The sequence below is a fragment of the Diadema antillarum genome, unplaced genomic scaffold (assembly GCF_040938485.1).
Source record: "Diadema antillarum isolate AM-2024a unplaced genomic scaffold, OU_Dant_1.0 seq00000619_RagTag, whole genome shotgun sequence".
Lineage (NCBI taxonomy): Eukaryota > Metazoa > Echinodermata > Echinoidea > Diadematoida > Diadematidae > Diadema > Diadema antillarum.
The window spans coordinates 752,499-1,040,856 of NW_027271542.1; the positions used below are offsets into that span (position 1 = coordinate 752,499).

Sequence of the window (288,358 nt, forward strand, 5' to 3'; positions counted from 1 at the left end):
TCATGAAATTTTGCCGATATGACGAAAGTGAGAAGTAGGACTTGGAAGTTAGGACTGGTTAGTATTTTATAAGGCGACAGCAAGAACTCACACTTGTTACGTACTCCTGTATTCCACAAACAACGTATATGGAGAGCAGTACGGGCACTCCCACAATCTGAATATACGCATTTTCTGGGAGAACATCATGGGGTAATAATACGTGGTTGGAGAACTTCAGGTTTGCTACTAGTAGTAGTTTTCACATACTAGTTTCATCAGGGAGAGGGAGGTGAGAGACCACGAGCCGATCGAGGATCGGCCGTTTAGTTTTTAGACCTGTACACAGCTGTCTATACCGTGTGTACTAGTACTCTGGCCAGTGACCGACGTACTCTCTACACGTTCCAAAGAGGGATCAGGGTCGAGCCCGCGTAAACTCCCGGTGCAATCCGATACCGAAAGTCACGTGATGAAAAATCGCGATATTTCTGCAGCTTGGGTTTACACTCGCTAACTTCGCCTCAAACTTCGCGATGTTTCAAAAAATCGCACTCCGGCTGGCGATTTTTCTGGCGATGTTTCGAGGGCGTTTGGGTGTAGTTGCTTAGCAACTTACACCCAAATGTCGCGATTTTAGAAAAATCGCGATTTTTCCAAGCAAGTGTAAATGGGCCTATTGGCTTGGAGACTAAGTGGAGACCTGGCGGCAACTTGAGTCTTCGCTGACTGAAGACGTCTCCGCGACGTCTCGTGGGTCTCCAGGGAGTCGCGCAAAATCGAACATGTTTCATTTTTTCCCCGGAGATTTTCAAGTCTCCAAATGGTCTCGTAGACTGATATTGGAGTCCGCGTTACGCCGCGTCTCCGAGATGCCTCCGCAACCTTGCGGAGACCAATGATGGCGACCTAACGGGGACATTGTGGAGACGTTGCGGAGACGTTTCCGCAACTGAGAAGACGTATCGGAAAAGTCGCTGCGACTCCCGGAGACGTCGTGGCGACGTTCCCGCGACTTCAGTGCGAATAAGTTTTAATCTTGTTTGGAGACGTTTGGAGTCGCCTTTTTGGTGAGAGCACAAGCCACTCTTTTTTTTCTTTTCTTTTTTTTTTCAAAAATCCGTCGTAAAATCCATACAACATCCTGGATCACTACCCCAATTTAAACACCTGTTCCCTGTGTCATTCTCACCCTTTACTGTCAGTTTCAGCCAAATTCGCCCACTACTTTTTGAGTATTTTGCACAGGGACAAACCAACAAACAAACAAACGCCGATAAAAACAAAACCTTCTCCCTTGGCGATGGGAATTTTGACAATCTTATTACATCCGAGTCTCTAGATATGGGGAAGGGGGATTTCGGGTGAACAAAATAATGTATAATTCTCTATGCCTGATCATTGACAGTAATAATGACAGAGAATTAAATTCTCGGCGCAATGACTGAAATCACAAAAACGAAACGCACTAGCCTATCCGCTTTCATTACGGTTGTGACTCTGTATATTAGGCGCCTGCATGGAAAGGATAGACCCGCACTGACATCAAAGGACATACAGTAGACTCCCGTTATAACCAAGTCCTTGAGATTGGCAGTTTTCTTTCGTTATATCGAAATTTTATTATAACCGAACAAATAAACAATCAAAATACATGGTGAGGATACTTATGCGGCCCTTATTTTTACTTCGCTGTAACCGGAATTTGTTATAATTGTGTTCGTTATAACGGGAGTGCACTGCAGTACACCGATTCTGCGAAGCTTGAACTGCTGAGCAATTCTTTTACTCACTGAGCACGTGAATTGGAGATGGCTTCCTCGACGAGGCGACATCAGTTAAAAATTTCTTGTACTCCATCGGTGATCAGTAGTTATCGTTCAGATGTATATCGATAATGTATAGGTTTTTATCGGCGTTTGCGATGTATACGAAACGCTGTCCTCTCTATAGCACAAATTGAGAGAGAATATCTTTTTACTTATCATTGCTAAGCACAAACGGCCGATGCAACGAGTAAACGCCTTACGTGTCAGGGCCGGCGCAGTGTTTTCAAAAGTGTGGGGGCCCACTTCCGGGTTTCATGAGTAACAAGTAAAAAAAAAAAAAAAAAAAAAAAAAAAGGTCCTCAGCTTCAGGGTTTCTTCAGCTGACAAGCAAAGGTGCGCCGCCCCTGCATGTACCAACTTTACGAACCAATGCAGCCTTTTCCGCGGACTTTGCAACTCTCTCCTGAAACTGCGTCACGCAGCTGACGGGACCAAACTACACACCAGTGTTTGTTCTCTTTGAATTCTGCCCGAGAATGAATTAGCAGACAACAGACCAATTTTTTAATGGTAGTAATTGAATAATCGAAGAATGGTTCAAAGAGACAAAGGTGTTGGTGAATAGAGTTGATGGTGGGAAAAGATCACCACACGTTAATAGGTTCTTCGTGTATGATTTATTGACATGCATCAGTGTGGATGTTTGTATTGCAAGACAAATTGCAAGGTAATTACAGAACTGTGTGTAATGAAAGCAGTTCGTATGTAGCGCCCAAAGTGGAATCTCAAGTGTAAGAATCTACTCAATGGTGTGCTGTAAGGTTTAATTTGCCTTTTGGAGTAGAATCCATGGTATGGAGGTAACAATGTTGAGTGTACAATATAGTGCTTAGCGAATACAGAAATGCAGGTTGTAGATTTGTTGTAAGGTGTTACATTAAGTATATTCTGCATAATTTACCTAGCTCAAAGTGAGATTATGAGTGTCTACAGTACAATCAGAGCGTAGATGCACGGGATGTTTGACAGAAGAATAAGTACAGGTGGTTTGACTTGTACATACAGCTGTATGTAAGTTCTGTTTCCATATCCGTATATGATTTGTGACTGCAAGTGTATGAAGCCAAGTCACTGAGAGTTAAAGGGTGTTAACACAATACATGTTCTCTTTGTACAAAATTACATGTTTGTGCAGAAGTACAAATTAGACAGGATATGCACAATACAGCTAAGTACAGTTCAAGAGTGCCAAATAAAGTGATCAGATTAAGCTGCATGTGTACACAGTAAATGAGCACAATGAGTCAGTGTATTATATATTATACAAAGCTGTTCTTTCAGTAAGACAGAAAGAATCTGTATTTTTGGCATACAAGTGTAGTAGCAAACTCCTACATACATCTAGCATACATCTAGCATACAAGTGTAGTAGCAAACTCCAAGCATTCAATGTGCATGTTCAATTGATACTCCCGGTGTAATGGAAACATGATTTATTGGTCGCTTTCAGTATGTGACAGTGATATAAATCCAGGTGTTGTGTATAATACAATATACTATGAAGGTAACAAGAGACAGTGACAACAAGAGAAGTGTTTGAGTCTATATGCATGTCAGGCAATGCAAAGATTTAATCATATACAAACGTATAGTGTACAAGACATGCATGAAATGTGATTCACATGTCCAAGTTATTGCATGTGTATTAGCAACAAGGCGCTAATATTTGTTGTTTACGGTTTTGATCTATTCACAGATCGAATAAACACGCTTCACGGCTTAACTATCTCAATCCACGGCTGGACTAAACCCGGGTTCCATTCTTCGACAATTCAGTAATGATACCTGCTGAACCAACCATACCTGCTGAACCAACCGAGTGAGATTTTCCCGGACAAAAGCGCAGCAGTATAGGTTCCCTTCTTTCCACCTACAAGACAGTCTTTTATAAAAGGTTTGCCATTTTCCCGTTGCACTCAGACTTCAAACATGAGGAACAATGACCCAACATTGCTTGGATGAAGTCATGCACAAAACATGTCTGCGTCTAAAGCTAAAAAGGCACTAAGCCCAGAGCAGCTCCTGATTTTTCCATTATGATTTACAAAATATTGTAACGGGAACACTTTTATTATGGCTTCAAGCAGACATTTTTATTCGTTACATCATATTCAACTTCACCTTCTTCTGCACATGTACTTCTCCATCTGACAAGCAGAAAGCCATTCCGAGACTTGCCCGACATAGCAATACCTAATCCCTACAAAGCAAGATTTGAAAGAAATTCAGCGTTAGTGGGACCTAAAGGGGAAAACGTTTCATCTATCAGTTTAAAAGCATCGGTTAATCGACCCACTGTCTGACAATACGCATGTGAAAGCATATCGTACAATCCAAGCTCTGTAGGTAGGGATCAGTCCTTCATAACATATACGTTCTTGCGATCTTCACTAATTGGTCACGCAATCCTTAACGCATCCTCAGCTTCTTATAGGAGATCTCCGGATGATTTTCAGACTTTTACATTGAACAACTATAATCACTTATATTGAGTACAGAGTTTCAGAATTTATAATTGGGATGAAGAAAACGAATTTATGTTTCAAAAATTTATAAACAAATCGCAGTGAACAAGGATGATGGTATGGCAGCCTCACCACAAGAATACATGAGTTGGGGCTCAAGGAAGCAGAACAAAAGCAGGCATGCATAGATTATACACAGGTGAACTCGCAAGCAAGCGGTATTGTAATGGGATTACTCTGCTACATTTTATCCTTTGGATAGGTGTTTATCTTCCGTTGATTTCTTTCAGACTGGCAGAAAAGTTTGTGCTACATTTCTGAAATATGTGAGCCTCCTCTTTGTCATCAACATTGTTCAGTGTAATTTGTTGAAGGTTTTTCAAAGTATTGGATCTCTGCTCACGGATCACAATAAATTGTAAAATTTCACATGGCGCTGTCAATTATACTGCATGATGCAAAATTATCAAAATTGCCTGGAATTCCCCTTTAAAAAGGCTCGAACTTGTAGATTATATATAATTTAGAAGGGTGTTGAAAAGGAAATACTGTTCAATAAAATATAGTATTAAGTATCACAAGGTATAGACCATCTTGTTTCTTTTCAATCGTGGAGTTTGAAGGATAATTTGTTTCAACAAATTTTTACAACTCACCGCCGTATGTATTTTCAAGGAGGAGAACAGACCGATTCTTTGCAAGTATGCAAATCCTATGCATGATTTGTTCACAAGCACGCCCTATCTGGCAAGAACTGATGAATGACCAGAGAATTCCTGTGCAAGAAACTAAAGTGGTCCCATTGGCTTGGAGACTAATGTGGGGACCTGGCGGCAACTTAAGTCTTCGCTGACTGAAGACGTCTCCGCGACGTCTCGTGGGTCTCTGGGGAGTCGCGCAAAATCGAACATGTTTCATTTTTTTCCCCGGAGATTTTCAAGTCTCCAAATGGTCTCGTAGACTGATATTGGAGTCCGCGTTACGCCGCGTCTCCGAGATGCCTCCGCAACCTTGCGGAGACCAATGATGGCGACCTAACGGGGACATTGTTGTAGAGACGTTGCGGAGACGTTTCCGCAACTGAGAAGATGTATCGGAGAAGTCGCTGCGACTCCCGGAGACGTCGTGGCGACGTTCCTGCGACTTCAGCGCGAATAAGTTTTAATCTTGTTTGGAGACGTTTGGAGTCGCCTTTGTGCATGGTGAGAGCACAAGCCATTCTTCTTCTTTTTTTTTTTTTTTTTTTGGTCTTTCAAATCGCACAAGATCGCAGCGGCTCCTCCAGTGAGTTAGGCTCATTAATGGAGGGGAAGGATTAATAAAGTGGTTTCATCACGCACCTTGGTGCAAACCTAAACAAGGAAAAGTAGAAATTACGCGGTGCGTAATATATGTCCCCGCCGGAAGTAGCATTTTGTAACAAAATGTGCAATATAGGTAAAAAATCAAGGTCAAAGGTCAAAGAAGTCAAAGGTCAAAATTCTGTGTAGAAGTTTTGAAGCCCTCACCTAGTGCCATCACATAAAGCAAATGGAATCGAAATTGGGTTAGAAATGGCGAAGGAGTAGCATTTTGTAGCCAATGTACAATATAGGTCAAAAATCAAGGTCAAAGGTCAAAGAAGACAAAGGTCAAAATTCTGTGTAGAAGTTTTGAAGCCCTCACCTAGTGCTATCACATAAAGCAAACGGAATCGAAATTGGGTTAGAAATGGCGAAGGAGTAGCATTTTGTAGCAAAATGCAGAATATAGGTCAAAAATCAAGGTCAAAGGTCAAAGAAGTCAAAGGTCAAAATTCTGTGTAGAAGTTTTGAAGCCCTCAACTAGTGCCATCATATAAAGCAAACGGAATCGAAATCGGGTTAGAAATGGCGAAGGAGTAGCATTTTGTAGCAAAATGTACAATATAGGTCAAAAATCAAGGTCAAAGGTCAAAGAAGTCAAAGGTCAAAATTCTGTGTAGAAGTTTTGAAGCCCTCACCTAGTGCCATCACTTAAAGCAAACGGAATCGAAATCGGGTTAGAAATGGCGAAGGAGTAGCATTTTGTAGCAAATGTACAATATAGGTCAAAGGTCAAGGTCAAAGGTCACAACTGAAATTCTGTGTAGAAGTTTCAAAGCTCCCATGTAGTGCTATCATATAAAGCAAACAGAATCAAAATTGGCTCATAAATGACAGAGAAGTAGCAAATTGAACATTTTGATCACACACGGACGCACACACGGACGGACGCACGGACGCACGGACGCACAGACACACACACGTACGGAGCCCGTTTCATAGTCCCCTGCTCGAACTCGTTCGGCGGGGACAAAAATGCGCAGCTTGAATTCCTAAATTCAAAAATATCGAAAATCCGTCGTAAAATCCATGCAACATCCTGGATCACTACCACGATTTAAACACCTGTTCCCTGTGTCATTCTCACCCTTTACTGTCAGTTTCAGCCAAATTCGCCCACTACTTTTTGAGTATTTTGCACAGGGACAAACCAACCAACAAACAAACGCCGATAAAAGCATAACCTTCTCCCTTGGCGATGGGAATTTTGACAATCTTATTACATCCGAGTCTCTAGATATGGGGGAGGGGGATTTCGGGTGAACAAAATAATGTATAATTCTCTATGCCTGATCATTGACAGTCAATGTCTGAAATCACAAAAACGCAACGCACTAGCCTACCCGTTTTCATTACTGTTGGAACTCTGTATGCGCCTGCATGGAAAGGATAGACCCGCGCACTGACATCAAAGGACATACAGTAGACTCCCGTTATAACCAAGTCCTTGAGATTGGCAGTTTTCTTTCGTTATATCGAAATTTTATTACGACGGAACAAACAAACAATCAAGATACATGGTGAGGATACTTATGCGGCCCTTCGGCCTTTTACTTCGCTGTAACCGGAATTTGTTATTATTGTGTTCGTTTTAACGGGAGTGCACTGCAGTACACCGATTCTGCGAAGCTTGAACTGCTGAGCAATTCTTTTACTCACTGAGCACGTGAATTGGAGATGGCTTCCTCGACGAGGCGACATCAGTTAAAAACTTCCTGTACTCCATCGGTGATCAGTAGTTATCGTTCAGATGTATCGATAATGTATTGGTCTATACCAATGTATACCGATGTATACGAAACGTTGTCCTCTCTATAGCACAAATTGAGAGAGAATATTTTTTTACTTATCATTGCTAAGCTCAAACGGGTGATGCAACGAGTACACGCGGTACCAACTTTAGGAACCAATGCAGCCTTTACCGCGGACTTTGCAACTCTCTCCTGAAACTGAATCACACAGCTGACGAGACCAAAGTACACACCAGTGTTTGCTCTCTTTGAATTTTGCCCGAGGATAAATTAGCAGACAACCAATTTTCTATGGTATAAACTGCAAAAAGTCCGGTGTTAAATAGTGAACATCCAGCTGGTGTTAAATTTTCGGAGCTCATTTATGGTCTTAAATTAACACCTCCGGGTGTCATTTCCAAATATAAAACTGTTTTTTGAAGAGTTTCTTAGTAACTGCACTTCTTGTTGATTTTTAATTTGAACAAGACGATCAAGAATTTTACATTAAAATACTAGATTTTTGAAAAAATGTAAAAATAAATTTACACCACAGTAACACCAGCTGATGTGGTCCCTTATTGAAGCTGGACGGGTGTTAAACCATTGATATTAACACCAACAAATATCAAATCAACACCATGTGGTGTCATTTTTAAATTAACACCAGTACAGTGTCAAAATATCACCAGGTACAGTGTCAAATTAACACCACGAAGTGTCAGGTGAACACTTTTCAACAACATCACAGTGCATTTTCTACAAATGTGGGTGTGGTCCTCTATTAACACTTGATCGGTGTTAAATTTAACACCCATGGTGTTAAATTTAACACCGATGTTTTTACAGTGTACCTGCTGAACAAACCGAGCGAGATTTTCCAGGACAAAAGGCTGCAGTCTAGGTTCCCTATATACTTTCCGCCGACAAAGCAGTCTTTTATAAAAGGTTTGCCATTTTCCTATACGTGCACTCAGACTTTAAACATTCGGAACAAAGACCTAACATTGCTTGGATGAAGTCATGCACAAAATACGTCTGCGTTTAAAGCTAAATGGGCACTTAAGATCAGAGTAGCTCATGATTTTTCCATTGTGATTTACAAGATATTACAACGGGACCACTTTTATCGTGGCTTCAGGACATTTGTGGACACCAATTCATTACGTCATATTCAACTTCACCTCTATCTATACATGTGCTTGTCCATCTGTCGACCAGAAAGTAATTCCGAGACTTGCCCGGCATAGCAAAACCTAAATCCCTACAAAGCGGGATTTGGAATAGATTCAACGTTGTTTAGTGGGACCTCATGGGGGAAAACGTTTCATCTATTAGTTTGAAAACATCGGATAACCGACCCATTGTCTGACAATACCCATGTGAAAGCAAATCTCGCAATCCAAGCTCTGTAGGGATCAGTCCTTCACAACATAACTATACGTTCTTGCGATCTTTCCAATTGTCCACGCAATCCTTGACGCATCCTCAGCTTCTTAAAGGACAAGTCCACCTTCATACACATAAGGATTGAGAGAATGCAGTAGTAGAACACATCAGTGAAAGTTTGAGGAAAATTGGACAATCCGTTAAAAAGTTAGGAATATTTTATGCGCAGTCACTGCTGGAAGAGAAGACTATGTACAGTGTATGATGTCACGTATGCGTACAACTATATAAGGAAAATAAAAAGATAATTTCACAAAACTTTACTTTTTGAATAAAGTGAACATTCTTTGACTTGCTATCCTGACGTATGTAAAGGGTAATATTATTCCCCCTGCCTTCTGAAAGGAAGAAGTCGAGTGTTCTTTTGTTATGCGAGAAAAATGGAAATATGTTGAATTTTCCTTATTCTTTCTTTATATCGTTGTACTCATGTGACATCACAAGCTATAGTAGTCTTTTCATCCAGTCGTGACTGAGCAGAAACTTCAAAAATTCATAACTTTTTAACAGATTGTCCGATTTTGCTCAAACTCTCACTGATATGTTCCACTAATATTGCTGCATTCACTCAACCCACATGTCTATGAAGGTGAACTTGTCCTTTAAAGGAGATCTCCGAATGATTTTCAGACTTTTACACGGAACAATACAATCACTTATATTGAGTGCAGAGTTTCAGAATTTATAATGATGGGATGAAGAATATACGAAATTATGTTTTCAAAATGTATGACAAATGTTTCATGAAGACATCTTTGTCATATTTCTGAATCATGAAGAAAGAAAAAACAAATGAAATGCTTTCACTTGACATGTGAACTTTGCCCCCATGCCCTAAACTTTCCCCTAAAGATTCTTTATCTGGTGACATATGTTGACATATGTTTACAGTACACAGGAACCATGGGGCTTACAATGGGAAATACAGAATTTCTAAGGTCGATGACCTATGACCTTTGACCCTGAGCAAGTGCACCCTCAAGTTCATTGGCGCAGCTTCGTTCACTCATTATACACGTGACCCAAGTTTCGTTTGGATACGTTTTAGATTATAGGTCGTCCACAAAATCAAATGGACGGATGGACGGACGGACAGTTTTGGTAAGCTTAAAAATGCATTGTCCCTCTGAAAGAGTGAAGTGGCTGTAATCAACTGAGAGAGAGAGAAAGAAAAAGGTCATTTCCCGAAATAGGAACAGGAACTAATCATAAATCGGCGATTTACCGTCTTGCTGCTTCACACAGGTTCACCTAAAATGACCTCACAGCATGACCTTTATAGACAACTTCACGCTTTGAAACGAGGGACCGCCGCATCCAAATACAACTACAATAATGAAATTTCACTCGACGCGAGTCAAAGCTCCCTGACCGTGATACACACACACACAACATACATTGCAAGTGAATCTTGCTGCACGATCCACACACAGGGACATAAGATCTCATCTCTTTGCTCCATGCTTTTCCCTGCTAATGTTTAGATGATCATTCGTGCTGTCCGATTTCACTTTATACGCAAATAAAACAGAATCACACCACATATGTCACAACACTACCGGTACATCGAAGATCCACATTCAAAGCAGTGACGTAACATCAAGACACTTACTCAGATTTTGAATCTCCGACAACCTTCTCGAAGAGCTGCGACTGTTAAGGAAACGTCCGTAATCCATCCTCGGCCTTCGTAAACTGACTGTTTCGATTATTTATTCAAAATCTAGGGGTTTGCCTTTATATCTTGCAACTCATTTGGACGGAGCAGAAGAAAGAAATGTTTAGTTGCCAAAAAGAAACAGCCACATCATGATTGAAATATATTAAAGAAATGGTCCACTGGGGTATAAACAACGTACACAATTTCGCAGACTGACAAGATAGAGCCATGGAGCTACTATGTACTTACCATGTACCGAGGCCAGTCAAAATCTTTTGTTATAATCGACAAAGGAATCGGGATTGACACGCTGAGTTGAACAACTTAAAAGCGCTGAAATCTCTCAAGTTTGGTGGTTTCTCTTGAATTACGATAAAATGTTATGCATTTATCCTCACACCATTCCCCCTTCCTTTTTTTCCATTTCTTCTCCTTCAGAATTCAGGGATTAAAGGTATGAAAGACAGACGGACAGACAAAGAAATAGTAGTCCTATACTTGAATGTACGGCTTATACACGGGAATAGTTCCATTTCCTCTGACAAGAAGAAAAAGTCCAACTATGAGCAGATGCAGACAGATGACGCTTGGCATTCAGATTCGAAATACTCGACACGTGCTCGATGAGTCTAATCACACAGCGGAATCCTCATATTAATGATGTATGCATGGACAAAACTGGTACTATTTTCATGACATTTAGGCACTATCATGTATTTTGAAAGAGGAGAACAGACCGATTCTTTGCAAGTATTCAAAACCTATGCATGATTTGTTCACAAGCACGCCCTTCCTGGCAAGAAGTGATGAATGACCAGAGAATTCCTGTGTATAAACTAAAGTGGTCTCATTGGCTTGGAGACTAGAGGAGACCTGGGCCCCGTTTTATCAAAAGATAAAATCGATTTTAGATTTCCTTACCACACAGGCTTCTATAGACTTACAGTTGAAATCAACTATATAATCAATTTTAACTCTTCATTAAACAGGGCCCAGGTGGCAACTTGAGTCTTCGCTGACTGGAGACGTCTCCGCGACGTCTCCTGGGTCTCCAGGGAGTCGCGGCAGCATCGAACATGTTCCCCACCCCCCCCCCCCCCCGGAGATTTTCATGTCTCCAAAAAACGGAGACTGATCTCGGAGACCACGGCACGCCGCGTCTTCGAGATGCCTCCGCAACCTTGCGGAGACCCATAATGGCGACCTAACGGGGACATTGTGGAGACGTTGCGGAGATGTTTCCGCCACTGAGAAGACGTATCGGAGAAGTCGCCACGACTCCCGGAGACGTCGTGGCGACGTTCCCGCGACTTCAGGGCGAATACGTTTTCATCTTATTTGTAGACGTTTGAAGTCGCCTTCTTTGTGAGAGCACAAGCCATTTTTTTTTCTTTCGAATCGCACAAGTGTATATCAAAGTCGCAGCGGCTCCTCCAGTGAGTTAAGCTCATTATTGGAGGGGAAAGATTGAATAAAGTGGTTTCATCACGCACTTGAGTGCAAACCTCAAAAATGCGCAGCTTGAATTCCTAAATTCATTGAGCCTATATACTAGCCAAAAAATCGAAATCCTTCATAAAATCCATACAACATCACGGATCACTATCACGATCTAAACACATTATTCCTTGTGTCATTCTCAGCCTTTACTGTCAGTTTCAGCCAAATTAGTTCACTACTTTTTGAGTATTTTGCACACGGACAAACCAACAAACAAACAAACGCCAATGAAAACAATAATCTCCCTTGGCAAAGGCAATTTTGACAATCTTATTACATCCAAGTCTCTATATAATGGTGGAGGGGGAATTTCGGGGGAAGAAATGTATAATTCTTTATGCCTGATCATTGACAGTAATATCAAGGAAAGAGAATCAAGTTCTTCGCTGTCTCGGCGCAATGTCTGAAATCACAAAAATGCATCGCACTACCCGTTTTCATTACTGATGTGACTCTGCATAATATATATTATGTATGCGCCTGCAGGGAAAGGATAGAGACGCACTGACATCAAGTGACATACAGTAGACTCCCGTTATAACGAAGCCCTTGAGACTGCATGGCAGTTTTCTTTGGTTATATCGAAATTTCGTTATGACCGAAGAAATAAACAATCAAAATACATGGTGAGGATAATGTTGCGGTCCTAATTTGTACCTCACTGTAACCAGAATTTTGTTATAACCGTGTTCGTTATAACGGGAGTGCACTGTACTAGTACACCGATTCTGCGAAGCTTGAACTGCTGGGCAATTCTTTTACTCACTGAGCACGTGAGTTGGGGATGGCTTCCTCAACGAGGCGACGTCAGTTAAAAACTCCCTGTACTCCATCGGTGATCAGCAGTTATCGTTCAGATGTATCGATAATGATTAATTGTGTTGGTCTATGTATACGAAACGTTGTCCTCTCTCTAGCACAAATTGAGAGAGGATAATTCACTCGTTATCATTGCTAAGCACAAACGGGTGATGCAACGAGTACACGCGGTACCAACTTTAGGAACCAATGCAGCCTTTACTGCGGACTTTGCAACTCTCTCCTGAAACTGCGTCACACAGCTGACGAGACCAAAGTACACACCAGTGTTTGCTCTCTTTGAATTTTGCCCGAGAATGAATTAGCAGACAACAGACCAATTTTGTATGGTATAAATGATACCTGCTGAACAAATCGAGCGAGATTTTCCAGGACAGAAGGCTGCAGTCTAGGTTCCCTACTTTCCGCCGACAAAACAGTCTTTTATAAAAGGTTTGCCATTTTCCTGTACGTGCACTCAGACTTTAAACATTCGGAACAAAGACCTAACATTGCTTGGATGAAGTCATGCACAAAATACGTCTGCGTTTAAAGCTAAATGGGCACTCAAGATCAGAGTAGTTCATGATTTTTCCATTATGATTTACAAGATATTATAACGGGAACACTTTTATCGTGGCTTCAAGACATTAGTGGACATTAATTCATTACGTCAATTTCAACTTCACCTCTTTATATCTATACATGTATTTGTCCATCTGACAACCTGAAAGTAATTCCGAGACTTGCCGGCATAGCAAAACCTAAATCCCTACAAAGCGGGATTTGAAATAGATTCAACGTTGTTTAGTGGGACCTCATGGGGGAAAACGTTTCATCTGTCAGTTTGAAAACATCGGATAACCGACCCATTGTCTGACAATACGCATGTGAAAGCAAATCTCGCAATCCAAGCTCTGTAGGGATCAGTCCTTCACAACATATAATAATTGTCCACGCAATCCTTGACGCATCCTCAGCTTCTTAAAGGAGATCTCCGAATGATTTTCGGACTTTTACACTGAACAATACAATCACTTATATTGAGCACAGAGTTTCAGAATTTAATGATGGGATGAAGAATATACGAATTGATGTTTTCAAATTTTATGACAAATTGCAATGAACTAAAGGATGATGGCATGGGGCTCAAGGAAGCAGAACAAAAGAAAAAGGCATGCATAGATTATATTCATGTTAACTTGCAAGCAAGCGGTATCGTAATGGAACTACACTGCTTCATTTCTGAAATATGTGAGTCTGCTATAGGCCTCAGTCATCATCCTTGTTAATAATAATAATAATGATAATAGACATTTATAGAGCGCCTTTTCCACTGGATGCAAAGCGCTAAGACATGTCATCCCTGGTCGCCATAGGAAATAAAATATATACAAAATACCAGGCAGTGACAGTATAAGTCCAGTGCACATAGAGGGACATCAAAATAAATAAGTCTTCAAGTTTTGTTTGAAATGATCGAGTGTGGGTGAAGATTTGAGAAGAGGAGGGAGCTTATTCCACAGCCTAGGAGCACAAGAAGAGAAAGCTGCATCTCCGGCTAGTTTTTTCGTGTGTGGTTGTGTAAAGATAACGGATGATGAAAGACGAGTGCGCCTAGAGTGAGAGTGTCGTACCAGACACTCCTCAATGTACTCTGGAGCTCTTTTGTTGACTACTTTGTAGACCAGCAGGAGAAGCTTGAAGGATATTCTTGCTTTGATTGGCAGCCAGTGGATTTGACGTATAAGAGGAGTGGCATGAGAACGTGAACGAACATGGTACACTAGTCTAGAGGCAGCATTCTGAGCTCTCTGTAAGCGATCCGCATCAGCCTGACTGATTCCGCCAAGAAGAGCATTACAGTAGTCAAGTCGCGATAAGACCAATGCACGGACTGCTGCGTGACAAGTAGAAGCATCAATAAATTTTCTGATCCTCCACAGATTTCTGATGTAGCAGTTAGCTAACTTACAGATCTGTGAAACATGCATGCTCATCTTTGCATCAGAGGAAAAGATAACTCCAAGATTGCGCACATGATCAGATGGAGAGATGAGAATTGTACCAAGAGCAAGTTTGATGTCGTGTACAAGCTTAAGATGGCGTTGGGAGGCGAGAACAAGAAACTCTGTTTTCTCTTCATTGAGTTTCAGCTTGTTCAGAGTCAGCCATTCCTGCACTTTACCCACACATCTGGACAGTGCATTCAGAGTGAGTTTAACACTGGAAGGGTCACTGGGGTCAAACTCAAGATAGATTTGCGCGTCATCTGCATACATATGATACTTAACATTTTCAGTACGTAGATTTCCAAGAGGACTGGTATACATGGTGAACAATAGGGGCCCAATCACAGATCCTTGTGGAATACCAACTACTGAAGTACACTCCCTAGACAAGTGACCAGACACGCAGATACGACTCCTTCGGTTTGTGAGGTAAGAAGCCATCCACTGTAGAGCTGAACCTTTGATACCAAAGGTGTTGTGTAAGCGATCGAGCAGAATTTCATGATCGATTCTATCAAACGCAGCTGACAGGTCAAGCATTACCAGCATAACCCCTTTCCTTTTGTCAATGCTGCGAAGGATATCATCTTGGACTTTGAGGAGGGCTGTCTCGCAGCTATGGTTACTCTTATAGGCCGACTGACAGGACTCGGAGAGATGAGACTCGTCCATGTACTGAACAAGCTGAGATGTGACTACACGTTCGATGATCTTGGATCTGAACTCGATATTGGAAACTGGTCTGTAGTTCTTGAGAATGTCCTTGTCACATGAGGATTTCTTTATCACTGGAATCACAATAGCTTGCTTCAGTGAGTCTGGGAAGGTTCCTGTTGATAGAGAGACATTTACCAAAGCAGTGAGCGAAGGAGCAAGAATCGGAAGATGCTTCTTCAGCAACCATGTAGGTAAAGGATCAAGACAGCAAGTCTTAGAAGGACTCTTCATGATTATCCGTGTAAGTTCAATAGCAGTTACCTCAGAAAAAATCAAATTCATGTTGAGTTTGCTGATCTGCGTACATGGGGTTCAAGACCAAGTTGCTGCACTGGTTACTCAGGTCACAGCTAATATCTTTGACCTTATCAGCAAAGAAGGATGCAAACTGGTTGCTCAAATCTACAGGTGAATCATGAGCTGGTAGAACAGTGTCCTTGCGGTTGAGGAGAGAATTAATGATTCCAAAAGCAGACTTAGGAGTGCAGTCTGAAACATTTTCCTTGAAGTATTCAGATTTAGCAGTGAGGAGAGCCTTCTTGACCTTGTCCTTTGCGTCGTGGTAAGACCTAAAGTTCTCGGGGGATTTCACTTTGTGCCCTCTCCTTTCCGCCCTGCGACGTTCCCGACGGGCAGAGGATATATCCTCATTGTACCACTGAGGATGACGTCTGCGTCTGAATGTCCGCACTGTAACTGGAGCATGATGATCAAGCACAATCGTCACAGCAGAGTTAAAGAAGTCAACAAGTTTATCAACATCTCTACAGTCATCAAGAGAAGCACCCTCATCGAGCAATGTACCCTGATCATTTGAAAAATTCTCATGGTTCATATCCTTGTACTCTCTGAAAGAGAGAGTTTGACAAGATACCTGTGGCTTTGGTATGTTTAGATGAAGACAAATAACATAGTGATCAGATTCACCGTTGTTACAGATCTCAATATCATTCACAATTGACTCATCTGATCTGGTGATCAAGGGGTCCAAAGTGTGACCGAGTCTATGAGTGGGTTGATTAATGTGCTGGACAAGATCACATGACTCCAAGCAGAGTTGATTCTACTCACGTCAGCCTGACTTGGACGATCAAAATGAACATTTAGATCCCCACCTATTACCAACTTTCCTGGAAGCAGATTCAGTTCCTGGACAATATCCTCAAACTCTGCAATGAATGTGGAAGTTTTAAATCCGTTCTTTGCTGACGTTCAGAGTAAAGCCTGGGTTACACGAAAACCGAATTCTGCTGAATAAATTTGGACCGATTCTGCCCGACTAATGGCCTGAATCGGATGGAGTCGGTGGATTCGGAACCTATTCGTCTCTGATTCGGGGAGCTCCCCGAATCAGAGTAGAATCGCCAATCTGGCTATATTCGCGAGACTATTCTGATCATTCTGCCCGCTCATTCGACCTATTCAGCCGCTGTTCGGTCGTATTCTGGCCTATTCGGCTCACTTGCCTGTATTCTCTGTATTCGGGTAACGATTTGGATGGATTCGGGAGGCATTCGGGACATTCTGGGCAGATTCGGCTGTATTCGTGATATTCGGGTCTATTTGGCTAGATGATTCGGGCCGTTACTCCCTTGATGATACGAGTAGGCCCGAATCTGCCCAGAATACCCCGAATGCCTCCCCGAATCCAACCGCATTCCATCCGAATACATCCCGATTGTGGCCCGAATGAAATTTGTCGGGGCCACATTCGGGAGTAGTTTTGAAGGTATTCGGCTCGTTTTGAACATTTCAAAACGAGCCGATTTCCTCCACGAATGTTCCAGAATACATCCCGAATTTTCGTCCATTCGGGGAAGGAGAACAGAATTCTCCCGAATCCACCCGAATACGTGTATTCGGGTGGATTCGCAGCTGATTCGCTCCGGTGTAACCGAGGCTTAATTTGTTTAAGGTTTTTCAAAGTATTGGATCTCTGCTCAAGGACCACAATAAATTCTAAAAATCTATACATGGAGCTGTCGATTTATATACTATCAGATGTGAAATTGTGAAAATTGTCTGATGGAATGCCCCTTTCAAAGGGCTCGAATTTGTAGATTACATGTATATCCAATGTAGAAGGGTGTTGAAAACAAGGCACTGTTCAAAAATATAGAAAGTATTATGAGTTGAAGTTTGCGAAGATGATTTGTTTTAATCGTGAAATTTGCTAGGATGATTTCCTCTTAATGACGCCGCTAAGAGGTCCTCAAGGAAAACTTCAGCTCGACCACAGCATTAATGTTTCACCTTCGCAATTGTACGCTGGAACAACGTGAAAGGCCCTATTACAAATCATGTTAATGAGGAAAGAACAAAGAAAAACATTTCGCCTCTGCATGGGATGGATCTTGTAGAGAAATTCATTTTCACGGATCGCACATAAGCTGGCAATCCTCACGAAAAAAAATCTACAATTCATTATAGCATTAATGTGGGATCCAAAGTAATGTGGCTTGTTATATTATGATCCATTATACTTTAATATACAGATATAAAACATTGCGGGTCATCTTCCAGTAATTTAGAGCAGGCCCAGGTAGATAGGAAATTACCGACAGACTCCACATCTTCTTTTGTCTCTCATTATAAAACTCACTTTGGCCTGTCATAATAGATCACACACTGCCATGTCGTATCCATTACCCTCTGTGATATTTAGGCTTTCTGAATGTTTCAATTAATGAGGCACGAAGATCATCGAAAGCATTTTGTAATAGAGATCTGCCAATCTCATCTACATGACTTGTATATTATTACTCATTTCGCCGTTAATCTCCTTCAGTAGACTTAAGTCACTCTGCATGTTGAAATGGTATAACAGCGTTCAATACGTTTTCATTTTTAAACGAGGACCACTTAGCTTGTCTATTGCTTGTACACTACAGGATCCATGATCTGAAACCGTTAACAAGGCATATAACTACAGTCGTAGCACATGGATGCAGACGAGTCTTTGTGGCAGACAACCAAACATTTACGTATTGATGAATAGGCGAGCAATCCGAAAAGACAATACCTCTATACCATTCAGCATGGAGGCACGTTACAATAAAGGTGCTACCCACAATTGCACTGTCGTAACTATTTATATCATATACAACTGTTCAGGCATCACATTCATCAACAATCTACGTGTATTATCAAAGAGCTAATTCATGCGTTTCCGCGGTGTTTGCTGGTGCTTGAGGACAAGACAGCATTGTTTTTTGAGCCAGTCATGCTTTGCATTCACAATCACATTTACTGCGCAGTAACTATGTGGTACAGCGCAAGTCTATTTTTATGGAAATGATAAATGATCAAACTATAGGCCTTTCTGTGTTCGTAGGGTAATAAAGTGATCTTGGCAGTACAACAGACACAGGTAACTAACATACAGATGTTTACTCATCAATAATGAAGTTAAGTCTTGATATTCATATATTTTTGTGAATAAGATGAAATAAGTAGCAGGATACAGGAAATCAGTGACATCATTATCATGTGATTTTGAGGATCCTTTAAAAGAATCTCATAAAAAAAAAGAAAATCTGTTCTTCGATTTCAGATTCAGTTTATTAATTACTCTATTGTACAATGAACCTTTCATGATAAATCAACAGTATCGTTCTCATCAAAAATTTGGACAAGAATTTCCTCAGATTTGTTGTTTCTCTTATATTCTGCCTCGCTGTCGGTGATAATCTCTCTACATCAACATAAAAAGTGCAATTCCATACTATAATACAGCGTATTCCCATTACAACGAACACGGTAATAAAGAAATTCTTGTTACAACGATGTGAACATTCAGGTCCCCCAATTATCACCTATTTTACTCTACTGTTTGGTTATACCGAATTTCGATATAACAAAAGAAAACCGCCAATCCCGAGGACTTCGTTATAACGGGAGTGCACTGTAAATTTGGCACAACAGAAGATGTTACAACGGTGTACAGTGCATCCCCGTTATAACGAACGCGGTTGTACAACGAAATTCTCTAAACAACAAAGGAAAAAGTCCGATCCCAAAATTCTTATCTGTATATTCTACACGTACTTTCCTATTCCGTTACAGCGAAAGTTCAATATAACGAAAGAAAACTGCCTGTTCCGAGGACGTCGTTATGACGGGAGGCGCCTTTAGATGTATACCATTATTGACATCAAATCGGGGAGATTCCACTGAGCTATTAGGAGGACACTTGTGTGCGTCTTGAATAATCATTTTTATCAATAGGCAATTTTAATTCACCCAACTTCTGCAACTTTTTTGAAAGAGAATAAGTGTGCAAACCAAAATACAAAAGTGATATGGAGACTTTCAAATGTGGTAAAATAAGATTTCTTGTAAGGTTCCAGGACAGTCACAACAGACGTAATGGTGATGACTTTGTCTGTTTTGTGTAATTTCCATCTGATGCGATGGCTGGATAGCCCATATTCAGCTGCAATAGCTGTTCTTCCATGGGTCCAACTGGATGAAAGGCGCGCGGGACCACTTCACAGCCGGTTAAACACCCTGCTCGTTGCGATGAAAAAATGAAGCGCTCGGAATCATTTACGTGCATGAGTTGCGACTCTCTCACACACGGGACCTCCATTTTATGTCCTATCCGAGAGACAGAGAGTTTTGCCTCTTACTAGAGGGGACGGTATGACAGCACGCAACATTGCTCAGTATAGGACCCGGGAATCGAACCTTGGTCCTTTGGATCGTGAAGCAGACGCGCTACCGACTGAGCTAACTCACTATACCCTTATAACTTGATGATGCTGCTGCTGTCGATGATGATGATGATGATTTCAGTTCTCAAATTCTAAAATCTTTTCTTTATGTTACAGAACATGCAGAAATTAATGTATTCTGAAATTTACTCTCTAAAGGAGGCTCCTGAGATAAAATCGAATACTTAGTAAACAGCAAAGTATAGGTTTACCGGGTAGCGCTGGGGGGGGGGGGGGGAGGGGATTCATGGATGGTCCGCTTCATTCGCTGCCCACAGGAGTACTGTATACATTTGGAAAACATGAGTACATGTACCACCAGTCAACGAATAATGTGCATCGAAGCTTATGCTCCTTGGTTCTGGTCGTTGAGATTCTTCGGCTACGTGTGTGCTCACGTAGAGATCAGTGATAGTGCTGTACACCGCTTTTTCACAAAACAAACAAGGAAAAGTAGAAATTACGCAGTGCGTAATATGTCCCCGTCGGAAGTAGCATTTTGTAGCAAAATGTGCAATATAGGTAAAAAATCAAGGTCAAAGGTCAAAGAAGTCAAAGGTCAAAATTCTGTGTAAAAGTTTTGAAGCCCTCACCTAGTGCCATCACATAAAGCAAACGGAATCGAGATCGGGTTAGAAATGGCGAAGGAGTAGCATTTTATAGCCAATGTACAATACAGGTCAAAAATCAAGGTCAAAGGTCAAAGAAGGCAAAGGTCAAAATTCTGTGTAAAGTTTTGAAGCCCTCACCTAGTGCCATCACATAAAGCAAACGGAATCGAAATCGGGTTAGAAATGGCGAAGGAGTAGCATTTTGTAGCCAATGTACAATACAGGTCAAAAATCAAGGTCAAAGGTCAAAGAAGGCAAAGGTCAAAATTCTGTGTAGAAGTTTTGAAGCCCTCACCTAGTGCCATCACATAAAGCAAACGGAATCGAAATCGGGTTAGAAATGGCGAAGGAGTAGCATTCTGTAGCAAAATGTACAATATAGGTCGAAAATCAAGGTCAAAGGTCAAAGAAGGCAAAGGTCAAAATTCTGTGTAGAAGTTTTGAAGCCCTCACCTAGTGCCATCACATAAAGCAAACGGAATCGAAATCGGGTTAGAAATGGCGAAGGAGTAGCATTTTGTAGCAAAATGTACAATATAGGTCAAAAATCAAGGTCAAAGGTCAAAGAAGTCAAAGGTCAAAATTCTGTGTAGAAGTTTTGAAGCCCTCACCTAGTGCCATCACATAAAGCAAACGGAATCGAAATCGGGTTAGAAATGGCGAAGGAGTAGCATTTTGTAGCAAAATGTACAATATAGGTCAAAGGTCAAGGTCAAAGGTCACGACTGAAATTCTGTGTAGAAGTTTCAAAGCTCCCATGTAGTGCTATCATATAAAGCAAACAAAATCAAAATTGGCTCATAAATGACAGAGAAGTAGCAAATTGAAGATTTTGATCACACACGGACGGACGGACGGACGGACACACACACGTACGGAGCCCGTTTCATAGTCCCCTGCTCGAACTCGTTCGGCGGGGACAACAACGTACATTGTATAGTGAACAGGGGTGCGACCTCGTAACAACGAGCACGCCCATAACGAAATCTCGTTAAAAATAAAACGATGTTAAAAACAGGTCTGAAAATTATTACTATTCATGTTTACTTATATATACTCCAAAATTCCCTTCGGGTAAGATACAGTTTGTTGTAACGAAAGAAAACTAACGGTCCAGAGGACTTCGCTATAACAAGAGTTGCCTGTAGCAGTCGCGTACTGATGTCACCTCATTTCAAAGGTCCGTACAAACCGATACTGTTGTTAAACTCATCCGCCAATTACTATATTCATACACAGTCACCCACTCTTTCTCGTTTTCTTTCTCAATATTAAAAGATGTAGACATTAAATCTATCAGAAAGATGAATTTCGTGTGTGTGTTCATTGAAAGAATAATCAAGGACAAGTTTATAAACTTAAAGTATCCAAATTTCATGATACTTCATCCTGAAGCTTGCAATTTTATTCTATACAAGAACAAAAGCTGTGTAAATGCAAATTTACCAAACAAAATACCGCCATCTCTCTTTTTCCTTGGCCAATTCACACTTGCCCTTCACTCAAATAGGGGAAATTCCCTACGTTTATAGAAGAGAAAAAGAATGGATACTTTTAATATGTAGTTACTTTAATGCAGTGATCATAAAAACTTCGATTAGATTACTCAGTTGTCCTTTCGCACTCGTCTTTTCTTCTTCTTTTGTTCCTTTTGGTGATGTGATAGGACCCCCTATCAGAAAAACACGACTGATCCCAACGATAGGTTTCGTCCCTTTCAAGTATTGTCTCGTACTGACGGTGTGCGTTTTGACTGCTGTGGCAATTTGGGTGAAGTACAGAAGAGGAAGTAATTTCACTTAAGACGATAAACAAAAATAATATAAGAGGAGGGGAAAACCCTAGCAATAAGCCCAGGCAAGCCCGGGTTACATGTGCAAAAATATGAGGCGATGAGACTGAGTATTAATATTAAAGTATGATTTGGAGACATCGTCGCTTCCAAAATTGGTAGCGAGCTATAAATACTTCTGACAAGTCATGACGGGTCTTGTCTTTAATATTTTGAATATTATTTTTTTCTGTCAGCTGTCAAACGTCTGATTCATTTACAAAATTTTATAAAATCAATATAAGAATAATCAAACTTGTATGTTTTGCCTTGTTTGCTTATTAGTTTGCTTGCTTATTTTGTTTGATTATTAGAATAAACAATGGGAACAATAAATTGTGATCCAGGAGAATTTAAGCCAAATATGTATGTGAGGGAATTCAGCAAATATTAGAAGCACATGAGCGCAGTTTGATGAAAAAATATTCCGTTCCAAAGTTATGAGTTTTGGTGAAGCCATCGCTGGGAAAAAAGACCAAATGTCTAACGTCTGAAAGTAACCGTGAAGCAGGCGTGCCAGGACGGTCCCGACCCCATTACAACGTAACGGGCCGTGAGGACAAGTATAAGACCTTTTACTGAGATCTTTGGAAGACCTTGCATCAAACCTCTGAGCCTCCTGGACTCGGCAAAACCTTTCTTATCATCCCTCCTCGGATACCGTGACGGACAGCTAGTGCATGAGAAATCTTAGCAAGATCAAAGGTGCGTTTGCACTATGTTCCCGGCGGCCACGGCAGCCCCATTTGCCTAAAACGGATTGCGCCGTGGGTATAGATGAGACATTCTCCTGTTTTCCCCCGTCGCATTCTAGTCTTGTTCGTTCCAGTCCTCGCCCCGGGGAACATATACATAATATCAGACGCTGTTCTTACCACGTCTGGCCAGGCTAGACTATCAATATCATTCCGTCGCGTTCCGTTACGGACCTCCTCCAAGTTTTTTTACGGCGGGCCTATCACGCGCCGTCGTGTTTCGTTGAGTTCACCCCGTTTTATGAAGGCATACAAGATTCCCCATTAGCAACGGGACTGTCGTGGCAAATTTTTTGACACTTTAAAAAGTTTGCCTGTCCCGTCTCACCTCGTTGTTTCACGTCTATCCCGTTTTGTCCATGGTGGCCTGAAACGTGGCTGCCGTGTTTGCGGGAAACATGGTGAAAACGCAACAGTAACAAAACTTGAATACAGATGTGAAGAGGGGGTGGGGATGCGGGAAATGCGCTAGGACCCTAAAGTGGAATATAAAGCAAATAATCAACTTTTAGTTTCAGGCAATGAGAAAAACTAGGCGATCTGAATGTGTATGCTATCTTTCCTCAGCTGCGCTTCGGAGAGATAGCTACATCCAGATCGCCTCGGAAGTGATAGCTTGTCCCATTACCTTCACCAACGTTGATTATTAATTGCTTACTATACATCTGTTAATGTATAATCATTAATCCATCTACATATAGAGTTCAATGGTAATAATCCATGCACCTCTGGCGGCAATATTGCGCACGATCATTACTGTGTTGGTGTATGGAAGGAATATTACCGCGGTTGCGTTCTAATAGAAGGGTTGTCGGGGTAATGTCGAGGCAACGTCAGGGTAAAGTTGGGGTGATTACCCAACTGGCTAGGGTACAATTTGGCAAAAGTTACACCGACAACGTCCGAGCAACATTTTGCGGGGACCGTTTTATGAGGCAGGGTTAAAAAAAATAAAAAAATAATAATAATAATACATATACCCGGACGTTGTCGGGGTAACTCTAAAACGGCGGTTTAGTGTTTCATGCTTGATGCAAAACGACCAGCGCCAGACAGTGTGTCTGTTCAGGTTTACCAAGGGCTTTCTGGAAAGATGACAGGGTGGAGGACGAGATGACCAGACTTCCATTTACAATATAAGCTTGTGGCGTGCGTCAGGTTGTTTAGGACCGTCGCAGCTTTCTGGTTACTAGAAATGGACGCAGGGTTTCTCGAAGCGTAGCCTATAGGTGGAGCATTTTTCTCGAACCGGAAATCACGAGGGAGATGAAATCGTATAACAGCTTCTCGGAACAGCTGTCAACACGATCCCGACGGACCTGGGAGGTTGGCACAGAGGGGTAACAGCGGATACATCACGGAGGGGCACGTCAAGACAGCGAGTATGAGCACTTGGCATTCATATACACGAGCTCATGAGTAGGCCTATGCTTCGTACTCAGCTGCTGAAAAGGCAAGCGCCAGAACTGAGGTTGTGTATGTGTGGACGTAAAAGGAAGCGCATCAGTTTGAACCTGCAAGGCGCCTGGATGACTAATATATCTCTAACAGAGTGGGAGGGAGCTACTTTACAGTGTACAACCTCGTTGCCCTACCTGGCAGTTTGCCTGGGTATATAGGCCTACATAGTTCTGTTCAGCTTCAGAAAACTCTGCGTCATTTATAACCAGGCAGCTGCACATTTACCCCGAACAAAGCACTCTAGCTAAACAGCTATTAAGTGTATTCAATAACGTACAGTAAAACATGATACAAACTTTCAGGAAAACACAATAAAATATATAGCACTTATATAGAATATAATAAACAAACTTTTCGGCCTCGATCATAAACATATATTCAGCATTCCATTAATTGACCATTTTTGTATTTTTCCTTTGAACATTAAAAATTTACTGTCTGTGTACTTTGTTCGTGCGTGCTTGGAGAATCGATTAGGGGATTATATTGTACTAGACATATTTTTCTTTTATATTTATTTTTCTTTCGAGACTCGGCCCGATTCTACTAACCATGTTTCCTGTCATGCTAGCGAGTTGTTTGTGATAATTAGCATCTATCACTACTTGCATTCCAAAAGAGAAAATCAAATCATTCATCATAATCTTGATCCCTTATCTTTACACCACTTTACCAGGAAAATAATTTAGCTGATTTAGTACTGACCTCAGAGATCGATTCGTAATGAACACGCAAACATCCAATTGTAACACTGAATTGGATGCAATTCCAATTAGGTATTCTTCACTGTTTCGACACTTACTTTCTCTCCCACAGACGTTCTCTCTACTTCCATTGATGTACTGATTGAAAACATTAATTTACCCATTTAACTATCAGAATTGAATCTTTAGAACTTAATTATTCCCAGACTTCTTGCTGATTACGTCAGAGAAACCACAAAAACGAAATATAAGGCTTAGAGCCGAAAGTATACCTCGAATCAATGGCGGCAAGCAAAGCCAACCACATGAAATCACAAAGTTGTTGATGAAATAACAGTAAGCTCTCCTCGAGTCACTGCCTTGTAAGCAAAAGCCAGATTAAGGTTATGGCTAATCGAATATTAGCTACAGACTAACTTTTAGAAAATCGCCATGCGTACTTCAAGATTTTGCCGTATTTCTAAATCATCCAATTCACTAGTCCATAATAGGCAATATGTATAAGGGCAATTCCACGGTAACTCGCGTTTCAAATAATGGGTACATTTTTGGGATAATGTGCCAATATCTTTGTAATTGGTAGGATCTACAAGTTACTTTTTTCATCATGGGTTAAGTAGACATACACCAACTAAATGAATCCAAAAAGAAAAATAAAGGACAAACATGTTGGGATTCTTGAATCATTTAATTTCGGTAACTCGCGTTACACAAAAAGGACATGGTCAATTCTATGAAGACCTCTTTTTGGAAAGTCTCCTCATACTAGACAATCTTGATAAAAGTTTTCCTACCTTGAATTGATAGTGGGTTAGGACTCATAAATTAACAATATCAAAGTTGAGTAACAATGACCTGGAAAAATGTAGGGAGCCTTTATGTCGGTAACTCGCGTTACGGTAACTCGCGTTATATTATGTCCACTAACACAGGGTGAAACAAATTGATGACATACAATTGTTCTGATGGCACTGAATCTTGTGCTGAATAATCTGAGAGATGCTTATTTGTGTAGATAGTAAAATGAATAAATGTTAAACAAATATTTTACTAATAAACCCAATAGAAGAGTGTGTTTAAGACTAATAAGAGCTTCACTCCTCATAGAGACCTTGAATATGATTGAATATATACTAGATGATATAGGTGTATTATTACATTGTAAGTTTCAGAGTGTAAAGATGAAAAATGTTGAAAGTCTTTTTAAAGCAAAACATAAAAGTATCAAACCCTATACAAGTTTACGAAACAGCTTACAATCTTTCAAAAATTCAAATCCTATCTTTGTGAGGACTGAAAACTAGTACATTTCTTTGCAACTGATTGACAAAAAGACCAGTTCGTAATTCCACTTTGTGCATGAACAAAAAAAGATCATTTGTACGAACAGGCATTTTGGTTTGTAAATTCACTGACATAAGCATCTGTGATGCGATGATTATTCTTGTGATCCTTATCTAAATGATGCTTGCCAGCACATCCACCTGACAGCAAGAATGGCATTTTGCAATATAAACGGAAATAAGCTGTTACTGCATTCAATACAAAACAATGAAATGGATGCCTGCTAAATTATAGACTGATGGGAGTATTCTGATCCCCTGATCTAAATGCAAGTTCATTCTTTTTTTGAACAGAAGTTCCATAAATTGTTATGTCATGCAAGCTTATGCATTATGCTGCTTTGAAAACAAGTGAAGTGCCGAACCAACTGAGAAAAAAGAAAGGTCATTTGTACCAATGTGTACATGAGCTACAGTGTATACGAACTGGCTTATTACCCTACATCGACGTAAATAAGCACTGAATTTATCAGTGTTTTAGTAGTAGCCATGATAAAAAAGTCATGGGCGTACATACTCAAGCAGTATTCAAACTTACGACCTCCTGATCACCGGACAGGTGTCATCTCCACTAGACCACCGTGCTTTCGCCCGACAGCAAGTGCTGGTTCTAATCCTTATAACATGCAGTGGGTACTGCATAATTATTCAAATTCATGAAATTCTTCTGTTGAGATGTTTTCATTGCAACTGATTGACAAATTGCCCTACCTGTACATCAACGTTAATAAGCTCACTGAATTGATCAGTGTTTTATTAGTAGCCATGATAAAAAATCATGGGCATACATACTCGAGCAGGATTCGAACCCATAACCTCCTGATCTCCGGACAGGTGTCATCTTCAGTAGACCACCAAACAAGGATTAGAACCAACACTTGCTGTGCTTTAGCATTCTGTAATAAAAATTCTGTAATACTGATGCAGGAAATTCAAAAGATAAATCTAATGGTCTCATTCACTGCTGGATACATGTACAGTTTGTACAGTATGCAGTGAAAGCCAGGCTAGACTCTTCAATGTGGCATGTGATCAGTGGCCTTGATGCTAATCACAGTTTATTAGGCTGCTCTCCTTTGTTTCAGTCCAGCATAGTGTGTATAGCACTGCATTTGATTGTTTTCACCACAATCTAGCTCAATTAAGTGCTAAAATTTGCTTATGTTGGGGGAAACTTGTGTTTATAGTTGGTAACTCGCGTTACATGCCGGTAACTCGTGTTACATGGTAACTCGCGTTACACTTTTCATTGACATTTTTTAATGTGATAACAGTGTTTATTCAAGTCAACATCCTGTGTACAGTATCAGGGTGTGATGAATTTAGAAAATTATGATTCCCAACAAATTACCTCCACTGCTTCCTTCAGAATGAAAAATATTTCTTGTTTCGGTAACTCGCGTTACATGGCTCAAGGGCTGAACTTTCATGTGGTGATTAGAATTTTTTGAAGGTGGCATAAAAATTTCCTCATGGGAGACTGAAGTAGAACCAATTTGCTTCTTTAAAATAAATTAATTGAAGTGCTAGCAGAATTTTTCTATTAAAAAAAATTATATCAAGTTAAGCATGCATTTTAGCAATTTGGATGACTGAAAAATTGTCTTCAACATTTGTAGCTGTTTCTCGGGAAATATTTGACCGATTGATATAATTCTTTGAGTTTCTTTAACTTCAATATATGGGTAATACATAATGAGTAATTCTTTTGCAATATGATAAAGTTGAAATTTTAGTGCCATGTCCACATTCCCATGGAATTGCCCATAAATACATAATGCAGTACAGCATTATATTCACAACTTTCTGTATACACTGGTATACAGTATATTGTAGATAAAGAATTTACTCTTTCCACTTATCCTTAAACAATGTTGACATTTTGGTCTCAAGTTGTCAACTTGGTATTGGTAGTCAACTTGACTTGGTATTTGGAGCAGATTCAAGGTGTTCAACCTAGAGCTTTTATAATTAGAAGTACTTGCACTCTTTCTCTTTCTCTTTCTTTCACGATATAGTTGTTAATTCCCGAGTTACTAATCCAGCTGTGTAAAAAAAAAATTAAAAAAAATGTTGAATTCTGCAGTGCTCAGAATAAAACAAAACAGAAAGTGGCCAATAAAACCCTTGTTCCCAGGCTAACGCACTAAAACTTGTTGAAAATCACTTTTCCTGATTCCAACTGTTTCCCTCACAAAACCACATGAGGCAAACTCTTGTCTCGCTTGACTTAATTTCATGTGCAAATTTACCTGAGTCTCTCAAAATTATGTTAGTTTAAGACGTGCTGTGCATGTCACCTTGATGAAATCCTTGAGAAAGTCAAATATTAGTACAATCATGTACAGTATATTATAATTTAGTCTGTGTAAAACACAGTGAACCCATTTCTATCAGTGAGGCAAATTGTCTAACTTCAGACATAGCAGCAGCCATGCTGAATGCTCCAACAAGTGCATACAGCTGTACTTCACATCATGTCAAAATAATGCACTACACAAACTGTTTCATTGGTAGTGGAATACGCATTGTCAACATTACACCTGTTGATGTACAGCTGATGCATTTCTCCTGTGCATTCTCAGCCAAGACTTTACAACACATAAAAAGACTTTCTAATCCAATGTAAAAGATATGAGACTTCTAATGTAAAAGGTAAGGCAATATGATATGTGAGCGAATTCCAGCTTTCAGGATAAATGTCATCAGTTAACAAAAGCTTAGAATCAAATGACTTTGACCCTGTTTTACTGAGACTGGTCTGTACACACGTACCTCAGCTGATTTTGGAGGTGTCGACATACAAAAAAAATCTCCATAGCAGAGAAATGAAAGGAAATTTTCTTTTCAAGCACATATCAAAGTTATAGTAAGAGCTTAGAGTATGCCTGGAAATTGACATTGCAAAGACGTATAGACACAGTTTTGGGTGTGTGTGTTTTTTTTTCCAGCTCAGAGATTTTGATGAATTAACGTATCCTCCCTCTTTCTCTTCTCTTTCTATCTCCTCTTCCTTACACTAGACTAGATCTATATAAAGTTGTAATTCCATGATCAAACAGCATATCAAGGTTTCAAGCAGTCATTCTCGGTTTTGAATTAAACTCTTACCAACTCGCTGTATGCCGCGGCACAAGTGTTCCGCTCATCTTGTGTTTACCCGAGCCCCCGCTCTGCTAGCTACCCACGGAACACAGGCGATACAACTCAACCAGTTTCTTTAAATATGCACACCTGTGATATGATAATGTGTTGGAGTGTGACACTGACATTTGCCTTGCGTTCATCATGCCGCCTGCAGTTGACATCATATCCAAACATACGATAATTGAGTAAACAGAATGGAGCTCAGGAGCTCGCTATTCGGTATCCATGGCCGGCCTGGAGTCGAGGCATGGATACCCGAGGCCGGGCCGGCTGGGTGGCAGCGCAGCACAGCTGCGGTGCAGTGTACCCGATCGTACCCATGAATTTAACTTTTCTTCTGGAAGATGAATGGTTCATATATCATGTAAAACATGTTTGCGTGGATTAAATGTTCAGTTCAATTCTTACCTAACTTTCTTATGGGTGATGGTTTACGGGATGAGGCAGTTTTCGCAATATACTTTTGATAGTCCACCGACTGGACAGGACCTTCGGAGCTTCGGTGTAGTCCCGCACTACTTACAACGGTGCTGGCTCTCACATCAGAAATTATTGCTGAACTTCGTCGTATCGATCGTAGTAGAAGAGCCAACATCTTGACCTTCGACCACGTTGACTTTGACCCAGTTTACGGCTTTCGAAGATGATGATTATGATAAGCAGCACTGCAGGGACAAGGAAGGCACCCGGCTTACTAATTTCTCAGTGGTTATTATACCAGCCAGCCAGTAGCCCGAGCGAGAAGTGTGTGCCTGTTCCGTGTATACTCGAAGTACAGTTGTACGTAAACATTGAACACACGACGGCACACACGTGTTTCGTGGTGTGCTGATCAGGCGTGAAGGACTGCCCTACACAATCACCCCATGTACACCAGCTTCCCGTGTACCACCACAGTATGTCATACTACGCGACATGATATGGTGTATAAAAAGTCCAGCAGACTACTTGTGTAGTACACCGCAGTTGTACCTCGAGTACACGTTTGTTTTGGTTACTTTTGCTTTGCTTCAGTTGTTTTGCTTTAGTCAGGTGTTTTATAAGGATAAGGCTATTACCTCCGCCAAGGGGGGAGGTGATGTTTTCGTTACCATTGGTTTGTTAGTTAGTTACAAGGTACAGTAGCCAGTAGTTAGTTAGCTTGTCCGTGTGCAAAATAACTCTAAAAGCAGTTAACGGATTGGGATGAAACTTGCAGTAAAGGTTGAGAATGTAACAACCGATTAACTTTTGGTAGTGATCCGAGAATATATATATTTTTTTTTTATTTATGAAGGAATTTTGATATTTTGGCAGGTAGGGTCAATGAATTTAGGAGTTCAGGCTGCGCGTATTTGAGGTTTGCATGCGCGCATTAAAGTGCGTGCTCTCACGGTTTCTGCAAGGCCGAGGCGCGCCGTGCAGCTGAGGGTTTATGACTTAACAAAGGTTTCTATAATTATTGAGAAATCGAGCGACTTTCAGCACACAATGCTATGGTACGTATTATGGGTGGAAATCACTGATATCTCTGATGGAAGAACAAGATCAGTGGTGGAAATGAGCTGCATGCTTGGCGGAGGTCTGCGCTCTCAGAGTGCTTCTCTAGTTTTTATCTACTATCATGATCTTGAATTCATTCATTTAAATATTTCTTAAGAAATCTGTGTTTGTTTGTTTGTTTTTTCTCCTGTCTTTCTATCTTGTTTACTTTCTTTGACTTGAGAACGGGCCCTTAAAAGTGCAGATGACAGCAGTAATCCTAGCTGTCTAGCTGTTGCTATAATGTTGAATATCACACAATCAATCAACAGCAACAACAACAAAAAATGATAAAGTTAAAGGGGATGGCTAGTAACTGATCACTGGGAATCAGTGATAATGCTGGGGGATGATTGTTCCAATCCTTGTGGGACTCATTTTAAGAGTTTATCATATATATTGTTGTTTGAAAATCATTTGCTTCAGAATGGTCTCATATTAAGAAATGTGCAATTTAACTTTTGCAGGTTAGCATGCCTGTACAGTGACGAGGCATTAAACTGCACAGCACTTAATATGAGACCATTCTGAAGCAAATAATTTTCAAACAACAATAGATATATGATAAACTCTTAAAATGAGTCCCACAAGAATTGGAACAATCATCCCCCAGCATTCCCACTGATTCCCACTGATCAGTTACTAGCCCATCCCCTTTAAATTTAAAATCAAAGGATAAGATTTCCCATTTCAGCCTACGTGTAGTTTGATATGACGGGACTTGATTTTGACAGCATTTCGTCCGACTTTGGATCTGAAATAAACAAGCGTGTTTAGTCTGAGACCATTGCGATTTATTTCGGATTCAAAGTCTGTCAGTCGTGCGATGCGACCGAAAGTCATATACATTGTATACTATAGGATTATAGTGTGCGGGGGCTGGAATACTGTTTGACAGCATTCCATCCGTCATGAGTTTGAGGCGAGGCGCCATATATTACCATCATTAAGATTACTATTGTTATCCTATATTGTACAGTAGTTGTAGCACCATCAACGACAACTTGATTATAAAGTTCTAAGTTGTTGAATTAACACCAGCGCAGTGTCAAAAATATCACCAGCTGCAGTGTCAAATAACACCACGAAGTGCCAGGTGAACATCCGTTTTCAACACCATCACAACATTCTTTCTACACCTGTGGGTGTGGTCCTCTATTGACACTTGATCGGTGTTAGATTTAACACCCATGGTGTTAAATCTTACACCGATGTTTTTGCAGTGTAACGTATTCTGAGCTAATAAGGTTCTCTGTAAGGTAAATGAAACTCATTAGATCGCCTGGTGGGTAATCATGAAAAGATTGATTTCGTGGAAACATTGAACTAAATGTACTGTTAAGAGCATTCGTATTGTAATTGAACATAAACTGACTCAATTGCAAAGAGAGACAAATCTTTAATTTTTTAAATCTTGTATTTAGTGAAGAGGGGATATGAATGGGAGCCTACCGGTAAGCCCTATTTGTGTAAATTCCCTACTTTGATACGAATTGTTGTGGTGTTGTTGTTTTTCCCTTATGCCAAAGTGTCACAATGAATGAAAGTAGGCCTATACATTGGAGTTATTATAAAGATCACAGATAAGAAGTGAATTATTCTTGATAATTATGTTCAAACATGGTTATACGGTTGGACAGTGCATGATGCTTTGAGCGATTATAACGATCATTATGTTATTTTTATTTTGTATGAATATACATTACATCATTCATGTACCTGAATATTGTTGTAATTATGTTTCAGCCTATCTGCGAGTAGGTTTGATTATCACTGATTTTGTTATAAATGAAGTGTCGTTGAGCCATGACAGTGTTTTTGCTTTTTCATTTTACAAGTGGACAAACAGAGATAGCTGAACTGAACTGTATTGAACCGATTGAATTTTGTTTTCCTGATTCGTCCGAACATACTAACACAGGGGCGGATCCAGGAATTCTGTAAAGGGGGGCGTGACTAATATTTCTGGTGCCACTTCCGGGTTTCATTTCATATTTTTTCATACTAACACAGGGGCGGATCCAGGAATTCTGTAAAGGGGGGCGTGACTATTATTTCTGGTGCCACTTCCGGGTTTCATTTCATATTTTTTCTTTTTATTTCTTTTGTTTTTAACGAAAAATAAAGGGGGGCGTGCGCCGGTTGCGCCCCCCTCTGGATCCGCCACTGCTAACAGACACGCACACGCGCATGTTTGGGGGGGGGGGTGGCTTAACGTTTATACGTGTGCATAGATAGATAATTATGTGATATACGTGCCAATTATCAGGAATCGAAAATGAAAGGGGAAATCCCAAACAAGAAAAGGGAAGTACATGATTGGAGAAAGTTTAAACAGAACACGAATGCCAACAAAGGTCAATGTGTCTGTGTCTATGAAATACGTCATTTAATATTGTTTAAAGGTTCGCTGTTCAGAGCAACAACGACATTTTTGCGGCAAATATGTACTAATTTTAGGAACACTTTGACATATTTTAGAGAGACAGAAAACTATGTTTATTGCATTGTTATGTTGCAGTTTATTTTCTGAAAACCCGAACACAATTTACGTACAGACAAGTACGTAGTGTTTGAACAAATGCGGTGTCGGTATAAATAGTCATGCAGAATACGAGTCGGCCTATAAATGTGATACATTATTTAAGTAAAAATGATCTGGTGGTGTAATAATGATTTGATTGTGATTTGGTGAAGACTATAGGCGATTCTTCCGGAAGAAAAAAAAAGGCCGAGCAACATTTTTGTAAGTAATATGTAGACAGGTAGAACTGCATGAGTTCTCTTTTGAAGTTTTGTCTAAAGTGACAAGGATTTGATCCCGCTAACTCCAAGGGCAGTGATACCGTATTTTGGTTGAACGACTTTTCAACACTGGTTATGCTTTGAATTTCATGGGGGTATAGTGAGGAGGAGGAGGAGGAGGAAGAGGAGGAGGAGGAGGAAAAGGATGGACCCGGACGAAGAAAGTCCCGTGTAGCTCTGTGTCAATATTCTTGGCATCAATTTGGACGTCAGTTATACCTGTTCTCCAAACAACGCCAAAGTAGTTACGACATTAATCTCTGGAAGGCCCACGTGTGTACATTTCATATCGGATGTCGCACGAACAAAGTTTTGGAGTGTTTATATACACGAGATGTCATTCAACAGAATCCGCAGTATCTGGTATTTAAAAAAAAAAAAGTGATATCATATATCATGTGATCATCGTTCACCGTGACAAGGGACCAATTATCCCAGCAAGTAACGATCCTCCTCTTACACCGTATCCAGGAGATGGGTAAAAATCGGCGCACAGTACTTACACGTCCTATCGTTATGTTGTGTCATGCCAACGAAAACTTTGGGTTTTCTCGTTTTTAGTCTTAACCTTTAGATCAATTAAACAAAATTGACATCACGGATTTAGAGACTGATTATAATTTGGAAATGAAGAAAGTGCGTTTGGTGGTAAAAAGCACATCATTTCTTTAATATCCAATTACATGTTTCATGTTTATTCGCCTTTCCCTGCCGCTGTCCATCATAGAATCACATTAAAAAATCTGGAGACAATATATCAATACTGTTTTAATCATAATATAGTCAAAATAAAAACCGAAACAAATCTGTCTGCAAAGTCTCTGTGTTAAAGCTTTGTGTTCTCCGTGCGCCTTATAAGACTGTCTCCTTCTCGTATTGCTCAACTCCTCCTCTCTCCCTCTCTCTAGAAGCATTTTTTTCAATGTCTGCATCTCTTCCGTCTACCGCCATTGTCATGATTGTGCTTGAGCTGCTTGTTTCTCCGAGACGACGTGATGGTTGCTCACATCGTAGAATTGTATGTAACTTGATTCGCGAAAGAAATTTCAGTCACAACGAGTTTGAGACATATAATGCATTATGTGTAAGTCAGTTGTATCACAAAACATCCTACCATATAAACATTGCACAATAAAGCCTAAAGTATCAGGAGATATTATCATTTTCTCAATAAATCATATCTGTGGACGGTTCATTCTAGAAACAATTTTATTATAACTATTGTTCACATTTTGTATATTTAACAATATTCAATATTGTTCACTGTTGATTTACACTAATTGATATGTTCACGTTGGCTGTTTCTATCCCTAATATATAACTCACATCTCAACACGATTTTGAAGCACTAAACCTGGGTGTTTGTTTCATCTGTAAATGGTAAATAATGCCTTCAAAACAGATAAATGAATCTAAAACTAAGAGAGAGAGAGAGAGAGATAAATCAAAATATTGAATATCTGTGGTAAGTAGTGATGGTTACCTTCTTAGGTTCTGCTCCATGAAAGGGCAAACGTTAAAATGTGTGGTTGAATGGGAAAAGCTATGCTTGAGCTTTATCAAACATCATTTTCTTTCTGTATAGCGGGATTGTGTCTTTATGAAAGTGACCAATCTTCTGGATCTTTAAAAAAGCACTTATCACGATCACTTGGCCATTTTATTATCAACACTCCTCGATACGTACGTTAGTTGCTTACAATTTTATAACTGCAGGGATTGATTACTCAAGGTTCAAACTTGCTGTTCAAAAATTTAACTGGTATTTTCATTCACGCAGAAATTATCATCAACGGGCCATAATTTTTCTTCATGTACCTTTGATTTAGTTGAGATGATTGCTAAGTTTAACGAAAAGCCTTATAAAGTATCTTAGGTGGAATGAAAATCAGTCTATGAAATGACAGTTAGCCATGCAGGAAGATAATTACAGCAGCAACCTGATTGACATTTCGAAAGAATATAGTCCTTATGACTAGACAGAAAAACACGTTACTGCTTGCTCTTATAACAGTTCCACTTTCAGATCTTTCACTTCAAGCAGTAGGTCACGCGACCTGACTTTTAGATGATGATTTCAATGAGTTAGTATGGAACCTGACAAAAGTGATCACTTACAATTATGATTTGATTTGATTTGATTTGATATGATATGATTTGATTTGATTTTATTCATTCTCCGTATGGCATCATTTACAATTTTTTTTAATATAACATAATGATATACAAATATGAAACTCATTATAGCTAGTTTCAACAATTTCAACAATTTTGATTACAAATACATATAAGACACAATTACAATACAGTAATATGAATTACCATACAGAACGGTCGCCAATAATAAGCCATAAGCTTGACCCTTTGGCAACCGATGATACGTTAATGCAATAAAAGAAGGGGGTCCAACATGATCATACACCACTTGACCGGGATAGGCGATGTGCAAACATGTGACGGCTGAGAAAGAACATTTTGAACTTCCCCGGCCTCAAGCACCTTAGACATCACTCTAACCTGCTGTTCTACCCTTTGTAATATCTTTCAGATGCTTGTAGGCCAAGTTTGAGAAGAGGCAGGGTAAATAGCGTGATTCAGTTAAAGGTCCTGTTTACCATTGGGAGCAGTGATTTAAAAAATATTCGAGTTATCACATTTGATGCATATGTCTAGGTCAGTTGTATCACCAAACATCCTATACCATATAAAAATTTGGCAATAAAGCCTAGAATAATAAGGAGGTATCATTATTTTTCTCACTAAGCCATAACTTGTTAGACGGTTTAGTCTAAAAAGATTACTAGTATAACTATTGTTCACCAACAATACTAAACATTGGTTATACTGATTACCTTTTTTACACTGGTTGTTTCTATCCTATGTAACTCACATTTTAGAACTATTTTGAAGCACTAAACACTAAAGCTGGGTTTTTGTTTCATCTACAAATGGTAAACGATGCCTTTAAATGGCTGCTTGACTGCTGCGATCTGAGTCAGGCGTATACAAAAGCATGGACAAGCATACGAAAACAAGTGATGATTGTCATGTGCGAGAAACATGTTTTCTTTTTCTTTTTTTTGACGATGGAAATAAACAAACTATTTGAAAAAAACAAAGAACATAATGATGAGATGGCTATAAATTTACATCAGCAACAAGAGACAATATGCCTCACTGTGCCTCTCATCCTGTTTAGACAATGTTATTGTCCTAAATTTCCTGACGGTTTCCGTGGTTTCAGATATATGATTGCCTTTCAGTAATAGCGCAAAAGGACAAATAAGATATTAAATGCAAAGGTGCCTCTACAATATCACCATGACAACGATGAGCAAGAGTACAACTGGAATCCAGGTGAAAACACCTTATTGACCATGTCCTGGTGATGCGACCCTGAGATGGTGAGAAACGTGACGGGGTGACTGAGTTCGAATTATGCCTACAGCTTCTTTGGTCAAGGTGAGCATTTATGCGTCTAATCCAGCCTTTATACCATGTTCCCGGCGGCCAAGGCAGCCCAGTGTGCCCGAAATGTAATGCGTCGTATGTAACTATGATTATGAGATATTCTTCTTGTTTCCCCCGTAGCCCAGTGCCTAAATTGCGTATAAAATACCATGTACAGACAAATACGAACCTACAGACAGTTACAAAATAAAATATTTATACGTATGATAGAAATGAGTGAGAAAATATCGTAATTACACAAATCAATAATGTTGACCAATATATAAAATACTCAATAAGGACGTAGTACACACCTTTATAAACAAACAGGACTATGAAAAATACTGTGGCGATTGTAGTCTTGTTCGTTCCAGTCCTCGCCCCGATTAACATAGCTATCAGACGCTGTTTCTCCCGGCGTCTGGTTAGGCTAGAATATCAATATTTTACTTATTTTCATTTTTTTATTCTTTATTTTTGATATTTTCATTTTATTTATTTTTTCTTCCTCTAAGTTTTGTTACAGTCTATAAGGCCTACGTGTCGTCACGTTTTCTTGCGTTCACCGAGCTTTATAAGGCATACAAGGTTTCTCATTAGCACCGGGACTGCCCTGGCATTTTTTTTTTTTTTTTTTTTTTTTTTGCGGGGGGGGGGGGGAGGGGGCTGAAATGACTTCCGTGGCTGCCGGGAACATAATGCAAACGCAGCATTACAATGCGAAGAGAATAAACAACTAGGTAGATCAGACAATATCTGCATACAAACAAAATATATGTGTTGACAAGAATTGAGAGCAATTTTAGGAGAAATTAATCTAACTGTAAGGAGTTCTCTCTCTGACTTACAAGAAGGAACCTTTTCACTTATTGGAAGATAAACAGTAGCTCAGAATTTTCAAGCTGGAAAAATTTCTAAATAGTGCCTTTAAAAGAGGAACAGTTAAACTGATGGAATACCAGGACGAAACAAAGATTATTCAGACAGTAGGCCAATAATACAGAGGAATAAATCATGCATGTAGTACACTCCGCTCAGATCGATATACGTATTGTACATCGACAATGCCAAACCGTTTGTAAGTAATATTAGCGTGGAATGCCAGCGGAAGCCAGCAATAAAATAATTATAAACGTGACACGTATAGGAATCATGTAGGAACAGTTTGAACATAGAGACCCAGAATAGTCTGTGTGTGCGTGTGGGGGGGGGGGGGGGGGTAACAAGGGTATACCAGGTATATTGGTAGTTAATAAGAATAACTCTTCCATGGAATAATGAAATCGTGAATGATCAAGTTCTGTATAGCCATATATTTGAACCATGATATCCAGGAACATGTTTCAAAACTATTATATTTTATGTATCTTTAAATCTACTGGCATATCTAAATTTGGATAAAATTCATATGAAGTCTTGATATTTTCATGCAGGACATTACCATTCATTCATTACCACGATACACGCTGTCGCAAAGTTTTACTTAACTTTGATGACACGAAAAATCAAGATTTCTATGTATATACATATACATATCCGAAAATGAAATAAGGTTCGTCGTTCCGAGTGTTCATATCCAAAACTGAAGTAAGTTCGTCATTCCGAAGGTCCGTTTGTCCGAAAATTAGATAAGGTTTGTTATTCCAGCGGTTCGTTAATCCGAAACCGAACAAAGCATGCATGAGGTGTGTACTTACGAGCCTTCCTGATTACGAACCTTATTCTATTTTCGGATCAAATAACTAACCTTTGAAGTAATGAGCCTTACATTTCAATTTCGGATTAACAAATCTTCGAAATGAAAAACTGCAACCACTGCATTGTATTATAGCAACTATCACTCTTATCATAATGGAGTTTCGATAACTCTGATATGAGTTAGTCTTTTTTTTTTATTCTGCTTCGTTAAAATTTCTGTTATGAAAACAGCGTGTGTGTGTTTTTATACTGCATCAGAACAGTGTGAAGATAAAATGTATAATGTATCTGTCTTGTAGTGTTTTATGACGTAATGTCCACTGACGAATCGGCAGAGAAACGAGTTATAAAGATACGATGATACTTTGTCATCTTATAGCTTGTAGGCCATAATGGGCCAAGTTGACATTCCTGTTTGAGAATCCACTTGTATAGGCCTATAATATCGCCAGTGTTATATAGGTCATCAATGGATTGTCAGTTAGAGTTATATTTTACGTCCAGTGGTCGGCATTTTAAGTTATTGATGTTGGGTAGAATGACAGCGAAGTTTGACTAAAGTAACTCATTCTCTGTCATATGCATCTTTTACCCTTTTGATAAAAACATGCAATACGTGACATTTTGCTCAAGGAAACCATGTGTGCGATACATTTGCATGTGTGTCATGTTAAAAGTAATTTATGTCGTGAATTACGTTATTAATGGTAGTTGCGTTTTCAAGTTTTTTTTTCATTTATGTTTGTTTAAAAGTTAAGGTTTTTTCCCATCGAGAGTCAAAACACATACTATCATTTATCTTTACCTACAATCATGCCTCTCCTTTATCTACAAAAGAAATCTGAGACTGTCAAAAAAATAATTATCCACGTACAGAAATACCCAAAAATTATATATATATATATATATATATATTTATGTACACACAACTCCTCATCACACACATACACACACACACACACACACACACACACACATTTTGGAGTATCTGTCTGTATGTTGTCATTAGATGGTAGTTTTGATTGCTTGGATTGTGGCGCCATGCTGTATATACTAACACAAATGGTTGAGAAAATTGTATCAAGAAGAAGTTAGTCATGTTAGTTCGAAACCGACTGGACAAAAGCCATCAAAATGTTGACAAAGTTTAAGTGATAACATACATACAATTTGATACCCTGGAACTCCACGGCTTCCTCAGACGGTTTCTCTTTTCAAAAGATCATTCAAGTAACGTTATGTTTTCCACGCTTTTAGTGTGGTAATCTTTTTTCAATATTACTACGATTTCCATATCAATGTTCTTTAAAATGTATAATCTCACTGGTTCTTGATAACTATGTATCCGAATTTCATAAGTACTGCATCCTCCAATCAAAAGATATATGGTTGTATATATTTTGCATTCTTGTTTTACTGCCAATCATTTTGTAATCTCATCATAGAGAAAGTGGAAATATGAAATAAATTTGAACTTGAACTTGAACTTGAATTGTGAATTAAGTAGCTTGGAGTCAGAATAACTGAATATGAAAAAAACAACAAAATTTTGCTAGGAATATGAACTGCTCGACGGTGGAAAATTAATGGCTATGATAAAATGTGTCATTCGCTTCTCAACGTACACTCTTTTGTGTGTATAGTCGTAAATTGCCTTTTTTTTATTGCCCGATTCATACTGGTCCTATATCAGCGTATATGTATCATCAACATGAAGACACACTGTGGTTCAGAACTCTCACCAAAGCATCTTCAATTAATAATGGGAAACTCTTATGATATCATTCTTTTGATATTCAGAAGAACACTCGTCAGTGTTAAATGAATGGTATAGTTTTGGTTGAGACCTGGCTTCAGGTTCCTAACATTTTTGGTGAGATAATGAAAAGTCTCTTATAAAAATTAAAAGAGCATGTAATTCCAAGAGGAATTCAATGTTAATTTAATGAAAATTCGTTATGAAATGGCTGAGATAGCCAAAACAAAGCGATACTTAACAATTGTGAGACCCGCCTTTTATAAGGATTGCTTTGTTTCACTTTCTTTTTTTTTGGGGGGGGGGATATCTCGATCATTTTAAAAACAATTTTCATCAAATAAACCTTGAATTGCTCTTTGAATGGAATGCTCTGTAACTTTTCATAACTGGTTTCTTAGTATCTCGCTAGAAGGTAAAAATTCAATTTTCATCTCCATCAGTACTACATACCAGCCTTATAACTGGTAGCATATGTAGAGTATGCGATACAGAATTTGCTTTTGTGTTTGATTGTCTCCTTCTTAACGTCATCATAATATGACTAATGTAACTTACATCGAATGTATGATCAACATTCGGAATAAATGTAAGGTTTAATTTGTGTTTTGTACTGTGTTTGTGTTTTAACAATCATTATAATAATTTTATGTCAAATCGTATTGCACATCTTTGTTTTCTTCTTTTTGCTATGACATTGCGTGTAATGTGAGGCACAAAACGAGCACAGACTTTTGTGCTCCACTGTTAACCGGTCTCCTGTCGCGGATCTACACCGATCAAAGATGCCGAGACTAAAGGTCTCTAGGTCAAAATGTAACAGCACTCGTTTTCAAAACAGGCGACTGGTGTAAAAAAACACACACACACTTTTTGCACCTTTTTTATTACATGGGAAATCAATTTTAGAGTTTTGCATAATTCATTATTTGATCATTCAATTTCAACAGTAATGATGATGTGATCATCATACAACTCTCATAATGTGCTGTAAATGCTTCAGATATCTTGCAATGAAAGCTACAAATAATTTCATTAACATTCCTCACTGATTATGAAGACATGCAAAGGGAACTCTATCCTTTAAAGCACTGTCCAGGGTTATTTCTTTGTTCATTTTTTCCTCTCCGTCGCTCACTATGTGTTTTCCCCAAACTAGATGTTGTTCATGGACATAATACAAACTAAAACGTGAATGTGACATTTTGTTTCATAGTGAAACAAAGTGCGCTATACAGAGAGACCTAAAATTTTTGGTAGGGATGCATTGTACACACATTATTTTATTTGTTTTTATAAAAGCGGGTACTTTGAAAGGATGTCAATGGAGCTTTTAGCGTCTAGTTGGGTGATTTGATGAGTAGAGGATGGCACGATAGCAAAATATCTTTACTGTCAATCATTTCAGGCCCTACATGAGCTAATTGGTTGCTATAAAGGTAGCAAACAATGGTGTACCTTTTCCACTCATTTGAGTCAAGGTAAACAGTTACAAACAGAAAGGGAAGGCTTCCAGAGTGACGGAGAAATTTCACAACACTTCACTTAAACTGGGTAAATAAGTGGCCACATTACCAAATCCTGAAGTCTCCCATCACACATGTTCATGTCATGATCGGTTCAGGTCTCCCCCCCCCCCCCCCCAAAACAGAGAAGAACACTTTCATTGTTTAATATTATTCCTCTTTCTCTCTCTCTCTCTCTCTCTCTCCCTCTCTCTTGTGCGCAGTGCTATCGAACAGGTCTAATAGGATGATGAAACCGCTATGGTCTTGATATGATACAGTTCACCTATCGTTCTTAACAACAATAACCCAATACATGATTTTTTTTTCCCCTTAAAAGCAGAGAAGACATTTCTGACGCACTGCATGCATGCAAGGCGACCAAAAGAGGAAGAAAAAGAGGGAGAGAGAGAGAGAGAGAGAGTTTAGATCAAAGAAAAGGCCTCTTCTATAAACAATGGTGGGAGGACGACGCAAATGTTATCATACCGTTACCATGACAACTATTGAATAGGCCGAAGAAATATCCTTAGCTCAGCGAGGTGACATTACATGGTATTCACTTCAGCTTGATCGGTATTGGAGATAACTTCGAGCCCGATATAATCTGAAATCCAAATCAAGTGAAACACGTGTATACCAAAGTAAAATGAACACGACAAAAAGAGACTCTTAGGATAAATATTATTCTGAAAAACTGAAGAACGGAAACTCGAAGGCGGACCAGATAGAGGCTATTGCTTGTGTTAATGTTACTATTCTCCCCATTTATTTTCTGATCTATATTGAAAAAAAAAATGTATTTGCGTCTACTGAGGATGGCTCTTAAACGAGCTTCAGAGTCAAACATTAATCTAGACAGTCGAAATGTAATCGAATCGAGATTGTTTGTTTGCTTCTATTGTTTCGTATTAAGTATTCCACGTTTTACAAGTAAATCATAACCACACAAAATACCAAGAAACTGAATGTGCAATACAGCAAAGAAGAGAATTAATGAACATGAAACATGGGGAATCTACATCGAAACGTTGCGAAGATCTACATTCCAAGCAGTTAATTTAGAATCGATTGCCACATGAAAATAAATTTACAGTTCTAAAGAATTAGAATTATGAAGTTGAAAACTCCAATCCTTCTATGAATTAATCGTGAAAAACTGACGTCCGTTAACAACCAAAATTTATGGGTGATGTTCATTCTTCCAAAGGTTCTTAATCTGAAAATGAAATAAGTTTCGTTATTCAAAAATAAACGAATTCCCTTCATCTGTTTCTTTGATCCGGAAATAAAATATGGTTCGTTAATCTAGACATTGGGGTGCTATTCCGAACGTACATTAATCCGAAAATAAGATAAGGTTGGTTATTCCGAAGGTAGGCCTACGTTATTCCGAAAGACAAGAATTCCTTCGAGTCGTTGATAAGATGATCGTTAAAGAAGACCTTCCGATGATGTCCAGATTTATACATTTTAACAACTATAAATAAGTCATACTGAGGACAGAGTTTCAGAATTAATTATAGTTGGGATGAAGAATAAGAATATTTTAGAAATTTATAACAAATTGCAATGAACAAGGATGGTGACATGGCAGGGTCACCATAAGAATGCATGAGTTGGGGCTTAAGGAAGCAGAACAAAAGAAGAAAGCATGCATAGATCATACACAGGTGAACTCGCAAGCGAACGGTATTATAATGGAATTACACTGCTACGTTTCTGAAATATGTGAGCCTCTATGTCATCATCCTTGCTCAGTGTAATTTGTATTAGGTTTTTCGAAGTATTGTTTTTCTGCTCAAGAACCACAATAAATTCCAAGAATCTATATATGGACCTGTTGATTTATGTACTACAGGATATGAAATTATGAAAATCATCTGGAATGTCCCTTTTAATCCAAAATGAAAGGCAGGTTCCATTAATCACAACATTTGTAGTGATATTCCGAAGGTTCATTAATCGGCAGGAAGGTACATGAATGGAATCATGTTTATTAAAACTCTGACATTTACAGAAAAGCACTTCGTGTTAAAGACGCGTATGTTTCCAAAATCCACAGTTGCAAAACACAACCATGATCATACACTTATGTTTGCATGCGAAAGAGCCGTTGATTTCGAATATTTCTGCAACAACACCTACTTCCATTTTCTCCTCTTTCTTTCATGCAGACAATCGCTGTAACTCGAGTAAATGTGCCCCATTCAACGTCTGCACAGGTGGTTTCTTTCAGGAGATTCTGTGATAAAATTTTTTCCCCATTATTATTATTATATATATATATATATATATATATATATATATATATATATATATATATATATATATATAATCTCTCTCTATATATATATACAAATAATGTGCTATAAAAATGAAATGGTGAATCAACATTCTAAATATTGTCACCTCCAACTTTTATGTAAATGTTAGATCTAACACTCAAGATGTTGGATTTACCATTTCATTTTAGAGTGTATATATTCATAATTATGACCATGCATCATAAAACCGACAAAAAGTCGCGAGACCTGCTTTTCCGTGAGGACTCAAAAAAAGAATGAAAATGGAACACCTGTTCCATTTTCGGTTCTTTTGATATTTTCTGAAAGAGCAATTCTATTTTGATATATCTGTAAAGTTTTGGATCATGAAACGAAAGGAAATTGTCCTTTTAGCAGTTTTTTTTTATACGCACCTTTGTTTCGGTCTGACAAAGGCTTTCTCAGATTTGAATATTCAGAGCACTAGAAACCCTTCAAACTCTTTTAATTTTCAACTCTATATAGTAACTTTTGAAAAGACATAGGTCATGATAGAATGTTTTAATGACTTAGAAACTTTCAGTTTAGTTTAATAATCCGTTTATAGTGGTTGCCATAGAGTTTTATATCCTGTTCTTTGCAGATGGCACAGATTGGTGAAATTGCGCGTTATGGTTAGACCCTAAACTTCAAAGCATCTTTTTTCAGTACACTACATCATTACTTTGATAGATTTAGAAAGGACATTAATTTTTTATTTAATCGCATGTTATATCAAAGCTTAGAGTCTGCTCTTTTAGAATCTGCCCTTAAATCAAATCCATGTCTTGCGAGTTTTTTGGTGCTTTGATGATGCAGGGCCCATGATTTATACCAAATTAAAATTGCTTCCGGTGAACGTTTCATTAACGACTGGTTTGGGAGGATACTAAAGAGAATAGGGTTTACACTTTCTCTAGCACACTTTGTACTTCTCTTTGACACATTCGTAGAGAAACGTTCAATAGTCATCATAATGTTTCCCTAAACCAGGGGGTGTAGAGAAGATTCGGAAGGAAATTCCTGTCTTATCTGTTTTGTTTTGCTTTGTTTGTTTGTTTTTTCTCTCTTCGCCGTCACACAAAATAATTCTTCTGTCATTGACCATTCAATTCCCTGTTCACCACTTGGTTGTGACTTGGTTGGCATGGCAACAACAGGAAATCGACAATCACTCGAGACATTTCCCGAATTGAGATCAACATGTTTTGTATTAATCAACTTAGGCACGACAGGTTCTAAAACAATGCCAAGTTGAAAAGCATATTATATTACAGGGTACTGAATTTTCGTCCTGGCCAAAGTGTTCAATTTCTGGCTTTGTAGAAGCTCTTCGTATTGAAGAGCAGGAGCAGCGTAGAATAATTGGATAAAAACAAAACCTCGGAGACAAGGAAGATAATCTCGCAAGTTTAGCTTGGCGTGAGAGGTCAAGTAGAAAGACACCGTAAGTGGATCATATGCGGTATCCTGGTATCAACGTATAACTGACAAGTATAGACGGCACCAGAGTCTTTTGGCGTTAATTGGTCTTCCCATTATACACAATACAACGGAGCTCTTCTTCGTCGAAAATGGATTCAATTTATGAGTTATCGATTAACTCAATAGATAGATCGCAATTCTTCCCAACCCCTTCTGTCTCATGAAATGGATTCGTCCTCTCAAACATTGTATATAGGTAACGAGACACAGCCTATTGCCGTGTATGTATTTATATTACCCAGAGAATAGATAATTATAGTCGCTCGAATTACCTTTCTCTTATGAATCCTAGTGAATGGTTTATGATGCCTGGAGCTAGACACGGCATTACTACTGTAACACCGCCCTCTAAACGTCACGTCCTTTCGACCAATCATTGTCGTTTGCTTTTTCCTGTCAGCAGTGCTGATCTGAAGTATACTACAGAAAGCTGGATATCGATACATTGTACCAAGTATCTCCCTTGCGGTGAGATAAATCGATCAGTGTCGGTGGCAGACGTTTTCCCGAGTCTTCAATGATACGGGGATATTGGATACGCAATGCTCTGTGCGTTCAAAGACAAGGATGATAACTGACAAGAAGGAACGTCCTAAGTTGTATTGGTGCATGCTGTAGCATGCTATATTATTGTACACAGAACCTCAGCTTTCCTCATTTGAAGAAGACACACTAAATCTTGCAGGATGGAGCGTTTATCGGACACACACAGTAAATGAGGTTGGACATAGCTGTGGATTCAGAGCAATTGTTTTTTTTTTATATTGCTACATCAATAGGATGAAGGTCAATCTTGACTATCTTTACTTTGGGAGAGAATGCCTGAAAATACACACTGTGTGGCCAAACTAGTTATCGCAATGGATGTCCGTGTCCTGATGACATGATAAATAATTGTTATCACAACACTATCATCGCAAATAGCTTGTTCGCTCGACGAATACACGAAAATCTACTAGTGGATTTGTGGATGACATCACAGCAAATATTTGAAGGCGAGCTTTGTGGATAGACGCAAGGATATTGTAGCAACGTTATCTTAATACGGTGAGTTTGCAAGACTTCAAAAACAGTATACTCCCTCCCAGTGAACCGTGAGCTTAAGAACTGTTGTATTAATTTTGAATACGCGTTGTGTTGATTCATTTAGACGTTTGCGAGGATGTTTGGGAACGGATTGTTCTAGGCCTTCCACCTGACTGAATATAAGAAGAACGAGGGTTTTAGCCTGTCATAGATATTGCATTTGGATAGAACAAATACTTCAGTTGCGTGAGGTGAAGGATTGTCAAATGTCATCCTTACTGGACTGGAATTCAATGTTTTTCTTACACAACATACACCTGACTCACCTTTCTCATCACGGTGCCTCCGAGAAATCATTCCGTGGCAGCTAACTCCATGATCTTTTTCTACACAGCCTTCTTCAAGCTTCAGGACTTTTAAGATAAAATAACGATGAAAATCCATGCTTTCTTTGCTGCTGAAAGACGATTCAGATGAGTTTGATACCTTGACTTCATCTGCAATATCTAGAAAATCGTGCCTTACATTATATTTTTCAAATATTCGACGCACCAATCAAAAGATTCTCTTCGTGGTAATGACATACTTCCAAAGTACGGTCAACTCGTCTTTAGATTGTGACTTTGTGCTTTCCAAAGGAAGAGTGTGATCGGCATTTTATTCATATCAACCCTGATGTTCAACATCCTTGACCTTCAGGACATCATGGCTTGGACACCGAATGAGGTATGTCCGTCCGACCTCCTTATTTTGAATTTGACTGACAGCCCGTATACAGAGTTTTACCTGTATTCCCGAGGTGAGACTATTCTTATCACTATCGTTATGCCCATCATTTGGGTCATCGGTGTCCTAGCCAACGTCGCCTTCATTTTCGTCGTCTGCCGTCTGCGTCGCATGAGCACGGTCACCAACTACTATCTCGTCAACCTAGCCATTGCTGATATTATGTTCCTGTGCTTTGCTGAAGGTGATAAAATCGGTCGTTACTTGGCCTCGCCGGTATACGACGACCAGCATGGACTGAAGGCGGTTGGCTGTGCCATGCTGAACTACTTTGTGCAGCTATCCTACTATGGGTCAATTTTCCTGGTTACGCTGGTGACCCTTGAGAAGTATTATGCTGTATGCCGACCAGTGCTTCATCGGCTCGTCACCGGGACGTCCCGCACCATCAGGCTCGTCACACTGGCCTGGATTTGTGCTGGTGTCTTTGCCCTCTGCCTGATTCCGGGTTGGGTGAATTGGCAGGAATATTGTATCATTTGGCCGGACGAAGACAAATATGTCGGGATGCCCAACTTGACCGGATACTGTCAACCTGTCTCAGAGGCTATGCGCATCGTCGGGAATGGCCTTCAAACAATTCCTTTCTTTATCGTTATGGTTCTTAATTTTGTCATGTACGCACTGATCATACGCGCAGTAAACACGCGCGTAGCCGTCCGCGAGCAGCAACAAGGTATGGCAGCCGTGCGAAGTATTCAGATGCGCAACCAAGTCGTGCGCATGCTCATCATCAATGGAGTCATCTTCTTCGTTTGCCTTTCACCTTACCAGTTCTCATCATTTGCCATGATGATATCCGGGGCCATTGGTAAATATCTACTGGACGATAACCAGGCTATACAGGTCATCTGGGCAGGTCGGATATTGTCTTATATTAACTCTGCTTGCAACCCCTTCGTCTACACGATGACGAATCCCCGGTACAGGAGCGCCTTCGCCGAAGCCTTTGCCTGCTGCCCAATGGTGAAGAAACGCCTCCGTGTGAAGGCCAAACTTGATGAAGCTACCACGCAGACCACAAGTGCTGATCATAAAGAATCCGCCATTGACGATAAGCCAAAGGTTATCAAACCCAGTGATGACTCCACAACAGTGTAGCAGACTACCAGACTCCCCAAGAATTAGCTGGTTGAGTTCCTTATGATGTTTTTTTGGTCTTTTTTGTTGTTGTTTTGTTTTGCATTTATGGTTTTGTTGCTCTTGTTGTTATAGAATTCTCTTGATTTTGGTGTTGCTGTCTTTGAGAAGTATTATAGAACTGTGGAAATTGTTGCTTCCAAAGGGAGTGTATTATGTTGGTTTTGCCCTCCACAATAATTCCTCTAAACATGGAAACTCTTCGAATTATTGCCCTTAACTTTCACTTCTGCATTCTTCCTCTTGATACCAGCCCTGCCCTGGGGTAGTTTACATCTTCCGGTTTGTTTTTGTTTCGTTTTGGCCTGGCAGTAAAAAGTGGTTTTTTTATGGTCACGAGTATGATAAACTTTACATGCATTCAATACTAATACATACGTTCAATACTAAGAGATATGGTTGCTGTCAAGGTTACATTCACATTACAACAAACAAACAATGCTATAGGCTTTAAGAGGATATCCGAGTTGATCTGTTCTTTTACAGGAAATGGGCCTGTACAAGCTCTTCCTGGACAAGCGATATTCAATTCTCATAAAACAAGGGAAACAATTCAATTGTATGTTGACAGAAAAGTTGACCTCTCAAAGCGAAAGCATTTCCAGGCGGTATTGTGAAAGATTTTTTCTTGTTTTCTCTAAAAGACCTGGACACTCCTCATTCGGACTTTCATATTGACACAGCGTTGGCATGTTATGCATGTGATATGGCTAATGCTATTCGAGATACAGTGTAATGGTGCTGAAAGGATAAAATAATCGTATAAAATGAAACAGAGAAGTGGGACTGAGTGCCATGCACAGATAAATACCTCTAAATGATTTACGTCATTTGTTCAAACTACACTGTATATTCTTCTCACCCGTTTCTTTTCTTAGACAATGATAATAGTGTCTACTGCAGCTGGAAGTATGGAGTCTGACTATGAATTCTCTTTAAAGCCTCATTTTAAAAAGCGTTTTCTAATTTTTTGTAGTGTGATTCTCGGTGGTAGATAACCTGTAAATCAAAAGTAACAAAAATAAACTCCTTGCAAAAGGAGATACACCAGCTGAATAGATGATAGTAAAGGTTTGTCTATGTATAAACAAATGACGTTGATATATCCGTATAAATAACGACAAGATTGTGAAAATGGATATTTCATTCTAAATAAGATTGTACCAGGAATGGTTGCACTGTAAATATGCATGGAGTGAAATAAGACCTACAAATAACGATTAATTTTACTTCACTCTAATAATTATGTAAGATACGATAGCCAAGGAGGTATAATATGTGTTACACTTGCTATAACATCACATTTTGCATCAAAATTCTTGAGCACATGGCACAACTTTTCTAATGTTTCTCTTTAAAGCTAAACACGCTAGTCAAAAAGTGTAATTGATTTTTGCATGTTTGCATGTAACGCTTATACTTTGAACAAACACGTGTAATAGACGGTATGAATTACATTTGCTGTACATGTATTATCATTGGCTCATAAAAGTATATGATATTATTAAATGAAAGACGGTCGTAAAGTTATGTGTTACGTGTAGGCCTGGATGATACTTTAGATGTCAGAATTGCATTTTTCATATTAAGGTTCCAAACGTCTTCTGAAACCCATAACCTTGAATCACCTTCTTTAATCGTTCAATGTAAATAGACATGATGATATAGATGTTAAACTTGTTGATTCATGATCATGATCAGTGTTTTGTAGCTGTAATTAGGCACATTTTGTTCAATGTTTTAATACATTTCACATTGACAAGATATGAGGAGAGTAATTTGAAATACATGATAATGCATTCAACCAGGCACTATGTCATCTTGAAACAAAATAAAAGAGAAAACCGCTGCAGCAAAATTGGAATACAAACATAATCAATCCTCATTTGTTTGTGTGTTGCTTAAAATAGTTATATGAGTTTGATTCGATTCGCCGTCCAAACTGTCCAAGCCGGTATCACAAAGCGTAAATAAGCATGAGTGCGCAAGTTTGTGAGTGTGTGTGTGTGTGTGTGTGTGTGTGTGTGTATGTGTGTGTGTGTATGTGTGTGTTGTGTGCTGTGATTAGAAAAAAAAAACTGATGTAGTGTTGATGGGTGAGGAAAAAGAAAAGAAACACCGTTTGAAAAATAAAATACAGGAAAGGTTGAACATGTATATTTATTATCAAAAGACTGAAAGTGGTAGAAGAAACTTTCATTTTCATCAATGACGTAAATATATGCTTTTAAAACGAATATGTTTTTTTTTTCCTATACATGTCCCCAGATGGGTAATTTTGGAAGTAAAAAACAAAATGACTTTTGATTTTTTGTTGTTTTTGTTGTTGCTTGTTTTTGGAATGGCAAGGATAGAGTAAGAAGAAACAGTGTGTAAAAACCATGGGAACGGGGGAGTAAAAATTATGAATTTGCACTATGAATCAAAATGCCTGCATTATGTAGTAGAAACGTCTTATTTGTGGAAAAAGTACATGTATATTGTTTATAGATTGCACTTTGATAACTCTATTGAATCAATTAGAGAAAGATTCATTTTCACATTCCTATACATTAGGAGTTATTCTTTCAAAATAAAACAGAAAACAATATCGTTTTATAAGGAATTTGAAAAGTTTATATAAATTACAAAGGAAAGATGATCAAACTATAACGTATAAGGGGCATTCACATCGAGCCTGCGTAGAGTTGCATAGTGTTGCGTACCGACTACGTCAACGTAGGCATATACCATACGTTGCAGCTACACCGGCCTACGTATGGTTATACGCTGAGCTACGCAAAGGGAGACGTGGGGTACTCGAAAAAAAAAATACTAGACTTCTACAATATGATAATTTTTTTTTAAATTATCATTTATACGAGTTCTTTTGGCGTCGAGCACAGGGCGCAAAGAAACGCAGTATAAACGCAAGTCTACGCAACTCAACGCTATTGTAACGCCAAGCAACGCATAAAAGTACGCAACACTACGCTACTTTACGCCAATACCTACGCAATGGTGTGCTATTCTACGCTAGTCCAACAGAAAATCCTTTTAATATCTATTAAAGGATAAGCTGCCCAATACTTCATTTCTCATTCATGCGGTCGCCTAGTTTGGTCAAAATGTTTCATAAGTTATATGCGGCCAATTTCGTCGTAGTGAATACACAACACTACGCAACTCTACATAGGTCCGATAATAATGATAATAATTATCCAGGGTAGCCTCTTCAGTGTTGACACTGCTCTACCAGAGGGCCCTGCCATTATTGTTACCCTAGCTTTGCCAGGAACCCCATACACCTATAGGTGGAGAGGGACATGGTGGGTAAAATATCTTGTCCTAGGACGTCAGCTGGGCGGGATTCGAACTCGGGTGCTGCCATCGGGAGTCGAGAGTCTTGTGATCCACTTTGCCACAGCGCCTCCACGATGTGAAGCCACGCAGAGGAAACATGATTTAGAGGAAGAAATACAACACTGCTTAATAAGTAAGCCTACACAGAATTCCAGTGTAAACTCTATCATGGTGTATTACAAAGAGAATAAAAAGCAGTTTTCTGAATTTGCATTTATAGAAAAGAATCTATTCTACCCTTTGTAATCAGGAAGAAGAGTCACATGGGCATGGTATCTTTCGGTTTCAGTTTGTTTTACTTCTCCAATTTCACATATGAAATTATTATGCAAAATCAACTAGGTTCACATCAAAATATGAATAAAAGAGAATTGGGAATACTTCAAGGAAATAGATATAATTACGTGAGTACACGAACAGACTTCCTCATAAACATGAGGCGTTTTCACATCAGACCGATTTTTCGAAATAGCGCGCTATTTTCTGACTTGGAAAATTAACCCGATCACGAAATAGCGCGCTATTTGATATTAGCCGGGTTCACACGTTCACCAATTAGCGGAATACAAATCTCGAGATTTGTATCCCGATCGTCATCCCGAGTTTTTTGCACGTGTGGACAGAAAAAACCCGAAAATTAGCGGGATAAGCATCGCGATGCTAATCGCAAGAAATCTTGCGCTGGTTCGCCAATTAGCGGGATAATTGGCCCCGCGCTGGTACGTGTGAACGGTCGGGATTAGAATCTCGAGTTTTTATATCCCATCATGCAATGCGCACATCACAACAGCGAGGCCTCAGCGAAGAGGTCCTTCACCTCTATGGAGCACAACAACAACAGCGCGCGAACCACACCACTGACGCGTAAAAGACAATGGACAGTAAGTGCGCGCAGGCAGTGATAAGCCGGGTTCACACGTACATCAGTTAGCGGGATACAAATCTCGAGATTTGCATCGCGATCGTCACCCCGAGTTTTTTGCACGTGTGGACAGAAAAAACCCGAAAATTAGCGGGATAAGCATCGCGATGCTAATCGCAAGAAATCTTGCGCTGGTTCGTCAATTAGCGGGATAATTGGCCCCGCGCTGGTACGTGTGAACGGTCGGGATTAGAATCTCGAGTTTTTATATCCCATCATGCAATGCGCACATCACAACAGCGAGGCCTCTGCGAAGATGTCCTTCACCTCTTTGGAGCACAACAACAGCGCGCGAACCACACCACTGACGCGTAAAAGATAATGGACAAAGGTAAGTGCGCGCAGGCAGTGATAGAGAAGGGCGCTGTGTGACCCAGTTTGCAGGCTTTGCTGTTATCTCTATCGGCAATTAGCGGGATAATTCGGTACGTGTGGACGCTCGCCAAATTAGCGGGATACCGATCGCGATCGCTATCCCGCTAATTTGGTACGTGTGGACGCTCGCAAAAAAACTCGGGATGTGCATCGCGATCGTCATCCCGCTATTTTGTACGTGTGAACCCGGCTATAGAGAAGGGCGCTGTGTGACCCAGTTTGCAGGCTTTGCTGTTATCTCTATCGGCAATTAGCGGGATAATTCGGTACGTGTGGACGCTCGCCAAATTAGCGGGATACCGATCGCGATCGCTATCCCGCTAATTTGGTACGTGTGGACGCTCGCAAAAAAACTCGGGATGTGCATCGCGATCGTCATCCCGCTATTTTGTACGTGTGAACCCGGCTATAGAGAAGGGCGCTGCGTGACCCAGTTTGCAGGCTTTGCTGTTATGTCTATCGGCAATTAGCGGGATAATTCGGTACGTGTGGACGCTCGCCAAATTAGCGGGATACCGATCGCGATCGCTATCCTGCTAATTTGGTACGTGTGGACGCTCGCAAAAAAACTCGAGATGTGGATCGCGATCGTCATCCCGCTAATTTGTACGTGTGAACCCGGCTAATGTGAACACAAATTAGCGCGCTAATTGTATCGCTCTGATCGAAAGAATTTCTCGAGTCCAACTCTGGAAATTTCCAAAATAGCGGGATAATTGGCGAACTAGCGGGCTATTTGATAATGTGAAATCGCCTCAAGAAATTAGCGCGATGCATCCCATCATGCCTAGCGTGTGTGACCGCGCTGTACTGGTATACCCGACATGCGCATGCTCAGCTGTCGAATTAGCTCGAAAAAAAAAAATCGGGCTATTTCTCTTCGGGCTGATGTGAATAGGAAATGAAAAAGCGCGCTAGATTGCGATCGCGAAATATATCTCGAGTTTGCATTTTTATCGGGCTGATGTGAAAACGCCTTTAGAATATAAACCCCCGACAATTTTATTTCATGTTTTTGGTAAAGAGATATCCACCCTATAAGCGGAGGGTGGTAGAAGATCCCCTGCCTTCCTTACACCACAGATCTCTATGTGGGAATCATAAGGATCAGTAGAATGCGGTCAGTTGTGCGCGTGCGCACTTATTACAGACATAAACAAGAAGTTTTCTCCTATCTCTTGCGAATTTCCTGCCAAAAAACTGAGGAATGTTTTTTCCTTCTTTCTTTTCATTCCAAACGGTTATTCGGTATAACGCGCTTTTTATTTTGCCGATTACATTTTCTTTTTCAGTGAAAATGTCCCATGTTCAAGTTCTTTGTTTGTTTGTTGTTGTTTAATTTACCTCCACGTCGCATATCGCTTTAGATATTGTTGCGTAATTTACAGCATATACTGATATGAGTTTATAATTTACTTTATTTTGGACGCAGCCACGAAGTGTCGCCGGAGGCATTACGTTTTAGGGCTGTCCGTTCGTCCTTCTTTCCGTCCATAATTTAAAACTGTTTGAGGTATCCTACTGAAACTTGGGATTATGTATTATGATATTATGTATGAATATACAAAATTGTTGCATTTTTACCAATAAACTTTTAGGTCCACGTGTTCATGGTCAAAGATCAAGGTCAAATTCTGAAAACTTCCCATTTTCTTCCCACATTTATGTTATGCATGAAGGTATTTTCATGAAACTTAGTGCACTGGTATGCATCTCTTGCCAGATACTGATGTTCTAGGGGGGAAGTTTAGGACCACTGGGTAAAAGGACAAGGCTAAAGGTCATGTCAAAATGCTAAAATCTCACTTTTTATATATCTCAGAAATGACTCAATGTATCTTCATGAAACATAGTACATATGCATGTAGGATCTAGCTGCCTGGTAATGATTCAAGATAAAGACCAAAATTCTACTATAGGGCCTATGGGTCTAATGCTAAATAATTATACACCTTACCTTTTCTCCATGCCTAAGATTACAAGCTGAAACTAAAACTGAACTTAACGATTAATGCATGAAATTAAACAAACTATAGGTACACATCCACTGCTGCACAATGATTCCGAAAGGGAAAAAAATGGCCATGGGGTCGAAGGTCAAGTTAAAATGTAAAATTGCCACAATTCCTTCACCCCCCCCCCCCCCCATATTTTGAAATAGCCCGAAGTGTCATGAACGTTTTTATTAGCAGTTATTGATTATTTGAATAATTTTGACCCAAAAGGGTCAAAGGGCAAGGGTCAGACATCAAGCGGAAATGTTCAAATTTCAGAATAGTTGCTTTCTGAAACAATTCATAAAACCGTCCATCCAAACGAACCCTAATTCAAGGAAAGTAAACACTTAACAAATTTGTGACAGAAGACATGTCCATGGCGTCTCACTACCGTCTCACATTGTCGAGACCATGGATATGGCGGAGGTATACCAATTGCCATAGCGACATTTCCAGTTGAAAATTGATTTGTATTCCTTACATTAAATTTACTGATTATGAACGTGTATTCGAGTTCTACTATTAGTCCAGGCTAGGCTCCATAGAAAGTGCACCTAACCTTGTTTTTTGATATATACAATGTTTTTTGATGGTTTCTTGTCAATTCGAGGGTGCTGATTCCAAATCCGATTGATGCCACTCGCGTAACCTTGAGCATTTTCGGCAAAACGCAAAAATCCAAAATGGCCGCCAGATATGCTAATTTGGCCATGATAATCCCAGTTATGTCAATTTTATGACAAATTATTCCATCAAAGTTTTTAAAATTTTTGTTCCTTGAGTAATTCTACTTGCACATGCAAGAAATTTTTCATTTGAAGAGGTACATTTAGTATTTTAAGCTTATTTTCAATTCAAAATGGCCACCACTCCTATACTCATGTACGTGACTATATGAATGGCAAAAAAATATGCATAGAAATAGAAGACGAATTTTCAGTCACATACCTACGCTTTTATCAAGTTTTGCATGTGCAATGCAAATCTGATGAGTGCCACTAGCAAAACAAGCAAACAAACGGAAAGTTTATTGTTTTTAGGCTTATTATTCTTCTTCTTAATACAAAACTTCAAAATGGATGCCACTCATATACCCCTGCACAATATGATCGGTAGAGCGTGTGAAATAAACAAATTTTCTTTTTCTTTTTTCCTGTCACTCAGGTACACTGTTTACCAATTTGTGTGCTGATTATAAATCAGAAGGTTGTTACTAACAAAGGCTGTTTTATTTTTTGATGCAAACATCCAAATATGCTACCTCAATCTGAATTTTTCCCTTGGTATTTGGAAAAATCCATCAAAACTTGTATTGACGCCAACATCAAGATCGTTTATCAGGAATTGTTAGATATGAACATTTGATACTTACTTGCCTTGAGATGTTAAACATCAAAATATTCATTCTGATTTACTGAATTAAAGACTGAATCCTAGATGATGACACAAGTGAAATTTCCAATTAACTGTCCTGTTCTACATTATCTAAAAGCGATATTATACAAACTTTTCAGTCCCCTCATCCGAGAAAGAACATGAGGCAGGGGAAAGTGGAAAAAGGGACCATCTCACTTCCTATTGTCAAATCTCTGAAATGAAAACAATGCCCCAAAGTTTTAATGTTAACCCAGATGAATCATATATGGTAGATGAATTTTACCACCGTTTTTTTCGGAGTGAATGAGTTTGAGTATAGGCCTATGATGTCGAGGGAGACTCTGAGATCTGTACAGTGCTGCCTCATTCTGAAAGCCGTGTTATAACAACTTCACACTGCTTGTCTTTAATCTTCAGCATTTGCAGATTCAGGATTGCTCTCGGTAACCAGACCAGCTGTGTTAGGACTCTGAATGATGGCCTCCTTAATGGTGGCTGTAAACTAACTCCACTAGAGGTCTTTTTAACATATATGTGGTGACATTACATTCACTTCACGGAGGAAGTTTGCAGATGATCTTGCCTTTACGTCTCATAGAAAGTCCTTGGATGACATGAGCCGAGTACTGACCCATCTCGAGACAATAGTGGAGTACTTCATCTTCTGGAAACTTTGCCCCAACCTTTATTAGATTATCATCAGACCCATGCCTTCCATCTTGGTAACCATCTTGCCAACGCTATGTTCAAGGTAGCCCTCTGTGGCAAGCCTTCCAAGCATAGGCTAAGGAAGTCCACCCTCCTTCACTGGCACTCGATCACTCTCCCTCACACTGGAAGGAAAGGATGGCAAGTGTTACCAGTGCCGTCAACGCATACCCTGACCTTCCAAACACGATAGCATGGGGGGGGGGGCATTTCATGAAGCGTTTTGTCTGACAAATTTGTCTGACAAATTTGCTCTCAGCCAATCAGATGCAAGGATTTGATAGCTTATAACAGTTTGTCAAAAAGAAAAGATCTGACAAAACACTTCATGAAATGCCCCCTTGAACAACCTCCCATCAATGCGCCTGAAATCCCACAAGCCTAGATTTCCCTACTGTCATGACTGTAACTTGAAAGTTTTGACCCCAAAACAGGTTGGTACAGATGCTGGTCTGATGTCATCTCTGATACCATCCAAGTTACCTACAACCAGGTACAACACTGTCTCTGGCCTGGCAACAAAGCCACAGGCTTCAACGGGTGGTGATCAAGCAAGTCTTCATGTCTTCATCCTGTTTCTATGGCAAATAATCGCCCTCTGACCCCTGAGGAAGTGCTCAACATCACCAGATGTGGTTGCAATTAGAACAATTGCAGGACTAATATGCATCTTTAGCCTGAGAATTCTGCAAATTTGGGGCTGATGTCGCCTGCTGCTAAACATACAATTAAAGGGTTCTTTAAAAACAATAAAAATGACAGTTTTAGTTTTAAGACAAGACTGAATGAGATCATGATGTCAAAGTGTATATTATCAACACCTGGGAACTGTGAGAGAACTGAAAGAGGTATCTCACATTGCTCCTTGGTTGATGTTTAATGAACAGTTTGTACGGTATTGCATTAGGATAGTTTCGTTTATGCCTTCAACAGTTTTTGTTGTTGTTTTAATTCAAGAAGAAAATCAGGTTTGCTCGATAATATCAAGGCGGCACTTCTAAATCAAATCATATCAAAGTGATGGAGGTTATGATCCATTTCGAACTCGCCTCAGGACTGCTCCCTCCCCCCCCCCCCCCCAACTCCTTGCTGGAAAAAAAAAATCTACAATGTAAAGGGTTTTTAGTTGTGTCTTTAATGTCCGATGTGTTTTTGTCTGCAACCATGTATCTCTGCACTTACTGTATAGGATTTTTCTGTACTTTGTTAATATGGTTTTAGGGGAATGCATAATACAAGCTTTGCTTTCTAGCTTCCCCTCCATTTTCAACATTATTTGATATATACAATGCATCTAGGCTCCTTGATATATTGTGTTAGTATTACATTTTTATATTCAACCGGCATGTAGAATATGATGGTATATTGATTGCTTGCGAGACGTTTAGTGAGCTTACGCTGTATATTTTTGAGACTTTTGTTGAGACAAAATGAAATATATAAGAAATTGTGTTCAACATCGTAAGGTTTATGAATATTAAATGCTCATATATGTAGGCCCCCTATATATTGTAAGTGACACCCAACATATTGCACATGCAACACTTTATGATAGCGTAGGTACGGGACTGGAAATACAGTAAATTTGTTCTATATTTCCATGCATATGTTTTGCCATTCATATAGTACATAAGCATAGGAATGGCGGCCATTTTGAATAAAAAATGAGCTTTAAATGCTAAATGAACCTATATGAAATGAAAATTCGCTTGCAAATGCAGATGGAGTAACTCTAGGAACAGAAATGTACAAAGTTTGGTGGAATAATTGGTCTTATAATGCACATTATTGTGTTTATCACGACCGAATTAGCATATACCTGGCGGCCATTTTGGATTTTTGCATTTTGCCGAAAATGCTCAAGGTTACGCGAGTGGCATCAATCGGATTTGGAATCAGCACCCTCGAATTGACAAGAAACCATAAAAAAACATTGTATATATCAAAAAACAAGGTTGAGTGCCTTCTAGCCTGGACTATATACTACTACTGGAAATGAAATCAAACTTGAATTGAATGATAATTGTTGGAAAGATTCGTAATATTCAATTTCATTCAATTCAATTTCTATAGTATGTCATGATAATTTCGAAAGGAAACAATACCTTCGTAGAGATTATGTCATCATGAATTTGTACAGTATCAAAGGAAGTAATCAGTGGCGGATCCAGAGGGGACGCACCGGGCTCTCGGCGCGCGCCCCCTCTTTATTTGTTGTTAAAACACAGGAAATAAAAAGGAAAATAACGGGGATGCGCTCCCTTTCATTTCGTAAAAGGGCCTCCCCTTTACGAAATTCCTGGATCCGCTCCTTGAAACACAGTTTCTCATGAGAGTAAAATATATCAAGATTATCATAACAAGACCTACTTAAAAATGCATGTCTCTATGAGAGAAACTCTTATTACTATAGATGTATGACCTTGTAGAGGAAGTGGAAAGATGATATTGCCCTAGAAGGAATCATATCGCACAATTCAAAGGCAGTTACACGGTTAATCCAATCGTGGTGAATGTGGTGGTATCATGACCCGTAGCACGCTTGCAGTCCCCCCCCCCCCCCTCTCTCTCTCTCTCCCTTACATTATCATTGTTTAACGTTACAGAAGATTCCCTCTAGCCGTTTTGCTGCCTCGATATTTCATTTTGGATGTTCTCTTTCCACTTCGTACGTTTACGTGCGCATCGCAGTGTGCTTAGTCGTATGATCATATTTTAATACGTTATTATGAACGAAATGATTTCTGTTTTCCCTTTAGAGTGTTTATGTCTATGTGATAATAGGGAGATTAGATTTTCGCGACGGAAACGTTCAGAGGGGAAAAAATGTTCTGAGCATGCGCAGAATCGCGTATCAAAGTCGATCTATTCATAGTTCGCGTCGTCTGAGTTTTCACTACGCGTTCTATGGTATTTTTACGTCCGTTCAATTCACGACGTAGAGAGCTACTGCATTAACCGATCATGCCATTTCATTTCTCAGCGTAATCTAAAGCTACTTTTCAACACGAAGCAGGGAAGAGAACGTCCAGCGCAAGCGTCATCTCAAACGTCCGCGCCGCAAATCTAAAGCTCCCTAATAATGTCAACGACTCCGACTGTTTAAAATGACAACCATAGAATCGTGTAATTCAATTCCCCTCTCCTTTGTTATTCTGTGACGGGGGTGGTTCCATGACACTTTGAAAGATTTGCACGCCAAGCTTAACATACATCACATGAACTAGCCCTAATCCTAAACCAAGTCCTTGGAGAAAATAAGACTGGAGCAATAATTGTCTCAGGAGCAAATGTCGTGTCTCCGACGGGAGTACAAGCTTCCACTTCCTGTTTCGGAGGTATTTTTGGTATGTTTGGTATTTTTGGTATGTTGGGGGGCATTTCTGAAATTACCATGGATATCAATAAGTGAGCATGTCGCAGTGTAAGAGGTAGATGTTATTACCTCTATCTCTTTTGAAGACAAACCGTCTCTTCTAGAGGAGCTTATCCAATTAAACTTTGTCATTTTTGTTCAGTCTGTTGCTCTTTTTTCTTCGCTCTATTTAATATTTCCTTTGCCACGCGGAAAGGAGTATCTGACACACCCAACGAACCATGTCACTTTCGTCCATTCATTTATTTCTTTTCGTTCGAGTAAAACAGCATGTCTTTCAAACGATCTGGACAGCTTTTTCAATCACTTCCCAGGCACTTCCTGTGAAATTGTTTCCTCGAGTATTCGATACAGTCTTGTCGAGGAAATAGAACCGCGAGCCAGATATATTAAATTTTGTCTTCAGGCGTTGTTATCTTATGTGTATGTCGCTATGAAAATGGAGCTTTTTTTCCTCAGCGAAGTAAGGCGGGCTTTTTAGACCGTGTAGTCTGGCAGTCTGACGCCATATTGTTGGATTGAGAGATGAATACCAAAGTGGCTTTGAATAGGTCTATCGCTGGGTTAACCAGGAGCCCCGCCCTAGATTCGCCTTTCACATGCACCATCGTCTTCTATTTGGCGAATCGTGAACGTAAAAAAAAAAAAAATAAACACAGATTCAAAAGCGGACAGACAAGATTCCCTGAGTTAATTAAAAATCCACGATTTTTTTTCCATCATCCCCCTAATAAAAAAAAAAAAAAAAAATCTTAGAAAGCATACTTATGTATGCGTGTGTATGTAGACATAAATTTACCTGTACATCATGTGCTTTTGCATTTATATGCCTATGTGTCTGAGCGTGTATGATGTGAATATGCTAAACGCTTAATACCTGTATTGCTTCCTCATTACATTGTACCTTTATTTTTTTTTTCGCAACAGCAAATAGGTAAATATCAAGCAAACTTTCGTGTACAACCTATTATATTGTGATAACAATATACTTTGACATACATTACTCGTATCAGCATATGTTTTTTGTACATTCATATTGGTTTTGTTGAGATTGGAAATGAATAAATGAAATTAAATAAGACACTCTTCAAAGCTTCACGAAGTGAGATGAGAACAAAATCCAAGCTTTTTTCAACCAGCAAGACCAGTCTGAGCAGTACTTGCTAAAACTGCCTGTATGGAGCCCTTCAAATGCCAGCATTGTCAATTAGACAAAGATCAATATTGGCAATCCATCCGGTTCTTGTTGTTTGATACGGAAAATAAACACTACAACTACTACATCTAAAGGGCTTTTTACACTTGTGTTTCTTAACCCCGGACTTTCTCTGACCCAGGACTATCGTTAGTCCCGTACCAATTTTTTCAGCTTTTTACACTCGCCAATTAGTCCCGTACTATCTCTTGTCCGGGGCTAAGGAGAAAACTGACCTTTTTACACTCGTATTTCTTAGCCCCGGACTTTCCAAACCACATGAATATTCATAATTACGCTGTGTACTGTACACGTACACGGACGCACCGGCAGCACTTGATTACCTCGTTTCTGATTGGTCAGTGAGGGTCGCACTTCGTCTCCGTCGCTTAGCCCAGGATTATTTTTTCGTTCTGTTTACACTCACTTGCTTGGCACCGCAATTGCGGTGCTAGCACCGCAATTGCGGTGCTAACCCCTGCTATTTTGCAGGGCCAGATAGTACCGTACTATCGGTGGGGCTAGCCCACTTTGGCAAAAACGAGTGTAAACAGAAAGTGGGCTAAGGATAGTCCCGTACCAACGGTGGGGCTAAGGCCCCCCCTTAGCCCCACCGATAGTCCGGGGCTAAGCAAAAATTTACAAGTGTAAAAAGCCCTTATTACTTCCTATCTGCTATAGAATATGAACTGATATGTGTTTCTTGAGTAGAGAATTTCTTCAGAGATAACCATTGCACCAGACTTCCTGATGTGGGGACTGATAATCGTTAAAGTACGTTGTATGAAAACAACCAGCTGTGTCCTGTGGTATGTCTGAGTGGTGAAGTTGTTTTTCTTTTACTGATGTTGTTTCCGTGTGAGAAGATATATCACTTCCTCTTGGGAGAGCTTGAATGGACTTAAATTTAATTAGCTTATAACTCTTATTACCATGGTTGTGTACTATCAAAAAAAAAAACAACAACAACCAACAACCAACAGACTTCCAGGTCATCCCTATAAGGCAGTCACTATTTGCCTTCCCATACACTCCCCACACATCATGTCTCTCCCCTCCTCCACTCTCCTCTCGCTAGATTCTTAACAAATTGCTTAATATGTTTCGTTAATCGACAATCTTTTAAAGAGAGCGTTGATTTGGTTGAGACCTACCGTAGCTTCAGGTTTCTTATACATATAATTACATATATATATATACACTTGGTGATTCTATCCTTCTATGAAGAGTGCTCGATATCCTCAAAGGAAGAGCTTTAGACAGAAGTATTGGAACAAGTTCACTCGGTTGACAGCAGGTTCATCCGTATTTATTGCTACTCGGAGTTTCATGTCACCTCCATGAGGCGCAATCATCAGGCAAATGATTGATGATGATTGCGCCTGATGATTGAATGCCTGATGATGAATGCCTGATGATTGAATGCCTGATACACACAACACTCAGACACACACACACACACACACACACACACACACACACACACACACACACACACACACACACACGCACACACACTGTAGAAATGCGATACCCAAATCCCATCGAACCCTTGGAAAATAGACCGGAGGAATAACAAACTTTCGGAATATCGAGCTGTAGCTAGAACCATCAGTTTAAGAGAAAAGGAGTTGGTTTTATCAGTGCCAGAAGGAAAAATGACCCAGTATCTTAAAAAAGATCTGAAATCATAATAGACTCGACCGTAAGGAAGTGATAATAAAATGTGTTATGCTTTGCGGGATTATGTACACATTATAAAACCAGCATGTCAACTGAGCCCGCTTTTAAACAAAAACTGTTTTAATGTCAATATTTAGATTGGCTTTACTGTGTTTATACTCAGAATATCGCAGACACTGAAGATACATTTATTCAAACTTTGTACAGAGAAAGTTCACTTTCACCAGAAGGCTGCTGATGGATAGTTATTACTTATACTTTCATATTTTCTTTCATTTTGTTTTCTCAAGGTTGTATTGACTCGGGATGTTTTGTGAAGACCGAGCTAGCCGTACCCTGTAATGCTATACACTCCGGTTTATTCTAACATTCCGACAGCTATATACAGAAAAAAAAAATAGTAGCAAAGTGGTTGTCGTAACATTGACGTACTTAGCATTGGTGTTTGTCTTCATACAAGATCACAGACCAAGTCAATATTGAAAGAAAACAGGAACTACGCAAATCAGATTCACATTGTCCTTATTTGGGTATTGAGTTGAGATGAACTGAGTTGACTCTTTGTTTCCACTTTGTTCATTTTCCAAATGAAGTACACAATCAATAAAAATATATATAACGTCTACAATACATAATCAGTTCAATACAATTCAATTCAATCCAGTTCAGTTCAATTTAATTCAATTCAATTCAATCTAATTCAATTCAATTCAGGAGCTCCCCCTCTCCATCCAACGTATAATCCAGGAGGTTCTAGAGAATGGAGTCACAACCGTCTTATTTCCTTTGCTATAGATGTTCGAAGCCGCCGCTCAAAAATATTTGAAGCATGTGCCAAACAGGATCGGCCGCGCAGATAGGAAGACAATTGACTCGTGTCTCATTGCATAATCACTAGCCACTTTCAAAGGAAGACATTTCTTCGTGACGGTAATTACTTTTCGCTATCCCTTCTTATAAAGGGTAGGTGGTACAGACATGAGGATGCGCGAATAGAAATTGAGCAAAAAATGCTGAAATAAAGAAGAAAAATACTCCACTGGTCATACCCGGTCACTAATCTGAAATATCTATCAATAAAGAATTATACTTGAAGATTATTCCATATTAGTTTCATTTGTGGAAACAAAGCGGAAAAGTGATAAAACCAGCTTTTCAGGATGGTACAGTTTTAAACATTTTTACATGATACAGCTCCGATTTACACTTTTACGCAAATTTCTGGACGAAATTGTCTTTTGTTTTACATGCTTTATCATTAATTGAAATTTCATTTCATTTAATAAATAAAAAGCAAAATATGGCCAACATTATGATAACGTTCAAAATTAATCTTCAGAATGCTCAGCAAGATGGCGACAAGGAACATCGATCATAAAAGGCACAAGTGTACCTGTGGAATTCCTTTGTACATCAATAGAAATCTGACAACTGTTTGAATAATTACAGCCATTTGGAACTCCATGTATAAAACCTCCTTGGGAGAACATAAGTTCTCCGAAGTGCCATGTCCGAAGTGTCAGTTGACAGATTATTCTGGTCATCTGGTCTTACGCAAGTAGGTGCCTATTTTGATTTTATATTCATTGGTCGAAGATGAATTCCATAAATTGTTACGTCGGGCAAGCTTATGCATTATGCCACTTTGAAAATGAGTGAAGTGTCTAACCAAATGAGGAAAACAAAAAGAATAATAATATACAGGGATTTTTGTTTGTTTGTACAAAAGTCATAAATGTGGACCTGAGGTGATTTTGAACTAGCTTTACACACTAATAGTCCATCACTACAAAGAGACACAGACAGGGACAGCTGAAAAGAACAACCATTCCATAAGACAGGCACTGGTCGCAAATTTCATGAATTCTGTCATGGGTAGTATGCAGGATCGACTTTTGGGTGGACACACCGAAGATCAAAGGTGAAGTTCAAGTTACGAAAATACCAATATTCCCCCATGTGTCCATATATAATGTCTTAGAGTGTTTTTATGTAACCTGACGTGTGTATAATATAATGTATATATATGAGATTAAAGGACAAGTTCACCTTCATAAACATAAGGATTGAGAGAATGCAACAATATTAGTAGAACACATCAGTGAAAGTTTGAGGAAAATTGGACAATCGATGCAAAAGTTATGAATTTTTTAAATTTTTGCGTTGGAACCGCTGGATGAGGAGACTACTACAGCTTGTGAGTCATATGCGTACAACAGTATAAAGAAAATGTAAAAGAAAATTCAACATATTTTCACTTTTTTCGCATAATAAAAGAGCTCTTGACTTGCCTCTTTCTAAAGGCAGGGGGAATAATATTGCCCATAACATTTGTCGGTAACGAGTCAGGGGAATGTGTACTTTTTTCAAAAGATGGAATTTTGTGAAATTCTCTTTATATTTTCCTTATATTGTTGTACGCAAGTTATTCATACACTGCAGTAGTCTTCTCATCCAGCGGTTGCTGCACAAAAATTTTAAAAATTCATAACTTTTGAACGGATTGTCTGATTTTCCTCAAACTTTCAATGATGTGTTCTACTAATATCGCTACATTCTCTCAATCCTTATGTTTATAAAGGTGAACTTGTCCTTTAAAACCTAAAATGGCATTAAAACCATATATATATATATATATATATATATATACATATATATAATATATATGTATATATAGAGTATATACATTATATTATATATACATATATATATATATATATATATATATATATATATAAGGTTCTTTAAGCAAAGCTGTGGGTTACAGGGTTGTAGTTCAAAGGTTACATCCGGTCAAGTGAAAATGTTCTAATCTGCATTTTTGTCTCTGTGTTTAGGAAATGGCTTGTACTGTTTTTGTGAAATTTGATATGTATGCATATTTCCTCTGCAGTCTTTCGAAGCAAACCTGGCATCATCAGGAGCAGCTGTATCAGTTACGATTCCGTTGTCCACCAGCAGTAGACCAAGCAGTGCTTGAATTTCTCCTAATATTGATGTTCCGAAGCCGTTCACGTCACTGTTTCTGCAGAGAGACTAGCTCATGCCTATAGGGCTCACACCTGTAAATAAAATGGAATGTCCCAGACCCCTTCACAAATTCGTACCAAACATAACAAAGCAAATGAAGAAAATAAATTAATTAAAAATCATTAATCAGTTTGACATAAAACTGAATAGCTGCAGATATTGAGTATGAATTCCTATACAAACTTCATTTTGGTTTGAAGATGAAAGCTGTTCTCATGGAATTTGAAGGGACTGTATTGGGTGCGTGTACGGAAAATAAGTGATTTTTTTTTTTTTTTTTGAGTGAAAAGAACTCGTAGTCTGGCTTTGCTGACCCTTGGACAGAGTTTAAGCCAAAGAACCTGCCTTGGAAATTTGACGGATGACAGGGTATAGCTCACTTATTCAGGTTAGTGAAGATGAAACTCCTCATTTCTTCCAGCTATTTTACAGAATTTTTTGAAATTTGAATTTTGACACATGTCTCTATGGGGAATTACCCGTACTAGAAAATTTGGCCTACATAATCATCATTTCCGTGGGGGCGCTGTGGCATAATGGATACGAATCCTGACTCCCAATCGGAGGATCCGAGTTCTATTCTCCCCGCCAAGTGCTTCGTCCTTTTTGGACGGAATGTTTTTACCTAACGCGTCCCTTTCGACCATGGTGTATAAATGGGTACCTGGCAACGCTATATGATAATAATAATGACAGGGCCGTCTGGTGATCAGTGGCGAAACCGAAGAAGCTACCCTGGACAAATAGACCTTAATATTTTTATCACAAAATTACAAATTACATATTTCATTTTCCGCTTCACAACTTAAATCATTTTTTTTTTATTTGTAAAGAGGGAAGATGGAATGGATGAGTATTATCATAACCCATTGTCTGCCCCTGTACTATATTGTACTCCGTAGTCCGCACAATAGTGCCTACACATCTCGTTTTGCAGTGCTTGTCTGGAATACAAATGATTCTGAGCTCTTGATCCTTGACTCCTGTGAACCTGTGATTTATGACCTTCTGTCTCTCGCATAACATTTACTTTCCTCACCAAGATATCAAGATCTTCCGTCACTGACCTTCTCGGTCAAGTACATTTATTTGACCGTGAAGAGACTTCGACTTTAAACACTTATTCCGCTTCGCTTTTCTTTTCCACCTGTTCATTTGCTTGTGATGGGTATCCACAATCTATGTCCACAATCAACGCTAATTGTCTGTCTTTCCATGACATTATATAATTGCATTGAAGAACCTATGTTCATGCTGACTTGTTATGCTTCTATAATACCCTCAACATTACTATATCATGTAGCGAAACGAATATCTCAACATGTTGCACATAATAATCTTTTTACTAGTATCTTTTCTTCAGATTACTTGGACATACGCCCACAAAACCTTGCAAACCAATATTCCACTTGTGATCTTATTTATCAATCATTGCTTAAGTACTGATATGTTTAACAAAACACAGTGGAATGCACCTTACCCAAGACCGAGGTAATTTGCATGTTCCTGTGCGATGTATTTTGTTAGTCCCATTAGTAACACGAATAGCGACCCTATAAAAAAGTTAGGGTGGCGGAAGCACTCCCAACTTAGGCAGCGATTCAGAGGTTTATTTCGTCATATTCCCTATTATTAAGGCTTATTCAGTGATTAAAAGACCTTAAGAATTTCTGCAACATAAAGAAAAGAGATATGAGTAGCGAGGCTGAAAAGAGAGAAAAACGAATTGTTGACTTTACAAGGCCTATATACCTACTCCACCTAGTGACACCAACAATAAATACCATGGTGAGTATGCCACCAAACTACGGACATGTGGTATCATGGACTTGATTGGGGATGTGGGTGACTTACTGTGAGCTCTTTTTGTGAGGGTTGAAGGAACAACGAGTTTGAATGGATTGATACTATTCAAGAGCACGATGGTGTCACCGAGACACGGTGTGCATATCAAGCTCGGACTCCTCGGACCATACGGTAGTGAAGAAGTTGATACCAAACATGACGACCGTTATTCTAATATTACAAAAACCTAATCTATCAAAGTCGCGTTTCCTCACTTTTTAGATAAGAATTGTCCGAACTTGAAACATCAAACATAAAAGGAAAGTAATCGATCTTAGTATATTTTCCTTACTACTTCCGAGCGGCAACCTCCCAGACAGTGACCTAATCGAGCGGTCGCCGTCTAGCGATTTAGGGAACAAAAATGATAGAGACAAAACTGACAAAAGCACAGAAGAAAACCAAGGAAGTAAATCGAGCGGTCGCCGTCGAGCGATTTAGGGACTAAAAATGATAAAGATAAAAATGACAGAAGCACTGAAGGAAACCAGGGAGGTGAGAAAACCAAGGACTGGATAGGGAAGAGAAGCTAGAACAATGTGGAAGAAGCAGGGGGAGGGATAGAGGCAAGGAAACCCCACCAACATCTCAGCATCTCAACATCTCGGCAACCAACATGAGGGACCTGGAAGACAGGGACAACCACTTTGGGGCAAAAGAGATGAAAGCTAAAAGTTAGTGTCGATATGTAGACTTCGTAATAAAATGGTTTGGTTACCTTCATACTCATTTATCAAAGACCTATTGGATGAAGAAGTCATGAATGACAAGAGATGGGGAAATGAAGATATGAAATTAAATAGGAATAGAAAAATACAGTTGAATATAGAAGCAAAAAACGATATTTTGGAGTATTCTAATCTTTGTTCCATTTTGGGTATTCCTCCCTTTTGCTTGATTTCCTAATTTCTAGTTATCTGTGGTTTTACATAACTGAGGTTTGGTAGTTGGTAATTCAACTCTTAAATCTTTAGCCTCGAGTTTTATCTTAATTGATTATTTGATTATCACATCACAAATCACGTAGGTACTTGAATAAACCCAGGTATAGCTCTTGAGAAATTTCCGGCAGAGACCGGCGGGCGGCAACCGGTACTCCTACGGGACACCGGTAGATGACCTATCGATCACCCGTCGGTCGCTGAGCGATTTAGTAAAAATCGGCCGGTAGCCGGTGGCCGGTGGCCGGTGGCCGGTGGCCGGTGGGAGATCGTCCAGTTGCCAATGGGGCATCGCTCAGTGACTGTTCAGTCTCTGCACTGAGAAGATCTCTATATTTTGCAAATTTTTAACCTAAAATCGACGGGAAATCGACAGGGCATCCCATCGCTCAGTCACTTCTTGGATTTTACAGCCTGCTCGACATCTCCAAAAACTGCTGGGCGATGCCAAAATTTTAGCGGCGACCGAGTAGGCTACAAATCGGTCGGTCGCCACTCTTGAGTTGTGACAGTAGCCTAGTAGATGAGCAGTAGGATGAGACATGTACAGTCCCCTTAAGACATCGCACGCAGTACTCGACAATCGACGGATGCCAAACATAGATTGTTTCGTTGATTTTGCTCATAATAACGATAGGTATACTCGCAATGTTGGATAATGAATTGTTCAAGGTTTTAGGTGATACCAAACATGACTACTACCGTAATAATAATAATAATAATGATAATAATAATACTAATAATACTAATAATAAGGATAACAATACTAATACTAATGATAATAATAATAATAATAATAATAATAATAATAATAATAATAATAATAATAATAGTAATAATATTGATGATAATAATAATGATGATGATGATGATGATGACAGTAGTAATAATAATGATAATAATAATAATCTATTATAGATCAATATTGAATCTCATTAGTTTTTATGCTGGGTAGGCCTATAGCTACAGGTGTTCTGTGTGGAGTTGTATCCGCAGTAGCTGTTGAACCGTGGGGCATAGCACCCCCACCCCCCCCCCCCCCCCCAAGGTGACACCTTCCTAACTAGACAAACAAAACAAAACACATTACAACTTTACCCGTGCTACGTACGCAGCAGTAATACGGTACTGCTACTCTTTACACCTTACACTGGACCTTCAATACACCCTAACACAATTACACACAAACGTATACCCCACACACTATTATATACAACATAACACACATATACACACACGCGCACACACACATACATAAACACACAGAAACATAAAACAGACATACAAAGGCAATAAGACACATCTTCGTCTGTGTCCTGAGAGGTTGCTGAAAAAAAATGATTATTTTCTGGCTTTCACAATATCCCTGGCAAATCGAGAAACAAATCAATAGAAATTCATGACAAATATAACTTTGTTTATTTCAACATTTATTCTATTGACACCATATAACTTACAAGTTAATAAAAGCATAGAAATATAGATGCGTTTTCTTTGTTGCACGCAATAACACTGTTATGGCCATAGCGCATCAGGGGAATGAAAGTTTGCTATAGAAAACTCATTAGAGGCATCAATCACGCTTTGCAACAAAATTGATGCTATATATAAGGAATTTCCTAGAATACAGTTTGTCGAACCTTTTCTGGACTTATTTAAAGACAGAGCAATGGAAAAGCGGAAGTGTTGAATTGATTATACTCTTGGAGGAGCCAAGTTGAAGTGATGCTCGTCAAAATCCAAAATTCTAGAGAGTTCTCTCTAACACGACCTAGAAATCGTCCGATTAAATTAAGACCTACTATATATTTTGATGTTTTCCGAAGACTTTTCATGAATAACATTTCTTTCCTTACTATTATGACCACTATATTCTTGTCTTCATTCTTCTTCTCTTATCTTTGTAAATAAAAAAAAAAGCTTCCATGAACCAAAACAATGTCCAATTCCGCGATAATTATACGTAAATCAAGTAATCATGAATGGACAAATCGTTACCGGTTACTGCACATTCGGTGCCCTCTCTGTAGCTTATTTGTCTTGTTTATCGACTGAAACCATTGCAACGTGTGGTAACATATACATGAGATATTTGGATTATTCATTTGACAGTTGATTAGTTATCATAACAGCGCTGCTGGGGGTTGATAACGCCTGTCTCACTATTAATTACCGCACAAATACCCTTTTAAAATGATCTGTTTTCGGCTATAGGATGAAGTGGAACGTAGAATGATAGACTCTTAGCCACTCTGAAAAAGGTGATAAAATATTAGCACACAATAGTTCATTGTTGAACATGTCGTGAGAAGCGATTCACTACAGAAATTATAGGGAGCATATTTATAGGTTTTTCGTTTACACTTTTTACAAGAAATAGCAACACATACACATACAAAAAAAAAAAAAAACAATCCTCAGAAGATGGCAGTTAGCCTGTTTCATCACATCATACTTCATTAGATTATCTGACCTCACGCCATGGTGATGTGGTTTGTTATTCGCTGTACAATATTGCCATGGCACGTCACAAGACCGACACCCACGAGTCATACAACCCATGATTCATACAGCCCAGGAGTCATAATAGCCCTTGAGTTCGACACTAAGCAAATAAGGCCACGAGATTGACACATGAAGGCCCGTGTTTAATTCTGAACCCGTGGGATGATTTTACCCAGTGTCGAACTCATGGGCTGTAGGCCTATGATTCGGGGACCCTTTTTCGATGCCGAATTCATGGGCTGTATATGACTCGTTGATGTCGGTCTCGTGGAATGACCCCCTAAAAGTTAGCTATTTCGTGTCATCTGTTACTAATCTTACAAACAACTGCGACATTACATAGTATGAGGAGAGCAAACATATATCTGTACATATCAATTCTTCTCAATCGAAACAAACAACACAAAAAAACAACAACTAAGTATCAAGATCCCCTCAGTGCTAATGTTGCATATATGATTTTCTATACTCTCCAACTTATTTTGTTCTATCTTTGCCAAAAAATCCTAGTTTTGAGAGACATGTCGGGCATTAAATGACTCAATTTTTCTCCGAATTTTTCCCCTTTGTTGATATTTGATAACTCATTTTTTTTTGCACTGCAAATAAATACGCCTTTATACACACCCTGCTTTCAAAATTAATAAATTTCTCAATATTTTTTCTGATAGTTTCCCCTCATAATTATTTTTTCATATGATTGCTTAATAACTCTCATGATTATATAATAATAATTATTATTATAATTGAACTTTGTTGAATTTAATCATCTCATCTTATTTGCATTTGTGGTTCTGACACGGTTTCTTCATAACGCCTTACGAAATAAAATTCACTATCTTTTGTATCTTATTTCCGATTCTGATGAGTCTTGACATTCTATTTGGAACGAAAATAAGACCAGGTGGAAATTGGTTTTACATCATTCTAAAAGCCTCTTGCAATTTTTCTCACTGACAGTTGTTATCTCTCCTCCCTTATCGGGCCAGCAGAGTTCGTGGGAATCAAGAGCGGTACCCGCATCTGGCTTTGATGGCAGTATTCATTTCATATTCTATCCTTGGCGTTATATTTACCACATGCATCAAAACTTTTATTCGCTTGCAACAAAAAGAAGAACGTGTTAAAAAGCAAGAGGAAACCAGCAAGAGATTACAAACACACAGACATAATACGAAAAGAAAAACACACAAAACAACATACAGAAATCTACCCAAAATGTTTAAATTTAGTCAATCCAATCAAGATACCAAAAGTTTTGTTTTATTACTTATAGATAAAGAAAGGAACACAGAAAAACAGAAATGCAGTCTAAAACAAATAAGTTAACATGAAGTTAGCAGCTTTAGGATATTATACAACACTGCTTTAAATAGGTTAAGAGAACATAGTTACGAACAAATCAGATAAATCATAATTTTCACTTATGAATTTAAGTCTCAATGCATAGCAATCGCTTCCCACGACAAGAATCGCTGCGCACGATACACCAGCTTTCGCCGCGCAGTAAGTCTTTTTAGTCATGTATTCAGATTTATAAGAGTTTCATCCCCTTGGTATCTAGTAGTAACGTTTCTTTGAAAAAAGAAAAAGAAAAAGCCAGTCAATGCTTGCTATCCAGTTTACATGATTGTGAGGGTTTGTGTTGCGTTGGTCAAATTTGTGTAGACTTTATGGTTGATAGGATCAGATACTTTTGTATACTCTCAGCATGTTGGTTTAAGGAAGAGAGAAGAGATAGGTACTAAAATATTATAAAAATCATTAACCATGACAGTTTAAAATAGATGCGAAATGACGATAGCTTGTAATGCTGCCCTCATGCCTTCATGTAACTACTCTAGGTCTCTAGCGCACACATCATCAATATTGTGCAATAGGAAAAGAGCGAAATACGGTCTTTTAGCTCATAGATCAAAGATGAATGCTCAAATGCTTGTGATGAATGAACATGATGAATAACGTCAGTATTATTTACAGGTATTAATCTACACGTTGCAAGGAGGCCTACATTCCTAAGATATTCATGAAACTAGATAATGAATCTCAATCTTCACATTGCATTCGCCTCAAAGTAACTAACTCAATGAAATGGTATGAGACATAATCCTAAATCGTATAACATGTCAACCTGTATATATTAGACCTACTAACGTCTTGCTAACAATCTCGTGGTTTCAATGTGTAGGCCCTATCATAACATTTTGAACATAATTATTTACTTTTCATTATAGTTGGCATTCACAATCAATGCTCACTTTTGCTCCTTTAGCATACAACTTTGTTTCATACTTTCTGTTGATTTCCTCTTAGAGACGGGTTTTTTTGCCCAGCAATTATTAATTTTTGTTAAATGATAAAGTTATCACAAGTGGATGAACTTCAAACAAAACTATCGACACGAATTTTAAGCTTTATAAACAGGTACAGTTTGGATAGTGTATGCAGTACTATGGGTAAAAATACTGGTATCATAATTCTGCATTGCATCGATATTGAAATTCAAGGCAACTGCGATCCACCTTTATATATATTATGTATACAGATAAGTCTAATCACGGACCATTTTCTGCCAAATTGTATTCAGTGAATATAATTATCATGAAAACTACATGTACATTATACATAACGGTTGATTTCGCCGTTAAATCTAGATCAAGGGAGGGAATTTGCCAATATATCTGTCATAAGTTGATATAAAGGAAATGTTTGATGGTAAAACATTACCTCAAAGAAGGAATGTCAAACAGCTATACAGTATTCTGATGCAACGGTACCAGTAGGTAGCGGAAGTACTTGTGGGAATGAAAAAGTAGAAGTTGATAGTGATTGTAATAGATGAACACTAAAGACGATCAAATTTACTCTATAGATATGAAAAAATCTTAGGAACCCCATTTAAGAGTGTCACTTTTTCTCATATTACTTTGAGTCGGTCTTTTTTGTTTTCTTGCACAATGTTACGTTGTGCCCTCTATGAACAGCTCATGATTTGGTCGTGAGACTGGCGCGCAGCTGGTGTTTCGTGCGCAGCGATTACGTATACCCGTAAAACGCAGTCATCATACAACGTTACATGAAAAGTTCAATGTGTTAATCGTTGCTTGAGGATATCCATGTACCAACGATTAGATAACCTCATGGTCTGTGAGATCCAGGGATAGCCTCCAGGAGGTGTCGTACCTGGGAAGTTCCGTCCAACCTTTGACCCTAGGGCGCTCTCTAGCGACAGCCACCGTAGCGGAGGTGGGTCTTACCACACCTGCTTTCATAAGAAAATGACACGTGACTGCTGTGATAACGAAAGACAAAACACCACAGAGGGTAATCACCACCACGATCACCACGATATCCGTGGCGCTCAACTGACTCCAAAGTGAGCGAGATGACTGCACCTGGGGTGAGGGTTCATCCGACGTAGATGGCGCTGGTCTGCCGGTCAGGTGTGGGGAGAGAATACGTCCTGATGCCCTACTTATCCTTGTCCATTGGTCAGTTGTGGGTCTTGGACTCGGAGTCTGGCGGGACATCAAGGGAACTGACCAAGGTGATGTCATCATTTGGGCAGAGTAGCTGTTGTCAGATAGTCCAATTAAAATGCTGCCCTGGCTGGTAACTGTCACTACAAGCAAAAGTGTAAAATTCCATGAGATGATCTTAAAGACCTCAGCGTTCTAATGGAAGGATTCTCATCAGATGTATCTTTTGTTTTTCACTTTGTTATGAAACTATAGGGCCGATAACAAGATCCAGGTTTAAGGGCAGACTAGAATAGATAAACAAATTAAGGACTCATTCGCAGAGTCGATAATAAAACAACTTTTTTTGGGGGGGGGGGGGGGCAAACAAAAGAATAACGGAAAACGTCGCGGGGAAAATCATTTCGTTACGAAATTTTATCTTATCCTTATCTTAAACTTACTACAAATTGGTCTTATTCTCTAAAAGGTGCTACTAGCTAAGCCACTAGTCACTTCATAACATAATTCAATTAAAATTTCTATAGAACCGTTGCATCCGACATTTTAATTCCACTTGTCAGGGTAACAGAGATACACAGAGCAATAAGCAGTTCATATTACGTTACATGGAGAAATATCTCTGACGTTACGTTTTTACAATCATGTGGCACATAATAATGAATGATGATTTTTATCTTGGGTTTGTATTTCTTTATCATATCATGTACAAGAAAAACATTGCTCAAACAAAAGAATAATGACATGATTCAATCAAAATATTACCTCAATCCTAATTTCAAATTAATCTGTGTAATATTGAGTATTTTTTTGAAGGAAATAGATTTGTGTTTAAAGTTAGACATTGTGTTTTTGTGCATGGCGACTTACCATCATTATCAGTTGGATACTCCTCGGCCAAACGGTCAAGTTGTCGGTAGCTTTTAGGGCGTGGTCTGTACTCCGCCATTCGGACCCGCAATGTAGCACCTTGCGCACACAGGTTGTCTTTGCTGGCCCCGTTTTGTTCACATTCGTACACTCTTTCTTGCGGGGCATCGGGCGGGCAGTAGGAGCAGCGCAGGCAGTCTAAGGCAGATTGGTCCCAGTAATACCCTATTTTCACATGCGGCGCCAAAGTGATAAATGGAAGAATTGAATCAGAATGATGGCATCTAACCAAAAGACCCCATGGATTTCATTTCCTTACGTTCAAAGACACATGCACCCCCCCCCACACACACACACAAGAAACGAACAGATCTCTAAGCTAAAAAAAGAAATAGAAAAGAACAAAACTAATCAAAAGAAGAAACAACCCCATGACTGCATGTACCATGTATACTGCGAGCAACCAATCTTTGTTTTGCCTTTGTCATCAACACATTTTATTCTTTTCGAGATAAAAACAGACAAATGAGTTGATTTGAGTTTATTCATTTATACGCGGAAATAAAAGCCTGCTTTCAGCTGGACAGCTGTTTTTCAGCAAGTCCATGTTTTACATCGAATAACAAACCATACATACACACGGCGAAAATGCAAACATATACAATGATATACAATAAATGACAAGCACTGAACAAGTTACAAAAGAAAATCAATGAAAAATACAGATATTCAAAAACACAAAGAGAAAATCGATATACTTCTATGGACACATTAAGGGATTAGTGCCTAAACGCCATAGGTATGTTAGCATTCACTATCATGATGACATAATACTCATCAACGTTTCATTTTTTTTTCTGTCGACTGAAAACATTAATAGGAAAAACTGATACAAATACCGTGACGAAAAAACAAACCACACACACAAGTCGATTGCTCGAAAGATTTGCCATAGGAATGTCTATATTTGAGTTTGGATATATTCAATTCAATCATAGTTTATTTCCAGTCAACGAAAGTCAAAAGCATAGTACAAAGTATACATGTCATGAAATAATATTGTTCACACGTTTACAAAAGATTCATGTAGTATACGAGATAAATTATAGAATAACATATATATATATATATATACAATAATTCGGAGGAACAATGTATAGATACTTCGTGGGCGAGCGGAAAATAGATTCGATTATGGAAAATAGTGATCCACTAAAAAGCAAAGCTTGTCGGACGTGGATCGCTACATAAATAATGAGTAAATGATATACTATTCAAGTATTTAATATAAGTTATTTAAGTCATTTATAACAATATACATGTAGTTATTTTGAGATACACAGGTCGGGAAAAATGAAAATAAATAGAATACTGATTTTATATTGATTTTATGAATATATATAGAATATTGATTTTATGATAATGATACTTTATTCTGTTATGTTAAGTTATTTTATTAAAATAGCATTAAAATATATAACATTACATTTTAATTAGATGGTGTATTTTACTATGTTATAATTATCATAATAATGAACCGTGTTATATTGCATTAGTGTATATCAAAATTATTAGAATTATATCATAATACTTTATACATAATTAATGACGGTTTATTGATACAGAGTTAGGCTACTTTAAATAGTGTTAGGCCATACCATGATTGAACATTAAGAAAGAAAGGTATAATTACGAAAGAATCTTACAGACGAGCTAAAAACCCACCTCTCGTACAGCTGGGCTTGCACAGCGTGTCACTGATCGGACTGCACGCCTTCCTCCGCTGGTGTGAACTGCACCTGGTGCACGGCACGCAGTACTCCCCTCGGTTCCACGCCAGTGAAAATGACCCTGAGACGTTTGAAATCATAGCAAACATTATGATAGGCCTATGTTTTCTTCTTTATCTTAACCATTAAGGTTGGCATCTAGTGTTGACATTGCTCTAGTCCTGATGGGGTCATCCAACAAGACCGACACCCATGAGTCATACAGCCCACGAGTTCGACATTGAAAACAGGTCCATGTAGTGAGTCATACAGCTCGAGAGTTCGCACCAGGCAAACAAAGCCCATGACTTCGACACTAGGTAAAAACAGCCCACGAGTTCGACAGGTGTCGGTCTCGTGGGCCTTGTTAGCTCAGTGTCGAACTAGTGGGCTGTATGACTCGTGAGCTGTATGACTCGTGGGTGTCGGTATCGTGATGTGCACCCGTCCTGATGGCCTTTCCAGTATTGTCTCTTCTCATTGATACATATGGGCCATACTGGGCAAAATCATCATGTCGAAATGAAAAATGCATTGGATTGGACTCGAAGCCAGGACCTGCTACCTTAAAGGGGAAGGCTAGTAACTGATCAGTGGGAATCAGTGGAAATGCTGGAAGATGATTGTTCCAATCCTTATGGGATTCATTCAAGAGTTCATTGTATATCTATTGTTGTGTGAAAATGATTTGCTTCAGAACGGTCTCATATTCAAGTAATGTGCAGATTAATGCTCCGTCACTGACCAGGGACGCTAACCTGGAAGCATTAAACTGCACATTACTTGAATATGAGACCATTCTGAAGCAAATCATTTTCACACAACAATAGATATACAATGAACTCTTGAATGAATCCCATAAGGATTGTAACAATCATCTCCCAGCATTTCCACTGATTCCCACTGATCAGTTACTAGCCTTCCCCTTTAAAGCCATGGTCGTATGATGATGATAGAGAGCATAGAAGTCTCCTTTATTTCTTGCAAAATTTAATGCAGTTAAAAAGATGAAATACAACATAATTCACACGTATTATTCAAAGGAATGACGTAGGTCATCAGAACAAAGTGGTAACAAGTCAGACTTTAAAAAAAGGTGAGAAAAAAGAAACAAGAAAAGAGAAGTAAATTCAAATGTAAGAAAAGGATGTCCCGTAAAGCCTCAAGGGCTTGCAGTGATGGGATATACCTGTAAAGAGTTATACTTTTACGGTATAGACCTACTCACATTCTCGGATAGAAACACCCAATTAGGTTGGAGTAGAGAGACGTGTTTGATAACTGTTTGATCACTATGCAGATACTGTAGATAACTTTCTCTACCTTGATACGCCTATCTTGCTGTCATCCCTAAAATATGATTTAATCAAATGGAGAATGATTAGCACTCTGAATATCAGCAACTGGAGTACAAGTTAAAATCAACCACGACAGGTGAAAAGTCATTTTCATGATTTCATGAAACGACAAATCTAATCTAGAGCTATCTCTTCATGATATCGAAGTAATGCTGACGATGATATTGATAATAATGATAATAAAAAAAGATAACGGAGCATCATTCTTTGACTGATATTAGCAAAGATAAGTTTATCTCTGTACGCATTAGCAGGATTTAGCATTGACCACTGGACATCATGTTTGTGATTTAAAGATAGATCTCTCTCTCTCTCTCTCGCTTTGAAGTCCATGCAAAGTGTTCAGAATATACAAAAAAAAAAATCTTACATCTTTACGTAGTAACCATATTGAGAAAGTCATGACCAAACGGAAAATTTCCTAAAGCGAAGCGTGTATTGGTACTTTAAATAGACTTTTAAAGAGACTTTCAAAGTCTCTCTCAATGTTTTGTCATTTTACTTTTTCGTCGCATCATTTCTCTTTAATTGTCTCTGTCATTCATATTTTTGTTTAAATCTATTCATGTATTTTAGAAATATGTATAAACCTATATGCATATACTTTTATATATACAATATTTTTTTCGTTAACGCATAACGTATCTTTTAGAAAATCCCCTCACAACAGCTGCCACAGCGGAAGACTATGGAAGCAGTGAGGCTACGTCACCAGTAGATGGCGCTATTATAATCCTTGTAAGGTGCATGCATCAATTCGATATCATTGAGAAATTGATTAAAGTGAATTTACTAAAAAGAATCGGTGATGCAAATCTACAGTGTCGCGGTTAATCTGCTCACCGCTATTTTGCAGCGGACACAGAACCAAGATGATTCCACGGGCTTGTTTGTTTTTAAACCACGCCAGGGATCTTCCTGACTGCTTGTTACAAAATATAACACCTGGTAATCGGGTCATTTCGGTGTTCTTTATTTTTCCGGTGAGTGGCTAACAAGGACCAGCTGGCAATAAAGAGATCACGTGACCATCACTGAACAAAGATTGATAAAACACAATATCCGGTGGGATTCCCACTCCTCCACAGGCCACATGAAAGTATTAAGGTGTAATTTCCATGTTTGTGAGCAACTTGGCTTGTAGCAATCTTTGCTATCTTATGATTTGTTTATTTCAAGAAACATTTGTTTGTTACCTCTCTTGTTTTATATTTATATTCATAGCGATGTTATTGCTATTACATTTAGGGGTGATATAGCTTTTGGTTGAAATGAGCTTCAGGTTTCCAACATTTTTGTGAGATAATGAGAAATCGCCCATGAACTTATATACAACTTTAGGAGGAATCCAAAGTTTATTTAATGATAACTGGTTTTGAAACGGCTGAGATATATGAATAATAAAATGTGGAACAAACCTTTTATGAGGACCAATTTGTTTTACTTTGAGGTTTTTTTTAATATTTCAGCAATTTCAAAACCAATTTTCAATAAACAAACTTTGAATTCCTCTTAGAGTATGCTTTTCATAAGTGGTTTCGAATAAAATTATCTCGCAAAAAGTTTATAAATCTCAACCAAAATACCATCAATCCCTTAAAGCAGTTTGGGCAATGTATAAAATTCATAAATGTTCTGGTGTTGTTATCTAACAAGTTTCACTTTTTTTTTTTCATCCAATTTTGATCAAATCAACACTGTTGTGCTAATAGAATTTTACTCTTCTTTTTCAGACAAACTTTTTGAATTACGCTTTAAATTTGGACAAAATCTCCTCCATCAGGGGGTGACCGCTCACTGGTGATATGACCTCCACCAGGCTTCAAAGGACAAGTTCACCTTATACTACACTCGTGAACTGAGAAAATGCAGCATTATACACAATAAAATATATCAGTGAACGTTTGAAGAAAATCAGAAAATCCATTCAAAAGTTATGGATTTTTGAAGTTTCAGAGACGCCATCGCTTGATGAGAAGACTAGTACAGCTTGTGATGTCACACGTGTAGAACGATATAAAGAAAATGTAAAGAAAAGTAAACATAGTTTCATTTTTTCTTGCATAATAAAAGAGCACTTGACTTGCTTCATTTAGAAGGCAGGGAATAATATTATACCTTTAATATACGTCATTGACAAGTAAACGGAATGTGTACTTTTTTTTTCAAAAACTGAAAGTTGTGAAATTCTCTTTATCTTTTCCTTATCGTTCTACACATAGGATATCCCAAGCTGTACTAGTCTTCTCATTCAGCAGCCTACTGTGCAAAAAGTTTAAAAATTCATAACTTTTGAACGGATTCTCTAATTTACCTCAAAGTTTCACTGATGTCTTCTACTGCTACTACTACTACTAATAATAATACATTACATTTGTAATGCGCTTAATACAATGTTTCTAAGCGCATAGGGAAATATTGCTGCATTCTATTGACACAAACATGAAGGTGAAATTGTCCTTTAACTAAAGCCAAGAGGTCTGTTAAACGGCTAGACGCCATCTCGCTTGGCAAACTTTTGCTCGTTCTTGATTACAATTAGTAAACAGCGAGTGAGTATTGAGAAAGGCGAACGTACACCTAAATTTCTCCGGGGATTCCCCGCCCCTATAGTTGATCACAGTGATTGCCTCGACCCCCTGAAGAAAGCTTTTCAGCGGACCACTCTGTATCTCTTTTTTTTTTCCAGAACATAGATAATGTAACCAATTTGGTTTAAAAGTGCGTGCATCCATGATTTTACACCATTCATTACGTCCGATCAATTTTCGTCTTACAGTCAACCACTGTTTACTCAATATCATTTGCAATTCATTAATATTTTGCTCTGTGGAAGAAGAAATGTAAAATATATTGAATCGAATTAAATTGAAATCGAACTAAATAGAATAGAACTGAATAGAATAGAACAGAATAGAGAATAGAATAGAATAGAATAGAATGGAATGGAATGGAATTGAACGGAATGGAATTGAATTGAATTGAATGGAATGGAATGGAATGGAATTGAATTGAATTGCGGTGAAAAAGAAGGAACGACCTCAGTGTTACCTTTTTGGCAAGGGCCGCACACCGTATCAGTGGTGTTTGAGCATCGGGTGAGTACCCGCGAGCCGGGCGGGCAGAGGGAACAGGGAACGCAGCGGCTTGTGTCGTTGTTGGGCGTGTGCTGGTAGAAACCTTCGTCACACAACTCAGTCTCCTAACAACGTAAGATACGATATCAAGAACGAAACGTTGATTGCTGTCGGATTCGAGACTGTATGATAACAAACACTGAGTATCATCAACAAACAGGTTATATGTTTATTTACGACACTTCAATCTCTTAAATGAAGATAAGTGCCGGATATTTATCTCAAGAGTTAGATATACCACTTTAAGAACTTAATTTGAATATCATATACATAAATAAGCATCCTCAAAAAAAAAGGAAAACAAAGAAAGTGTCACTAAATATGCTAGTGATTTGTTGAACTCTGCTTTTAGCTGAATTGCATGTGTAACATGGAATCACTGCGTTCTGTTATGTCAGGAAATTAAAGGAAATTTAAAGTTTGGGAACAACACTCCCAGTTCAGATTGGCTCTACAAACTATTATGCCAGTTATTGTTGATCAATACAAAGTAAGTAAGACTTGAACTTTGCTCAGTTTCATTGCCTATAAGTTTCTTATGTTAAGCCTTTTCTCATACAGCACAACTCAGGGACTCGGTAACAGTAACATGATAATAATAATAAAAATAGCAATGGTAATAATAATAATAATAATAATAATAATAATAATGATAATAATGATAATAATAATCATCATCATCATCACCATCATCATTATTATTATCATTATTATTATTATCATTATTATTATTATCATTATTATCAGTATCATTATTATTATTATCATCATCATTATGATTATGATAGTTATTATTATTATTGTTATCAATATTATTATCATTATTATTATTATTTGTAATCAGATGACAAGCATCCATATCAAAATTTTATAAAACATATAATGCACGTTAAGTTATTCGGTCGGGCGTCAGTAACTAGTTGAACTGTTGATAGGACTACAAGATTACATTATACTTTATTCATTTATATAGTCCGTCTAAGATCTATGGTCGGTTGTCATTATTATTGCACATGTTTGTATTATCTAATGATTTTCATCATCAATATGCTATCGCCCATTAGCATCCTTATTTCTATGATCATCTATCGTCATATAAGTTAATGCTGCAGAATATGATTAACATCAATCCATGGGCAATACTGACACATGCATGAATGAGTTAAAATTTCTTCAATTGCCTAAAATAGTTATCCACTTGTTGATCGAATGTGTTATTTATAGTGTCCACTGTATTCTGTATCATTTTATTATGTATTCTTTTGAGAACAATCTTTATTTAACTTATCTAACAGGGTACCGTCTTTGAAAGGACTTGAACATTATAATCAATTAGGCCTGTTGTTGATTCCACCACTTTAAATGTATTCATTTGTCTTACAATGTAAGCTGCAAAATATTACTGCATGTCTTAACTCACTATGTGAAAATAAATGAATTTATTGAATAGTTGGTGAATTTAATAGTAATATTGAAGAAATTAGAAGTAGGATTTTTCTTGACACTTACACTGATAAATGCATCATTTTAATCATTATACTTAAATAATAAGAGTATCCAGCGACATGCAACATTGTTTTTGCACATGGTTTTGCATGTGATACTAACATAATTCCCTACATTCCCGTCACTTACATCTAATCGAAGGGGTGGGGTCGGAAAAGGTTTCTCTTCTGTTCATATGACCAAGGAGGTACGAGATAACTGTTCTCTCGTATCTCCTTGATAATAACAGATGTTGTGCCCTTGAAATGCTTCTATCAATCAGGTATATCACGTGATCGTGGGTTTTCCCCAAGCAAGGGTATACAGGGATGGATCAGCAGCTGCCCAGCACCCCACTCCCGACACCAACCTTCCAAAGTATTTTGTCGTTTTAGTTTTATAGTTGTTGTTTTTGAGGGGGGGGGGGGGTTGTTAGTGCTCCTACAAAATTGAGTGCATAGATAATTCGCAGCAGACAACATCTGCGTGCAATATCATACGAGGTACTAATGCTTCCAGAACATTCGACTGGGTCTCACCGGTTACGTGGTACATAAGCAATAGCTTCATTCCAGAATAGAGTAATGCTGAGACTTGACATTATAGCTTTACAACATTACATATAATCATCATTATGACTGAATGAAGATACAGCACTTCATGCAATAATGTAATGTTTGCAGGGGTGAATGAAATTCAATGATCACTGCATTAGAGATATAAACATGTTTGATCCTTAACTGTTGTTTATATGCAGGAAGGTTTACCTCCTTCAACGGGTTTAAGCTAGATCGACACGTTAAGTTGAAAAAGTTGTCTTATTTCACCAGGTGCTGTCGCAACTATTCAATGATGCCTTGAGGTCTGAATTAAAAAAATAAAAATAAAAATGACAAAGAATATACAACCATAACCTTTACAATTTGCTACCATCGACACCTTTTTGAAAACACGATGAATGTTGAGGTACTTTGTATGCAGCAATGTAGGCTGTCGCAACTCTTTAATGTTGCCGAGTGGTCTGAATTAGAACAAAATGGTTAAAAATGACAGAGAATGACACCATCCCTTCACAATTTGCAACCATTATGTGACACCTTCTTGAAAACACGATGTATGTTTAGGTACTTTGTAGGCCTAGGTGAGAGTGTGTATGTGTTGGTAGGGGGGGGGGGGGCGGTAGGGCTAACCAAGCCTGGGAATTCCCAGGTATAGGCCTTGTAAGAAAATAGACAAAATCACTTGCCGTAAATCCTCTCAGTGTGCGACAATGTTATTGACAATCGTTGTTGGTCTATTATAGGTTGTACTTTTGGATGATGCTCGTTGTACAGGTTTGATCATCCTAAAATGAAACGAGGTTCTTTTTCCGGAAGGTTAGCTATTCCGAAACCCACAAAATCGATATACCTATAGATGTTCGTTAATCTGCAAATGAAAGAGGGTTCGTTAAACCCGAACATTGTGGCATTCGTTCCAAACTTCGTAATTCTGAAGGTCGTTCATCTGGAAATAAAAACAAGCGCATACTAACGAACCTTCGGGTATACAAACCTTATTTCATTTTTGGATTAACGAATCAACCTTCTGAATAACGAACATCACCCATAAGTATGATCTTTACCAGCCCAACAACGATCGACCTTTACAACAATGGCATCCACTCACAATAAGGAACGCCCGCTGATTTAGACTGTAATTTGTTATCAGTCCTTTACCTGGGAATCCCCAGGCCTGGTGGTAGATTTTGTCAAGGCCCTCTCGCTGTAAAGGCTTGGCTCTCTTCACCATACAGCGAGAAGGCCTTGACAAAAGGCTACAGGCTATGACGACCCCCAGCCTCCTAAACACACACTCAACTAACATTGTGTTTTCATAAAATGTCGAAGGTTCGTTTTTCCGAAATTTTGTAATTCCTATGGGATAAACTGAATTAAGGTACGCTATTCCCAAGGATCGTTGATTAAAAATAAATAAGTAAGTAAATAGGTAAATAGATAGATGAATAAATTAATAAATGAATTAATTAATAGATAACTAAATAAATGAATAAATAGATACATAAATGCCAACGAATGCCAATTATGCCAAAATAAGTGCCAACGAATCTTCGGATATACAAATCCTATCTCAGTTTTGGATAAACAAAAAACGAGAATAACGAACTTTTTTTTTCATCATTGAACAAACGATTTTTTTTTTTTTTGAGGGAGAGACTCAACTTGGTACTAACTAAACTATCGTCATTATTATTCCCCCAGCTTTCTAAAAGAGACAAATTAAGTGCGCTTTTATTTTCATTATTATGCGAGTATAGGGTAAATATGTTTAATTTTCTATTCTTTTTCTTTGTATCATTCTACACGTGTGATATCACAACGGCCACTTGTAGTAGTTTTCTCATCCAGCGATGGCGGCGCTGAAATTCCCAAATTCAAAACTTTTAAACATATTTTCCGATTTCCTCTAACTTTCACTGATGTATTCGATTTTATATTGTTGTACACTTTCAGTCCTCATTGTGTATTTAAGATGAATCTATCTTTTAAGCTGGAAGATATTCGTGTTAGACTGGGAGACATACGTAAAACGAAGACTTAGTCAAAGCCACAGAGGGTTTCGACCAATATTTGAAAAGACTTTTCTCATAAGCAACGTTTATAATGGCATGAAATTTTGATTAACGCAGAGAAAGTTGGGTCTGTGTGTACTGTTGGCAAAGCTGAAGATTGTGGGGGGGGGGGGAGAGGGTGGGTGTATTTTCAGCTAGAATTCTTCTCTCATCGTATCAGTTCAATCTTCCTTTCATTGTTTAGGCTGTTTCGAAAGCCAACCTTATTACCACTGAACGAGGTCCTCTGATTCTAGTAAGTACAAATAAAAATAGGGGCCTTTTATCCTTTCACCTGTAATAAGTATGGAGCATTTTAACCACTGACGATTAACACGATGCATATACAAATACCGATGTAATACATTTAGGTATATGTTTACAGTTCCTGAACAGGGTTTGTGAGTTTATCTCGAATTAATAATACACCAACGATCTGACTTAAGTCTTAGAAAAAGGGCAATATTGCCCCCTCTTTCCGAAGACTTAAAGTTAAATCCTAACACCAGGGCAACACTACTATGATACTTTATGCCACTTCTATGATTATCACTACGGCTAGTTGTCGACTTTGTACTATCAGCTGGCGTATCCATCATGTCCATCAGGCCACGAATGTGTGTGTGTTCTATCAAAAGCTGTTTCGTGCCTTTACATGTCAAACAAAAAAAAAATGATTATAATAAAAAATGGCGCGCTGCTGGGGAAAACCCAGAGCTTTGCATAGTGGTAAAGGCATCGGTCGCCTCGGCACATTATTATAAGTTGAAAGCCTGTACATGGCTATGGCGTCATGTTCGAACCATGAATAAGATATATTTGAGCTGTGTAGAACTTTCTAGAAACAACCTAAAACATTGCTTAGGGTACGTTTGACGATAAGATGCCATTAACATTGCTCTGATCATCACGTTTGATCATCCTTCTTATTTATCTTATCTTAATTCTTGTTATTCTTGTTCGTTGAGCATTTACTCTTGATAAAGATGGCAACGTCTCTCATTATATGTCCTACCAATATGGCTCATGTGTCCTCGCAGAGTGTAATTAACGAGATTGGTCATTTAAGCATATTATGACACAAACTGACAAACTTAACAACAAACATGAAAATGTTGCAGTTTTTTTAGTATGGTCATATTTTTCTCTTAGATTAATAAGATGAATGATACCGATATAAATGAATAGACAAATAAACGAACATATATATATATATATATATATATATATATATATATATATCTTACATAATGTTTGTTTAATCTTGACTTTATTGAAGTTCAAGGTAATGTGAGTGATAGGCTGTATATTTATACACATGTACAACACACCAGGTCCACGGTTTCATTCAAAACGAACGGCAGGATAAAGCATGTACATGAGATACAAAATAAGTGATGAAGTTTACATTACCGTAACACTTACACACACAAACTGTCAAATATTCATCAATCAATCAAATATCAATAATATCACTGCATTACAATGACAAAGGTGATATAATCATCTTCCGCAGTCTCAATACAATAATTCCCATGTAATGATGAAATGATACAAACATTATAAGCCTATCATCATCATCATAATCATCATCATCATCTCATCTCATCTTCACTATTTTAAATTGTCATTTAACAGTATATCCCACACCCCTAAAACAACCACCAATTAATAATGGAAACCCATCCTTACAACTATATTATAAACCATTTTTAGAATATAACAGAAACACAAATACAAAAGTCTACATTGTTCGGTTGATTCTTAACCCAAAATCCACTCTTTCTCCATAAAATCACTATATAATAATCTTTACATGATATTATACCTAGCTCAAACAGAATGCATGTAATGAAAACATTTCCAAAATACAAACAATAACCAGACAACCACGTAATCTCAATAGACAAAACAATCTAACCTCAACTTTCCAAGCATATCATTTAACCATAATAACCCTCGACCCTATGACCTATAAGGTTTACTCCCCTTCCCAACAGAAGCAAAACAAATCTATCTCTCTCTACATATATATATCATAAGTATATATGTATATATAGCCAGCAAAAAAGAAAGTAAACGCTTTTTCAAGTTTACATTTTTCATACAAATTTTGGCTGAATGTTAATTTATCATATACCATATGAAAGGTAATTTGATTGGCTATCAACTTGGTAGGTTAATAAAATAGGGAACTTTACTCATGAGTGAACATTTTTTTTCTTTCTCTTCCAAGGCACAAAAGTAAAAATTGCAAAATTGAACAAGTTGTCATTCATATGTAAATGCTCTTCCATGTAGCAATAAGAACAAAAGACAAATTTAACACAACAAAAAACATGAATTAAGTTTCAAAAATATACCTACGATCTCTACAATATCTTTGAAGCCCAAAAGGTCAATAAAGGCTAAAAATAATGGAGGAAATTGAAGAATTTTCTGTCAACTCCAAATTCGAATGAAGTGAGAGAAGCAAAATTAACAAAATGGTAGGATTTTGAATTGATTTCTCAAATAAGGAAAATTGTAAATTACATTTGTTTCTTTTTATTTGTCTCATGAGTTCTGAAATTACTAAAATGAACGAAAGAAATAAAGATATTTTGTTCATTTCATCTTTTCCCCCTTACTCCCTATGTCATTTGAAGTTTGAGTTGACAGAAAATTTCTATTTTCCCCCTAAAGTTTCCCGACTTTGATTTTGCTTGAGTTTATAAAGAGATAAAGAGAATGAAGACTTATTTTTGCTGTTTCATTCATGTCTCTCATTGTGTTAAACTGATCTTTTGATATCATTGTTATCTTAAAGGGCATTTGCAAATGAAAGACAAAATTATGTCAATTTATGCGATTTTTACTTTTGTGCCTTGGAGGACAAAAACAAATGTGTTCACTCATGCGTAAAGTTTGCCTATATATTGACCTACTAAAGGATGATAGCCAATTAAATTGCTCTTAATTTGGTATATAATACATTGATTTTCATCAAAATCTATGAAAACTATGAACTCAAAAAAGTGTTAACTTTTTTTTTAGAATCATTAACGGACAGACAGACGGACCGACAAACGTACTGCCTCTGGTGACACTTCGGGGCGAAAACATAATGGGTGTGGATTTATTACATACATGTATGTAGCTACAGTGAAAACATTTTACTTCCCCCCACGCTCTCTCTTTTCTGGCATAGAATATCAAAAAAAGGGGAGACTATGACCAGTTTAGAGAGTGCCTGAAAGAAATCATCCGGACAAATTTCCGAACTTGTTTAAGAGGCATGTGTAGCCTCCATTTGTAGTCTCCAATGCGTTTTGAGAAGTTCTTGAAGTCTTTCCTGTCAATGTCTGTAGAAATTTTCCTGGTATTTAAGCTGCCGTTTTCCCACCGTTTGTTTTGTCAGATCGCTTTTTCAGAAAAGACACTGCTTTAACTGCTGACCGGTAGATTTTCCTGTCCTCCTCAGTGCTTTTGTTCTTATCCACTTTTGGACGGAGAATGTTATTCTGTTCTTTGTTTCGGCTAGAGTTTTCGGTTCATGTTCGACCCATGCTCAAAGAGTTGTTTTCTTGGACGAAGTCGGGTTACGAAGCCTAAGACGGCTAATGATATGGCTGAAAGAATCAGCGGCATCCTTAGGGTCAAATTGCGGTGAGGTAGGTCGAATAGGTGCTGTGAGTTCTTTAAGTTCACTTACAAGCGAGTGAAAGCCTCGGACTGAGCTATGTAAAGCGGGGTTCCCACTATCACGATTGGCGCCACGATTGAAATCGTGGTCTTAATCGTGCAGCAAGCGTGATGGTCTTATCAGATTGTATCAGATCTTAAGGTCAATCGTGGCAATCGCGTTAATTGTAGGAAAATTTTGGACGGTTCAAAAATTTTCTACGATTATCACGATTAGTTTTTGATCGTGATCATCTCATCAGATCGTCTAGGATCGTATCCAAACGCAGCAAATCTCTTCTAATCGTGCTTCTTAATCGTGTTGATCGGGAACGACTTTTTCACTTTACTTCCGCTTATCATTATTATTATTTTTTGCCCATTTGCCCTTATGTTACTCATAAATTGATTTATTTTGTATTCTGATAGGTGGTCGCCTGCATCTTTAGATTATTTTTTCCAAACGGTAAATTCTATGACGGTGTGGGGTTTAATTGTCGTAATTTTTAAGGTACATTATCAAAATAATTTTTTTAATGATTTCATAAAATGAAATTTGTATTACAGATTTTTAGATGTTTTCATACATTATGTTAATGATGTTTTCATTAATGAGTTGCTATTACCATTATACAGACACACAAAACAGGATATGGGATAACTTTTGTAACCAAAACAAAAAATGAGCAAAAATAAAATGGCAATTGTATGTCTGCACGTATTGACTAAAGTCAGTACAAAGATGAGAATAGTTTAATAAATCGTGCTTGAATGGGTACATATCAAAGGCAAATGGTTTATTTTTAAAAGTATATTACAGAGTATTTTTTTTTGGGGGGGGGTGCAGCATCCTGCTGTTTGTGTATTGTGCATAGTAATTAAGAGTTCTTGTTTCATCAGCCATCGTTTGACCCCTTTACATCTATTTTGACACTTTTCAATGTCTTTTTTGTATGTTTGGTAGCACATAATTTTATAGGAAAATGGTTATATTTAACTCTCATTATTACTGCAAATGTAAAAGTGACCATTGTGGATGCGAGATCACTCGTATGATTATGACAATGAAGATCACTCTTATTATTTTTCACAGTTAGTTATTCAATAAGTGTAGCAATATACCCCTGCGAAATAATCTTGCGTAAAACCTCCTTTTTTGTTAAAAAGTGACATCATTTTGATTAGGGAATCACTTTTCTGTTATGTGTGTGTATCAGTTATGTTAAACATTGTTAAGTAAAACACTAAATCAAGCCGAATAAACCAAACTTTTAATAACCCATGAGATAACGACATTTTGAAATAAAAAGGCATATGATACATATACTTTGCGAATATGAAATTGAACACATAAGCAATACTATCCATTCGGCCAACTTTCTTATATCGAGCGTATATAACACACAATGCTATGTTACATAACATTCAAAATGATCCCATCTTTCTTAGCTTCCATTTCATCATGTAATTATTTTCTTCATGTATTGGAGAAAGGTCATTTTGTCTTGCTGTTTGTTTTTTTTCTGGGGAAGAGAGGCAATCATCTGATTTTATGTATTTGGGTTCGTTATTTCATTCTTTTTTTTTGTGAGGGGGGAGGGTGAGCATGTCGATTTAATAATCTATTAATTTCTTTACGCTTAATGTTAGACGAGGGAATATCTGAGGTTATGGCTGGCCTGGGTGCTGTTTTCTTTCTGATAACATAATCGTTATTAGCAATACTGCAAAGGTTACGTTGTCATCATCGTCAACCTGTCAAGCCTTGCCATCATCAATGGTTGTGGATAAAGTTAATAGGCCTAATCACTCTGCATAATTTAAGGGAAACAATAAATCTATCGTCAGCTGGACTATAATATTCCCATTCGGGTCCAATCGCGTCTTAAATGGGGGTCGCTTCTGATCCCGATCGTAAAAGATATCGTATTTTATCTCAGCAGCCCGTATTGGTTCGCGGTATTCGTATGGGAACGTATCAGTACGTTGCTGCACGTACCTGATCGTAATGGTCATGTTAGATCGGTACCAATCGTGAACTCAATCAGGACAATCCTGTCGGATCGTATTTGAACGGCAGACCAGATCGTGACAGATCGTATCGCTTGAAATAGACCAATCGTGACCATATCGCATCCAAGCGTACCAACACGTATTGACTCGCATAACCTCGTATCCAAACGTGATATTTCATACGAGTTCAACAAATTTTCCACGATCAGTTACGAATGTCCAATCGTGGCGTTCGCAATGGATCGCACGATAGTGGGAACCCCGCTTAAACGATGAGCAGCAGGAGGACGGAATGCATTATACCTTTGCGGCCCATTGTGCACTTGCGAAGCTTGATCACGTGGTCAGTTAAGTGGCGCCACTAAAACCTTTGATATGGTATAGCAGCTGCAAAGCTATAGGGGGCTGACGGCGATCGGCTGGTCGGGTGGGTCAGCGGGTTGCCACCTTTGACACCCGTTAAGTTCGTTATAACCTTCGAGTGAAAAATACAGAATGTTCTGCCGACAAGTTCTTAAATATTTGCCGATTACATATCATCAGGTTCAACGACGAGTACAAACGTTGAGACACTCATCAAAACAGTGATTACAATGACGATGACGGCGGGCGCGGTCAAATTCAGAATTTGGCGCAAAAATTTGCAGCGGTGATAAACCTTTCCAAGATTGCCGTTGCGCCCTCTATTTGTTTGTGGATATGATATATATGTTTATATATATATATATATATATATATATATATATACAGTATATATATATATATATACAGTATATATATATATATATATATATATACAGTATAACATATATACAGTATATGTACATATATATAATATGTATATTTACTGTATGTTTATATGCTGAGTAAATGCAGCAAAACATTAGTTGAACACAGTAAGGTTTGAGGAAATCGGACAGTTATGAATGTACAAATTTTTGGTGCCGCCATCGCTGGATGAAAAGACTACAACAGCTCGTGACGTCACCGGACAAGACAATGGTATGAAGAAATAACAAGAATTAAAGATTCATTTTCGAAAGCATAATAATTAACAAATCTTCGGAATAACGAACATTTGGAATTACTGTGGCCATGCAGGGAACTTTTCAAGAAAAAAAAAGTGAAGACTTTTAAAAAATTCTCTCAGTAATTTCTTTATATCATTGTCCTGTAGTGACGTCACAAATAATTGTAGTCTTTTTCATCCAACGATAGTGGTACCAAAACTTATCAATTCATAAATTTCAAGCATATCGTCTTATTTTCTTCAGATTTCATGATGTGTTCTAGGAATATTGCTGAATGTACAGTTTGTTTATCATTCCCTTTCACTTAAAAGATTGCTTCTTATGATATAAGCACATTTGTTTTTTCTGCATAGAATACGAAAATACTATAATTGATGAAAAAATGTCTATATTTCCTCATAGTAAACGGAGCACGTATGGATTTACTAACGTAACATGCGCATGACTTTATACTGATGAATTTAGTGTTGAATTGGGCACTCATTAATTTGGGAAATGGCTGTCATATGAAATATGAGGTATTTTTGCGCGAGTGTGTATAAAGGCCTTTAATTATACATTGTGTTTGAGCATCGATTACACTTGTTACCACTCTCAAATTTTAAGGGGTGGGAGAAGGATATGGGAATTCCATTCGTGGTCTCATACCAAGAATCACCTAAAAGGGCTTATCAAAAGTATCAGGCGTGTTGTTTCCTAGAAACTGTAAGATGACTGTACCGATTCAAGACAACGCGCACAATTAAAACTGTTGAAAATGATACACACTTGTACTGCAAAAGCAAAACCGTAATAGCCAAATTTAGATACTGTATTAGCCATTATCAAAACGACTGTGAGGTCATCTGCTTGTGATAGTGATAAAACGGTCATGAGTGCATGACAGTTCTAAGCATTGGTCGTGTGTAGGCCTACTTATTTCCTTTTGAATACAAAGATCGAATTACTGCGGTTCTTGCCGAGTGGGGAATTCAAAGATTCTCTTTAATGTGATAGTGACTTCACTTTTTATCTATAATTTATATACGTCGCTTTGCCTCTGCCTGCCTAGGCAGAGAAGGCAAGGGTACTTACATTACAAAAGTTCGCATTGATTTGGCAATCAAGTCATCAAGATCAACGTGACAAATGCTGTGTTTCCCTAGATTAAAAACGATCCACACAAACACACAAAAAGCAAACATTCAACAGCCTACTTGACAGAGGGCAGGGAGCCAAAAAAAAAATGCTTGTTCTTCAAATAAAGTGTTGGCATTGACAGAATGATAAAATTATTTTACTTGAGTTCTGTTCTATTTTTTGATATTATTGTGTCAACACGTGAACTACTATTACTTAAATTGGAATGAAAATCATATGTATACTGTATAAGTGTATACATGCAACACGTTCATGTATATACATGGTGAGCAGAGAAGTGCTTTTGTTTAGAAAATTTCTAAAAAGTTTGAAAAATAAAACAAAGATAAAGAAATATCGAAATGGCAATCATAGAAAATGGACATAAGATAATACTAACAGCGATAGCAATGATACTGATAACAACGATAAAAAAATGCAAAACTATCATTATGACAAAGAAATTATCTCTTAAAGGAAAATATATATATATATATATATATATATATATATTTTTTTTTTTTTAGATGAGAAACCTTTTGTGGTGCACGTAGAAGCATATAAATAATCAGGATGTATAGCATGTTTTGTGATACAACTGACCTACACATAATTTTATGCATCAAAAGTGATTACTCTCTAAAAAAAAATCGAGTGAAAATATTCACTTTTGAAGGAGTGAATACAAAAAAGAGTGAATTAAGAGTGAAAGTGGAGTGAATTTGAGTGAAAATGTTCATTTTCACTCTTTTTGGAGTGACGTCAGGGATGACTCCAAAATCTTCGAGTGATCCCTGAGTATTTTTTTTTTTTTGTATTCACTCCTTCAAGAGTGAATATTTTCACTCGATTCTTTTTTAGAGAGATCCTGAACATTTTTCAAATCATTGCTCCTAAAGGTAAACAGGACCATTAATAATTTGAACGTTCAGCAAACATCATTCTGAGAAGAGTTTTTTTCGGGTTATAGAAAAAAATAATTTCAATCTTAAAGGCACACAGCAGCAAGATCTCAAGGTCTGATTGACCCTTGATCATAATGTCACTGCTACTATTTGTCTTCTTGGTGAGTTTATATTCTTATGGTCAACACACTTTGAGATTATTCATTCCGACACATTTGCACAACAAAACGCAATTTTATATACAGACACATAAAATACACAGAATATCTTGTTATTGAAACTAATATCTTTACCTGCACGAACAAAATACCACAATCATAATTATCATTATAGTTCTTACAGCTCTAAAGGATGGAAAGTTGGTCTTACCCCTGGTTGAAAGCAGATTATTGCCCACAGTACCATGATGAAAACAGTGACAAGCATAGTCTTAATGGCTAGTATATCTAGGCTCCAGTTAGCACTTCTGTTCACCTAGCAAAAGAGTTGCATTGACACAATCAAAACATCGGCATCACTTCTGCGCCGCGCAGCCCAGACCGTCCGATTGTCGATGTGGTACAGCAGGCAATAACGCGTAAAGCTAATAATTAGTCGCTAGCAGTCGAGTTTCGAGTGGAACACCGAGATGCCTACCTCCCTCTCCACTTCACTGGGCAGTCAATTGTCTCATATAGAAACAGAGATTTAAAAAAAGATAGAAAGAAAAAAATGTAAAAAGCAGTAAACGTTTCGCAATCACTCCATAGTAGTACTAGTGCTGTGAGTATTGGATGGATTTTCCCGTGACTATAAATAGTTATTTTTAGACACGGGTTTTCCCAGCTTCGTGTCGTAACGACCCCACCCTACATGCCTGCTTGCCTGTCGCTAATCACGCTCTGTCTATCCCTTACCCCTTCCCCCTCCCGCTTTGTCCATATGTTGCAAACCCTTGCCCCCCCCCCCCCCCCCCCACTCCCTCACTCTCTCTGATTGTCTGGGGATAGCTCTCTTTCCCCATTTTTCGACTGTTGTTCGTCAGCTTGCGGCTGTCCGCAGCACTACACCGCGACATTACGCATACCGAACACCAGGAAGCATAACTGTATAAAGAGTTTGTTCGCAAAAAACGATAAGTCCACACTTGCCAAACGGAGATACATTTGCGATTAAGGGTCAAGAATAATTAAGAGAATAATAAGAAAAATTTTGCTTTTTTGACCATAACTTCAAAAATGTACCTTATGTAGTGACCAATATATCATTTTTTAAAAGGTATTATTTTGTACTTTATGACAGAGACCTTACTTCAAAATCATCAAAAATGGACTTATCGGTTTTTGCGAACAAACTCTTCATATTTTAACTAAGAGACATCTAAACTTTTCACATAATCCGATGTTTATCCTCAGTTATATCTGTTCTTTTTTTTGTCTTTCTATGCTTTCTGTTAGTTGGTTCATAAGCTCTATCTATCTTGGCCTTATAAATGATGTCTTTGACTATTGCAGAATTAACAAGTTGCTAAACTTGTAATTTGTCCTTGAATTGACAACATAAAGAATAAAATGAACTTTCCTGTCTCGAATGGGCACATTTCTGATACTTTGTCCCAAACTCTGAGCAGCTGAATAAATGATTATCAGTTCCATATTATCTATATACAATAGAGGATATACACAGAAAAAGTTAGAAGTTGCCAACGAAACGATGGGAAGGTGATGATTAATGCATTTATGCAATAAAACACACGCGTATACGATACATAATAATGAAGAAATAAACTGGTTATGCATTTTTGCCAATAAAGAATGAGTTTATTTTTTTCAGTGCTTTTTCCGTTATGGGACCAAAATTGTGGAATCAGTTACCTCTTCAGTTAAGGGAACTGTCATCGACAGAGTCATTCAAATCTAAACTTAAAACTTATCTGTTCCTTTCATACTGAGGACTGTAATTGCTGTATGTCATTAGTATTGGATCTATATCGTATTTTTAATTGGTATATGTTGTATTCTTTATTTGGTATATATTTGTTTTTGTTTACCATTTTCTTATTTGTTGAAATGTTTGAATATGTATATGCATGTAAATATATGATATCTTTTCATTTTTGAAGCGCCATGAGCACTGAAAAGTGGACCTGTGCGCTATACAAGTAGCCACTATTATTATTATTATCATTATTATTTATTCGACTCAAATTTTCAGCGGCATCCGCCTTCTTCAGGAGTCTTGACATTATATATACATGTATATTCATATATACAGATACATTGATATAATAATATTTCACAGTCAAGTTCGAGATGGCAGGTATAGAAATATTCCTCCCTTTTCCGAAAATTAAACGCTATCTCTTTAGTTTTGGTGAGATTTAACTGCAGATAGTTCTTGTCACACCAAGAGGTAAAACGTTCAACTTCGGCCCGGTAACTTGATTCATCCTCATCACTAAGTCTTATAATGATAGTGTCGTCTGCATATTTCAAAATGAATACACTTTCCTTTGCTGATTTACAATCGTTCGTGTACAGGATGAACAGTAACACCGACAAAACACAACCTTGTGGAGCACCTGTGTTCAAAACGACAGGGTCTGAAAAGCAATTTTGAACCCTCACAGTTTGAGACCGATTACAAAAGAAATCTTTTATCCATAACATCAGATAAGATGGTAAATTCATGTGGGGCAGCTTCCGAAGAAGAATGTGAGTCTGCATAGTATTGAACGCCGAGGAAAAGTCTATAAAACACGTGCATATAGCGTCGTGGTTTATCGCTGTGCTGAGCGAGCTCATGTACAAATGTGAGAACAGCAACATTCACAGACTTTTTAGGTTGATATGCAAATTGAAGTTTGTCAAGAAGATGGGACACTGATGGATAAAGGAACTGCATTATCTGTCTCTCGAGGCATTTCATGATGATCAAGGTAAGTGCGACTGCGAGAAAATATAAAGAAAATTCAAAATCATCTTATTTTTACATAATGAAAAGGTACCTGACCGACCTACCCCTTTCAGAATATAGGAGGAATTGTATTAGTATCAAGAGGAATAAATGTGTACGACTTTTCATTAAAAAAAATGAAATTTGGGGGCATTTTCTTCACTGTTGTATCCATGCGTGATGTTACAAACGGTTGACCTTTGACCCCTGCCCCGCAGACCCCAACCAAAAATAAATAAATAAATAAATAAAATAAAGTTTCGTTGTTAAGAGTCAAGAGTCAAAGTTATGATTTCTTGATAAAAATGAACCCTTGAACTGATAAAGAAAGGAAAATACATTTGTCTACAAAATTTTTTGGTGCAGATTGTAATACTATATAAGGCCTACCTTCGGTATATCGAACAGTAACCAATGCGCTTCTATTACCTCCTATATACTGCTTAATTATGTAGGCAAGTTCAGTAAGTTTCCTTCTTAAATTCTTTCTCTCTTTCTTTCTTTACAGTATTTGTTCGTAATTTGTGCTATAGGACTCTCTATGATTATCTGTGTCTATTTATTTACAGTGATACAGCTTGCAGCCATTTTTAAAGTGTTACGTTGTCTATGTACATGTACTTTACAGTTGATAACAGCTGACAGTACATGTATTTTTAACTCAGAGCACATATACGTGTATATTTTTAAACAGTTACTATCAAAACAAGACTTAATACATGTAGAAAACAAATCAAACAAATCTTTTTCAGCCAAAAAACCTCGGAAAGATTCCCCCCCCCCCATAACTCAATGGAATATCATAAACTATGTTTTTCCCACTCTGTTTTCATATGCAGCTTAATTACTGTCAAGCACATTGCACCAAAACACACAGAGAAGCAATGATGGCAAACAGATCTATATACTTATATCCTGTTTTATTCTAAATCCCTTATTCACATGTACAAATTTCAAAAGAAAAATAAAGAATAAAAGTTCCCATTTGAAAAAGACCAGTTGCTCTCTGGAATGCCAAATGTGGCAGCTTGGATAAACACATGTCTGTATCGTTGCATTGCAATCTGACATTCTTGTGTTACAGTTTGAGCTCAGGTCTAGGGTGCTATCATGAATACATATACATAATACGAACAACAATTCCATCATAACCATTTATTTTCTGGGGAATTACCTCTACAATCATCTTGTTTTCTGTAGGTTTCCTCATGCATCATTTTCTGTTCAAATATGAATACGACATATACATGTACCGTATAGACTGATTTGTGCATCTCCTGTAACTTTACAACAGGCGGATCCAGTAATTCTGTAAAGAGGGGGCGCCTTTACAAAATTAAAGGGGGGGGGGGGGGGGATGCAACCCTCCCCATCTTTTCTTGTGATTTCTTTTGTTTTTACCAAAAATAAAAGGGGTGTGCGTCCGGTGCGGTCCTCCCTGGATTCGTCAGTGCTTACTGATATACAGTGTATGTAAGGTTCATTCTGTATTTATTGGATTGTCATTACTATTGTTAATCTGTAGATGTGTCTAATGGAAGAAATTCATGGAAACTTAATAAATGAATAAATGACACTCTATAATAACTATGAGATAAGTAACATCACTGTACATATACTGTTTTTTTCTCCCCAAACTAATAATCTTATATGAGCTAATTGCCCCAGTACTCTAACTAGCATATTCACAGCAATACGAAAACATAATCATCAAAAACTCTGAATAGCATTTGTTTCTGGAGAGAAAAGCATTTCTTGGCTATTGAATGTAGTGAAACTGTGTGGATGTTTCTTCCTTTACTAAATCTTTAGTTTGTTCAAAAACCAAAGAACACCTACCTTGGAAGATATCAGCTGGGGTGTATGTCCATACATTTTATATGATATATATCAGGAATTTATAGCTTTCTGTCACACAAACTTCCAACCACTAATACATAGGACAATACTGACATTATAACAATTATCAGTTCTTAGAATGCATAATAGTACTGTAAATACAGAAACAAAGTCAAACAAACATTATTCATACATATACATGTACCACCATATCAACAGTTATTAAACATATGAGTTTTAACACAAATTTCATTATCAGATTCTGTAATCATCTACTGCTCGGGGGAGATTGTTCCATAATGATGGTGCTATTTTACCAATAGCTCTATCACCAAATGTCTCGGATTTCACAATTATTACAGAAAGGAGATTCTTTGACTTTGAACATGGATTACAACCACGATGATATATGGTTTGATGAGTCTACTGAGGTATGCAGGAGCACTTCCATGAAAACATTTGAATACAAGTGTCAGAACCTCAAACAAGATATGAGCCCTTATCAGCAACCAATAAAGACCATGAAGAACAGGAGTTATATGATCAGTTTTCCTTTTGCGTGTTACAAGCTTTGCGGCTGAATTTTGTTTCCATGAAGTCTTCTGAGCTGAGATTCTGGACCTACAATGAGCAACTCACCATTGCTAGCCAAATGACAAAAAATGCATCCACAATGAAAGTGACGTATCGCAGGTCTGCATTTTTTGAACTGCTATGAATGTACCTTAGATTCAGCCTTCATCAAAGAAAATGCAAAACTTTGACAATCATGTGGAGGTATCCATTAATGCACATAGTATTTTAAAACAACAGCCATATCATTCATCAAGAACACAACTTTATTGCCCACCCACAGCAATCCAAGGAGTGGTGAGAAGCAAGAGTCAACTCCACTAACAATATACATAGGCCTACAGTGGACTTCCTCTATAACATAGTCTTTGGGACCGGCAGTTTTCTTTCATTACATCAAAATTTCATTGTATCTGAACAAATAAACAATAAAAAAAAAATATCATTTTGATAATGTTGCAGCCTGAAAATTTTATTTTGTTGTTACTGAAATTTCATAATAACCCTGTTCGTTATTACGGGCAGTTCACTGTGCACTGAAGTTACAAAAGCTCCTTTAGAGGTTTAGTGTATTAAAAATTCAATTTGAACTAACTAAAATCTATTGCTGTCTTCCACAGAAGTGAGTTTGGGAAAAGCATCATGAAGGGAAAACAGATCTCTATGCAAATGTTAATGTGGTCTTAATTCTGAAAAGGGCATGCACCTGAGTGGATTCAAGCAACAGTGGCATACAAATGTTTGTCCAGTGTTTTAGAAGTTACAGTCAACCTTGCTTAAGTCAAATCTACAATTGTATTTGGATGAAAGAAATACCTTCAACTCGGAGTAAATTTGACTTATGACAGATTAAAATCAATACAACATAAAGAAAAGAGGTCTTGAAAAGACCTTTGACTTGGGCGATTATTTTAATTATGAGAGGTCAAATTAAGCAAGCTTGACTAAATATACAGCTGCACAAGTCTGTTCAGGTCCCTGGTGTGAAAGTGTATAAAAAGGCAATGCAACACAATACATGTATGTTGAAACAGATTGAAGCAATGCTTGCAAAAGTCAGAAAACAGAAATATTTCAGCTTTTGTGACAACCCTTATTTCCAAATTAAATTACACAGAGAGATGTGGATACTCTTTCCAATGTACATTTTACATGCATACCAATAAAAAGATGTGCAGTTGATTCCATGTTGCAACGTCATTATCACAGTAACCACGGCAACATGAAGTCGCCATTTTTTCCATCATGGAAACACGACAGATAAAACTGCATGCCAATGAGAGTAAGATATTGCATACGACACTACGTACTTTCACAGACCACACCTTGAGGAGGAGAGGATTAACTCCGGGAACTCCCTCGCCTCTGTATGAGGTAGAGGGCGTGGTCACACAGGTGGCAGTCTGTGCTGTGGCTTCCATGGAGAACCCTGGCTAGGTCCAGCTGTCTCTGGGAGCTGAAGTTTTCATCAGCAGCAAACCTGCGCATAATGTCAAAAATGCTGCACAGTCTTTGTAGATCCCACCTTACAAGCAAGTCTGCCACGGTTCTCAAGTCTTTGCGCCGAAATACTTGTAGACAGGATGATGTCTCATGGTATTTCACTTCATACAAATGCTGCAAACATGCGACAAATGTATGAAATGCAGTTTCATCTATGGAATGTGATAATACCATTGCTCCACTGTCTTCGATAGTATTTATAGCTTCTTGCAGTCCTGTGGGACACTTCCCACTGGTGGGTGTGTGTTGTTTGTGAGGACGTTTCTTTGTTGGGTTGATATCAAATTCCTCCATGGCAGTGGTAACATCACCCTCATAGTCACCTCCATCAGGGACAGTGCCTTGAGAAGGGAATAGATGAGGTAGTACGTGATTAGATTCAGTTTCATCTAGGGGTTTATTTAGTAACTGCAATTCTAATACTGGAAATATGAATGTTGATGGTAGTGATAGTGATAATTACAACAGAAAAACAGCAGTAATCACAATGATTGCAAAGTCTACGTATTAGTTCAGTGTGTGATGATATTTTGTCGTCACTATCATCATCCTTGCCTTCTTTGCACCATTTTCACTCACATTTTCCTTATCAATGTCATCATGATCACAGCAGTACCTTACATCAGAATGAGGAAATTTGCATATTATAAAAGGAAGTCAAATGAAATCAAAGACATTATATGTATATGTCATGCTTCATGTCTCTCTGTAAACATTGACATGATTTTCAAGGGTATGAGGTGGGAGATGCAGAAATAACCAATGAGAGTGAAGCAAACCAGCATTGCAAGGTAGAAATCTTTCCTCCATCTGTTCACAAAATCTTCTCACATCTCAAATGCTCCTCAGTTTACATGAACTATCACATGATATACAGTGTACCAATGTCTAACTCATCATCATCTGCTGATACATAGTGTAGACCCAGGTCAATAGGTCAATATTTGACTACAGCCCCTTCCCCCCCCCCCCTCCCCCCTCCCTCCTCCACTCACCTGTGGTACAGAATGTCTCTTCTCTGAGGAGCCTAAAGTCTTCTCCTTCTTGAATCTTAAGTTTAACAACCTGAATCATCCCTGGGATGAGTCCTTTACACTGGTACACTCCGTCTTGGAGTTCCTCCTCCTTGGAATCATTGACAGTGAGGAAAAGACGGCAAGAGTTTGACAAACTGTTTTCAAGCCTAAGGCTTGCCGTCCGGTCCGCAGGTTCAATGGGTAGAAGTGTAGGGGCTGGAGGAAAAGAGAAAGACATTAGTAAAAGCTTTAACCAATTGAAGACTAGTCCCGAGTGTATCCTCGGGGAGGTGTCTATGGGAAAAGCGTGTTATAGCAATATCAACTCATCCTCACCGGGTTGAAATAAAGGTAACAGTGTCTGACACACTGGTGACTGTCTCTGACTTACTTTCTCTTGACATCATTCACAACAACTCAAGCAGTGAGAGACAATCTAGCACAATCTGAACTTTTACAGCCTTTCTCTATTGCCACCTAGTCTTCTGCGAGAGCGGAATAATACTGCAAGCCTCTAATATGATGTTTCAAGCTAATGAGGGAATTTCAACTTACATTCTGTCTGAAACTTTGCTGACCATCGCCAGTTAGTCCTTTGGTTGTCAGAGTTCTCCCTTGTGCCAAGCCTGACCTGGTACCAAACTTTGGGCTTCAAGTCCTTGAACTCCTTTTTACCACACATCATGAGCTCTTCTCTGATCCAGTCTGGGGTGCTATCCTTTAACTCACCAATCTGGACATAAAATGTGTTCTGAACCACTGGACACTTTACAGTGACAGAAGTAAAGGACCCAGAGACCTGCAAACCTGAAAATTAAAAATTTAAAAAAATGAGTTTTAAATTACCTAACAATCTTGTTTTGCTACAGTTCTGCGCTCATTTGTTCTACCAACTGATGTACTTAACCCAAACAAATTCATCCTCGAGACATGAAAAATAATAAGTTTGTTCAGATATTTAAGATAGTAAGGTGAAGAGATAATCAATTACTACAGTGAAAAGCACACATCAATATATATCTGCATCTGTTAACTATTAATTTAAAGCTGTGGGCACACCTGCTGGCCAGTCCATCCCCCCCCCCCCCTTACATATAACTGATCAGTAATATCTGTGACACCAACACTTGGTCATAAACAGGTGACCGACTCACAGTTCATGGTCAGTATCTTGACTAGCTCCTTTTTCCGACGTTTGCTGGAACTTTTCCTCCAAATCTTGACTTCATCGGTCCAAAACAGCTGTGGGATCTCCACCATGGACACACAAGACGTCACTGAAAGACATTGCAAGAAATTGATTTGTTTCAATTTTACCTCTGATGCTCCAACAATGCACAAAGTTCAAGATTTCAAATAAAGTGAAATCTGAAAAAAAAAAGATGTTTAATGCCATATTGGTGGCATTTTACCATATGAAATAGCAAAGAGGTACTAAATGAATTATCAGGAGAAAAGCACTGAGCAATTGACTGACATCACACAAAATGTCCTTTTGTTATCTTGTCTCACTAAATTCATTTCCTTGATTTAAAGACATGGGAGATTAATACAGATTTCAAAGAAAGATATTGTATACCTCAAAATCATTTGCATCTTTCCCAAATTGGGTGTTCCTCATCAACTTTAAGATATGACAGAAAATCCAATCTGTGGCAATGGCATGATTGTGAGGGAGGGCTTTGAAGTTTAGGGTCAACTGGAGCATGCTGAGTGGCTCTTACAGTGTGAAAAAAACCCCAAGAAAGTTTAAAACTCCTTTCCAACCAATATTCCGCAAAATTCCATTTCTCTAGCGTAATGAAACAGCAATATTGATTAAACATCTTTCAGGAAGAGGATTGAATATCATTACCCTTCACATGTGTCAGTAGCAAGTCAAAGGAAAGTGCACTTTTTACAACAAAAAAAAAAAAACACCAATGAAATCTTGTAGAATTTCTTTACATTCTTTTATTGTCCAGCAGTGACATCATGAATCATGTACAGTTTTAGTCTTCTTCCAGCAATAGCAGCACTGAAACTTTACAAATTCATAACTTTAGAATGATAATTTCTCTGACTTTTCTCAATCTTCACTGATGTGATCTCGTAATATTGTAGGATTAACTCAATTGACATGTACATTTAGGGAAACTGCCCCTTTAACTACCAGGACCTCATGTATACAGCTCCATCTTACACACAGTACCCCTACTGCTATAGGAATCTAATACTTACATGTACATTGCCACCTCTTGCCTTTCTTTGCTAGATACATCCCTTTCCACGACTTTGCTGGAACTTTCTCTACTATGATCTCCTTACAGTCAGAGCTCCACACAGAGTCCAGGCCACGAACAAACCCACTTTGAAAATCTGACGTTTCTAAGGTGACAGAATCTGCCAAAAAGGGGAAGAAAATAAAGTAGAAGACAAATAAAAAACATTCTTTCAATAACAACAAATAGAGCATCATATTGGTAAATAATGGAACTTTGATATATAAAGAGCTGTTTTTGACAACTAAATATGTCTTTGCTATATCAGAGACACTGTAAAACAAAGGAATATAAAAGGAATGGGATAGATCTACAAAATCTGTTTCTCTGTATACATTTGTATCTGACCTTGTAGTAAAGGGACTTTCTGTATTACTGCAACATTTTTTTTTTCACTTATGGTATGAGTAACAAGCTAGTTGGGAGATCTGCAGAGACTCCAACCCCAAGCACCTTCTGATCTAGAGATTCTCCCGCCCGAAACCCCTAGTAAACGGGAGACTCCAAGTTGATGTGTGCGAAGTTCCTAGGGTTCTAGATGTTCTCTGGTGCCATCTAAGGCTTATTTTTTCAACATACGATAGCAAAAAGTAAGAAATCCTTTCCACCGGGAGACACAGAGCCAGGGCGGGAGAAATCAAATCTCAAACGGGAGAACGGGAGATTTTGCAAAAATGGGCTTTCGGCGGGAGATCTCCCGTCGAAAACGGGAGAGTTGGAGTCTCTGGATCTGATGTAAGTTTATGATCTCTACATCACATGTGGTAGGCCTACCCCTCTGTGCTATTCTGCAATTCCTAAGACGTGCATTAGGTTTGACAAAATAATAATGCATTTGTCAGGAATGCCATAAAATGCCCTGTGAATGATTCTAGAACAGATAATGGAGCTACAGAAATACTGTGGATCATCATCATCATCATCAACTTTAACGGTCTAGTGCTTAACTAAAAAATGCATATATCATATACATATACACATGCATACATGTACATGTAAATGAATATACTCAGTACATACATAAATATGATAATATGTGTAGACATACATGCACAGACTGTTGTATAAACATAATATACATGTATACTTACTTGTACTTTCATACATACATACATACGTACGCACACTGTGTACATACACATGTACATACATACATACATACATACATCAGGGCTCGACACTAACGGTGGCCCGGGGCCACCAAAAATGAAAGTCGGGCCACCAAATTTCAAAAAAGGGCGAATTTGGTGGCCCGCCTCGGGCCACCAAAATTTTTTGAAAAGTATGTCAATAAATTCGCAACTTTTTGCGACGGAAATTAGCAGTTAAATTTGTTTAAAGGATGGATAAAAAGGACTGAATGAGTGCCTGAGAGTGAGTGTTGCAAGTTTGTCGAAGTTTATTTATGAGTAGATAATTATGTCCAACTTCTAATTCTTACTATCATAAAAGTTAAATATTTGACTCATTAAAAAAAAAAGGACTTTTAATGTTTTTTATTGTTGTTTTTTTTCGGGACACCAAATTTTTCTCTCGGGCCACCAAAAATTTGAAATTTAGGATTTTGGTGGCCCCATCGGGCCACCAAACAAAAAAGTTAGTGTCGAGCCATGCATACATACATACATACATACAGTGTACATACATACATACATACATACAGTGTACATACATTAATTGTACATACATACAGTGTACATACATACATACACAGGACACAGACATACAATCATATAACATACAGTGTACACATACAAATGATTCATACAAACATGCACAAGGAGAAATCAGGAGAAAAACTAAGATAAACACATAATTAAGATTGTGCTACTGTAATGGTTGTGAAAGTTACCTGTTTATGACTGATGTTAAATGCACGCGAGACATCATGTGATGTTATCCAGTACTGGTCATATATTACTCATCTTTTTTAACTGCTTAATTTCCTCTACAATTTCACTGATTTGTTACTTTCTTTTTTTTCACAGAATTTTGTTAAAGATCACTTTTCTTTTGGGATACGTAACTTCCTTGAATAAGAAGTTGACTTGCACGTTGTCCTTTCTTCAGGATCTGTGGATTGTCCACGGTAACAAATTCCTTTCGAATCACCCAATTCAATTTAATCCATATATTTTCTTTTATTGCACACACTCTTTGGACTAAGTACACACAATGCCATTTAAAATTCATTTCATTTTATACAAGAATGAACCAGTTTACATACCACCTAACTCCATTTGATCTTCTGAACAAGCCGGATGGTAGCCACGTGAAATGTGATTCTGACAGCTCAGGAAACACCAGCAACCGAATACAGTACCAAACAGAGCAGAAACCGCAGCAACGCAAAAAATAAATATGTGTAAAGGTGTCCCTATCGGTAATAGCAAGAAAAACACACACAAACAAACAAAAGGCACTTTGAGAATGATTTCCTAGAGAGAACATACATCAAACATCTGAGAATATTTGCAATATGTTTGAATCAGTGCATATACACTAATACATCAGAACCACATCAAAAATCCTAAAATGAAAAGGTTTTGGTTCAAAGTAGTTCTGAAGATGGCTCTAGCAGTAACCAATTACACATGTTTCCGTATTTTAGTACATATTACCTTTCCTCAGAAACCCTAAATATACTTTTACACCACTTCGCCCTAACCCCTAGCATACTTTGTATGCTCATCAGAATGGAATCAAATGTCCTGAAAGTAACTGTCAATAAAAAACAGGGATCATGTCATCCCCTAAAGTCTTTTGCATCACATCTTCTTGAGACCTTAGTAAGATTAAAATAGCATTGTTTGCGAGAAACCCTAAATATACTTTTACACCACTTTGCCTTAACCCTATTCTAACGGGGGGGGGGGGGGGGGGGGGGGGGGGGAGGGGGTCAAATTGACCCCCCCCCTCGACATTTCATGCCACGATTCTGCAACGCGCAAAGATTTTGCCGCGGCGTTTCATGACTTTTTTCATTGAAGTCTCCCCCATATTTTGAGACCAAATTTGCGACGTCCAGGTACACCGTTCTGAAGTTACGCAATGTTTTGCATATGCATGTCAACCCAAAAACAGCTCAAATTCATGATTTTGTGTGCAAATCCAATGCAAATTGTGTTTTTTTGTTTAATTGATATAAATTTGATTATTTCAACTTTTAACAAAATTGAAATTTATCAATTCTAATGTAGATCAGCTTGGAAAAGTGCCTGCAACAAATTTTGGCAAAAAAAATTATAGAAAACAAAAGGTCGAAAAAACGATAAAATACATAAGAAATTAACAAAACAATACAAAACAAAAGAAACTGATTTTGATTGCGCAATCTTTTTATGAGAAGATTGTTCGATATGTCTTGAGGAACTCTTGACACAAAAATTTGGCAATCCTTCAATCCTTTTAATGGAGTTATAGGTGAAAACATGATTTCATGCGTAAATTTGCATAATTAATTCATAAAAAAATATAAAATAAAATTTTTTCTATTGTAAGACCATATAATCTTGTAGTTGACATCCGGCTCTATGTACAGGCAAAATTTTGCGGCGATCGCGCGATCGGCGGCTGAGATCTGAAGGGGGGGTCAAATTGACCCCCCCCCCCAAGTAAAAACTTGGTCTCAAATAGCCCAGTTAGAATAGGGTTAACCCCTAGCATACTTTGTATGCTCATCAGCATAGAATTAAATGTCCTGAAAGTAACTGTCAATACCATAGGGATCATGTCATCCTCTAAAGTCTTTTGCATCACATCTTTTTGAGACCTTAGTAAGATTAAAATAACGTTGTTTGTGTATCCACACACTCACATGACTTGGTTTTCTTAGATTCATCAGGTTGGGAAGGTGACTCTTGTGAGAAATGACTTTCATCAGTGCTGTGACTTGACGTCATCAACCGTTCTGTTGAACTTTGGGCAGGCTGGAGCGTGGTCGCTGGTGGTACTGATGAAAAATTAACAAAAACAAACATGAAAACGAAACATACATGACACCTATCTGATAAATCAACAAGGTTTAGCTTACATGACTTTATATTTCACTATCACTTTGTAGAGAAGTATTTTCTTTTCAGTGTGCACATGCATGTGATCAAAGAATAATTTTACTTCATTTTCCAATCCCCACAGGACTAATTTAGCTCTTCAACATCATACCCTGTATTCACTCTATACACCAAGTTATCAAAGACATACTTTCACTTTTTTTTTTTTGGTATCCTATACTGCTCAGGGTAATAAAACATAATTTCTACATGCGTCTGCAACAGTGCACTTCTTGCAATATCCATATCAATGTCTTATTTGATATACAATTTTTTTTTTTTTTTGGGGGGGGGGGGGTAGAAAGAGAGGTCAGCAGAAAGACTGAGAAGAAACCAAACAATTATTCCTAAATTTGCGACCTTTTTTTAGGTTTTTCTTTTTCTTTTAAACAGTCATGCATGATTGAGTAGTTGTAGTCAGCTGTTTTTATACGACTTCTTATATGCAAGTCTTCTCATTTTTCAAACTTACAAATATTCATGAGAATGAAGTTGGGGCTGATCTGAGAGTTGAATGTATCAGACATGATGTTCTTGAAACAGAGATGATTTATGAAGATTATCAAAGTGGACAAACTTTTTTTTTTTCGCTTTGCATACAGCATCTACACATGTAAAGAGCAATTTTCACAATAACAAAGTTTGAGACTCCAACCCTAGGCATCTCAAAAACTGGAGATTCTCCAGTCTGTAACCCTAGGAAACTGGAGACTCTGATATCGGAAACATGAGCACAAAATTATGTGCTGATAGCCCATATCAAGATCTTGGGAGTGCAATGTCCCTTGTGGTTGGAATGGGGGGGGGGGGGGGGGGAGGGGGGTTATACATGCTGCTGTATACATGTACATGTTAATTCTCTGGTGCTACCTTATCCTTATTTTTTAAACGGTGACACAACATTTGCTCCTGCAATAATTGCTCTGGTCTTATTTTCTCTGAGGACTTAGCATTAGGGTTGTGATAGGGTTTTAGATGAAGTTTGATGTGAGGATTAGGGTTAGAGGAGTTATGTTTGTGGGTACGAATTGTGTTTGGCTTTAATAGTGTGAAGACATTTCATGGGAGCAATTGTTGCAGGAGCAAATGTTATGGAACCTTTTTAAGCATATACCAGAGAGATATTTCAATCAAAATGGTCTCCAAGTGGGAGAATTGGAGTAATCTGCAAAGTCTAAAGCTGAGCAGAAGATTGACTGACACAGCAATGACTGATGTCTGCCGAGCAAGTTAACTCTATATGTGCCACGTTCGCATGCCTGACTCAAACAACGGCGTGCCAACTTGGCATATTCTGCTCAAATGCACAAACCCACCCAACTCCCCAAAACGCCAGTGTAAGGAAGGCATTCATCGCGATTCCGTTCCTCTTGCATTTTATGTCATGTAGTGACTGACTAACAAACGGCCTTCCCCACTGGATTTGCATGTAAATTCTAAGCTTCTACCACGGTGTGTTTGGAAAAGTATTGCTTTTACAGTAATGTAGCTACATTCGTATACTGGTCATTTGAAAGGAAAACAATCATAGATTTGTCATCCAATGTAAATCACAGCAAAGCTTGGCATTGTCTCTACAACTTTGCTCACTTCATGTCTTTATTCACTATAGAAGTTACATAGATTTGTAAAACAGAATGTTTTCTCAAAGCATGATTTCTTTTGCATCTCAGAATAATTTGGCACACAGTGGGTTTCTACCATGGCACATAAAGAGTTCAAATAGATTTAGGTAAACAAAAAATTGTGAGCATCATTATGTTGCTCCAGATATCATCACTGGGAGTTATTTAGCAGGTGTTTACAGATTTCTGACTACAGCCTTCTTGCATTAAGAAATAGAGGTTCCTAATATCAGGTATATATGGAAATTTCTAGAGAACATACAGTACTGTAGACATGAGACAAAATGGCCTGAAATCAGCAGGAATTACTTAACTTCTTACATAATATCACATGGATGTCATACCTTATTGAATGTGACTTGAATGCCTTAGTTTGAATATCATAATTTCACTTGCATCAACTTCATTGAATGAAGAAGCTAAAGTGATAAAATCACCCAAACTGGCCATCACGAAATGATACGAGATACTTTATCAGATCAGCTGACCTAATAGTATACTGCACGTACCATATGTGTAGTTTAATTGTATGGTTGCCTTCCCAGCGGAGATGCCCTCTGCCCAAAATGCTTCACAGCTATAGTTGCCTTGGTCATCTTCTCCAAAGTCATTGATATCATAACTGTGAGTCGCGGCAGCTCCATCAGTAAACTCCACTAGTTTGATGATATCTCCAAGTGGACCGTACCATTTTATGTAGGGGACAACTGGCACTGACTGGACAGAGCATGTGATGATGGTAGATTCCAGGGATTTTGAAGACGTGATATTTACAGCTGAATCACAAAAAGCAGAAAATAAACACAAATCATGATGAATGAGTTTCTCAAGTATATCAAAGACAGCTGGGGTGTTTTGACAAATCTTACCGTAATATAAAGCTATTAGGAATGAGAGATAGACATATTAAATCGGGGAAAAACTGAGTCATAGAGTTGGGCATGCTTTCATTATGTATGCGTTTGTTTGGAAACATCTAACAATTTCTTTTTTCACTACTTCAAGCAGTTTCGCTATCTGCACAAAAGGAGAGACAAAGGAAGATAAATACAAACGGCTATTGAAATAATATGTTTGGGTTTTTTTTTCTGAGATAGTAAAATATGAGTGACATATCTACATCTCTCACTTTGGCTGTACTCAATCTAAAGTCACACTGGCAATGCTAATGATGGGAGTTGATGATGTTTGGTATTATGATGTCATAATGTATTCTTTATACATGTAGTTCCATGTGATGGCATTGATAGCTGTTGTAAATGCTCACTTGGCCTGGAGTACTTCGGTGCTCCTCTTGACCAAACCGAGTGGCAAGCTCGGTATCTCATCTCCTTCGTTTCATCTGGAGGAGGGCCCGTCACACCTGGCCAACACCAGAAGGGACAATGACCCCAATTTCTCTTGGAAGTTTCAACGTCATAGTAAAAGGTCGTATCGTTTCCAAAGATGATATCCTTTCGGCATTTTGCACACGGTGGACAGTATTCACTGAAGAGACACACATGAAAGAGATGGAACAAAATAAACAGTGTACAGGAAAATTATGACAAACACATTACAACAAAATTTCATTACAGTAAAGTGAAAATTCAGGTCCTAAAGTGATCATTAACATGTCTGTATAATAATGTTTGTTCAGTGTTAATTAAATTTTCATATAATGAAAGAAAACTGCCAGTCCTGAGGACTTTGTTATAACTGGAGATGCTTGTATCGAGGCAAAAAATCATGACCTCTCTTATCAATGACTTGAGCAAAGATATTACGATTTAACAAACAGAATGGTAAAGACTTAATTGCACCTGAAAAGAGAATAGTAAACTCACAGACTAGTACAGGTTTGCATTGATCTACCATAAAAATGGTATCATGACACCATCTCTTCATCTATGTAAATTTGGTCACAAGATGACGTCATTTTGTATGAGTCTGTCATTGCCTAATTGCTCAATAATCTTCAGTAGTTTTTTTTTTTTTTTTTAACCACAATTCAAGGAGAGGGTGTTATAACTGTCTCATCAAATTGTTGTAGAACACTGTTGATTTGCAAGCAACTTCAGTTTTTACAAGGGGATGGGGTTGGAAGCTGTCAATTTAATCATCCCTGCTTCTAGCCCCTACACATAACAAGTAATACAATTTATTCTAATTACCAATGTTGTATTGATATCAAATACATAATGATTATGTTTATGCATGGTGATACAACATTTGTCCCTGCAGCAATTGCTCCAGTCTTATTTTCTCCAGGAACTTAGGGTGAGGGTTGAGATAGGATTTTAGGTTTAGTTTGAAGTGAGATTAGGATTAGGATTAGGGTTATGTTTGTGGGCCGAACTTATGCTTAGCTTAACATGCAGATATTTAATGAGAGCAATTGTTGCAGGTCTGGGACAAATGTCATGGAATCATATGTACATGTTTATACTGTCATTGATTTTGCTTGAAATGAAATAAATCAAATTAAATGACTTTACAATGAAATATGTTTGATAACCTCTTGTAAAAAAAAAAAAACAAACAAAAAAAAAACAAAAACAAAAACAGGGTCAATTATGCAAGGAATCTCTATATTTACTTGGACCTCAAGACTTAAAATCTAAAAAGTTAAGAGTTCAAAATAATAGTTAAAATAGAAAAGATAAATCACAAACATGATGAACAGGAGAACTATTACAAACAGCACTTGAAATTAAGACATCTCAATATCCTGCTTCTAAACGACTGATTAAAAGTTGCACTTCACACTGATGCTTCAATGATTCCATTACTTTGACTGACAGGCGTCTCGGTTTGTGCAAGAAGACAAGGAATGGCAGAAACACACCAACAACAACTGTAGACATGGAGAAATAAAAGACAAAGAAAAAAGACAATATTTTAGTGTATCAATTGAGATTATAAAATCAAGTAATTAATGTTTCCTGTTTGTTTGTTTGTTTTTTGCCTTGCTTCCTGAAACTAAAAACTGAGAAGTTTCAAATTTATTAACATGACACATTCTAGACATTTGACTAGTAAAGAGTCCTAAAAATGATATTGTGGGTAATTGCATAACAGTTGTCAAACATCATCATTAACATTCAAATGGGCCATTAGCATAAGGAATTCAAATTCTCGAAAGCTCTCAGATCAATAAACCTCTTCCAGACCAAATCGTTCTTGGATACACGATGATGTACAGATATATGATGTATGATATGGATCATATTTAGGTGTCTGATGCCTGTATGTCATGTGAATACAGGATCATCTCAAGAGCTTCCATCACCCAAGAGTCATAAGGCCCACAAGCTAGACATCGAAAAAAGGTCCAAGAGTCCTGTAACACCCACGAATCATGCAGCCCACTAGTCATGCAGCCCTAGAGCTAGACCACCAAGAAAAATAGGCCTACGAGCTAGACAATAAGTAGAACAGGCCTATGAACTAGACACTATGCGAATATGGCCCAAGAGCTTGACATTATGCAAATAAGGCCCAAAAGCTGGATACTATGAAATAAAGGTCCATGAGCTTGACATTGTACAGTTGAGGTGATGGGCCTTATTTGCATAGTGTCCAGCTTGTGGGCCTTGCAACCTATTGTAGTGTCTAGCTCAGGGACTGTTTAGCTTTTGTCCTCTATACAGTTGAACCTCTCGTATCCGGACAAGTCGGGACCGGGGTTCATCCGGATAAGGGATTTGGCCGGATACGGGAGACTCAATGCTTTATACATGTACATATACATACACATGTACTGATGTGGCCCATTGTAGTACCACATGTAGTAATGTGTATACTGCAACCTTTTCATTGTTACATTTGGGGATGTTTGGGGAAGTTGAAATGTCTGAAGGTAAGCAATTTGGAAAGAAATTTGATGTAATGTATGTTAATCATGTTGGAAGTAATATGTAATTCATGTGTGTTTGGGTAGGAGTTGTCAAGGACATCCCGTAATTATTAAAAAAAAAAAAAATCATGGCGAGATTGCGTCCGTATAATAGAGAGATCCGGATAAAGGGAGGCCGGATAAGAGAGGTTCAACTGTACTTGATGTTGACGTAATGGGCCTTGTTCACTTTAGTGTCTAGCTTGAGGGCTGTGTGACCCATGGGCTGTACGACTTGTGGGTGTCAACCATGTGACGTGCACCATGAATACATTTTTTTACACCTGTTAATCAAAATGATGGTTTGAACATCATTGTTTAGTTGTTCAAGTGTCAGCGTAAATATTTTACAATTCATTTCCAGCACATGTAACATTATTATTGGGTTTATTGAGTATTCAGTGCAGTCTTCTCTTACCAAATAGTGTTATCAAATTTATATACTTGTGACCACCCAGCTCAAAACCCACAAAAATTTGCAGATAAGGATTGTCTGTACTGTACAGTAATAGACCAAAATATGTAATTTGAGTTGACTGACTTAATTTTTTTAAGTTTGTCTTATCTGGGATAGTTATCATTTCTCTCCCTGCTGTCAAAATTTGGTGGCTTAAAACAAAACTGAAAGTGAGACATCAGCAATTTTTCTGAACCATATTTCACTGGGAAATAGATTTCTTTTCTTTTTTCATGGATACTTCATCTGGTCTTGACTGTAAACTTAAATCCTGGTTTCTTCCTTTTCTATGAGCCAGTACCTCCTAACTTTCTCTTATCACTCTTTCAAAGCGTGTCTAATTTAAACAAGTTATCTGATTATAATTTCAACACTTAGAACTTACCTTTTTAATCTTTGTAAAAAATAAACTAGATATATCGCTACGGCTACTGATATGCCTCCGCCATAATGCATGGTTCTCCTAATAGGTCTATAGTACAATGTCTTGACAATGTGTGATGACAGTTTCACACAATTGGCAAAATACTAAAATGACAGGTTTGACACAAATGTGCTGAATGTTCGCTTTCCTAGAACCAGGTTCAATTGGATGAATGATTAAAATGTCAGAGTGCAGGTATTTGGGGAACTGATGATTTTTACTTGACTTTTGACCCTTATATAAGTTTATGCATTGAGTAATTTTCAAGGTATTGAGAAAAAGTATAATTTCAGTATCAAATGGGAAAATAGCATTATCTAAACCTGGCCTTTGACCTTTGACCTCACAGTTCCAAAGAGAATCACTGTTAGGTTGAACATGCATAAATATGTAAGTTTCATGATGATACTTTGAGTTACTTTCGAGATATGGAGGAAAAAGTGCAATTAAGCACTTTCACTTGACCTTTTACCTTTTGACCTTTGACCTTTTGGCAAGAAACTTCCCCAAAAATATATATTGGGTAATACATGCCATACATCAAGTTTTTTAAAAAAAAAACCTTCAGGCATATTGCATTTTAAGGAAAGTAGTGATATTTTGAGGAGTTGATCTTGACCTTTGACCCCCCTGACCTTTGACCCATGACCCGCAACTTCCCTAGATAATCACTGCCCATCGGTACAAGCATATATACTAAGTTCCATGAAGATACCTTGAACCATTTGCGAGATATGGAGAAAAACATGAAATTTCAATTTTTTTTTTTCACAAAATAACCTGTGACCTTTGACCCTGTGACCCTAAAATCCACACAAAGTATTATCCCCCAAGGATATACCCTCATACCAAGTTTGATGTAAAACCACCACACGGTTCTTGAGATATCGACAAAAACAAAACGGTACGGACGGACGGACGGACGACCCGAAAACATAATGCCTCCGGCCACTTCGTTGCGGAGGCATAAAAAAATAATAATGTTGCCTACTTATTGTGGGTTTTGAGTGGAAGATCACTGGAAGTCATGTCTGGATTTATACCCAACTGTGGCCATGGCTTAAATGACTCTTTTTTTAAAGACCATTGAACTGTGATTGCCCTTAGCAATGACTTTTGAGCTGTCCACACTATCAAATTCAGGCACATCATTGTCTAAATATTTCTCCCCTTTCCTGTATAAGACAGAATGGATGAGTAATAACTTTAAAAAGGTTTAGTGACCTTTGAACCTCAAAATAACTGTTGCATTTCTTATCTTGATAGATAGATTAAATTGTACCTTCACGAACAGGGTTGACAGAATGTGATGCTTCATTTCCACTGGGTTACAGCGCACTTCAAACCTGTCAATGTCAAAGACAAAACATATAAATGGAAATCTACTCATTAGAAAATGTATACAGATGGTGTATCGATCAAATCATCTTTCTGTTCAAGCATATTGCTAATGCAGTTGAGATAAATGTGAATACCCAGTACTTGTTATTTATGAAAACAAAGATCCTTTAAGTGGTAGTTACAATGACTTATCATAACAGCAGGGATTATGACGCACTGATTCTATCCAATAGCATAAAATTCTTAGTGAAGGCACAGCAAGAGATCATGTGACAGAGGGTATGAAGCTACGCAATATTGAAGATGAAAGGCCCATTACATTTCGTACCAAAAAAAAAACCCTCCAGTTATATGAAATGCCCTGCAAAAACCCAAGTGCTATACATGCCTTGTCAAAACTCCTGCTATTAGATCATCCTCGTTTCCTGTAAAATGGATGTCATGGGTTCGATTAAAACCCATTATATGGAAAACAAACCTCCAATAGCACGCACGAGTTATCATAGACCGGAGCCCCTAATCTATGCACTGCCGGAGTGGTTGCACTTTCAAAATCTGTTACATGATGGACCTGATTATGGTACCCGTAATCATAATTGATTTTGCTCTTGTTAGATCTGTGTGTATCAATTAGACTGAGAGAGCGAATTTGCGAAGTGACATACCGGTATCGTCTTTACTTCGTGATCTCAGCTAGTATATAATCTTCTGTACAACACGATGTTGGGTACATCATGGAGTTGAGCGAAATATTGGTCTGTATCTGTTTGTCGGGTAAACATTCTGCAGAGACTGCGTCTGGTTTTACGGAATCCCTTTATAGAGACACTGCATGATAAAGTAGGGCAATAATAAAGATCGGAGTATCTAATAAAAAATAAATAAAAACTCCTGCAGACAGACCATTTCATTTTTCTGTCTAATCATGGAGTGGTGTTAGCATTGGCACTGATTCTACTTCACAGATTTTTGGTAGTCATGCCATAATTGACGAAGAATATGGTTTCTCTTTGCCAATTGTCTACTTTACGGCCCTACCTAACCTGTAAAGAAGATGGGTTGGTTAACCAGCAGCCTCATTAAATACGCATAGCGTACCGTCGCAGTTAGGTTAATTATAACCAGATCTATACACAGTTCAGTCGCTGTATCTGTTGCTTCGAACAGCGTCTGGTCGGGCTATAGATGGGTATAATCAAGATTATCTATTCTCATAATATACTAATATATTTTGCATCGGAAATACTGACTGCATTCTTTACCTTCGATCACCTTCGCCACGCTGTGCTGCGAGCTGCGTTGTCGTTGTGTTTCACCCCGGTCTGATGTTGCTGTGGCTGCTAATGCTACATGTAGCTAGCTGGTTCGCGACAAACGCAACGAAACTGACGGTCGCACGAGTTTCTTCCTATGAAGCATTGAAACAGACATTCTTGAAACAACCTGAGACCAACTGAGATAATAACCAAAATCACCAAGTACACTCTTTGCCCTTTGTTGGCATTTTTGGTGAGTTCCATTCAAGAGACTCCGGGGCCGGTCCCACGTCAGCAGCGTAGCGACTGCACACTTCACTTGCCAGTAGAATTAGTAGTGTGTTTAGCTAGCTATGTGTGTTCTCGCAACAGTCTAGGGGATTTCCCCTCTCTTCAAGCGAGACGTGCGTAACAACCGCGCACGCACAATCCCAGACCTCAGGTTTGGGATTCCCACAAGAGGATCGATTTTTATTATTGTACGAGTTCCTTGTCATTTGATTCTTACCTAACTAAATTTCAATGCCTGTATAGAACTTCCCTTGCGAAATTTAGGTGTCTTAACCACCTTTACCTGTACTTTCTACAAAACTGTGTAGTTTTTGTAACCATAGGGGTCCATTAGGGGATGAATTTCATTATTTATTTGAATGTCCAAAGATAGAGTCATGCAGAAAAGTTTGTCAAATCATTATTATTGTTACATCGAGCAGGACCCGCCCAAATACATTGAAGTTGAATCAGTTATTCAACACAGAATGTAATAAGGAACTGCTTAATCTAGCTAAATTTTCAATAGAAATAATAAAGCTCCCCTTAACGTGAAACTTTAGTATTGTTCATACTATTCTTTGATATCTTAAAGGGATGGTACAGTATTGGTGAAGATGAGAATTGGGCTTTTAACTTTTTTGCGAGATACCAAGAAAACACTTATGATATAGTACAGAGCATACCATTTTAAGAGGAATTCAATGTTTTATTTGATTATCGGGTTTGGAATGACTGAAACATCCAAAAACAAAGTAAAACAAAGCGATCGTAAATATAGTGTGGGTCCCACACTTTATTATAATCGCTCTTTTTTGGATATCTCAGCCATTTCAAAACCAATTTTCATCAAATAAACGTTGAACTCCTCATAGAATTACATGCTCTTTCATATTTCATAAGAGGTTTCTCATTATCTCACGAAAAAATGTTAGAAACCTGAAATTAGGTCTCAACCAAAACTATACGATCCCTTCAAATTTGTTAGTTTATCAATGTGTAGATATACTGTTCAATTGTGTTTTGTCAGTTACATACTTCCCGGTTAATTTTTTTTTTTTTTTTTTTTGATGACAAGTGATGACACCTTATGTGTTATTCCTTTGTATGGTGCACAAAAAGTGGGGAGGTTTCGCCGGCCATGAAAAGTACATTGTACATATTATAAAGTGGCTATGGCCTTGCCTCGGGTTTCATCCACTGGTTTCATCAGCTGTCAAGAAAAAAAAAAGCCTTACCCACACTGCTGAGTGATCTGGTGCGCAAACACACATACACACACACACACACACACACACACACACACACACACACACACACACACACACACACACACACACACACACACACACACACACACACACACACACACACACACACACACACACACACACACACACACACACACACACACACACACACACACACACACACACACACACACACACACACAACTTTAACCACGTTGTTTGTATCCTTTTTTTTTTACTTTTCTGCTGCCACTTCCGGGGGACAATGAGGAAGTGGGGGCATCCCAAGTGCATGATTAGACTAATGTATTTCTATGTATCATCCAATAAAAAAGTGCTGGCCCTTCCCCCCCCCCCCCTTCGGTTCCACCAGCCCTGCAACAAGCTTTATTTTGATGCTGGAGGTTTGATTTTTAAATCTCTTCTAAGGCAATGCTGTATGTGCACAGTGGAAGGACAACATTTTGTTTTGATTTCTGCACCATTGAATCCTTGCTTTCTTGCAGTAATAATACTAAAAAAAAAACAAACAAACACGCTTCTTCGGAGGTGTGCTTTGCAATAAACCTCATCAGGAACTAAAAATTCCTAAAAAACAAGTGATGGATGTGACATTCGTGATGGGTGGTGTGAATGATAGTGGTTGTCATGGTGACAATGTGATGGTTGTGTTGGTAATAAAGTGGTGATTTGATGGGTAGTGATGGTAGGGCCTACAAGTAATAGTGATGATGTGGTGGGAAGTGGTGGTAATATTGTGGTAATGGTAATTGAAATGGGTGATGATGTGATGGGTAGTGGTGGTAATAGTGGTGATGTGATGGTAGTGGTGGTAATAGCAAATGTAATGGTAGTGGTGATAATAGTGATGATGTGATGGGAAGTGGTGGTAATAGCTAGTGGTGATGTGATTGGTACTTCTGGTAATAGTTATGATGGGTAGTGGTGGTAATATTGATGATGTGATGGGTAGTGATGGTAATAGTGATGATATGGTGGGTAGTTGTGGTAATAGTGGAAATAGTGATAGTAGTGTTGGTAATGGGTGATAATAAGATGGGTAGCGGTGGTAATAGTGATTATGTGATGGGTAGTGATGGTAATTGGTGATGTGATGTTAGTGTGGTAATAGTGATGATGTGATGGGTATAGTGGTGGTAGTAGTGGTGATGTGATGGGTAGGGAAGTGGTGGTAATAGTAGTGATGTTATGGGCAGAGATGGTAATAGTGATGATGCGGTGGGTAGTGGTGGTAATAGCTAGTGGTGATGTCATTGGTAGTTCTGGAAATACATACTGTAGTTATGATGGGGAGTGGTGGTAATAGTGATGATGTGATGGGTAGTGATGGTAATAGTGATGATATGGTGGGTAGTTGTGGTAATAGTGGAAATAGTGATAGTAGTGTTGGTAATGGGTGATAATAAGATGGGTAGCGGTGGTAATAGTGATTATGTGATGGGTAGTGATGGTAATTGGTGATGTGATGTTAGTGTGGTAATAGTGATGATGTGATGGGTATAGTGGTGGTAGTAGTGGTGATGTGATTGGTAGGGTAGTGGTGGTAATAGTAGTGATGTTATGGGCAGAGATGGTAATAGTGATGATGCGGTGGGTAGTGGTGGTAATAGCTAGTGGTGATGTCATTTGTAGTTCTGGTAGTAGTTATGATGGGTAGTGGTGGTAATAAAGATGATGTGATAGGTAGTGATGGTAATAGTGATGATATGGTGGGTAGTTGTGGTAATAGTGGAAATAGTGATAGTAGTGTTGGTAATGGGTGATAATAAGATGGGTAGCGGTGGTAATAGTGATTATGTGATGGGTAGTGGTGGTAATTGGTGATGTGATGTTAGTGTGGTAATAGTGATGATGTGATGGGTATAGTGGTGATAGTAGTGGTGATGTGATGGGTAGGGAAGTGGTGGTAATAGTGGTGATGTTATGGGCAGAGATGGTAATAGTGATGATGTGGTGGGTAGTGGTGGTAATAGCTAGTGGTGATGTCATTGGTAGTTCTGGAAATACATACTGTAGTTATGATGGGGAGTGGTGGTAATAGTGATGATGTGATGGGTAGTGGTGGTAATAGTGATGATGTGATGGGTAGTGGTGGTAATAGTGATGAAGTGATGGGTAGTGGTGGTAATAGTGATGTGAAGGGTAGTAGTTTTTCGTTTTATTTCTTTTGTTTCAACCCAAAAAAATAAATACATAAAGATTGGCACGCGCCCAATGCATCCCCTCCCCTGGATCCGCCACTGCTATGATGATACTGTCGAAAGTCAAAAGGACACAGTACCATGAAAGTAATATTTACACCTATAGCATGTCCTTTCGGGTCATGTTTATCATATCAAAATGGACAGTTGCAAAGTAACCTCAATGACTTAATTCTATTTTACATAATTATTTCAAATAAAAGTATTCATTGAGCACGATCCCTTTTCATACTGTGGTTTATAGAGAGTACAATCAGAGGATCTCTCACTCTTAATGACATTTCTACTCTTCCTGTTTTGACGTCATTCTGTAGGATGTTACTTTAACTCAGGATTCACACAAGCATGCACATGTAGTACACACATGTACACACAAGCTATAAAGAGCACACACAAATACTAACAAACAATTATACACATCTATATACAAAATCAAGCAGAACTGTTCAGTATTTCATCGAAATAAATTCTGTATTTATATTTGTATGTTAAGTCAACAGTTGTGGCAAAAACAAAAAAAAACAGTAAGTACTATTAAAACTTTTGAATGTATCTATCTCCTTGGTCTGTGACAAAGTTTTATACAAGTAATTGCATTCACTGAATATTGCTTTATGGCATATCAAGGATTTACACCTAAATATACTCTGCAGCAAGTTCCTGTGCAGCAGGTTCCATCGCAGCAAGCCTTATAGCATTCCTCTAGGCCTTAGCGTGCCCTCTTTGGCACTCAGTCAATATTTCCAATAATTCTCTCTTGTCCATGGGATCTCAATACCAAAATGAAAAATAAAATATAGCATAGTTGGTTTGAATTGCATTAATACTGTAAAAGTGGAAATTTTCACGGTTGTTGAAATTTTCGCGCATTTCGCGCAACCAGAAACTACCGCGAAAATGAAAACACGCAAATATTTTTGCTAGACATATGTTCCTGTGCGTGATGTCTTGATTCCGCGGAATTAAAAACACGCGAAACTCTTCTTACCCGGCCAAGCGCGAAAAATTAGTCGCGCGAAAATATCCACTTTTGCAGTAAGCCATTGAGGATGAGCTCATTTTGCTATAACATCAATATGCTTTAGTCATATGCTCAAGTGTACTCAGGACCTGTCTTCAAAGGGTTAAGCAGCACAAACTGAGGTAAGTCAGTGTGGAATGATACCTCTCTGTAAACATCATGAGTGGCAGCTTACAGTCTTACTAATCTACAACTCATTAATATTCATCACTGCATGTGCATGCAACACAGGGGAGGATCCAGGAATTCCGTAAAAAGGGGCGCCTTTGCAAAATTAAAGGCCCCCTCCCCATTTTTTACTTCTCATTTCTTTTGTTTTGGCAAAAAATAAAGGGGGCATGCCCAGTAGGCTCCCCTCTGGATCCGCCACTGCAACATACAAGTTTACACTAATGTGATAGATTTTTAAAAAAAGCATGTCCACTGGCGATTCAAAGCATTTCTAATCTGGACTTCCCACTGGAGAGAAAGACAAGAGACCCGCGGGTCTAGCGCTCACCTGAGTATCGCAAGTTCACCTTTCACGCAGTCACTAATCTAAATTATTCACAGCTCTACAAAAATTTGACGAGGCATTCTCAAGTGGAAGATGAAAATGTACAATAAGGGCCCAATTTTTTCAAGATTCCTTAATTTGGGGGAATTGGGGCCCCCTGGGGCCCTCTGGGTGGGGCATGGTGCCCAGTTTGATAAATTGAGATCCTGACCACCTAGGGATGCTACCTGCCAAGTTTGACAAAAATCCATCATGAGGTTTTCAGGAAGAAGATGAAAATGTACAATTCAGGCCCCCATTTGGACCCTTCCAACCACCCCCCCCCCTACCCCCAAGAGGGGCACCCCTGGATCTCCTATGAACAAACTTGAAACTACAGTCATTAATGTACTCACTCATAGTATTATCTCAGCTCTATAACTTCTGATTCTAGAGAAGATTTTTAAAGATTCCTTCATTTGGGGGGTTTGGGCCCCCTGGGGGCCCCCTGGGCGGGGCATGGTGCCCATATTAACAAATTGAGATCCTAACCCCCTAGGGATGCTACCTGCCAAGTTTGGTGAAAATGGGTCATGGGGTTCTCAAGAAGAAGATAAAAATGTACAATTTAGGCCCCATTAGGACCCCTCCTAACCCCCCCCCCCCCCCCCCCCCCCGGGTCCCAAGGGTGGCACCCCTGATTCTGCCATGAACAAACTTGAAACTACAGTCATCAATGTGCTAACTCATAGTATTAACCTAGCTCTATCACTTCTGGTTCTAGAGAAGAAGATTTTTGCGGATTCCTTAATTTTGGGGGGTTTGGGCCCCCTGGGGGCCCCCTGGGTGGGTCATGGTGCCCATTTTAACAAATGGAGTTCCTAACCCCCTAGGGATGCTACCTGCCAAGTTTGGTGAAAATGGGTCATGGAGTTCTCAAGAAGTAGATGAAAATGTACAATTTAGGCCCCATTAGAACCCTTCCCCACCCCCCTCCCCTGGGTCCCAAGGGGGGCACCCCTGATTCTGCCATGAACAAACTTGAAACTACAGTCATCAATGTACTAACTCATAGTATTAACTTAGCTCTATCACTTCTGGTTCTAGAGAAGAAGATTTTTACAGATTCCTTAATTTTGGGGGGTTTGGGCCCCCCTGGGGGCCCCCTGGGTGGGGCATGGTGCCCATTTTAACAAATTGAGTTCCTAACCCCCTAGGGATGCTACCTGCCAAGTTTGATGAAAATCGGTCATGGGGTTTTCAAGAAGAAGATGAAAATGTAAAAAGTTTACGCACGACGCACGACGGACGACGCACGACGGACGACGGACGACGGACGACGGACGACGGACGACGGACGACGCACGACGCACAACGGACGCCGGACGAAGGGCGATCGCAATAGCTCACTTGAGCCTTTGGCTCAGGTGAGCTAAAAAGGTAAGCCAGTTATGAATTTGAAAATACAAATGCCACAAATATATATGCCAACTAATTCCCATAAAATGCCACTTTTACTGTGTGCCTGAGGCTAATATGAATACATGCAAATGTAGAAAAATTATGCTTCTTTGCCATTGTTTGATTGATTTCTGAAAGACAATTACACTTGCTGATGGTATGAAAAGACACACACATTTTATCCTACTGTACTATGAGAAAGATAAATATTTCTTGAATACACAAGTTATTCCACTGCTTTTAAAAGTGGTTTTTTTAAATAAAATCACAATATTCTAGTCTTCAATTACTTTTAGAGTGATAATTTTGAGGCTTCTACTACATGAGCAGCTTGTAGATGTACATAAATGTAACAGTACCTTCATTTTTAGAACTTGTATATTAGCACCCTGCATCAGTTGCACATTTGCTCTCTTGTGCTATGTGTAGCCTACACACCAAATCTTCCGTACATTTACAATTACTAATTGGCAGCATTATGCAGTTTCTCTCATGCTTACTTGGTTTTTCTGATATCAGGCCCATTCTCACACTAAAAAGTGTGATTCAAATCACAATTCAAATCACACTTTACTGTGTTCTGGATCTCACATGTATAGGATATAAATTGCAATCCAAATTGCACTGGCACACGAAGAAAAACCACAACCCAAATCACACTGGATCACAAAGAACAACCGCAACCCAAATTGCACTGGTTCAAGAGAAGCCACACGATGTCATATTCCTTCCAGAATCCTTCATGAATTTTGCTGCTGATACAATACAATAATCTTAAAGGGGACCTCCGGATGATTTTCAGATTTTTACATTTGAACAACTATAAACTAGTTACACTGAGAACAGAGTTTCAGAATTTGTGATAATTGGGATGATGAATAAGAAGATTTTCAAAATCTAGAACAAATTGAAATGAACAAGGATGATGACATGGCAGAGTCACCATAAGAATGCATGAGTTGGGGCTCAAGGAAGCAGAACAAAAGAAGAAGACACGCATAGATTATTCACAGGTGAACTTGCAAGCAAGTGGTATTGTAATGGCATTACACTGCTACATTTCTGAAATTTGTGAACCTCCTATGTCATCATCCTTGTTCAGTGTAATTCGTTTAAGGTTTTTCAAAGTATTGTTTCTCTGCTCAAGAACCACAATAAATTCCACAGATCTATACATGGACTTTTCGACTTATGTACTACATGATGTGAAATTATGAAAATCGTCTAGAATGTCCCTTTAAGACTGAAGGATGTAGCTTGACCCTTTACATCAAAAAATATAATTGCTTAGCTTTTTCATCACCATTCTGTAGTCCTGCCAAACTTCACCTCATTGTAGATCTTAGCAAGCCCACATGGGTGTGGCAATGTTCCTCAGACCAATAGGATTGCCAATGTGACATAATTGAGAGTAATAATATGAGGATATGGCTAATCTGTGTTCATTTGCTATTATTTATCAGACGTCTGTGCTTGGCAGCAGACAGAGTGCAGTAAACGGTACACAGAAGAAAATGCAAGAAAATCATTCACATCTATCAAACTTTTAAAAGAGGAATCCACCCTCAAAAATGAATAAAATTCAAAAGAAATAGAAAAAATATTACCGACAGAATGATAAAAAAAGACAAAACTCAGATAAGAAATAAGTGACCTTTTGAAATTTCACATTTTTTCAAAAAAAATAAAACCTCTTGACCAGTCTTTATGAATATTCAAATCAGCAACCTGATGATGTCATGCCTCACAATTTCTTATTCATTTCATATACATAGAAGACAAATATGTCATATTTGAGTTGCATAAATATTTAACATGTCTTAATCCATCAAAAATAAAAAAGGAACAAATGCTAACTCTGATATATCTTGGTATGGGATCATGTTTTTACATGTATTGCCCAAAAAAAAAAATACATTTTTTTTTTCATTTCATACATAACATACATGTATTTACAATGAAACATTGTAAGGGTATGACATTATCAACTCGCTCATTTGAATATTCATAAGGACTGGTCAAGAGATGTTTTCCAAAAAAATTGTAAAAATGTCAAAATGTCATAACTTCCTTATTTCATATCCGATTTTTGTCATTTTTGCATCATTCTATGGGGAATATTTTTCTCTTTCTTTTCAAGCTTATTTACTATTGGGGTGGATTTCTTCTTTACAGTCAGCATCTTATAGTCCCCTCAAGTACAGAAGATATAATTTGCATCAGTCTTCTTCCACACATAAGACAGCCATTGAGAAATATTCTACATTTTTGGTACATACAAAGCTGTGTCTTGCAATGACATTCACACCACTACAAATTATTTCTCAACCAAGGTATATAGTTCAATTGACATTTAAAAAAATGACGAAACAAAACATGTCATGAAAAAGTCATGAAAAAACAAACAAACACACAGATATACAATTTACATACTAAAACTATTCCTGAACAGACACATTAACAGTAAATCAAATCATTGATAAAAATGGTGTACATACATTATGTACATCATACAATTTAGAAGACATGTAAATCATTTCCAGTTTTAACTGCAGGATAAAATTTCAGAATAGTACAAGGCACTATAATCGTACACTTCATACAAAATATTTCATATGGACATAAACATACATCTCTTCAAAAAAAAAGCCAGTTTTATGATGCACATTGTACTGGAAGGTAAAGAAAATGGACTGATCAGAGATAGAAAGACTTGAAGATTTGAAAGATGAAAAAATATTAATTTTTAAAAAATCTGTTTGCTTCCCTGAAACAATTTGCAGTGCATAATGAATTATTCTATTTTGATAAAAATGTCATCATACAAATACCATTGAGTAGAGCTACAAACAACACAATGCAGAACTATCATGATGTTGTTGTTTTGTTTTTGTTACTCTATGATTGACGTTCATTTGGCAGTTTTTAAATCTCAACAACTATAATCACCTTATATGTTTGAAAGATTGCAATGATTGAAAGATAAACTTGAATACATCAAATCACATGATAGCAATATAACTCCTGTATTCGGAATGTGTTACAAGGTATATATAGTTTGAAAGACATTTCAAATTTCAAGGTCAGAATTATGGCAATGATTTCAGAATTATGATAATTGATCACATACAAGATTGTCAAAGAGTCCACTACTGGAATTAAAAATCATTGTGATGATTACAGCACATCTAGTGATCACATGACTTTGTTAAAAAAAGAAAGAAAAAAAACTCCATCTCCATGGACCAGATTTTTTTTTTTCAACTACGCACTCAATCTCATATTTTTCTGCTAATGATGGGCACCTTGAAAAGAATGGTCTCATTATACTTTGGAGGCATAATTTCAAAGATACTTACAACATACTCCAAAATGTTTGAATTACAGTGAATGAATAAAATGGCTCATGAGTGAGTGGGTGGAGATAGTTCTTTGTAAATATTCAAGATGTCTTCAACAAAGTCACACAAAATATTCCATCATGTAGTTATGTTACCGTGGCATCTCATGGCATATAAATGTTATCAGATGCCAAAGTGAAAATGCCTATTTTTGTGGTAAATCAACATGATAAAAAACTGGCACATGTGTATTCCAGAATTTCACAAATGGCAGTATTTTTGTACATCATAAAACATTTCATTAGTACCTGAAATAATCTTATAATGGTATCATCTCCGTTACAAGTCTGTGAAAGTATCAACACTGCAAAGTATCTGAAATTTAAAATATCAGATTCTACAGTACAAAGATCCTCATAATATAATATATTTGCAACAAAACTTCTCACCCACATATTCATTCCACATTATTTGTATACACCACAATTGCAACAATTTGTACTTAGTACTTTTCACATTCAATAAAGACAGTACAAATATTAAAGTATTCTATTAAATATATGCTATGCACCACAAATCTTGCTGGCATTTGGTATGTAGCCAGGGTCAAATGCAGCAGATGACTGCCAGCAGCTATCGATAGAACAGCTTAACCCATCCAGGATGGACTGATTAGACTACAACACGCATTTCCTATAGGCACGTGCCCTCAAAGAGGTAAGAAAAGTCTGTGACCTTGTATTGATCTAACACCGTGAATCAGGTTTTACTGGCAGCACATTTGATATCAAATAATCACTGTGATCACTGGCCATATGCAGTGTAAACATGCTGTGGCATACTTGCAGCAAAAGAGTTTGCATACATTTAGAGAGAAATGGCCAGCCGTGCAGCTAGTACTTCTTCTTTTCCTTGAATGGCCACAAGTACCTGGTTGATACCATTTGCTGACCATTGCTAGTTACCTGGGGCAAATCACGAGGGGTCAGCATTATTCACCAATTTTCCTTGTGTGGATGGGTAGGGAACCACTTCACCGGGTTAAACACCCTGCTCTTTGCGATGAATGAATGAGGTAGGTTCTTTTACGTGCATGAGTCGTGACTCTCTCACACACGGGACCTACATTTGATGTCCTATTTGAAAAACAGAGTGTTTTGCTTCTTATAAGAGGGAATGGGATGATTACACACAACATTGCTCAGTGAGACTTGTGAATCAAGTCTGGGTCCTTTATGGCTGGATAGCCCATATTGAACTGAACTAGCTGGTCTTTCATGGGATCCGGCTGTATGTGTTTATACAGGGCTTACCACTTCATCGAGCTATGCAACTTACATACTTGCTATGAATGAATGACCCTGAATCTGCAGGCAGACGTGATACCAACTGAGCCAAATCACTGCACTTTGCATTTAGTAAAACAAATGCATAGCTAGCCATCTTTGCTAAGGGCACGAACACTTCCAGCTTGCTATTGTGCAGTAATACATTGTAACAAGAACTAGTAAGAACAAGAAGCATTGCACCGTTAGTAAAAGATGGTTAGTCCTACACCCAGTTATTACTGCTTCACTTTGTGCATCTATAGCAATTGAAAAGAAAAAGCATCTAGTAAATTTACCAAATGTTAATAATCATCTGAAATATATGTAAAATTATGGATTTCTGACTAAAATTTGTCCACCATTCTATAAAACAGATGATGCTCATGTCTTCTTGTATTTAGGTAGGAATAGTATGCACACGGTAACTATGGAATCCAGTATATGGCCCCTGGGTGCAGCCAAATGGAAAAACCATTCAAAATTAATTCCACGCACACAATTTATTGTGACACATAGACACATAGAGACGTGCTTTTCCCTGCTTGACTAACTAGCTCATAAGTTATTAAATGGAGAAAAGTTTCCCCTATGTTACCCATCACACTGGAGGAGATGTGCAAATAAATGTATGTAGTCTCAGCCCTGACATGTCTGATAAAAAGCATGACTCACATACATGGTATGGTGATGATCACCTCACTGGCCCAACAAAAAGCAAATGTTTTGGTCACAAGTACACAAGTATACAAGATACAATTTCCAGCCTGCTTTTCAGCAGGAACTCTTGAATTTGCTTTGAAAGAAGGTGTCAAGTCATTTTCATGTTACTATATCTGTCTACACTGTTTTGCAGATTTTTCAAGTCTGAAGTGACTTGTATGCCCCAGAAGATTTCAGCTGGTGGACGGCAAGCTGGAATGACGGCTAAGAATAAAGTAGGCATGATCACAAAGATGGCAGCGGTCTCCACGATGCTCCTCGTACAATCTCATGGCAAAGCCATTGTCTCCTGTCCTAGCATGCATTGCAAAGACGTACATCACATCAAACATGCTGCAATGTTGCCGAAGACCTTTTTCGGCAAGAAGCCTGTCAACATCTTTCCAGTTTCTTATTTTATCCCTATTTATTTTTTTCATTGATGTGTCATAGTACTTCTGGAATAAATTCTTCAAACACTTTATGATGATGTCGCGTGTGGACTCATCAATATTCATTGACCACTGGTGATCTTTCTCAGCGACTTCTTGACCAGCCTTTACAAACGGAGTGCAGCACCCTAAACTTGTGTCAGAGACTTGTCCATCTCGCAGAGGTCCTCTACTCCCTTGAAAAGGTTGATGACCTTCAGTGTCTGTGGACAAATCATCTTCAAAGTTGCCTCCAAGTGGAGCAACACCTAGGAATGAGAGAAGATAGAAGACCATTACACTTTTTTCATCAGAGAAAATATTCTTTAGATAGGCCTACCAAACATACACATAACCTTTTTTAAGACTCTCAGTGGGACCAACAGACCATGTAAATGATTCATCATCAATTGGCAAATACCAAGCTGGATATACAGTATTTGTAGGTTTGTGTGTTTTGCTGTTGTTGTTACTTGTATTTCTTGATGAGTTTTTTTGTAGAAAAGTTCATATCTTAAGCCCGCCGCACACTATACGATTTTGCCCCGATTCACCGGTCTTAAGACCTTAAGACTAGAAGTGTGACGTCACAGTCTTGCAATTTTCTAGTCGTATGACTGGTCTTAGCGCCAGTCGTAGAGATTTGACATGTTGAATTTCTACGACTGGTCGTAGGCTTTCAGCCATTCACAATGCAGTAAAATGCAAGCGCACGCAGTGCGCACTGCGCGCGCTTTACAGTCGGGTCGTATAGTGTGCGGTGTCCGGTCGTACGACTGGTCTTAAGACCCAGCTTGGCTTAAGACTTTAAGACCAGTCTGATCGTGTAGTGTGCGGTGACCTTTACACATTTAAAAGTATACCAATGTACTCATACTGCAGTAAAATCTTCTGAGTCTCTCAGGAACTACCTATAATATTGAGTCTTCCAGGAAACAAGACATCCTAAACTGTACTACCTGTAACACCAAGCCTCCCTCCACCTCTAATACCTGCAACACCGAGTCTCCCTCCATCTGTACTACCTGTAAAACTGAGTCTACCTCCATCTGTACTACCTGCAACATCGAGTCTCCCTCCATTTGTACTACCTGTAACACCAAGTCTCTTAATCTGTACTATCTGCAACACTGAGTCTCCCTCCATCTCAACTACCCGTAATACTGAGTCTCCCTCCATCTGTACTACCTGTAACACCAAGTCTCCCTCCCTCTGTACTATCTGCAACACCAAGTCTCCCTCCATCTGAACTACCCGTAATACCGAGTCTCCCTTCATTTGTACAACCTGTAACACCGAGTCTCTCTTCATCTATACTACCTGCAACACTGAGTCTCCCTCCATCTGAACTACCTGTAACACCAAGTCTCCCTCCATTTGTACTACCTGTAACACCGAGTCTCTCTCCATCTGGTCTTCCTGCAACACCAAGTCTACTTCCATCTGCACTATCTGCAACACCCAGTCTCCCTCCATCTGAACTACCTGTAACACCGAGGCTCCCTCCACTTGTACTACCTGCAACATCGAGTCTCCCTCCATCTGTACTACCTGTAACACCGAGTCTCTCTCCATCTGTACTACCTGTAACACCGAGTCTCTCTCCATCTGTACTATCTGCAACACCAAGTCTACCTCCATCTGTACTACCTGCAACACCAAGCCTCCCTCAATCTGTACTACCTGCAACACTGAGTCTCCCTCCATCTGTACTACCTGTAACACTGAGCCTCTCTCCATCTGTACTACCTGCAACATGGAGCCTCAATCCACCCGTAATATCCATGACACTGAGTATCCCTCCAAATCAGACTCACTCAACTTTGCTGAATTAAACATTGAGGCTCCCTCCTTACCAGACTCTCTCACCTGCAATACCTGTAACAGAGTTTCCCTCTAAACCACACTAACTCACTTGTACTACATGAACACCGAGTTCCCTCCAAACCACACTAACTCATTCGTACTACATGAACACTGAGTTCCCTCCAAACCACACTAACTCAATTGTACTACATGAACACTGAGTTCCCTCCAAACCACACTAACTCATTCGTACTACATGAACACTGAGTTCCCTCCAAACCACACTAACTCATTCGTACTACATGAACACCGAGTTCCCTCCAAACCACACTAACTCATTCGTACTACATGAACACTGAGTTTCCCTCCAAACCACACTAACTCAATTGTACTACCTGAACACTGAGTTTCCCTCCAAACCACACTAACTCACTCGTACTACATGAACACTGAGTCTCCCTCCAAGCCAGACTCACTCACCTTTACTACATGTTCCTCCACTGGTACTTTCTACCTGAAATATTGAGTTTCCCTTCAAACTAGACTCACTCAACTGTACGAACTGAAACAGTGAGTCTCCCTCCAAACCAGATGAACTCAACTGTACTATCTGTTACATCCAGTCTTCCTTACACATTCCCTTGTACCATCTGTAATAAGTCTCCCCCTCATACCAGACTCCGTCACCATTAACACCTGTAACACTGAGTCTCCCTCCAAACCACAATAGCTCACTTGTACTACATGAACACTGAGTCTCTCTCTAAACCAGATTAACTAAACTGTACTACCTGTAACATCCAGTCTCCCTTATACACTCACTTGTACCATCTGTAATAAGTCTCCCTCCATACCAAACTCACTCACCTGTGGTACAGAATGTCTCTTCTCTGAGAAGCCTGAAGTCATCTCCTTCTTGTATCTTGAGCTGAACAACCTGAGTCATGCATGGGATGAGTCCCTCACACTGGTATCTACCATCATGGAGTTCCTCCTCCTGGGAAATATTGACCTTAACAAAGAGACGGTAAGATTCTGGCAAAGTGTCTTGAAGCTGAAGGGTTGCTGCGTCGTCTTCTGGTTGAATAGGAAGAAATGTTGGGGCTGAAAAAGAAAAGAAACCTTGTATGAAAATCTTGTTGACAACAGAATACAAATTCTGACTGTATATACAAGATAAAATTCACATTGTAACATCTACCACATTATAACAATCACACACACAAAGACATTTAACAAGGTATTTGCCAATAGTTTAAATACATCACAGTAAATAAATCTTGGGGGGGGGGGGGTTGGGAGACAAAGATCCAAAATCAGAGAATCTATTAAAAAATGTTCTCTACAGCCAATGATAAGTGATATTAAAGGCATGATATACCATTGCAGATGAAACAAAAACCCGCATCAGTGCTTTAAAATAGTAGGAAAATGTGAGTTAGAGATAGAAATAACCACTGTAAAAATTTGAATTGGTAGAATTGATGTTAAGTACTGTTAAATATACAAAATGTGAACAATAGTTATAATAAAAATGTTTCCAGACTAAACTGTCTACAGTTATGGTTTAATTAGAAAAAATAGTGATATCTCCTTATATTTTAGGCCTTATTGCAAACATTTTATATGGTAGGAGGTTTTGTGATATAACTGACCAACAGATATGCATCAAAAGTGATATCTTGAACATCTTTTAAGTCACTGCTCCCAAAGGTAAACAGGACCCTTAAGCTATAAAGTTAGGGCAATGAGTAAGTGGATTGGTGACTGTAGAAACTTTTCAAGTTTGTTTATGGCAAAAACCATCACAATACACACTTACAGTTACAAAACCTGAACACTTGTTAAGATAAAAACTCTTTGCCCTGGTAGTAGGGGGCCTCATGTTGTGTTTATGCTTTATGGGCTTACATTTGGTTTGAGTGACAGATGACCATGTCCATTCTATCCTTGATGAGTGACCGCCTCTTGCTGTGCCAAGTTCAACACGATATTTGAGGTTAGGTCTCAGACCAGTGAACTCTCTTTCTTCTGTTGTTATCAGTCTAGGCTGTCCAATCCAATGTGGGTCATCTCCTTGTAGCTCACCAATCCTAGAGTAAAACATCTTTTTATCCTCAGGACACTCCACTCTCACTGAGGTAACTGACTCAGTCACTTTCAAACCTAGATATAGGGGTCAAAGGTGAGGAAGAACAAAAAGTGTAAACAGAGGGACAACTTATCTTAAGATCCACATGAGATTATTCTTTAGTTCTCTTTCCTTGAAAAAAAAACAAAAAAACACCTTGACCGATTCAAAAACTGCTTTCTGATTCTGTGACAATACAATGACCTATTGAAGCAATGCAAAGTTCATATTCAAGTGATATCAAGTAGGCTGCAAGTGTGAATTACCCTGTGTGTTATAATGAGTATAGTCCAAAGAAATAGTATTTTATTGCAATTTATACACTACACAAAAGGAGATAAAGATTCACTCATGGGCTTATAATCAAAGATTCTGAAAGTGGCCAGGCTTTGATGACTTTCTTACTTACAGTTCATTTTGAGAGTCTTGACAAAGATCTTTTTTCCTCTCTGATTTCTACTTCTCCTGCCTTGAGTTTGCCTCCAGATATCAACCCGGTCAGTCCAGTGAAAGTCTGGGATATGGAGCTGGGAGTTGCGATGGTCATCATCACTTGAAACTGTCCAAAGTGTTCATGTTTGCCAAAAATTGAAACATAAAGAAAATATTTAATACATTTATCATTGTTTTGTCTCAAGCTTGGTTTCTGGCTGCTTCTGTTTCTGTCATTACTTTCAATAGGAAATTAAAACATTTTGATCATCAATGGACTGTTTTTGTAATACATCAAAGTTTAGTGCATGCTTCTCTAGTAAAAACATCAGGAGTTCTATCTGAAGCAACACCTTTGATTCCCAGATGAGCAGCAGCCTGAGATCACAATTCTGTCATTCAACTGTAAAGGGGCAAACAAGACAGGAAGCCTGACCCCTAATTACTGTGCCCATGTCATCCCCACCAAGACTAGTAAACATTCCATAGTTCATAGAATGTGCAGATTTACCAATGTTATGTCAAATGTTGTTATTGGGAAAACAGTAAAATTGTAGAACTTGACTTAATAGGATCCTTGAGCTTAAGAATTTTTTTATAGCATGAATTCAGTAAAGTTCTGCCACAGTTTGCATTTCTATTCCATGAAACTAAACATAGATATGAGATGATGCGGTCAAATTTTTAGTGATACTGAAAAGGAAGCAATCATTCACTCCAGTCTACTGATGTGAAGAGACTCTTCAAGTCCCTGCTACAAAGCGCTTCCTTCCAGTGACTTTCATGCAAGGCAAGTCAGGAAATACTTAATCATCCTCCATCCCCTAATTTCTTAGACATGCACTAACTATACAATGAAGAGCAAATTTGTATAATCTGAGATTTATCCATTCTGAAACTTACTTATCCACTCTCTGTCCTTCTTGTTTAGGCAAAGCCTACTCAGCGGTCCTTCAGCTACCTTCTCCACAATTATCTTCCTACAATCTGAAGTCCACAGACATTGAAGACCAAGGATGCTCACACTTTTAAAGTCACTGGTTTCCATGGTAACAGAATTTTCTGCCGGAGAGATAGATGATACCATTATTAGTCTGTGTCGGGCATGGTGGAGAACCAAGAATGGACATCACATGATCATGATTCTAACTTGACAACTTTCAGCATGCCTCTTACTCTCTTTCTTTCATTCAAGCCTCACATCTTTCAAAATCACTACATAAAATATGCATTTTTCTGCCACTGTAAAATAAGGAATGTTTGTGTGCATTTTGACTTTGCAAATTTTGCATGAGCAAGATTGCAAAATCAAAATGCATGGAAAATAGGCCTATGTATTGAATGCCAGAGGCAATTGGCAAAAATTTCCTGCCACAAAAAAGGCCATCATTTCGATGATAACTTACAAAAATTTCATGGTGCCAAGATATCTTGCTTTACATTATTCCACAAAATTTCTCCCAGCTTTTAACCTTTCCAAGTTATTAATACTGGTAAACAAATAAAATAGAGTATCAAACAGTTAACACAGGGGTTCTAAAGAATATTCATACTCTTTTCAAAACCTGACTTAATGAACATATTTTTCATACAAATTATCAAAGATTAATACAGTGAAATTTGAGTTTCTTCACTCGTATAACACATTTATATTGTTTGCAGCATTTTGCATTACTGGAGAAGAGAAATCAACATTCTTAGAGAAAAACAGATTAAGATGAAGTTTGTAACAGTCTAGTTTGCAAACAGCCTTCATATTACATGAGCTAACTTTTTTTCTATCATAACTGTTCTGTAACAAAAACTCAGGATAATTACATGTTGTGCCCACATAGGTGTATCATGTCTAGTCAATACCACATAGTATCTAAACCCTGCAATCACATAGTCTTCATTTTCTTTTGATGATTGCACTTTCAATGTACATCTGCAATCCCTGATTAAAGTAGCTTTAATGACTAGAATAATATCAGACAAAAAGTGATGATATGGTACAGAATAAAATGTTCTGCAATCTTATATTTCACATTTTTTCCCTATTACAATACCATTAGCCACAATCACAGACACGTATCATATGCAAAGTAGATAAAAGGTAAGAGTATCTACTAGACCTGCACAGCAATTTTCATTATATTTCTCTCCTTCGCTTTTTTTAAAAAGAACTTATTAAAGAAAAACTTGTATCTTTCACATGAAATTATTTCTGTTTTGTAATCATTGGCAATAACAGCTTTGAGAAGATGGGTTTTTAGTTGCTAAATTAATTACCAAGAGCAAGATTTTACTGCATTATTCTGTGGAAATCAAGAGGAGGGTGTTTGAGTGATACTGTATATGCCGAGTATTTCGCGAGGTTTTTATTTCTGCGAATTTCGTGTGTCAGGTGCTGTTCGCATAACTAAAGACACGGGAAAATATTGACTCTCATCAAGCTATGAGTGTGACATACGCATATATACATTTCTCCACTCAGTACAGAACCGCACAATCACGAATTTAACCACTCGCTAAATCGTTATGAAGTTCCGATTCGCAAAAAATTTAGACTCACAAAATATATGGCGTATACAGGAATAGCATCACTTTATTTGATTTGCATGGAAATGTAAGATGCACATGTGGTTGTAGTTCTTCATAACTTACAAAAGCTGTTCAGCAAAATCGTCCACGATTTTAAGATAGATCATCAAAGATATCAGAGTAACCAAAGAGCAATCTGTTGTAAATCTAGACATGTTGTTGTTATGCTGACAGTAATCTGACTCATTTTATACGACAGCATGCACAGACTTGTTTCCGACTTGTTTTGATCTGGTATCTTATTTCTGACTGGTCAGTTATATACTGACCACTTAACGGGATGGTGGCAGTCTCTCCATCAGGTGACTGGACGCTTGACCGTCTCTTCCTGCAGCACATGACAACTGCAGCCAATACCATGCACACAAGTATTGTTATGATGACTGCTAGTATCACAGGCACTGTATATGAGAGAATAAAAAAGAGATGATACTGTTTAGATAATTCATTGGTTGAATAATGACTCTATGATGCATGTAGCATGGTCAGAATATTGTCAGACTTATATTAAAGGGTGTGTACAGTTTTAGTCAAGGTGAAGATTTAGCTTTCAACGTTTTATGAGATATTCAGAAACCCCTCTATGAGATGTCAAAGAGCATGCTGTTTTAAGGGGTATCAAAAGTTTATTCGATGAAAATCGTTTTTGAAATAGCTGAGATATCCAAAAACAAGGTGAAACAAAGAGATCCTAATAAAGTTGTGGCATGTCGCCTTTTATTATTAGCACTTTTTTTGATATCTCAGCCATTTGAAAACCAATTTTCATCAAATAAACATTGATTCCTTCTTAAAATTACATGCTCTTTCATATTTCATAAGAGGCTTTTCATTATCTCACTTAGGAATGTTCAAAACATGAATCCCTACCTCAACCAGTACTGTACAGTCCCTTTAATCAATGGAATAGATCAAGACAATCGTTTGAAGATACAGTAAAATTGAGTTGCCTGCAGTACTATGTACAGCATGATTCATATCTTTTTTAAAGATGGCTTGTAAAAAGGAAAAGAATGTTTTTGTTTTTAAATTAGATTTAACTCCTATTTAACTAACAAGCACAAAAGATCTTTGAATGTGTTGAAAGTGATAACATAGTCCCGCCTACAGACATCTGTGTAAGTGCTTTCCTTCTATATTCATAAAAAAGGTATTGTCAAAATTTCATAAACAAAAAATATATTGTATTGCAATAATTATGTAAACCATGATATATGTCTTACAATTTCACATAATGAATGATATGAATACATAATTTTATCATAAAGTGTTTGATTATAATATAAATCATATCATATGGCTCATGGTAGATGGAGAATGAAATATAGACTGGAAATCCTTAAATCTCCTCATGGGTAGTGAATGAATTTTTACATCTAGAGGACATGGATACATGGCACTGATGTACCACCATTCGTTGGTGTATGTACATTGTTTTCACAATGCATAAACAGAACTACACCTTTCTTGTAGCTTCCTACTGCTAATATTTGTGGTCATGAATGAACCAGGGTAAAATCACTTAGATGTATACAGTAACTTATTTCCTAATCCCTTTGCAAAAATTTAAAAATAAACAAAATTAAAATGAATTGGCCCATTAGCAGTGATCTAGATGGTTGTATGTGCTCCATAATGATTTTCTATCAGATACTGCTTGGAAAATCTTGATATCACACATTCCAGAAGTCTGTAATGAGTCCTGCTGAATGGAATGGAATTTCATGGTTGACTGAAAAAGAAAATATGTGACATCATATTCTTCCATATAAAAAAAAAAAAAAAAAAAAAACTATTTTGGAAAATTCTGACGTCATGAATTCCACGAGTCTTACAATGAACCTGCTATCTGCAGCCAGCCAGACACAATACCATTGACATGGTTGTGTGATTAACACTGTTGGCAAAGAAGAAGAAAAAAAAAACTCAAAAAAATGTATATGTTATGGTTTGATCACTGTAACATTTGGCTCTTTTGATTTTTGTGCTTTTTGTGGATTTTGGCGAAATGGATGTTTGATATGGATTTTCTGCATGCTGTAAACTTGTCAAATGGGCAATCAAGAACTTCTCCTAGAACCTATTGGGGGCAAGTAACTTGCATTATATTCTACCATTCAAAAAGGTAGCATGAACAGGGAAGAGACAGCTGACAAATGGAGCTGAGTTCAAACACATCAAAACAGCATGCTTTTGAATTAGCTGCATTTTTTTTAAGGAGTGAAATATACAATAACCCTGGGTTTCTTAAATTGCAAGGTACGTTGGCAGGATAGCTGGAAGAATGTTGGAATAAAGGAACTGAAACTCATGCTTACTGAGGGGTGACCACAAATTCTGTTTGGTGTCAGTACCAGTAGTAGACGTCTTTCCATCAGTAGTTCCTACCAGGACTTCTCCTGAAGGTGATGGGCTGGGTGTGGGTGTGGGTGATGGTGATGGTGATGGTGAAGGGCTGGTAGGGGATGGGACTAGGGAAAGCAAGAGGGAGACAACAACAAATACATTGTACTCAAAGAGATGCCTAAATAGTGATGACAAAACAAATTCAACCCTCTGTTCACAAACAAAACATTCATAACAAAACTTGATGAAGAAACGTCTTATAAAATCTTCCTTAAATAGCCTTGATGGTTCAGACATATATCTCAACTGATAACAACAACAACAAAATCATTGTATAGATGCACAGTGGCAAATTGCACATGTTACAGTCATGATTGCTGCAAGCCCCTGTACAAATGAGAGGTAAGGTTTACCTTTCACGAGTGCTCAGTTAAACCCTGCCCAGTTGTACTGTTTTATGATTGCAATACATTCAGACACACACGGAACGGTGATTCATTATTAAGTTTGAAGCAATGTTTTGACCCCCACTTTGTTATATGATATTTCACTTAAAGATGTTTCATTAGTTATCTATCCTGTAGCCACACCATTTGGAATAGCTACAAATTGTACATGTATGTAAACCATTTTTGGTAGGCTCTTCAACTTTTTGTTTGTGTGTGTCTGAACACCTGAAAAGTGATTGAGTGCTACTGTAAAATGGGTCATTTTGGATGTCAGGAATCTCTCTCAAAGAGTCAATGTACCATTGTCATGGACAAAATTTTCATGCTATGGCATGGGGGCATACTAGCAATAATTAACTTGTTGAGGACGAGTTCACAGTATACTCGGGCAAGCATCCATGGGAAAAAATCAAACTGTCCTCAACGGGTTAATGAACATGCATTAAAATTGCACTCACATGCAACTTTGGAATCTCTTCATCGACTTATGGCAATCTAGCCATGCAACTTTCAAACGGGGGAAAATAATACAATACACATGTGACTTAACAACAAAAATTGTTTCAAGATTGGTTCACTTCTCATCTGTTGAATGGTCTTGTAACCAAACCTTCAAAATACCAAAGCATTTCACAGCACACCTGGCACTGTCATACTCTAAGACTGGGTTGTTGTTGTTGTTTTTTTCTTTGCATTTTGCATGACATGAAACTAGCATAAAAATAAAAGCAGGCCAACTTAATGCATATTTTGCTTTTTGTTATTTGCAGCTTTCTTCACATTTGCCGGTCCTGTAGCATGTCATGCAGACCAGTTACATCTTGCCATTATCATAATTTTTGTTTCCAAAGCCCTCAGCTGCCGTTGGAGCAGAGGGCCGTTAGAAGTGCCTGGTCAATTGCCATGATTGTTTGCCACCCCCACCCCCCCACCCCCCCCCCCCCACCCCGAAACACACACACACAATTTATCTTACTTGGCTGAGCAAAAAAAAACCCAAAAATGATCACCCAAAATGTCCGCTTTTGAAATAACTTGTCAAGATGAAATGCTTCCTACTTTTAATATCAGTGCGATATAGGTTGTCTTTTTAATGTGAAAGGACATACGGTATCACAATTAGTTGGAGTTTTCTAGGTACACTCTTCCACATAGGGATTGCTCTTTATCTGACTTGCTACACACTCATATAAAAAAACACCAAAAAGGTATTGTTTTTAGACATATAGTGCCGTTCATGTTTGCCTCCCCCTCCCCCCCCCCCCCCCCCCCCCCCCGAAGTGCATGCATGTGGGTGTGTTTTTATATGATTGCTGTGTGCACTACGTATGTAAGAAGTTGTTTTAGTCATTCAAATTATTCATACACATAGTCTTTATGCTACTGAATCAAATCTACATGTAAGCAAAGAATATGAGGGGTTGGAGGGAGCAATGGGACTGGAGGAGAATGTATACTACACAGTTTGTGGCTCTTAGGCCAAAAAAAAAAATTGTTGCATTGGCGTAACATGAGATTTTCAAATAGGGTCGGTCGGGCGGATTTTTTTTTTTTTTTTTTTTTTGCTACCTGCATTTTACGTGTAAAACTCGTGCTCAGCTCAGTAAACAGTTACAACTGCTGCACCGAATGTGCTGTGTTCATCTATTCTACAAATCATTTATGAGGCCGATATTACTGGAATTATACCCCTTCACAGAATTTAAAGATGTTGAAATCCCTATCCTGAATGTTTTCACTTCATATTTTACTATTTTGACTTAGATAAGATAGATGCAAATTGACCCATATGTACGATCTTTTCATCGCACACGGCGATCTCTATTACAGTCCCACATATACAGATTCGTGTAAGTTCTCCACACAAAAACCTATGGCAAAACTGTGCACAATACATCGCAGTCTGAATGCTACGTATACACTGAATAAATCTTGTTAGAGTACGTGTCCGTGTTGGAAACAGATGACGTACTGATCAAGGAAGGCTTATGCGAGGCACTAGATCTCTCCCTCGTACATCCGATATCCCCAGAGCCGTTTCCACTTCCGGGTTTGTGCGATCGCGATTGCAATCAACAAGATATTTGATATCGATAGCAAAAAAAAATAATAAAAAAACATGGGGTCGGCGGAATTTTTAGGGTCGGGCGGGTTACGCCAATGCAACAATTTTTTTTTTGGCCTTATTATGTGTGTAGCTACAACTCTAGCCCATATCTGATTATCTTAAATAAACTTGATACAAGATGACAGCACTATGAAAGGTCAAGATTGGTTGCTGTAGTAGACATGCAGAATGTACTGTGCATCTTACCTGGTATATCTACATACCAGTAGGCCCTATACACTGTTTTCCATATCAATGTTTCAACTGTTATGATCCTTCACTGTCTATGCACGTAACCCAATGGGTATCAAAAGGTAGGGTTAGTCACAGACAAAACAGAAATTGGAAATATACAGAGCTAGCATACATCTCCATAAACTGCTTAGAATGATTGCTATATATTGGATATTAAGGGCTATATACAGGTCAGGCTGGTCATGTTATTCCCATGGGTCTATTAAGTGTTTAACAGGTGACTTATTGACATACCACAGATAACCTTTTTGTCCTACAAGTTTTCTGATTTGGTTCAAATTGTCAGTGGTCTGTAATTTTTAATCCTACATCTCTTTTCCAAGAGCAGCATGTAAGGTCAAATACTAGGGGCCTACAATTCTTGTAATCAAACACGGAAAATATCTGGTTTGAAACCCTTTGGAACAAGCCAAAGTCAACATCACAGTCATGTTGTCCGCTGTCTAGAATGAATGAACTCCTAATAAGAGCCTACTATACAGGGCTCGGTTGAATGCAAGATTTCATATGCCTATACATGATCCTTCACGCTGTGACACTTACATTTACCAAATGGCTCATCATTTGTGTCAGTATTCCCCCCCCCCCCCAGTAATTTGCCACACATAGGACTAATTCCTACAGATGCTGTATTTTACTGTATTTTGCAAGAATCAGTAAGAGGCAGTCAACACTACAAATTTCTTTTGTCATTTTCTAGGAGTAGAATTAATCCATTATGATTTGAATACCATGTATCACTGTGAGTGAGTCATACCCACACACCCAGTCAAGTTCACCGAACCATGGCAGTCTACTTCATGCATATCATATTCATCACAAACACATTGTCCCAAATACATTACAGATGATTGAGCCACAGAACGTCAACTTGACTTGCAGCTCTCATCATGATGGTCACTATGACTACTCAAAAACAAACTGACAAGTATTCTACAAGTTAAAGGGGTTGTACAGTATTAAAGGAGATGAGATTTGGGCTTTTATCTTTTTGCAAGATACCAAGAAAACACTTATGAAATAGTACAGAGCATACCATTTTAAGAGGAATTCAAAGTTTATTTGATGAAAATCGGGTTTGGAATGAGTGAAACACCTAAAAACAAAGTAAAACAAAACGAACGTAATAAAAGGTAGGTCCCACATTTTATCAGAATCGCTCCATTTAGGATATCTCAGCCATTTCAAAACCAATTTTCATAAAATACACGTTGAATTCCTTATGGAATTACATGCTCTTTCTGATTTCATAAGAGGTGTCTCATTATCTCACAAAAAAAAGAAGAATGTTAGAAACCTGAAACTAGGTCTCAACCAAAACTATTCAATTCCTTCAATCAACTAATGTGATAGAAGGAATGATTCTGATTAAAGGACAAGTTCACCTTCATAGTCATGTGGGTTGAGTGAATGCAGCAATATTAGTAGAAAACATCAGTGAGAGTTTGAGCAAAATCGGACAATCCATTAAAAAGTTATGAATTTTTGAAGTTTCTGCTCAGTCACGGCTGGATGAAAAGACTGTACTATAGCTTGTGATGTCGCATGAGTACAACGATATAAAGAAAGAATAAAGAAAAATCAACATATTTCCATTTTTCTCGCATAATAAAAGAACACTCCACTTCTCTCTTTCAGAAGGCAGGGGGAATGATATTACCCTTAACATACGTCAGTAGCAAGTCGTAGAACTGTGCACTTTATTCAAAAAGTAAAGTTTTGTGAAATTCTCTTTTTATTTTCCTTATATAGTTGTACGCATGTGACATCATACACTGTAGTAGTCTTCTCTTCCAGCAGTGACTGCGCAGATACTTAAAACATTCGTAACTTTTGAACGGATTGTCCAATTTTCCTCAAACTTTCACTGATGCGTTCTACTAATATTGCTGCATTCTCTCAATCCTTATGTATATGAAGGTGGACTTGTCCTTTAACGGTGGGGCTTGGCTTATTATCAACATATGAGTCTCTGTAGTGGAAATATTACAAGATAAAAACAAGCTGTAAAGTTTGTATCTATAAAAGGATCAGTCACAAACACTAAAAAAGCATGATTCTAATCACACTTTTTTTTTCACTGTCGTTCACAAGAAAGAAATCGCTATCAAAATCGCACCAGTTCACAAAGAAACATTGTGAGTTCAATCGCCCTTTGTTTGAGTAAGATCAAACTGCAGGTGCATGAGTCTCAGAGTATGAACAGACTTTCCTGTGCACCTTGCATTATGGGATATAAAAGTGGACAAATTTTGCACTACATCCATACACACATATACTACAAATAAAAGCAAGACCATTCAGAAAAAAGTGGACTACACTTGTATTTTTCAAAACACTGCACTTTAAATGGTGTGTGGATAGTAATTTCAATCTCACTAAGAGCCACGATTATTATGTCCACACACTTGGGAAAAAAAATGGTTTTTGTGTCGCGATTCAAATAGCAACTCAAATAATCATGACAATTAGTGGCTGTGTGTTTTACTGTGAATTTTATTGCAGTCCAGTTTTGGAACTCCGAAAACTGCTCAAATTTGACTAGCAGGTCTGAGATCCTTCTAGTTATCAATGGAAGACTTGCTACAAGTTGGATGCATCATGCAATTAACTTGGAGACAAACAAAACGGTTAATGCTTGAAGATATTCTTGAAAAAAAAAAAGATATTACAGGGCAAGACACAGATTATGTAATATAAAATGCAAGAAAAATAATGAGATAGCACACCCTGTGATAGCCTGGTGTTGATAAATTGCTGTGCTGTTCCCTGTTGAATTCATAAAACATTTGAAATCATCATTCACATGACATATCTGGACAGTAAATTCAAATACATACATGTATTTGACCCATAAACATTTTTCTCCAAATGGACAAATGACATGAATCATATCATACTATTACCCATCTCCCATGAGTATGTGATACTTTTTCCAATATCCCCAAAACTTTAATAGCATGCCATATTGCTCAAATTTCAGCCTTTCTAGACTCATTTGAAAATTGTGGGATTATGAAAAAAAAAATGTCAGCTACAAATAAATGTTAAGACTCACAACCTAACTGGAGAGTAAGACAATCATGCATGTTGCATAATCATTTTCACAAAGGAATTCATGTTATAGGCAAGACATCAGTAATATACACACAAAGCATTGATAATGCATAATCTGAGAGTGCATTTTAGCAGGTTAGTGCTATTGTGAAGTCATACCATACATGTGATCGCCCAGCTCAAAACAAACAAAAACTAGGCCAAAATGAATTTCTACTTTTCTCAAATTTTGTAATTTAAGAAATAAACTCTAAGTTTTCAAATGATACATATTTTGTTAAAATCTGACAATTCTAACCCAATCAAAAAGTGAATGAAATAAGACAGAAGCAAGAGGTATACTTTCATGGAGAAAGAAGAAAAGAGGATAAAAGGTAGTGTCACACAAATGTGCTGTGCATACAAAGTATGAATTTCTGGGGGGGGGGGGGAGGGTGAAGCAGCACTTGTCAAAAAAAAATATATATATATACACACAAATACATAAATATATATATGACTATAGAGATATATAAATATATAAATATAGTGTATATACTCTCTAGAAAAAAATCGAGTGAAAATATTCACTCTTAAAGGAGTGAATACAAAAAAAAAATGAATTTAGAGTGAAATCGGAGTGAATTTTGAGTGAAAATGTTCATTTTCACTCATTTTGGAGTGACCTCAAGGATCACTCGAAGATTTTGGAGTGATCCCTGAGGTCACTCCAAAACGAGTGAAATGAACATTTTCACTCAAAATTTACTCCGATTTCACTCTAAATTCATTATTTTTTGTGTTCACTCCTTTAAGAGTGAATATTTTCACTCGATTTTTTTCTAGAGAGTAAATATATATCATATATATATTAATATATTTACATATTCTCAAGTTCAGTTTTGTTTCAAGTTGCTAAATGTTGACAGCAGGTTGACAAAAGATTTATGCTCTCCCAGGTAAGATATACTTTAAAAATTTGAGTCGGTCAAACAAAATGACTTGATTTAATGATTATTTAGTTCCAATACAAAGAATCTTTAAGCTGCGACTTCTTGTGGGGTTTTGAGCTGGGCGGTCACATGACTATGATGAGTGGAGTAGCAAAGAATGATACATGATGGTGTTACTATGTCATACCTTCCATAAAGATGACATCATTGTCACTGTGAGGCATCAGTCTGACAGACAATAATCAAATCATATCAAAACCTCCTTTTTTCACTCTGTACATCCCTTCTTCTTCATATTGTTTCTCTACCTAAATATATGATACTGCGAACACACACCACATTGTGTTCTATGAAGTTTCATTCATGCATATGTGCAGATGTTCCTGATTATGTTGAGATGGAGAAAATAAAAAAAATAAACTTGAACTTGAATCAAAAGAAGATGATTTCATCACCAAAAATTGTTTTTGCCCTTTGAAGCACTAGTTATGAACAATGATCTAGGTTCCTGCTCAATCAGTGGACACATGTATCATAAAATTTGAACCTCTAACAAATCTTAACATATGAGACTGTGGAGTATTGAATAGATAACCAGATAAGTGCAAGAAATTTAGGAATGGTGGGTGAAAAACAACTGATGATGGTAAAGAAAGATGATGGACAAAATTATTCCACAATAGCTCCCTAGTATGACAAGCTCAATCAAGTTGGCAAACAAACACTTGTTTTGTACTCTCAATAGATTGTAAAATATAGTTCAGTATGCTATTTAAAGAATATTCAATAATACTACTGGTTGTAAGCCCTAGGGCTGTGTACACTAGATCTTTTTAATACAATATCATCAAATTAAACCTCATGTGATTTAATAATCAGTACATAATCAATTCAACAGCAAAGACATTATTTCTTGCAGAACAAGTATTATGCAGTATATGTCAATGCCTGAAAAAGGAACATTTATTCAATATTGCAGAGGAAAACATCCAGTTAAAACATGGCTGGACAGGCAACACGAGTATCACTCACATCAAGAATCCATATTTAGTTGGAACGAAATCTACCAGCACTACAGCATTACTTATAATGGTATGCTAGAGATGTTTTTAATTTCATCAAAGCTCAACCTCCTAGCCTGACCAGGGCCCCATTTCATAAAGATGTTAGGATGGCAATTCTTGCTGGAATGGCAACTTCCAATCGCAACAACCAATCAGGAAGCTGGATTCATGTCATTACCATGACAACTGCCATTCCAGCAAGAGTTGCTATCATTTAAACTTTTTTATGAAATGGGGCCCTGGAAGTACCAACTACACAGATAACTGTATACCATCTAGTGTAGATTTCCATACTGGTCTGCAATTATCATTCTGTTAAAAAGATAAAACAAAAACAAAAACAAAATGGTGGTAACTGTATCTAGAGGATGCAAAGAATAGTTAGTAAATCTAAGACATACCATGATCTAACTGGATGGTAGCATTTTGTGCCTTGATGTATCCTTCTCCTTCTGCCACACAGACATAGAGACCTTCTTTCTCTACACCGAAGTTTGGGATCTGTAGACTAAGGTTGTTAGTCTTCATTCCATTTAAAGATTTGTTTTCAATGACTTTCCCTGATGGATCACGCCATTCTAGAGAAGGGGTGAAGTGGGAGAAATCTGCGGTGCATGTGACGGAGTAAGTGTTGGTTGACGTGTTGAATAGCGGTTCTCCAATGGTTACATTCACCTCTGAATTGACATAAACAGATGAAAGAGAACATAATACCATCATGTTAATGAGAAAACACTGATATCAAGATAAATTCAGTCATTTAAATGAGATACAAATTGTATGTAGATATGATTCATCAAGGAATAACTTTCCTTCTCAAAATTGAATGGCAATTTTTGTCAATTGACATACATTATGAACAAAAATGGTGTACAAGTCTACGTTAAGAAATTGCTATGCAAATGACATTTGTATAGCAGTCATTACAAAACGCATAGCAAATTGCTATGTGATACCAGGAAAATTATTCCCTGATGATACATAACCCCATGAATGCACTGCCAATCACTCTCAAACACTACATGAGAATCAGGACAAGAAGCCTTTACAAACTTATCAGTCTAGTAATCTTTAAATGTTTGTTACAATGATTGAAATGTTGCTTCCTACCAAGTTGGAAGAAAGACGCCATGCAGAAGACAACTTCACAGATTTCAGTGTAACTACAGCTTTCATGAATTCACTCATACAAAAAACAACAACAACCAAACATAAACTCTGAGAAGAAAAAATGCCTCCGGCACCCTTCGGGCTGGGGTATAAAAGTGATATCCTTCTAATAATAGGAACTTTCAATTATTAACTATAAAACAAATTGATACTTAAATTATTATTCTACTGACATTGGCACAATGCTGATGGTGCTTTGTATATCAGAATGCCTTGAATTAGATGTTAGTTTGAAGCATGTTTAACAGCATTAGTATGTTCTACAAATACAAGTGAGTATTAGACTGGTATATTTGATAGTTTTTTTTTGTTTTTTTTTTTTTGGGGGGGGGGGGTTTATTGTTTTGTTTTGTTGTCTGACAGAGAGCAAAGAGTAAACTAGGAACTTCTTAAAAATACATTTCACTAGTTACTAGTACTCTACATTGTATTATATAATAGTCACTGTCCTTTATGACAAAGGAAATTTAAGTCTGATCTACAAAACGTGTACAAGTAAGGCTTCAAAAATCTGACTTAAAAGAGCCTATGTCAGCTTACAAATAACATAAAAATCATGCACACAAACGGTGAGATATATGTAAAACAATACAAACAAAACGGCAAATACAGCAAGACTATAAAAACAAGCCAACTATTTGTTAATATTCCTTTATACAGATGTTGCATATTTACAATACTGTATACACCAAATATTTCGTGAGGTTTTTATTTTCACAAATTTTGCGAGTCAGGTGATATTCTCAAATTCAAAAGCGGGCTAAAATATCAACTCCGATCCTGACATGAATGTAATGTGCACACATACATTTCTCCATTCAGTACTGGACTCCACAATAGTGAATTTATCACTCACGAAATTTTTGTGAAGTCCCAATTCGCGAAATAGTACACTCGCTATTCAAAATATATGGCGTATACAGTATGTAACTTATGAGAAACATACTTTTGCAAGGAGCATGTAACAGCCGGAAGATAAATAATAATAATAATAAATATCATTTATATCGCCCTTATTACGTTTCTAAGCGCTAAGCATCTCGCAGAAAAATTAGAAAGGAGAAATTCAGTCATGAAGTAGATAGCAAAATGAAACACAGTACAAAATACATAATACACAAATTCTAAATTATAACTTATGGAATGAACATAACATATTTATATAATAAATCAATAAATATTACATGTCATGAGTGAACAGATGGGTTTTGAGTAACTTTTTGAAAGAGTCTACTGTAGGAGCTTAAACTAGGTGATCCTTTCAAACACTCATCGCTTTATTGGTGTTCTATTTCAAATGTTATGTAAATTCAAACTTCTATACCATTATCAGTTTTAATGAACAATAAAACATAAAGTAACAGTCTTGCGCCTTATTTTGATTTCATCTTTATTGAGACATGACTGTTCTGTGCATAGATATATAGCATACAATACTGTGAAACATGATATATTCACGGCATTAAATTTTTGCGAACAGCCACTGGCATTCACTGCATATAGTATACACACAAACTTTCGTGTGCATTTTAATTTCGCGAATCTTGGCGCTCGCAAAATTCTCAAAATTAAAATGCACACGAAACATTTGTTTTACAGTAATACCAGGCCTGACAGTGCTGGTTAAAACTATGTGCCTGAGGTGACTTCAATAGCACTATTTTTCTGAGAGGTGCAGCCCTGACAAAAAAAGTGCTACTAAAGTCACCGAAGGCACATGATGGTTTAACCAGAACCTCGAACAATGGCCTGGTATATTTGTTTTACATATCCCTCCCTATGAATTTTAAGAGTAACAGCAAAGTAAAGTGGGTGGTTGACTGATCTAAAGTTATCTCCTTTTTTTTTATGCACAAAATTATGATGTGAAAGTGTATGCATCAACTGCACTATGCCCTTTATCTCACAAAGCGTAGACGCAGTGCATTTGGTGGAAAACCGTACTGTGATGTGATGTCTCATGCACTATTTAATATGTGCATGTGACAAGAGTGGTGCGTTTGCACTTAACAAATATCGCAATGGCAGCATGATATAGTTTTTTTAAATATTTCCCAAGGGAAAGAGTTGGACTAGGATTTTCAGGGTAGAAATACGTTTTGTCACTTTCCATGCCCTCCACCAATCAGAGGACAGGAAATAATTTGTGAGGGGTATAAAAGGACCTACTGGTGAAGTCACCAAAGACACATACTTTAACCAGTGCCTCAAAGAATGACCCAATATATTTGTTATATATCCTTCACAAATAATTTGAAACTGCAAAGAAAGTGGGATTTACTTAATGTTTACAGAAAGGTTCATGGTTGACAGACCAGTACCGAGTTCATTTTTTCTATCCACAAAGTTACATGCACACACATAAGTGTATGCATGGTCTGTGGTACGTGATGCCTATTCATTTCTATTATGTGAAAACCTAACCTGTCTTCTTGTGAAGAGAACATGCCATGTCGGTGGGACGCCACCATACTGTACCCATGTCAATGCAGTGGGCAGGATGCGATATCTTCTCATTCACTAGAATACACGCCTTTGATGCATTAGGAGTACATTTTATAACGAATTGCCAACAGCAAATTTGTTTTTTTCTCTGGGGAAATAGCTGCCTGGACTAGAATTTTCACGGTTGAAAGATGTTTTATCACTTTCAATACCCTCGACCAATCAAAGGACAAGAAAAAAAAATGTGAGAGATATTTCTACAAATAATATATTATATCCCAACTATAGCGTAAAGCATTATAGTTTGGATGTCATTTATACTTACCAGGTACACATGCTTTGTTTATCTCATCCGGTAGACCTAAGGCATCTGGGATACCCTCTCCACACCATTGTGGGCAGTCAAGGAAGTTACTACATCGGTCAAGATAGCGGAAGTCTGGATGGATCCCCAGGATGACGTCCACTGGACATTTCTGACATTCTCTGCACACACCCTTGTCACAGTACTCACTGTAAGAGGGAATACACGTCCCATGAAAGTCACATTTAACAGACATCAACAAGTCATGTAATGGCGAGGCATCGATAAGGATGTTTAAGGGTGGGATTTCACGGAGCACGCGAACGATTTGCGAAGGACGCGAATGACAAAATCCAACATTCGGAAAAGTTTTTCTCCGAATGTTTTCCGACAATGAAGCCGAAAACTATTCTTGCGCAATTTGTGCGAAGTTCCCACGACGTATGTGCGATTGTCGTGTGTATCACTGCTAAAGTACAGCATGTTACGTACACAAAGAACACGCGACGGAAATGCGAACAACGAAACATTTTCAATAATCATGGGAGAAAATGTAGCAAGGAGAGGTGGAAGCAAGAAAAAAATCAACTCAAAAAGCTTTCTTGAGTTTATTTTTTTTTTCTTTCCTGTATTTCTCCTTTCTTTTTCTCTCATTTCTCTATCGTGTGTTTGCCTACATTTTTTTCACCCTAGGACGTATCTCCACTAGTAAAGCATTTGTTCCTTTTTTTTTTGCAGTTCCTCCAACACATAATCTCTATAGTTCAAATGAAATTAAGTGTATTCTGCGATTTTTTTTTTGTATATCAAATATTCTTTCTCTTTGCTAGTCTTTAATTTCTTTCGTTACTATAGTTGTTAATATTTAATTGTTTGATGTTTAGATGTATACTACGATTTTTATTTGTAGAAAACGTACAGGGCATACATCCCTCAAACGTGCGCTAAACGTTCGCGAGAATGTCTCAAAAGGTACGCGAACAGTTCGCGATTACGTCGTAAAATGATCGGAAAAACTTCGCAGATTTCGCGTAACATACGCGAGACATTCTCCGAAGTTTCGGAGTCTGTTTGGGGTTTCACGAACATTTTGCGAACATCGCGCGTGTCTTGCGAAGGTCTTGCGCATATGACGAAGCTTTAAAGACACTTTCGAGAACAATTCACGAGCAAATCCCGACTAAGTGTGCGGAAAAGGTTCGCAAAAAATTTCAAACTTTTTTGAAATTATCGCCGAAGTAAAAACGACATTCGCGAACAATTGACGACGCTTCCGAACCCTCACGTTTGTTTGGCGATCTTTTGCAGACTAAAATGCGAATGCTGGATTTTGCCATTCGCGTCATTCGCAAATCGTTCGCGTGCTCCGTGAAATCCCACCCTAACTCTCTATGTGCCACATCTGTACGCTTGACTCAGTCAACAGTGTGCCAACTTCACATATTCTGCTCAAACGCATTAACCCGCCCAAACTGATCACTAAATCGCCAAATTTCACAGTACAATGAAAACGTTTCCTGCAAGTTCATTCATGCCACAGCTTTACATTTTATGTGTTGATTGACTATTGAGCAGTGTTCCCTACTGCATTTGTTTTGTATTGCAAAAGTTACGCCTCTACAATAATGTAGCTAGTGGTCATTTGAAAGAAACGCAAATATGCATTTGTCATATATCATATTTTTCATCAATGCAAGGCTTGGCATTTTCTCCAGAACTTTACTCAGTCATACCATGTCCAAGGTAACAAATATTAAAAGCTACGTATAGATTTGAAAAACAATGGGTTTTTTTTTCTCACAGCATGACTATGTTGGTGTCTCAGAATAATGGGGCACACAGGGGGTTTCCACCATGGTACATGATGAGTTAAACTATGCTGGCTGACTTGAAGATGAATTTATCAATTTTTTTTCTGCTGATTCTGACAAACATGAACCTCCTTCCCTTTCTTATTCTCTTTAAAACTTGAGTCTCGTTAAGAATCAGTTTGCCTCAGATGTCACATTTTTGCTTTTTTAAGTGGTTTTATTTTCTTATTTTCATATTTTTAGCCTGTTTGAATACGTGACACTGCATAATCTACAAAACAGTGTCACAAAGAAATTTCCTAGTTACGGTAGAATTCTGAAAGAGGTGTCTTCAGTTGATATAAAACTCATCAAAATTGTGTCCAACCCATAAAGACAAACAGAACACACAGGATTGCTACTTTTGAGAAAAGGTGTTTGTTAGGGGAACAGTCTATTAAAGCTCACTGAGTCACCCTTCAATGAGTAGAACAAAATGAAGTATACTTTATTTAAACTTGATGCCAACAACTGCAAACGGCTTGTCAGACACTGCTGACTGTATTTCATGATTCTATAATTCATGGTGGTTTCATGCATACTGTCTTTCTACCAAGGCCCACAGGTAGAAAATGAAGAAAACCAAATTGAGAGGGAGAATAGTTTGTGGGGTTTTTTTTAATCTCAAGAATGTCTTTTGAAGCTCAGTGTATTTTCTTTCTTCACTTTTTGTATAAAGTGATATAAATGTTGAATTATGGAGGCAATAAATACCCTGTTAGGGTAAAAAAAAATTGAGAGGGAGAAAAAAGATCTACAAAAACTGTTACTTATTCTTCATTGTGCTTCTCTATATGAAATCACTGAGGAAAATGGGATCTCTGTACATGAAATAAACCCCTCAAAACCAGAAATCAGCTGAGTTGACAAAAGAAAGTCACTTTCAAGATACATTAACTGAAATTCAAATCCTTATTATGCCTATTAAGGATTAATAGTAGAATGTAGGAAGTTTAAACTACCCCCTTGAGCTTTCCTTCTATATTCTATTATCTTTTACTTATTTCTATTTTTTATTTTATGCTTTTTAGCAGAGAAGTGGAAGCAAAAAATGTGAAAACCTATCTTATTTTTGATTGTCAGCCCATTTTGAGAGAGAAGTGGCAGAAAAAGACATGAAGACCTTTTTTGGTGTGTCATTTTTCTTGTCATTACCCAAACTTAAAGGGACTGTACAGTACCGTACTGGTTGAGGTGGGGATTCATGTTTTGAATATTCCTAAGTGAGATAATGAGAAACCTCTTATGAAATATGAAAGAGCATGTACTTTTAAGAAGGATTCAATGTTTATTTGATGAAAATTGGTTATCAAATGGCAGAGATATCCAAAAAAATGATAATACAAGGCGACAGGCCACGCCTTTTATTAGGATCTCTTTGTTTCACCTTGTTTTTGGATATATATCTCAGCCATTTCAAAACTGATTTTCATCAAATAAACTTTTAATACCCCTTAGAATTGCATGCTCTTTGACATCTCATAGAGTGATTTCTGAATATCTCGCACAATGTTAAAAGCTAAATCCTCACCTCAACCAGAGCTGTACGCACCCTTTAACCCCCCCCCCTCTTGTCAGAAAGCTTGATCTACCCCTAACAATGATTATCAATGTACACATGGTAGAAAGCAGTTCCAAGAATTTAAAGTAAACTCTGTATCAAGATGAGACTTAGAAGTTTACACTCTTTTAGCAAGAATTTGAGCAGTCAACAGACGACAGAAATACCATCATGCACTATTGCACAGCCACTTCAAGTAATACAGTATCTACAGTGTATATATGGAAAATTTGGTGCTGCATCATACAATGTAAGCTTTGATATTGCACGGGCGCATTAAGCAGGGGGGAAAAAAGTGTTTAATGCACCACAAAAATGCCTTTATTACTATATACTGTAGATTATAATCTACATTTCTGTACTCACTTTTTGCTGCAGTCATCATCATCCCAACAAGGGATGGCCAGACAGCAGTGCACAGACAGGATCTGAGGAAACACAAACAATAACATCACAAAAAATAATTATATAACTATCCTTTAAATAACAGACATGATGTTTGTACACTCATCAAGTTTAAGTATTTCTTTCATGCCTTTCTAGGTTTCAATGATCAATACCACTGCAAAGAATAAACAAACAAATATAAGATAAAGTATGATTAACAAATCTCAAACAGGTTATGAAATGAAAATAAAAAACAAACAAACAAACAAATCACTTTCATAATTTTGGCATTCCAACTGCAGGGCTCTTCTCAAAAAGAATAACACTTACCCATTTCAAGTAGAGGTATTCCTTTGTATAGGAAAATCTTTCGATTAGATAATTCTTAATCTATCTTTGCCAGTAGTACATCAATGCAGTTAAGACAAGTAAAGAAGTTCATGGTGAAAGATTATTAAAGATGGTCTGAGAGAGAGGGCACCTTTTTTAACCCGAGAATATTCAGGCAGTTGTTTATGTGAAATGCATGTTGTAGCAAAATTAGTTCGTCGTCAAAAAGTGCAGGGCATACAGTACAGGTGTAAACTTGTTATCAGTGGTATAATGTATTGGGTATCGTACTGTAGATTTTCAATTTCAAACAGGAAGAAAGAAGGTGTATGAAATTGAAAGTAAACTCATTTTCTTTCATCTCCTGCATGCTGACACTGTGTAATGTACAAAGTGTCATGTGACTGTGCTAAGTCTTGTTTAAAGGGATCGTATAGTTTTGGTTGAGACCTAATTTCAGGTTTCTCACATTTCTTGGTGAGACAATGAGAAAACGCTTATGAAAAAAGCATGTGATTTCAAGAGGAATTCAAAGTGTATTTGATGAAAATTGGTTTTGAAATGGCTGAGATATCAAAAACAAAGCAATCCTAATAAAAGGTTGGACCCATCTTTTATTATGATTTTTACTTTGCTTTTAATGTCTCAGCCATATCGAAACCAACTTTCATCAATTAAACTTTGAATTCCTCTTAGAATGGTATGCTATGTACTATTTCACAGGTGGTTTCTTGGTATCTCACAAAAAGTTAAAGCTCAATCCTCATCTCACCAATACTATACCATCTCTTTAATAGCTAATAGCTCTGAATCAGGTTATTATCTTGTTTACCTATGGTCAGCAGTCTCTCTGAGCTATACATGACAGCATTTTTAGAACAGAGCATCATGTACTCTCCACACACATAACAGGCCATTGAAAAGATGCATCTAGGATTTCTATAGTATCACATACTATTACAGACCTACCAAGTCTCACATCCCAGCTGCCAACTCACACTCATCCACCCAGTAGGTCCTACTCATTTTCTCACTCCTCCCAGGAGGTTGGCTGGAGGATCGTAGCCTACCTACATGGCTGTTTCCTTACTAATTCCCTATCTGTTATTCTTCATGAATAGTCCACATGTTTCTAAAAATTGTGTCATCTACTAAGTCATTGTCAATAACACATTCTACAAATAAACACTCATTCACCCTTGAAGAAAATAATGACTTATTTCAAAACCATCGTCTACATCACACACAGATGAGAATTATGCAGCTAATATTGTGTGATAGGTATAGTCTTTGTAGCACAAAATTGCATGATGAATTACTAATCCCTAAATGAAAAAAGCTCCCTATCATGGGAGCAGAGACTCCAACCCTAAGCACCTTCTGATCTGGAGATTCTCCCGCCTGAAACCCCTAGCAAACGGGAGACTCCAACTTGATGTGCGCGAAGCGCATATCACGAGCGCAAAGTTCCTTGTGGCTGGGGTCCAGGGCCCACTTGGGCAATGAAAACTCTAATAGGCCTAATTAGGGTTCTTGATGCTCTCTCCGGTCTCGTGCTATCTAAGGCTTATTTTTCAACATACGAAGACAAAATGTAAGAAATCATTTCAAACGGGAGACACAGAGCCAGGGCGGGAGAAATTAAATCTCAAGCGGGAGAACGGGAGATTTTGCAAAAGTGGGCTTTCGGCGGGAGATCTCCCGTCGAAAGCGGGAGAGTTGGAGTCTCTGTGGGAGAGACCCCCCCCCCCCCCACACTCCCCCTCCCATCATGTTGTTTCACACCCTCAGAGTTACTAACTCCCAGCATGCATCTCTGTGTACACACTATTACATATTGTATTACTCTTGATATGTCACAATAAGCATATTATATCTTCATCAATAAAATTCTATTCAGAGATTGGTCTACCCAGTAAATGTGCATTGCATGTATCATGTGTCCAAGCATATTAAACATTGCTATGATGTAGAAAACAAAACACCGGTGGGCAATTCCACGGTAACTGACGTTACGCGTAAGGATTTTCATGAAATTGTTTACCTTGTAGTTTTGTGAATGAAAGCACCTGGGGCTTGCAATTGGCATTGATGAATAAGTTCATGAGAATGAAGAAATAGGTGGAAAGTTTTTCTCTCAAACTGCATTTCTTATCACATAGCAAGTGAAAATGTGTCGGTAACTGACGTTACGGAAAAAGGACATGGGAAATTATGGTGTAGATTTAAATGGAAATATCTCATGTCCCTGACTTTTAACCTTTATGTGTTTAATATGGCAATACACTTAGGTTCTTAGGAACAGGTGTGCAAAATAATGTGCACTTTAGTTGTCTCCTTTTAGCACCATGCCAGTTTCAGTGAAGGCATGACGGTAACTGACGTTACGTAACTGACGTTATGCTTACATTTGCCATAGGGTTTACACATGCAAAATCATGATTGGGAATAGCTTTGTGATTTTTCATAATTCTGACCATTCAGAATGATTTGTTTGATATGGAGTCATACCTTGGTTCATCAGTCATGAATACACAAATGAAATGAAACATTAGTCCATTTTCCTCGTGTTCTATGAAAACTTGAAGGTAAACATGTCAGTAACTGACGTTACATAACTGACGTTACACATACTTTGCCATGGGGTTTACAGAGAACTAATTTATTTAACAGGTTATTATACTGCTGCAATATACCAGTAACAATCCCAGGCAACTACTTAGCAACAAATTAAAACAAAATCTGAAGACACAAATGGGTTGGGCCCTTAGGGGGCAACCCCCCCCCCCCATGGCATAGCACAGTTGGGCAAAAATAAAGTAAATGCACAAGAGGATATTTCTCGACATTTGTCTGAAGATTGAATTCTAATTCAACATTTATGATTACACAGAGCCATTAATAGATTAAGCAGTTCCAAGTATAAATACATGTATATTGACATGACTATTAAAGGGTTTTTTGTTTGTTTGTTTGTTTTATTTAATGAACAGGAAAGTTTCTATATCTAGAATGCTCCACCCATAATACCTTGCAGTACCGTACTACACAAAACATGGATATTTTTGTGCTTGAAAAAAAAAAATCAAAATATATTTCAGGTCATGGGGAAAACACACTTATCAACTCATAAATATGCATAAATATGTATGAAATCTATTGTGATATATTTCTTCTTCTTTTCTTTATTTTACTCCTTCTCCTTCAAGGCATTGTTAGGGCCATAAATTAAAAAAAAAGGTCTCCATCATCAACTGATTTAAATGAAAAGTGTAGCACTTTTAATATTTCTCTGTGAAGAAGAAAAATAAATGCTTTTTTGGTCAAAAGAGCATTATTGGTTTATTCCTTGCTTGAAGTAATTCAACTGTTTTTCTTTTCCTTTACACTGATATATCACGGCTTGCATATACATTCCAGATACCAAGAAATCGGACTTTGCAACGAAAGAATTCTAAGATAAAAAAAAAAAATCTTCCTGTTCATATTTATCATGTATTGTATAATGTCCCTGCATGAATAGAATAAAGTAATCAACAAATACACACTGTATGAACAATTTTTTTAAAACCCTAGAATCCCCTCTCACTTTGAGCAACATCAGCGTTAAGTTTCAAACAGTAATGAGTGCATGCCTTACGTACCATAATACAAGATGCGCCATGTTAACTACACCACACATTTAAGTGCAAGAGAAGAAATATCTGTTTGTGCATTTGCCTTGAGGTGGAAACTTGACTATTAAGTTTCCAGAAAAAAAAAAGAAGAAAATGCTGGCAAAAGCAAACATTGGTGAAGATTGTAACTGTTGGTATAAAGCTGTGCACAAGTTTGCATGTTAACCACCTTTTCTATAAAAAACAAACAATCATGTCACTGATTAGGCCTACAAACTTTGGTAGATTTATCATCCCGTAGGACTGGGAATGTTTGAGTGCATATACTGCATGTGGCAAACTAAACTTCCAGATGATTTAGCCTTACACTTGCACTGAATAAAAAATTGAAAGCTCAAGCCCCCTCCCCCCCCCCCCCAAAAAAAAAAGATAATCATGGTAAATGAGTGAATAAATAAATTTAGAAATAAAATAAAATGAAAAAAAATATATCCATTGGCATGCCATGGTAATGACATCATTCCCTATGAAAGGGATTGCTGCTCTTTGTTGTAAGTTGACTTCCCAGATGTATTGAAATGGCCAAGAGTCAAAAATTTTGCCTCAGTTATAATTACTGTCATGGTAACTGACGTTACATACTCGTGTATGAAGTTTCGGTAACTGACGTTACACATTTTGTAGTGATCAGTTTGACTCTCCAGTATGCCAAGTATCCTTATTTCTGGTATTGAAATGAAGGCATATGGGCATACATTAGAAATCCCAAGTTACATCATAAAGCTCACTTTCTTTGATGAATAAAGTTAAAAATTCCTTGTTTTTGGTAACTGACGTTACATCCATCATTGTCAAAGTAATTAAAAGTTTTTATCAAATTCTTTAAAGCAACCAGCTTTTTTTTTCTATCGTGTGGTAAAAGACTTCTCTGGTAACTGCATACATATACAAGATTGTTGTTTAGAGTACTAATAAAGTGGATATACAGAGAGTAAGTTATGCCACAATCCACTCTTTTCACCATTGAGTTATAGGCATATTTTGGCAGCCATTTTGAAAATCAAAATGGCCACTTTTATTGAAAAACATAATGATTCTTAAAACTTCAACTCAAGTACTGTCTGAAAATGTATGGTGTTTGAAACAAATATCATTTTGAATTTTTGGCACCTGTGTCCTAGTTACCGTGGAATTGCCCCGATGGAGAAAATGTGCTGTACAGTGACTTCATTCATGGTATAGTGTTACGACCAAAAATCACTCTGAGAATGATCGCACAAAAGAAACAATCAACTGATGTTCAGGCGGTTTATTAACAGTGATATTGTGGGTACAGACTGGTAATCGGCGTCACATCAGTACAATAATGATCACGAGAAACAAATATGTCAGTAGTGGAATTACTTACGTAGGCATTACACGCAATATCCCTGGAAATGTCCAAATATGATGTTCGATGCACAAATGAATGATCCGCGATGCACCGATGAATGATTCCTTCGACGTAAATCCAAACGCAGGTTGCGATAATCCACGGTATAGATCCGGGGTAAAATCCACAAAATATGTCCACGGCGAAACGTGCAGAGTCCAAACGTTGTGACGACCACGTCCAGTTGATGCGTTGAATGATGATTCACTTAATATTGTCCAGCTAGGAATCCAGCCCGCCACAGCTTTTCCGTAGCAATGTCCATTGACATAAAAATGGTGTCTATCCCCAATGAAGGCAAATTAATTATCTGCAGGCAAAATGTCTCCCAGGCCAAGTATCTCCACAAACATAACAGGTCAGCAGGTAACACAGGACTGACTATAACAAGTCGCTTCAGAGCCAGAAGTGACGTAACTCTCAGAGCAGAGGTGTTGGGTACTCTGCCTACTGCAGAATTTCTCTGGCTTATATACTATCCATTCACCCCCTTCTAGCACATTCTATAACTCTCTCCAACCTACTAGCCAGTCCAAGTTCCAGGAAACCTGGATGACTCACTACCTAACTATGTACAAAACATCATTACCAAGAATAACTACCAATCACATTGGGCTACAGGGACAGTGCCTCACTCAGCCAAACATGTAAGCACTTCCCAGAACTTTCTGGAATGGGTGAAATCATTCTAGATTGAGTGAGCTATAATGTATTTCCTGTTACATGCATGTACTGTATAGCTACATTGTATACCACCTAGAAAATTCTCCACTTATCTGGTCAGCCTGTATGTACTATATCTATACCACATAGAATGTTCTCCATTAATCTGGTCAACCTGTGTACATACACATTAAAACAGCCATGCATACAGTACATCATACATATGTACATAACTACTAGTGTGTACATTTGTGACACCATCCCCCATGGGAAAAAGAAAGCCTTGCTGTAGCAAGGGTTTCTTTTACCTTCACAATTTCTCATTGTTATTTACAACGAATGTGAGGTAAAGTCCAAGTCAAGCAACAATAATCACATACTATCACATGCCTTTTGGATAGCTGTATTAATTCCATGTTCTCTTTTCATGGATACCATTTACAATGATATTGCTTGGATTCTCGGAGCTTATACAATCATATCAAACTGTTTTGCACACATTTATGAATATGCTAAACACATACACTGGAAATTATATGCGGTGAAAACTTTTCACCTTTGATACTCTCTTCATGTTACACTCTTGACAGAGCGTCGGCAATTACATTGTTTTTTCCTGCCACATGTTTGATTTTGAGTGCATATGGCTGCGTCATCATGCTCCATCTGAACAACCTGTTGTTCTTCATTTTGAACCGGTCTAAAAAGACCAAGGGGTTGTGGTCAGTATAGACTGTGATCTCCCCTTTGCTATTTGTCAAGTACACTTCGTATTGCTGGAGGGCAAGGATGAGACTGAGAGCCTCCTTCTCAATTGTGGAGTACTTCTTCTGGTATGTGTTCAATTTTTTGGAGAAGTAGCTAACTGGTCGTTCAGTGCCTTCTTCATCTTCTTGGAGCAAAACCGCTCCCACTCCTACATCGCTAGCATCTATTGCCACCTTGAATGGCTTTGCGAAGTCAGGAGCTGCCAAAACAGGCTCATTAGCAAGGACTGCCTTTAGTTTCTCGAACGCTCTTTGACACTCATCAGTCCACGTGTACTTCGCCTTGCCCTTCAGCAGGTTTGTTAGGGGGGTGACTACAGTGCTGAAATTCGGTACAAATTTCCTGTAGAAACCAGCCATGCCCAGAAATCTGAGCAACTCCTTCTTGGATTGGGGAATGGGAAAGCCTAGTATAGCCTCTACCTTGGCTTCTCTTGGCAATACTTGTCCCTGACCGACTACATGCCCGAGATACACCACTTTGGCCTTTGCAAATTCACTCTTTGCCAGATTAATCACCAATCCGGCTTCCTTGAGTCGATCGAAAAGTTGCCGCAAGTGTGTAATGTGCTCCTCCCATGTGTCACTGTACACTAGGATGTCATCAATGTATACTACACAGTTGTCAAGTCCGGCAATGATTTGGTTTGTCAGCCGTTGGAAGGTGGCTGGAGCATTTTTCATGCCGAATGGCATTACTTTGCATTGGAACAAGCCATCTGGTGTAGCAAAGGCAGAAATCTCTCTGGCTTTGTCGGTCAAGGGCACTTGCCAGTATCCCTTTAGAAGGTCTATTTTACTGACATATGCAGAATTTCCGACCCTGTCAATACAGTCTTCTAGTCTGGGAATAGGGAAAGAGTCTGTTTTCGTCACGGCATTCACCTTTCTGTAATCTATACAGAATCTTTGAGACCCATCTGGTTTGGGCACCATGACAATTGGGGAGCTCCAACTGCTTTTACTCGGTTCTATTATGTCATTGTCTAGCATGTCCTGAACCTCTTCCCTTACTTTTTGCAGTTTGCTCGGGTTTAACCTGTAAGGGTTTTGCTTGATAGGGTCAGCATCTCCTACATCAACATCATGTACAGCCAGAGGGGTGCAACCTGGTTTGTCTTTACACAGTTCTTTGTACTCATGTAACAGACTAGTCACATCTTTCCTCTGATTATCAGGTAGGTAGTTCAGTGCCTCATCTACTTTCCCTAACATCTCTGAGTTAGACAACCTGGCACTAGAGGGCTCACTTCCATGCTCATCTTGAGCTTCCCCCTCTTCCTCTACTTCCTCTTCTACCACCTGAGCTACGCCTACCGGCTGACTAGCCTTTCTCTCATAGTACTCTTTCAGCATGTTTATGTGACACACCCTCTGATCTTTTCGTCTGTCTGGCGTACTGATCACATAGTTCACATCATTGAGTTTCCTTTTGACACAGTATGGGCCACTGAACTTGGCTTTCAGTGGTTCACCTTGTATGGGCAGCAGTACAAGAACTTTGTCACCTGGGTTGAAAGTTCGGGCTTTGGCATTTTTGTCTGCCTTTCTCTTCATAGAGTCTTGCGACACTTTCAAGTGTTCCCTAGCTACCTCACAAGCCTTTGAAAGCCTTTCACGAAACTTTGACACATAGTCAAGTAGGTGGACCTCATCATCCTCAGTCATGAATTTCTCTTTGATGAGCTTCAGTGGGCCCCTGACTTCATGACCGTACACCAACTCAAATGGGCTGAAACCCGTCGACTCATTTGGGGAGTCCCTCATTGCAAACAGCAGGAAAGGGATGCCCTTATCCCAATCCTCGGGATACTCCTCACAAAATGCCCTAATCATTGTCTTTAGGGTCTGGTGGTAGCGCTCCAACGCACCTTGGGATTGGGGATGATAAGCTGACGACTTCAGCTGCTTCACACCCAAACGATACATCACCTCTTGAAATATGCCTGACATGAAATTTGACCCTTGGTCAGACTGCACTTCCTTGGGCAACCCATACCTAGTGAAAAACTGCACTAGAGCATCTACCACAGTCTTAGCAGTGATATTTCGCAATGGAATAGCCTCTGGAAACCGTGTAGACATGTCCATGATCGTTAAGAGGTACTTGTGACCTGACCTAGTCCTAGGCAAAGGTCCAACACAGTCAACTAGAACCCGACTGAATGGTTCTTCAAACGCAGGTATCGGAATCAATGGCGCCGGCTTCACCGAATGCTGTGGTTTACCAGCCACCTGACATGTGTGACAAGTCTTGCAAAACTCAGCCACATCCACATTCAACCCTGGCCAATAGAAATGCCTCATGATCCGATCCTTTGTCTTTCTGACGCCTAAATGGCCGCCAACAGGTAACTCGTGAGCAATCCTCAAGATCTCACCGCGGTAACAGGGAGGGACAACAACTTGACGGACCACCGTCCAATCCTCATCAGCTGGCCTATGGGGAGGTCTCCACTTCCTCATCAAAATGCCATCTTTGACATAATAGCACTCAGGGACCTTTTCAGCCTCAGCCTCAGAACACGCCGTCTGAGACAAGCCTTTCAACTCAGAGTCTGCCTGCTGTGCTTCAACCAAGGAAGACTTGCTAAACAGCCCATCACTGTTAGCCTTGGAGCCTAATACAGCAACCCCATCATTCAAATCCTTGAAAAAGGTTTCTGCCAACCAAACACCGGAATTCTCCTCCACATCAACAGAATCCGCATCATCTTGAATAGCTCTACGAGCCTGAGACCTAGTCACAACACAATCTGGGAAAATCCCAGGAAACTCCTCCTGCAACTGCTCAGTTTCAGCAACCACCACTGGTTTCTCCGAAACAACTGGAGACGCAACCACCTTGTCCCCAGCCAAGTCATTCCCCAACAGGAAGTCAATGCCTGCCATGGGCAACTCAGGAACAACTCCAACAGTCACAGGACCAGAAACTAGGTCACACTTCAAATCCACTCTATACAGTGGCACTGACATATAACTGCCATCAACAGTCTGAATCAAGACTTTTGCATTCACTGCACTATCTGGTGGAAAAGTCATACCACCATCCACCATCAACGACTGAGAGGCCCCCGTATCCCTCAGGATGACCACTGGCTTACCTGCCTCACCAGAAGTACATGGGGTCACCTCACCATCAAACAAAAAGCTACGATAGCTCTCATCCACCTGCTTCAGCCTATCTTTGAATTTGGGAGATTGACTTTCAATGGCCTGTGTTTCACTGAACGGGACACTGTTTTCGGGTAGGACACTTTTTGACATAACAAATCCCAAGTCCTTCTTTGTTTTGTTTTGCAACTTCCAACACTGTGACTTTACATGCCCTGTCTTGTTACAGTGAAAACATTTGATGACATTTCCACTTGTACTGGACCCTTTGTCAGATTGAGGCTTTGGTGCCGATGAAGTTTCAGAACTCGTGCCTTTTTCAGGACCAGCATTCTTTGGATTGCTCGACTGATTTTTGTCTCTCTTGTTTCCAGAGAAATTCCTGAAAGGTGGTCTGTTGTCATTTCTGTGGGTCAGCTCATACTCATCAGCCATCAAGGCTGCTTTATGCAAACTTGTCACTTTGTGATCATCCAAATGTGACCTCACACTGAAAGCAACACTCTTTTTGAATTCTTCCAAGAGAACAACCTCACGTAGGTTATCAAAATCCTGATCCACTTTCAGGGACCTGTACCACCTATCAAACATCATTTCTTTTTCACGAGCAAACTCAACATGTGTCTGGCCTGGTCTGCGGTACGAATTTCTGAACTTGTGTCTGTACGCCTCTGGCACCAACTCATAAGCATTCAACACTGCTTTCTTGACTGTAGCATAGTCACGTGATTGCTCTTCAGAGAGAGATGAGTACACATCAGCTGCTTTGCCGACAAACACACTTTGAAGGAGCATGGGCCAAAATTCCTGTGGCCAGTTCAAACTGTTAGCCACCTTCTCAAATGACACACAATATGCATCAACTCTGTTTTCTTCAAATTTTGGCACCAATCGAATGTTCTTGGCCAAATCAAATTCAGAGGGAGCCCTTTCACGATTTCCAACAGTCTGTGCATGAGTCAATTCCATCTCACGCAATTTCATTTGCTGCTCCATTTCGAATTTCTTCATTTCCATTTCTCTTTGTTCTCTTTCCCTCTCTCTTTCCATTTCTCTAGCCCTTTGCTCTCTTTCTATTTCTAATCTCATCTTCTCTTTCTCCAGTTCTAATTTCGCAAGCTCAAGCCGTGTTTGATCTGAAATTTGAGCTCGATCTGGAGTGTCAATTTCTTCTTTGAGCTCCATGTGACCAGCTACTAAGTCAAGAATCTCTGCCTTTCTTGCACCTTGTGGAACATCAACATTCAAATGCTGTGCAATAGCAGTCAAATCACATTTGCGTAACCTTTGCAAATCTTTGAGGGACAAATCTGTCCTCTGAACAAATGCCTGAACATCCATTGTACTAATTGACATTGTGACAATGTGTAACACACAATATACAAGTGAACAATCAACTCAGCCGGTATTTTGTCTGTACCAATATTCTAAGTTCCGGAACGTTCCAAATTCTAAGTTTTGGCTTTAAAATTCACTTCCCGGACACAAGCCCCCAATTTTGTTACGACCAAAAATCACTCTGAGAATGATCGCACAAAAGAAACAATCAACTGATGTTCAGGCGGTTTATTAACAGTGATATTGTGGGTACAGACTGGTAATCGGCGTCACATCAGTACAATAATGATCACGAGAAACAAATATGTCAGTAGTGGAATTACTTACGTAGGCATTACACGCAATATCCCTGGAAATGTCCAAATATGATGTTCGATGCACAAATGAATGATCCGCGATGCACCGATGAATGATTCCTTCGACGTAAATCCAAACGCAGGTTGCGATAATCCACGGTATAGATCCGGGGTAAAATCCACAAAATATGTCCACGGCGAAACGTGCAGAGTCCAAACGTTGTGACGACCACGTCCAGTTGATGCGTTGAATGATGATTCACTTAATATTGTCCAGCTAGGAATCCAGCCCGCCACAGCTTTTCCGTAGCAATGTCCATTGACATAAAAATGGTGTCTATCCCCAATGAAGGCAAATTAATTATCTGCAGGCAAAATGTCTCCCAGGCCAAGTATCTCCACAAACATAACAGGTCAGCAGGTAACACAGGACTGACTATAACAAGTCGCTTCAGAGCCAGAAGTGACGTAACTCTCAGAGCAGAGGTGTTGGGTACTCTGCCTACTGCAGAATTTCTCTGGCTTATATACTATCCATTCACCCCCTTCTAGCACATTCTATAACTCTCTCCAACCTACTAGCCAGTCCAAGTTCCAGGAAACCTGGATGACTCACTACCTAACTATGTACAAAACATCATTACCAAGAATAACTACCAATCACATTGGGCTACAGGGACAGTGCCTCACTCAGCCAAACATGTAAGCACTTCCCAGAACTTTCTGGAATGGGTGAAATCATTCTAGATTGAGTGAGCTATAATGTATTTCCTGTTACATGCATGTACTGTATAGCTACATTGTATACCACCTAGAAAATTCTCCACTTATCTGGTCAGCCTGTATGTACTATATCTATACCACATAGAATGTTCTCCATTAATCTGGTCAACCTGTGTACATACACATTAAAACAGCCATGCATACAGTACATCATACATATGTACATAACTACTAGTGTGTACATTTGTGACAATAGTACATGTAGTGCATTAAGCACATCAATTCATGTGATCAATAGTTTTTCATCAATAGTAAAGTGTTATCAGCCTTGTACTATTGTAGACACTGATTGTCTGTGCAACAATGTACATAAAACAACCAAATTGGCAGTCTCCATGGAGGAGCAGCTTTCTTGGTTCACATTGATTACCAACTGAGTTTATCAGTTCTACAGATAGTGAAGACACTAAAAAGCAGACTAAATATAGACTGTCAATATTCAAACTGTAATTTTCTCTCACTCATTTGAATTTTGTTTTAATAGGCAGCGAACACAGTCAAAGACTACCAGATATGCTTTTGTTGCTGTTTTATGCCGGTACACACATAAAAAGAGGATATTTTCTTAAGATTTGTTGGATGGAAATCTTGTTTCGATCCACTAGTGAAAATATTAATTTCTCAGTGATGGAAATAACACTAGGTGTATATATTGTTGTTGTTTTTTTAGGGGGGGGGGGTGCCATCCTGCAACCCCCCCCCCCAAAAAAAAAAAAAAAAAACTAGAAATGTCGCTATGGCGACTGATGCCTCCGCCATAATGCATGATTCTCCCAATAGGCGTATAGTACAATGTCTTCACAATGTGTGATCCATGACAGTTTCACATAACTGGCAAAATATTGAAATGACAGGTTTGTCAGAAATGTCTTGAACTGGGTTTGCTATACTTTTTCTAAGAGTGCAGGTACACATATTTCGGGAATTGAGAATTTTTACTTGAATTCTGACAGATCTTTTTATAAGTTTATGCTCTGAGTAATTTCCAAGGTATGAAGAAAGAGTGTAATATCGGTACAAAATAGATTTTTTTTTTTTTTTTTTTTTTTGGGGGGGGGCATTGAAACCTGGCCTTTGTCCCTTAACCTTTGACCTTTGACCTTCTGGCTGGAAATTTCCCAGAGAATCTTCATTAGGTAATGCATGTATTAAGTTTTGAAACTTATAATGCAAGCATTGCATATACTAGTATATGAGGGAAATTTTGAGGGGTTGACCTTGCCTTTGACCCCTGAAAATTGACCCATGACCCCTAAATTCCCTAGATAATCCCTGCCAGTCAGTACATGCGTATGTACCAAGTTCCACGAAGATACATTGAACCATTCGCGAGAAAAGTGATATTGCGACATTTTCACCTAACCTTTGACCTTTTGACCTTTGACCTTATGACATGAAACTCTCTCTGGAGAATCTTTACGCAGTAGTACATGTTCACACCAAGTTTCAAGAAAATACCTTTGGGCATTGCATAGATATGGGGGAAATTGCAACATTTGTAGCATTTGACCTTGACCTTTTGACCTTTGACCTCTTGCCAATGTCACTTAAATCTACTCAACTAATTGTCCCATCATACATCATCCTTGGACCAAGTTTGGTGAAAGCTGCTTCATCCAGTTTTGAGTTATCACGTAAACAGATAAATTTTAGGATTTGACCTTGATCTTTGACCTTTGACCTCTGTTCGATTTCACTGAAAAACTAATCAAGTAATTGTCCCATCATACATCATCCTCCAACAAAGTTTGGTGAAATTTGCTCCATCCAGTCTTGAGTTATCGCGTAAACGGATACAATTTCATGATTTGACCTTGACCTTTGACCTTTGACCTTCAGTCGATTTCACCCAAAATCTAATCAAATAATTGCCCCATCATACTTCATACTTGGACCAAGTTTGGTAAAATTCCAGTAAATATTACTCAAGTTATCGCGTAAACAAAAGCGGACGGACGGACGTACGGACGTACGGACGGACGGACAACCCGAAAACATAATGCCTCCGGCACCACTTCGTGGCGGAGGCATAAAAAAGAAGGAGTGTGCTATCACCTCAGTTTAAGAGCCTCTCAGAACATAAAATGTAGTGTTGATTGTCACCTAGTCAGTGGAACAATAGTTGCCCTAGACCACTTGAATATAAATAAAGGTGTGATCTTTGCACTGAAAGGAATCAAGTTTTTGTATCTGAAATATTGTACTTTCTTGATTCATTGTACACAACTTTAATTCATGAGATTTATGGATGAAATTTCCTTCTCTTCTTCATCCTGTATCCTCTGTAAAATGAATGTTTTACAAATCATTATTTTGATCCGTGATGTTACATACACTTTGTAAACAGAACCTAATAGTACAGTACTTATCTCAAAGGGATTATTAGATTAATTACAAGCCTTTATCATATACCTTTTGTGATTCCTCCACTAAAATTTGTATGCTTGATCATCTGTCTGTGTGATCAATATTGTTATTTTAATGTTTATATGAAAATAATTGATGATTTCTTTTTGGATAGTACTACACTCTGACATCATCCCTTCACACTTGTTCCCATGAAAGGCTCTCTTAACCCGTTGAGGATGAGTCCCGATCATACTTTGGCAAGAGTTTATGGGAAATGCGTCTCGTAGCAAAATCAGCCATCCTCAATAGGTTAACTTGTATTTTTGCACCACCACACTCCTCTGACATCACAGTACAGCGTGTCTTCAATCTGTTACAAGTGCATGCTCAATCACATTACATTTACTGTCAACAGTTTCAATTGATCACTTTTTTCCTGTATGATGGTACCATAAAACAACCATGACTGAAATTGCTTTTTTTAATGGAAAATGTTTCAGTTTGTCAGCTCTTTACTACAGGAATCAACATGGATGGCACTCACTGTCATTCAAAAAAAAAGGGGGAATTCAAGGTTTTCACAATGGAACTAAAATTCACATTCAGTGGAATCTTGTAGCATCAAACTAAACACAATCACAAAAAAGAAAGAAATAAGTTCCCCCTAAAACAAATCTTTGTAATTATTGAATCACGAATCTCTGTAATTATTGAATCATGAAACTTTGAGGAAAACTAAAAACAAGGACAAGTACTGATACATTGATCTCTCATACAGATGGGAAAGGGGATATAAGATGTATCTAAACGGCATACATTATGTGACTAGAATTATAACAAAGTATTCAGGACCAATGCGACAGTTATTTTTTCAGTACATTAACTTTATTACAACCAACCAAATAAATCAATGACATCTGTATGATAATCTTGGGACCTGAATTTTTTTCTTTGCTGTTACAGTGTAACAAAATTGTGATATTTGTATTTCAACCGTGTTTGTTATCACGAGAGTGCATTGTACTTAATTTATTTACATGTCTCTTTAGCTCATTCATTGAACATTGTACTAGCAAAAGCATTGTGCAAGTACTCATGAATGGTATACAATGTACATGTACATTCCCTCAAATCCCCCTCAAAACTGAAACACAAAATACCCACTGAAGCGAAAGAATGGCTTGAAGGAACTACCATCAAAGTATCCCAAGTAGGGAAATGTGTGACGAAAGAAGGTGAACAATGACTGTAAGGTCAACCTACAATCATGTCACATGTTAAAGGCATTATTTATCATTTGCATATGAAAGAAAAACCCAGATTTAGTGTTTCAAAATAATGTAAAACACAATATTTTTATGGCATGAAATTTTTGCGAATGGGAGCTGATGGCCTTGAAATTTTTGTGAGTTGCCTCTAACATTCAATGCTATACAGTCTGTAGTGCAAACACAAGATCTTTACAAGCATTTTAATTTCGCAAAACTCAGCTCTCGCAAATTTGTGAAATTAAAATGCACGCCAACATTCCTCATTTTACAGTAGTTCTAGAATATGAGTTAGGGATAGAAACAACCAATGTAAGAACTTGAATCAGTATTTATAATCAAATATAAGTTATAATAAAAATGTTTCGTTTCTAGACTAAACCATCCACAGTTATGGCTTTATAGTGAGAAAATAGTGATATCTAGTTTGTTTTTAGGCTTTATTGCAAATTTTTTACATGGTCCTGGTAGGATGTTTTGTGATGCAACTGGCTTTAAACACTGATATGCATCAAATGTGATATGCTGAACATTTTTAAACCATTGCTTCCAAAGGTAAACAATACCTTTAATGCCAGGGGAGGCACAAAGTACAATACACTATCTTTAACTCAAGGCTGCTACCAATGCTGACATATTTACACAAGTTTGGTGCATTGTGGAGAGCCCCCAGTATAGACATTGTACGCAAGCAATGAATAGAGTGTCAGGAGTGAATGAATAGCTAAAGCCATGCTATGAATGGATGACGTGTACAATATGTAGTATGTACATTGTGTGTAATCGAATTTGTCATCTACAAATACTTTAAACTACATTGTAATCAATTTTCTATGTGAATTGTCAAGAAGAAATTATTTGAGGGCAATTATGACAGCACACTATCTCTTTTGCATAATCCAGTTTTATTGTCTTGATAAATTTGAACAAATCTACAAGTGTACACGTGTATGTCATTGGTATTAGATTCAACATATCAGAAACATAATCATAGATATTTCAGAGGGAAACTGAATTAAGGCATTTGCTCTCATCAAAATCTTGTTTCAAAATCAAAATCTTTTCTTGATGACTTTGCATACTTCAGGGGTTGTTTCATCAATTTAGTCAGCGCTGACAAGTTGTCAGTCTGTGACAATTTTGGTAAAATCCTTGGTTTCGATTGGCTGAGAAGCTCTGGTCACTGACTGTTACCGTGGTGATTGTCAGAGAGTTACAACTTGTCAGTGCTGACAACTTTGTTGAAACGGTGCCCTGAACTTGTATACAAAGCTCAATGTAAACAATTGAAATCCCTGTGTGGATATGCATATCACAGAATCTCTTCATTTTTACTTCTTTTTTTTTCTCTTTCTTCTTCTTCTTTTCAGGGAGAGAGAGTGAAAGTAATTTCATCAACTACAGGCATGAGTTATCAAATTTTTTTATTGGTACATTGGCAGATATATTGATAGAATGGAAGAAAAACTTACAAATTCAAACTTTACCTGAATTATACTGTGTCATATTCCAGTAAAAGAATCCCCCCCCCCCCCCCAAGGAAAAGAATTAAAATTAAAAAAGGGATAGGATTTGGGGAAGAAATTCAAAAGTCAATCTTTAACTGAAATATATTGCAGTGATAGATTTTTACCCAACGCATAAGAGCCAGAATGGGAGAGGGTTTTGGAAAGAAAATTCAGAAGTCACAAAATGTTCTGGAGACTGGTTTTTGGACAAAGCTGTAATAGATACTTCAGACCTGGATCGCACTGTATGTAAAGCATTCCATGTTTACATACCACAGACAGCCTAGCCTTTAATCTAGGTGAAGGATGCAGCTACATGTGTGTATTGTCTCTGCTGTAATGCTAAACATCTGATGTGGTGAGATTTTTGTCTAAGTTGCTAAGCCATACATCTGATGCAGCGAGATTACCGTTGTATGAACAGTGGATGTGTGCGAAGCATCCACCACCAATGTCCACTCGTCTTGTTTTAGTTGTTGTTTTCTTAATATTATCAACAAGGTAATAGGTGGCAGAGTTTGTATGAAAAAACCGCCACCTTCATTGTATTCATGGTCGATAATAAGAAAACACCAACTGTACAGCAAAACAGGTGAATATAGGCAGTGGATGCATCCACTGTTTGTAGTCTAGCCTCATCAGACATACAGTGTATTGCTTAGCATCTGACACAAAAGTCTCACCGCATCAGACGTGAAGCGTTAAGAAAACAGCAAAGCAATAGCGCAACAGCAAAGAAAAGAGCTGCCATCCTCCATCTTTTAATTTCTTGGCTACAGATAGCCTGATTGTAAAGTCTTTTAGAACTATTTATGAAGAAGAATCACAAATCCAGCACTACAAAAAACAAGGGTTTGATTTTGAGAAATTCAGTCAGTACCAAACAAGAGTTTATGTAATATGAAAGAAGAATTGACAGGATCATCTTACGAAAACTTTTGAACCATCAGTGCCAAGGAGTAGGGACCATTGATAGCAAGAGTACTGTCTTATGTTGTTGGTTTTTTTTTTTCCCCATGAATATTATGTGCACTAGTTTTTCTCCTTTTGAGACTGACTCTTTGAGATTGACACATACCGGTACTACCTTTGGATTTCATAAAAATGAATGTTATAAACAGTTTGGTAAATCACTGTGTTTGAGCTTGCTTTTGATTTTCATATCAGACGAGGAGGGTACTGAATGCAAATCTGCCAAACCTGAAATTCAGGAACTAGGCATACTGTAAAAGTGGAATTTTTTGTGCGAAAATAAAAGCACATAAATATGTTTGCTTCCAATGTGTTCCTGTGGTTGATGTCTTGATTCCGCGGAATTGAAAATATGCGAAACTCTTCTTCTTCTTTTTTTGCCGAGCGTGAAAAATTAGCCTTGTGAAAATATCTACTTTTACAGTACTGTATCCAAACTGAAATTTTTGTGTGCATTTTTATTTTTTATGATTTGCACAATTAAAATGCATACCAAAGTTCTTATCAACATAGTATACACTATATGCATTGAATGCCATTGACCCTATTTGCAAAAAAGATTTTTTTAAATCCTTCAAAATTCATAAAAATCCCCAGATTATTACCAAAATTTACTCATCTATTCCTCATGTCATTATCAACTTTTTCTGTAAGTTTCATCCAAATACTTTCACTACTTTTTGAGTAGGTCAAACAGGCCAAACAAACCAGCGCCAACAAAAACATTAACCTCTTGGGCGAGGGTAATAAAGCTTCCTCTTTCCCAACAAATATGAATGTTCCTTGTAAATGGAAACAGATGGCAGGTATGTCATTGGCTGTGACTTTAGAATAACGTAGCCTAAGACAAAGACAGAAAATCCAGGATGAAAAAATAATTTCTTCTTATAATATTAAGAGAAAGAGATGGCACTCTATTGGCACATCTTTTGTTGGCACAAAACTAAATACATCAAAAATAAGATGAAATATACACATGTAATACCAACAGCACTCTTTTCGTAGAGACAGAAAAAATCATGCTTCATGCAATTATAATGGCAATATTCTCAAGGTCACCATTTCATACTCACAGGAAAATCAACTCACAACAGCCTGGAGGTTACTGGATTAAAACTTCAACAAACAATTGAATAAAACTCCCAAGTTATCTGCTGTGTGCAAGAGATGAACATGCATTGTTATGTACAGTATGCATATTACAGTGAATTCTCCAAACACAATACACATTTACAACTCTTGCATAGATTTAGACAAATGAGTGCCAATTCAGTTTGTGGCATTCTGAAAGACCCTGCATATATGGTAAACTGAAGGATTCACTTCTCTGAGCTCTTATTACTCAACCCCTCCCCCTATCCAAAACTCACATTTTGGAACTATCTTAAATCATTAATGCTGGGTTTTTGTTTCATCTGCAAGTGGTAAATTACGCCTTTACTTGTCTGAACAAGAGAAAATGTTAATGTTGAGCCCTAAAAATACCTGTCTAGAACTACTTCCTTTCTACTTATTTCATTCACAGCACCATGTCTGATTTGCACCCTGATGGGAACTGATTGATTTATTTCACTAGGCTAGCAATCAACATTTAAGCTCTCTCAAAGTGCTTTGAAGTCCAATCAATATTATCTAAAATGTCATGTAGAACACATAATTTTATACTGATAAGATACTGTAAACGTGGAAATTTTCGCGGTACATTAATTTTCGCGGATTTCGCGCTACGCTCGGCTAGCGCGAATTCAAAAACGCGCGAATATATCTTCACAATTTTCTACGCACATTTTGAACGGGATGAATTGTGTGCGCTTCATCGATGATACTGCTACGTAGTACAATGTACAGGCATGTTTACGCTACTAGTACTGTGCGAAGAGACGATACCCTAGATTGCTATGTACTGTAGCATGCATGTGTGCACCGCACGCATCGATGCTACAGTCCCCCGTGACTACGGTACTAGAGTCACAGCTGTACTACGTATTTGAGTGCTTGTACTCGCAGTCAAGCCGCTCGCTACGTCGCTTGTCGTACACTGGCATAGCAAGCTATGTAGCAGAGGCTTTGGATGAAAGCAGTGAATGTGTACTACAGTAAAGTAACCTGCTGCGGAGCGCGAATTTAAGAACCCGCGAATACATTTTCGAGCCGCTCAGCGCGAAAAATTAATTGCGCGAAAATATTGACGTTTACAGTACTGTAATCTGCCATACTTTCACAAGCATATTTTGTGAAATGGGACCTGTATGACAGTCTTGCAAGTGGTTGTTTTTGCAATCAAGAACCACACTGACAAAATGATTATCCTAGAGAAGATTAATAACTTTTTAAGAGGAATGTATCAGCGACAATGTACTTCCCTCCTTAGAAATGATACACAACCTACTTTTTTTTTAATGGGAGCCACCATTTTCATGAGTTGTTAGTTTTATGAATATCAGACATCAACCAAGTTGTAAATCTACATGTTCATATAAAGACAAAGAAAATACATATATGGCTTGAATGTGGTACAGTAAGTTATCATTTTTCTTACCAGCAGAAAAGCAATGCTCTTGTGGAATCGTGAAGTCATCTTTTCTGTATTTCATGGCTGGAGAGGCAGACAAAGACGTCAAGTTTAGTAGGCACGGCAGGCTAGGAAAGGGAGTGGGTCAGCCTGTATTGGGGTGTATGACAAAAGAATGTGTATTAAGGGGGCACTACACCAACAAAATTGAAAATGACAAAAAATCACATATTTTGCATTTTTGTCATGAAGAATTTATCAAAACCCCATAAAACTATATGTACATGTTGCTAGGGATGTCAGCAATACAATGGTATACATTGTAATATATAATATTATGCATTAACCAGATGCCTTCAGGTTGATTACAGCTCGTTATTCTGAAGATTCGTTATTCCGAAGGCTCCTTAGTCCGAAGATTCGTTATTCCGAAGGTTCATTGTTCCGAATATCATTTTCTGATTAACGAATCTTCGGAGAAACGAACCCTCGGAATTTAACGCCACAAATGTTCGGATTAAAGAACCCTTTTTCATTTTCGGATTAAAGATTCCTTTTTCATTTTCGGATTAACGAACATCTAGGTATAGGGAATTTGTGTGTTTCGGATTAACGACCCTTTGGAATAACGAACCTTTGGAATAGCGAACCTTCAGAATAACGAACAGCACCCGATTGGTTACCACTTAAATGCCTGCTACTGCTGTAAACTTTGGCATTTTTAGTTCATATTTGGTCGATAGATGCAACTCAAAAAGCAAAGATTTTAATTGACTATTTTTGACAAATGTGTTTTCCCCATTGCCATGGCAACCGGTCTTAACAAATCAGAATTTAGCTGTCAATAACTCAAAAAGTAAAGCCCATAATTCCAAAATGTTCAATTAGATTATTAACTCGTTGAGGACGAGTCCCGAGTACACTCGGGCAGGTGTCTATAAGAAATTTATGCGTGTTAGAGCAAAATCAGTCCGTCCTCAACGGGTTAAGCATGTCCTTCTGCATTTCAAGTGTACCAAATTTGGGAAGAAAATATTATTAAAGCATTTTCAAGTTATAGCAAAATTTGTAAACAAAGGTATATAAAAACACATTTTGAGAAAACCTCATTTGAAAATGAAGTTGTCATTTTCAAACGATAAAATACACACAAAAAAAGTTGCATTCGCCATACAAGTACTTTCAAAACAAATTTCACCTCAAAAGTACAGGCAGATGCCATTCTAGCAGTATATAGGATATCCCTTCAAAATATGTAGAATTCACTTAATGCACTTTTACAAATATATTTTGTCAAAAATTATGATTTAAACCCACAAAAACACAGTATAATGATCATATTCAGTGTTTATCACACTGTAGTCCCATTTATAGAGTTTTGAATATAGATCTCTCATGTATGCATTCCTCCACTGCAAAAATGTGCCTTCAAAAGGGTATCAGAAAAAAAAAGAATTTTAACCGCTTTTACTGCATTTTTTTTTTAGTGTAGAACCTACTGAATATTGAAGGTAAGAACCTAAACTGTCACTTCAAAGTAAAAACAGAAAATTGGAAAAAAAATTCAATTTTCAGTGTAGCACCCCCTCACATGCATGTATTACTAGCAGCAGCCATTTTTTTTTTAATAAAATTATTTGACACAATCACAGACTCCTGGTGAAATTGGGCACAGGCATGCCAAGAAAACAGAGTGCATTTTTTTTAATGCATGATAAAGACTATTTATTCTTCACAGCAGGGCACCGGGGGATTGATCTGTAATACTAGAAAAATTGGAAGACGCGATAGACTATCTGAAGTAAACATGGCTGGTTGCTTAATGTTTTTTAACACTTCCATAAAAATAAGATAACAGAAACATATATAGCATTTTCAATACAAATAGTAACTTGTAAATAAGACATGTTATATCAAAGCATGAGCATTTCAACAACATTCATGAGAAATACAAGAAAAAAATAATTTGAAAGTGTTTGGAGAAAGCAGGAAATCACAGCCATAATCATAACCTGTCTCCAAAAGAAAAAAAATACTTCAACAAATGAGAGTAAATTTCTAAAAGAAATTGTTGTTTTCTCAAAAATTAATATATATATGTATGTACAATTTTCAACATATCATGACAATATTGATTCAATGAAGTTTCAAAGCAACCACATCCTGAAAAGTAGAATCTTACTATCAGTGTGTAAATACGTGTATAATTTATATGGCCACAAACCAAACAAAATCTTTAACATTTTCTGGCATTTCATCCAGTGTTTCATCACATTTTACTCAGGGCTTTCACAAGTGAACCAACACAAGTTCATTGCTGGTTACTCTCAATGATTGGAGGGTGAACCTGAACATCTAATCAGTGAATTTTATCTATGTTTCAAGCAAGTTTTCTTTCATAGTTGTAAAATGGTGAATTCACCTGGTGCACCTGGGCACATGTGGTGAAGATCTCACTACATGTACTATGATGTAGCATGTAAAATGGGTAGATGTGTGTGTGTGGGGGGGGGGGGATTCAGTTTAAGGGGTAAACATTCTGGTTGCCAGGAACCTTTGCTATAATTTGTATAGGTTGGGATAAAATGCACAATGTTACAATGTACTTTGATTTAACATTTACTGGGATGATTACATTCTTACCACTTTTTTAGGCCTACTATAAGACAACAAATATGAAAGCAAAATGCGTAAATTTGTGTACACAGAATGTTGTGAATTTCAGTCCTAATCACAAAGATTTCATGCTGGGGAAAAAAAAAAGACCAGGGGCTCCAATTCCTCCAATATGGGACAATATGGGAACGTTTCATGCTGCCAATGATTCTGGTGTTACTACAGTATTCAGCCAAAAATGTTTCCATGGTTTTATACTAATTCTGCTTCACATAATGTTAAATTCTCAAACATTTTAGTAAATTTAGAATCTTAGATGAGGATCTGCAGTTCCTATAATTATATTCCTATCAAACTCTGGCCATATCATGATTATCGTGATTATGGGATAACTTTATCAGAATCAATTATCCATCTTTTTTTTTGTAGACCGTGCTACAAAGTGTTAACACAGCGTCACTAACAGTCAATAGGCCTATGTAGATCATGCGATCCCCTTGACACCAAGACATACTGCCTACTGGTAGTGACTCCCATGTACACACTTATATGTGTAGGCACTAGGCCCTACTGTCCGCTACATTTATTAGGCCTATGTCTACTATTTTAAGTATTTAATAAGTGGAATTTGACGGTCCATAGACTAGATCTAGTTCTTTATCAATCATATCAAGGAACTTATATACCAACGCGTACCAAGCCAAGGCAAGAGCAAATAAAGTTACTGAGTAGCAGTTGCTTTCGAGATATGTCATGACTTTGGGGTTGAGTTAACTGCGACAGCCCCAACGTGCAGAGTGGCGGGTCTCCGGGGCTAGGGTTGAGTAGAACTCTGGTAACACATCCTCAACTTGCGGCAGGTATTCTCATTGGGAATGTGGAGGATGTGGCAAGACAGAAAACAAGTAATTATCTCACACTGAGTTGTGTGTTTACCTTTTGTACGTCATAGGCGATGACACCCGAGATGTAAAGCGCATGTTCATGAACGTGCCCCCTGTCCTGATCCTGTGGTGGCCCGGGCCGTGTGACTACCGGCATGTACAGACAGGTTGCACTTGTTGTACTGAAGCTTCCTCTATTATTACCACTCAATTTTCAACAGCGGACTTCCTGAATGCAATCATACGACCGCAAACTTCCTTCTATTGTGAGAACATCACGTAATGACACCAAAAGCCTCGCTATTTCTGCAAAAACATGTAGTGTAGCCATGTAGGGTCAAACTGCCTGAATGCTGCAAATTCGGGATGGTTCATAGAGGTAGGCAACATTGGAGTTTACCGGACCGGTCCCGGTTGCTTTCGGCTCACCTGCACCGCGAATGGCAGGTACTGTACATGGTACCAGCTAGGCACACAGGCGTATACGGTGTACCCATACCGTCGGCATGCATGGGCCACACGATGCAATGGCTGTTGCATAATACTCTGCACTCTGCTCCCTGGCATGGCGCATAAGTACATACGGCGCAACGTGGCCCAAGCACTCAATATTTCAGTTCCTGAAATGAGACTTACGCCCCCAATAGGTGCGTGAGCCGACAGCTGCTTTAGCAGGTGTGCGCCGTTTTATCAAAAGATAAAATCAATTTTAAATTTCCTTACCACACAGGCTGCCATAGACTTACAGTTGAAATAAACTATACAATCAATTTTAACTCTTCAAAAACAGGGCCGATCAGGAAGTGGAACCGTGTTCGAAGACAAGGATATGTATACCCATGTGGCTCTAAAGCTGTCGCATGAAAGTTGAGATCAAACATATAGCATAATATAACAATAAGTCAGATAATCAAACACGTATAAGGTCTGTGAATGCTCAATTCTGACTGGCTGATACCTGACTTATCTTTTTATTTTCTGATTCTATTTCAAGGCACCGCTGGCTGGTCACAGCACAGTTCGTTGTCATTCCGAAAGTTGAACTAAGGTTCATTAACCCGAAGGTTCGTTAATCTGAAAAAGGAATATGACTCGTAATTTCGAAGGTTCGTCAGATGGCATTTGTCTTTCTTTTTAGGATTGACGAACCTTCGGAATTTTAACAAGCTTAATTTTTTACTTTTTCGAATTCGTTGACAATCCTCCGCCTGGAATCCCTTCTTCTTCTTCTTCTTCTTCTTCTTCTTGTTTTGTTTTGTTTTGTTTTGTTTTGTTTTGTTTTGTTTTGTTTTGTTCTGTTTTGTTTTGTTTTACAGAATGGGGTGGGGGTAGAGTAGGTGCTAAATGGCATGACCTAAACTGAGCGCCATCAATGATCGCACTGTTGCTAAGACCTGTAAAACAGTGACTTGCGGTTGAGATGAGTGTGTGTTTGTGGTGTTGATAAAGAAAACATCATTATTTGTTTGTTTTTTTGTTTGTTTGAATTATTTTTCTTCCAACACAATTTCATACATAAATCAAAATTATTTTCAGTAATATCACATGGAATATCAGTAAGCAGATTACAAGTACATGATTCAAAGAAGGAAAATTGCTGTGTAAATTAATTTTATTAACAAATTATAAATCGTATTACCAATTTTCCAAATAATTATCTGAGAAATTATGCGGAAGAAGGACTGCCACTATAAGCAAAAGCTTGAGCACGTGGCAGCCCAGGGACCTATCTACATAATACACAAAAAATTATATTGTTTGCGGAATGGAGAAATACTACAAAATATAAAACACTGTAAATACATTATGTTTTTTATATGTATAGTGCATAGGTACGAATAAGAGTAACATTATTATGTAACATATGTAACATATAATATGATGATGATGATGATGATGATGATGATGTATGATGATGTTGACGTCATTTTGAAGTCATCTTCTTCTTTGTTTTTGTTTTTTCCAGGAATACATCACCAGCCATGAAGCACATGCAGGACTGGAGTAAGAGGAGAACATAAACCTGTTATAGCAAACTTCTAACTGCTCATTATAGCACCGCGCTCATGGCGTGTAACTGGCGTGGTCTCCCCCCGAATTACGCTCTGCGGATCGACAGAATCTGTAGGTCTTTAGGCCCTACATAAGAAGCATGCCCGTAATAGTTACAATCTTCGGAGATAGTCTTTGCTGGAAACCCATCACACGTAAAACACAAATAATATCCAGATATCAAGCATTTGCATGTGCAGCCTCAAGATTTGTTTAACTCTTAACTTACCCTTAGACGTGCTAGAAAAAAAAAAGAATCAACATCGTGTTTTATGCCTTTGATTCAATATTGAGTTAGACGCACATTTAAAGCCCATTATCATACCAGTACGTGCAAATTTTCACATGAGCTTCAATAATTGTCATGGTTTACATTATTAAATTTTAATGTTTTATTACAGAGAACATATACTTCGGAGATACAATGTACTATGTAAAAATTCCTTGCGCCGCCGCCGCGTCGGCCGCAGAGATTTTCTTGTGAGCGCTCTATATCGGCTGCATTATTTTCTTCTCGGGTCATCTTCAAATTTGACATGAAGGTGTAGGCTTACAATAGCATGGTAAAACGAAGACTGATCGTTTTTAGTTGTGGCGCCCTCGATTGTTTCGTCTTTATACACCAAAACTTAAAGGTACAATTCTCAGGGTTTGATGCTTGTGTCTGCATTAACTATGATAGGTGCCTACTGGCCATGTTTCTTGACCATTTTTATTATTGGTAGAGTCAAATCTATAAACACCTATACCTATATCGGTAATGCTGCCCTCACTATTCCACCTTTTACGGGGTCAAAGGTCATCCTGATCAGATAAAAAAATGCAGAAATGCTCATTTATGCGATATTTTTATTGTTACTCTATGGATTTTATTCAGACTTGCTATAAAGGAGGTGTATGGATGGTCATTCTTCATGAAGGGAAGGCAACAGTTTGTGATGACAGCGCCCTCAGTGTTCCGACTTGGATACCATGTCACATCTTCATTGATCTTATTTTCTTGTAGGTTCTGGTGCTCTATCAGCCACATTTTTCGTCGGATTTTATTCAAACTTGTGATGAAGGTTTATGTGGGTTATTCTAGGTAACAAAAGTTGTCATTGACAGTGCCCTCATTCAAGTTCCAACTTTCATAGAATGACATGTTATGTTCATTGATTATTTCTTAATGCAACATTTCTGCCTGAAAAGTCATCCAAATGGGATGGGGGGGGGGGGGGGGGGGGGGGGGGGGTTAGGGATACGATCTATCTGCTCGAACGCGTACCCCGGCCAAGTGCTCCAGTTTCATATCTAATGTTCTTCTGTCTTACTTTTTAGTCGCAGTATACTAGTACATGGTATTGAAGCATCTGATCATGAATACGTGCCAATTTTCACCTACTATAAATTATTATGGTTTATTCATTGTTTTCATGACGTCTTACATGATTTTATTTCGTTTTATTTCCTATTTGCGGGCCGAATGAATACATCTCTGAATATCATGGGTAAAAGAAACAAGGAAGGAACAGGTTGAAATAATTTTCATGGTCATCGGTCTCAAAAGTCATTGACTATATACACAGCGCATAGCAATGCAGGGGGTATACGGCAAGGTGAGAGGGGGAAATCCCCTCTTGATGTGGGGGGGGGGGGGGATCCCCTGCCACTCGTTGATATTCAGAATGAACCAACTTCCGCAATTACTCGAGATGAATTCTTAGAGAGAGAGAAAAAAGAAAGTGATAATGTCATGACACGGGCATGACAGGGATGCTGAGTCACAGATGTATATGATATATACATATATATTCCTTATTTTTTATTGGATACTCATAAATACGAAATGTAATGAACTCTGTGTGGGACGTTCTATTTTTGTGAGGTCTGAGTCCATAATTAGGAATCTCATCCGTTTAAGATAGCATGCATTTGGTGGTGTTTATATACCATGAGCGAATGGAGTTTAGCCGGTTTGGAAACGATGCATTATCTTAATCAAAAAAGACGGCAAAAACACCACACTCGCATCACAGGAATTGATAATTTAGACACACTTTTTAGTATATTAGTTCATGGGCCAGGTCAGATATTGGTACCACCAAAAGGGACAAAACCTTTGTGGTGCCGTTTTGTTTGTTAGGGATATATAAGTGTATCAAACTATGATAGCAATTCCAAATAAGTAGCTTAGTCATGAAAAATGTAGTCTTTAATCAATGCATTCTGGGCTTTAATAATCAGCCCGCGCGTCTGAACCGAGACTATACACAGAACGATAAAGCGCGGTCTCTATACAGAGCGCGCTGTTTTGAACGCGGTGTCTGTGGAGTGATAGTCTACGTTCAAGGCATCCGCGGCCATATCCAACTGCTGTTCTACATGGTACCTCTCTTTATGTAGGAAAAAATGTATGGAATGGGAGACGTTACCGCAAAACGGTATTTTCTTATCATTCGTTGCCATTCATTTTCTCGCTAAAATATCCATGGAAATTTATTTCTATGATAAATTGCTACATTCCACTGTGCATATTTTCATATCTTTTGCCGAGCAGTTTTATAGCCAATTCAAGGGCTACATCTGGATGAGTGACTATTGAATCAATGAATAATTTTAAGACATAGCTTAATCAAGGCTTACATATTATTATAATAAGATAAGTGATAATAAATTTCCTGTTTGGAAGAACAATGAAAATTGGAATTATGGAGTAATCACAATAAAGATGGCAGTTCAAAATGATGAGATTATACAGAGCGGAAGAGCGGAGTACTGATGTAAATTCCATTATATATAAAGTTAGATAACAGCCTCAAACAAGGTATTTGCAGATATTGATACCAGCAAATGGCCGCGGTCGTACCCCATATGGGTTGTATACAGTAAGGGAATTGGAGGGTTTTGTCCATTCCCATTCCTAGACTTTTACCCCCAAACCAGACTTTTTTTTTTAACATGTACATCACATTTTCAAATGATTTATCAGATATTGAGTAAGTCATTCAACAATTGAAGAAATTATCCTTTTTTTTTTGGGGGGGGGGGAGGTTGTTAATTGTGCTTCTCTCAACTTGGTTATTCTAGCATGACGCATGGCAAGGAGCAAAGTAATTTCGATTTAGCAATTCTATTTGTTTCTCGATATCTACTTGGAATTTTTTTTTAAACCTTGTGTCAGAGGGGATCGTTATAATAATTCTTCCCTGTTCCAGACTTATGAAACTCTATCAAAATGCAATTGCTCTGAAAATTCTGACAATACTCTGCAACAAGCACTAATTTGCTCCGTCGACATAGCTCTATTTGCATTTGCGGAGATTTGCTACTCCCCAGTACATCGAAAATCGTATATAAAAACAAGACAGTAGAACAAAGCCGCCCCAAAACTCTCTCTTTTCGATTAATGTCCATAATATACATCTGCGTGCCTATATTGTGTTTGCTCATTAGTTTGTTTGAATTAGAATTAATGTTCGTTTTTCGTATATCTTTTGGTATGATTATCATGGCACTATCTATCCTATTTCCTGTCACTTTATCCTTTCCATTAGGTGTCGAAGTAAATTTGCTCTGAAGAGTGTTTCGTATATTTAGTAACATTAACTCACCCGTTTTGCAGAATTATAAGTATTAAGAAGGATGTTTTGCTATCTCTCGTTGCGCTCTTAATTTTGCTGAATATGTAGATATCTCGCTATTGACGTTTTGGTACTTGGGAGTTGTTTGTTGAGGTGCATATGTCAAAATGATATCGAAATGTTGGTTATTTGGAGTGGTACAGAATTATTTGATTACGAATATAGTAATCATGATTTTGACAAAAGGTGACAGACACAATTTCGCCATTGATAGTGTCCTTTGAAATGCCGTGTTTTTTTCACTCTTTCCCCCAAATATTCTCCAAAGTGTTGATCGCATAGTTGAATAACAACTCTAAGAACACGAAGAATGCAACAGCTCGCGTGTGTGGAATGGGGATTCCCTCGCATTTGTTTATGTGACAGTGGATGAATTGTTGTTATCTCCAAAAAACTAAAATAGCAAAAATTTGGAGAGAATTAAATAAATAAAAAAAAAAAATTTGGAGAGAAAGGTGCTCCGTTGATACTGAAAATTTTAATTTTGCTCACTATAAGTTTGATATATTGTCTGATCACCTCCAAATTTGATGTCGTTTCCCGAAACTTATTACGCATATACGTTGTATAAGATATGTTTGATTAGTGTTAACGTATTTTGGTTACCATGGCAACAAATAAACATAAGCAAGTTCCGTTTCGCATTTTGACCCTTATTTTGTTACTTATTATCTTATGTATTCACAACATAAAAAATAATAAAATTTTATACTTTTAAAGGAAGTATTCAATTATGTTTGAAAAAACTACAGCGCCCTCTTGTGTTTTGTCTTGATTTTTTTTTTCTGTGGTAAACACCATTTTCTTAAGATTTGGACCTGTAAATGCTCCGAAAAGGTTAAAATGAAGTTCAAATGTGTCTTTATATGTCTAGATAGAAATCAACAGCAAAAACTATTTGCAATTTCGCCTTGACTGCCAGACATATGTCTTAGAATTAGTTAATTAATGGAATTCTCTTTGTTTTCTTTGTATTTTGACAAATTGCTCCCTCTTTGTGGTTTCCAAGAAAAGTTTTGATGGTGCCATTTTGTAGAGTATGTCTTGAGTTACAGTTGTGCCTCATTTCAGAGCAATTGATAGAAAAATATTGAAATGATAGAGGGAGCGGATTGTGCCCTCCATGGTTTACCGAGCTTAAAAAAGGTATTTGGAGTTATGAGGGTTAACGGCTGATACTGAGACTAAGCTACTTCTCTGGAATTGCTATCATAGCAAAATATCATCTACAGATACATACCATTTCAAAATGCATAAGCAGAATTTGTCCCTTTAAGTGGTACCAATATCGTAAAAATCTGGTCTTGGCCCATGGACTATATAGGTCAATTTGAAAGTATCGTTACGGGTATTCAACAGCATAATACAAAATGTTAATGAATTACAAGTATTACAAAATCGGGCACTTCGGATTGTACTGAATGTGGATTATTTATTTCCTTCGCAAAATTTGTATGATGTACTTAAACTAGAAAGACTTAGTGTGCGTTGGAGAAAACACTCAGCATGCGTTATGTACCAAATAACCCATAATTTTTTCCATCATATTTAAGCAGTATGTTTCATGTGCGTGAAACCCCATATGTAACGAGATCTGGCAAACATAAACTCAAACTCCCCCAACCCAAAACTGATTATCGTATACGATCTTTGATTTATCGTGGCGCAAAATTATGGAATGACCTAGATATGATATATGGTAAATTTGTTTCAGTAGAGAGTTTTAAACGTTATTTGAAGACCATTCCAATTGCATTGAAGGCTTTACATTATTGAGTTTATGGCATTTTGATTTGGTATAATGTACGAGATATTGTTTTGTTTAGCTCTTTTTTTTTCTCTCTCTCTTCTTTTTTTTCCTCCCTACCTCTGTTTTTTTTTTGCTCCTTATTGTTTGAGTTCTTTTTTTCCTTATATGTACCTCGCGTATACTTATATTTGTTCACTGTTTCAGCTAAATTTGTGTATTTCTTGTACAGTCATTTTTTTCATTTGTTGTTGTTGTTTTTTACTACTCTCCCCTATTGAATGTTTTGTGTATTGTTATGTTGTTTTTACTTTGGTTGGACCCCTTCGAAAAACAGCAATTTGCTGAAAGGGCTATCCATCCCACAAGTGGTAAATAAATAAATACAAAATACAAAATACTATCCAGTATAGGCCTAGACTTGTTTTCTGTAAAGGATAAGACGTTCTTAGATTCCAAATGCACAATGCGTGATAAAAATCCGAGTTCGACGAGATTCTGTACATTTGTCTGTACTTTTCCAAGGTAACGATAATTTCATGTCTTATTCATACATCAATGACACTGTGACACTCTAAACATAACTGTTCCTACAAAAGGAACGGTATCATAAAATGAGTTAAGTCAGGGAGGTGGGAACTCACCTCTCTGGTTTATTTTTTTTCCAATGAGAATAACTCTAGACAGTCTGAGCTCGGACTGATCCAAACCTCCTGGTTAGTGAAAGTCACTCTGATTGGACAGCATGCGTGAGTCGCTGAAATAAAAAAGTGTGCGCTTTCTGAAAAGTGAGCAGCTGAGCAGCTGAAGTGGGGGATTCCCCGCGATTGTAGACGGTCAGTCAGTCGCGCTCGAGGGCGATCGCCTGCAGTCGTCAGTTGTATCAGGAAGGTTCATGGTACAAGCATGATTGATAGACCGGCTGGTAACGAGCCCTGCTGTGATGAATGAATACGCGCAAGATACTAAAAAGCAGACCTTCAACAAAAGGTATGTATGGTTCTTTAAGATTTAGGACATTATGATTTCGTGATGATTGTAAACAATAATGTAGACCCGTAAGCCCTTCTCACTATAGCCTACGCAGTGGTGTAGCCTCAACAGCCTGAGCTGTGTGCACAGCCAGCCACCCGCCCGGCCAGCCCAGCAGAAAGGAGCACACCAGCCCCGCTAGCTGCACGCGCCACGGGCGCATGAGCGGCCTAGTAACCGGTGGAATATGGACAGATACCGGTAGTACTATCTCAGTAGCTAATTCTTGAAACAGTCCTTGATACCTGGGCCATTCTCCACAAAAGGGCACCAACAGGGTTGGACAAACTATAAAATTTCGACATTAAAAAAGTCACGAAACTCATTTGAATTCAGAAACTGTAATACTTTGAGAACACATAACAACCAACGGGTGATTTTTGACACAAACACATTTTTCAAGAAATAGCATTGAACTTGAACACATTTTTTCATAGTTTTTACCACCTGTCAGATACGTTACCATTAGGCTTTAGACAAGAAAATGGCTGTGGATGTATCATTTGTGGACCATTAGTGTAAATATCTATTTCAATGTAAACGTAACTAATATGCGCACATGACTAAACAGTAATTCTTGAACTTTGATCGGTCCAGATGTAAAAAAAAAGGATTGACGTTTGAAGCCTGTAAGTTAAAATCAGCGCCAAAATTATATATTTTCGTATAAGATACACAACCCTATATTGCAATTATTATCTCTAATACACTTTGATCTTATATTGCTTTGACACAGTAATAAAAGTCATACATAAGTACTGAAATTATCAAAGAAAGCTAATTGCAAGCGCACTTTACAACAGATTTCATACATTTCGAGTTACAAGGAAAGAAAAAAAAATGGTAACATATCTGATATACTTCTTCCACAAAATTTCGTTACCTAGATTTGTATCTCAAGATGACGATAAACTCAGTCTTGCTTTATATCTTACATCCAAATGAATTACCAACCATAAACATACATATTTATAACCCTAGTTAATCGCCTTGACACTGCTCAGTAATACAAAGTCATACATTCATCATGATATCATTATGTGCATGCATTAACAAACTTTACGCAATAACATAATTATGTTCTGTTTGAAATGCATGACTGAAACTTGATTTAAAATGTACAATATAGTCCATTTTCTTCTGTTATCTTATTGATCAGATATCTGGCATTATTAAGGTGGAACAATATCAACAATAAAAATCAAATCTATGTATACGAGTGCAAGGAAGATATACGGTCATGTCGATGTGGTAACGTATCTGACAGACATCTATACTACAAAATGTTGTTACTGTGAATTATAAAGTAACATGATGATAGACTCGCCCTTGCATATTGTCTACATCAAAGTATTATAGCCACCTAGAACATATCATAACCTCGGATAATCGATTTGACATATTTCAGTTAGTAAAATTATTAATCGATAACATACACAAAAAAGTTAACCCGAGACGTAACTATATTTCTGTTTCAAATAATAATGACTGAAACTTTTGATATCTAATGGACAATGTACAGCCTATTATGTAGTTCTGTCCCTCTGTTAACGCATATAGATATGCAACATTATTCAGTTTGGAACAACATGATGAAGTTGAATAGCTCCAAGTGAACAGACAAATATTTCACTTCCAACGTATAAAGGTAACGTATTTGACTGCTGACAGTTTAATCTTATAAAGACAATGTTCACTTGGGCTCTACATGTGTTTCGGCTCTGCTCCTAACAAAAAGACCCAAAAGAACCTTCTAAAATAGTATAAAAGATTTCACTCCCAGCAAGTAGTCACGTTGCATATAGGTGTCAGAAGCTTTGTATAATGTATCAATGTATTTCCACATGTCCTGTCATGAAATTTGTTTTAAAAAAGCCACGGAGCAATACGTTAGATAATGGTGGAAATAACGTAACCGACACAACCCTCAAGTAAACTAAAACTTCTCTGCATTAACACATCTGATTCATCATTCACTCAAACATTTCGGTATCTTAAAACTTACACTATATTGACGTATTCCACATCTTCATATTTTTATTTTACAATCATAGAGAGCCAAGACAAAATAAAAAACTAGATTAAGGAATCATAAATATTCTCCTTCCACGTATCAGTTGACAATAAACATTACGTTGCCCCTGTACATAATGTGGCAAGTTTTAAAGGGAAAATCCGGGTCGAAATTAATAAAATTAAGAAGGAAGAGAAGCAAAAAATACAATCCGAGTATACCAAGTAAGGAAGATAATACATTTCTAAATTTCACATCTTCAGAAAACATTTCTTGACCAGTCTTTATGAAGATTCTAATGAGCAAGTCGTTGATGTCATCCGCTCATAATTTGTCATTATGTTATACATGACATTTTTGAAATTCTTACTTTTTTGTAGAATACCTGTACAGGCAAAAAACATACCCTGATATTAAGATATGTCAGAACAAATATCATCTGTCATTCATTCTGGATTAATAGAGGGAAAGCTTTATACTAAATCATATATGATATATTAAATTTTGAGGATGTCTGAAAATAAAATGTGTAGAAAATTGTGAGGGGATTACATCATTAATTTGCTCATTTCAAAAAAAGAAATTTTTTCCGAAAAAAATGAAATATAAACACGTCATTATTTTCCTTTTTCAAGAGTCGACATGTCTTGATCAGAAACAGGAACGCGATAATGGATTTGTCTTTTCCGCTCCTTCGCTAGAAACGTGGGGTCACTCTTTTTCTTTTTCTCTCTGTATCCATAGGCCTTCTGTATCTCAGCAAGCATTTTACCCATGTCTTTTTCTTTGTAAAATACACGAGAGACAAACAGAGAGGGGAAATATTAGCATGGGAGTTTTATATGCATATTATTTACTAATAAATAACACATAAATATAATATATATAGTCGTCGTGTACGTAAGAACATGATATTATCATCCAATAAGATTCCTTACCAGTCGGGTAAGATACGTTACCGTGCCAATGCAGGGTAACGTACATGCGAGCTATCACACACACAAAACAATATCATGCGTACGCAAGATGTCTTTAAGCGGTATAACTGTTCCATCAACATTAAATAACTCTCAAATGTGTCATACTAGTCAAATAAATAAATGAACTATACTCTGCTGATATTCAAAAATGAAATTCTTACCAACCACGTAGCCGGGACGAATAACAAACGGCGAGAAGCCTTACATCTCCCTCAAACTCTCGGTACTAAACGTAATGCAACATCATGCTCAAAGTGGCCGCCATGCTTTGAAGAGCAGAGAACCATTAGGTTATGCAAAATTAGAGAATTAGCGCAAAGTGCGTTGCGCCTATTTTATGCACTTTATGCGGTAACGTATTTGACGGTAACGTATTTGACGGTAACGTATTTGACGGCCTTAATGTTCAACATTGTGTTTTCACAAAATAACAACTTTTTCTTTCGTAACTCCCATGTATGAATACAAGCAATGTAATGTGCTTTAAAGAAAAATGCATTATAACTCTATCAACAAAGTACTTTTTCTGCAATAGAGCAAAGTTTCAGTAACGTATCTTATTTCAGCTTATCGTAACATACACAATTGCAAACTTTGTGTCTGAATATATTTATCATTATAGAGTTTCAGAATACACTATTTGTATTTATATAATCTTGAAATGGACTTCATTCACTAGACCGACATACAGATCACTGCTTTATTGTCTTCATATTTTTTAGGGCGTCATACAAAAAGTAACGTATCTTATGGAGATTTGGAGACACCATCGCTAAGATCGCAGAAAAAAATATACAAATCTTTTTTTCGCTAAGCATTATGCTTTTTTATTTAGGCACCGAAGGCACTATAAATTAGTGAACAAAACATAGATTTCTGATATTACGGTAAAGAGCGAGAGCGTGAAATATAATCACAGAGTTGGCTGGAGACATGGGTAAAATCAACAAATATATATTTCATGTTGTCGTATACAATTTTTTCATGAGGTGCTGTGACCTCAGTTGATTTTAATTTTACTCATTATATTCTCTAGTATAAATAAAAGTAAAAAAATTGGTTTCCTGATGAAAAAATCGTGTTTTATGGCCTAGAGAAGGTTGGAGACACAAAAATGCCCTTTGGTGCCCCTTTTCGGAGAATGGCCCACCTGAGTGTGTATGGGGCAAAACTGCACCTTGGCATCATCACATAGCAAGGATGAATAGCTCAAGGAGACAAGATTTACAAAATGGTGGAAAAAACAGTTCTGAACATTGCAGCAAAGAGCAGGCCAAGTGGTTAAGTGGCTTCTGTTGCCTGTTGTAGTAGGCCCACACTGAGTTGAAAACTGAATGCTTCTCAGTTTGATGATGCACTGCTGTAATATTACAGGGCTTTCTAGAGATATTCACTCAGATGGAAACAAGAAATACAGTGTGTGGACAGAAATGATCTGGTGTAATTAACTTGTAATGAAGATTTGTTATGACTACCATAGCTTGTCAGGTGGATTGCATTTGATACTTGATGAGGTACTGTATACGCTGTTATTTTTGCGAATGTTGTTCTCGCAAATCGACGCGGATGCTTAGCCTTAGGTTAATGCTCTATTAACACAGCGTATGGAGTCATTTTCGCATGTTAAATTTGCGGTACAACTGATTCGCGAAATTTGCGAAAATTAAACCCTCACGAAAATAACAGCATATAGTAATCCCTCTTGCAGCTCCATGGCCAAGAGGCTAATGACCAAAAGATTGGTCTGTATCTGGTCATCAGGTATATGTTCCACGGAGACTGCGTCTGGCTTTACGGATCCCTCCTATATGGAAAAGAATGAAAATGTCAATGAAAATAAAAGACTCTGCGATTCAGACGGACGGATATTTCTGTCTAGGATGACCTATACTTAGTACTTGGTAGATACCCTCCAAAAGGTTCCATAAGAAGAGGTTTAGATTAGAAGTTGGTTTCAGACTGGAGGTATGTTGTATGTGATGGTCAGTTACCAACTTACATGCTGATTTTGTGATCATTTTTAATTCTGTTTTGAAAGTACTTAGGGATGATAAAGTAACAACTGATGAGGGGAGACAATTCCATTCTTTTCTATCCCCTGCCATTCTATTTGATCTGAGGAAGAATGAGTGTGTGCCTATTAAAACATCTGACCAAACATGGGTGATGCAAAACCATGCCCTTTCTATCCCAATTTCATTCAGAGAGATGTATTCTTTATGGCCAGTAAGCAGTGGATCATCTTGTACAAGAAGATAATTCAGAAAATATACCTTTCTTTTTGGAGAGGGAAGGATTGGTTTTTACTATCATCAGGGGCAGATCCAGGAATTCCGTAAAGAGGGGGCACCTTTACAAAATTAAATTCTTTTGTTTTAACAAAAAATAAAGGGGGGTGGTGCGTGCCTGGTGCATTCCCCCTGGATCCACCACTGATCATAAAGTCAATAATGTGATACTTCATTAAACCATGATATTGATGATACTGTTTGCACCAACTGTTGAAAAAGAAAAATGTTGTAAAAGGTGCACTTTGTGCTTTGCACTTTGTAAATTTCAATATACCTTAAGTAGGGCAAATATTTCAAGAATGTTTTTGAATCTGTTCCTCCCAAACTTCATCAAATCATTTATTTTTCTAGCAGTGGGACCTTGTGCAATATGAATAAACTGAGAACTTGGGAGTATGAATATTTCTTGAGGCAAAGAGAAAATGCATCATGGTCAGATATACTGTATCTCTGACCATGATGCAGGTACCGTACACAACTTGTTTCTGTTCATGTAATGTGCTCTTTTGTCAGATGATGATGTAGTCAGATATTTGAGGATGCACTCAACCAGTCTTCGTTTATAAACACCGTGGGTCGAAATCGAGGTCAAGATAAATAGAAAATTTGCCAAATAGTTCTATAATGTCATTTTCTTTTTTTCCCATACAGCTGTGCTTACTCTTCTCAAGTCTGCTGTACATTCTACAAGTCCTGGCTGACAGCAGCAAACTGAAATAATGATGGTTTCACAAGAATGCAGGTGGATCTTGTTGATTCTGGTACGTTTGATTTTAAAGCAGTTTCCCCTCCATTCCAGATACCAGCTGGATAAAGGGCCCTGTTGCCTAACGCTATGGTTACTTTGTACCAGTCAGTAACAATTAAATTCACTTGTAACCCTGCAATCAGTGATATCCATACCTCAGTGATTTCTTGGCTTTGATTGACTCTGGAATGATATTGCTGTGGTAGTTACCAGTAATTGGAAAGTTTCTATAAATTGTAAAGTTACTGGTACCATGATTTTATGCAACAGAGTCCTGGAGTGGTAGTTTGTATGATATTAAGACACATTCAAGTGGATTTTTAAGCGTTCAGTGTAACAGTAGGCAAGTGCCCTGGGAGTCTGACAGAGTTTGATTGTGTTTTTTTTTTTTGCTTCTTGATTTTCCAACAACTAATACAATTATAAAAACTTTTACATGAACATTTCTTTTTTCTTTGCAATGTCAATTTCTGTGGAGTTAAATGTATGTTGATTGCATGTGATAATATTTTTTTACCAAATACAATGTTTCCAAAATATTACTTTTTATGTAGTTTTGTGCAAGTTCAGTGAAAATGATATTGTGAGCAGTTCATGTATTAGAATAGAAGTGGGTAAAAAGGAAAAAGTCAATAGAAATAAATTGAGAGATATTTCCTTCATTTAAATGGGTTATGAGTGCAAAAGATGTATATTCTGATGAGTATAATGTCATGATCAATAAACTTCACGTAGGCCTGTTTAGTGAGAGCTTCACATGGATTATGTGACAAGAGAGACACATCTGAGTGGACTGTCAAACTGCTCAGTGCTGTTAAAACCTACAGTCTGTGGCATTGATCTGTTTTTAAACTTTATAACACGGCAGACAAAGTATTTTTTTTTCCAACTTTATTTTCCCAATTCACATGCTGCTTCATATACCAAATACATGCAAAATAATGAATAGTACATTATGGAAAAAACATACATGTATAACATAGAAAACTATGGTATAAGAGCTTGCCATTTGCTCACATGAAAATCTAGACAATTCCTTTTCATAGCTATGCTGCGTTCTGTATTTTCCAAATGCTTCATAGAAAACAGAAACGGATTTAGAGTTGGAATGATATTTTTGATTTTACAAGAAAATATAAAATATTTTGCATAATAGATAATTGTATTCACGAAATGTCCCCTTTCAACATGCAAAGTTCCAAAACAGATTTCTTCATCTGTGAACATAACATTGCCGACATTTTTAGCTTTGAGCCAAAAAATACTTCATACCAGAAGGATGACACATGGGTACATTTCAGAAATAAATGTAATAATGTCCGTGGATGAGAGTCACAAAAATTACAAAGTGCAGAATCACTGATACCTATTTTACATACCGGTAGATAATATTGAGTAGCGATTTTTCTATGTACGAACTTAAATTGAAAATTACGAATTCTGTTCTCTATCGATGATCTATAGATCAAAGAAAATCGAGACTTCCATAACAAAGAATCTTGTAAGTTCAACAGTAAATCAGTTTCCCATTTTACTTGATGGTCTGTCTCTGAAAGTGTGGTTTTATGATTCTTTACAAAGTATGGGTAACAAAAATTTGAAACTCTTTTGGATTTAAGAAAATTGTTCAGTAGAAGATCACAAGGATTCGAAAGTAACACAACACTTTGACAATCCATATTTTGTTTTATGGTGAATTTCCATTCTTGAGGAATTGCATATACTATTGAAAAATAAATCAAGAATGACCCTGGATTAAATTTCTGTAATATTTGGTCGTAATTCATGAAGGAACCATCAGGGTTGATAATATTTCCTATGTAAATCATGTTTGATTCAAACAAATTTCTAGAATAAATAGGCTGACCATCAACTAAAATATGGGATTTTAAACCAGATTTTAAAATCGTATTTTAAAAAAGTATTTAATGAACAATGTAAAGGACTGACTGTAATAAAAACTGCCAAATCCCTTTGCTTTGAATTTATTAAAGTTTGTAAAATAAGCTGGTACTTGTTTTTGTGCCCTTCAAGATAAAGGGTGTTTTAAAACCAGTGGGAAATAAGGAAACAAAACTAAACTTTGATGAGCTGTGCTAGATTGGTCACCTGGCACTCCCCAATCTCTTTTTCATTATATCACATCAGTTCAGCCCCATTTGTTCACAAATAAGTCAAAATTAATTTCGATTGTGTTGTGAAACCAATATGTAACAGACACCATTTAAAAAAAAGGAGGCCATTGCACAAATATTTGTTATTCATTGAGTCATATATCAGAGTATAGGAGCCTAGTTACAATATAGTTTTGGGTTGTTCCTATTGCTTATAAAGCCTTTTGCTACACTTTTTGATTGCTATCTTGAATTTGATTTTAATTTCTAATTCTTAAATTAATTAGCAAACACTTTTAGTAGTATATTTACAGCAAGTCCTGCAGGAAATGATGTTCTACTCTTCTTCTGATTGACCTCTGAGCATAAAACTATGTTAAAAACCAAGTAAGATCCTTGTCAGATTATACACTAGTTATACATCTTTCAGGATCATTTCCTGTGCATTATGTTCACGTGCACCTTGTACAATATATCACCCTTGCACGTACGGAAACTGAAGACATTGTTAATAATTCAACAATGTCTTACAATGTGTAGTTCAAGTTTAAAATAACAGAGCCAGATGTTCCTTGATTCTAACAGAATTTGGGGTGTGGTCTAAAGATCAAGTTATATGAAAACAATTGATTTGAAGAATGACCACATTTACCATTATATTCAATTTTCCCTTGTGATAGTATTGTTTGAATAAACCATAGCACAAACAGTTTAATAGTATGATGTGGTTTGCTCAGTGATCACCTGATGGTGACAACACACTATAGTGGTTAATATCTTGGCTTTAGTGGTAAGTTTTGTTTTCATTTGAATACATTTGAACATTGTTTTTATAGCTCTCCTAGCAAATACTAATATTTTGTTCATTTTTAATAAAACGCTACAATGTTAAACTGTATTGAAAGAAACTGTAAAAAACCGTACACCACAAGTTTAAAGGGTTAGTATAGTAACTGTTGAGGTGAAGATTCAGCTTTTAACTTTTTGTGAGATACTTGGTACTAAGAAACTGATTTATGAAACGTTAAAGAGTATACAATTCCAAGAGGAATTCAAAGTTTGTTTGATAAAAATCGGGTTTGAAATGGCTGAGATGTAAAAAAAACCCATAGTAAAACAAAGCGACCCTCATAAAAGATGGGTCCCACTTTTATTAGGATCTCTTTGTTTTTGGATATCTCAGCCTTTCTATTTTCATCAAATAAACTTTGAATTCCCATAGGATTGTATGCTCTTTTCAATTTCATAAGAGGTTTCTCATCTGAAAATCCTCATAAAAAAGCGATGGAAACGTGAAATCCCATCTCATCCTAAACTGTACCATCACTTTAAACGAGTGTGATTAAGTACATGTACATGTACAGCTGTCACAGCTGTAAACAGGCTCACAGGAGATGTAGGTTGTGGTCATAATGATTAATATAAGAGCATCATTGTGATTTGAGGTTGTTGTGGTAGAATGAGTGCATCACTGTGTAAGCCTGTGACAGTATTGTTTTGGTCATGTAAATATTTGATGTGACTAAACTTGGCTATATTTTGTTCTGAATGAATGGATTAAATTTTATTTATTTCTTGACGTTTGTACACACAGGTATGAAATGTTAAAGAAAGGAACATTGGCAACCATTCACTCCACAGATATGAGCATACTCTGAAGGTTGACCTTGGGGGCGCTCCTTGTACACAGTTGAGCCTGAGCGCTTTACGTGCGGGCTGGCTGCAGTTAAACTCTACGCTTCATATTTGAGCTGGTTACAATCAAATCTGAAAATTCTTGAAATCTTGAAAATTCTATTAGATATATTGAAAATGTTTCTAAATCCCAGAGTGCCATTGTTTTATTTCACATAAAATGATTTTCACTCATACATTTGCACTTTAACTTTGCGAGCACTCATTTTTCCACTAACATCGTTTATTTTGTTAGATATCTGTGTCTTGTTTTGCACAGGGCTAAAAAAATGCAAGTTTTTGAAGATTTGATTTGACAATTAACAATGCATTCCTCCTTATTGATTAAGTTTGAATGTTAGGAGGAGCACACAGCTAATTGTTATTTTGAGGTGATTTGTCATGATATTTTTTCCTGTTTTGTATGTATTTTAGGTTTCTGCATTATGGCACCATGTCAGAGCATGCAGCAGTTCAGACCAATGTGTGTTTGAGTAAGTGTGACTAACATTATATAGATGATGACTGGCGGGGGAGGGAACATACCGAATGTTCCACCCGAAGGATTTGAAATGCTATTGAGGGAGGTTATAAGTCCCGAGACAAAGTCGAGGGACTTATAGCCTCCCGAAATAGCATTTCAAACCCTGAGGATGGAACGTTTGGTACATGTTCCCGACAACAAAAGTCATCATCTGGTATATTATATGGGTTAGTCAAATACGTCAACGTCAACCACCAAATCAGTGTACTTACGCGTAGCCCGACCAGACGCTGTTAACGCAGTGCGCTACAACAGCGACCTACTGGACTGTGTATAGTTACAGTGTACGATCTTTGCAACCACCAGCATGCATGCAGAGCACAACGCACTCGATCGCTCGCTCGCGCAGAGCCAAATTCATTGTGCGCGCGTGGGTGGCCGGTCCGCGGTCCTAGACCTTCTGTCATTTGTTACGTGAAAATGTTCTCCCATAGGCGAACATAACAAATGTACCTCCATCACGTGACTCTGTTTAGCCAATCACTAACCGGTATTTGACTAACCCATTTAATATTGTCAACTGTATTTTTCATTGCATTAATTGTAGGTTTGTACTGTTTACTAGTGTGAATTCTAAAACCCACAAAAAATACCTTCACAATTTTCTTTTTATATTTTGAATGGTTTTGTCAGAGATTATTCTGAATTAACTATGCATCTGTTAACTAAAACATACACTTTTTGACCATGTGTTATACCACCTGCTCATTTTACATTTATATGAATTGATCGTTCTTATGTATGTTGTAATCAAATGTGTATGCTTGAGTGATGCACAATTGTCTAGAGTGAGACATAATGGCCCAAATTCACGAAGGTGAATTTTTGTGAATTTGGGCCTATGAGCTTATGCTGGTGTTCATGTTGCACAGTAAAGAAGTAAATGCACTACATTTTCTTGTATGGAAATGTAGAACCAGATTGGGTGTTCTTTGTGACTTGGCAGAATATGTTGAAGCATTTGAACAGCATGAATTGGAGAACTTTGGGATATGTTTTGAGCTCTCATCCCGAAGATTTAAACATAAGCCAATTAGCAATATAACAAACATTTATGGTAGGCCCTTTTGAGTTTTACAAATCCATCCGAGGGGAATGACAAGGCTTTTCTTTCCATTTATCTTCCAGTAATGTTCAAAGAATAATGACTATCCATAGATTGTTTGTTCTAATTTGATGACTCATTTACAAAGTCTTATTACTTGTCAGGCATTAAGTATGAATCACCAATAGGAATAAAGCTCATCTGGACTTCTTGTCATGATCCTTGTTTTTGTTTCATTTTGTTTTTTTGCAGCCTTTTCGAGCCTGATTGTCCTGTAGATGATTTTCATGATAGCAATTTCCTATCAGTTAAATCACTTCTCTCTCTTGTGAAAGAGCAATTTTATTTTTTCCATCAAATCAAGGTGGCCCACATGATATTATGATACATAAAGCTTTATGTCGCCAATGTAATTGATTAGTGTGGGATAGACAGCAGTATGTTTTATTCAGCATCGAAATCACAGTTCAAATTCTCAGTACAATGCTATTATTTTCATGTGTGTAGTTCCTATGTCTCTGACCTTAAAGTACTTTGCAGGCAGCTTTGCTTTGCAATGGAACGGTTTTAGGCTGAATAGCGCAGCCAGACATAATCGATGACTATCAAGCAGTACAATAGTACTTCATTTCCTTCTCACAACACTGTAATCAACAATGTATTCACCTTATAATCAGACCTAACGCTGTATTTTTGTTGCTACCATGTAAGTACTGTTCTCTTTCTCATTGGCAAAATATCTACTGCAGCAATTCACTTGGTAGTCCTACTGTTCTCATTTATGAAAAAACTAATGTTATTTCTGGTTAGTGTTGTGCATATGTAGGCATATATTTCCAATGGGAAGAGACACAAAGTATGCCATGTTAGGTATACCACTGTACAACACATGGTATTTTGTAACATGATTTACACTCAAATTTGGCATATGATGTGTATTTCCCCTGAGGTTTAAGGTACCTATCTAAATAAAATGCAGTATTTTGCAATGTATTTCACAGCGTATTTGTTTTTACATGTTGTGAAAACAAATGCAAAATACTGGTATTTCAGTCTATATGTGAATATGCACCTAGCAACATCATGATCTAAAGAAAACTACTTATGTTATGGAATAATGAGGCTTGATGTGCTTGTGTGTGTGTGTGTGTGTGTGTGTGTGTGTGTGTCTGTCTGTCTGTGTCTGTGTATGTGTATGTGTATGTGTACAAGAGACATTATAATGATGTGAAAAGGCATTATTTAGAAATGATGTGAAAGATCAAATACTCACAACTGCTCCCTTTACACACACTACCAATCTGCCTAAAGAAATATGGCAGTATATGGCTTCATATATTTTGCATATTATTGATATAATTTAAGTATCATCTTTTCTACATGTAAGTTCTCACTTAGAATGTATTCAACATGCATGATCAACCAATGTAATGAGGTTGGTTGAAAACCAATTCTCCAACATGGAAGTGTGCTACTATAAAAAAGAAATGTATTTGAACTTTGATTTTTGTTAAGGTTGATTGCATATGATGCCTTAGAGCTGTGAAACAGAAATATCACACAGAGATGGTTGTAGGAGTGTAATGAGTTTGATAAATATAAACTCAGAAGGATGATGAAGAAAAAAGAATAAGAAGGAAAATGAGATGAAGGAGAAGAAAAAGAAGAAAAGATGAAGAAGAAGCTATCTGCAGATGAATGAAAAGAAGGAGATAAGAAAGAAAATAAAGAGGAAGAAAATGAAAAGAAGGAGAAAAAGACTTGTATTATTTGTGAATGATGCCTGGCTGGTCTGGGCCGAATGTCTTTCCTTCTACAGTCATTACTGTGACAAGCCACCTGGACGTGAGGGTGTGTGTAAACGATGTCAAGACTGCCCTGTGGATGTCATCCTTGGAATCTCATCTGAGTATGTCTACAATGAAGATTGCAGTAGACGCCAGCTTTGTCCAACATGGTGTGGTGAGGGTGTTCCACAGCCTTCTGGGCAGACACGTGACCAAGAAACACAAGTGTGTGAGCCAAGTGAGTGGGACTAAGGGTTGCTATTGACTGGGAGAATCTTGTTACCCTTTCCAATGTCACTTACCTACTTAGCTTCTGTAGTTTTTGATAAAATCATAAAATCACATTTGGTCATTTTCAAGGCTTTGACAGGTTTATTGTCCTTATTTCACACTGAGCGATTGACTGCATAAATTGCATAGCTGCAATGCATTTATTTGCTCTTTGTAAACATATGTACCATATAATGTCTTGAATATTTCGTTTTAAATCAAATATGTAGTATTAGTGAAAAAATGAGCAAAGAAAATGGGATTCCATCGGGATTCGAACCCGAGACCTCCGGATTGCTAGCTCGGTGCTCTACCGACTGAGCTGTAGAAAGCCCTAGTTCAGTGTTTGTCCCAGAAACCCTAAATTCTCAATGCTCAGATGGGCAGAAGCTATCAGTGTGTTTGTGTGTGACACACACGCATACAGATCACAGTCAAACCTGTCTTAGTGACCACCTGTCTATAATGGCCACCTGCTGTAATATGACCACTAAAAACATTTCCCTCTGAGAGAAAAGGCATATTAAAGAACCTCTTTATAGTGGCCACCTGTCTATAAAGGCCACTTTTTCGTTTGCCTTGGATGGCTGCTATAGACAGGTTTGACTGTAGTTATACCGTACTGTACTTGTACCATCATTTCAATTTTTGAAACATTGTTCTCTTGTTGTCTATCTTTGTCTATTCAGATGTGAATGTAACCATTGGAGACCCGCTATTCAACACGTCTACCAACACTTACTCCGTCACATGCACCGCAGATTTCTCCCACTTCACCCCTTCTCTAGAATGGTATGATCCATCAGGGACAGTCATCAAATCTAAAACTTTGAGTGGAAAAAAGACTAACACCCTTCTTCTGCACATCCAAGACTTCCGTGAAGAGCAAGAAGGTCTCTATCTCTGTCAGGCAGAAGGGCTGAATGAACCACCCAAAGTTGTTGATCGAGCAAGTGATACTGTCCAACTAGATTATGGTATATATGAATGTATGATATACAAGTTCATTATGCACTTAATTTATCTATTAAGTGTATTTCTCAAACAGGAATATCTTCAAAAGTATATAACCTTCTACAAACAAAGACATAGATTGTGATTTTTGTGATATTTCAAGGTCGATTTGACACTTTCCACCAATTTATTGCTAATATTCAAACTCTGTGTTCTTGTTTCTTCTTGCAACTACATTCCTACCTCTCCTATCTGGCCTGCCTCTGTCCGGATTTCTCTATCATCCAGATGCAATCTTGGCATGAATTTTTTCTTTCAATCTAATAAGTATGGGGAAAAGGGGGATTTTAAACTCAAACAGTATTCCTACACAAATTCACATGAATTACATATTATTCCCGACATGATTAGCATACATTCACATCTAGTTTTCATTTAAACGACTATGCATTCAGACATTCACTACCCCAAATCATGGCAGGAACATGGACAGAAAACTGTTCATCAAATCAGGGCACATAACAGGTGATCTTTCTTAAGCAGTTGCGTGTATTAAACATTTAGTCACCCATATCCAGCTAAATCCCTTATCCGCTTAAGGGCCAGACCTGACATATCCGGATAGAAGAGGTTGGATTGTATCCCGGACTGTATTGACTGAAGGCGGATACTAGCTATGTCTTCCATTTTGTCTGCCAATATTATCCCATTGAAGATGAGTCCCATGTATACTCTGGCAAGTGTCCATGGGAAATGCTTGTTGTAGCAAAATCAGTCCGTCCTCAACGGGTCAAACATGCTGAGGAGAAAATATTGACAAAAATGTAAAGAAAATTTGCCCTGTTTGTAAGTATAACACTAGCCATAGTACGTGTATGTGCATGTTGCTGCTGAATGTGATTTGCAATCAGAGCTCCTAGCTGCTCAAATATTTTGAAATCTAGTACTTCTTAGAGATTTGATCTCATTCCAAGCAATGCTGACACAAAATGGTTTGTTTGAAAGGTCATACTTTCTTCTGAGCATTTGTGTGTTTGCGTGTATGTTTGTTTGTGTGTTTTTTAATGAACCATAATAAGAAGACCAGAAAGTGCCGAATAAGCATCTCCCGAAAATGTCCAATCAAATACCATACGTGAAGATATCAATGTCAGTGTGACTCAGACCAAAATCTGCTACATTCAATCTCCAGTAAATGCTGTCCCTGTTAAGTTGAGTTTCACAAAATTGCACTAATGCTAAGTGCAAATTTCTTTATTTTCCATGATACTCACTCTGTGAATTGAATCTTCATTGATTTGTGCCAACATTAAAACTGATCACGAGAAAACAGTTTATTTCTCAAGTGCATAAAATCCATGCTGTGGATTGTAAAGAAAGTGGAAAGTAAAAAAATGTCCAGGCACATATATCTGAATAATGATTCATTGCTTACATGACTGTCTGAGGTGGGGACTTGAACCTGTGCTTATGAGTCACAGTCTGTGGAATTCCCACATTTCTGCGACAGCACAGAATAGAAAGCAGCTGTTTCCAGGATATTTACCTTGTATTGGCTCATTCACAAGACATTTATTCCTTGAAATCCCCCCAGGATTAAGTCACTACTCAATTCAATAAAGAAATTTTGAAGGCAAAATCAAGCAAATATGTGACCACCCAGCTCAAAACCCCCCAAAAGTTGCAGATTGGGATTTCCTGTACAATGGACCAATTTATATCATTTGAGTTGACTGACTTTAAATTTTTAGGATTATCTTACTTTTCTCTACCTCCTGTCAATATTTTGTGGCTTAAATCAAAACTGAAATAGAGATAATAGCAGTTTACCTGGACCATATATATTTTTCCTGTTTGTTTTGTTTTGTTTTATTTTTTGTTTAATTTTAATTTCAATTTTTTTTTTTTTTTTTGGGGGGGGGGGGGTGGGGACATTCACTGCTTTCATCAGGTTTTCAGTGATGTAGTACTTCTGCGCTGCAGGCTTTAGTGACCCAAATCAACTCATTTTTTGCCCCTTTTCTGTGAAACCGCAGACTAACTCTTTTATATTTCAAACACTTCTTGAATGGGTTACAATGGTCCATAGTTACTTTAACAAGTTATATGTATCAGTTTAAAACATAGCACTTACTATTTTAAAGTATGGACATTCATTTTGGCCTGCTTTTTTGGATTTTGAACTGGGAATCACATATGTAGTGTATTTTTTTTTTCAAATATTTTGGCATAATTTGTTGACTGAAACCATGATATTCAAAATGTGTGTGAAAGAAACAGAATGGCTGATAATGATAATGTGGTTCCTGACGTATACTTACCAAACTTAATCAGAGTTAGATACGGCAGTGTCTGTTTATGACTCCCTTGTCATATACAGCACAGATCTTACCAGAAAAGTATGATGTAACACATTTCACTTGATACCTCAAACTCTATGCATGAGCAATATCTTGTGCAAGCAATATGATCACTTGTGCTCCTAGTGCTGACTCAGTAAGATAAACAGGATACTGAGTATGCTGGTAGGTACTAGTTTACTTAGTGAAACATGAGAGAGAAGAAAAAATACCCATCCCCTCACGGTTCCGAATGAGTAATGCTTGGCAGACCAGCAATTTCATTTAGACTTCTGTGAAGAAAATAAATAATTCAGTAAAAATATACCTTTCAGTTTGATATTGTGAAGGAAGTGTACAGTTTCAGGTAAAGTTGTGTAGTTGGTATGAATTTCAAATGCTGCACCACAAAACTTTTTCAATGTGTTACTATACATAGGAAAAGTGACAAGAAGTTTTTAGAGACATTAAATCACAGGGGTGAAGTTTTCTCTTGAGAATTTCCCAAAATATTTTTGTAGAGGTTTCTGGGTCTTGTGATGTTATCTCTGTTTTTCTCACAGTGTATGTGGAATGTGTCATAGAGCTGAAAATTAATTCTCAATGCGTGGCTGGTTCCCAAAGCATATCCCCGCAAGGGGGAATACCGAGCTTAACAGAAAAGCAAACAATGTAATTTTATAAGTTTTCTTATTTAAAGTTGGCTAGCCTTTCAAAAACACACACATCACATGATGAAATGTCATGAAAAATTGAGATGAAGTGTATGTTTCAAAATGAATGGCTTGAGGGAAGTACCTAATCTTTGGGAAAATTGAAATAAACCACAAAACTGTGACCAACAATGGATCAGTTAGATTAGATCTGTATGATTTATATCAGTAATTTTATGCCAGGAGATGATAATATATTCCGTTCCATGTGACTCACAAACTGGCCACCCAGGTAATGAAGCAGAAATCATTAAAATCACAAGAGACTTTTTTTTTGTTTTTTGTTTTTTGCATATGGAGGAAATCAAGTTGACACAACTCTTCTTTTCTCAGATTCTCCGTCTAGTCCTCTGAATTTCTACGAATGAAATAATCTCTTTTGCCAGATTTACTCAATTTCTCAAAAATCGGTAACTGACAGGAGTCCTGTCTAAGCAGTAATTGGAAGCAAACATGTACATATTATAAAACTTGGATTGCATGTCAAGTTGAGTCAGACTTACTGACGACTGAGAAGTCCTTTTCAGTGGGAAGCAGTGGGATAACTTTATTTCATGACATCAAAGTATTCAGGCCTCCTCATCTTTCAGTGTTTATTTTCTAGTGTAGTACACTTTATACCTCGCCCACTGACATCACATATTTGTCAAAGAGTCAGTTTACACCTCGTCATTGAGTTATATTTCATTCTTTATCTCTTTGAAGCCAGCAAACTTCAAAGAAGTGTTGCATGAATGTACTACAGTTCTAATTTATGACTGTTGTTGATGATAGTTACTACCATAAAGTTTAACCTTTGATGTATTGCAGCCTCACTTTCATAGCCATATGTTTCCCACATAGAAATTCTTAATTATGAAATATTATCCTCCACATTTTGTTCGGCAAAGATGAGAATCCACGAATGATAAAATTTCTGTTAAGGTGATAAATATATAGGCAAGAAATAAATTTGAATAGCATTTGATTTTTTCCATAGTTTAATCCTCTCTGATGCCATAAACTTTCATGTCATTTTTACATTTTGATTCAAGATGTGTGAAGAATGATATGCCTGGAATTCATGTGTGTATATTTTTCTCTGTAGAAGGGAAGGGGAACCACCTGTTAGGTGTTTGACACATTTTAACCCTTACAAGTGTAGCTCCTAAAGGTTTTTCTAGTGTCAACTTCCATATACTGGAGGAAGTAGGGAAACAATCAGTTTGGCTGAGGATGTTTCACTGATTTTCAAACCTGGCATCTCAGCAGGGGTGGATCCAGCTCTTTGCTGGGGGGTGGGGTGGGCAGGGAGGAAGTTGACTAGGGGGTGTTCAGTGTGAAAAGGTCTTCACATGCAGTATCTTCTTTCCTGTTCTCTCCACAAATTGGCTGACAAGGGAAAAAAATTGTCACATTTTTGGCAGCGTATTCTACCAATAGATTGCCAATTCTGTCTATCCCAATTTTACTTGGCAATCCAAGTGGGTTTGATTAAATCCTCTACCCCCCCCCCCAAATCGTCAATCTTCTTTTACGTATTTTATTGCTAAATAATGACATGAGTTAAGAGCTGCCATTAACATAGAGATCTGTTCCATGGAAAGTGCTTGAAAATGAGGTGTCGGGTTTAGACCATATCATCCTCCAGTTTACGCAGAGGCCACAAAAATGGGACAGAATTCACTAATGACTATTATTGAACTTTTGATATTTTTTATTGTTTTGTTTAATTGCTAATCATGCAGGCATTTTGTTTACTAATAACTTTGGATCAGAAGATCAGTTATTTGCCAGTAATATAGCAACATTTTTACTCTGTTGAATTCTATAATTTCATTATCATAATTGTAATACTCCTATGACTTCTAATGCCTTTGATTTCTTTGATCCATATGTGGAGTCAGTCGTATGAGGCTGGATATTTGTTTAAAGAGATCTTTTAGCTACTTGTACTGCAAATAAGTGTGATGATATGAAAAACAATGATTCATCTTGTGTTGTTGTTGTTTGTTTCTTAGTTCCATCCACTACAACTCCATTCCCTTCATCAACTTCTCTGTCAACTGCAAGAAATGAGGAGGAGGAGAATGTGACCAGAACAGAAATGTCATCCAGGATGGAGACCACGCATGAGAGTATTACACCAGTTCAAAAGATCAGTGGTGAGTACAGTCACCTATCCTAATAGACAATGCAGATGTGTGTCTTTATGTATGTATGTATTTGTCGCTGGGGTGACAAGACCTTGTATCTGCAATTTTGGTGAAAATGACTTTTTTGGATTAATGGTCAAATAATGGGTTGAGTGATGTCCTTTCCAAATCCCAACTGTCTTACTCCAAAAATGAAGCCACCACGGCATGTCAAAGGAAAGGCTATCCCATTCGCCACAGTGCTTTGGCTGCCATGTTTTTGGCTCCTGAACATTTGACATTTTGTAGATACGAGGTCTTGTCGCCCCAGCGACCATATATATATATGTATTGTATATAGTGAAAGAAATTAGACTTGAGGTGGACATTGCTCTTGATTTTTAGTCTCCCTTTTAATCAGTCTAGCTTTCGGCCTGTCATCAGGCCTTCATCAGGATCTGGAACTATACAACTATGTAACTTGACGTGATGTCCTGCATCACAGCACCGTGTACTCATCTTCTGTATTTGGCTATATGTCCAGTGTGGTCATGGCTGAGTGTTCTGCTACGAGTCTGAAGTCAAAGACTCATAGCCTTTGTTTAGTCAAGTTGTGAACTACATGAATATCGTAATGGCTTTGTCAAATGGGAAAATTTAGCATTTTCCTAATTAATTTGTACAGTTGTTGCAGTTTCATTGTTGCCATTACTTCTTTTTTTTTTCATTTCAGATCCTACCCAGATGAGGATGGTTATCACTGCAGTGTCTGTAACCACTGTGGCTCTGCTATTCATTATAGTCATCTCTATATGTTATGTCAGGTGCAGGAAAGGAGAGCATGTAAGAAGCAAACATAGAGTCCCAGATGATGCCTTGAAACTCCATGGTAAGTCAGTTTCCATGCCGATATAATTTACAATTATCTGTATCTTACATTTTTCATGTACTATCACCTCATTTTGGTATTTAGGTGATGAGATTTTGAGTAGGCGTTATTATTGGTAGACAGTGCTGAAAATTTAGCTTACATGCATTGTGAAAATCTAGTCATCATCTTCAAAATCTGCAATTTGTCACATTTCAATTCCGTTCATGATGCAGAGTGATATGAAATGTATATACACTGAATTATGTTTCAATATTAAAAATGAAAAAATGATTTTATTTGTGCAAGCAGAGATAATCAAAGGTCATTCTTTAAGGTCAACACTCCACAGGGACTGCGGAACATTTTTCAGGGTGGGTGTCAAGGTCAAGGTCAATGTTTTTGTTTTTTGTATTTTTTTCTCTTTGGGAGGGGGGTAACGAGGCAAAAACATTGGGGGGGGGGGGGCCACATGCGACCACCCTGGTTCTGCAGCCCCTGCCCCATTTCAATGACTGTCATTTATTACAGTGTAAATGACGGGAAAGGTACTCCGGGCAGAATATTATTGTGATAGCATCTCAGTTGACTGCTCACATTCAAATGTGTTAGTTAAAGGTGATTGCTGAATCATTTTACTTCTTGTTCTTTCTATAGCAAATTCTGTTACCATGGAAACCAGTGACTTTAAAAGTGTGAGCGTCCTTGGTCTTCAGTGTCTGTGGGATTCAGATTGTAAGGAGATCATTGTGGAGAAGGTGCCTGGAAGATCAGCGAGAAAACTTTGCCTCCACAGAAAGGACAGAGAGTGGATAAGTAAGATTAAGAATAGATAAATCTCTGATTATATGAATTTGCTATTAATTGTTTGTTCTAGTCAAAGAAGTTAGGGAATAATGGATGGTGATTAAACCCCTACTCGCCATATTGATTATCTGTTGGTAGGTAAATGTGTGAAATTTCTGCTCATTTGACTCATAGCACCATAAGAGTTCAATATTTCCTGACTTGCCTTGCATTTAAGTCACTGAAGGAAGGACTATGTATCGATGATTTGAAGAGTTTCTTCAAATCAGTGAACTAGAATGGTACACAGAATTTCACTAATTTGTGTTTTTAGTTCTAACCTTGCCAAAAAAAAGTTTTCTAGAGTTTTCATACTAGATTGTTTGTCATTTGTTCTTTTTTTATCATTTCTACTTTGGTTTGTTATTTGATTGATTCAAGTTGATATGCATTGCAGCTGAATTTGGGGATTTTTCTCATGGATGGCAGAATTGTAATCTGAGTCGGCTGCACATCTTAGAGTCAAAGTTGTTGCTTCAGATAGAACTCTTGATGTTTTTTACCTGAGTAGCATGCATAAAACGTTGATGTGCTACAAAAACAGTGTATTGATGATCAAAAAGTTTGTTTTGTTCATTTTCCATCTGAGAAGATGGCTGGATAGCCCGAATTCAGCTATGCTAAGCTGGTCTTCCATGGGGTCCAGTTGATGTAAGGCGGGACCACTTCACCTGGTTAAACACCCTGGTCTTTGCAATGAATGAATGAAGCAGGATCTTTTACGTGCATGAGTAGTGACTCTCTCACACACGGGACCTCCATTTTATGTCCTATCCGAGGGACAGTTATTTCTATTGAAAGTAATATGACATGAACGGAAGCAGCAAGGAACCAAGCTATAGACAAGGAATGATAAATGGATTAAATGGTTTTTTTTTATGTTTCAATTTTTGGAAAACATGATCACTTTGGACAGTTTCAAGTGAAGATGATCATCGGAACTCCCAGCTCTCCATCCCAGACTTTCACTGGACTGACCGGGTTGATATCTGGAGGCAAACTCAAGGCAGGAGAAGTAGAAATCAGAGAGGAAAAAAGATCTTTGTCAAGACTCTCAAAATGAACTGTAAGTAAGAAAGTCATCAAAGCCTGGCCACTTTCAGAATCTTTGATGATAAGCCCATGAGTGAATATTTTCTCCTCTTGTTTTGTTAAAACTGGGAATGTGCTTTTTCTTTGGACTATACTCATGTAAAAGACAAGGCAATCCATGCCTGCGGTCTACTTTCTAAAGACCATGTAAATATGAACTTTGCTTTGCTTCACTAGGTTAGTGTATTGCCAGGAAATCAAAGTGCAGTTTTTCAATCAACCATACTTTGTCAAGTGATAAGAACTACAGAATATTCTATGTGGAGAAAAGTGAAATTTGTTTACACTTTTTGTTCTTCCTCACCTTTGACCCCTATATCTAGGTTTGAAAGTGACGGAGTCAGTTACCTCAGTGAGAGTGAATTGTCCTGTAGATCGAAAGATGTTTTACTCTAGGATTGGTGAGCTACAAGGAGATGACCCACATTGGATAGGACAGCCTAGACTGATAACAACAGGAGAAAGAGAGTTCACTGGTCTGAGACCTAACCTCAAATATCGTGTTGAACTTGGCACAGCAAGAGGCGGTCACTCATCAAGGATAGAGTGGACATGGTCATCTGTCAATCAAACCAAATGTAAGCCCATAAATCGTAAAGCATGAACACAACAACCTACACTGTACTGCAGGGGCAAGAAAGAGTTCTTACCTATAATATAACAAGTGTTCAGATTTTGTAACTGTAGGTGTGCTTGTAAGTGGGAGTGTAAATACCTTGGAGGAACCATTCCCAGTGTGCTTAGGTGCTTGATGTTTGCCATAAGCAGGAAGCTACATAAAAATACACTGTAGAATGCATCTGTGCTAGTAGGGACATTGGGTCATGGACATGGATAGAATGAGGTGTATGTACAATTTAACCAAAGCTGTGTATAAAGACTGCCCAAGAGGAATAAAGGCAAAATATAGCTTTTGCATACAGGTTCTTTGTCTGTGCATCACCTCCATTTTTCTTTTGGATCTGCTGCCTTGCAACAGCTTCACTTTATGCCTTCATCTTTCAATGCCTTTTTTCTCTCATGTTTTCCACACATTGTGCTCTCACATTTGTGAGATATTTTGTTCATTTGGCAACACAAAATAAAACAGTTATTGCAACAAAAAAAGAAAAAAAATATATAAATGGCACCATTTAGGTAAAAAAATCAGTACATAAACAAGATTAAAGAATTAGATATTTAAAATGTGAAAGTGACTATTAAGTAATTCAAGACCACTCTGTGCCTTTTAAAAGGAGATATTCAAATTTCTGAGATACGGAAAATACATGCTACAATCTCTACATACTACATCATTACAAAATCAAGTAAAGTAAATGAAATTGAGTCTATGAAGAAAGTGTAACATTTTTTGATGTGCTTTATTATATCCATGCATGTCCCAATGTCATGTGTCCAGAGCCAATCAGTATAGGGATTTGTCTTGCCCTTTGCCAACATAAAAACTCTGCAATATCCCAGCCTAGCTGCATTTTACTTGATTTGCCCACTGGAATGCATTTTGGTTGAAAAGAAAAAGAGTGGGTCAGGTACACTGTATAAAAGTCTATTAAAGCAGCAGCAAACAGTAGTGCTTGTATCAGTTGTATAACTGGTCGTAAAGAATAAATTCTTTCTCTTTTTATGATGAATACAAAATGAGGGCTAAAGTTATATGTCACATGTAATCATGGCAGAAAATATCATTTATTGTGATGTATTTTAACTATTGGCCAATACCTTTCAATTTCTGAGTGAGTGATTGTCATATCATGCTAGATGCTTCACTTAGATTTGAATCTGTATACTGAGTCATGATTTATTTCTTGTTATCAATGAGATTTTCATACAAGGTTTCTTTTCTTTTTCAGCCCCAACATTTCTTCCTATCAAACCGGAAGACGAGACAGCAACCCTTCAGCTTCAAGACACTCTGCCAGAATCTTACCGTCTCTTTGTTAAGGTCAATACTTCCAAGGAGGAGGAACTCCATGATGGTAGATACCAGTGTGAGGGACTCATCCCAGGCATGACTCAGGTTGTGCAGCTCAAGATAATGGAAGAAGATGACTTCAGGCTTCTCGCAGAAGAGACATTCTGTACCACAGGTGAGTGAGTCTGGTATGAAGGGGGACTCATTACAGATGGTACAATTGGAAGGGAGACTGGATGTTGCAGGTAGTACAGCTGATTTGATCTGGTTTGGAGGGAGACTCACTGTTTCAGGGTGTACAGATGAGTAAATCTGGTTTGATGAGAGACTCAGTAACACAGGTGGTACAGCTGAGTGAGTCTAGTTTGAAGGGAAACTCAATATTTCAGGTAGTACCAATGATGGAGGAACATGTAGTACAGGTGAGTGAGTCTGGTTTGGAGGGAGACTCGGTGTTTATGTAGTGCAAGTGAGTTAGTGTGGTTTGTAGGGAGACTCAATGTTACAGGTATTACAGGTGAGGGAATCTGGTAAGGAGGGAGTCTCGGCAAAGTTGAGTGAGTCGGATTTGAAGGGATACTCAGTATCACAGATGGTACAAGTATAAAGGAAGTGTGGTTTGGAGGGAGACTTAATGATGCTGGTATTACAGATGAGTGAGTATAGTGTTGGATGGGGAGACAATGTTGCACATGTATGTGATACTGTTTAGGGCTTCTGGTATGAAGGGAGGCTCATTGTTAGAGGTAGCACACTTGAGGGACTGTGGTTGGAAAGAGACTCAATGTCACAAGTAATACAGGTGATTGAGTCTGGTTGGAAGGGTCGACTTGTTACATGTGGTACAGATGAGTGAATGTGGTTCAGAGGAAAAATAACTGTTACAGATAGTATAGTTGAGTTAGTCTGGTTTGGAGGGATACTCGGTGTTACAGGTATCGGTTACTGGATTGGTCTCATCATCCACCTCCAAACACATTTGACAGCCCAGTCCCCTGATGACTGATGAAGATGGTCTTCTTCTCAAGAGAAGGAAGACCGATTGTTAAAAGTTAATGTATCTGGTTGGGAGGGAGACTCACTTGTACAGGAAGTGTAGGTGAGAGAGTTTGTCTGGGAGGGAGAGTCAGTGTTACAGATAGTGTAGGTGAGTAAGTCCGATTTGGGAGGGAGATCTAGTGTTACAGGTAGTGTAGGTGAGTCTGATTTGGGAGGGAGACTCAGAGTTACAGGTAGTGTAGGTAAGTGAGTCTGTTTGGGAGGGAGACACAGTGTTACAAGTAGTGTAGGTGAGTGAGTCCGATTTGGGAGGGAGACTCAGTGTTACAGATAGTGTAGGTGAGTAAGTCCGATTTGGGAGGGAGATCCAGTGTTAGAGGTAGTGTAGGTGAGTCTGATTCGGGAGGGAGACTCAGAGTTACAGGTAGTGTAGGTAAGTGAGTCTGTTTGGGAGGGAGACACAGTGTTACAAGTAGTGTAGGTGAGTGAGTCCGATTTGGGAGGGAGACTCAGTGTTACAAGTAGTGTAGGTGAGTAAGTCCGATTTGGGAGGGAGACTCAGTGTTACAGATAGTGTAGGTGAGTAAGTCCGATTTGGGAGGGAGATCCAGTGTTAGAGGTAGTGTAGGTGAGTCTGATTCGGGAGGGAGACTCGGTGTTACAAGTAATGTAGGTGAGTGAGTCCGATTTGGGAGGGAGACTCAGTGTTACAAGTAGTGTAGGTGAGTTAGTCCGATTTGGGAGGGAGACTCAGTGTTACAAGTAGTGTAGGTGAGTGAGTCCGATATGGGAGGGAGACTCAGTGTTACAAGTAATGTAGGTGAGTGAGTACGATTTGGGAGGGAGACTCAGTGTTAGAAGTAGTGTAGGTGAGTGAGTCCGATATGGGAGGGAGACTCAGTGTTACAGGTAATGTAGGTGAGTGAGTCCGATATGGGAGGGAGACTCAGTGTTACAAGTAGTGTAGGTGAGTGAGTCTGATTTGGGAGGGAAACTCAGTGTTACAAGAAGTGTAGGTGAGTGAGTCCGATATGGGAGGGAGACTCAGTGTTACAGGTAGTGTAGGTGAGTGAGTCTGATTTGGAAGGGAGATTCACTGGTAGGTGAGTGAGTCTGATTGGGAGGGAGACTCAAAAAATTTTCTGCAATATGACTGCATTGATGCACAAGTACAATACTTCTAGATGTAAATATTCCAGAGAGAACACTCACCAAGAAATGAGAAACAAACAAACATGGCCATTTAGGTTTTAATACCAACTGATAATGAATCATCTACTTCATCAGTGAGTCCCATTGAGCATCTTTTGAAGAGTTATATGTGTTAATTTCCACAGAATATTTTCTCTGACAAATAAAATGTAATGGTCTTCTGTCTTCTGTCTTTTCCAGGTGTTGCTCCACTTGGAGGCAACTTTGAAAATGATTTTTCCACAGACACTGAAGGTCATCAACCTTTTCGAGGGAGTAGAGGACCTCTGCGAGATGGACAAGTCTCTGACACAAGTTTAAGTTGCTGCTCTCCATTTGTAAAGACTGGTCAAGAAGTTGCTAGGAAATATCCCCAGTGGTCAGTGAATATTGATGAGTGCACTCTCAGCATTATTATAAAGTGTATGAAGAGTTTATTTAAGATTTACTATGATACAGACATGAAAAAGATAGATAGGAAAAAAGTCAGAAACTGGAGAGGAGTAGACTGGCTTCTTAGCGAAAAAGGTCTTCGGCAACATTGCAGCGTGTTTGATGTGATGTATGTCTTTGCAATGCATTCTGGGATAGGAGAGAGTGGCTTTGCCATGAGATTGTATGAGGAGCATCGTGTTGACTGCTGCCATCTTTGTGATCATGCCTACTTTATCTTTAGCCGTCATTCCAGCTTGCCATCCACCAGCTGAAATCTTCTGGGACATACAAGTCATTAGAGATTAGAATTGTTGGTTGGATCAAATCTATCATGGAATATAAGTTCTGTCCCTTGACTGACCACTGTGTAGTGTTTGAGTCAGGAAATAGTAGGTGGGCAAAGATGGGTACAGTGTTGAATCATAAGTTTTGTAGACTCCTTTGTGCCTAGCTTGATGAGAATTACTGAATGAAGGAGTAGCAACTCTCTGTAAAATGGTATTCAAGCATTTGTGTAAAACTTACCGCGGTCGCACTGCAGAAAACTAGGTGAGGTTTTACTACCCAGTATTTTACTTGGCTTAGTTTAGGTAGTGTAACTACAAACTTCTCAAGAGGTTACCTGCAAAACTTTTGACTGTATGCACTTGAGAAGTTTTCCAATTCCTGCAAAACTAAGTTACAATTGAGCAGTGACATATTTGATGAACTTAACTTTTTATGTGGCAGGGTAAAAACCCCCTGTGGGCCATGTTATCCTGAGACAGCAATGTAGCCATGCTTTGGGAGAACATTCTGTTTTTCAAATCTATGTAACTGTTGTAGTTTGTTACACTGGACATGTAATGTGCAGCATTGCAGAGAAAATTCCAAGCTTTACTTTGATGTAAATCTTATGACCACAGGTCTATGATTATTTTTCTGTCAAATAACTAGTAGCTAGATTATTTTAGACGCTTGGCGTTTGCACACAAAACAGTGAGAGAAACTTTTCTCGCAAATCCAATGGGGGACAACGCTCACTAGTCCCTCACCACATAAAATGCAAGCTACGTGTGACAGCAATGGAATATGAGAAACGCTTTCATTGTTCTGTGGCATTTGGCGATTAATGTACTGATCAGTTTGGGCAGGTTTGTGCATTTGAGCAGAATATGCCAAGTTGACACGCCGTCGCCTGAGCCGGGCGTGCGAACGTGGCACATAGAGAGTTAAAGGGAGCGCTGAAGTCAAGACAGTGTCATCAGCTGTGTATGAAGACAGGATTCAAAGCTATCAAGAGTTGGGAAAAATTTGAAGATTGTTACGCAGTCATGATTCTCAAGGCAGTGGTGGAGCTGATTTTTTGTCTAAATTGTTACACAGACATGGTTCTTCAGACAGTAGTGGAACTCTGTATGAAGTTTGTTACACAGACATGGTTCCTCTTTCTGGACACACCTGTCACTCTACGATCTCTTTCACTTTTGCCTTGGCATTTCTTTTTTTTTCAAAAAATTACACTGTAATGCCTGAATGATGAAGTTCATGATCAGACTTCAGGAAGTTGCAAAATTTATTTTCAAACCAAGCTGTGCATTGCCTCAAAAGTGATATACAATGGCTAGCTACTCTAGGTTGTTAACCTTTTTAGCACATACAAATGGAGAAGTAAAATTATAACAGTTATGAGATTTCGATATGTTAGTGGATAAGGGCATTAGAAAAAAAAGTGTCAATACCGTCAACTAGCCTTATACTTACAAAATCAGGGTAACCAAAGGTATTTCATATTAATTATCTATCTTACCATACAAAATTCTGTCATACAAGGGAAGAAAAAAAGATTCTCTTTTTTCTTTCGCCTGAAGGGAATGCTATCGAAGTTTGCACTACAAGTTTGTAGTAATATTTTGTTGTGTGGTGTAGATGAGACATAAATCTTACATCATAACTCAAACAAATTTTGAGTTATGCTGTCCACAAAATTGATTATGGACAGACGGAAGGACAGTCCATCAACTACATGTACCATCAGCGTGGTCAAGAGTGTTTGGTTGTAACAATAATTTCTTTGAAATCTGATTTTGGTCAACAAAGTACATGACATAAAACTCTGAAATAGACAAGTGTTTTTCTTCAATTACTTTTTGTAGGATGGAGAATTTTTGTCAGTATGCTTTGTGTGGCAAGGGAGGCTGATGATAATAACATGTTATTTTTGTAAAGGAATTGATGTGCCTAAATGCACAAGTCTTTCATCCTGCTTTATACTTGCCAACATTCTAAAATGAGTTATGCAATTGTTCAGAGTCATGAATCGTGATGCTTGTATTCATGCACATTGCTATGACATTCCTAGCACTCCATTGATACATGTTGTGTAGAGATGTTGATTATCACATTAGAACAATGTCAGTATATGGCCCTACCTCAGGAACTCACTACTGTACGCACACGTACATCTTGCTGGATTTGGTACACACATATTAGACTGCATTGCTTTCATGGTAGAAAATGTCAGACCCAGTCCTGGTTAATTTCTTTGATCTACTCTTCATGTGAGTTGTAGTTAGGGAGGAGTGGGACATTTGTATAATTTGCAACATATCTTGGACATCTCACACTGATGTTTAGTCTCTAAACCATGATTGTAAATATGACTGATCTTAACCACTATCATCTTAGCCAACTTATCTACAAACTCAGTATAAACTCATTACCTCCCATTTTTACTAGAATGTTTGTGACACACCGCTCCTTCTATGAATACCCACCTTGTCTCTCTAATGAACTTCATTTACCTTTAACTAGGACTGTTTTCACACAATGTATATTTACTTTTTGCTGGAATGAAATATTTGGATAATCTCTGTGATAACCCTAAAACAGCCAGGGGTAGGGGATTAAATCAATCCCCCTCGACATTTTCCATGACCATTTCGCCACACAATTTTTTTTTTATCACGCCACTCACTGACTTTTTATTTTCAAGTCTTGACATCTTGTAAAAAATATATATATATTTTCAAAAAAATAAAGGGTTGAAAAAAAAAATCATTAACAAATAAAAACAAACAAAAAATTCGTTTTTATACCAATTTTTGCCCAAGTTCATAATTAGGAATGCTACAAAAGAACATTTACATAAAAGTTAAGATCATAGGAGCTTTATTTTCTGATTTACTATTTTGCAGATTGTTTGCTGATAGTTGCAAAAGAACATCAAACTTTTTAAAAAAAATCAAGCAATTGCTCAGCAGCTCCAACTATAAATTCTTATCTTGTTACAGTCATGTATCTTTTTATCTCACACCACATTAATTTCTCTCCCTCTCTCTTTCTTCTTTACTGGATGACAGCAGCTTAGGGTAGAAATTTGTCAAGGGTGTTTGCTTAGGTTCCATGTCGTAAGTTTGTTTTGTACTTCCTCTTTTTACGTCTAACAGTATAGTATCAATCATGTGATTTTGCTGTACACAGTGTATTACACTTGGAGTTAATGCACCCTACAAGCACTGCTTTTTAGCATTCCTCCCCATTTCCAGCATTTCCATATACTTTCAATATTTTGCAAATTTCTTTTATTGCACATTGTAGTATAATTTAAGCATTCAACCTATGTAAAATATCTGTAATATTGTTTCTGCTGGAAATGGAAAAAATGAATGAATGAATAATAATCACTGCAAAAGGACAGACTGAAATTTGAACTCCATATTCTTGACAGTGTTTGAAATTAAGTAGCGGCATCATACAGATGGCCTAAACTGAAATAAGATATGCCTTAGAGTAATGTGTATAATCAGAATTGTTAATGACTAATGTGTTTATTCAGAATTTACCAGTGACTAATGTATAGTCAGAATTGCTAACAACTAATGTGTATAGTCAGGATTGTATTGCGAGACATGTATTCAGACTTTGACAGAACTATGCCAAGATTGCCAATCTATCTCAGCACAAGTAGAATTAACTTTTACACACTTTTGTATTTGACAATAAATGGTTGCTGTGATGTAACAATGCCTCAAAGATATTATATTACAACTATTCTTGGTATATAGTATTTCATAGAGAAAGTAAAGTGTGATGTGACATGATATTCAAAGTGATGAAATGTATCGCAGTTGCATGTGAGTTACGCTATGGAGATCTGGACATTTTGTTTGTGCAGAGATGCCGAGTTCAGAAGGTTGCTAGGCATGATATTTTGCCCATTAGCGCCATCCAAATGACAAAAACAAGATAATGGGGGGGGGGGGGGGGGTATTTGTGAGGTGTGAGAAAAAGTTTGACATGCATGCGAACACGAGAAAGACCTCTGTTGACATAAACAATAAACAGTTAACAAATATCCCATGCACTGAGAAACTCTAATTGAAATTATGGATTTCCCAGGTGGCAGGAATAATGTTCTTTTTTTTTTCAATAGGGGCACAGCCTCAATAAGAACATTGCAATTTCTGTCGCAGAGGAATCCATAATTTCACTATTGGCATAAAACAGTGAATGATACATTTGAAGAGTTTGTTTGCAAAAACCGATAAGTCCATATTTCCCAAATGGAGATATTTGCGATTAAAGGTCAAGAAAAATAAAGAGAATAATATGGAAATTTTTGCTTCTTTTGACCATAACTTCAAAAATGTTTCTTTATATGTAATGACCAATATATCATTTTAAAGGTCTTATTTTGTACTTTATGACAGCAACCGTACTTCAAAATCTTCAAAAATGGACTTATTGGTTTTTGCAAACAAACTCTTCATTTGTTTTATATCCTTTGAAAAAATTAAGTACAATTGTTTAATGTTTTACATACAGCACAGCACAGACAATCAGTGTACTGCAGTGTATGTAATGGTACACATACACAGTGGTCTACGAGGCCGATACCATTAGCAATTTCATTCACTATCAATGACAAATAATTGATCAATTGTATATCTATGATATAATTTTTGTGGTATAGTTTATGACGTAACACCCAAGTAGATCCTCGTCACTGGATTGGTTGTTTGACACTGATCATTTGTCCCATTTTACTACAAGTATTACATCATTATTCGTGCAATTGTGGCTCCATTTACTGTGCAATCTTGGATCGATGCGATTTGCTCCATTGCATGCATGTCGGGAGTCTGGCACACTACCTACGTAAAATGCTTGCGTTTGCAGTGTGCGTTGTGCTAGCATTTAGCGCTCAGTGTGAGTGAGGACTCTCGCATCCTGCACATTCTCTTGTTTCTAAATCCAAAGAACATCAAATGACAAGGATCTATTTTTAGGTGTTATATAAAGCAAATAATGTTTTTCATTCATGCAATGGACAGAATATTTCCTTCAGTGAGAGATGAAATTATTGATCCATTCATAACTTGGCTGTGCCTCGTTGAATGGATCATTTCATCTTTCACCTCATGAAATATTCTGTCTATTGCACTCATTAAAATTGAATATTTTTGTATACTATACCATGCATGCTACATCATGGTACAGTGTACTTTTCTCCATCAGCATTTTATCTTTAACTTCATAGCAACTTAGCGAGTTTAGTCACATGATGTGTAGACGAATCAATGAACCAGGAACAGGATTTCATTAATGGACATAATACCCAATGCATTGTACATTTGATGGAAGCCAATGATTAATAATGATTAATGTGTGTGTGTGTGTGTGTGTGTGTGTGTGTGTGTGTGTGTGTGTGTGTGAGCCTGTATGGACCGACCTGTGGGGACATTTTTGTATTTTTAACCCAACAAGTGTGGACACACGCGGAGTGGGGACGTCCCCACTCGTAATTCATCCTTTTTTCAACCTTTTGAGTGATATGTAATGTAACAACAATTTTACAAGAAATTGTCCCCAGTTAGTTGTAAAAAGTCAGAAATGAGTGTTTTCCACAAAGGACAATATAGACAGGGCAGAGCCAGGCAAAAACTGCCTTTTTTTCCAGTCAAGGTTTTCTCACTTGATTCTGGTACTTTAGACCATACTTAACAAAATAAGCTTCTGCGCCATCTTGAAATCTGTCCCGAATCCAAGATGGCCGCCAAAAATCCAAAATGGCCGCCAGAGGACCTAATTAGTGCCTTCTGTGGTTAAGATTTGTCTGGGGATGGGTTTTTTTTTACTCTATTTGATGATAAATGGTAAGAGAAATAAGATTCAGTGGATTGAAATTAGAATCAGTTTCTTTTTTAGTGCGAAAATCCAACATGGCCGCCAGACGCAGCTCCCGAAATTAATAAATGTCATAATAACCGGAGGGCCAAACCCTAAAAACTCGCTTACTTAACAAGTGAGTTCCACTCTCTCTACAAACTAAGTAGACCATGCTTATTTTCAAATTTCTATTGTAACAAACAACATACCACTGGTCTACCTAAAAAAATTTGTTGCGAAAGCCTCCAAATCCAAAATGGCGTCCAAGATGGCCGCCATATTTACTGAATTTGCTATTTGAAAGATAGAATTTGATAGAAACATCAGATTTCAACAAATGTGATATCATACGAAAGAGAATAAAATTTCCTACAAGTTGATACCATTTTTGTGGGAGATTGTGATAACTGGATTGAGATTTTAAGGAAAAATACTCATTTTTTGATATTTTTCTGAAAAAAGGAAAATCATGAAAATGCTTGATTCAGCATAAATCAGAAAAAGACTGAAGGATTATCTTGAAACATTTTAAAGAATGTTGTTTAACATATAATTAATATTTGGAGAAAATTAGGGGTCAGTGCCATATGCGATCAGGAGTTATAATGTCCCAAACTTGAAAACTCACTGTGTAAAAATTTCCACTTTAGCTGTGACAAGAACTTGTTGGTCGTAAAGAGAGTCTGCACACGCCAAGACTACTGCACGCACCACTGGCACTGACGCTTGTAGCAGTGCCAGTGGTGCGTGTAGTAGTCTTGGTGCGCGCAGACTTTTTTGACAAACAAGAGTTTGTGCCTGCAAACTAACTTTTCATACCAAGTGGTAGCTCAGGTGACGCCGATCGCTATCATTTCAAAGTAGATTGTTCTGGAGCAGATGAGATGAAGCAAAAAATGTCTTTCAAATAGAGGTAGAAGCTTGAAACAACCATGCTATAGAAAGTTTAAAACAAAATTTGGATCAATCACTCAAAAACTTCAAGATTGCAGGCCATCAAAGCTGACATAGTTTATTGCGCCAAATTAAATGTTTTATTTCAATTTTGGTACAATCTTGTCTGTTGTGCTATCTATTTATAGTTTTTATATAATTTGAACATTGTAGTGCTATTTCAAACCGTCATGGGTTTTTATGGAGATATTTTTAAAACCAGTGTTATTCTACTCCGAAAAAGAAAAAAAATCGAGTGGAAGTTTCATTTTTTGGAATGAAAATTAACATTTCCACTCTCGAGTGATCCTGATATCTAAAATGTGAAAGCATCTACCAATGGCATTAGTTCAATTCAATTTTGACACTATAACCCACATGAAATCAGCCTAAAACGATGTAAGCAAAATCTATTCACAGAGAATACACTTTCAGCATGCTTATTTGTAAATTCAATTCAATTCAATTCAATTCAATGTTTTATTTCATTTTTCGACAAGAACATATAAACATCACTTCTTCTTTTTTGGTAACTGAAAATCAGGTGCTCAAAACTATGTAGGATGAAAAGAATACAATAATTGTAGCACCTTACAATCATTACAGATTATTATAAAACTCGAGTGATTTGAAGTAAGTAAACATTGTGGATAATTCGAAAAATGGAGGGACCCACTAAAAAGACAAGTCTTGTAGAATGTGGGCCCCTCAGAAATGTGAATATACAGCATGAATAATCATTGTGGACAGTGTTATTTGAACAATATACTGAACAGTAATTTCGCACAACACATTTAAAAGCAACTTTGAGAACTTAATTGCCGCCATATCGGATTTTTCGGGGGGGGGGGGGTGCTCGGATCAGAAGGGCTTTCAAGGACATGTACGGATCAGATATTATTACACATACGCCATCATCATTCACGTTTCTACAACAGCAGAGTAACATACAAGTACAAAAGCATATCTTTGATACAGAAGCATTTCTTTTTTTAAATCAAAGATCGGGCCTTACCCAAACACTAAAATGAGCTCCACCCCCCCCCCAAAAAAAAATAAACCATCAATATGGTTTAAACAAGGACAATATATATGATAGACAGCAATACAAGAAATTCTAAAAATACATCAAATTATCAATCAAGATTTGACTCTGACGCAACACACTAAAGGTATCGTTTACCATTGGAAGATATATCACATTCGATTTATATGTGCAGGTTAGTTGTATCACAAAACATTCTACCATGCAAAAAAAAAAAAATATATATATATATATATATATATATATATATATATATATATATATATAATGAAGCCTAAAACATACGGAGATATCACCATTTCTTTTCAAGAAACCATAACATTGATAACTGTTGACAGCTTAGTATAAAAAACTAGAAATGTCGCTACGGCGACTGGTATGCCTCCGCCATAATGCATGGTTCTCCTAATAGGTCTATAGTACAATGTCTTGACAATGTGTGATGACAGTTTCACACATTTGGCAAAATATTGAAATGACAGGTTTGCCACAAATCAATGTCTTGACAATGTGTGATGACAGTTTCACACAATTGGCAAAATATTAAAATGACAGGTTTGCCACAAATGTGCTGAATGTTCACTTTCCTAGAACTAGGTTCAATTGGATGAATGATTAAAACGTCAGAGTGCAGGTATTTGGGGAACTGATGATTTTTACTTGACTTTTGACCCTTTTATAAGTTTATGCATTGAGTAATTTTCAAAGTATTGAGAAAAAGTATAATTTCAGTATCAAACGGTAAAATAGCATTATCTAAACCTGGCCTTTGACCTTTGACCTCACAGTTCCAAAGAGAATCACTGTCAGGTAGAACATGCATAAATATCTAAGTTTCATGATGATACCTTGAGTTACTTTCGAGATATGGAGGAAAAAGTGCAATTAAGCGCTTTCACTTGACCTTTGACCTTGTGAATTTTGACCTTTGACCTTTTGACTTTTGACCTTTTGGCAAAAACTTCCCACAGAATATATATTTGGTAATACATGCATACATCACGTTAAAAAAACAAACCTTCAGGTATTGCATAAATATAAGTAGTGATATTTTGAGGAGTTGACCTTGACCTTTGACCCCCTGACCTTTGACCCATGACCCCCAACTTTCCTAGATAATCACTACCCATCGGTACAAGCATATATATACACTAAGTTCCATGAAGATACCTTTAACCATTTGCGAGATATGGAGAAAAACATGAAATTTCAACCTTTTTTTCACAAAATAACCTGTGACCTTTGACCTTTGACCCCATGACCCTAAAATCCAAACAAAGTATTATCCCCCAGGATATACCCTCATACCAAGTTTGATGTAAAACCACCACACGGTTCTTGAGATATCGACAAAAACAAAACGGGACGGACGTCCGGACGTACGTACGGACGGACGGACGGACGGACGACCCGAAAACATAATGCCTCCGGCCACTTCGTTGGCGGAGGCATAAAAACATATCAGAACAATCTACTTTGAAATAATAACGATCAGCGTCACCTGAGCTACCACTTGGTATGAAAAGTTAGTTTGCGGGCACAAACTCTTGTTTGTCAAAAAAGTCTGCGCGCACCAAGACTACAACACGCACCACTGGCACTGCTGCAAGCGTCAGTGCCAGTGGTGCGTATAGCAGTCTTGGCGCGTGCAGACTCTCTTTACGACCAACAAGGTCTTGTCACAGCTAAAGTGGAAATTTTTACACAGTGAGTTTTCAAGTTTGAGACATTATAACTCCTGAACCGCAAATGGTACTGACCCCTAATTTTCTCCAAATATTAATTATATGTTAAACAAAATTCTTAAAGATGTTTCAAGATAATCCTTCAGTCTTTTTCCGATTTATGCTGAATCAAGCATTTTCATGATTATCCTTTGTGCAGAAAAATATCAAAAAATGAGTGTTTTTCCTTTATATCTCAATTCAGTTATCACAATCGCCCACAAAAATGGTATTAACTTGTAGGAAATTTTATTCTCTTTCATATGACATCACATTTGTTGAAATCTGATGTTTCTATCAAATTCTATCTTTCAAATAGCAAATTCAGTAAATATGGCGGCCATCTTGGACGCCATTTTGGATTTGGAGGCTTTCGCAACAAATTTTTTTAGGTAGACCAGTGGAATGTTGTTCGTTACAATAAAATTTGAAAATAAGCATGGTCTACTTAGTTTGTAGAGAGAGTGGAACTCACTTGTTAAGTAAGCAAGTTTTTAGGGTTTGGCCCTCCGGTTATTATGACATTTATTAATTTCGGGAGCTGCGTCTGGCGGCCATGTTGGATTTTCGCAATAAAAAAGAAACTGATTTTAATTTTAATTCACTGAATCTTATTCCTCTTACCATTTATCATCAAATAGAGTTAAAAAAAAACCCATCCCCAGACAAATCTTAACCACAGAAGGCACTTTTTAGGTCCTCTGGCGGCCATTTTGGATATTTGGCGGCCATCTTGGATTTAGGACAGATTTCAAGATGGCGCAGAAGCTTATTTTGTTAAGTATGGTCTAAAGTACCAGAATCAAGTGAGAAAACCTTGACTGGAAAAAAAGGCAGTTTTTGCCTGGCTCTGCCCTGTCTAATAGCGCCAGCTTGCGATAAGTAGAAACTGCAATAACTGTACGTGCGTGATGATACCTGCAGCTCCATCGATCATAGCCTTTTGTCAAGGCCCTCTCGCTGTAATGGGCGAGCGAAGCGAGCCCAGCCGAGCGCGCCGCGCAACCCCACTCAGCTGGGCTCTCTTCACCGTACAGCGAGAGGGCCTTGACAAAAGGCTACATCGATCAAGGCCGCGTACGTCGAGTTCTCGCCTTGCGTGCGCAAGCTCGATGAATGAAAGTTCCCGTCTTACTCTGTGCATGAGATTGCGTACGTACGTACATTTTGTACGTGCCGCGCCGGTACGTACGGTCCAGTTTGTGCTTGTACATAGACGTGCAATTATCGCAAGACTACAATACATCACACCTGCACCGGTACCGTACACCTGAACCACGGCCACCCACCCAGTCTATTACACTTCTGTCCACAATTGGTACGTATTCTATGAATCAGTGCTTACATCTAACGCGTTAGAACTCTATTTTAGTTTAATTTTAAAATTTTTAACAACCTCACTTCTGCTGAATGCTCTTTGTGCCTAAAGAAGTGTTATTGACTAAGAGTCGAGACGTCTGAAACTGACTCTTATTAATCTTACTAGTTAGCATGGTTAGTAGGGCCTAGTAATACTAACGTTAGATCTAAACTGGTCTAGTCTCTAGATCAGGGATTATAGTCTAGGTCTAGGGCCTATAACTTTTAGAGACTCTTATCTAGACCTAGATCATGTTTACAAGGTAGTAGGAGTCGAAGTCTACATGGTTTTACTCGTTAAGACTGAGACTAAAAAGATGTAATGGCTAATGCCATGGCAGCCGCTCTTACGGAGCCTCGCTGTGGAAGTGCCCGGAGTGGCTCGCGTGAGCATCCGCCGTTTTACTACTTTAGTAGGGCCCTACTGAAAGTGGAAGGTAACATCTAGTACATTTTTATTGACCGTTAGATTTTGAATTGAATTTTTTTCGGGGCTCACCGTAAATTCCAGTACATTACTAGGCTACCTTTGCAGAATCTGGCTCATGAACACTCCATGACATGTAGATGATGTGATCATTTTTTTTATTCAATAATTTTATTAAGTTCCCACTTTAAAAAACAAATGTCCCCACTCTAAACACTGCATACAGCGTGTTGTCTCTGGAATGTATACACCGTCCTGTTATCAGGTGTGATGAAAGGGGACATTTTGTTAAGAATGTGAGACTACATTTTCTATGTCTGTTAGATTAAATGATTATATCAAGTCTCCACTTTACACCCCTCGTACAGGGTCATTTCCTCAGAATGTACAGTGTGGTGTGTTTAACAGTCCCATTTGTTATATGATCTACACTATAGAAGTAAAAGGTGGTAGAAGTCCGGAGCTGCGCACCGTCTCCGGGCATTCTTGGTTCGAATCATGATGAGAAATGTCGTCTGTGCGCAGCTCCGGACTGTTACCTTGTACTTCTGTTGAGGATATAATATATAATGAAATGAACTGTTGAACATACTAACATTCCGGGGACGTGATCCTGCATTAGGGGTGTTGAGTGGATACATTTTCTGTTAAAAGAAGGACCGTAATTACCAAATAAGACAGACACCGAAAAGTATGTAGTTCATTATTTCAAAACAAAATGCCTCCTTTCCACACACCTCATTTTACAGAACTTTTACAATTATTATACCCCCGCCAAACGAAGTTTGAAGGGGGTATATAGGAATCAGCGGACGGTCGGGCGGGCGGTCGGGCGGGCGGTCGGTCGGGCGGTCGGTCGGGCGGGCGGTCGGGCGGTCGGGCGGTCGGTCCGTTGCAAATCTTGCGTCGCGAACTACTTCCTCAGTTTTCAACCGATTCCCATAAAACTTGGCACAGATGTGTGCCTTGGGTTGTAGATGTGCAAGACCTATTTTTTGACAGTACCAAAAAGTACGTTGCCATGGTAACGGCATATTATGGGCAAAAATGGGTACAAATCTTGCGTCGCGAACTCCTCCCACAGTTTTTGATCAATTTTTATGAAATTAGGTACAGATGTTCATCTGAATATGTTAATGTGCAAGACACATATTTCCGCAGTGGCAAAAAGTGCGTTGCCATGGTAACGGCATGTTGGTAAAATATAGGGCAAAATGCTTCATGGCAAAACTGCTTCATCAGTGTTCTTCCAATTCTCATGGAATTCATATTGAATGTTTGTCTTAGGATATAGGTCAGCATGACACATTTCTTGACAGTGACAAAAAGTATGTTGCCATGGTAACAGCTCACATATTATGAGCCAAAATGATGGAAAATTTTGTGTTGCAAACTACTTCCTCAGTTTTTGCCCAATTTCCATGAAACTTGGTACAGATGTGTGCCTTTGGTTGTAGATGTGCAAGACGCATTTTTCGACAGTACCCGAAAGTACGTTGCCATGGTAACGGCATATTAATGGCAGAAGATCAAGGAAAGATCTTGCGGATTTAACTACTTCCTCAGTTTTTTGACCAAAGCTTATGAAATGTTGTTTGGCGGGGGTATAACCAGTCGCTGTAGCGACATTTCTAGTTGAAAAAGACTCAACTATAAAACTCCTGGGGGGGGGGGGGGGGACAAATGGCTCCAGGACTTTAAGCTCTCAAAATAGCTCTGGTAAGTTTGGGTTAAAATTAAAGTTTTCAGTTTTGCAAGCTTTACCAATAAAAGGAACCACATGCATGCTTTCAAGCAGGCAAAGAAACCAAATTCTCGCTCGCGTGAGCATCCGCCGTTTTACTACTTTAGTACTGGGCCTCGTGGCGCGCTCTGCGCTGCGGCTCGAAACTTGCATTGACTCAACACGCGTGATCGAATCGTAGGTCCATTACAACTTTAGAGTACAAATGTCAAATCGAAAAATATCTTTATTAAACATGATTGTGATAATATAATGATTGGAATATGCTCTTTAAAGGTAGGGGATACCTTTTAGAGACCTCCCAAAATGCAGCAAAACATTTAAATGAACCTCAGGGGACTTGTTTAGGCCACTGCTGAGAAATTTGGAAGTCAACAGTTATCTACAATTTGAATAATGCACAAAACTCAACTGCTCAATAGTTCTGTGTGTCAGTCACACTTAAGCCTTTTTGTTGCAGTCTTCTGTATTTTTTTTTTTTAATCTATAAACACAAATCTAAAAGTATAAGAGCTGATGTAATAACATATAGAGTGTGTGGCAAGAATGTATATAGAAATGTTTGTAAGTTTTGATGAACTTTCTTCACAAAATATACATGATGGACACACATGCAGTGCATGGTTCTGCAAAGGTAGCCTAGTAATGTACTGGAATTTACGGTGAGCCCCGAAAAAAATTCAATTCAAAATCTAACGGTCAATAAAAATGTACTAGATGTTACCTTCCACTTTCAATACTTTATGGGAGTTTCTAAAATGATACTCTCTTCAACATATACCACTGTATTTATAGGCCTACAACTCTTCATTTAAGGCATGCAAATGGGATTCCCTACCTTTAAGACTTTATTTTCATATGAAAAATGTTTGTGCAAAACAATATCAGTGGTTTCATTTTCATGACTGTGCTTTAACTTTTAAGTGGTCGGATCATGGTACATCTGTACCTCTAGATGTAAATACCATGACAACATGAGTCTTATTTATAAAGTCTACTTGCTTATTAAATATTAGAAAATAAAATTGTCATTAGTAGACCTATTTATGCTGTCTTGCACCCATAATTCACTGCTGCTATACACAGTTCTAGCGACTGTGTTATCAAGAAAATTGAATGGCATTTGAAGATGAAACCAATTAAAAGACAACTTTACAAGTGCCAAACTAATAAATGTACATTTCCTCACTTGTGTTTTCTGTACTTACAGATGTTCAATGATTGTGAGACAGTTATGAGTACGCGACAAAGGAAGCGGAGGACTAGTCATGGACATACCTCGGAAGTTGTATGTATACTATACTATTCATGAATATAGAATATAGACATACTGTAGATCTAGATCTACAGATTTTCTTTGTTTTTTATCAAACAAAATTTTTTGAATCCTGAATCTGACTCTAGTGATTAGTCATACAGGAAGCTATTGCAATTGATTGTGCTTTTAAATTGGTTAAAAGGTTGTATAGAAAATTCCCTATAGGACCCTACTGAAAATATGTCTAGACTATAGCTAGGCTTGGTCCCACAGAAATTGCAGATGAGTATTAAAGTTAGTTTACTGACATCCGCCTCCGGCAATCAAGAAGAGCCCCAAGGCCAAACAATGGTAACGGCAAGTAAACCTCTCATTGCCCCTCCATCAAAACTTAACTGATGTCACGGTTTATGTTGCAAATTGTAAGAGTTTCTGTCTTTTTTGTCCTTACCAGACGTCTTCAAGCTACATAGTCAGCAACTGCTGTTTGACCATATCATAGCTATATAAATGTACCGTTTAGGTAATTACAACCACTGTGACTGATCGATCTATAAAGATAGAACTGAGCTGGCAGACGTGTATACATGGTTATATACAGTGTCAGGATTGGATGAATAAACAGGAAAAAGAAGCAGCAAAGTAACAATCATGCATTCTCTCACTAAAAATTAGCAGCTCTGAATTTTGTATTTATGGTGGGACACCACCGTAATTGTAGCACAGTGGCAGTAGTCAAACGAGGGAAAATCTTTAAGTGTTCACAAATTGAGGCACTATGTAACAAAATGTGTTAATTGAATTATTTGAGGGTAATATTGAGTTTGTATTTTAACAAATTGAATTTTAAGGCAAAAATGAAAATCATTTTTCTAGTTTATATGTCCCATTTCTATGTACTTGCAGTTTCCTCGAGGTACTGAAGTTCGTGCATTGTGGCCGCCGAATGGATCATGGTATCCTGCTACTGTAGTTGACTTCAAACAAGGTACTTGGGTTGTGTATCTTTGGGGTATCTTAAAGGGAATGAGGAGTACTGGCAAAGTTTGTAATAATTATTCTTTCTTGTTTCAATTAGGGCCTTAATGTACTGGGAAATTGCATCAAGTGTATTGACTGCGATACTCGGGTGAGCGTCGTGCCCCCCGGGCTCTTGTGTATATATATATATACAGGATGGCCCAGAAAGAACGGACCGGTGTAATTTTTACTTTGTGCTGCAGCAAGGAAACTTTATGATTTATCAGATTTTTTGTGCAGATTGTAGGTCCCTAGCTAAATAAACGATAATGGTTTACCATTCTTCAGAGCAATATTCATTGTCTGATAAAACGAAACACAAAATTTTTGCTAATCCATTCTTTCTGGGCCACCCTGTATATCTAGGTATTTTTATGCCTCCGCCACGAAGTGGTGCCGGAGGCATTATGTTTTCGGGTTGTCCGTCCGTCCGTCCTTCCGTCCGTCCATCCTTCCGTCCGTCCGTAATGAATTTTGTGGACAGGGTAACTATCAAAACCTTTTGAGGTATCCTAATGAATCTTGGCATGTATGTGTATTAGGGGGTGAAGTTGTGCCTATCAACTTTTGGGTGCACATGCTCAAGGTCAAAGGTCAAAAGGTCAAGGTCAAATACATAAAATTTCACTATTTCCACCATATCTATGCAATGCCTGAAGATATTTTCTTGAAACTTAGTGTATCCATGTACTACCCAATTAAGATTCTCTGGTGAAAGTTTGGGTCATGAGGTCAAAGGTCAAAGGTCAAAAGGTCAAGTAAAGATATTAAAACTTCACCTTTTTTCTCTGTACCTTGGAAATTGTTCAAGGTATCTTCATGGAACATAGTATATATACATGTACTGACTGGCAGTGATTATCTAGAAAATTTAGGGTTCATGGGGTCAAAGGTCAGGGGTCAAAGGAAAAGGGAAACACTTCAAAATTTTACTATTTCCGTCATGTTTATGCAATGCTGGCAGGATTTTTTTTTTTTTTACACTTGGTGTATGCATGCATAACGTAATAGAGATTCTTTGGAAAGAGTTTTTTTCCTTTTGTTTTTACCTCAAAGGTCAAAAGGTCAAAGAGCAAGTGAAAGTGCTGAACTAAGCTTTTCCTCCATGTGTATCTCGGAAGTGGCTCAAGTTATCTTGAAACATACTACATATTTATGCATGTTCTGCCTGACAGTGATTATTTTATGAATTTTAGGGTCAAAGGCCAGATGAAAATGGTAACAATTTACTATTCAATACAGAAATTGCACTTTTTCTCCATACCTTGAAAATAACTCAATGCATAAACATATGAATGGGTCAAAGTCAAGTTAAAGTCCTTAACTCCCAAATACATGCTCTCCTATTCAAGGAAGGTGAACATTTAACACATTTGTGACAAACTTGTCGTTTTAATATTTTGCCAATTTTGTGAAAATGTAATCACACATTGTCCACATGTACTATCTGGACCTATTAGGAGAATCATGCATTAGGGCGGAGGCATAGCAGTCGCCATAGCGACATTTCTAGTTTGTTTACTAAATTGAAATGTAAAAATTTTACATCCACAAAAAATATTTCATGTACATTTCACTTGTCATCAGTAATTGCGAGCACATGCTGGATGCATCAATGATTAGCATTGATTCATATTGGATGAATAGAAATGAATGTTTTTTGTTTTTTTTCAGGTCGGTTCTTCATCAAGTACGAAGATGATGAAACACGATGGGTATTTCCTCATCAGATTCGCAGTAAGTTTGACATTAGGTTGAATCATTGTACCATTAATTATATATTTTTTATGCCTCCACCCCAAAGGGTGCCGGGTGTCATGTTTTCGGGTTGTCCGTACGTCCGTTCACACAGTTATATCATTACTATGATATATAAAGAATGTCTTCATGGGTTTTCATCAAATCTGGCTCATGAACACTCCATGATATGTAGATGATGTGATCATTTTTTTTATTCAATAATTTTATTAAGTTCCCACTTTAAAAAACAAATGTCCCCACTCTAAACACTGCATACAGCGTGTTGTCTCTGGAATGTATACACCGTCCTGTTATCAGGTGTGATGAAAGGGGACATTTTGTTAAGAATGTGAGACTACATTTTCTATGTCTGTTAGATTAAATGATTATATCAAGTCTCCACTTTACACCCCTCGTACAGGGTCATTTCCTCAGAATGTACAGTGTGGTGTGTTTAACAGTCACATTTGTTATATGATCTACACTATAGAAGTAAAAGGTGGTAGAAGTCCGGAGCTGCGCACCGTCTCCGGGCATTCTTGGTTCGAATCATGATGAGAAATGTCGTCTGTGCGCAGCTACGGACTGTTACCTTGTACTTCTGTTGAGGATATAATATATAATGAAATGAACTGTTGAACATACTAACATTCCGGGGACATGATCCTGCATTAGGGGTGTTGAGTGGATACATTTTCTGTTAAAAGAAGGACCGTAATTACCAAATAAGACAGACACCGAAAAGTATGTAGTTCATTATTTCAAAACAAAATGCCTCCTTTCCACACACCTCATTTTACAGAACTTTTACAATTACTGAAAAAGACTCAACTATAAAACTCCTGGGGGTGGGGGGGGGGGGGGGGGGGGACAAATGGCTCCAGGACTTTAAGCTCTCAAAATAGCTCTGGTAAGTTTGGGTTAAAATTAAAGTTTTCAGTTTTGCAAGCTTTACCAATAAAAGGAACCACATGCATGCTTTCAAGCAGGCAAAGAAACCAAATTCTCGATTGCTCTTTGGATGAAATCTTCTCCTAATTTACATATTTTGGGACTGCACGCTAGTTTCTAGCTTGCAGCAAGCTAGTTACTAGCATGCATGCTTGTTGCAAGCTAGCAACTCGCTTACAAAATTTTCTGTAAGGGTATAAGGCTGTGTACACTCCTTAAATATCTATTCAAAAATACTTTATCTTAATGGGTGTGTACAGTTCTGGTCGAAGCGAGGATTTAGCTTTTAACGTTTTGCGAGATATTCAGAAACCACTCTATGAGATGTCACAGAGCGTGCAATTCTTAGGGGTATCAAAAGTTTATTTTACGAAAATAGGTTTCGAAATGGCTGAGATATCAAAAAACAAGGTAAAACAAAGAGATCCTAATAAAATTATGGCCTGTCGCCTTTTATCATTATCACTTTTTTGGATACATTCCAGTACATTCCAGAGACAACAATCTGTAGGCCTATGTTGTGTGCGGAATAGGGATATTTCGTTATTGAAATTGGGTATGGGTATTGGGATGTGGAGATAGGGCACATTGCTTTTTTTAAAGTGGGAACTTAACACACTTGTAAAATTAGACTTCATAAATGAAATGAAAGTAAAACACACTGGAAATCTGTAAATAACTGGACAAAAAAGATTGAACATTGTTCCACTATACTCCTGCAGAAACTTATGCATGCTGCAAGCGAGCGACTAGCTGGCGGCTCGCTTAATAAGCAATCATAAGCTAGCGAACAGAACATACTTGCTAAATATTTGCTTATAACTAGCTTAAAATTTGGGCATGTCCTGTTGCATGCTTGCGAAGACCAATGCTGCAAACTGGCAAGCTTGCAAGCTATCAAAAATGTTATCTGCATGCCTGCAAGCTATCAAAAAATGTTTGCCGCATGCTTTCAAGCTATCTTAATATTAACTGTAGTGTAAGCTTTCAGGCTTGCAAGATTTGTCACTACATGGAGCCACTTGCATGCTTGTAAGCTTGCAAGCACCCGAAGAAACCAAATTCTCGATTGCTCTTTGGATGAAATATAACCCTAATTTACATATTTCGGGACTTGCACGCTCGTTTCTAGCTTGTAGCAAGCTAGTTACTAGCATGCATGCTTGTTGCAAGCTGGCAACTCGCTTAGAAAATTTTCTGCAAGGGTATAAGGCTGTTTACACTCCTTTAATATCTATTTAAAAATACTTTATAAATCTTAACTATGATTCTGCATCATACGAACCGTCTCTGACACCCGGATAGCAGTGATCACGCAGGGAGTGAGGCTTCAGTTGTCAGAGACGGTTCGTATGATGCAGAATCAGAGTTTAATCAGCCTTTTATACTGTAAAAATGTTCAATCCTTTTTATTCAGACAGAGTTGTGTGCACTCTTCTAGTGCATGTTTAATTTGATTTTAACTTATGAAGTCTAATTTTACAAGGGTGTTCCCACTTAAAAAAAAAAGAAAGTAATGTCCCCTCCCTTCACATCTCATACAGAATGGTGACTCGGAAGTGTACACTCTCTCAGCATGTGTTTAGGTTGCGCAGGTCTAATTCAGTACACATACTGCAATTGTATTCTGTTCCTACGTTCAAAAAAGGAATGCCCCTCCCCCCCCCCCCCCCCCCCACCTCACAAAGAGTCATGTCCCCAGCTGCGAATATACACTTTCCAGCTGTGTGTTCAGTTGAATGTCAGGACTAATTCAATAATTTTTATTAAGTTCCTAATTCTAATGAGGAAATATCCCCATTCCGCACACAACATACAGATTGTTGTCTCCGGAATGTACACTTTCAAGGTTTGCATGTTTAATTTTATATCAGGTATCGTACAAAAATTGCATGAAGTTCCCAATTTTTTAAACGAATTGTCGCCACTGCACACATGTCATACAAAATGTTGTCCCCGAAATGAGCTCTATATAGTTTGAGTTAGTTTAATAGTTGGTCTTATCTTTTTCAATTATTGTAAAAGTGTGCTTTCTGGAGACACTCTCCTGTATGAAGTGTGTTGAAAGAGGACATTTTGTTTGAAATGTCGGACTACATTCTTTTCAGTGTTTGTTCAAATGATTAAATAATTGTATTATGTCTCGACTTTACACCCCTCGTACACAGTTATGCACTTGAAATGTACAGTTTATGTGTAATTAACAATTCGTTACGTTATGTCATGTCATATGCACTACACTACAGAAGTAAAAGGTGGTAGAAGTCCGGAGCTGTGCACAGATGATGTTTCTACCCACGATCCGGAACTAGAAAGACCGGATTATAGTAGAAGTCCGGAGCTGTGCACAGATGATGTTTCTACCCACGATCCGGAACTAGAAAGACCGGATTATAGTAGAAGTCCGGAGCTGTGCACAGATGATGTTTCTACCCACGATCCGGAACTAGAAAGACCGGATGATAGTAGAAGTCCGGAGCAGTGCACAGATGATGTTTCTACCCACGATCCGGAACTAGAAAGACCGGATTATAGTAGAAGTCCGGAGCTGTGCACAGATGATGTTTCTACCCACGATCCGGAACTAGAAAGACCGGATTATAGTGATGATACAGGGAGTGAATATGTTCCTGACTCCACACCATCTGAACCTGAGTCTGAATCAGACGACCCTATCACAATTCCAAGTCAAGTAGAACATCACGAAATCATTGTAGTTCAAGTCACTAAAACTAAAAAGGGGAAAAGGACATACGATAAGAAGTACTATTGCTACTACTGTCATAAGGCCAATGCCAAAATAGCAAGGCACCTAAGAAATGTGCATCCAGACGAAACTGAAGTCATTGAGTACTTAAGTGAATGTGATGCAAAGAAAAAAGAAAGCAAGCTCACAGTTCTTAGGAATATGGGGAATTACATTCACAATCGCGAGGTAGTCCTAAAAGGCAAGGGTGAATTTATTGTCTCTCACCGTCCTTCAGGAGAGAGTCGGCACAGTGATTACGACTACTGCAAATTTTGCTATGCCACGCTTTCGAAAAGTAGTCTCTGGAAACATTCCTGTCCTGTGGGGCCAAGTGGTCAGGGAGAAGAAGAGTGCGCAAGCAAAAAGAAGAAGAGAGTAAGAAAGGCGAGTAAAGTCCTACGCACATACTCTAAGGACATGCAAGATATGTCAGCCTTGTTAGATGGCATGAGACAAGATAAATGTGGACAAGAAGCACTAGGAGATGATCTGATCCTCCGTTTTGGTAGCCATTGGTTGGCAAAAGCCGGGGCAGATAAAGAACAGTTTTCAAACATTAGGGGGAAGATGAGACAATTGGGCAGAATCATGATCTGTGTGAAGGAAAAAGATGCATCCTGTCGCAAGTTGTCAGAATGCATGAAACCAGGAAAGTTTTCAGTTCTTCTTGATGCAGCAAAAGAAATTGCTGGGTTTAACCCAACAACTCATACGTACAAGACACCCAGTCACATTCTAAGATCAGGACAAAACTTAAAGAAAGCAGCCGAAATCCACCTTGCCCATTCGCTAGAAAGTGGAGATGGAACCAAAGCAAGTGAATGCAGTGGCTTGATGAAAATCATAGAAGTGAGATGGCCGGAATTGTCTTCAAATGCACTGAGAAACCTGAACGAGAGAAAGAGGAACGGGGTGGAACTCATTCCACTGACGAAAGACATTGTGAATCTCAATCAGCATATAGATCACAAGATTCAACAGTGCTCTTCGAAATTGGCTGAAGACCCGTTAGATGAAGATGCATTCTTTGGCCTTGAAGAGGTCGTATTGTCGAAGCTCATAACGATCAATAGGAAGAGGCAAGGAGAAGCATCGAAATTGAAGCTCCGTGACTGGGAAAAGAAGAAATGTGCCCAAGCATCGGAAGAAGTTCTCTCTTCACTGGATGAATGTGAAAAGCATCTTGTCAATACCCTAAAACGACTGGAAATCAGAGGGAAAAAAGGTAGAACAGTGCCCATCCTAATAACAAAAGACATCGAGAACAGCATGGACCTTGTATTGAGTTCAAGACATCATCACGTTCCAGAGTCCAACCCTTATCTCTTTGCAAGTGCAACCCATGGATCCTACATACGAGGCTCAGATTCTCTGCGCAAACATGCCATTGATTGTGGTGCCGAGAGGCCACATTTGCTGACATCCACCAGGCTCCGAAAAAGCTTGGGTACAATGACTCAAGTTTTGAACCTTAAAGATAATGAACTGGACCAAGTCGCTGACTTTCTTGGCCACGATATCCGAGTCCATCGCCAATTCTACCGCATGCCTCTTGATGTACTGCAGGCTGCGCGTGTATCAAAGGTCCTTCTTGCAGCTAATAAGGGACGCATCGGCGAATACGCGGGTAAAGGCTTAGATGACATTCACGTTTCGCCCGATGATCTAGTGGAGTTCGATGAAGAAGATGAAGAAGGGGAATTTGATGAGGAGCAACATGAAGAAAATGATGTTACCGGTGAAGAAAAAGAAGAAGACGTCAGCGTACCAACTGATGAACTCGAGGAAGAGATGTCCACCACACCAAGAAGCTCATCAGCAACTAAACGTCCCGCAAATTGTAATACTAAGAAAGCCGGGCTAAGTACAGACATACTAGTGACTTCAGAGCAGGATCAACCAAACAAGAAACGGCGTAAACTTACAAAAGTAACTAAATGGAAAGAGGCAGAAAAAAGAGCAGTGAGAATGCACTTTGGAACCCAGATAGCCAGAAATGAGTTACCTGGAAAGAATCAGATTGAAGAATTCATTAAACAAACAAACATGACTCGCACCTGGAGGAATGTGAAAGACCACATCCGAAATACATACATCTCTAAGCAGAGATAAGTGATTGGGTTTTATTTGATTTTCCATTTTTTTGAATGGATCAAGTTTACTTTTGCTGCATGTGAGATGACAATTAGCCAAAAAAAAAAAAAGGTATGTGAATTCGTGAGACCATGAATGATATTTTCAAATGTTTTTATAGAACAACATTTTATGTTTTCAAAACGTCGTATTTAGTGAGAAAAATGTGTATGAAGTCATGATTAAGAAAAAGAAATATCGAAACCTGTATTAAGTTGGAACACAGGAGATCACTTAGCAAAAACTGAGGGGCAAACATCACATATATTGTTAAGAACTGATTTTGCTTTCTTAGTGTATTTGTGAGTCCTACCACTGTAATATTTCACAACAATGTTTTGCTTTCATACATACATATTTATCCAAAGGAGCATGACGAAATGATTTTTGTGTACTTTGAGTTACATTCAATGTCCTCCAAGTTTCTTCATTTAGAAAAAATTAACATTTTGATACCTAAATATTTATCTGTTTACACAAAGTGAAAAAAAGAAAGTTGCACGAAATGACACAGACAAAAGGTTGAAAGGATAAAAAAACAAGTCTCCATTTTTCACAATTGTGGTCAAAATATTCTTAGGCAGATCTTCTTTACGTTTTGCTTTGTGAACGCAAATGATTGTTTTAACATTTAACGATCACAGGTTATCAAGCGTTAAATCATAAATATGCTAAGAGAGATTGAGTTACTTCATATTAGTCTCTCGAAATGAAAAATAAATCAAATGTCAATGTAAAAGTTGGACATAGAAGTGTTTTGAACATGTAAATTCCATGTTTTTCAAAAGATTGTGACTAAACTTACAAATCTAGTCCATATCACTTTCTCGAAATAAAAAAAAAATGGGTCAGCGGTCAAGATTTTGCAAAGAACAGAGTCAATATAAATTATTTCAACGGATTCAGATTTTTACCTGGCAAACGGGATACTACGTTTTGCGCTGTCCTTGTTACGTATAACTGAGGACGTTAGAAAATATTCAAATGGATGATGTGACACTAACTGGTAAAAATAAATTTTACTTACTTGTCATGTAAGAAGAGAGAAGAAAATTATGTACAGGACATTTGTTGTGGTCCTAATATCATAAGTCTGACATTGAGATGCACGATGTTTGTGTCATCGATTTTGCCTTGCCTATGCCTGTATATACAGTTATCGAAATTATTCATACCCTTGCCAGTTGAAAAAAAAATATTTCTGCTGTTTGGAAAACCTTTTTTTTTTTCTCCTTAATATTATTCAAGTGCTTGAAAAACACATACAGAAATTATTACTCAAGACAATTTATGGAATTCCAATGTTCAGGGGTATTTCTTTAATCGTTTTATCAAAGATGACTAATCTATAATTATCCATACCCTTTCTTGATATACTTCAAGTCACAGTAATCTATGGGAAAGCCCTTGTTGGTGACGACGGCCTCCAAACGGTTCTAGTACTTGCCGACAAGGCTTTGGCACATCTCTACAGGAATCTTTGCCCCCTCTTCCTTGGCGTAGGTCTCCAGGTCTTTGAGGTTGCAAAGGCTTTGGGCATGAACTTTGGTCTTCAGCACTTTCCACAGATTCTCAATGGAATGAGGTCGTGGCTTTGGCTTGGCCACTCCAGGACATCCACATTGCTGTCCTCGAACCATTTCTTGACTGCCTTCACAGTATGTTTGGTGTAATTGTCTTGTTGGTACCCCCTTCTGACCCAAGCTGAAGACTCTCTGCAGATGGTTTGATGTGTTTTATTTTTTGTTTCTTAAAAGAATCTTAGGATGTATTTGTTCATGATGCCTTCCACCTTGGCCAGGTTGCCAGTCACACTAGTGGGAAGCACCCCATAGCATGATGCTTTCTCCTTCAGATTTCACAGTTGGGACAGTATTCTTTGGGTTGAAGGCTTAACACTTTTTGCGTCAGGCGAACGAGACATCCCTATGCCCGAACAACTTAATTTTGGTCTCGTCTGACCATAGAACTGATGACTAGAAGATTGGATCCTGGTCCTCATGTTTTATGTTATTGTTGTTGTTGTTGTTTGTTTGTTTGTTTTTTCTTTTTCTAAATGCCAGCCAAGCTTCCTGATGCTTACACAGGGTTACCCAGGTCTTTTCGACGCACTCTCCAAGCAAGATGAGGGGAAATCTTGAGCTTCTGACCACGCTTCCCAACATTCTTCACAGTGTGGAACTTCTTGTGTTTCTTGATGATGCTCTGTATTGTGGCAACATAAACTCTAAGAAGCTTGGACGTGGCTTCATAACCCTTCACATCGTTGTGAGCAAGTACAATGCGTTTTCGTTTTCTTCCCCGAGTTCTTTAATCTTTGCCATATCGACATTAACTAAGAAAAGCTGCAATACCTGAATTTCTTAAGTGCATGTATTCCAAAAGTAGAGCCCTTAACCATGACTTACCTAATTTCTTCCGGCTTTCACAATGACAGGAAGCATCACTGAATAGTTGCTAAACACATACAAAATATTAGGAATATCAAAACATATGTATCTTTGAAACATATTACTAAAAATGTCATGAATGGAGCAGGGTATGAATAATTCAGGAGATGTCAGGAAGTTAACATGTGGGCATGTCTATTGTTATCCAAATTAGGTGGAACTGCAACACCTGACCACTGGAAGCATTCAACAAAAGATAAATGTTTGCCATTTCACATTTTATGCAGTAAAAAGGACAATAAACTTAAAATTTACAAGGGGTATGAATAATGTTGTTGTTAACTGTATAGTATTGACTAATACCGATATGCATATTATATATGACTCTTAAAACCTGTACAGTATTAGCATGAGTATTAAGTCTGGCATTGTCAGAGTGTATCATGCACGCTTTTCTAAATTACAACTTTTGAAAGTGTTACCATAGTAGCCAATACAACCTCAACACAAATGAGGCTGTTCAATATGTTTCTCTTCATCATGTCCGTGTTTTGAATGTTATGATAGATTAATATTTCCTTGTCTTGTGAGAAGAGAGTTATGGACAAGACGCTTTGTTGAAATGTACACAAGAATTAAATCATTGAGATGTATAATGTTTAGTTTGTACTGTTACGAGTTTTGCTTTGTATGTTTTACTGGACAGTTCAAACATATACTGTTCTGGATAGTTTACTTGTTATGACAGTTTGAAATGTTATTCTGTCAAACTTCATATTTAGTGTGCTTTTTCTGTGCTACTGTACTGATAACACTTGCATCATTAAAATTTAAGGGACTAGTGCTTCTAGGCGGAGTGTATGATAGGGGTATTTTGTATTTCAGGGGATGATATTACATGATCATTTGATTTCAGAATTTTTATGTATAGGATTTCTGAAGAACATCATTTCCAGTAATAATAACGTGCTCCACTGAGTCTGATTTTCTCACATAATAGTAGGTTGTTGCTGTATCAACAATATCAAACTTTTTGTAGACATTCCGCTTAGAAGATAATGTGTTAGTATGAGAAAAAGGTGTTGCCATGGTAACCACTGATTATTGTATTTTACGTGTAAGTTTTGAAATTGGTCCATAACTTTGCACTGTAATGGCTTTTCAAAATCATTCCTGGGTGGTCTATGACCATTAATAATCTTAATCTTTTATGGGATCAAAGGTCAAGTACATAGGTCAGAGGTATTTTATGTTGTCAGTTCCATAACTATGCACCCTTTTGCCTTTTTGAAATCAAACTTACGTGGTAAAGCAAAACAAAAAGGAAGAGAGGGAGACTCATCACGGCTATCGCCTTGACTGTTCTACTTGTTATTGTTCTTGTTTTAAATACATATTTTCCAGTTGGAAAAATATATATAAATGACTTCTCCCTTTGATTTTTTTCTGCAGTTTATTTTTTTATCTTGTGATAAGAAACAATTGTACCTTAAAGGTAGGGGATCACATTTGCAAGTCACTGCAAATTGTCAACCAAAATTCTTCTACAGATGCCTTCCTACTTCAGAACAACACATGTAAAGTTTTAATTGCCAGTATTTCACAGATCAGGAATAAGAAGCAAAACTGCATCCTGAGGATAGATATGCCTTTGTTTTTCTTTACTCTGAATTTCGTGTTGGCCTAACATGAAATTCAAAATGAATCAATTTGCATAAATGATGTTACCAATACAACAGCTTAAGCTAAGGGATTTCTATAACAGTTCTCTGTCAATATTATCTTCAAAATGCTGCTAAGTTCAAACAAAATCAGGTTTCAGGCCTGCCAATGAGATCCTCTACCATTACGGCAAAACTTGTGTGTTTGTTGTGAAAATATGTTCCCAGTCAACTTTCAAATATATAAATCTTCCACTTTGCACACAATTATATACAAAGTGCACTCTAAAAATTGTACAATCTTCAATTCGTGTGTTTTGGGTGAAATACAGGTCCCCAATAAATCGTAAAACAAAATACCCAAATTTCACACCCCCCATACAGGGTGTATTTCCTCGGATTGCACATTTTACCAATGCGTGTGAAAAAAAGGGTCCCCAGTCAAATATCAAGAATGAATAATGTCCACCTTACATAATTTATGATTGATGCACATTCACAGAATATACACCTTCAGTGTGTGTGTGTTTTGTGAATCAGGTCCCGGCTCAGTTAAAGAATGTAAGATGTTTCCATTAGACACACCCTGAAATGCACTTTGTTATTAGTGTGTTTTTGAAAGGCCATCCAGATTCAAAATATGAATATAAATTATCCCTGCATTTTCACATTTCATCCATGAAATACGTCCCCAGATTGCACACTTTTTAGTCTGTATTCGAGTGAAATTCCCCAGTCTTGTCCCCAGTCAGCTGTTAAAAAGGCACACTTTACAGTGTGTACGACAGTGTTTGAAGTTAGGTCCCCAATCAGTACCAAAATATCAGACGATCCCTTTTTGAATTATAAGTCCCCAGTTGGATGTAAAAGTAAAATCATCCTCACTTTTTCACCTTTCATCCAAGATGCACGTCCCCAGAATGTACACTTTATGTGTGTGTGTTTGGGTGAAATTTGGTCCCCAGTCAACAGTACAAAACAAGTTGTCCTCTTATGGCCCATTACAGGACACATATCCACGATGCACATCCCCAGAATGTACATTTTTCAAAAGATGTGTCGGTGTGAAATTTGTTCCTCAGTCAATTTGAAATAATCATAATGTCCCCTTATAACACACACTCCCAGTTTGTGTACACGTGTATTTGTGTGAAATCAGGTCTCCAATCAGTCATAAAATATCAGGCGTCCCCATTTGACACACCCCAAATGTTGGGTGACTGTCCCCATATTGCACATTTTTACGAATGTGTGTTTTTGAAGTATAAGTTCCCAGATGGATGTAAAAATAAAATCGTCCCCACTTTTTCACATTTCATCCAAGATGCACGTCCCCAGAATGTACACTTTCTGTTCGTGTATCTGTGTGAAAATTGGTCGCTAGTCAACTGTAAAAGATAAACTGTCCCCTTATGGCCCATTACAGGACACATATCAACATATCAACGATGCATATCCCAAAAATGTACATTTTCAGAAGATGTGTTTGTGTGAAATTTGTTCCTCAGTCAACTTGAAAAAAATCACAATGTCCCCTTATAACACACACTTCCAGTTTGTGTACACGTGTATTTGTGTGAAATCAGGTCTCCAATCAGTCATAAAATATCAGGCGTCCCCATTTGACACACCCCAAATGTTGGGTGACTGTCCCCATATTGCACATTTTTACGAATGTGTGTTTTTGAAGTATAAGTCCCCAGTTGGATGTAAAAATATAATCGTCCTCACTTTTTCACATTTTATCCAAGATGCACGTCTCCCGAACGTACACTGTCTGTGTGTGTATTTGGGTGAAATTTGGTCCCCAGTCAACAGTACAAAACAAGTTGTCCTCTTATGGCCCATTACAGGACACATATCCACGATGCACATCCCCAGAATGTACATTTTTCAGAAGATGTGTCGGTGTGAAATTTGTTCCTCAGTCAATTTGAAATAATCATAATGTCCCCTTATAACACACACTTCCAGTTTGTGTACACGTGTATTTGTGTGAAATCAGGTCTCCAATCAGTCATAAAAGATCAGGCGTCCCCATTTGACACACCCCAAATGTTGGGTGACTGTCCCCATATTGCACATTTTTACGAATGTGTGTTTTTAAAGTATAAGTTCCCAGATGGATGTAAAAATAAAATCGTCCCCACTCTTTCACATTTCATCCAAGATGCACGTCCCCAGAATGCACACTTTCTGTGTGTGTTTCTGAGTGAAAATTGGTCCCCAGTCAACTGTAAAAGATAAACTGTCCCCTTATGGCCCATTACAGGACACATATCAACGATGCATATCCCAAAAATGTACATTTTTCAGAAGATGTGTTGGTGTGAAATTTGTTCCTCAGTCAACTTAAAAAAATCACAATGTCCCCTTATAACACACACTTCCAGTTTGTGTACACGTGTATTTGTGTGAAATCAGGTCTCCAATCAGTCATAAAATATCAGGCGTCCCCATTTGACACACCCCAAATGTTGGGTGACTGTCCCCATATTGCACATTTTTACGAATGTGTGTTTTTGAAGTATAAGTTCCCAGATGGGTGTAAAAAATAAAATCGTCCCCACTTTTTCACATTTTATCCAAGATGCACGTCCCCAGAATGTACACTTTCTGTGTGTGTATCTGTGTGAAAATTGGTCCCCAGTCAACTGTAAAAGATAAACTGTCCCCTTATGGCCCATTACAGGACACATATCAACATAATATGTTGATGTTGATATGTGTCCTGTAATGGGCCATAAGGGGACAGTTTATCTTTTACAGTTGACTGGCGACCAATTTTCACACAGATACACACACAGAAAGTGTACATTCTGGGGACGTGCATCTTGGATGAAATGTGAAAAAGTGGGGACGATTTTATTTTTTACATCCATCTGGGAACTTATACTTCAAAAACACACATTCGTAAAAATGTACATTTTTGGGATAAAGTACATTTTTGGGATATGCATCGTTGATATTATCAACGATGCATATCCCAAAAATGTACATTTTCAGAAGATGTGTTTGTGTGAAATTTGTTCCTCAGTCAACTTGAAAAAAATCACAATGTCCCCTTATAACACACACTTCCAGTTTGTGTACACGTGTATTTGTGTGAAATCAGGTCTCCAATCAGTCATAAAATATCAGGCGTCCCCATTTGACACACCCCAAATGTTGGGTGACTGTCCCCATATTGCACATTTTTACGAATGTGTGTTTTTGAAGTATAAGTCCCCAGTTGGATGTAAAAATATAATCGTCCTCACTTTTTCACATTTTATCCAAGATGCACGTCTCCCGAACGTACACTGTCTGTGTGTGTATTTGGGTGAAATTTGGTCCCCAGTCAACAGTACAAAACAAGTTGTCCTCTTATGGCCCATTACAGGACACATATCCACGATGCACATCCCCAGAATGTACATTTTCAAAAGATGTGTCGGTGTGAAATTTGTTCCTCAGTCAACTTGAAAGAATCACAATGTCCCCTTATAACACACACTTCCAGTTTGTGTACACGTGTATTTGTGTGAAATCAGGTCTCCAATCAGTCATAAAATATCAGGCGTCCCCATTTGACACACCCCAAATGTTGGGTGACTGTCCCCATATTGCACATTTTTACGAATGTGTGTTTTTGAATTATAAGTCCCCAGTTGGATGTAAAAGTAAAATCATCCTCACTTTTTCACCTTTCATCCAAGATGCACGTCCCCAGAATGTACACTTTATGTGTGTGTGTTTGGGTGAAATTTGGTCCCCAGTCAACTGTTACAAAACAAGTTGTCCTCTTATGGCCCATTACAGGACACATATCCACGATGCACATCCCCAGAATGTACATTTTCAGAAGATGTGTCGGTGTGAAATTTGTTCCTCAGTCAACTTGAAAGAATCACAATGTCCCCTTATAACACACACTTCCAGTTTGTGTACACGTGTATTTGTGTGAAATCAGGTCTCCAATCAGTCATAAAAGATCAGGCGTCCCCATTTGACACACCCCAAATGTTGGGTGACTGTCCCCATATTGCACATTTTTACGAATGTGTGTTTTTGAAGTATAAGTTCCCAGATGGATGTAAAAATAAAATCGTCCCCACTTTTTCACATTTCATCCAAGATGCACGTCCCCAGAATGTACACTTTCTGTGTGTGTATCTGTGTGAAAATTGGTCCCCAGTCAACCGTAAAAGATAAACTGTCCCCTTATGGTCGATTACAGGAGTGTGTGTGTATGTGTGTGTATTTGTATGTGTATGTGTATGTGTATATGTATGTGTATGTGTATGTGTATGTGTGAAAACGTATGCTTCATGTTACCATCCGATTCGATTGAATGAAAACTGTATACTTCCAATGATTAGCTTGTACGGTACATGTATCGTTGCATTGTGTTATACTAGAAAGCCATGTATAATTAATGTATTGCAGTAATGTAACTTAAGTGAGGGGACTGCACTATACAAGTTCGCTTTTTAGCAGCCCCTCAATTTTCATTTCCATGAAGTTCTTTTAAGAACCAATATGTATTATTATGTTCCAAGATATATAATCATTTGAAGTGTATTACCTGTGGATATTGATTGGAAATGAAGAAAAAAAAAAAACCAAACATGTATGTGTGAAATGAAATGAAATGATAAGTGGAATTTATAGATACACAAATAACAAAGCGAAAAAGAAAACAAAAAAACACACAAATATTCTGAAATTGCGAAAATGCAGGAGATGGGGGAGAAATGCTGAAGAAGCAAAGCTTGTAGGGTGCATCCCCCAACATATAATAACATCTTATATCATTGATCTTGTACTTAACAAATGAGACTAAATGTACAAAAGAATTACAAAAACTACAGATAAAAACCTAACTACCCCTAGAAAAACACCCAGACAAATCAACTAAGTCTCTGTCATGCAGAAACACAGAAACTAGAAAGGGAAAAGTAAGACAGAAAGATGAAAAAGAACTGATAACTTGGTTGGAAAATAGGAAGAAAACAATAAAGTCGATTGGGAAGACGAAAAGTGATGAGTGAACGGAGCCGCTATTAAGTCACATACGCATAAAGTGGAAGTCAATATATTTTCAATGATGACGTTCAAATGAATACTTGTAAGTGTATAGAAAGGAATTCTTCATCTTAATTTTAAAACAATTCAAACTCGGGGCAGTTTTTACATTATTACTAAGGTTATTCCAAAATTTTGTTGGATATTTTATTATATATATATATATATATATATATATATATATATATACATATAGTAAACATACATTTATACGTCTATGGATGTCCAAGAAACAACTCGTATATAATTATTCTCTTTCATACTACTTGTCACCATAAATAGGAAGCAATACACAATGAATTATTTATAATAATACATTTAAGTGCTTTATTGCTATGAATAATGATAATAATAGCAGTAGTCATGGTAGTATAGTAGTATAGGTTTTCCCGGCCAATTTCGCACTTCATTTGATAAAAGGTTCATTCAATTTAGAGAAAATCGTCGTCACTGCATATTCTGTCATTCAAAATTGCAACTTGTTCATTCAATTTAGCATTTCGATCAATGAAATTTGCACATGTGCCTTTCGAATTCGTAAAACGGGCATTCAAATTGGCACGAGCTCTTCAGTCATTCAAATTCGCCAGCACTGACGGAAAGTGGTATTTCAGTCATTCAATTTCACGTATGGACAGTCAAATTCCAAACATTTTCATTCGAATTGGCGTAAGGTTATGTCCATTTTGAAAAGGGGAGAACCGTGATTTTTACGTATTTGAATGTATATATTTGTTTCATCAACACACTGTTAAGCATATAGCAAATGTATCTTTGACCCTAAAGAATTCAAGTTTGTTTTCCTGTAACGCTCCTCATCTTTTATACATGTCATCAAAACTATACATGCACCAGTACCATAGATTCATTTCACTTTCTTATGTCCAGTCATGTTAGTACGAGTTAGATACAGGCGTATCTCTCAAGAAGACAGGGGTAGAATCACTGAAGCATTTGAGGTTAATAACCCTGGCAAATTGATGGCTAGAGCTGATCCACGAACTTTATTCTTAATGATGATTAACGCAATATAGCACCCAGCAAATGAAAATAATGCAGATGAAAGAAAATAAATCAAGATGTAAATTGAAACCTCCTTCTCCCAATTCATGTCAAAACAAGCTTTAAGATTAATGTACCTGTGAATGAAATAATGCTATCGAGCAAACACATATACACATATTCTGAGAGTACTGTTCCAGAGGTGATATCAGAATGAAAACGAAAGAATGAATACGAAATACGAAATGTTAAGATGCTTGCAAACAATACCTACGATGAATGAAAATTGAAAAAAAAGAAAGAATAAAAGCATGTCCGCTAAATTGACTGCAGTAAATGCGAAATTGGATGCCCATGAATGAATTCGAATGAACGAGCACAGCGTATACGTGATCACGACACGTGACTATATCATGCTAAATTCAATGAACTGTTTTCGAAATGGTGCTTTTCTTACGAATTCGAATGAAAAAGTATTGATTCGAATGATGTTAAAGGTAATTTGAATGCTCAAAAATGAAACTGAAAGAAAAGATTATGAAATTGAAATACCGAACATGCCATCTAGGCTAAATTGTGTTAAATTGAATGCTCATATTAGGAATTGGACTGAAAAAAGTGCGAAATTGGCCAGGAAAACCTTTATCAATAATAATGATAATAATAATGATAATAATAATAAAAATAATGATAACAATTCCAGATATTTCCTATAACATACTTGTATACATAACCATCAAGTGAGCATACGTATATAGAAATCAACGCCTGAATTATGCGTACAAATACCTTTTTCATTTCCCCTAACGTATACAATTGCCTAGCAGCATGGTGCCAACAAAACTCCTATTTATCCACTTATATCTACTTCTCTTCTTATTTATGCAGTGTTCAGTATACTAAGGGTAGCACCCCGTCATTGGTTTATACACTGTTTTCCATAGAAGCCCTACATGAAAATAATAAAGTAACCATTAATTCAGGTACACAATGTAACAGATCACGAACATCCTGTCGTACATAAGAATATAATTACATATAATAATATGTTACCCTGCACCTCAAACAAACAAAAAGTCGCCAGAGATGAATTGTTAGTTGAGACCATATTCTGAAAGAACAGACTTTAAGCTTTGAAAATGATGTATAACTCAAATCAAATGGACTCTCCTAACCTAGCTAAATATTGGAAAGAAAACACAAATTCAGGAAAAGTGTGAACTGAGAAAAGAGGCTTTGAAGTACAGTGTTTATTCAAGCGCTTAATCTTTACCAACCGTGCTGGCTGTGCGATGAATAGGACAAAAAAAAAGGAAGAAAGCCACCAGAGTAACAACAATAAAGAAGTTATCAGATTAAACTGAAAACAGAATGCCTCATTAACACATTCTGTTCATAATTAATGCCAACTTTCAAAGCAGTAGCACTATCCTTTCAAAAGTTATTAGAGCTGAAAGTGAAGAGTGTGGACAAGGTTTTTCAGAAATGAAAAAGGGATTCTAAAGACACACATAATCACACTATTCTACCAAAAATGTTCGAGATAAACTGCCAAAAACCACACTTTCCTGCCCGTTTTATGATTCCAAATTTTAGCATAATGTAAAAGAAGACCCGCTCTTTCAGAAAATATGAAAAACTCAAGTTCGGATAGGTTGACCATTTCACTTATTTTCAGTCCTCACGCAAAATCAGTGTGTGCGACTTTATGTTCGTTTTGAAGTGCACGGTCACATATATCTATAATTATATATAATGAAATATAAGTATACGCAGTGGCTTAATAGTCATGACGCAAATCTCTCGTTTGAAGAGGCTACACCCCAGTAAATAATGCCAGTGCATATCTTGGCAATCAATGACTTAAAGTCAAAGATATAAAACACCTGTTTCTTGACCCTGGCCTAATCTAAGCATCAGTCATCGCCACAGCGCCACAGGAGGTGGGGGGGGGGGGGCACCGCGAGAGGAGGAGATTGTTTTGGTTTTGGCATGGGCCATGTAGCTCCATGGTGCGTGTGTGTGTGTACGTGTGTGTGTGTGTGAGTGTAGACATTCAGCGTATGCAGACAGAGCATGCCTGTACTGTAGTGACCGGAACTATTGTCATTCCATTTTGCTCTCCCCTTCTCCCTCCCCCATCTCTCCCCCTGTCCCTCCCTCTCTCCCCCTCGCTCTCTCTCTCCCTCTCTCTCTCTCTCTCCCTCTTTCTCTCTTTCTCAATGATCCAGTCAGCAGGCTGATTGTAACCAGGGAGGTAGTCTCACCTCCCCGTTGTAACTCACTGCCAAATAGCACATTGTCAGCACCGGCAACTGGCAATGCTCTCCTTCTTATTCCTGTATTTTCGTTATTTACGGGTCAATTTTTTTCGTTCGAAATGTAAAATGGATGACCATAGAATTTCCCAATAGAATATAAAATTGAAAACTTTAGAAAGGATAGAGAAAATTGAGTTCACTTTGAATGGTCTGCCACAGGCAGATATCCTTATCATGCTCTTACGTAATACGACAGCTGCTTTCTCAACGATCCAGTCAGCAGGCTGATTGTAACCAGGGAGTAGTCTCACCTCCCCGTTGTAACTCACTGCCAAATAGCACCGGTAAACTGGCAATGCTCTCCTTCTTATTCCTGTAGTTTCGTTATTTACGGGTCAATTTTTTTCGTTCGAAATGTAAAATGGATGACCATAGAATTTCCCAATAGAATATAAAATTGAAAACTTTCGAAAGGATAGAGAAAATTGAGTTCACTTTGAATGGTCTGCCACAGGCAGATATCCTTATCATGCTCTTACGTAATACGACAGCTGCTTTCTCAACGATCCAGTCAGCAGGCTGATTGTAACCAGGGAGTAGTCTCACCTCCCCGTTGTAACTCACTGCCAAATAGCACCGGCAAACTGGCAATGCTCTCCTTCTTATTCCTGTATTTTCGTTATTTACGGGTCAATTTTTTTCGTTCGAAATGTAAAATGGATGACCATAGAATTTCTCAATAGAATATAAAATTGAAAACTTTAAAAAGGATAGAGAAAATTGAGTTCACTTTGAATGGTCTGCCACAGGCAGATATCCTTATCATGCTCTTACGTAATACGACAGCTGCTGGAGTCATCAAACCCTGGCTTGGCCTCCAGGTTTGTCACGCCTGAGCAGAAAGTTTATTTGCAATGGACAAGTACTTCGACTCCCAACTCCCAAACGACAAATATACGCACCCCACTTTGGGTAACCTCAGTTGAGGACTCGCCTCAAACGAGGGATTGACGGCATGGTTACAATAGTAAAAAAATAGTAATAGTAGTAGTAAGTGTAAGTAGTTGTAATATTAATAATAATAATAATAATAATAATAATAACAATAATAATAATAGTAATAATAATGATAATAATAATAACAATGATAATAATAGCAATACTAATAATGGCAACAATCCCAGATATTTCTCTTCTTATCTATTCAGTGTTCAGTGTACTAAGGGTAACACCCCGTCAGTGGTTTGTACACTGTTTTCCATAGAAGCCCTACATGAAAATAATAAAGTAACCATTAATTCGAGGTACAAAATGTGACAGATCACGAACATCCAGTCGTACATAGGAATGTAATTGTATACAAATCATCCACGGCAACACTGTGCCTAAAACTAAACAAACAACAATAACACAGTTTTTTTTTTTTTTTTTTAAACGATGACAATAAACAGATACACATTACATTATTATGAAATATCACAATACCTTCACTTAACATGGGGATATCAAGTTGGTAAAATTATTTATGTCAATATCATACACTTAAGTGCTTTATTGTTTTTCAATAATTATAATATTAACATTAGTAGTAGTAGTAGTAGTAGTAGTGTTAGTAGTTGAAATATTAATGATAATAATAATAATAATAATAAAAGTAATAATCCCAGATATTTCTTATTACATATTCGTAACCATTAAATAAGTATACGTATATGTAGGCTAATATGAATCAACGCCTGAATTTGCGCACCGTTACCGCTTTCATTTCGCCTAATGTATACAATTGTCTAGCAGCAGCGTACCAATAAAACTCCTATTTATGTACTTATATTTACTTCTCTTCTTATTTATTCAGTGTTCAGTATTCTAAGGGTAGCTCCCCGTCAGTAGCTTATACACTGCTATTCATGGGGGCTTTACATCAAAATAACAAGGTAACCATTAATTCGAGAAACACAATGTAATAGATCACGAACATCTAGTCCTACATAGCAATAATTATTATATACAAATCATCCATGACAGTACTGTGCCTGCAAATAATGCACCCAATGTTTTGTTTGTTTGACGATGACAATAAAGAAAATATACAATACATTATCATGAAATAGCATAACGCCTTCACATAAGATGGGGATGTCAAGTTGGTAAGTGATATATGTGTGGTCTATGCCTGACTGCATGGAGGTGGCGTTCCGGACTTCAGCCGGGCGGTAATTCCAAAGACATCAAACACAGTCTGAGAAAGATTTTTTGTTTGTTTCCATTTCGATTTTTAGTTGTGGGACGAGACCATGATTACTTGCGTTTTGTGTATTATATGGGTGATTATTACCAATTGGTGTGATGAGGTCTTCAGTTCCTGAGTTCATATGCAGGCATGCTGCCATAAAGTGTCTTAAAACTACTGTACAGGTGTTCAAATATCACCACGACTCTTCACGCGTCGTTCAACACAGTCCTTTCAAGCGTCATTGCTGTCTGGCACAGACTCTGTGGTTCATTCTGAACTAGACCCATCCACTCTAGTCAAATGTTGTGTTGTTTCATTGTGTTCATGAGCGAATCCCTGTAAGGTTTTGGGAATAATTGTTTTGACTATGCACAAGAACACAGATGAAAATAATATAATGTGTAGTGAATATGCAAGACTTTTGGCACCGATTTTGGTCAATTACTTCTGTAAGCGACACAGCAACGCCATTCGTGTGATTGTGTTTCTTTAACTCCTTTCTTGAACTTGTATTAGCCATCTCATAGATATACCCATCCAACATAATCTTCAGCATTGCGCGGCATCTTTTGATTACGTATCTGTACCTGATAACCTGTGGTACAAATTTTATGTTCTTTTCTCAGTGCTGTGGAAGGTAATTGAGACTACAGTACAATAGTATGATTAAATGTGACCCTGCACTCACACTATTCTACCAAAAATGTTAAAGATAAACTGCTAAAAAACACACTTTCCTGCCCGTTTTATGATACCAAATTTTAGCATAATGTAACAGAAAACCCGCTCTTTCAGAAAATATGAAAAAGTCAAGTCCGGCTAGGTTGACCTATTTCACTTATTTTCAGTCCTCACGCAAAATCAGTGTGTGCGACTTTATGTTCGTTTTTAGGTGCACGATCACAAATATGACATGCTTAAAATGTACAGTTCATTGACATTTTGACGTTTGAACTTTGTTAGATTATACGCTTATTAGAACTTGACCGCCATCTTGAGGCTTTGTAAAATGTGGTGTGAGTTTTGTAGTCATCGCTGAAATTTGTAACATTTCAATTGAGAGTAAAAGGGATTACCAAATAATTCTTGACCATTTGACCTTGTTGGAAAGTAGTATAGTTTAAGGGTTTTTTTTTTTGTCCTGCAAAGAATTTTTTCCTTCGGCAAAGGTCTTTGTTTAAACGGCGACTTAGTCGCCACGGAATTCATTTGGTAAAGGGTTTGAAAACCAGACAATATGAATTTGCATTTATTTACAAGCAGATCGCCACTACGAAAAAATATTGAAAGGTCTGAATGCAAAGCGCGGCCGAGCCCGGCAGTGTAAACGGACAAAATTGGGGGGAGGGGGGGGGGGGGGGGGCGGCCTCGCAATTGAGGCTGGGCTCGGTCGGGGCTCGGCCCAGCCCCGCAGTGTAAACGGGGTCTAGGGCAAATATAATTGACCCAGAAATCGATGCAGCGGGGTTCTCGCATCATCAACCCCAAAGGCAGCAACTCGGTGCCTGGAGCCATGCTCCTTACGGTGGAAACTAAGCTATTTTGGGCTTCACGAGGAATAATGAAAATAATAAAAAAAGAAGAAAACACAACGAAGGACAAAGGGACCTTTTCTACCACATCCACAACATCTCATGTACATGTAGCACCCCAAAATCTGTGAACAGTGGTGTTAGCTTACCATTTTTCTTTTTTTTTCAGGAGAGGTTAAATTATAAGCGGGGGATATACCCGTTAATTATATATAAAACCTCCATTCAAACCTTTGAAAGTTATTTTCAAGTTTGCTTGTTTTATTTTACTTGCATTATGGGAGGTACTCATACGGATTTCTGCGTGTGCCTGTGTTAGCATTAAGTGCAGTGCGCCGAGTGCACTACATCTATACCTCCCAATCTTTTGAGAATCGTGTGAGCTTAAGGGTATTATGAAACTAGCCATGCTTTGAAAAGGTAATTGTGGGCCGAAAAATTACCACGGTATGGCAAAAATGTGCTATTTTAGGGGTTGGGTATTTGTTTTGGGGGCACTGATTTTTACAAAGAAAACAAGAACAAAAAGTGATTGTCCTGCTTGGATAGTAGAAGGTCATGTTCATGAAGGTTGGTTGACTTTGGGTTTTTCCACAATAGGCCGGACGTGAATTCTTCGTGAACAACAGACAAAACTCGGTTAATAATAATACCTGGATTCCATCTATTGTATGGAACATCGCTTTGAGGTAACCCATTTCACACGATAGTTTGCACAATTTTGTTAAGTAGGGGCCTACTCGGACCAAGCGGGGAATAAAACAAATTACTCGTTTTTTTGTTTTTGTTTTTGTTTTTGTTCTTGTCTTATTTTTAGATATCTAGCAGAATAAAAATAAACAAAATAAAGTACTAGTACGCTAAATTAATGATACATTTTGTTTCTCAAAGCTGGATAAGTGCATAGACATTCAATATTAATTTATTCCTTTGAAACACTAATATGAAATTAAGTGAAAGTAGTTAAACCTTTACATCAAAATCCTTGACGAGTCCTTGGGGCTAAATTTTACCTTTTTGTGTCCATTATGGCTGCTAGTGTAACTGAGACGGGGTGTCTATATAAACTTTATGGGAACAACAGGGGTGAAATCATTACCCTTTATAGCACTCCAGCACGGCGGAGTTTCCATTTCTGTTTCTTTCTACACAAACACGATGTAAAGGGCCAAAATTCTCAATTTCGGTCAAAAGGGACTGTAATGTCAAGTGGGTTTGATCTCATGCACAGTATATCACGGTCTGACAAGTTTCGATATTCAATTTTTTTTTTTTCCCTACAGGTAACCAATGTAAGGAACGGAGAACTGGTGATATGGAATAAAACTTCTCAGTAAAAGTTCACTCTTAAAATATTTGATTAATTTACCTGGGTAATTATTGCTTGGTTAAAAAAAAATCACCATTCTGGGCAATTATCTCCCCATTATTGAGCTTTTAGGTGATTAAACCAACATTGAGCAATTATCTTTACTTAGATATACTGAGGTAATCATAGGGTATTACTTGTATGATTTTGCTAAATGACAAGGAAAATGATACGTATGTATTTTGGGTGCAATACTTCTCAAATGCAAAGTTTGAGATCTATTATACCTTTGATTTCGTTGTCATTTTATTTTCCAAGTCCTGACTGCATTGTTACAGCAATTAATTCCTTCATCATCTTGTCTCGTCCTCACCATCTTTTCTCACCCCCCTCCCCCTCCTCATGTAAATGCTCATAACATACACACATTATTTTTTTTTTCTTTTTGAGGGATGCAAAGATTCTCGTCAAATGTTCGTGTTAAATATCAAGATCAGTGCAAATTCTTTTTGAAAGAAGTGATAAGGCCGTTCCCCACATTAAACACAGATTTGACATTACTGGCTTTGGTTTCAAATGTTACACACGATACATTGTTTGTTAATTCATCGCATGTATTAAAGAAGTCACTGGTCCCTCACTGAGCCTGTGCTGTTCTTCCGTCAGGCTAGTACTGTGAATCTTTGGTGCATGTAGATGAATGACTGACTGACAGAATGACCCTTTCCACATGAAACACTGGTCTCGTTTGCCATGCTTTCACGAGATAAATCACAATCGCGCATCAGCCTTTAACTAACATTCAAAAATTCCAAACAGGAGAGCACCCAACTCAAACAATGCCCTTTAAAACAAATAAACATGTCTAGTTCTACATATTCACCGATGAAGACCACAAGGGTCCTGCCATTTTTTTTAAGAGTTAAAGTATTATATAGTTGATTGCAACTACAAGTCTATGGTAGCCTATGTGGTAGGAAAATTTAAAATCGATTTTATCTTTGAATAAAATGGATTCAAATTTCCGCATTCCATTTTAGCCGCTAAAAATTCCTAAGGATGGTTTTGATGATATCCTTTTGTGTGTATTTCTCAGGCAGCACTTTCCTAATGATCAACCTTATGAAATTTACTGTAAGTATAAGTGTGCATTTTCGTGGTAGTGGTCAAAATTAATGACAAAACGAATATGACGAAATTCGCAACAGTTATAATTCTGTTACCTTTGTTCATGTCACTGCTGCATTTATGCAGTCGCAGCGGACGGGCGCAATATTAACTCACTTTTTTCATTTTGACCTGACCTCGCTTTCCTCTTGAATGAACACGTTTCGCACGAAAACCGCTAGGAAAGTGTCGCAGGAAAACTGCTGTAACGTTACTATTTATTCATATTTTTTGATAATCCAAACGGTTATGAAAAGTAAAAACCTAATTCTAACCCACCAGGTACCATTATGTTCCCTTTTTTAAATAACGACGATGAAATATTCCAAAATGGAGCATAACTTCACTCTAAAAACGGAAAATAATTGTCCAAAATTGTTGCTAACATTTCACATTTTGAGTTCGTGAACAAAAAAAAAAAAATACATTATGTTACTAAGTATGTATTTATTTCCGTAACTCTAAAATATCACATTCGAGAAGTCATGCGTCCGGATATGTCTGGAAATAATCGAAAGAGGTGCGCTTTCTACCTTCGTTCCGAACAAGAAATTTCATAGCCTTTCGCACACGGGAAGACAAGGTACAGTCCCACGTACCCACATCTTTGTCGCTCTCACAGTCACCTGTACTTCAGTGCAGTACGGCACTGCTGTACTCTGATTGTAACTCGTACCGAGAATTCGTAGTTTAATGTTACTTACTAGTGCAGTAAAATTTGCGTAAAGTCCGAATAATCCAACGTCATGAATTTGCAACTGGTATCATAGCTGATAAATATTCAAACCTTTGCTCCTTTCTTTTTAATAGGCCAGTTGTGATAATGTAAATGCTTGTTTTTGAGGTGGCGAAGTCCCATGCAGCACACTGCTACATTGACACCCCGCGTCCCACTCTTATAGCATGCATCATATCATGCAGCCACCTCGCATCGCACAGTAACAGTACGCTGCATTGCATCGACCAATCAGCTCGCTGGATCGTAGCAGCATGGGAAAGTCCATTCATTGCGCAAGCGCAAATCAGTTTTTTTTTTTTTAGAATATGACGTCATTATTCTGGTTTGCTGCTCCTAGATTTCTGATAAGATACCTCATTTATTTTCACTTGTAACTTCAAAAATAGGTCTTCGGCAAAGCGAACAGGGCTACATTAACGTCCGCACATGTCTTATGAATATGTATGTCAAGATTCATGAATATTAAGTGGTGCGTCCAGATGTGCCTGGAAATGAAGAGTTCGTTTGCAAAAACAGATAAGTCTATATTTGCCAAATGGAGATATTTGCGATTAAAGGTCAATAAAAATAAAGAGAATAATAAGAAAAAATTTGTTTCTTTTGATCATAACTTCAAAAATGTACCTTTATATGTAGTGAGCAATGTACATTGTACCATTAAAAATACTTCAATATCTTCAAAAATGGACTTATCGGTTTTTGCAAACAAACTCTTCAAATAATCGGGCGGTAGTTTTCCGAGACAGCGTAACATGAAATGTTGAATAACTTAAGAAGTTCTTTATCGTTTCTCGTGATTTTTCGTATGTAGATGAAAATTATAATTATGCATTGATACTGAAAGTTTGAGCGATTTCAATGAATGTATAGCGGAAATATGAGCAGGTTAAATTTTGGTTAAAATGAGAACGCCCGATTCTCACTGCCTCGATGACGGTTGAAAATTCAAAACGTTTCGTGGGTTTCGGGGGAGTTAATTTTAGTCGTCCGCTGCAACTGTATGATGCAGATCAATTTATCCTTACCCTAACAAACAATGTGAATGATTTTAATTGTTTAGTGGCTATCAAAATCTCTTTTTTTTTTCTCTCTCTCTCTCTCTCTTTCGCTTCCTTTTTTAAATCCAAACTCAGTTCTGCACAACATTGTCACATGCGTAGGCTAAAAATTGTTGCTGGCTGTCTCTGCAAATATAATGTTCCTTAATTTCTAAATGGTCTGGGCTCGATCTGTAAAAAAAAACAAGAAAAAAGCAAAACAAACTTGGACATTGTCCTTTGTAATTAGAAATATCACCCTTATATGCAGAATGTTATGTTCCACCTGTAGGCCTACACATCAGACATCGCTACGAGAAACTCGACTAATGTGTCACCTTATTTACGGGGTGCTTTAAGGAGCTGTGAGAATAAAAAAAAACAAAAAAAAAACGAACAATGTGTATCGATAAGACAAAGCAATTTACCTTTAACACATATAATATATTGAACGTAGCTGTGAAGATTTTCTTTTATATTTTCCTCTTCTTGTTTGTTTTTTATTGGCTTGAGCAATACACATTTAATGTCTCTTGCAAAGGTGCTCAGCTGGAGGGAATACTAAGGCATGGACCCGTGCGAACAACACAGAGCTATGCCTATGAAGTTAAATCGGCTGTATGGAGGAAACGCCCCGTCCCAACGAATTCAGTAATGCCGTTGCAGAGTGAATACATAACGTTGTTATTGAAAAAGGCCCACGTACATGTACAGGTGTAGTTACTTGTGTTAACTGATACAAAAGAGTTATTTTCATTCCTTCCCTCTGTGTCCCAAATGGGGAAACCCGACACATGTCTAACTCGATTCTGCTCAAACCCACAACCCCCTCCCCCCCCCAAAAAAAAAAATACTATAAATCGCCCAATGCCCCGAACAATGAAAGCATTTCTCGTGCCATGTATGTCTTACATATGGCTTGAATCATATGCGGTTACTGACTTTAAAGTGAGTTTTCCCTTATAAAGTTATGTAAAACTTCTACGTTTCTGTCACTGCTTTGTGTGCAAAAGTCGCGCATTTACAGTAGTGTAGCTACGGGTCATTCTAGACATCTAGGCCCGAATTAATGAGGATAGTGCAATCTTTGCTCATGGTTTAGACCATGGTCAAATATTGTATCCCCTTCGTGGATTTGGGCTTTTATCTTCCTCATGCCATTGAACGTGATAAAGAATGTGGTGGGTGCTCAGCAGTTTATCTGAGAGGACCTTTGTGCTTCATACATCAGGTTATTGTGAGTTGTTTGTGCGCGGATAATGAGAACATCTTGTGAGAGTACACAAAGGCTAATTTCATGCCTCCCCCGGATAAAAAAAAATATTGTATCAGTCTCTCTCTCTCTCTCTCTCTCTCTCTCTCTCTTTAAAGAGGGAGACAGAGAGAAAGAGAAAAAAAAAATCTACCAAACATGGGCAAACGAATAGAGGAAATAACCCTGGTGGTTGTTTACTGCTGCACATTAGTGACTGAACCAAGACTACAACATAATGTATGTCCCACTGCTACTCTACAAAAAGAAAGGTTAAAGAAAAACTGCTGAAAGCCTACTTTCTCATTTAATTGATGAACTCAAATTCTAGAATAATGCAGATGAAGAATAGCTCTTTCAGAAAATATAGAAAACTCAAAATTGACTCGGTTGACCCGTTTCACCTTTTAAAATTGAGTCCTCACGTAAAGATTAAGGGGTGCAACTTTTTGTTTGTTTTGTGATGCACGGCCATATATCGCACTCAAGTTTCAAAATCCCAATATGTGTGTACATCAACACTGTAATTTGTTTTGGGAACACCCAGGTTGAGAGCAATGTTGTGGTATTCGCACTGTCCGTAATCCACCCCCCCCCCCCGTCAGTTTGTAGAGACAACCGTCACTTGAAAGTTAAATCAATTTCTGTGTAGGTTCACAAAAAAAAAAAAAATAGTTCATGAATTCAAAATCAGAGATCTGCCTTTGCTAACCTCCCAGCGGAGTATATGTAATTATAACTTTTTTTTCAATTATTGAATGTACTAAATGAGATACATTATTCGTCAGGCACAACATTATTTTACAACAATTTAAATTGAGTTGTACCAAGTGGCTATTACTTTTACAAATCCGAGATAATTAATTTTAGACATCCGTGATCAGACATTTTCATATATATGATTTGGTTGGTAACATGTCTCATGATAACATAGTTATAATAACAATAATAATGACAGTAATAATGATGAAAATAATGATAATAACAATATTTATAATAAAACTTGTAATATTAATATGAACAGCCTAAAGGTCAACTTTAATTGAGTTCACATAATTGGGCCGTTTTAACATAACAACATTTTATATAGTTACTGTAAGATATATATATATATATATTTATATATATATATATATATATATATATATATATATATATATAAACATATAGTTGTCCTCAAAATAATTCATACCCCATGGAAAATAACACTCTTTTTAAAATTCTTTATCTGAAAAAGTTATTATGTTGGTATACCCTGCGTATCTTTTGTCTATTTAATGGTATGCACAATTCCAGGCGTGAGTTTAACGAACCTCATTAGCATAATAATAGATATGCCCAAAAGTTATTTTAGATCATGTTCAACATTATTCATACCCCTGTAGATGTCACATAACAAATGGCCTTTTTCGACTGTGCCCAATGGTATGCATTCCTGTGAATGTGCTAATCTTTGTCACGAAGATGTTTCAAGATGTTACAATGGAATAAATACACCTTTTTGTTGGCCAGATGTTAAAAAAAAACAACCAAAATAGGATCTTTCTAGAAAAGCTTGAAGAGAAGAAAGCAGGCAAGTCATTTTCAGTTTCTGATCATTCTTGGCCAAGAAGAAGGAGCTTGGGGAAGACCTCCGACAACGCCTTTTACTTGAACACGTAAAAGAGAAGGGGTACAAGGTATGATGTCCCTGTGGCAACTGTCCACAGTGTAATCAACAAGCACTGTTAAAAACCTCAGTGGGCGTGGCAAAAAGCGTAAAGTGTCCTCGAAACTTTCGAGAAAACTCTGCCAAGACGTCAACAACAACCCCTGGACCACAACTATGGCCCTCCTTGAAATGTTTGATCAGGCAGGGACGAAGGTGTCAAGGTCCACTATCGAGCGATTCTTGCACAGAAGAAGTCTCCATGGGTGTAGTCCCAGTAAAACACTGTTGCTCTAGAAGGAACATCTGGAGACTCGGCTGATGACCTTTGCTAGAGGTCATCTGAAGCAAGATGCCAGCTTATGGTCAGCCATCCTATCCTCAGATGAAATGAAATAGGAGTTATTTGGCCAAAGGGATGCTGCATATGTCTGAAGGAAGAAGCAGGAATCATGCAAGCCACAGAATACTGTGCCTACCATCAAACACGATGGTGGAAACATGCCTTGAGGCTGCGTCTCTTCCAGTGGCAGAGGGTACCTCCCAAAGGGTTCTGAGCCCACCATCAAGCATGGTGATGGAAGCATGCTGCTTTAGGGGTGCTTCTCTTCCAGTAGCACAGGGAACCTCATCAAGGTCCAAGGAAGCATGAGAAAGAAGGATTACGTCAATATCCTTGATAAAAATGTGAAGGAGTCCGCCAAAAAACTCAATTTTTGGCACACCTGGACGTACTACCACTAGACATTGACCGAACCATACTGCCCAAGCAGTGAAGAAATGGTTCATAGACAAGTGTGTCAATGTCCTGAAATGACTCATGCAAAGTCCTGATGGAATCTGATCAAGAACTTGTGGCGAAACTTGAGGATTCCTGATGGAATCTGATCAAGAACTTGTGGTGAGACTCAAAGATCAGAGTGATGGCTAGGAACTCGACAAACCTGACTCACTTTGAGGCTTTTGCCATATAAAAGTGAGCCAACATCCCACAGACGACAGGCAGGAAGCTTGTGGACTTGTAAAATAATCATCTAAAAGTAGCCATAAAGAACAAGGACTACAATTTTGACTATCAAAGAAAGACATTGGACTTAGTACTGCCCCAATGTAACATTTTTGGCGATTTTCACTTTTTTGCATAAATATAGTCAGTGGGCAATCCTTGTTCATATGACATGTACCCCATGATTAGTTTAAAGGGATGGTATAGTTTTGGTTGAGACCTAATTTCAGGTTTCTAACATTTTTCGGTGAGATAATGAGAAACCTCTTATGAAATATGAAAGAGCATGTAATTCCATGAGGAATTCAACATTTATTTGATGAAAATTGGTTTTGAAATGGCTGAGATATCCAAAACAGAGCGATTCTAATAAGTGTGGGACCCACACTTTATTACGATCGCTTTGTTTTACTTTGTTTTTTTTTTTTGATGTTTCAGTCATTCAAAACCTGATTTTAATCATATTTAATAAACTTTGAAGTCCATATGCTCTGTACTATTTCATAAGTGTTTTCTTGGTATCTCGCAAAAAGTTAAAAGCCCAATTCTTATCTTCACCAATACTGTACCATCCCTTTAACTGTTTGGAATTGTTCTTTTTTTTCTTCACCCTGCATCGAGAATGCTGACCTGCCCTTCGCTCTGTCTACTCCCCCCTCCCTCCCTCCCTCTCTCTTTTCCCTACTTTCTTCTGTTTTTGCAAAATGTATGTGGATGCATACATGTGTGTGTACGTGTGTGTGTGCGTATGTGTATGTGTGTATGTGTGTGTGCTTGTGTGTACGTGTGTGTGTATGTGTGTGTATTTGTATGTGTATGTGTATGTGTATATGTATGTGTATGTGTATGTGTATGTGTGAAAACGTATGCTTCATGTTACCATCCGATTCGATTGAATGAAAACTGTATACTTCCAATGATTAGCTTGTACGGTACATGTATCGTTGCATTGTGTTATACTAGAAAGCCATGTATAATTAATGTATTGCAGTAATGTAACTTAAGTGAGGGGACTGCACTATACAAGTTCGCTTTTTAGCAGCCCCTCAATTTTCATTTCCATGAAGTTCTTTTAAGAACCAATATGTATTATTATGTTCCAAGATATATAATCATTTGAAGTGTATTACCTGTGGATATTGATTGGAAATGAAGAAAAAAAAAAAAACCAAACATGTATGTGTGAAATGAAATGAAATGATAAGTGGAATTTATAGATACACAAATAACAAAGCGAAAAAGAAAACAAAAAAACACACAAATATTCTGAAATTGCGAAAATGCAGGAGATGGGGGAGAAATGCTGAAGAAGCAAAGCTTGTAGGGTGCATCCCCCAACATATAATAACATCTTATATCATTGATCTTGTACTTAACAAATGAGACTAAATGTACAAAAGAATTACAAAAACTACAGATTAAAAACTAACTACCCCTAGAAAAACACCCAGACAAATCAACTAAGTCTCTGTCATGCAGAAACACAGAAACTAGAAAGGGAAAAGTAAGACAGAAAGATGAAAAAGAACTGATAACTTGGTTGGAAAATAGGAAGAAAACAATAAAGTCAATTGGGAAGACGAAAAGTGATGAGTGAACGGAGCCGCTATTAAGTCACATACGCATAAAGTGGAAGTCAATATATTTTCAATGATGACGTTCAAATGAATACTTGTAAGTGTATAGAAAGGAATTCTGCATCTTAATTTTAAAACAATTCAAACTCGGGGCAGTTTTTACATTATTACTAAGGTTATTCCAAAATTTTGTTGGATATTTTATTATATATATATATATACATACATATAGTAAACATACATTTATACGTCTATGGATGTCCAAGAAACAACTCGTATATAATTATTCTCTTTCATACTACTTGTCACCATAAATAGGAAGCAATACACAATGAATTATTTATAATAATACATTTAAGTGCTTTATTGCTATGAATAATGATAATAATAGCAGTAGTCATGGTAGTATAGTAGTATAGGTTTTCCCGGCCAATTTCGCACTTCATTTGATAAAAGGTTCATTCAATTTAGAGAAAATCGTCGTCACTGCATATTCTGTCATTCAAAATTGCAACTTGTTCATTCAATTTAGCATTTCGATCAATGAAATGTGCACATGTGCCTTTCGAATTCGTAAAACGGGCATTCAAATTGGCACGAGCTCTTCAGTCATTCAAATTCGCCAGCACTGACGGAAAGTGGTATTTCAGTCATTGAATTTCACGTATGGACAGTCAAATTCCAAACATTTTCATTCGAATTGGCGTAAGGTTATTTCCATTTTGAAAAGGGGAGAACCGTGATTTTTACGTATTTGAATGTATATGTGTGACCGTGCACCTCAAAACGAACATAAAGTCGCACACACTGATTTTGCGTGAGGACTGAAAATAAGTGAAATGGGTCAACCTAGCCAAACTTTACTTTTTCATATTTTATGAAAGAGCGGGTCTTCTTTTACATTATGCTAAAATTTGGTATCATAAAACGGGCAGGAAAGTGTGTTTTTTTAGCAGTTTATCACCAACATTTTTGGTAGAATAGTGTGATTAGGTGTGTCTTTAGAATCCCCTTTTCATTTCTGAAAAACCTTGTCCACACTCTTCACTTTCAACTGTAATAACTTTTGAAAGGATAGTGCTAATGCTTTGAAAGTTGACATTAATTATGGACAGAATGTGTTAATGAGGCATGCTTAATTTCAGTTTAATTTGATAATTCCTTCATTGTTGTTACTCGAGTGGTTTACTTCCTGTTTTTTGTCCCATTCATCACACAGCCAGCACGGTTTGGTAAATATTAAACGCTTGAATAGACATGTACTTCAGAGCCTCTTTTCTCAGTTCACAGTTTTCCTGAGTTTGTGCTTTCTTTCCAATATTTAGATAGGTTAGGAGAGTCCATTTGATTTGAGTTATACATCATTTTAAAGCTTAAAGTCTGCTCTTTCAGAATATGGTCTCAACTAAAATTCATGTCTGGCGACTTTTTGTTTGTTTTGAGGTGCAGGGTCACATATTTGTTTCATCAACACACTGTTAAGCATATAGCAAATGTATCTTTGACCCTAAAGAATTCAAGTTTGTTTTCCTGTAACGCTCCTCATCTTTTATACATGTCATCAAAACTATACATGCACCAGTACCATAGATTCATTTCACTTTCTTATGTCCAGTCATGTTAGTACGAGTTAGATACAGGCGTATCTCTCAAGAAGACAGGGGTAGAATCACTGAAGCATTTGAGGTTAATAACCCTGGCAAATTGATGGCTAGAGCTGATCCACGAACTTTATTCTTAATGATGATTAACGCAATATAGCACCCAGCAAATGAAAATAATGCAGATGAAAGAAAATAAATCAAGATGTAAATTGAAACCTCCTTCTCCCAATTCATGTCAAAACAAGCTTTAAGATTAATGTAAATGTGAATGAAATAATGCTATCGAGCAAACACATATACACATATTCTGAGAGTACTGTTCCAGAGGTGATATCAGAATGAATACGAAAGAATGAATACGAAATACGAAATGTTAAGATGGTTGCAAACAATACCTACGATGAATGAAAATTGAAAAAAAAAAGCATGTCCGCTAAATTGACTGCAGTAAATGCGAAATTGGATGCCCATGAATGAATTCGAATGAACGAGCACAGCGTATACGTGATCACGACACGTGACTATATCATGCTAAATTCAATGAACTGTTTTCGAAATGGTGCTTTTCTTACGAATTCGAATGAAAAAGTATTGATTGGAATGATGTTAAAGGTAATTTGAATGCTCAAAAATGAAATTGAAAGAAAAGATTATGAAATTGAAATACCGAACATGCCATCTAGGCTAAATTGTGTTAAATTGAATGCTCACATTAGGAATTGGACTGAAAAAAGTGCGAAATTGGCCAGGAAAACCTTTATCAATAATAATAATAATAATAATAATAATAATGATAATAATAATAAAAATAATAATAACAATTCCAGATATTTCCTATAACATACTTGTATACATAACCATCAAGTGAGCATACGTATATAGAAATCAACGCCTGAATTATGCGTACAAATACCTTTTTCATTTCCCCTAAAGTATACAATTGCCTAGCAGCATGGTGCCAACAAAACTCCTATTTATCTACTTATATCTACTTCTCTTCTTATTTATTCAGTGTTCAGTATACTAAGGGTAGCACCCCGTCATTGGTTTATACACTGTTTTCCATAGAAGCCCTACATGAAAATAATAAAGTAACCATTAATTCGAGGTACACAATGTAACAGATCACGAACATCCTGTCGTACATAAGAATATAATTATATATAATAATATGTTACCCTGCACCTCAAACAAACAAAAAGTCGCCAGAGATGAATTGTTAGTTGAGACCATATTCTGAAAGAACAGACTTTAAGCTTTGAAATGATGTATAACTCAAATCAAATGGACTCTCCTAACCTAGCTAAATATTGGAAAGAAAACACAAATTCAGGAAAAGTGTGAACTGAGAAAAGAGGCTTTGAAGTACAGTGTTTATTCAAGCGCTTAATCTTTACCAACCGTGCTGGCTGTGCGATGAATAAGACAAAAAAAAAAGGAAGAAAGCCACCAGAGTAACAACAATAAAGAGGTTATCAGATTAAACTGAAAAAAGAATGCCTCATTAACACATTCTGTTCATAATTAATGCCAACTTTCAAAGCAGTAGCACTATCCTTTCAAAAGTTATTTGAGCTGAAAGTGAAGAGTGTGGACAAGGTTTTTCAGAAATGAAAAAGGGATTCTAAAGACACACATAATCACACTATTCTACCAAAAATGTTCGAGATAAACTGCCAAAAACCACACTTTCCTGCCCGTTTTATGATTCCAAATTTTAGCATAATGTAAAAGAAGACCCGCTCTTTCAGAAAATATGAAAAACTCAAATTCGGCTAGGTTGACCATTTCACTTATTTTCAGTCCTCACGCAAAATCAGTGTGTGCGACTTTATGTTCGTTTTGAAGTGCACGGTCACATATATCTATGATTATATATAATGAAATATTAGTATACTCAGTGGCTTAATAGTTACAATAGTAAAAAAGTAGTAATAGTAGTAGTAAGGGTAAGTAGTTGTAATATTAATAATAATAATAATAATAATAATAATAATAATAATAATAATAATAATAATAATAGCAATACTAATAATGGCAACAATCCCAAATATTTCTCTTCTTATCTATTCAGTGTTCAGTGTACTAAGGGTAACACCCCGTCAGTGGTTTATACACTGTTTTCCATAGAAGCCCTACATGAAAATAATAAAGTAACCATTAATTCGAGGTACAAAATGTAACAGATCACGAACATCCAGTCGTACATAGGAATGTAATTGTATACAAATCATCCACGGCAACACTGTGCCTAAAACTAAACAAACAACAATAACACAGTTTTTTTTTACGATGACAATAAACAGATACACATTACATTATTATGAAATATCATAATACCTTCACTTAACATGGGGATATCAAGTTGGTAAAATTATTTATGTCAATATCATACACTTAAGTGCTTTATTGTTTTTCAATAATTATAATATTAACATTAGTAGTAGTAGTAGTAGTAGTAGTAGTGTTAGTAGTTGAAATATTAATGATAATAATAATAATAATAATAAAAGTAATAATCCCAGATATTTCTTATTACATATTCATAACCATTAAATAAGTATACGTATATGTAGGCTAATATGAATCAACGCCTGAATTTGCGCACCGTTACCGCTTTCATTTCGCCTAACGTATACAATTGTCTAGCAGCAGCGTACCAATAAAACTCCTATTTATGTACTTATATTTACTTCTCTTCTTATTTATTCAGTGTTCAGTATTCTAAGGGTAGCTGCCCGTCAGTAGCTTATACACTGCTATTCATGGGGGCTTTACATCAAAATAACAAGGTAACCATTAATTCGAGAAACACAATGTAATAGATCACGAACATCTAGTCCTACATAGCAATAATTATTATATACAAATCATCCATGACAGTACTGTGCCTGCAAATAATGCACCCAATGTTTTGTTTGTTTGACGATGACAATAAAGAAAATATACAATACATTATCATGAAATAGCATAACGCCTTCACATAAGATGGGGATGTCAAGTTGGTAAGTGATATATGTGTGGTCTATGCCTGACTGCATGGAGGTGGCGTTCCGGACTTCAGCCGGACGGTAATTCCAAAGACATCAAACACAGTCTGAGAAAGATTTTTTGTTTGTTTCCATTTCGTTTTTTAGTTGTGGGACGAGACCATGATTACTTGCGTTTTGTGTATTATATGGGTGATTATTACCAATTGGTGTGATGAGGTCTTCAGTTCCTGAGTTCATAAGCAGGCATGCTGCCATAAAGTGTCTTAAAACTACTGTACAGGTGTTCAAATATCACCACGACTCTTCACGCGTCGTTCAACACAGTCCTTTCAAGCGTCATTGCTGTCTGGCACAGACTCTGTGGTTCGTTCTGAACTAAACCCATCCACTCTAGTCAAATGTTGTGTTGTTTCATTGTGTTCATGAGCGAATCCCTGTAAGGTTTTGGGAATAATTGTTTTGACTATGCACAAGAACACAGATGAAAATAATATAATGTGTAGTGAATATGCAAGACTTTTGGCACCGATTTTAGTCAATTACTTCTGTAAGCGACACAGCAACGCCATTCGTGTGATTGTGTTTCTTTAACTCCTTTCTTGAACTTGTATTAGCCATCTCATAGATATACCCATCCAACATAATCTTCAGCATTGCGCGGCATCTTTTGATTACGTATCTGTACCTGATAACCTGTGGTACAAATTTTATGTTCTTTTCTCAGTGCTGTGGAAGGTAATTGAGACTACAGTACAATAGTATGATTAAATGTGACCCTGCACTCACACTATTCTACCAAAAATGTTAAAGATAAACTGCTAAAAAACACACTTTCCTGCCCGTTTTATGATACCAAATTTTAGCATAATGTAACAGAAAACCCGCTCTTTCAGAAAATATGAAAAAGTCAAGTCCGGCTAGGTTGACCTATTTCACTTATTTTCAGTCCTCACGCAAAATCAGTGTGTGCGACTTTATGTTCGTTTTTAGGTGTACGATCACAAATATGACATGCTTAAAATGTACAGTTCATTGATATTTTGACGTTTGAACTTTGTTAGATTATACGCTTATTAGAACTTGACCGCCATCTTGAGGCTTTTTTGTAGTCATCGCTGAAATTTGTAACATTTCAATTGAGAGTAAAAGGGATTACCAAATAATTCTTGACCATTTGACCTTGTTGGAAAGTAGTATAATTTAAGGGGTTTTTTTTTGTCCTGCAAAGAATTTTTTCCTTCGGCAAAGGTCTTTGTTTAAACGGCGACTTAGTCGCCACGGAATTCATTTGGTAAAGGGTTTGAAAACCAGACAATATGAATTTGCATTTATTTACAAGCAGATCGCCACTACGAAAAAATATTGAAAGGTCTGAATGCAAAGCGCGGCCGAGCCCGGCAGTGTAAACGGACAAAATTGGGGGGGGGGGGGGGGCGGCCTCGCAATTGAGGCTGGGCTCGGTCGGGGCTCGGCCCAGCCCCGCAGTGTAAACGGGGTCTAGGGCAAATATAATTGACCCAGAAATCGATGCAGCGGGGTTCTCGCATCATCAACCCCAAAGGCAGCAACTCGGTGCCTGGAGCCATGCTCCTTACGGTGGAAACTAAGCTATTTTGGGCTTCACGAGGAATAATGAAAATAATAAAAAAAGAAGAAAACACAACGAAGGACAAAGGGACCTTTTCTACCACATCCACAACATCTCATGTACATGTAGCACCCCAAAATCTGTGAACAGTGGTGTTAGCTTACCATTTTTCTTTTTTTTTCAGGAGAGGTTAAATTATAAGCGGGGGATATACCCGTTAATTATATATAAAACCTCCATTCAAACCTTTGAAAGTTATTTTCAAGTTTGCTTGTTTTATTTTACTTGCATTATGGGAGGTACTCATACGGATTTCTGCGTGTGCCTGTGTTAGCATTAAGTGCAGTGCGCCGAGTGCACTACATCTATACCTCCCAATCTTTTGAGAATCGTGTGAGCTTAAGGGTATTATGAAACTAGCCATGCTTTGAAAAGGTAATTGTGGGCCGAAAAATTACCACGGTATGGCAAAAATGTGCTATTTTAGGGGTTGGGTATTTGTTTTGGGGGCACTGATTTTTACAAAGAAAACAAGAACAAAAAGTGATTGTCCTGCTTGGATAGTAGAAGGTCATGTTCATGAAGGTTGGTTGATTTTGGGTTTTTCCACAATAGGCCGGACGTGAATTCTTCGTGAACAACAGACAAAACTCGGTTAATAATAATACCTGGATTCCATCTATTGTATGGAACATCGCTTTGAGGTAACCCATTTCACACGATAGTTTGCACAATTTTGTTAAGTAGGGGCCTACTCGGACCAAGCGGGGAATAAAACAAATTACTCGTTTTTTTGTTTTTGTTTTTGTTTTTGTTCTTGTCTTATTTTTAGATATCTAGCAGAATAAAAATAAACAAAATAAAGTACTAGTACGCTAAATTAATGATACATTTTGTTTCTCAAAGCTGGATAAGTGCATAGACATTCAATATTAATTTATTCCTTTGAAACACTAATATGAAATTAAGTGAAAGTAGTTAAACCTTTACATCAAAATCCTTGACGAGTCCTTTGGGTAATTATTGCTTGGTTAAAAAAATATCACCATTCTGGGCAATTATCTCCCCATTATTGAGCTTTTAGGTGATTAAACCAACATTGAGCAATTATCTTTACTTAGATATACTGAGATAATCATAGGGTATTACTTGTATGATTTTGCTAAATGACAAGGAAAATGATACGTATGTATTTTGGGTGCAATACTTCTCAAATGCAAAGTTTGAGATCTATTATACCTTTGATTTCGTTGTCATTTTATTTTCCAAGTCCTGACTGCATTGTTACAGCAATTAATTCCTTCATCATCTTGTCTCGTCCTCACCATCTTTTCTCACCCCCCTCCCCCTCCTCATGTAAATGCTCATAACATACACACATTATTTTTGTTTTTTCTTTTTGAGGGATGCAAAGATTCTCGTCAAATGTTCGTGTTAAATATCAAGATCAGTGCAAATTCTTTTTGAAAGAAGTGATAAGGCCGTTCCCCACATTAAACACAGATTTGACATTACTGGCTTTGGTTTCAAATGTTACACACGATACATTTTTTGTTAATTCATTGCATGTATTAAAGAAGTCACTGGTCCCTCACTGAGCCTGTGCTGTTCTTCCGTCAGGCTAGTACTGTGAATCTTTGGTGCATGTAGATGAATGACTGACTGACAGAATGACCCTTTCCACATGAAACACTGGTCTCGTTTGCCATGCTTTCACGAGATAAATCACAATCGCGCATCAGCCTTTAACTAACATTCAAAAATTCCAAACAGGAGAGCACCCAACTCAAACAATGCCCTTTAAAACAAATAAACATGTCTAGTTCTACATATTCACCGATGAAGACCACAAGGGTCCTGCCATTTTTTTAAGAGTTAAAGTATTATATAGTTGATTGCAACTACAAGCCTATGGTAGCCTATGTGGTAGGAAAATTTAAAATCGATTTTATCTTTGAATAAAATGGATTCAAATTTCCGCATTCCATTTTAGCCGCTAAAAATTCCTAAGGATGGTTTCGATGATATCCTTTTGTGTGTATTTCTCAGGCAGCACTTTCCTAATGATCAACCTTATGAAATTTACTGTAAGTATAAGTGTGCATTTGCGTGGTAGTGGTCAAAATTAATGACAAAACGAATATGACGAAATTCGCAACAGTTATAATTCTGTTACCTTTGTTCATGTCACTGCTGCATTTATGCAGTCGCAGCGGACGGGCGCAATATTAACTCACTTTTTTCATTTTGACCTGACCTCGCTTTCCTCTTGAATGAACACGTTTCGCACGAAAACCGCTAGGAAAATGTCGCAGGAAAACTGCTGTAACGTTACTATTTATTCATATTTTTTGATAATCCAAACGGTTATGAAAAGTAAAAACCTAATTCTAACCCACCAGGTACCATTATGTTCCCTTTTTTAAATAACGACCATGAAATATTCCAAAATGGAGCATAACTTCACTCTAAAAACGGAAAATAATTGTCCAAAATTGTTGCTAACATTTCACATTTTGAGTTCGTGAACAAAAAAAAAAAAAAAAAATACATTATGTTACTAAGTATGTATTTATTTCCGTAACTCTAAAATATCACATTCGAGAAGTCATGCGTCCGGATATGTCTGGAAATAATCAAAAGAGGTGCGCTTTCTACCTTCGTTCCGAACAAGAAATTTCATAGCCTTTCGCACACGGGAAGACAAGGTACAGTCCCACGTACCCACATCTTTGTCGCTCTCACAGTCACCTGTACTTCAGTGCAGTACGGCACTGCTGTACTCTGATTGTAACTCGTACCGAGAATTCGTAGTTTAATGTTACTTACTAGTGCAGTAAAATTTGCGTAAAGTCCGAATAATCCAATGTCATGAATTTGCAACTGGTATCATAGCTGATAAATATTCAAACCTTTGCTCCTTTCTTTTTAATAGGCCAGTTGTGATAATGTAAATGCTTGTTTTTGAGGCGGCGAAGTCCCATGCAGCACACTGCTACATTGACACCCCGCATCCCACTCTTATAGCATGCATCATATCATGCAGCCACCTCGCATCGCACAGTAACAGTACGCTGCATTGCATCGACCAATCAGCTCGCTGGATCGTAGCAGCATGGGAAAGTCCATTCATTGCGCAAGCGCAAATCAGTTTTTTTTTTTTAGAATATGACGTCATTATTCTGGTTTGCTGCTCCTAGATTTCTGACAAGATACCTCATTTATTTTCACTTGTAACTTCAAAAATAGGTCTTCGGCAAAGCGAACAGGGCTACATTAACGTCCGCACATGTCTTATGAATATGTATGTCAAGATTCATGAATATTAAGTGGTGCGTCCAGATGTGCCTGGAAATGAAGAGTTCGTTTGCAAAAACAGATAAGTCTATATTTGCCAAATGGAGGTATTTGCGATTAAAGGTCAATAAAAATAAAGAGAATAATAAGAAAAATTTTGTTTCTTTTGATCATAACTTCAAAAATGTACCTTTATATGTAGTGAGCAATGTACATTGTACCATTAAAAATACTTCAATATCTTCAAAAATGGACTTATCGGTTTTTGCAAACAAACTCTTCAAATAATCGGGCGGTAGTTTTCCGAGACAGCGTAACATGAAATGTTGAATAACTTAAGAAGTTCTTTATCGTTTCTCGTGATTTTTCGTATGTAGATGAAAATTATAATTATGCATTGATACTGAAAGTTTGAGCGATTTCAATGAATGTATAGCGGAAATATGAGCAGGTTAAATTTTGGTTAAAATGAGAACGCCCGATTCTCACTGCCTCGATGACGGTTGAAAATTCAAAACGTTTCGTGGGTTTCGGGGGAGTTAATTTTAGTCGTCCGCTGCAACTGTATGATGCAGATCAATTTATCCTTACCCTAACAAACAATGTGAATGATTTTAATTGTTTAGTGGCTATCAAAATCTCTTTTTTTTTCTCTCTCTCTCTCTCTCTTTCGCTTCCTTTTTTAAATCCAAACTCAGTTCTGCACAACATTGTCACATGCGTAGGCTAAAAATTGTTGCTGGCTGTCTCTGCAAATATAATGTTCCTTAATTTCTAAATGGTCTGGGCTCGATCTGTAAAAAAAAACAAGAAAAAAGCAAAACAAACTTGGACATTGTCCTTTGTAATTAGAAATATCACCCTTATATGCAGAATGTTATGTTCCACCTGTAGGCCTACACATCAGACATCGCTACGAGAAACTCGACTAATGTGTCACCTTATTTACGGGGTGCTGGAAGGAGCTGTGAGAATAAAAAAAGACAAAAAAAAAAAACGAACAATGTGTATCGATAAGACAAAGCAATTTACCTTTAACACATATAATATATTGAACGTAGCTGTGAAGATTTTCTTTTATATTTTCCTCTTCTTGTTTGTTTTTTATTGGCTTGAGCAATACACATTTAATGTCTCTTGCAAAGGTGCTCAGCTGGAGGGAATACTAAGGCATGGACCCGTGCGAACAACACAGAGCTATGCCTATGAAGTTAAATCGGCTGTATGGAGGAAACGCCCCGTCCCAACGAATTCAGTAATGCCGTTGCAGAGTGAATACATAACGTTGTTATTGAAAAAGGCCCACGTACATGTACAGGTGTAGTTACTTGTGTTAACTGATACAAAAGAGTTATTTTCATTCCTTCCCTCTGTGTCCCAAATGGGGAAACCCGACACATGTCTAACTCGATTCTGCTCAAACCCACAACCCCCCTCCCCCCCCCCCCCAAAAAAAAAAATACTATAAATCGCCCAATGCCCCGAACAATGAAAGCATTTCTCGTGCCATGTATGTCTTACATATGGCTTGAATCATATGCGGTTACTGACTTTAAAGTGAGTTTTCCCTTATAAAGTTACGTAAAACTTTTCTGTCACTACTTTGTGTGCAAAAGTCGCGCATTTACAGTAGTGTAGCTACGGGTCATTCTAGAAAACTAGGCCCGAATTAATGAGGATAGTGCAATCTTTGCTCATGGTTTAAACCATGGTCAAAGATTGTATCCCCTTCGTGGATTTGGGCTTTTATCTTCCTCATGCCATTGAACGTGATAAAGAATGTGGTGGGTGCTCAGCAGTTTATCTGAGAGGACCTTTGTGCTTCATACATCACGTTATTGTGAGTTGTTTGTGCGCGGATAATGAGAACATCTTGTGAGAGTACACAAAGGCTAATTTCATGCCTCCCCCGGAAAATAAAAAAAAATATTGTATCGGTCTCTCTCTCTCTCTCTCTCTTTTTAAAGAGGGAGACAGAGAGAAAGAGAAAAAAAAAATCTTACCAAACATGGGCAAACGAATAGAGGAAATAACCCTGGTGGTTGTTTACTGCTGCACATTAGTGACTGAACCAAGACTACAACATAATGTATGTCCCACTGCTACTCTACAAAAAGAAAGGTTAAAGAAAAACTGCTGAAAGCCTACTTTCTCATTTAATTGATGAACTCAAATTCTAGAATAATGCAGATGAAGAATAGCTCTTTCAGAAAATATAGAAAACTCAAAATTGACTCGGTTGACCCGTTTCACCTTTTAAAATTGAGTCCTCACGTAAAGATTAAGGGGTGCAACTTTTTGTTTGTTTTGTGATGCACGGCCATATATCGCACTCAAGTTTCAAAATCCCAATATGTGTGTACATCAACACTGTAATTTGTTTTGGGAACACCCAGGTTGAGAGCAATGTTGTGGTATTCGCACTGTCCGTAATCCACCCCCCCCCCCCCCCCCCCCCGTCAGTTTGTAGAGACAACCGTCACTTGAAAGTTAAATCAATTTCTGTGTAGGTTCACAAAAAAAAAAAAAATAGTTCATGAATTCAAAATCAGAGATCTGCCTTTGCTAACCTCCCAGCGGAGTATATGTAATTATAACTTTTTTTTCAATTATTGAATGTACTAAATGAGATACATTATTCGTCAGGCACAACATTATTTTACAACAATTTAAATTGAGTTGTACCAAGTGGCTATTACTTTTACAAATCCGAGATAATTAATTTTAGACATCCGTGATCAGACATTTTCCAAATATATATGATTTGGTGGGTAACATGTCTCATGATAACATAGTTATAATAACAATAATAATGACAGTAATAATGATGAAAATTATGATAATAACAATATTTATAATAAAACTTGTAATATTAATATGAACAGCCTAAAGGTCAACTTTAATTGAGTTCACATAATTGGGCCGTTTTAACATAACAACATTTTAAATAGTTACTGTAAGATATATATATATATATATATATATATATATATATATATATAAACATATAGTTGTCCTCAAAATAATTCATACCCCATGGAAAATAACACTCTTTTTAAAATTCTTTATCTGAAAAAGTTATTATGTTGGTATACCCTGCGTATCTTTTGTCTATTTAATGGTATGCACAATTCCAGTCGTGAGTTTAACGAACCTCATTAGCATAATAATAGATATGCCCAAAAGTTATTTTAGATCATGTTCAACATTATTCATACCCCTGTAGATGTCACATAACAAATGGCCTTTTTCGACTGTGCCCAATGGTATGCATTCCTGTGAATGTGCTAATCTTTGTCACGAAGATGTTTCAAGATGTTACAATGGAATAAATACACCTTTTTGTTGGCCAGATGTTAAAAAAAAAACAACCAAAATAGGATCTTTCTAGAAAAGCTTGAACAGAAGAAAGCAGGCAAGTCATTTTCAGTTTCTGATCATTCTTGGCCAAGAAGAAGGAGCTTGGGGAAGACCTCCGACAACGCCTTTTACTTGAACACGTAAAAGAGAAGGGGTACAAGGTATGATGTCCCTGTGGCAACTGTCCACAGTGTAATCAACAAGCACTGTTAAAAACCTCAGTGGGCGTGGCAAAAAGCGTAGAGTGTCCTCGAAACTTTCGAGAAAACTCTGCCAAGACGTCAACAACAACCCCTGGACCACAACTATGGCCCTCCTTGAAATGTTTGACCAGGCAGGGACGAAGGTGTCAAGTTCCACCATCGAGCGATTCTTGCACAGAAGAGGTCTCCATGGGTGTAGTCCCAGTAAAACACTGTTGCTCTAGAAGGAACATCTGGAGACTCGGCTGATGACCTTTGCTAGAGGTCATCTGAAGCAAGATGCCAGCTTATGGTCAGCCATCCTATCCTCAGATGAAATGAAATAGGAGTTATTTGGCCAAAGGGATGCTGCATATGTCTGAAGGAAGAAGCAGGAATCATGCAAGCCACAGAATACTGTGCCTACCATCAAACACGATGGTGGAAACATGCCTTGAGGCTGCGTCTCTTCGAGTGGCAGAGGGTACCTCCCAAAGGGTTCTGAGCCCACTATCAAACATGGTGATGGAAGCATGCTGCTTTAGGGGTGCTTCTCTTCCAGTAGCACAGGGAACCTCGTCAAGGTCCAAGGAAGCATGAGAAAGAAGGATTACGTCAATATCCTTGATGAAAATGTGAAGGAGTCCGCCAAAAAACTCAATTTTTGGCACACCTGGACGTACTACCACTAGACATTGACCGAACCATACTGCCCAAGCAGTGAAGAAATGGTTCATAGACAAGTGTGTCAATGTCCTGAAATGACTCATGCAAAGACCTGATGGAATCTGATCTAGAACTTGTGGCGAAATTTGAGGATTCCTGATGGAATCTGATCAAGAACTTGTGGTGAGACTCAAAGATCAGAGTGATGGCTAGGAACTCGACAAACCTGACTCACTTTGAGGCTTTTGCCATATAAAAGTGAGCCAACATCCCACAGACGACAGGCAGGAAGCTTGTGGACTTGTAAAATAATCATCTAAAAGTAGCCATAAAGAACAAGGACTACAATTTTGACTATCAAAGAAAGACATTGGACTTAGTACTGCCCCAATGTAACATTTTTGGCGATTTTCACTTTTTTGCATAAATATAGTCAGTGGGCAATCCTTGTTCATATGACATGTACCCCATGATTAGTTTAAAGGGATGGTATAGTTTTGGTTGAGGCCTAATTTCAGGTTTCTAACATTTTTCGGTGAGATAATGAGAAACCTCTTATGAAATATGAAAGAGCATGTAATTCCATGAGGAATTCAACATTTATTTGATGAAAATTGGTTTTGAAATGGCTGAGATATCCAAAACAGAGCGATTCTAATAAGTGTGGGACCCACACTTTATTACGATCGCTTTGTTTTACTTTGTTTTTTTTTTTTTGATGTTTCAGTCATTCAAAACCTGATTTTAATCATATTTAATAAACTTTGAAGTCCATATGCTCTGTACTATTTCATAAGTGTTTTCTTGGTATCTCGCAAAAAGTTAAAAGCCCAATTCTTATCTTCACCAATACTGTACCATCCCTTTAACTGTTTGGAATTGTTCTTTTTTTCTTCACCCTGCATCGAGAATGCTGACCTGCCCTTCGCTCTGTCTACTCCCCCCTCCCTCCCTCCCTCTCTCTTTTCCCTACTTTCTTCTGTTTTTGCAAAATGTATGTGGATGCATACATGTGTGTGTACGTGCGTGTGTGCGTATGTGTATGTGTGTATGTGTGTGTGCTTGTGTGTACGCGTGTGTGTATGTGTGTGTATTTGTATGTGTATGTGTATGTGTATATGTATGTGTATGTGTATGTGTATGTGTGAAAACGTATGCTTCATGTTACCATCCGATTCGATTGAATGAAAACTGTATACTTCCAATGATTAGCTTGTACGGTACATGTATCGTTGCATTGTGTTATACTAGAAAGCCATGTATAATTAATGTATTGCAGTAATGTAACTTAAGTGAGGGGACTGCACTATACAAGTTCGCTTTTTAGCAGCCCCTCAATTTTCATTTCCATGAAGTTCTTTTAAGAACCAATATGTATTATTATGTTCCAAGATATATAATCATTTGAAGTGTATTACCTGTGGATATTGATTGGAAATGAAGAAAAAAAAAAAACCAAACATGTATGTGTGAAATGAAATGAAATGATAAGTGGAATTTATAGATACACAAATAACAAAGCGAAAAAGAAAACAAAAAAACACACAAATATTCTGAAATTGCGAAAATGCAGGAGATGGGGGAGAAATGCTGAAGAAGCAAAGCTTGTAGGGTGCATCCCCCAACATATAATAACATCTTATATCATTGATCTTGTACTTAACAAATGAGACTAAATGTACAAAAGAATTACAAAAACTACAGATTAAAAACTAACTACCCCTAGAAAAACACCCAGACAAATCAACTAAGTCTCTGTCATGCAGAAACACAGAAACTAGAAAGGGAAAAGTAAGACAGAAAGATGAAAAAGAACTGATAACTTGGTTGGAAAATAGGAAGAAAACAATAAAGTCAATTGGGAAGACGAAAAATGATGAGTGAACGGAGCCGCTATTAAGTCACATACGCATAAAGTGGAAGTCAATATATTTTCAATGATGACGTTCAAATGAATACTTGTAAGTGTATAGAAAGGAATTCTGCATCTTAATTTTAAAACAATTCAAACTCGGGGCAGTTTTTACATTATTACTAAGGTTATTCCAAAATTTTGTTGGATATTTTATTTATATATATATATATACATACATATAGTAAACATACATTTATACGTCTATGGATGTCCAAGAAACAACTCGTATATAATTATTCTCTTTCATACTACTTGTCACCATAAATAGGAAGCAATACACAATGAATTATTTATAATAATACATTTAAGTGCTTTATTGCTATGAATAATGATAATAATAGCAGTAGTCATGGTAGTATAGTAGTATAGGTTTTCCCGGCCAATTTCGCACTTCATTTGATAAAAGGTTCATTCAATTTAGAGAAAATCGTCGTCACTGCATATTCTGTCATTCAAAATTGCAACTTGTTCATTCAATTTAGCATTTCGATCAATGAAATGTGCACATGTGCCTTTCGAATTCGTAAAACGGGCATTCAAATTGGCACGAGCTCTTCAGTCATTCAAATTCGCCAGCACTGACGGAAAGTGGTATTTCAGTCATTGAATTTCACGTATGGACAGTCAAATTCCAAACATTTTCATTCGAATTGGCGTAAGGTTATGTCCATTTTGAAAAGGGGAGAAACGTGATTTTTACGTATTTGAATGTATATGTGTGACCGTGCACCTCAAAACGAACATAAAGTCGCACACACTGATTTTGCGTGAGGACTGAAAATAAGTGAAATGGGTCAACCTAGCCAAACTTTACTTTTTCATATTTTATGAAAGAGCGGGTCTTCTTTTACATTATGCTAAAATTTGGTATCATAAAACGGGCAGGAAAGTGTGTTTTTTTAGCAGTTTATCACCAACATTTTTGGTAGAATAGTGTGATTAGGTGTGTCTTTAGAATCCCCTTTTCATTTCTGAAAAACCTTGTCCACACTCTTCACTTTCAACTGTAATAACTTTTGAAAGGATAGTGCTAATGCTTTGAAAGTTGACATTAATTATGGACAGAATGTGTTAATGAGGCATGCTTAATTTCAGTTTAATTTGATAATTCCTTCATTGTTGTTACTCGAGTGGTTTACTTCCTGTTTTTTGTCCCATTCATCACACAGCCAGCACGGTTTGGTAAATATTAAACGCTTGAATAGACATGTACTTCAGAGCCTCTTTTCTCAGTTCACAGTTTTCCTGAGTTTGTGCTTTCTTTCCAATATTTAGATAGGTTAGGAGAGTCCATTTGATTTGAGTTATACATCATTTTAAAGCTTAAAGTCTGCTCTTTCAGAATATGGTCTCAACTAAAATTCATGTCTGGCGACTTTTTGTTTGTTTTGAGGTGCAGGGTCACATATTTGTTTCATCAACACACTGTTAAGCATATAGCAAATGTATCTTTGACCCTAAAGAATTCAAGTTTGTTTTCCTGTAACGCTCCTTATCTTTTATACATGTCATCAAAACTATACATGCACCAGTACCATAGATTCATTTCACTTTCTTATGTCCAGTCATGTTAGTACGAGTTAGATACAGGCGTATCTCTCAAGAAGACAGGGGTAGAATCACTGAAGCATTTGAGGTTAATAACCCTGGCAAATTGATGGCTAGAGCTGATCCACGAACTTTATTCTTAATGATGATTAACGCAATATAGCACCCAGCAAATGAAAATAATGCAGATGAAAGAAAATAAATCAAGATGTAAATTGAAACCTCCTTCTCCCAATTCATGTCAAAACAAGCTTTAAGATTAATGTACCTGTGAATGAAATAATGCTATCGAGCAAACACATATACACATATTCTGAGAGTACTGTTCCAGAGGTGATATCAGAATGAATACGAAAGAATGAATACGAAATACGAAATGTTAAGATGGTTGCAAACAATACCTACGATGAATGAAAATTGAAAAAAAAAAGCATGTCCGCTAAATTGACTGCAGTAAATGCGAAATTGGATGCCCATGAATGAATTCGAATGAACGAGCACAGCGTATACGTGATCACGACACGTGACTATATCATGCTAAATTCAATGAACTGTTTTCGAAATGGTGCTTTTCTTACGAATTCGAATGAAAAAGTATTGATTGGAATGATGTTAAAGGTAATTTGAATGCTCAAAAATGAAATTGAAAGAAAAGATTATGAAATTGAAATACCGAACATGCCATCTAGGCTAAATTGTGTTAAATTGAATGCTCACATTAGGAATTGGACTGAAAAAAGTGCGAAATTGGCCAGGAAAACCTTTATCAATAATAATAATAATAATAATAATAATAATAATGATAATAATAATAAAAATAATAATAACAATTCCAGATATTTCCTATAACATACTTGTATACATAACCATCAAGTGAGCATACGTATATAGAAATCAACGCCTGAATTATGCGTACAAATACCTTTTTCATTTCCCCTAACGTATACAATTGCCTAGCAGCATGGTGCCAACAAAACTCCTATTTATCTACTTATATCTACTTCTCTTCTTATTTATTCAGTGTTCAGTATACTAAGGGTAGCACCCCGTCATTGGTTTATACACTGTTTTCCATAGAAGCCCTACTTGAAAATAATAAAGTAACCATTAATTCGAGGTACACAATGAAACAGATCACGAACATCCTGCCGTACATAAGAATATAATTATATATAATAATATGTTACCCTGCACCTCAAACAAACAAAAAGTCGCCAGAGATGAATTGTTAGTTGAGACCATATTCTGAAAGAACAGACTTTAAGCTTTGAAATGATGTATAACTCAAATCAAATGGACTCTCCTAACCTATCTAAATATTGGAAAGAAAACACACATTCAGGAAAAGTGTGAACTGAGAAAAGAGGCTTTGAAGTACAGTGTTTATTCAAGCGCGTAATCTTTACCAACCGTGCTGGCTGTGCAATGAATAGGACAAAAAAAAAGGAAGAAAGCCACCAGAGTAACAACAATAAAGAGGTTATCAGATTAAACTGAAAAAAGAATGCCTCATTAACACATTCTGTTCATAATTAATGCCAACTTTCAAAGCAGTAGCACTATCCTTTCAAAAGTTATTAGAGCTGAAAGTGAAGAGTGCGGACAAGGTTTTTCAGAAATGAAAAAGGGATTGTAAAGACACACATAATCACACTATTCTACCAAAAATGTTCGAGATAAACTGCCAAAAACCACACTTTCCTGCCCGTTTTATGATTCCAAATTTTAGCATAATGTAAAAGAAGACCCGCTCTTTCAGAAAATATGAAAAACTCAAGTTCGGCTAGGTTGACCATTTCACTTATTTTCAGTCCTCACGCAAAATCAGTGTGTGCGACTTTATGTTCGTTTTGAAGTGCACGGTCACATATATCTATAATCATATATAATGAAATATAAGTATACTCAGTGGCTTAATAGTTACAATAGTAAAAAAGTAGTAATAGTAGTAGTAAGTGTAAGTAGTTGTAATAATAATAATAATAATAATAATAATAATAATAATAATAACAATAATAATAATGATAATAATAATAATAATGATAATAATAGCAATACTAATAATGGCAACAATCCCAGATATTTCTCTTCTTATCTATTCAGTGTTCAGTGTACTAAGGGTAGCACCCCGTCAGTGGTTTATACACTGTTTTCCATAGAAGCCCTACATGAAAATAATAAAGTAACCATTAATTCGAGGTACAAAATGTAACAGATCACGAACATCCAGTCGTACATAGGAATGTAATTGTATACAAATCATCCACGGTAACACTGTGCCTAAAACTAAACAAACAACAATAACACAGTTTTTTTTTTTTTTTTAACGATGACAATAAACAGATACACATTACATTATTATGAAATATCATAATACCTTCACTTAACATGGGGATATCAAGTTGGTAAAATTATTTATGTCAATATCATACACTTAAGTGCTTTATTGTTTTTCAATAATTATAATATTAACATTAGTAGTAGTAGTAGTAGTAGTGTTAGTAGTTGAAATATTAATGATAATAATAATGATAATAATAAAAGTAATAATCCCAGATATTTCTTATTACATATTCATAACCATTAAATAAGTATACGTATATGTAGGCTAATATGAATCAACGCCTGAATTTGCGCACCGTTACCGCTTTCATTTCGCCTAACGTATACAATTGTCTAGCAGCAGCGTACCAATAAAACTCCTATTTATGTACTTATATTTACTTCTCTTCTTATTTATTCAGTGTTCAGTATTCTAAGGGTAGCTCCCCGTCAGTAGCTTATACACTGCTATTCATGGGGGCTTTACATCAAAATAACAAGGTAACCATTAATTCGAGAAACACAATGTAATAGATCACGAACATCTAGTCCTACATAGCAATAATTATTATATACAAATCATCCATGACAGTACTGTGCCTGCAAATAATGCACCCAATGTTTTGTTTGTTTGACGATGACAATAAAGAAAATATACAATACATTATCATGAAATAGCATAACGCCTTCACATAAGATGGGGATGTCAAGTTGGTAAGTGATATATGTGTGGTCTATGCCTGACTGCATGGAGGTGGCGTTCCGGACTTCAGCCGGGCGGTAATTCCAAAGACATCAAACACAGTCTGAGAAAGATTTTTTGTTTGTTTCCATTTCGATTTTTAGTTGTGGGACGAGACCATGATTACTTGCGTTTTGTGTATTATATGGGTGATTATTACCAATTGGTGTGATGAGGTCTTCAGTTCCTGAGTTCATATGCAGGCATGCTGCCATAAAGTGTCTTAAAACTACTGTACAGGTGTTCAAATATCACCACGACTCTTCACGCGTCGTTCAACACAGTCCTTTCAAGCGTCATTGCTGTCTGGCACAGACTCTGTGGTTCATTCTGAACTAGACCCATCCACTCTAGTCAAATGTTGTGTTGTTTCATTGTGTTCATGAGCGAATCCCTGTAAGGTTTTGGGAATAATTGTTTTGACTATGCACAAGAACACAGATGAAAATAATATAATGTGTAGTGAATATGCAAGACTTTTGGCACCGATTTTGGTCAATTACTTCTGTAAGCGACACAGCAACGCCATTCGTGTGATTGTGTTTCTTTAACTCCTTTCTTGAACTTGTATTAGCCATCTCATAGATATACCCATCCAACATAATCTTCAGCATTGCGCGGCATCTTTTGATTACGTATCTGTACCTGATAACCTGTGGTACAAATTTTATGTTCTTTTCTCAGTGCTGTGGAAGGTAATTGAGACTACAGTACAATAGTATGATTAAATGTGACCCTGCACTCACACTATTCTACCAAAAATGTTAAAGATAAACTGCTAAAAAACACACTTTCCTGCCCGTTTTATGATACCAAATTTTAGCATAATGTAACAGAAAACCCGCTCTTTCAGAAAATATGAAAAAGTCAAGTCCGGCTAGGTTGACCTATTTCACTTATTTTCAGTCCTCACGCAAAATCAGTGTGTGCGACTTTATGTTCGTTTTTAGGTGCACGATCACAAATATGACATGCTTAAAATGTACAGTTCATTGATATTTTGACGTTTGAACTTTGTTAGATTATACGCTTATTAGAACTTGACCGCCATCTTGAGGCTTAATAATTCTTGACCATTTGACCTTGTTGGAAAGTAGTATAATTTAAGGGGTTTTTTTTTGTCCTGCAAAGAATTTTTTCCTTCGGCAAAGGTCTTTGTTTAAACGGCGACTTAGTCGCCACGGAATTCATTTGGTAAAGGGTTTGAAAACCAGACAATATGAATTTGCATTTATTTACAAGCAGATCGCCACTACGAAAAAATATTGAAAGGTCTGAATGCAAAGCGCGGCCGAGCCCGGCAGTGTAAACGGACAAAATTGGGGGGGGGGGGGCGGCCTCGCAATTGAGGCTGGGCTCGGTCGGGGCTCGGCCCAGCCCCGCAGTGTAAACGGGGTCTAGGGCAAATATAATTGACCCAGAAATCGATGCAGCGGGGTTCTCGCATCATCAACCCCAAAGGCAGCAACTCGGTGCCTGGAGCCATGCTCCTTACGGTGGAAACTAAGCTATTTTGGGCTTCACGAGGAATAATGAAAATAATAAAAAAAGAAGAAAACACAACGAAGGACAAAGGGACCTTTTCTACCACATCCACAACATCTCATGTACATGTAGCACCCCAAAATCTGTGAACAGTGGTGTTAGCTTACCATTTTTCTTTTTTTTTCAGGAGAGGTTAAATTATAAGCGGGGGATATACCCGTTAATTATATATAAAACCTCCATTCAAACCTTTGAAAGTTATTTTCAAGTTTGCTTGTTTTATTTTACTTGCATTATGGGAGGTACTCATACGGATTTCTGCGTGTGCCTGTGTTAGCATTAAGTGCAGTGCGCCGAGTGCACTACATCTATACCTCCCAATCTTTTGAGAATCGTGTGAGCTTAAGGGTATTATGAAACTAGCCATGCTTTGAAAAGGTAATTGTGGGCCGAAAAATTACCACGGTATGGCAAAAATGTGCTATTTTAGGGGTTGGGTATTTGTTTTGGGGGCACTGATTTTTACAAAGAAAACAAGAACAAAAAGTGATTGTCCTGCTTGGATAGTAGAAGGTCATGTTCATGAAGGTTGGTTGACTTTGGGTTTTTCCACAATAGGCCGGACGTGAATTCTTCGTGAACAACAGACAAAACTCGGTTAATAATAATACCTGGATTCCATCTATTGTATGGAACATCGCTTTGAGGTAACCCATTTCACACGATAGTTTGCACAATTTTGTTAAGTAGGGGCCTACTCGGACCAAGCGGGGAATAAAACAAATTACTCGTTTTTTTGTTTTTGTTTTTGTTTTTGTTCTTGTCTTATTTTTAGATATCTAGCAGAATAAAAATAAACAAAATAAAGTACTAGTACGCTAAATTAATGATACATTTTGTTTCTCAAAGCT

The 288,358-nt window shown here is 37.7% G+C and overlaps 4 protein-coding genes and 2 long non-coding RNA genes across 6 annotated transcripts; 2 read left to right on the forward strand and 4 right to left on the reverse strand.

Annotated features, from left to right (window-relative positions):
- Positions 1–46,933: 46,933 nt before the first annotated feature.
- On the forward strand, positions 46,934–51,373 carry LOC139736018 (neuropeptides capa receptor-like). Its single transcript, XM_071646765.1, has one exon. The coding sequence runs from the start codon at positions 48,277–48,279 to the stop codon at positions 49,486–49,488; it is 1,212 nt and encodes a 403-aa protein (XP_071502866.1). The 5' UTR covers positions 46,934–48,276; the 3' UTR covers positions 49,489–51,373.
- Positions 51,374–71,766: 20,393 nt separating this feature from the next.
- Positions 71,767–97,001, reverse strand: LOC139736019 (uncharacterized). The gene is made up of 5 exons (XM_071646766.1): positions 96,633–97,001; positions 83,351–83,501; positions 78,898–79,023; positions 77,173–77,397; positions 71,767–76,445 (listed from the first exon to the last, which is right to left on the reverse strand). Exons 1-5 carry the CDS (start codon positions 96,687–96,689, stop codon positions 75,952–75,954), a joined length of 1,053 nt encoding a protein of 350 aa, XP_071502867.1. The 5' UTR covers positions 96,690–97,001; the 3' UTR covers positions 71,767–75,951.
- A 5,750-nt stretch (positions 97,002–102,751) lies between these two features.
- LOC139736016 (uncharacterized) lies at positions 102,752–113,548 on the reverse strand. The gene is made up of 9 exons (XM_071646762.1): positions 113,334–113,548; positions 112,576–112,842; positions 110,207–110,341; positions 108,617–108,766; positions 106,349–106,510; positions 105,283–105,405; positions 104,684–104,935; positions 104,108–104,344; positions 102,752–103,453 (listed from the first exon to the last, which is right to left on the reverse strand). Exons 1-9 carry the CDS (start codon positions 113,392–113,394, stop codon positions 102,951–102,953), a joined length of 1,890 nt encoding a protein of 629 aa, XP_071502863.1. The 5' UTR covers positions 113,395–113,548; the 3' UTR covers positions 102,752–102,950.
- Positions 113,549–114,757: 1,209 nt separating this feature from the next.
- Positions 114,758–119,473, reverse strand: LOC139736028 (uncharacterized). Its single transcript, XR_011711235.1, has 3 exons — positions 119,428–119,473; positions 118,107–118,170; positions 114,758–114,902 (listed from the first exon to the last, which is right to left on the reverse strand). It is a non-coding gene; the product is annotated as an uncharacterized lncRNA (long non-coding RNA).
- Positions 119,474–131,682: 12,209 nt separating this feature from the next.
- LOC139736017 (uncharacterized) lies at positions 131,683–177,890 on the reverse strand. The gene is made up of 11 exons (XM_071646763.1): positions 177,775–177,890; positions 156,778–156,839; positions 153,022–153,209; positions 149,494–149,758; positions 141,260–141,342; positions 139,141–139,272; positions 137,192–137,350; positions 136,266–136,415; positions 135,637–135,891; positions 134,593–134,829; positions 131,683–132,188 (listed from the first exon to the last, which is right to left on the reverse strand). Exons 1-11 carry the CDS (start codon positions 177,811–177,813, stop codon positions 131,683–131,685), a joined length of 2,076 nt encoding a protein of 691 aa, XP_071502864.1. The 5' UTR covers positions 177,814–177,890.
- A 17,789-nt stretch (positions 177,891–195,679) lies between these two features.
- Positions 195,680–203,005, forward strand: LOC139736029 (uncharacterized). Its single transcript, XR_011711236.1, has 3 exons — positions 195,680–195,747; positions 199,958–200,016; positions 202,931–203,005. It is a non-coding gene; the product is annotated as an uncharacterized lncRNA (long non-coding RNA).
- Positions 203,006–288,358: the final 85,353 nt, after the last annotated feature.

What these genes read in the sequence shown, in the direction of transcription:
- LOC139736018 (XM_071646765.1), top strand. Translation starts at nt 48,277, where the DNA reads ATGTTCAACATCCTTGACCTTCAGGACATCATGGCTTGGACACCGAAT.
- LOC139736019 (XM_071646766.1), bottom strand. Translation starts at nt 96,689, where the DNA reads ATGCTTGTCACTGTTTTCATCATGGTACTGTGGGCAATAATCTGCTTT. An exon ending in TAATCTGCTTTCAACCAGGG is followed by an intron (nt 83,502 to 96,632) that starts GTAAGACCAACT and finishes TTACGTTGTTAG; the next exon opens with GAGACTGAGTTGTGTGACGA. An exon ending in CAAGCCCAGCTGTACGAGAG is followed by an intron (nt 77,398 to 78,897) that starts GTGGGTTTTTAG and finishes ATGTGAAAATAG; the next exon opens with GGTATTACTGGGACCAATCT.
- LOC139736016 (XM_071646762.1), bottom strand. Translation starts at nt 113,394, where the DNA reads ATGAGATACCGAGCTTGCCACTCGGTTTGGTCAAGAGGAGCACCGAAG. An exon ending in ATCTAAGAAAACCAAGTCAT is followed by an intron (nt 108,767 to 110,206) that starts GTGAGTGTGTGG and finishes TATTACCGATAG; the next exon opens with GGACACCTTTACACATATTT. An exon ending in CAAGATACTGACCATGAACT is followed by an intron (nt 104,936 to 105,282) that starts GTGAGTCGGTCA and finishes TTTAATTTTCAG; the next exon opens with GTTTGCAGGTCTCTGGGTCC.
- LOC139736017 (XM_071646763.1), bottom strand. Translation starts at nt 177,813, where the DNA reads ATGACTTCACGATTCCACAAGAGCATTGCTTTTCTGCTG. An exon ending in GCACAAAATGCTACCATCCA is followed by an intron (nt 141,343 to 149,493) that starts GTTAGATCATGG and finishes TGCTTTCCCTAG; the next exon opens with TCCCATCCCCTACCAGCCCT. An exon ending in CAAGACTCTCAAAATGAACT is followed by an intron (nt 135,892 to 136,265) that starts GTAAGTAAGAAA and finishes CCCTATATCTAG; the next exon opens with GTTTGAAAGTGACTGAGTCA.